We start from the raw sequence: 281,736 nt of genomic DNA, 5'->3' as shown, positions 1-281,736 counted from the left end.
ACAGCCAATGAGTTTAAGGATGAGAATTCAAGACATGGAAAGCTGGGCCAAGCCCTAGGTGTTAAGGTCTTTTAGGAGCTGAGTAGAATTAGAGTCAGTGGGCCAAAGAGCACAGCAAGTACCCATGGTAGGTAACACAAAGATTGTAGGGGGGTGCAGCAGGGCAACAAAGGGCTACCCGTACCCTCGGAGACATCAGTCAGCTGCGGAGTTGTGGCCCGGGATACGGAGAAGCCACCACTCTCCAAGATAGAAGCCTCCTCATCTGACAGCTCTGAGTCTGTAATGGCCAAGGCCAATGCTGTTTTCTTCACATCCACCTGGCAGGAGAACCAGGATGAACACGACATGTGAGGGGCTAAGAGAACCAATTTATCAGGAGCATCCCCTCTCCCAAAACCTCTGGCTTCCACAGCCTTTGGAGGTGGCAGCTCCAAAGCAGAAATATTTTTTCCTCTGGCTTTCTGTTTGACACCCCGTCTTCCCTGGACCTCACCACTGGGGAGAAGCCAGCCAGCTCTGCCTCGCTTTCGCTCTCTGTCTCTGCCAGTGGCTCATCACCTCCTGAGGGTGCATTCTTCCCTTGCCGCTCTAGAAAAGCAAGAGTAGTAGAGCAGTGACCAAGCATGAATGATGGGAGGGGAGACAAATACAGTTAAAGAACTGGAGAAGATCTCAATTCCAGGGCATCGCATGAGCCCCAAACCAAGGCCCTCCCGCTCTTTCACCCTCCTGGATTAGGGCAGCCCCTTACTCCTCTTGTCGTGTTTGTGATGCAGGGCATTGGCTTCTGCCTTCATGCTGTAGTCCAGCTGCATGAGCAGGGGCTCCAGGCGAGTGTACATCCTCTGGATCAGCTCATGATAAACCACCAGGGGCCACAGCAGGATACTCAACACTATGGGTTAAGAATGTCAACTAAGAGCTCCCTACGTCAATTTCCTAAGAGCCCCCATTCAGCTGGTCCCTAAACTGAAGTGCTGAAGGTAGGCAAGGTCCTTTCCCAAGTCAGTGCCAACCTCTTCTTGCCACATCCACTGCCCTCCTCCCCAGGTTAAGTCTTCCACAGTTACTAATACTAAAGCATCCCTGGAGATCTCCACAAATCAGAAACTGAGCAGAGACCATAGTCTTTCCTCTGGGTCAGTCCAAGGAAAGAAGAAAGGAGAGGGCTTTAAATAGGGCAGGGACAGACCCTACTCACAGACAATGTAGGAAATCATAATCCCTGGAACATAGTGTCCCAGCACAGCCAACACAGCACAGCCAGAGCAGACTCGAACACAGAACTGCAGAGAAGAGCACAAGTCTAAGAACAGCACACTGAGATATGCGCCCCGCTCAGCTGGGTAAAAAACTACTGCTCAGCTGGTAGGATAGGTATGTCCTCGAGGAATGGGGTGGTCCAGTTTGCTTAAGAGGATGCTCAAGACCACCAATTCAGGAAGCTGCCAATAGATAGTACCCACCACCTATAATTCACACTCGTCTGCCTTGGCAGGAGAAAAGCGTCAGGCTATCAGAAGCTTATTTCCTGAGGTGAGACTGCCTCCTGCACGAGGGACTAGCTGTGAATGTTGCCTCAAAAAGGCACCCAGGCCTCTTCTTTCAGGGTCTTCAACCCGGGAATTTACATCGCTCCACTCCCATTCCCCACCACCTCTACACCCCTTCAGTGTAGTGAACTGTTATATGATGTAGGGGAGGTTACCTGAGCTGGATTCTGCCTCTTGTACTGCAGCAGCTCCTGCAGGTGAATCTGGAAGGTGAGCCAGCTCTCAGCCAGGTATCTGCACAACTCGGGCACACTCAGCAGGTGCGGCCGGGCGCCTGACCCCGCACCCTCACTGGGGAGACATGACATAACCCCTAGAGGCCTCAGATACCAGATTCCTAGACACTTAAATCCCTCTGAGAATGCCAATGACATCTTTAATCTAAAAAAGTAAACAACCCCACCTCCCAAAAGGAGGCTGTCCTGGTCTTAGGAAGCAAAGCCAGGAGGACCCAACCCTCTGCCCCAAAAGGAGCAGGCACAAAACCACCTACACAGGTGCCTAGGACCATGAAAAACCCATGGCTTGTTACCAGTTCATTCACAATGCTGGGGCACTGCCCTGCTCCTTGGTGACACCGGCACCGGCAAGCAGGACAGGATGTGGGCATTTGTCTTCAAGAGGTGGCCTGTACTCACCTGTCAGAGTGTGGCTCCTCTGGGGATGATGCTAGAGAGAGCGGAGAGGGACAAATTATTGAGTGGTAGGGGCCCTGGGAGACACTTCCCAAGGCAGAAATCGCTGTCCCTCCTCTGCAGCCCCAGAGCACTTTCTTCAGATACCAATGGGGGAGCTGTTACATGTTTTTGTTTGCCTCTGTCTCCTTCTTTAGACATTAATCTTCTCCAACATGAGAACTACATTTTACTCATGCTTATCTCCCAAGCAACTCACACACAGCCTGTCACCTATTAAGCAAATTATATGGATAACAAGAAAAACAACACTGACGTTCTATTTATACAGCTTACATGTAAAGCACTATCATAAGCATAGGATGTGTATTAACTCATTAATCCTCTTCTCACCTCTCTATGAAATAAAATCTATCATCCGTGTTTTACAGATAAGGAAATTGAGGCAAACAGAGATTGAGCTACTTTTACAAGGTCACAGACATGGTAGGTGGCAGAGCAGGGAATGGAACCCAGGCAATATGGCTGCAGACTTCACCATTTTAACCACTGCACCTACAGTAGCATTAATTTGGGAAAGGGGCAATTTTCATTTTAGGGAATTCCCTACAAAAAGGAAGTGGGCTATGCCTGGGAGGCAGGTGGCCTGCTGTACGTTCCCCCTCACCATTTAACTCCACCCAGCGGAATCAGGCACCAAGCAAGTGCCCAATGGGTGCTTACCGAATGAAGAAACACTCACCTGACACGTCAGGGAGAAAACGAGGCTGCCAGAGATCCAGCAGAAAATAGGCCAAAAGTGAGACGCTGAGTAGGAAAAAGGGCCGAAGGGACGAGGAAGACAGCAACCTTAGGGAGAGACAGGCACCTCAGCAGTGAGTGGGTGAGAGAGACTCATGCATCCGTCTCAGAAGGTGGAAAGGCGCCTACTGATGGGGGAATGGCACCTCCAGGCCTGACTCGCGACTCGCGACTCGCGACTCACGACTCAGAGACGGAAGAAATCTAAGCGGATGTCAGCCTGCAAAAACTGGGTACGGGTCATGCCCCCCAGGCCAAGTGATAACCCAGAAAGGGGAATGGTGCTCTCGACCCCTCCCTCCCAAGCTCTCCCGCTCATCCCGGCCCCGCCCCCTCCTCCGCGGCCGTTACCAGAAGAGGCCGTTGAGCGCGGCAGCCGTGACCAGGCTGTGCAGCGGCTTCTCCCACACCAGCAACCGCTGCGCCGCCGCCAGCACCGCCTCCCAGCCGCGGAGCCGCAGCCACAGCGTCGTGGCCAGGCGTCCCACCGCCTCGGCCGTGGCCGCCTCCTCCTCTGCCTCGCTGGTGGCCTCACTCATGCCTAGGCTCAGACCCAGACCCAGGCCGAGGCTCAGGCCCATCCCCGGCCCCGCACCCGCGCCGGTGTTACCCCCGCCACCGCCGCTCGCCATAGCCCCGCCGCAGCCGCCGCCCGAGCCCGCGAGGAGCCAGGGCTGCGCGGCCGCCGCCGGGGGCGCGTCAGGCGGAAGGGGGCGCAGCGGAGGACGGCAGAGCTTGCGGACGGGCGTCACGTGACGGCGGAGCGCTGAGCCCGTCACGTGACGCGGCCTAACCGCCCGGATAGGGCGGCCCGCGCGTGCGCGCTGGCAGCTGCCGCTGACTCGTCGGCGGCCGCTGACCCTTCGCATGCACAGGTTCGTTTTCTGGTTGCCGAAGTCACCCGGGGTCCAAGTCCGGTTCCCGGTCTGGGCAGTCGAGCCGTTTTCTTATCCCACAGTGGGCAGGGTGGCTAGGGAGTGTGGTGCTGCCCCGGTATCCACGGTGTGGAGCAGGAAGTGGGCTTCCAGACTCCCAGTATCCCCAGTAGGATCTGCTTCTGCTCGGGAAGGGCGGTGGCCGTCCCATTACTCAACCCTCATCGCACTGGCCCTCCCAGTTCCCTCCCCTCAGTGGGCAAACAAACACACCAGCGCGTGACTCGACAGACTCGAAAACAGCTTCATCTACTCAGAAAAGTTGTTGATTTCCTATCTCCTTAAACGTTCCCACTTCCACATACCGGAGCTCCTTCCCACCTTGGCCTACTCAATCATGAGATCGGAGGCGGGAGATGGGTTTAAAAACAAAACCTTGGTTGGGTGCAGTTTACTTTTGGGTGGACGTGTTGACACGTTTTTGAGGCCTTACATTCGCTTAATATCACAATTTCCGCAGTAGCCTTAAGTTTAAAAGTTCAAATTACACTACAAAAAAAACAAAAAACCCTGAGTTTCTCTTCCTTTTCATAGTTCACCCACTGCTAAATGTCGTGTATCCTTTCAGACGCTTTTCATATGCATTGCTGAGTGTGTATAATCTCTCCTTCTAAAAAGCAACTAGGAACAGCTTCCTGTTGTGGGTTTCGTTTTATTCACATTAACTTCTCCATTGCTACGGAAAGGTCCTACTGGCTTGTTCGTCCTCAGTGCGGCGTGCTCCCCTAGGAAGTGTCCCCATTTCTCAGGGGCGCCTGGGGCTCAGCTCTGGGACTTGGTCACGTTCGGTGAGACCAGGAGTTCGAGTCCGGCTCCTGTCCGCGGGTCGGCGCGGGAGGCTGGGCTAGACTGGAGGCAGGAAGTGCCAGGCGCTGACTTGCGGGCGGCACCCCAGCGGCTTGTAGACGCCGGGCGGACGCGGCACAGGCGGAGTACGCGCCTCGCAGCCGGGTCTCTTGCTCCGCGAGGTGAGCGCAGCCCGCCTGCTCGACGCCTCGCTTCCCTGGCCTAGGGCCTCGCGCCGCGCCAAGCCCGGGGCGGAACAGGAAGAGGCGCCCGCCAGCCCGGGCCCCGCCTTCCGCTGTCCGGGGAGGGAGCTGCGAGGGCGAGGGCGGCGGCCAGCCCCGGGAGGCAGGCGGGCAGGTGGACAGGCGGGCAAAGACAGCTCCGCTAGCCCCCTACAACTCGTTTCCTTCCGTTCACCTTCGCAGGGCGGCGACTGGCGGTGCGATGGACCTGACCGGGCTCCTGCTGGACGAAGAAGGCACCTTCTCCCTCGCCGGCTTCCAGGACTTCACGGTGAGTGGGCGGCCCGCCCCTTCCCCAGCCTCTCGGCGCGCCCCTCCGGGCCCGAGCGGCGCCGCGAGCTCTCCTGACTGCTGTGCCGGGATTGGGCGGCAGCTGCTCGAGCAGTGCCTCCTCGAGGCCGCGGCCGCTTGGGCCCGGAGGGAGAGTCGCGGAGTATGGGAATGGGGGTAGGGGTGGCCACACGAGGGCCCTTCTCGGAGAACTTCTCCCAGGGAGCCCTCGATGGGGTTGAGGGTATTCCTCCCTCTGTGGACCAGGCTGCCATTGGCAAACGATTGACAGAACGCCGGTCTGGGTAAGGCACGGGGCCCCCTGGCAAGCGAGGCCGGACTGTCCCCCGCACCGCCTTCCAGCCCAGAGCCAGGAGCTGCATCATACCTTTCCCTGCCCTTCACCCTCCGCTGCCCCTGCCCTGTTTCAGTTCCTCCCAGGACACCAGAAGCTGAGTGCCCGGATCCGAAGGAGGCTCTACTATGGCTGGGACTGGGAAGCCGACTGTAGCCTGGAGGAGCTCTCCAGCCCGGTGGCAGGTTAGGCAGTGTTTTGTGACTGGACAAGTGAGAAGCATGAAAATGGGGTTGTCATCAGCCACTAAAATGACTCGAGGTTTGCCCCGTGGCTGCACTGTCTCTTCATTGCTAGCTTGTTGGTACTTGGTTCAAGAGGGCAGTTTGCATTTCTCATTCTTATTAGCCCAAATGAATAAAAAACATTGCTGCCACATATGTCTATATAAATCACTCTTGATTTATGTATTGAAAACTTAATTTTCCAAGGATATCCATCATACGTTTCCCAAATAAACAAGGCATGTTCACAGATGAACAGCAGCGGTAGACAAATCTGGATAGTTTCACGTGACAGAGCAATATGCTTTTCTGTTAGAATGAGCTGAAATTCAAACTTGGAATGGGCTTTTTGTCTCAGTGTGGGAGAATTTGATCTCTATTTTGTTACTATGGTCCTGTCCCCAAGGCCTCAGAAAATACAGATCTGGCTCTTCTGCTAGCAGTGGGGACTGGTGTGTTGTGGATGGGTGCTTGTTTGCTCACTCGGCCTTCCTTCTGTCTCTTGCAGACATTGCTGTGGAACTGCTCCAGAAGGCAGCCCCCAGCCCTATTCGCCGACTCCAGAAGAAATACGTAGCTCATGTGTCCCGGTGAGCCTGGAATTGAGGATAGGATGAGAGTGTTTGGGCCCTAGAGAAAGGGGAATCGTTTTTTCTTTCTTTTCTTTTCTCTCTTTTTGAGATAGTCTCGCTCTGTCACCCAGGCTGGAGTGCAGCGGCACAACCTCGGCTCACTGCAACCTCCACCTCCTGGGTTCCAGTGATTCTTGTGCCACAACCTCCCCAGTAGCTGGGACTACAGGCACATGCCACCGCCCTTGGCTAATTTTTGTATTTTTAGTAGAGATGGGGTTTCACCATGTTGGCCAGGCTGGTGTCGAACTCCTGGCCTCAAATGATCCACCCACCTTGGTTTTCCAAATTGCTGGGATTATAGGCATGAGCCACCATGCCCAGCCAAGAATAGTTTTTTTTCCCCAAAGATAACAGGAGCAAGCATCATAAGACTTGCAAGAGCTGAAGGACCCTTGGGTTTAATTAGTGATCCTTTCTACCACCCAGGGAGGCATGCATCTCCCCATGTGCTATGATGCTGGCTCTGGTGTACATTGAACGGCTCCGCCACCGAAACCCAGACTACCTGCAGCACGTGTCATCCTCTGACTTGTTCCTGATCTCCATGGTAAGATACCCCCTCCCCGTCTCTCTAGAGAGCCAGGAGCCTGCTGTGAATTCTGCTCCACCACTTCTGGTTCTTCTGCAGATGGTGGCCAGTAAGTACCTCTATGATGAAGGGGAGGAGGAGGAGGTCTTCAATGATGAATGGGGAGCTGCTGGGGGTGTGGCCGTGCCCACTCTCAATGCCTTGGAGAGGGGCTTCCTGAGTGCCATGGTGAGTAGCTGTTCTCTCTCTTGCTCAGTTTCCCTGGCCCGTCTTTAATCATCCTTTAGTCCTTTGTTCTCTCTCAGTCTTCTGTTGGTTTGTCATTTCTCTTTCTGTCCTTTTGTGCTTTTGTGTTATCTTATCTCTTCAGTACTAACCACAGGTTTTGGAGATGTCCTAGAGCAGTGAGACCAGGAGCGGAACATTTCCTCACCTCTATTCCTCCAGGGCCCCACAGGGTACACTCTGAGTCAGAGTTTATCCTATTGGGTTCTGAGTATTTGTGTCCATACTTTCTCTCCCCCTAGATGTTTAGCTCCTTGTGGGCACGGACCATTCTCAGGGTCATTTTCTCCCCTCTTCCTTAGTGGAGGGTATAATGTGAAACCAGGCAGGTGGTGATTCAATGAATTAATGTATAAAAGCTTTTGAGACAGTATCTGGCACATGGTAAGTGCCAAATATGCATTAGCCATAGTGGCGGTTGTAGTTCTTGCTATGGCTCTTATTATTAAATGACTGTGGTTCATCCAAGTCTGGTTTGATGTCCTCTCTCCTTACTCACAGGATTGGCATCTCTACACTGACCCTCGGGAGATTTTTGAGGTGCTGAGCTGGTTGGAGAGCTGGTAGGTTCTCGGAGTTGGGAAGAAGGGCTCGAGGGATTTGGGGACTGAGGCCTCAGCCATAGGAGCTAGAGATGAGAGTCTCTGTAACTGGGGGAGGGAGGAGACAAGAAAGAAAATTGCCAAGATAGTGGTTCTCAGACCTGTCTGTCCTCTTCTTCATCACCTTGGGGAAGGTGAGAAGCAGCTTATTTAAAATACATGTCTTGGGTGGGTATCGTAGTTAGGTCTGTAATCCTAGCACTCTGGGAGGGCGAGGCAGGAGGATTGCTTGAGTCCAGGAGTTCAAGACCAGGCTGGGCAATATAGCAAGACACCTGACCCTACCAGAAAAAAATATTAGCCAGTTGTAGTGGTGTACACCCATAATCCCAGCTACTCAGGAGGCTGAGATGAGAGGATCACTTGAGTCCAGGACGTCAAGTCTGCAGTGAGCTATGATTGCACTACTGCACTCCAGCCTGGAAGACAGCAAGATCCTGTCTTAACAAAGTAAATAAATAAAAATAAGATATAGGTCTTGGTCCCACCCTTAGTTTCTGATCAGCAGATAGCCTAGGAATCTGGATTTAACAAGCTTCCCAGTGTTTCCTGGTGAGTCCTGAGTGGTATGAGGATGCCACTAGGCTGGCTGTAGGACAGTTGCATACTCTGTCATTCTCCACTTCCCCCAGTGTGGCTGAGCAGCAGGGACAGCGGCGGGGCTGGTATACCTACACAGACCTGTGTGTGCTGCTGGAGCAGCCAACCTGGCAGTTGGCCCTGGCCTCCCTCTGCCAGCGGCTGGTAAAGGTGAGGAGAGGCTCGGAAGGATAGGGAGCTTGAGCAAGCCGGTGTGTAGGGTGGGATGGTGTGAAGTGATTGCTGAAAGGCCCAGGATATGGGGTTGGGAATAGATGGGCAGAGTGGGGTATAAATGGCTATAGAGACCTCCAGCTGGAACACAAGTTTCTAGAGACAAGGGGTGAATGTGTTAAAGACAGAATCCTTCTTTTTTGCCTCCTCTCCTGCAGCTGTCCTGCTTGTTAGCTGTGGCATATGTGAGCAGTGTGGCCCTGGCTGTGGCATCGGTGGCCGTAATACATCAGTCCTTGGGGCTGTCCTGCACCCCTGCACCTGGGCCGCCTGACCTTGGACTGACCTCCCATTGCCTCCTGGAGCCCTGCATACCTTCTGTGCCACAATGCCTGCCGTCTCCCGCTAATGTCTCCAGCTGCCTGAAAGGCAGCACAGGGCTGCGGTCACTCTGGGGCAGTCTTCTGGCCTCACTGACTCCTCCACCATTGCCTCCCCCAGACCCCCCTGCCCCTCCCACTCTTCTTCATAATTGCCACCTTTGCCAGAAGCTCCAGAGAGACTCCCTAACCTGCCATGCCTGCCACCACCCCAACCATACAGTCCCCACTGTGCTGTCCAGCCCCTGGTACCATACCTATGGCCTGGCTCCCCACTGGCCTTGGAGCCCGGTGCCTCCGTCACTTCCTCAGCCTCAGCAATGTTCCCTTTTCAGTGTCATGGAGCTGGCTCGCCTCAAGTCTTTCATTTTCCCAGGCTAGGTAGGGCTGCGAGGAATGCATTAAGAGGGTTTGGGAGTTTCCGAGAACCTGGAGGAGCAAAGCTTGATTTAGAACCTGTCTGCCTCTCTGGGTCCTTGGCAGGTCCCCTGTCCTCCTGGGTGGGAGCTTACGGGGTGGTGGGGCAGAAGGACTGAAGGTCACTCCTAGATCTCAGTGGCTGGCTGCTTGGCCAGGACAGTGATGGCGCCAGGGAGAACTTCTGCTTGGTGACCAGGGACATGTCCCAGATGGACACAGGAGAAGCCCCTCTCTGCCTACCTGGGATTTTCTGGGCTTTTAATTTTGAGTTCTCTAGGATGGAAGGGTATATGTGGGAGATAAGGGAAGTGGGGTGAGAGGAGAAAGGATATGTTGGCATGGGCCCGTGTGATGTCCCTGAAGCAGAAGAGCCAGGGACTGATGGGGTCAGGTGGGAGCTGCTGGGTGAGGCAGGGAAACTTTTCACTCCCATTCCTTAGCTTTAGTCTAATGGAGCCAAGGACTGCTGGGACCTTCAACCCTGACCTTTTGTCATCCAGTCTTCTCTTAGTGTCCTGCTGCTAGGTTCCCTTCTCTTCTGGTTCCTCTCCCGGGTGTTCTCTTCCCAGGCCTCTCTGGCCACTGCTTTGTATCAGGGTTTTTCACGCTTTTGTAGAACCGAGGTTTCAATAAACAGTTTCAGTTGCATGGCCTGGACTTTTCCTTCTGCGGCAGCCCTTGAAGATCTTTCCTCCCTGTGTCTGCCATCCAAGCCTCCCTGCTTCCTGATCCTGTCATCTCACAAACTCTTTTCTCAGCCTCATCTTAGGACTTTCCTATCGTTTGATAGGCATAGCCTCCCATTTCCAACTTTGTTCCTGCTCCTAGGACCCTGGGCCCTTAGTACTGCTCAACTTGGGGTGCCATGGGACACACAGGGTGACTGTCCTGTGCCTGAGTTGGCCGTCTGTCACTTTTTCTGGGTGAGCACTCTCCTTGTGGATCCCGAAGCACATCTCGTGGAGAGTGGCCAGGCCTTGTATCCAGCAGAGCCTTGTGAGCTCCTGAAGGCAAGCCACCAGGACACTTCTCTCTCCTGACCTCCTAACTGGTCTGACACATGGTGATGGTCACATGGTGCTTAACAATTCCAAGAACTTGAAGAACTCCAAGGCTGGGTCGTCACTGGAAGAAGGAAAACAATCTGGGCAGCTTGGCTGAGGGTATTTGGGACTGCTGAGGATCCTTCTTGGAGGAGGTGGTTCTGCCCCCTCGGGAGCATTTTGGAAATTTATGGGCCATTTTTTCATTGTCAAAAGGATTCGAGGGAATGCTACTGGCATTTCATCAACCTGGGCGGGACGCTAGACATCCTGAAATGCTCGGACCTCCCTTGCTGTGAAGAATTCCCAAGACAACTTTTGAATGACTAGCTTTATGTATATGAAAACCCTATTTATCTGAGCCTAGAACGATCTTTGCACATGTAAACGTGAAATAGTGTTTGTAGCATTCTGAAAACACTCAGTTTGCTAGGAATTCATTCCCTTGTAAATTAAAATGACTTTGTTTTGCTTGGCACCTTTTAACCAAGAGTTTGTTTGCATTTTGGAAAATCGGGTTACAACATCAGAGTCACCAATAAAGCACCAATATCAGCTGGCATTGCAGCTGTTGCAACCACAGCGATTCTCATAGGGTGTGGGATTGGACTACTTCATTGTACTTTATTGTCTTCTGGTTTAGTTGTGCTTAAGCCTTCACATAATGAAATACATGTTACTATAAATTTTATTCTTTACAGTGAGCACGTTTCAGGTAGTTGTGGTTGTCACGTGATGTAGGATATATTATCCACAAGTTTCTTGTTTTCTTTTTTTATTGACACAGTCTCCTTCTGTCACCCAGGCTGGAGTGCAGTGGTGTGGTCTCAGCTCACTGCGACCTCTGCCTTCTGGGTTCAAGCAATTCTCGTGCCTCAGCCTCCCGAGTAGGTGGGATTACAGGCATGTGCCACCACATCCAGCTAAGTTTTGTATTTTTAGTAGAGATGGTTTTACCATGTTGCCAGGCTGGTCTTGAACTCCTGACCTCAAGTGATACACCCAGTGTGGCCTCCCAAAGTGTTAGGATTACAGGCATGAGCCACCACACTCACCCCACAAGTTTCATTTTGAAGTAGTCCAGGGGCCTTGGTACTGCAAGGGGTGAGGACTGTGGATCAAATAGTGATGGTTTTAAATGGGAGGGAATAAAGTCTGCAAAATTTCCCCAGATTATTTTGAAGAGCTCCTCTCCTCCCCACCCCTCCTATCCTACTTTGTACAGCCTGGTCTAGGGACAGGAAATCTGGAAGAAGATTCTTGGAGGAGGGCCCCAGAACTCAGCTCCCCAGTTAATGGCTGATGGAATTTGCACAACAGCTGGGCAAAGGTGAAAAGGCGGTGCCCTGCCCCAAATTCCTTATACCTTTGCTCCGCTTCATTGACACTCCCACCCTCTCCCCACCTTCTCCCCACCCCAGGCTTCACCCAAACTCTGACCTCTTACTTTCTACTTAACTCTGGTCCCGGGCAGGCAAGACAAAGCGAAAGGCAGGGCAGCATGAGCCGATCACCCCTCAATCCTAACCAACTCCAATCAGTGGGCTCCCAGGATGCCCTGGCTCCCCTGCCTCCACCTGTTCCCCAGAATCCCTCCACCCACTCTTGGGACCCTCTGTGTGGATCTCTGCCCTGGGGCCTCAGCTGTCTTCTAGCTCTGCAGGTAGGAGGCAGAGGTGCAGGAGTTGGTGCTGCCTGATGGTGTGTGTGGGGAAGTAGGTGTAGATGTGAAAGCCTCTGGAAGTATTGCAGGTATTTCCACTTCTCTGAAGACTGCCCTCCCCATTCCTCCACCTGCAGCATGTCTTGGTCATGGCTTCTCTGCTCTGTGTCTCCCACCTGCTCCTGCTTTGCAGTCTCTCCCCAGGAGGACTCTCTTACTCCCCTTCTCAGCTCCTGGCCTCCAGCTTCTTTTCATGTGGTGTGTCTACCATCCTGCAAACTTGGATGGGCAGCAGGTGAGAGGAACCTCCCTGGAGAGAGGGGGCAGAGTCCTGAAGGGTGGGAGAGGTTTGGGGGAGCCTTGTTGCCTGCCACATATTTCCAGACCTGCTGGGGCTGCTGTTCCTACAGGCTGCCTCTTGTCCAGGCTCCATCCTTAGAGTTCCTTATCTCTGCTCTGGTGCTGACCAGCCAGAAGCTACCTCTGGCCATCCAGACACCTGGAAACTGTGAGCACAGAACAAGGGCAAGGGGTAAGGGTGGGGCTGGGTTATCATCTGAGCATGCAGGTGTAGGTTGGTGCAGGATTGAGATTGGGCAGTGGTAAGACTGTGAGGCACTGTAGGGGGCTTGGACCTGTGCCAGGAGTGTTACTGTAGAGCAATGGGTCTCCATCCCATTCATCTTTCTTTTCTCCATGCCCCAAACTTTTCCTAGCCTCCCTCATGATGCACCTGTGTAGGGGACCTAGCTGCCATGGCCTGCGGCACTGGAACACTTCTCTCCAGGAGGTGGGTGTCTAGAGGTGAGAAGGGATAAGGGTGGTGCCAGGCTTCGGGGAGCTCTTATTTCCATTATGCAGAGACTGAGATGCTCCTGGAAAGGAGTTGGGGGAGGAACCCATATCTAGAATTAGGAAGACCAGGCTGAGGCCAGTTTGATTGAACAGAATATTTTCTCTCCAACCTCTCCTCTCTTCTACCAGGTGTCCGGGGCAGTGGTGGTATCTGGGCTGCTGCAGGGCACGATGGGGCTGTTGGGGAGTCCTGGCCGCGTGTTCCCCCACTGTGGGCCCCTGGTGCTGGCTCCCAGCCTGGTTGTGGCAGGGCTTTCTGCCCACAGGGAGGTAGCCCAGTTCTGCTCCGCTCACTGGGGTTTGGCCTTGCTGTACGTGAGTCCTGAGAGGCATGGGATGGTGCCCAGTGGGGGTGTATGGGAGGACTAGGGGAGGGCAGAGCTGCTGGTCCTACCAGATTCAGCAGCGACTGGAATAGGGACATATTTTATATTTGGAATCCAAGACTTTCCCTTGATTCATCTAGTCTCCTTGACTTTCACACTGTTTTCTGCTGTCCCCTAAGGTGACTTCCTGTTCCTTCCATGGGAGTTTCCTTCTCTGGGACCACCCCCCGCTTTTATGGTATTCTGCCTACCCCCACCTCATTTCCCATGCCTCAGGATACCCAATGCCTCTTGCTCCTAAAACCTTCTCTCTCTTAGGGTTATCCTGCTCATGGTGGTCTGTTCTCAGCACCTGGGCTCCAGCCAGTTTCATGTGTGCCCCTGGAGGCGAGCTTCAGCTTCATCAACTCACACTCCTCTCCCTGCCTTCCGGCTCCTCTCGGTATGTGTGGGTCTGGGCAGGGCAGTAGAGGTCAGAAGGGCTGGCCTGGAGTGCTCACTCCATCCCCTACCTTTTGGCTTCTGTCTAACCCTCCAAGGGTGGCTCAGAAGGTTCTGGGGGAGGAGTTCTTTCCTCAGTCTTGCTGCTCAGGTGCTGATCCCCGTGGCCTGTGTGTGGATCGTTTCTGCCTTTTTGGGGTTCAGTGTTATCCCCCAGGAACTGTCTGCCCCCACCAAGGCACCGTGGATTTGGCTGCCTCACCCAGGTAGGTTTTCTCCTAGTCCTCCATTCTCTTGTTCAAATAAAGGTATCTATTTATTTGAATTCAAAGAACTTAATGGATTTTATTTCTGAGTTAAATGCTGTGTTTTTTCAAAACATACAGGAGAGAGAAATTACCAGTCTGAGAGACAGACAATGCTAGCCCCTCACTGCAGGTGTTTTGTTGTTGTTGTTATTGTTTGTTTGAGACAGGGTCTCACTCTGTCACACAGGCTGGAGTGCATGGCGTGATCATGGCTCACTGCAGCCTCAACCTCCCAGGCTCAGGTGATCCTCCCACATAAGCCTCCAGAGTAGCTGGGACTACAGGTGTGTGTCACCATGCCGACTTTTGTTTGTTTTTTGTAGAGACAGGGTTTCAACATGTTGCCCAGGCTGGTCTCAGACTCCTGGGCTCAAGTGATCTGCTTGATTAAGTGCTGGGATTACAGGCATGAGCCACTGTGCCCCATCCCACTGCAGGTGTTTTTTTTGGGTCAGTGTTAGGAGACAGACATCTATTGTTTCTGTAACCCCCGATATTCACTACCAATACTCCTTACCCAATGAACACATTTATGTTACCAGCCACTATGGGCATTTGACTTGGCAACCTATGCATAAAGATTGCTTTTGAGGCGTTGTATGTGAAATTTGCTCATTCTTCTATTTATTTATTTATTTATTTATTTATTTATTTATTTATTTAGACAGGGTCTTGCTGTGTCACCCAGGCTGAGAGCATTGATGCAAACATGGCTCACTGCAGCCTCAACCTCCTTGGCTCAGGTTATCCTTGTGCCTCAGCCCCACAGGTAGCTGGGATTACAGATGTGTGCCACTATGCCCGGCTAGTTTTTGTGTTGTTTTGTAGAGATGGGATTTCACCATGTTGTCCAGGCTGGTTTTTCTTTAATTTAATAAGGATCTGTTGAGTGCTGATTATGTGCTAGGCACATGGTAGGGGACATAGTGATGACCATGACAGACACAGCACTTACCTTCAGGGAGCTTATAGTCTATTGGGGAACATAGATACTAAAGAGTCACCCAAAGAAACATAAAATTGCCACTGTGGGAACTGTAACCAAAGGGAGATACATTGTGTCCTAAGAGCTTATAATGAAGGCCAGGCACAGTGGCTCACACCTATAATCCCAGCATTTTGGGAGGCAGAAGCAGGAAGACTGCTTGAGGCAAGGATTTCGAGAGCAGCCTGGGTAACAAAGCAAGACTCCATCTCTACAAAACATAAAAAAATTATCTGGGCCTAGTGGCACATGCTTGTAGGCCTAGCTACTCAGGAGACTGAGGCAGGAGGATCCCTTGAGCTCAGGAGTTGGAGGCTGCAGTGTGCTATGATCGCACCACTGCATTCTAGCCCAGGCGACAGACTGAGACCTTGTTTATAAAAATAAAATAAAATAAAATGCCAGGTGCCATGGCTCACACCTGAAATTTCAGCACTGTGGGAAGCTGAGGTGGGAGGATTGCTTGAGCTCAGGAGTTAGAGACCAGCCTGGGCAACATAGTGAGACCTTGTCTCTATTAAAAGTAAAAAAAAAAATAGCCTGATACAGTGGCACGCACCTTTAGTCCCAGCTACTTGGGAGGCTGAGGTGGGAGGATCGCTTGAACCCAGGAGATTGAGGCTGCAGTGAGCTATGATTGCACCACTGCACTTCAGCCTGGGGAACAGAGCAAGGACCTGTCTTAAAACAAACAAATAAACCAAAAAACTTGTAATAGGGAATTTGAATTTATCCAGGAGGTCAGTAAAGATATTCTTTTTTTTTTTGAGATAGAGTTTCACTCTTGTCACCCAGGCTGGAGTGCAATGGTGTGATCTTGGCTCACCGCAACCTCCACTTTCCAGGTTCAAGTGATTCTCCTGCTTCTACTTCCCAAGTGGCTGGGATTACAGGCATGCACCACCATGCCCGGCTAATTTTGTATTTTTAGTAGAGATGGGGTTTCACCATGTTGGCCAGGCTGGTCACAAACTCCTGACTTCAGGTGATCCACCCGCCTCGGCCTCCCAAAGTGCTGGGGTTGCAGGCATAAGTCACCACGCCCGGCCTAAGTAAAGATATTCTTTAGGATGTGGCCACTGATTTGAGATGGAAGACATGAGTAGGAGCTAACTAGACAAAGGCAGGAGGGAAGAGCATTCTAGTTGCAGGATATGCATATGCAAAGGTCCTGTGGTGGCTGGGAGCACAGCATGTACAAAGGCCTACAACAAGACCAGTGTGGTAGGAGTGAAGGAAGTGAGGCAGAGTGTGCTGGGAGATGAGGCTGCAGAGAGAGGGAAGGCCAGACCAAAGAGGACCTTGTAGACCATGGTAAAGGGATGGGTCTTTCTCCTTAGAATTCAGTAGTTTTGTCCCAAGACATTATCTTCAAAGACATTGAGGCATCTAGGATTCTTGTGGCACAGGCTGTTGGAGGCAGGGGGTACTCCTGACTTGAGTCTGGCCCCAAAGTGGCTCATTTTCCCTCCCCAGGTGAGTGGAATTGGCCTTTGCTGACGCCCAGAGCTCTGGCTGCAGGCATCTCCATGGCCTTGGCAGCCTCCACCAGTTCCCTGGGCTGCTATGCCCTGTGCGGCCGGCTGCTGCATTTGCCTCCCCCACCTCCACATGCCTGCAGTCGAGGGCTGAGCCTGGAGGGGCTGGGCAGTGTGCTGGCCGGACTGCTGGGAAGCCCCATGGGCACTGCATCCAGCTTCCCCAACGTGGGCAAAGTGGGTCTTATCCAGGTATGTGGACCTGGGATGGGGGTGGGGTGGGGTGGAGCTAGAGGGGAAGGAGAAGGAAGGAACTTACACCGATTGATTGCCAGGTGCGCCCAGCACCTCACATCAACTGTTTCACTTGGGGAGGTGCCTAAGATTAGACTTTGGGCTAAGAGAGTGGGGAAGTGAACGAATCACCATGGAACTCCTGTGCATGAGGCACAGTACCAAGGCTGGGGCAAAGAACCAGTCACATAAAGTTCTGCTCTCTTGGGGACTTCATAGAGGGAGACGCAGACAGTTGAAGGAAAAAAAGTATCTTTTTAAAAAAGTGGCCGGGCGCGGTGGCTCAAGCCTGTAATCCCAGCACTTTGGGAGGCCGAGACGGGTGGATCACGAGGTCAGGAGATCGAGACCATCCTGGCTAAAACGGTGAAACCCCGTCTCTACTAAAAAATACAAAAAACTAGCCGGGCGAGGTGGTGGGCGCCTGTAGTCCCAGCTACTTGGGAGGCTGAGCCAGGAGAATGGCGTGAACCCAGGAGGCGGAGCTTGCAGTGAGCTAAGATCTGGCCACTGCACTCCAGCCTGGGCAACACAGTGAGACTCTGTCTCAAAAAAAAAAAAAAAAAAAAAAAAAAGTGGGCCAGGCATGGTGGCTCATGTTGTAATTCTAGCATGTGGGGAGGCTAAGGCAGGCGGATCACTTGAGGCTAGGAATTCAAGACCAGCCTGGCCAACATGGTAAAACCCTGTCTCTACTAAAAATAGCTGGGTGTGGTGGCGTGCACCTATAATCCCAGCTACTCGGGAGGCTGAGGCAGGAGAATCACTTGAGCATGGGAGGCAGAGGTTGCTGTGAGCCAAGACCACACCATTGTACTCCAGCCTGGGCAACAGAGCAAGACTCCATCTCAAAAAATAAAAAAATTTTTAAAAAGTGAAGAAAATTTCAGAAGGCGATAAGTGTTATATAAAAAAATCAGGATAGCGGGATGGAAAGGAGGCACATTTAGACTGGCCAGGGAGGCTTCTTGGAAGAGTAACATTTGAGCTGGGATCCAAATGATGAGAAGGAACCAGTAAGGCAAAGACCTGGGACAGTCCGAGGAAGTGGTTGTGTCTCCAGTGTCTTTTCTTCATGCAGGCTGGATCTCAGCAAGTGGCTCACTTAGTGGGGCTACTCTGCATGGGGCTTGGACTCTCCCCAAGGTTGGCTCAGCTCCTCACCACCATCCCGCTGCCTGTGGTTGGTGAGTGGATGTATCAACAGGGCTGGTATTGAACTGGTACTCCCCAGTATGGCCCGATCAGTTCTTTAGGATGGCACCTTTTCTTTCTTTCTTTTTTTTTTTTTTTTTGAGACGGAGTCTTGCTCTGTCGCCCAAGCTGGAGTGCAGTGGTGCGATCCTGGCTCACTGCAAGCTCCGCCTCCTGGGTTCACGCCATTCTCCTGCCCCAGCCTCCCGAGTAGCTGGGACTACAGGCGCCCGCCACTGCGCCCGGCTCATTTTTTTTGTATTTTTAGTAGAGACGGGGTTTCACCGTGGTCTCGATCTCCTGACCTTGTGATCCGCCCGCCTCGGCCTCCCAAAGTGCTGGGATTACAGGCGTGAGCCATCGCGCCCGGCCGGCACCTTTTCTTTCTAAATAGCTTTCCTGGATGAATGGATGGATGGATGGATGGATGAATGGATGGATATGAGCATGTGTCAGTCTCAATTTCTCAGCCTAACATCTTGGTCTCTTGATTGGGCTTCTGGGCTTCCTGAAGAATCAGAAAACCTCAGACCGGGCATGGTGGCTCACACCTGTATCCCAGCACTTTGGGAGGCCCAGGCAGGCAGATCACTTGAGGTCAGGAGTTCGAGATCAGCCTGGTCAACATGACAAAACCCTGTCTCTAATAAAAATACAAAAATTAGCCAGGCATGCTGGCTCATGCCTGTAATCCCAGCTACTCAGGAGGCTGAGGCAGGAGAAATCGCTTGAATCCAGGAGTAGGAGGCGGAGGTTGCAGTGAGCCGAGATTGCACCATTGTACTCCAGCCTGGGTGACAGAGTGAGACTTGTTCTAAAAAATAATAATAATAATAAAAATCAGTCTCTTGGGTTTTATTTTTTCCCCATTACAACCTGCTTGCCCTGCAATACTCCACACTATGTGAGCCCCCTTGATTCCTCCTGACCCCCTTGATTTCTTCTGTATGAGACAGGTGGGGTGCTGGGGGTGACCCAGGCTGTGGTTTTGTCTGCTGGATTCTCCAGCTTCTACCTGGCTGACATAGACTCTGGGCGAAATATCTTCATTGTGGGCTTCTCTATCTTCATGGCCTTGCTGCTGCCAAGATGGTTTCGGGAAGCCCCAGTCCTATTCAGCACAGGTAGGTGGAAGGGAAGGGGAGTTGCTCAGTAGCAGGAAAGCAAGGAGTTGAGGCTCAGGCTCCCCCGGCTCCTGGCCCCACAGCCTTCTCTGGGCTTTGGTGTAAATACTTCATTCATTTGTTTAATGGATATTTATTGAGCACTATGCTAGCCATTTGGGATACAAAGGTGCCTCCCTTTATTACAGCGTAGTAAAAGAGATGAGATGTATAGGAAAATAACAAGAAAGGTTCAGATAAAGAGCTATGGTGCTCAGTGGCAAGAGAGATAGCTTCTGTTTGAGGTGATCCAGTAACAGAGCTGGTCTTGAAGGATGGTAAGTTTTAAACATCTTTGGTGAGAAGGTCATTCCTCATGAAGGAACCATCATTTATACAAAGACACAGAAGTGGGAAGTCTTAGGATATGTCCTGAGAGCAGTAAATTGCTTAATTTGTCCCACCCAGTTCTCAACTGGGTGATTTTGCCCCCATGGGGACATTTGGCAATGTCTGGAGACATTTTTGGCTGTTACACATGGAGGAAGAGGGAGTTGTTACTAGGGTTTAGTGCATAGAAAGATGCTGCTAAACATCCTACACTGTACAGGACATCCCCCCTGTACCACCACCCCCAACCAAGAATTATCTGGTCTAAGATGTCAGTAGGACTGGAGGTTGAAAAACCCAGGATAGAGCATAGAGGGTAAAAACTGGGAGATGAGGTTGGGCTTAAATACTAAGCTTTCTAGAGAAAGGGAACCTGGAATAGTCAAAGCATATATGGAGGGTGTGTGGATGATCAGAACATAGGGTGTTGAGCAGGAATCCTGTGAGAAAGGCCTGGATTTGGAAAGTGGTTAGACAGGTGAGAGGGATGAAATGACAATTCAGAAAGATCTGTCCTTAGTCCAAGACTTAGGTTTAGGTCTGGGAGGGCAAGACTCCTGGGCTTGGATATAGGATCAGAGTTCCCTTCCTGCCTGGCCCCAACCCTTCATAGGCTGGAGCCCCTTGGATGTATTACTGCACTCACTGCTGACACAGCCCATCTTCCTGGCGGGACTCTCAGGCTTCCTACTGGAGAACACGATTCCTGGTAAGTTGAGGCCAGGCCCCAGCAGACTGGGGAGTGGCCAGGAAGCCATCCCTCCCTGGGATGGGCAACGGCCTGACAAACCTCTCTTTTGCAGGCACACAGCTTGAGCGAGGCCTAGGTCAAGGGCTACCATCTGTTTTCACTGCGCAAGAGGCTCGAATGCCTCAGAAGGCCAGGGAGAAGGCTGCTCAAGTGTACAGACTTCCTTTCCCCATCCAAAACCTGTGTCCCTGCATCCCCCAGCCTCTCCGCTGCCTCTGCCCACTGCCTGAAGACCCTGGGGATGAGGAAGGAGGCTCCTCTGAGCCAGAAGAGATGGCAGACTTGCTTCCTGGCTCAGGGGAGCCATGCCCTGAATCTAGCAGACAAGGGTTTAGGTCCCAGAAATGACCGGTATGCCTACTTCTGCTCTGGTTAATTTAGCACTAACTCTCATCTGCTGGAGAATCAGCTCCCAAACCGTTCTTTCTCGTAGGCAGAGGGTATGTGTGTGTATATTACATGGGCCCGCCTAGAGGTTCCATTTCCCAGTAGGTTGGGTTGCCTTTCCTTGTCTTAATTAGGCCTAACTATTCCAGAGCAGAAGCCATGATTTAGCGGACCATGAATGAATGAGATTTTGCCTGTGTACTATCAACGCCACTTGAACCCCAGCATTCACTTTAATACTTATTGAGCATCTCCCATGTGCAAGGTCCTGGAACTACAGGGTTAAGACAGGGTCCATGCCCTCTCAAGGCGTTTACGGTTTAAAAAGACCTTTGTAATTACTAACGAAAATGCAAAGCAGAAAGCAGTCTGTAATAAAGATTAAAATAATGCTGTGGGAGCAAAGAGGAAGGGATAATGAATTCTGATTGGGGACAGTGGGAAAGGCTTTATGCAAGAAGCAATGAGGATGGCGTTGACAAATGAGGAGGATTTTTGGTTTTTCAGGTTCGAGGTCCAGCTTGAGCAAAGCCATGAGTTGTACAAAGTCCAAGATAGCTGAGGGGTTTCAAATTTCTCAGTAGTGAGGAGCATAAGTACGGGGATGATGGAGAAATGAGGCAGGAGAGGTAAAGGATGAGATCAGATTATGGGACTTATGCCTGGGAGACTCCTTCCTTCAACAACTCTAGTGCTGGTGGAGGACCTGAGAGAACTTACCTACGGAACTTCCATGCCTTATTTTGTTAAAAAGAGACTGGACAGGTAGGGGAGGGAAGAGAAGTGACTCAAGTTTGACAAATCCAAACCCGGGATCCCCTTTCCTACGCCTGGCCCGCTATTCCTTCTACTCGGCCAGCGTGACTCCAAGACGCGCCACTACCTCTCTACTAGCTGGCCGCCCGGCCTCTCCTCCAGTTACCCTGCCACTGCGGCGCTCCTCTCATCAGCGTCCCAGGCCCAGAAGCCCCGCCCATGTCAGGCATAGGCCCCGCCCCTGTGTCCCAAGACCCTGCCTCCTCTTGTAGTGGGGGGAATCGGCCTCTTACTCTAGGCCTTTCGGTTTGCGCGAGCGGGCAAGAGAGCGTGCGTGCGGCGAGGAGGGTGGGCGGTCTCGCTGCCGCTGACGGTAGGTGGAATCGCACTCGAGTCCGGGCAGAAGCAAGCCAGCGAAGGGCTGCTCAGACGCTGCGGGTTGGGCCTGGCTTGGGCATTTTCTCCTTGGAGGGAGCGCGCGCTGCCGGGTACCAGGGCAGGCCTCCGGGGGGTAGGCGGGGCCGCGCGTGCGCAGTCCGCCGGCTGCGGCCCGGCGTGGATGGTGCGGCTCGAGTGAGGGTATTCCTTGGCCGCCTGTTTGGTGCGACGAAGCCTCCAGTGGCCGGCTTTGTTGCCTCTTGAAGGATCCCGAGCCGCGTCCCAGTGCAGCCAGTGCTGTAGAAATGGGAAGGCGGATGGCGAAGGCTCTTCTAGCTGGGGCGGGTGGAAGCGGGACGCCCGGCGGCTCCTGGGGTGGGGCTGTGATTATGGGACCTAGGGTTCGCGTTCTCCCAGGGGGACCGGGCGGGGCCCAGCCGGGATGCTCTCTGGGCCCCTACTGCCCTCTGCAGGGCGTCGGAGGAACTGCCCAGAGGAGTCATTGCTGAGGAGCGGAACTCGATGCAGATAAAGGTTCTCAAGGGACCCCTCCGCCGGGATGCCCCTCAGCGCCCCTCCACTCTAGAGAAATAAACCCGTAAATCTGGTTAATGTGAATGCTAAAGGCAGCCTTGAAGGAAAAAAGAAAAGGGTGAAATGTGGAGGCCTCGGACGCAGAACGGGACGCGTGTGGTGGGAGCAGGCAGCCGGGGTCTGGTGCACAATGTGTCAGGCCGCCTTTTTATAGGGTCGGTTACTGCTGGCCGCATTTTAAACTCCTCCCCCTTTACCCAACAAACAAACAAAACCCATCAATTTGAACTTCCGGGCTTTCCGAAGGAATGGGCTAGAATAGTAAATCCAATTTTGGCAACTGTTAGAGTACACTGGGGCGTGCCTATAAGGGAGATGAAAGGGTTTGGCGACTTTATTTGCGTTTGTGACCTTTGGCAATGTGGAGCTCTTGTCCAGCTAGGACTAGCTTAATCATTCCATGACCACTTCTGTCCCCATAAGAGCAGCATGTGGGAAATGTGACGGAAACACCATCCTCCAAACACAAGGCTTTGAGGATGCTGTAAAGAAAGATCACCATATATATGTATCTGTATGCATATCTATATATGTTATGTCACAAGTCACAAGGTCACACTTCAAAAACTAGGGGAGATGACTGTCTTAATCAGACTTAATAAGGAATTTCGTTATTTACATTCTAAATTTTTCCTTCCTGGTGCTTCTCTTCATTTTGTATTTGTAGACTGGAATAATGAAGGAAATTGTCATCTTTTTTTTCTCCCCCACAGGAAAAACAATCACATTCTCTGTCAAGCAGCCGTAGTTCTGATTGTCTACTAGGTTAAGCCTACTACTTTAGCTGCTGAGATAGAAAAGTTGTTTTGCAGGGGTTCCAGGCTGGGCATGGTATCATTGGTGGCAGTGCACTGGAGTGGGAATGTGGAGGAAGAGTTAAATGGAAATTAATTCAGTCTTTACCTCTGTGATGTGCTCTGCCTTGTATTCATGATTTCCTAGTCATTCTGGTTCTTGTTGAAATGAAATTTAGGTCTTTTCTGTTGCTCCTGGACACAGGTTCTTAGCTCTTTTTTGTGTTATGGATCCCTTTGAGAGTTTGATGATAGCTGTAGACCTCTTTCCCCCTCCCCATGCATATATACATGTATGCATAACATTTTCTTACAATTCTAGAAGATTCACATGCATTGACTCTAGATTAAGAATCTCTGTTTTAGGGATTTAAAAAAAAATCCTGAGAGCTTCCTAAACTCTGTTTTTAGATAATGATCAAACACTTTGAATTTCCTGGCCTTGACACTATGACTTATGATGTTTTATAAGACAAGAACTATTCCTTCTCTTCTAGTTCTGGGAAAGGATAGCAGTGACATATTTATTAGCAATGTGATAAAGGTGGAATAAGAAGGGTTTAGGTTTCCACATTATGCTATAGTATTAGAAAGCAGAAATACTAACAGCAACATGTTGAGGCTTAAACACTGTGGAAGAAAGATTTTCTGTCCTCTAGGAACATAATATGGGGGAAAAAAACCCTCAAGATTTTAAATATACTTTTAGTGGCCAAAGGTAGTAAAGTCAGTGATCAGCTGGGTGTATACTGGGAGAACGTAAATCCATGCCTTCTGTTTTATCAGGGAGGATTTTCATGAGATTTTAGTTGATACAGAGTGGTTTAGGTGGTACCCTTCTTAGGCCAGCATGACCCTGAGGCACTTTACTAAATGAGGACTTTTTTGCAGATGGAAGAACTGGAGCAAGGCCTGTTGATGCAGCCGTGGGCGTGGCTACCGCTTGCTGAGAACTCCCTCTTGGCCAAGGTTTTTATCAGCAAGCAGGGCTATGCCTTGTTAGTTTCAGATCTTCAACAGGTGTGGCATGAACAGGTGGACACTAGTGTGGTCAGCCAGCGAGCCAAGGTAAGTATGAAGAGAAGTACTGCTGTGAGGTGGTGGGGGATACCATTCTTTCCTAGTGAAGGTCGGGGATGTGAACATCAACCAGCTTGCTGGCCTGTAGATTCCCAAGGAAGGTTGAATTGGGTTGAGACAATTCCAGTTAATGTCCTGTACTTCTGCCTGTAGCCCTGGAATCTTCATGTGTGTGTTTGTGTGTGAGAGAGAGAGAGAAAGAGAGAGAGAAAAAGTTAGTTTCTCTACCCTATGCATGATAATGAATATATTATTTGATCTAGATAGAACTTTTTTTTTTGCCCAAGGCAGAATTTTGAAGTAGGCCAGTTGATCTTTGTGACTGTCTTCTTTTTTTTTTTTTTTTTTTTTTTTTGAGACAGAGTCTCGCTCTGTCGCCCAGGCTGGAGTGCAGTGGCGCAATCTCGGCTCACTGCAAGCTCCGCCTCCCGGGTTCATGCCATTCTCCTGCCTCAGCCTCCTGAGTAGCTGGGACTACAGGCGCCCGCCACCGCGCCCGGCTAATTTTTTGTATTTTTAGTAGAAACGGGGTTTCACCGTGGTCTCGATCTCCTGACCTTGTGATCCGCCCGCCTCGGCCTCCCAAAGTGCTGGGATTACAGGCGTGAGCCACCGCGCCCGGCTTTCTTTTTGTTTTCTTCTTTCCCGTTGTGATGTTTTTATCTTCTGTCCCCTTCCTCTCATGTCCGTTGTCTTCATGTTAACCAGGGCTTTCCTTTGCTGTTACTTATGAGGGAATTATTTTCCTATTAGCACCCTTACTGTGTACCACTGCTGTCTCTTTAGGAGCTGAACAAGCGGCTCACTGCTCCTCCTGCGGCTTTCCTCTGTCATTTGGATAATCTGCTTCGCCCATTGTTGAAGGACGCTGCTCACCCTAGCGAAGCTACCTTCACCTGTGATCATGTGGCAGATGCACTGATTTTACGGGTGCGGAGTGAGCTCTCTGGCCTCCCCTTCTATTGGAATTTCCACTGCATCCTAGCTAGTCCTTCCCTGGTAAGTGCAATTTGAATATGGGGTTTGGGGAGGGATGCCAGTTGCTTTGAGATGAAGCTTTAGGTGCTTTTATTTTTTTGCAAACTTTGTTTGAAATTCTCCAATCAGAAAACTTTCCTTGACTATACAGAAGACAAAAAGGATTCTTGACTGTTACATCCTTTCCTTGCAAAAGGAGCAGAGTATTGAGTGTCTTTTTGCATTAATTAATTTATTCAGCTTTTTTTTTTTTTTTTTTTTTTTTTTTTTTGAGACAGAGTCTCGCTCTGTTGCCCAGGCTGGAGTGCAGTGGCGTGATCTTGGCTCACTGCAAGCTCCCTCTTCCCGGGTTCACGCTGTTCTCCTGCCTCAGCCTCCCAAGTAGCTGGGACTACAGGCACCCGCCACCGGGCCCGGCTAATTTTTTGTATTTTTAGTAGAGATGGGGTTTCACCATTCACAGGATGGTCTCAATCTCCTGACCTTGTGATCCATCCGCCTTGGCTTCCCAGAGTGCTGGGATTACCGGCATGAGCCATGTGCCCAGCCAATTTATTCAGCATTTTAAAAGCATCTACTATGGGCTGATTGTTGGTTATCCAGACCTGAAACAATATAGCCTCTTCCTGGAGTTCATAATCTAGTGAGAAGACAAACAGGAAATTATGATAAAGTATGATAGGTTCTTTGATTGAGGTAGACCCTGGATGGTTGAGGATTGGAGAAGACCTCTTTGAAGAGACTGTTACTGAGCTGAGTTTTGAAGATGAGTAGGATAAAATAAATAGAAAAGTCATTGTAGGCGAGAGGTGTAGAGATGTGTAAGGATGTGTAAGTGAGGGGCAAGTTCGGGAACTTCATGACTGCTGTGTAGATAGGAAGGAATGAGAAATGAGGGAGGCAGTGGCCAGATCTTGAAGGATTCTAATGAGTTTGGATTTTATCTCAAAGGCAACAGGATTCACTGAAAAACTTTAAACAGGAATTTTACATGATCCAATTCATGGTTTATCAAGAATATTCTGGCAACAGGGTAGAATATGTACCAGTGTTAGGTACCTTTCTAAACATGGTCTCATCATTTAATCCTTGCAGCTGTCCTTCAGGATAAGTATTATTGTCCCTGTTTTTCAGAGTAGGATACTGAGATTGAAAGTAACTTGTCCAAGGCCATCAGCTTATGAATAAATGAGCTGGAATTTGAATCCCAGAATAGTCTGGTCCAAAGCCTCATTTTTAGAGAGTAAGGGGATAATATCCTCTACTAACTCATAGCTTTATGTTTCCCAAGAGATTTTATTAGAAATGAAGAGTGGACATTAAAGACTAGTTTTCTGGAATAACAGACAGGGTTTCAGTCAGTAGCACTTAGGGGACAGGGTCTTCTTTGCGAAGCCTAAGAGTATAGATTTGTTAGCAGAGGGATCGGAAGACAAGAGGACATCATTTTTTTCTTCTTTAGTCTCTCACCGGGGATGTGATGCTTTGGCATCAATGGAAGACTGGATAGAAAGACTTTTTGAGAAACTGTTTGCTGATGTTTATTTTTGATTTGGAGCCCAGTAAAACTAGAACTGAGTGCTGAGAGAATTACTTATTCATTTATTAACTTCTAAGGCCTATCAACAGTGCTTAGCATATACTCACATTTGTTTATTTTAATTGAATTTCTTGTGAAATATTCCATCTTGCAAATAAATAAAATTTTAAAAATAAATTAAAAAATAAAATTAAAAGTTTTTTTTTGTAGAGATGGGGGTCTCTCTGTGTTGACCAGGGTGGTCTCAAATTCCTCACCTCAAGCAATCCTCCTGCCTTGGTGTTACAAGCCTGGCCCCATCCCATATTTTATCTATTTCATTTAAAACATTTAAACTTTCTAAGTAACACCAGGGGGCAGTGTTTCCTCAATAATGTTTGTTCTGGGACCAAACCATTTGGGTGACCTTTGGGAATCCCTAGCAATAGCTAATCTCATTTTGTATTACATGGACCTAGAAATGCAGAATATGTAGTGTGATTGTGGAGGCAGTTCTCCTTGGAGGCTCATGGACTCTAATAGTTTCTTCTTTCAAAAGAATACAGTAAGGAACACTAGTATAATGATATTACAATTATATAATATCTATATTATAATATAGATTAGCATATAAATATATGTAATATATAATACATACTATGTTAACATATGTTATGTTAATCTATATTAACATAATATATAATGATATAATGTAATATATATTATATAATATGTAATGATACAATATAACATGTAATATAGAATACAATATAATATAAAAGTATATAAAGAAAAACTAGCTATTCTAGGCAAATTCCTCTAATTGGGGAACTACATTAAAGGAAAGAGACATCAATGTTTAGGGAGGGATGAGTCTTGGTTTGCCATAGGAAGAAATTAGATTTGAGCAATTGATGAACAATTGTGCTTCAAGTTAAAATAAAATACTTATCATTAAAAGAAGAATGCCCCCCTAGGGAAATGCCTGAACTTGAGAGAGCTTTATATGGAAAAAGAGCCAGTGGACACGGGTAAGGATGTAGGTGGATACTATTTCAGGCTTGTGTGTATGTCTGTAAGGTCACACAGTCATAGTTTTTGTTTGTAACTCATTCTTGTGATCGTTTTCATTTAATTTTTTTGAATGAGTAATTCTTTAAAAAGGCAAACATTTCAAACAGCATTTAAGTGTATACAGTGAAAAAATAGATCTTTCTACCCCTTTCCCTAGTCCCTCCTTTTCCTTTTCCAAAGCAACTACCAATATCAGCTACTTGTGAATTCTTTTTTTTTTTGAGACGGAGTCTCGCTCTGTCGCCCAGGTTGGAGTGCAGTGGCGCGATCTCGGCTCACTGCAAGCTCCGCCTCCCGGGTTCACGCCATTCTCCTGCCTCAGCCTCCCGAGTAGCTGGGACTACAGGCGCCCACAACCGCGCCCGGCTAATTTTTTGTATTTTTAGTAGAGACGGGGTTTCACCGTGGTCTCGATCTCCTGACCTTGTGATCCGCCCGCCTCGGCCTCCCTACTTGTGAATTCTTAAAGCTATATGTGTATATACTGTATATATATCCTCATATAACCAAATATATATCTGTGTATATGTGTATTTTTTGACAAATAGTATCATGCTGTACACACTGTTTAGTACCTTCCTTTTTTCACTTAATTGTAGAACTTACCCACTGCTTCACTTGGCCAGCCTTAAAAAAAAGAACTTAGAGATTATTCATATCAACACATTCAGAGGACCTACCTTTGTGTTTTCTTTCTCTCTTTTTTTTGAGACGGAGTCTTGCTCTGTCGCCCATGCTGGAGTGCAGTGGCACGATCTCGGCTCACTGCAAGCTCCACCTCCCGGGTTCATGCCATTCTCCTGCCTCAGCCTCCAGAGTAGCTGGGACCACAGGCGCCCACCACCACGCCCGGCTAATTTTTTGTATTTTTAGTAGACACAGGGTTTCACCGTGTTAGCCAGGATGGTCTCGATCTCCTGACCTCGTGATCCACCCACCTCGGCCTCCCAAAGTGCTGGGATTACAGACGTGAGCCACCACACCCGGCCTGTGTTTTTAATGGCAACATAGCATTTAATTTCATGAATGTATCATATATTTAATTGATCTGCTATTAGTAGACACCTAAGTCTTTTGCCGTTATATACGGTAACTATCCTTGTATTTACTTTTTCTGCATGTAAATGTGTGAGTAAATTCCCCTAAGTGGAATAGCTGGGTCAAGGAATATTTGTATCTTTTAATCTTGCCACATAACATAATGCCAAATTGTCTTTCAGAGACATTATGCAGCTTAACTCCTTCCAGTTGTACACGAAAGAGGAGAATGCCGGTTCCTCATACTTCTCCAGCATAACATACTCACATTAACAAGCTAATGGTTCCTAAGTCTGCAAGAGTATTATGGAATATGTTAGGTTTTGGGTCTCTGCTTGCTTGCTTGCTCTCTCTCTCTCCCCCTCTCCCCCTCCTTTTCTTTCTTTTTCTTTCGAGATGAAGTCTCATCATATTGCCCAGGTTGGTCTTGAATTCCTCAGCTCAAGCGATCCTCTCACACTGGCTTACCAAAGAGTTGGAATTATAGCATAAGCCTCCGTGCTTGGCCCCAGGTCTCTGTGTTCTAACACTGAGTCCATCTTCATTTACGACAGACTTCATCTCTTTCTGTTTCCTGTTGTCTGTTCTTTCTAATGTCTAATATAAATTTTGATATTCCACATTTTAGCTTTCAGATTTGTCATGTCTTTGGACATTTTTTGATTCCTAGGAGCCACATCCAAAGGTTTCTTTTCTTTTTTTTTTTTTTGTGAGACGGAGTCTCGCTCTGTCGCCCAGGCTGGAGTGCAGTGGTGCGATCTTCTCTCACTGAAAGCTCCACCTCCCGGGTTCACACCATTCTCCTTCCTCAGCCTCCCGAGTAGCTGGGACTACAGGTGCCTGCCACCATGCCCGGCTAATTTTTTGTATTTTTAGTAGAGACGGGGTTTCACCGTGTTAGCCAGGATGGTCTCGATCTGCTCGAGACCAGGTGGATGACCTCGTGATCCACCTGCCTCAGCCTTCCAAAGTGCTAGGATTACAGGCGTGAGGCACCGCACCCGGAGGTTTCTTAGTGGCAGAAAGAGATAGGTTTTAGAACCAGCAGACTTGAATTTGTAACTCAGCTCCACCACTTTGAGACTACTTGTATTAATTTGGATAAGTACTGAATTTTTATGATTCAGTTTCTTCATCTGTAAATAAATCAACCACAACCTTACTGTCGAGTCATGAGGATTAAATAAAGGCACATATGAAATATCACTTATGTTTAGCATTATAGTGGACCTGTGAGGGCAAATATTTCAACTCCATAACTTTTCGTTTTAAAAGAGATGCTGGGGCCAGGCACAGTGGCTCACTCCTGTAATCCCAACACTTTGGGAAGCCGAGACAGGCAGATCACCCGAGGTCAGGAGTTCGAGACCAGCCTGGCCAACATAGCGAAACCCCGTCTCTACTAAAAATACAAAAATTAGCCGGGCATGGTGGTGCATGCCTGTAATCTCAGCTACTCAGGAGGCTGAGGCAAGATAATTGCTTGAACCCAGGAGGTAGAGGTTGCAGTGAGCTGAGATTGTGCCATTGAACTCCATCCTGGCCAGAGGGAGACTCTGTCTTTAAATAAAAAATAAATAAATAAATAAATAAATAAATAAATAAATAAATAAAAGAGATGCTGGGGATGATGGCTCATGCCTGTAATCCCATCAGTTTGGGAGGCCAAGGCAGGAGGATTGCTTGAGACTAGCAGTTTGGGACCAGCCTGGGCAACATAGTGAAACCTGTATCTACAAGAAAATAAAAAAATAAAAAAAATAGCTGGGTGTGGTGGCCTGTGCCTGTAGTCCTAGCTACTTGGAAGGCTGAAGTGGGAGAATCACTTGAGCCCAGGAGTTCAAGCCTGCAGTAAGCTGTGATTGCATTACTGTACTCCAGCCTTCACTGTATCTCCTGATATGATTCATCTTGATCTTTTTTGTTTATTTGTTTGTTTGTTTATGAGATGGGAGTCTTACTATGTTGCCCAGGCTGGTCTTGAACTCCTGGGCTTAAGTGATTCTCCCTCTTTAACCTGCAGAGTAGCTGGGATTACAGGTGTGTACCACCACATCCAGCTTCATTCATCTTGAGATGGAGACCTATCATTCTGCTCCCCTGCTCATGACTTATGAACACTTCTATGGAAAATCTGAAGACTTTGGAGAAAATTATGTATAGCTTTTCCTCTGAAAAAGATTAGCAACTCCTATTTTTATATCTGTTACACTTCCTAACCTCCTTAACTGTTGTGAGCTCTTTGATGGCAGAGGCCTCATAGGGTCAGAGTACATATTAGGAACCCAGTAGATACCTGTTGAATTGACTGATGAACTGTATATCTTCATATATTGCTGTCTATCAATTACGGGGAGTGTCCTTGACATCCTAAAGCACTTCAAGATTTTTCCTTATAGTGTCTGTGGATTTGCTTTGAACTATTTACACATTATTATTATTATTATTATTATTATTATTGTTATTTGAGATGAAGTCTCTCTCTGTCACCCAAGCTGGAGTGCGGTGGCATGATCTTGGCTCACTGCAGCCTCTGCTTCTCAGGTTCAAGTGATTCTTGTGCCTCAGTCTCCCGAGTAGCTGGGACTATAGGTGCGTGCCACCATGTCTGGCTAATTTTTTTTTTTTTTTTTTTGAGACGGAGTCTCGCTCTGTCCCCCAGGCTGGAGTGCAGTGGCCGGATCTCAGCTCACTGCAAGCTCCGCCTCCCGGGTTCACGCCATTCTCCTGCCTCAGCCTCCCTAGTAGCTGGGACTACAGGCGCCCTCCACCTCGCCGGGCTAGTTTTTTGTCTTTCTTAGTAGAGACGGGGTTTCACCGTGTTAGCCAGGATGGTCTCTATCTCCTGACCTCGTGATCCGCCCGTCTCGGCCTCCCAAAGTGCTGGGATTACAGGCTTGAGCCACCACGCCCGGCGACTGGCTAATTTTTTGTATTTTTAGTAGAGACAGGTTTCACCATGTTGGTCAGGCTGATCTCTCATTCCTGGCTTCAAGTGATCTGCCCATCTCAGCCTCCCAAAGTGCTGGGATTTTTTACACATTTTATCTAGTCTCTCATATGCCCATTAACACATATTTTCAAAATTTCTACTGATCATTAAGTTAAGGCTATCTGGTCTAAGGGAAATCATTTTAGTGTTCCTCTAACTTTGAAATGAATTATACCTCAATAATTCAGAATGATGTAACCCAATCCTATGAAATTATTTTAGCAGTTACAGTATTTACTGATAAAAAACTTTTTTAAAACCAAATAGACGTTGGGGTCTGACAGATAATTTCAGTTGCCTGGTATGGCATTATCATATTTAATTAGACATGATATTAATTAAAATCTGTTCCTTGTCATGTTTCATGTTGTTATATAATATTTACTGTCACTCAAAGAAATTGCTATTGAGGTAGCTATCCAGAGGGAAGCTGGTTATTAATTTAGGAGTTTCTGTTGTTTCAGTGCTGCCACCAGTTGGATGGTGTTGCTGCTTGGGTAGTAATGACAATTATTTCAATTCAAGTCATCAAATATTCACTGTCATTTATACAAGTATTTGCCTGTTTTCCTCCTGATCTACTTAAACAGTACCAAACTTTTTTTTTTTTTTTTTTTTTTTTTGAGATAAGGTCTCACTCTGTCACCCAGGCTGGAGTGCAGTGGTGTGATCTCGGCTCACTGCAACCTCCACCTCCTGGGCTCAAGCAATTCTCCCACCTCAGTCTCCCAAGTAGCTGAAAATACAGGCACGCCTCACCACACCTGGCTAATTTTTTTGTATTTTTAGTAGAGATGGGGTTTCACCATGTTGCCCAGGCTGGTCTCAAACTCCTAAGCTCAAGCGATCTGCCTGCCTCGGCCTCCCAAAGTGCTGGGATTACAGGTGTGAGCCACCATGCCCGCCCAGCAGGACCAAATTTAACAAAACAATTCCTAGGAAAGAAGATTGAGTGTAGAGCAGATACATTTTTCCAAAGCTGAACTTCTGCCACATTCTGAACAGTACTTCCTAGAGGGTTAAGTTTTTGCTAAGGACCTCAACTGGGGGTCAGTGCCAGGTTGGGATGTGCTATGTGGTAGAAGGAAGAGTCTAGTATCTATAGCTGGACTTTATTTCTGGCTCTCCCCTCTGTGCCAGAACCCTTCCATTTCTTGGTTTTTGGTTTTGGTACAAAAGCTGCTGCCACTAACTTCCTTTCTTTCCACCTCCCCACATCCAGTCTTTTCTCTTCTAATCTAACAGAAATGTGGAAAAAAGTCTTTTCCTCTTAATTTGAGCCAAAGCACAATTAGAACTTTTGGTAGTAACTTTTACCTAGAAAATGAATGGAAAATGAAAACACAAAGGTCTGAAAGAGGCCAGACGTCTGATCTGGATCCAGGTGAGTCTGGCTTGCACATATTATGGGACACTGTAGTACCTTTTCCTCGTTTCAAGCCTGTTGGGGTATCTTGTCTAAAAGTACTCCTTTTTCAGGTCTAGGACAGGGGTTGGCATACTATGGCCATGGGCCAGTTCTGGCTTTCTGCCTGTTTTTGTAAAGCTCTATTGGAACACAGCCACCTGATTTGTTTACATATTGTCTGTGGCTGCTTTTGTGCTACAACAGGAGAGTCAAGCAGTTGCAACAGGGACTGGATAGGCCACAAAGGGAAAAATATCGACTATCTGGCCTTTTTTTTTTTTTTTTTATGGAATCTTGCTGCGTCACCCAGGCTGGAGTGCAGTGGAGCGATCTCAGCTCACTGCGAGCTCTGCCTCCCAGGTTCATGCCATTCTCCTGCCTCAGCCTCCTGAGTAGCTGGGACTACAGGCGCCCGCCACCACGCCCAGCTAATTTTTTTGTATTTTTATTAGAGACGGGGTTTCACTGTGTTAACCAGGATGGTCTCCATCTCCTGACCTCATGATCCTCCCACCCCGGCCTCTCAAAGTGCTGTGATTACAGGCATGTGCCACCACGCCTGGCTAATTTTTGTAATTTTTGTAGAGACTAGGTTTCATCACGTCGCCCAGGCTGGACTCGAACTCCTGGACTCAAGCAATCCTCCCACCTTGGCCTCCCAAAATGCTGAGATTACAGGCATGAGCCACTGTGCCAGCCTAGCTATTTTTTCTTGACAGGTTAATGGACACCTTGTGTAGGTGAATTAAATGATTATTCTATTTAGCTATACCTTATCATATGAGAATATTACCCTATTTGTACAGCATTATGGCTGTGTTTGCATTCTTCTTACCTCTTGTTAAAAATGGGGGGTGTTGGCCGGGCGCGGTGGCTCACGCCTGTAATCCAGCACTTTGGAAGGCCGAGGCGGGCGGATCACAAGGTCAGGAGATCGAGACCATGGTGAAACCCCGTCTCTACTAAAAATAGAAAAAAATTAGCCGGGCGCAGTGGCGGGCGCCTGTAGTCCCAACTACTCGGGAGGCTGAGGCCGGAGAATGGCGTGAACCCGGGAGGCGGAGCTTGCAGTGAGCCGGGATTGTGCCACTGCACTCCAGCCTGGGTGACAGAGCGAGACTCCATCTCAAAAAAAAAAAAAAAAAAAAAATGGGGGGTGTGGGCTGGGCACAGTGACTCACACCTGTAATCCCAGCAGTTTGGGAGGCTGAGGCAGGCAGATCACCTGAGGTCAGGAGTTCGAGACCAGCCTGACCAACATGGTGAAACCCCGTCTCTACTAAAAATACAAAAATTAGCCGGACATTGTGGTGCGTGCCTGTAATCCCAGCTACTCAGGAGGCTGAGGCAGGAGAATCGCTTGAACCTGAGAGGTGGAGGTTGCAGTGAGTTGAGATCGTGCTACTGCATTCCAGCCTGGGCAACATGAGCGAAACTCCTTCTCAAAAAAAAAAAAAAAAAGGGTTGTGTGTAGAGTGGGTTGGCTTATACCTTCCTAGGCTAGTTCTTGGTAGGTGGCTTGCTTCTATTTTAACAATAACCTTAGACTACACTGCATTTGTGGGAACAGATTGAAACTCCAGGCTCCTTCTGGGCTATCATGAGCCCTGAAGTGGCTCTTAGTGTCTGTATCTAATTTGACTTTCAAGGGTCTTTACCTTCTGTTGATTTTTGTCTTCTGTTAACGCTTTAGCTAGTGTACTCTGTTTCTGCCACACTTCCTTTCTTGAGGGCTACTTGGATCTTCTGCTTTTCTTGTTTGTTTGTTTGTTTTCTTGTTGTTGTTTTGAGATGCAGTCTTGCTCTGTTGCCCAGGCTGGAATACAGTGGCGTGATCACAGCTCACTGCAGCCTTGACCTCCTTGGCTCAAGTGATCCTTCCACCTCAGCCTCCTGAGTAGTTGGGATTATAGATGCATTCTACCATGACTGGCTAATGTTAAAAATTCTTTTTTGGTAGAGATGGGGTCTTACTATGTTTCTCAGGCTGCTCTTGAACTCCTGGACTCAAGTGAATTCCTACCTTGGCCTCCCAGAGTGCTAGGATTATAGGCATGAGCCATCTCAGCTGGTGGGATCTTTTTTTTGAGAAAGTCTCACTCTGTCTCCCAGACTAGAATGCAGTGGTGCAATCTTGGCTCACTGCAACCTCTGCCTCCTGAGTTCAAATGATTCTCATGCCTCAGCCTCTCAAGTGGCTGGGATTACAAACACCTGCCACCAAGCCCAGTTAATTTTTGTATTTTTAGTAGAGGTGGGGTTTGACCATGTTGGCCATGCTTGTCTCAAACTCCTGACCTCAAGTGACCCACCCGCCCTGGCCTCCCAAAGTGTTGGGATTACAGACATTAGCCACTGCATCAGCCACCTTCTTAATATATGTAATTATTGTATGTATGTTTACATTCATGTAAATGGGTTACTTGCCTATGAAACTGTAAGTTTCTATAAGAACATTTATTTTCAGTATTTTTTCTAGTACCTAAACCGAATTGGAGAGTACTTTATAAGAGTCTTTTGGCTAATGGATATCTCTTCCATCAAAGGTCTCCCAACATTTGATTCGTCCTCTGATGGGCATGAGTCTGGCGTTACAGTGCCAAGTGAGGGAGCTAGCAACGTTGCTTCATATGAAAGACCTAGAGATCCAAGACTACCAGGAGAGTGGGGCTACGCTGATTCGAGGTGAGAGGACATTCTTGGAGGAGTCGGGTGGGGAGTGGTATAGATAGTCAAAGAGTCTTAGTAAAGAGGGAGACTCATTTGCGTTAGAGAGGTGCTTCCCCCAGGATGCCTGCTGAATACTAATCAGAAACTGGAGTCTTGATACTAGGTGACTCTTTTTTGTTTGTTTGTTTTGGAGATGGACTCTCACTCTGTCAACTTGGCTGGAGTGTGGTGGGTGATCTCAGCTCATTGCAACCTCCGCCTCCTAGGCTCAAGGATTCTTCTGCCTCAGCCACTCAAGTAGCTGGGATTGTGGATGCACGCCACCATGCGTGGCTAATTTTTTTGTGTTTTTAATAGAGATAGGGTTTCACCATGTTGGTCAGGCTGGTCTCGAACTCCTGACCTCAAGTGATCTGCCTGCCTTGGCCTCCCAAAGTGCTGGGATTATAGGCGTGAGCCACTGTGCCTGGCCTGGGTGACACTTTTCTCTGCCTCGAATACCTGACTGGAGCCCAAGTGGCCAATAGAAGCTGTAACTGAGTCCAGACATGCCCTAGGCAATGGCGGGGAAAGACTTTGGAAAGGAGCCAATAACTATACAGAATTATACCAGAGCAACATGGACTTGGGAGTTTAGGAAGTTTCATGGCTCCAACTTCAGAATAAAAATTCAATTTGGCCTTTGTTTTTGTGGCAGGAAAAACTCCTAGAGCAGATGCTACCACCAAACCTGCCATTTGTTGCTAATCACCCTCTCCCACTACTGTTTGCCCACATGCTCTGAGCCCTTCTTCTCCCACTGAACTAGGTGTCTCTGCATGATGCACCTTCCTCCTCTTTCCTAAGTAACCCTGTTTTGTTCCCTTTCTATCAGGTAAGAAGCTTATCCTATATGACTCATGTTTCTTTTCTTTGTTCCTTCTTATTACAGATCGATTGAAGACAGAACCATTTGAAGAAAATTCCTTCTTGGAACAATTTATGATAGAGGTAAGGTATTTGTTATTTTCTTGTGTGTCTTTGCCCTACTTCCTCTTTCCAGGTGCCCGAGTGACCACTTGTGTTTTGGGTATTAGGTGGCTTGTGTGGTTGGAATGCCCTTTGTCCAAAAAAGTTGCCCATAGAAAGTCTGATAAGGCTTGAGATGTACTTAGGGAGGATGAGGGGAAGAAGGGGGAAAGAACGGAGGAGGCGAAAGTGGGCTGATTGATACTTATAAAACATCTCTGTTAAAGTACCAGGGATTTCATTTGGAATTCTCTAACCTTGGAAAGGTTGGTTGACCAGTTGTTAAATTTTTGCTTGTTGAGATCTGGTCATAAGGTCTGGACTGTAGAGCAGAAGGGTAGGCGTCATTACTTGTCTAGGCCCTTTCAGGATCCAGCAGGAGACGAAGGTAAAAAGCTTAGGGCTACCATTTGGGAGCTGTCTTGTGGGCACAGTAGGTTGTGGAAAATCACAGTGTTTATACAAGGGGACTGGCAAAGGAATGAATGGGGAGTAGATAATTGTGGCCTGTCAGAAGCTCCTGCCTAGGTTTCCCTTCTAAGGATTGAGCTCAGCCAAAAGAAACATCTATTAAATGCCAAATAGGGAAAGTATTAATAATAGTGACCTTTGATTATGCCAGTCAGTATTGATCTTCTTCCCTCACTCTTCTGTGACTTGTTGGTTATACAGTTAGTACCTTAGTATTATTGCCCCATTTTCTTTTTTCTTTTTCTTTTCTTTTTTTTTTTTTTTGAGATGGAGTTTCGCTCTTATTGCCCAGGCTGGAGTGCAATGTGCGATCTCGGCTCACCACAACCTCCGCCTCCCAGGTTCAAGCAATTTTCCTGCCTCAACCTCCTGAGTAGCTGGGATTACAGGTGTGTGCCACCACGCCCAGCTAATTTTGTATTTTAGTAGAGATGGGATTTCTCCATGTTGGTCAGGCTGATCTGGAACTCCTGACCTCAGGTGACCACCTGCCTTGGCCTCCCAAAGTGCTGGGATTACAAGTGTGAGCCACTGTGCGCAGCCTATTGCCCCATTTTCTAATTATATATATTACCCAAGTTGGTACTTTATCATGTAAGTAAATAATGCTATTATAATCTGGTGTTATATATAGATTATTTATATTTCTGCATTGTCTTCTGGATTAATTTGTAAGCTCTTTGTGGACAGGGTCTCTGTCCCATACCTCTTTTGAAACCTAAATTAGCACTTTTTAAAGGGCTAGGCATAAAGCAAGTATTCTTTATTTGGAACCTCCCGTTCTGCCTCTGCGCATTGACTGAGCTACAATGCTTGGGGTCTAAACACTAAATGCAAAAAATGTGAGATAGGTGCTCAGTCCAGGTACTGAAGCAATTGTAAGTCTGGAGAAGAAGGAAAACTTGTATTGCTAAGTCCTGAAACAGAAAAGTTTTCAAGTCGTTTTGTTGTTGTTGTTGTTTTTGTTGTTTTGTTTTGTTTCTTTTGAAATAGAGTCTCACTTGCTCTGTCACCCACACTGGAGTACCATGGCACAATCTTGGCTCACTGCAACCTCCCTCTCCCGGGTTCAAGCAATTCTTCTGCCTCAGCGTCCCAAGTAGCTGGGATTACAGGCACGCACCACCACACCCAACTAATTTTTGTATTTTTAGTAGAAACAGGATTTCACTATGTTGATCAGGCTGGTCTTGAACTTCTGGCCTCAAGTGATCCACCCTCCTTGACCTCCCAAAATGCTGGGATTATAGATGTGAGCCACCATGCCCAGCCTAGAAAAGGTTTCAAGTTTTTATGGGTAAAGAGAGACCATTAAACCTAAACTTGTGACTGAGAGAGATTTCTTAGGCCGTTTTTCTCTTAGATAGCTTCCCCTGTCTATAAGTTTAGGTATTAAGGCTGGGGATAACATACTGGTTCCCTGCCTCATCCCCTTAGTTAAGCACTGCAAGGCTTGTTCTTAGCTCAGTAGAGAGGTCTCTTCCTGATCTAGTGCCTGCATACCTACCCAGCTTGACTTCTTAACATTTTTCTCTATGTACTTTATGCCTTAGCTATATGGAATGACTTTTAATTTCCCCAAATGCTGTTTTATCTTATCTTTAGGTACACATTCTTCCCATGATCTAGAATGCCCAATGTTCTGGCCTTATCTAACTTGTAAACTTCTTTTTTTTTTTTTTTTGAGACGGAGTCTCACTCTGTTGCCCAGGCTGGAGTGCAGTGGCGTGATCTCGGCTCACTGTAAGCTCTGCCTTCCGGGTTCACGCCATTCTCCTGCCTCAGCCTCCCGAGTAGGTGGGACTACAGGCGCCAGCCACCATGCCCGGCTAATTTTTTGTATTTTTAGTAGAGACGGGGTTTCACTGTGGTCTCAATCTCCTGACCTTGTGATCTGCCCACCTCGGCCTCCCAAAGTGCTGGGATTAAAGTCATGAGCCACCGTGCCTGGCCCTAACTTGTAAACTTCAATTAATCTTCTAGATGTCAGCTTCACATTGTTTGGGAGACCTTTCTGTACTCTGCTTGTAAGGACTATTCTTCTTCCCTGCTGCTATAGTACCTTGGATTATACCTCTGTTTTACCTCTTATAACATTGTAATATTACTGTTTGTACATTTGCAAGGCTATGGCTTTCTCCTCCACTGATCTGTGGACTCTCTGAGGCAAGGACCATGCTGAATGCATTTCTATATCCCCAGCACTGTGCATGGTGCCACAGGTAGTAAGTCTTTGATAAGTTTGGGTTAATTTTTTGAGAAGTCTAAGCTAGGGGAATTTTATAAAAATTATGACAGTGTGGCCTGTGGATACAATGTTACTTTTTTTTGGCTGGAGTGCAGTGGGGTGATCTCAGTTCACTGCAACCTCTGCCTCCCGGGTTCAAGAGATTCTTGTGCCTCAGCCTCCTGAGTAGCTGGGATTACAGGTGTGCCCCACCACGCCCTGCTAATTTTTGTATTTTTAGTAGAGGTAGGGTTTCACCATGTTGGCCAGGCTGGTTTTGAATGCCTGGCCTCATGCAGTCCATCCACCTTGGCCTCCCAAAGTGCTGAGATTACAGGCGTGTAATTAGCCACTGCACCTGGCTCAGTGTTGCTTATTAGACCTGTATTTGGGGCCTTCAGTTATTCTCATGGCTCATTTTGCAGCTTTGGATAAATCACTTCTCATTTGTAAAATTAGAGGCTTATCGTTTTCATACTATAGGTTGGGAGGAGCCCTGCAGAATTGAATGAGAAGGCATATAGAATTTAGGTGGCAGCACAGGAAGAGTATTAGTGTTTTGGAACCAGCTACTTCAAGAATACTGGTCCCGTAGGTTCTAGGTGGATCAATCTCATAGACTTATAGAATTTTATTTTATCTGGAAAGGAAGTGAGAGATAGGTAGTTGTAGTTATAGCTTTCTATTTTATAGATGAAGAAGTTGAGCCTCAGAGAGGTTAAGTGACTTGCCTAAGGTCATATAGCTGTAGCTTTATGTTTAGGACTTCCCACATTTCTTTTTTTTTTTTTTTTTTTTTTTTTTTTTTTTGAGACGGAGTCTCGCTCTGTCGCCCAGGCTGGAGTGCAGTGGCGCGATCTCGGCTCACTGCAAGCTCCGCCTCCCGGGTTCCCGCCATTCTCCTGCCTCAGCCTCCTGAGTAGCTGGGACTACAGGCGCCCGCCACCGCGCCCGGCTAATTTTTTGTATTTTTAGTAGAGACGGGGTTTCACTGTGGTCTCGATCTCCTGACCTTGTGATCCGCCCGCCTCGGCCTCCCAAAGTGCTGGGATTACAGGCTTGAGCCACCGCGCCCGGCGACTTCCCACATTTCTTGACACATAGTCTAGGATTATCTCTGTTTTGTTTTGCTACTTTAACTGGTTGTACACACCAGTTAGGAGAGATATAAGGGCTAGGATAATATGGAATTCTTGTGACCTCTGGGGTCATTGCACTGTCCTCAGAATGTCCTGTATAGCTGCTAGAACTGAAAGGTTTCCTACTGGGGCTGTAGAACTTATGACTGCTGCATCTTTTTAGTTACTCTGCTTGCCCGGGGTCCTACAAACAGGACACAGAAGGGTCATGGGGTCACCCAAGACTGAACTGAAAGGATGTGCCATCAAAATAAGCAACATGGAATAGGAAGATAAACAAACCAGGGAGAGAGCTCGGGATGAAGGCACAGGGGGGCCAGGGCTGGTGTCAGAGGGCCATGCGGTCATTGCCTGGGGTCAGTTTTTAAAATTCTCATTGGGATTATTACTAGGCAAGAGGCTATAGACAATAAGGCACAGGGGGCAGTAGGCCAGGCAGGTTGCTAGGATACTGAGGCTCGGGAAAATAAGAATTGAGCAGGGGTTACTTCTCCCTATTTGGTCCTTTTGTTTTTCCACTTTCTCTAAGAGCCTCTGATTTCTCAATTCTGGGGAACCCAAGGAGCTAATTGATAGTGGCCTAACTAGAGGGGGAATACTGACAATGTTGACTCAAGTCAAGGCTGGGTAGTGTGCCTGTTGGCATGATCTTCATGGAGGCCAAGAACCCTATATAGGGCATTTTATAGGACTGGGAGTTGAGAGGCATCTTTAGGAGTGAAAGAAGAGTCAGGGACTTAGGGACTGTTGTTACATGGCAGTAGGAACTGTATGAAAAAGGAAGTTTAGGATGACTGGGCAGAGCCCACTCTCAGTCTAGTCCACTGGAGGGAGTTCCTTCCCCTGGCCCTGTCCATGCCTCGCTCTCTCCATCTGGTTGCCATCAGGCTGTGTGGCTGCTGGCGGGCTCTTTATTTATTTATCCCAGTGTAATGGGGTGAGGAGGGAGCTGGCCTAAGGCTGGCATTCCAAGGCCATGCCACTGAGCCACAGGCGGTTTGCATGGGTGTGTGAGTCACTGGGGCTGCATGCTGCTCAAACCAGACGCGGCCAGGCTCAGGGACAGCAGGCAGCCCAAAATAGAGCCCCGCCCTCTACAGCTGGCAACCCCTGGCTAGGAATCAGCTCTTGACACCAAAACCTGGGCAGTTGCATGAAGTTGGCTTCCTTTGGTAGGGGTCCCTTAGCAGAGATGGAGATTTTGCAATTCTTTTTTTTTTTTTTTTGAGATAGAGTCTCACTCTGTCGCCCAGGCTGGAGTGCAGTGGCCGGATCTCAGCTCACTGCAAGCTCCGCCTCCCGGGTTCACGCCATTCTCCTGCCTCAGCCTCCCGAGTAGCTGGGACTATAGGCGCCCGCCGCCTCGCCCGGCTAGTTTTTTGTATTTTTTTAGTAGAGACGGGGTTTCACCGTGTTAGCCAGGATGGTCTTGATCTCCTGACCTTGTGATCCGCCCGTCTCGGCCTCCCAAAGTGCTGGGATTACAGGCTTGAGCCACCGCGCCCGGCCGAGATTTTGCAATTCTTTCCTCCTCTTTCTTCATAGGAGGGTATTCAGCATAGCAGTTGTTCTTACTGCTGCATTCTGAATGCCTTATAAGTCTTAAATAATCTGTTCAGTATAATACCTTAGCTAAGAAATTAGGGGGCTATAGTTAACGTTGATTTGACTTAGCATCCTAAATGCAGCCATGGTTGTTATATTCTGTCTAGTTTTAGTTACTGTCTTCAGCTCCTGTCTGGTTGCAGCCTGATTCTAGAGCAGATACTTTAAGCTATGAAGATAGTCACTGCTGCTCTTATGAAGCAACAGCTTATATCACTTGGGGAAGATGGGCAATGCTTTAACTTGAAAATTGCCATCCTTTTAAGCTTGTTCACAGTTCTACTTGTTTTTTTTGGCTGGCTCTCCATCTTCTGCCTGCCTCTTAAAGGTTAGTGTTTCCCAGGATCAGGTCCCCGATCCTCTGATGCTACACTTTCATTCCTCTGGGTCGTCTCCTCTAGACACCAGCGTCAACTATTGTTGGTACATCACTGAATACCAATTTTATATCTCCACTGTGTTTTAGGCCCATATTTCTTTCTGCATATTTGGCATTTCTACCTGGATGTCCCACATAAAGCACATCCTGAACATGTCCAAAATGAATTATCTACTCCCCCAGACTATTTCTCTTATATTCCTTAAATTGGGGAATTATACCATTATCCGTTCAGTTTTCTAAGCTAGAAATTTGGGAGTCACCCACTTTCCTCTTTGTCCTTACTTTCAAAGCCTAATTTATTGACTGTCTTTTGAATCTGCCTGTCTTCTCTATTCCAGCTTCCGTTGTCTGAGATTAGCCATTTTTCTCTCCCCTTTCCCCCACCCACCCCCCCCTTTTTTTTTGAGACCAAGTCTCACTCTGTTGCCCAAGCTGGAGTACAGTGGCATGATCTCAGCTCACTGTAACCTCTGCCTCCTGGGTTCAAGCAATTCTCATGCCTCAGCCCCCTGCGTAGCTGGGAATACAGGCTTGAGCTACCACACCTGGTTAATTTTTGTATTTTTTGTAGAGATGGAGGTTCACCATGTTGGCCAGGCTGGTCTTGAACTCCTGACCTCAGGTGATCCACCTTCCTCGGCCTCCCAAAGTGTTAGGATTACAAGTGTGAGCCACTGTGCTTGCCCTTTCTGTCCCTTTTTTGGCTTGACCATGCAGCAGCCTCCTAACTTGTCTCCTGGTCAGTTCTTATTCCCCTGCAGTTGAACTTGTAGTTTTGTCAGAGTGATGTCTTTGAAACCGAAACTTGATTATGCCACTTTTTTGCTTAGAATCCTTTAGTGGTTCCCAGTTTCCTACAGGATAAAGTTCAAACTCCTTGCATGCCACACATGATCATTTATGATTTGATCCTGTTGACCTCTTCAGCCTGCTCCTCTAGCATTCCACTATAGCGCCTTTAAATACCATCTTGTGATGAATCCCACATTTATTCTTCACTGTAGATCTTACCCTGAAACTCCAGACTGTTCAACATTTTCATGAAGAAGTCTGAAAAATATCTTAAATTCAACATGTCCAAAATTGAACTTCCAGTCTTATGCCCAGATTTGCTTTTCCAACAACTCCTTCCCATCTAAGTTGATGGAAGGTTCATTCTTTCACTTTTAGTTGGGTGAAAAAACCTTGGAGTCATCCTGACTGCTGTCCTCTCACTTTCTACAGTCAGTCCATCAGCAAATCCTGTTGGCTCTACCTTAAAACTATGCCCATATTCCCATCTCTGCTGCTACCATACTGGAGCCACCATCATCTCCTACCTGCATTATGGCAAAAACCTCCTTACTGGTATCCTGCAGCTACTCCTACCCTCTCCTGGCCTATTATCAACAAAACAATCTTATTAAGTTACAAGATATTCTTCTGCTCAAAGCCCTTCACTGGCTTAACACTTCATGTATAGAGTAAAATCCAAAGACTTCACCATGGCCTGTAAAACCCTATATGATCTTATAGAACTCTCTTACCTTTCTTACCTCATCTCCTACAGTTCTCCCTCATTCACTCCACTGCATACACACTGGCCTCTTGCTGTTTTTCTAACGCTCTAAGCATGCCCTGCCTTTAGTCCTTTACATTGGTTGTTCCCTCTGCCTGGAATGTTCTTTCTTCAGATATTTGTGTGGCCAACTTCCTCACTTCCTTAAAGTCTGTAGTAGTTATCCATTGTTGTGTAACAAATTGTCCGAAAATGTAATGGCTTAAAATAACACACATTTATTATCTTGCAGGTTTCTGAGAGTCAGGAATCTGGGAGCAGCTTAGTGGGTGCGATTCTGGCTCAGCATCTCTCATGAGTTGCAGTCAATATGTCAGCTGGTAAACGCAGTCATTGTAAGATCTGGATAATTCATATCCAAGCTTTCTCATGTGGCTGTTGGCAGGAGGTGCCATTTCTTGCCACATGGCCTGTCCATAGGGCTACTCACAGGACCTGGTTTCCTCCAGAGCCAGTGATCCAAGAGACAGAGACCAAGGCCGGTTGTGGGGCTCATACCTGTAATCCCAGCACTTTGGGAGGCCAAGGCGGGCGAGGTCAGGAGTTCAAGACCAGCCTGGCCAACATGGCAAAACTCCCTCTCTACTAAAAATACAAAAATTAGCTGGATGTGATGGCATGCACCTGTAATCCCAGCTACTCAGGAGGCTGAGGTGGGAGAATTGCTTGAACCCGGGAGGCGGAGGTTGCAGTGAGCTGAGATCACACCACCGCACTCCAGCCTGGGTGACAGAATGAGATTCTGTCTCAAAAAGAAGAAAAAAGAAAAAAAAGAAAATGAGAAATGAAACCAAGACCAAATGGACCTGCAGTCCTTTTATAACCTAATTTCAGAAGTTACATTCTATCACTATCTCACTGTATTCTTTTTATTAGAAATGAGTCTGGCCGGGCGCGGTGGCTCAAGCCTGTAATCCCAGCACTTTGGGAGGCCGAGGCGGGTGGATCACAAGGTCAGGAGATCGAGACCATCCTGGCTAACATGGTGAAACACCGTCTCTACTAAAAGTACAAAAAACTAGCCGGGCGAGGTGGCAGGCGCCTGTAGTCCCAGCTACTCGGAGGCTGAGGCAGGAGAATGGTGTAAACCCGGGAGGGGGAGCTTACAGTGAGCTGAGATCTGGCCACTGCACTCCAGCCTGGGCGACGGAGCGAGACTCCGTCTCAAAAAAAAAAAAAGAAATGAGTCACTAAGTCTAGGTCACAGTTAAGTGGAGGGTAATTAAACTTCACCTCTTAAGGGGAGCTGTGTCAAAGAATTTGGAGACATAGCTACATAGACTACATCCATCTACATGGACTACAACAATGTCTTTATTCAAATGTTACCTTCCCAATAGAGTGTACCCTGACCACTCATTTAAAGTTGTAAGCTCCATTTCTCCTGCTTTGCACCTTAGAACTCCTATTTCACCTTACTATCCTCTACTTTTTATTTTTTCCATAGCATCTAGTTTCCAACATATTGCCATAACATTTACTTATTTTATTATGCTTATTGTTTATGGTCTACTTCCTGTCAGTTAGAGTGTAAGCTCAACAAGGACAAAGATGTATGTTTTGTGCACTGGTCTAGCCCAAGTGCCTAGAACAGTGCCTCCACACATAGTAGGGACTCTATAAGTATTTGTTGAATAGATGAAGGACTTGTATCTTCCCACTCTTTTTTATTTTCCTCATCTTACGAATAGGCCATCAAATAATCACCTGTTGGTAGCCTTAGACATAGGCAGCCTCACATGTAATAGATGAATAGCTTATATTCCCATTCTACTACCTGCCTTATTTCTTTGGCATTTATGTTTTCTGAAAGGCAGTCCCAACTTTGGGATGAAGTATATATAAAGCTTGAATCTTTTATTATTGAGAAATCCCAGAACCTCTCTTTTTTTAGAGCCAGTTAAGAGACTGATACCTCAAAAGTCAAAAGAGTGAGTACTTAACAAAATCCTGGAAAGAAAATTAGTCATAGAGTCACAAGGGCTCCAATTCCACAGTTGGAAGGGCTACCCTTTTGCCATGTACCTATTGTTCAATAGGTAGAGCAAGCCATAGGATCCAGGGTGTTTTTTTAGTATCCTTGTGGGCATCATAAAGAAGGATAGGTCTAGATGCATGAGAATATGGTCCCTCCTATTGTGTGTGTCAGTTCTCTGACCTAGAAAAACTTGCAGTTAGTTCATCCTTTCAGTATTCGGTCAGGTGCACGTGGGCTGAATGAGGTTCTGTGAACATATAAGGTATGATAATTATTGCCATCCCAAAGAGCTTACAGTGCTTAGTTAATGATAATAAGGGCCACAGTAATGGAGTGATTAGAAAAAGCTTTCTATAAATGGCAGGACTTGAACTGGGCTTTGATTGAGGTTTTGATTGAAAACTATGTGGAAGGCATTTTAGGTGGGAAGCACATGGGCAAAAGATGGAAAATAAGAATAAGAATGGATGAGAGGCCGGGCGCGGTGGCTCAAGCCTGTAATCCCAGCACTTTGGGAGGCCGAGACAGGCGGATCACGAGGTCAGGAGATCGAGACCATCCTGGCTAACACGGTGAAACCCCGTCTCTACTAAAAATACAAAAAAACTAGCCGGGCGAGGTGGCGGGCGCCTGTAGTCCCAGCTACTTGGGAGGCTGAGGCAGGAGACTGGCGTGAACCCGGGAGGCGGAGCTTGCAGTGAGCTGAGATCCGGCCACTGCACTCTAGCCTGGGCGACAGAGCGAGACTCCGTCTCAAAAAAAAAAAAAAAAAAAAAAAAAAAGAATGGATGAGGATTAGTAGAAAATAAAGTTAGCAAGATAATAACTTGAGGCTAAATTGTGGGAGCCTTAAATGTTGGGCTGGCAGATTAGTGTTTTATTCTGAAAGTGGTTTTCAGCTTTTTTTTTTTTTTCGCCTGTAACATTTATTTCTCCACTTAGTTCAGTTGTTAACAACTGTCATTATGTGCAGTGATTCTCAAGCAGGGACACATCTCCTAGGAAGGAGATGGGGCACATTCTCCTTGCACTTATTATTTACTGTTGCAGATAGTGGGAAGCCATCGAAAATTTTGACTGGAGAATTGACATATGAAGGTAATCTTTAGGAAGATTAGGCCCTTGGTCATATGCTTATGTGATTTGAAGAATAGTGATGCCATTGATAGACTAGGAAGATCATGGGTGGGGTCAGTTAAACCGTGGGCATATAAAAGAATGGTTTTCCTTATTAAAAATATGAATGTACCAGTATTTGAGCTCTGGAATGAAGGCTTATTCATTCCAGAATGAAATCTGGAATGAAAATCTCCAGGGAGGAAGGTATGGCTGTGCATGTTTCTCAACTACAGTTTTTTTTCTAAATTTCGCCTTCTCTTCTGAATCCTGTAGTAACCAGGGGTCACCACTTCTTCTTTTTTTCTCAAGAATAGCTAAAAAGACCTTTTTATTTTCCTTTTGCAAAGGTTTATAAGGGCTTATGCTTTCAAAAGGAAATTTGTTAGAAATTTTTTTTTTTTTTTTTTTTTTTTTGAGACAGAGTCTCACGCTGTTGCCCAGGCTGGAGTGCAGTGGCGCGATCTCGGCTCACTGCAAGCTCCGCCTCCCGGGTTCACGCCATTCTCCTGCCTCAGCCTCCTGAGTAGCTAGGACTACAGGCGCCCGCCACCGCGCCCGGCTAATTTTTTGTATTTTTAGTAGAGACGGGGTTTCACTGTGGTCTCGATCTCCTGACCTTGTGATCCGCCCGCCTCGGCCTCCCAAAGTGCTGGGATTACAGGCTTGAGCCACCGCGCCCGGCCAGAAATTTTAAAGTAAATTTTTTTTTTTTTTTTGAGACGGAGTCTCGCTCTGCCGCCCAGGCTGGAGTGCAGTGGCGTGATCTCCGCTCACTGCAAGCTCCGCCTCCCAAGTTCACGCCATTCTCCTGCCTCAGCCTCCTGAGTAGCTGGGACTACAGGCACCCACCACCGCGCCCGGCTAATTTTTTGTATTAGTAGAGATGGGGTTTCACTGTGGTCTCGATCTCCTGACCTTGTGATCCGCCCGCCTTGGCCTCCCAAAGTGCTGGGATTACAGGCGTGAGCCACCACGCCCGGCCAAAGTAATTTTTTTTCTTTCTTTTTCTTTTTTTTTGTTGAGATGGAGTCTCTCTCTGTCACCCAGGCTAGAGTACAATGGCATAATCTCGGCTTACTGCAAGCTCTGCCCCCTGGGTTCATGCCATTCTCCTGCCTCAGCCTCACGAGTAGCTAGGACTACAGGCGCCCGCCACCACGCCCGGCTAATTTTGTTTTGTATTTTTAGTAGACCCGGGGTTTCACCATGTTAGCCAGGATGGTCTCGATCTCCTGACCTCATGATCTGCCTGCCTTGGCCTCCCAAAGTGCTGGGATAACAGACGTGAGCCACCGTGCCCGGCATTTTAAAGTAATTTTTTAAAAAAATTGTTAACATTTTGAGAGAGAACAAAAAGGAAATCAATATAGAAAGTACAAATGGGGCTGGGAGTGATGGCTCAGTGGTGGCTTAGTTCAGTTGAGGTCGCGAGTTTGAGATCAGCCTGGCCAACATGGCGAAACCCCATCTCTACTAAAAATAAGAAAACTAGCTGGGTGCAGTGGTGGGTGCCTGTAATCCCAGCTACTCAGGAGGCTGAAGCAGGAGAATCACTTGAACACGGGAGGCGGAGGTTGCAGTGAGCTGAGATTGTGCCACTGCACTCCAGCCTGGGCAACAGAGCAAAACTCCGTCTCAAAGAAACAAACAAATCAAGAAACCAAGTAGGGGCTAGGCGTGGTGGCGCACGCCTGTAATCCCAACAGTTTGGGAGGCTGAGGTGGGTGGATCACCGGAGGTCAGGAGTTTGAGATGAGTCTGGCCAACATGGTAAAACTCCATCTGTACTAAAAATACAAAAATTAGCTGGGCTTGGTGGCACAGGCCTGTGATCACAGCTACTTGGGAGACTGAGGGAGGAGAATTGCTTGAACTCTGGAGACTGAGGTTGCAGTGAACCAAGATTACATCATTGCACTCCAGCCTGGGTGACAAAGAGAGACCTTGTCTCAAAAAAAAAAAAAAAAAAAGGAAGAAACCAAGAGGGAATACATTATGAGAAAGACACTGTCTCAAAAAAAGAATGAAAGAGGACAAAGTGGGTAAAAATTATCCATTTTGGGTTTCTGATTCTAAGAATCCCAATAGCAAAGGACTTTCCCATATCTCAAATTCTCTTATCCTAAAAAATCTCAAAACCAGATTATTACAAAATCATATATCTATAGGGGCCAGTCATATTACATAAATATGTATATCAGGCTGGATGGAAGACAATAGAGAGTTGTAGGGGCCTGTGGAAAACAAAATCATGCATGTTCCTATATCTATATCCAGATAGGCTAGCATAGTTGAACAGACTCCGCTCCAGGAGGTTGTATATCTTACTTCACTCAGAGGAAGTTACCAACTCTGCCAAATTGAAAACTGTTTTTTCCTCTGTTTTGCTCCACCAAATCCACCATCAGTCTCTCATTTGGTTTATTTATTTATTTATTTTCTAATAGAGACAGGATCTCGCTACGTTGCCGAGGGCTGGTCTTGAACTCCAACTCCTGGCTCGAGCAATTCGCCTGCCACGGCCTCCCAAAGTGCTGGGATTATAGGCGTGAGCCATTCTTACTTGCTTTAAATCTCCAGTCTGAGAAATATGGTTCAGATTTGATTTGTGAGGCAGTGATGATTGATGTTTGATGTCTTCTTTTTTTTTTTTGAGAAGGAATCTTACTCTGTCCCCTAGGCTGGAGTGCAGTGGGCGATCTCAGCTCACTGCACCCTCCACCTCCTGGGTTCAAACAATTCTCTTGCCTCAGCCTCCCAAGTTGCTGGGATTACAGGCACTTGCCACAACGCCTGGCTAATTTTTTTTTATTTTTGGTAGAGACAAGGTTTCACCATGTTGGCCAAGCTGGTCTCAAACTCCTGACCTTGAGTGATCTGCCCGCCTTGGCCTCCCAAAGTGCTGGGATTACAGGCATGAGCCACTGTGCCCGGACTTGATGTCTTACTTCTGACAAATACCTAGCCCTTTTGGGCCTAACCTATAAGCTTCATGTACCTCCAGAGATTTTTGTGAAGATTTACACAGTTGAGTCTCTCTCCTCTTCCCCCTAGTAGAAGGGTTTCATAAAAATCCATTTGTTACAGTATGGTCATTTAATAATGCCTTAGCCTATTTTTTACAAAATCAATGGCTTATTTATAATTAGACTTAATTTAAAAACATAAGATGAAGATTTTTTTCACATACATGTTGAATATATACATATGTTTATTTATTTATTTATTTTTTCATTGAGACAGAGTTTCGCTCTTGTTGCCCGGCTGGAGTGCAATGGCGCAATCTCGGCTCACTGCAACCTCTGCCTTCCAGTTTCAAGCGATTCTCCTGTCTCAGCCTCCCGAATAGCTGGGATTACAGGAGCCCACCACACCACACCCGACTAATTTTTGTATTTTTAGTAGAGACGGGGTTTCACCATGTTGGCCAGGCTGGTCTCGAACTCCTGACCTTGTGATCCACCCACCTTGGTCTCCCAAAATGCTGGGATTACAGGCGTGAGCTACCGCACCTGGCCACATGTTGAATATAAATGGATTATGGGACATACAAGTGAGAATGCCTAGGAAAGAGTTGAAAAAGTACAGTTGAAGCTCAGGTAGAAAAAAAGGATCTACAGAAATAGATTTGAGAATCTTCTACAAAGAAGTGATATTTGATGCCATGAGAATGGATGGATCTTTAACTGGGCAGAGTATGGAAAAAAGAATAAAGACCCAAAGATTGAGATTTGGGGAATAGTCATAACTGGAAGGAGTAATAGGAGCCAGTGATGGAAATGTGAGACAGGAAGATAATCAGAATAGCATAGTAGATTAGCCAAGAAAGGGTAACTAACAAATATAAAGTCCGTACTCTGTGTGTGCTAGACACAGGTGCTTTATCTAAGTTATAACTTAATCCTTACAACAAACCTGTGGGCTAGGTGATATCTTCAGTTGAAAGATAAAGAAGCAGAGGCTCAGTGGTGAACTAATTTGCCTAAGGCCATTCAGTTGATTTACCCATATTTGTCTTGACTCAAATCCGGTGCTATTTCCATCACCAAAGATGGCCTCAGTGTCATGTGCAGGAGAGAGACCAAAGAGAAGGGGTAACTGACTGACAGAGGAAAGGCCATTAGGCAATTCATGGTCTTGGGCAATATCAGAAGAAAGCAGGCTGTTAAAGAACGATGAATGGATAAGGCAATGGAGACAATGAGTGTAGAACTCTTCACCAGAGAAGTTTCACAATGAGAAGGAAATAAATGAGAGATAGCTGGAGAGCTAGAAGTAGTTAAGCGAAATAAGATGGAAAGGTGCATATGTGTTTGAAGGCAAAGGAGAAACCAGTAGAAAAGGAAAAATTTATGCTGATGAAGGGAAAGGAATGGTGTGGAAGCAGGAACCTGTGGTATTGAGCCAAGTGGAAGGATTAGTTCTTTCTCTGGGATTTGTGGATGGCATGAAGGGATGGGCAGTACTTTGAAGATAGATGACTAGATTTCTGCATACTTCCAGCTTCTTTCCCCCAGGAGAGGCAGCCTTTTCATCCAATAATTTTTAAAGCCTTTTCCAAGGGCATTTAATTTCCCTGACTTAAAAAGAGAGTCAGATAGTTAAATGACCTTTCTGTTATGACAGAAATAGTGAAAGGGACAGAAGTAAAAGCACAAGCTATATTATTTTCCTCTTCTGAACTCTCAGTGTTTTCTCTTTCCTGTGTCACTTATCACTTTTGCCTCGTATTCTAAGAATTGCTATACTTATCTCCCTGTTAGCCTACAGAGTACTCAAGGGCAGAACTGTCTTGCTCATTTTGTTTCTTCTTGTAATTTCTAACTCTACCTTAGGGCCTTGTAGATAGAAGGTCCCTGGTTGTAGCCTTTTTAAAGGTGGTGGCATGAGAGGAATCTCTCACATTGGGACATGTTGTCTCTGGTTGTAGAAATTAGGAGAAAACAAAGAAAGTGTCAAACAACTGACCTCTAAGTTTTACCTGGTCTGTTGGCTTCATAATTTTAACAGTATACCCAAAGCGTTCTCTTATATCCTTCACTTATGGGTGATATTTCTTTTGCATAGTGGGCCACATTGAAAAGTGAGAGTTCTATAAAGGCTGAGTCCTGTAAGTTGGCAGCTTAGCTGTCCAGTATTTAGGAAATGAGACTGCAGGATTCACGGACATCCTTGTTATCTTCCATAAGGGAATTGTGAAGGGGGAAATTGCCAGAAGATCCCAGAATAACTTTTTTCATTCAGTGTGGGAGATCTTTGGTCTATTTGTTTTTCTATTTAGAAGTTTAGACTCTTCGTGGACAGTACTTATTAAGCCCATTGAAGATACGAAACTTGATGGAATTATACTGAAAAGTTAAAACATGTTTTCTGCCCTTAAAAATGGACTTTTGATGCAGATTAAACTGCTGGAATTTACATATCTACAACGAATATTCTAAATACATTATATATATAGTACATATATAGTATATATATAGTACGTGTGTGTGTATATATATAGTACATATATATAGTACATATATAGTATATATATAGTACTGTGTGTGTGTATATATATAGTACATATATATAGTACATATATATAGTATATATATAGTACGTGTGTGTATATATATAGTACATATATATAGTACATATATAGTATATATAAGTACGTGTGTATATATAGTACATATATAGTACATATATAGTATATATATAGTACGTGTGTGTGTATATATAGTACATATATATAGTACATATATATAGTATATATATAGTACGTGTGTATATATATAGTACATATATATAGTACATATAGTATATATAGTACATGTGTGTGTATATATAGTACATATATATAGTACATATATATAGTATATATATAGTACGTGTGTGTATATATATAGTACATATATAGTACATATATATAGTATATATATAGTACGTGTGTGTGTATATATATAGTACATATATATAGTACATATATATAGTATATATATAGTACGTGTGTGTGTATATATATAGTACATATATATAGTACATATATAGTATATATATAGTACGTGTGTGTGTGTGTATATATAGTACATATATATATATAGTACATATATATATAGTACCTGAGAGGAGGAAGAAACGGATTCATTTGGCATTTGGTTGGGATCTGGGGTTCATAGCAGGCCAGTTTGGGAAAAGTATTTTTGGAAGAAGTTACTCTTGAGGTAAGAGTTCAGAGGAATATTACGTGGGGAATGGCTGCTGAAGGAAAAGACACAGCTAGATCTTTCACTGAGTTACACAATCTAACGGGCTTTCCTGAAGTGTGGTGGTTTGAGGGAATTCTTTAAAAGGTCTTTGGCTTTTGTTAATCTTATGCTTGAAGCCTGAGCAATTCTGATGCTATACATTGCTCTCTTAGAATCTTTTACTCCAGAGAACCCCTTCTAATTTGGTATGGATAAAGCTAGCAATGAAGAGAAATTCTGAGATGGGATAATACTGCTTGGTTTAAAGAAGGAATAGTTGATGGCAACCGCATTCTGTTTTCTGCAGCCGCCAGCAGCTAGGGGAAGAGCATAGTGAAATTGCTGAGTTTAGTGAGTACATAGGAAATGCAAGTCTTAAGCAGAGTATCCCCCCCTAAATTTGGGGTAACCTCTCATACTGAGGTGTAAAGAAAAATCAATATAAAATGGATAAGATTAGCTCTCTGCAGAGTAATCTATCCAACAGTTTATAAATACATTGCTCGTGAAACTAGATTATAAATCTCAAGGGCCTGGGCCAGTATCTCAATGAAGGAAATTACAGCCTCTTAAATATTTTGTCCAGATTAGAGCCATGGAATTTTGAAGTGACTTTATCAATCTAAGGCTATATCAAGCCACTCTCTTTTACTTATGTGGAAATTGGGGTCCATAAGGATAAAATAACTCTACATAGACAAACAATTGTAGAATTTGGTACCAGAGCCCAGGACTCTGCCTTGCACCAGAGCCCAGGACTCTGACGTTCTGGTCCAATGTTCTTCCATCATGTCCGATTGCCTTGCCACGTGTTATATGTGTTGGAAGTTTTGTGGGCAGTAGGCAAGATTGAGACCAATTTGTGAGCAGTATAGAGACCTAACTTAAAAGATAGGAAAATGGTTCAAAGCTAGAGCGCTGTGCCCCAAGTACTGCCTCTTTTCTTATTCCACATTCCTTTCTTGCCACTTTTAGTCTTGTATGCCTCTAGACTCTTACAAGCAATTAAAGAAAAATCTTTATGTAATTAATTTATGATATGTGAGGAAATGTACTAACAGAGGAACAGAGTTGTATAGAATCCAAAACAAGAAAAACCAAGGAGTAACTATTTATTAATTTATCTAGCACAATGCCAAAACAGTGATTCAGTAGAACGAGATGAATGTCTAGCTTGCACAATGTATGTAGACTATCCCCTAAAGCTATTTGCCGATTTTTGCCCTTTTCCTGTGTTTAACAAGTAGCACTCTCAATATTTATTCAGCTTCCCAGGAAAAAGCAGCTGAAGATATTTTAGTAACTGGACTAGACTTCACTTTGTAAACTAATAAATTGGCATTTTAATTTCAAAATTAGTCTCTTATAATTTTTAGTTAACATCAGCCAATCTTCTAAAGTCTGAACATCCCTAAATGAACTAATAAAAACTGAGTTAGAGACTCTGGACCTTTGGTGACCCCTGCAATGTATAGAGTCCCCAGGAGGTGCTACCTGAACAGCCACGCAGGGTCTTTCAATTCATGTATCTATTTCTCTCCCCCAACATGTCTTATCAAAAACACTGAATGCTGGGGGCTCCTCTAACACCATCTTAGAATGTCAAGCTGCAGTTTTTTTTTGTTTTTTGTTTTTTTTTTTTTCTTTTTGAGACAGAGTCTCGCTCTGTTGCCCAGGCTGGAGTGCAGTGGTGTGGTCATTGCTCACTGCAGACTTGATGTCCCAGGCTCAAGTGGTCCTCCCGCCTCAGCCTCCCGAGTAGCTGAGACTATAGGCATGTACCACCATGCCTGGCTGATGTTTTTGTTATTTTTAGTAGATCCTGGGTCTCACTATTTTGCCCAGGCTGGTCTCGAACTCCTGGCCTCAAGCGATCCTCCTGCCTCAGCCTCCCAAAGTGCTGGGATTATATACCTGAGGCACTGCACTCAGCCTCAAACTGGATTTAAAAGCACATCACAGACAAGTATTTGGAGAGTGCTTATTTGATGCTGTGCCTTTTGTTCAGTACCATAAGTGGACTCAACCATGCAACCCATTTCATCCAACCTAACATGTACAGAAAGAAATCTTCCCCTCAGTTCTGGGGCTCAGCACAGCTGGAGAAGCCTTTGGACGGTAAATGGGAGATGTGGAAGTTCTAGCTTGGAACAGATCTCTTCGAGCACTCTTTTAACTCATAACTTCCCTTTCTTTAACTTATCAGCCAGAGAAGGAGGGAAATATTGATGCCTTATTGCCACTCTGTTTTCTTACAGCCATTTTGGGAAATTTTGTGTCAGAGGACTTCCCAGAGTTTTGTTCCTCTGATCTAGAGAGCCCTAATACTTCTGGGTCTGAGGACTGGTTCTAACTGTACTTACCTTGTCAGAACCACCTGGGAGGACCAGCAGTAATACCGACCAGTAGCCCCTCTCTCCTGAAACTGCTTCTGGGGTCTCAAAGCCTGAATCAAATGACCATTGTACTAGCCTTGTATTGGGGCTCAGAACGTCAGTTTTTGGCTTATCCTCATATATAAATATAGGTCTCTCTAGATATAAAAAGTGAGAAAGTCTGTAAGTTGCATTTTTTTCTATACCCCCTTTCACAGGACACGCTAATGAGATGCATATCATTAAAGGCCTGATGTTTTGTGGGACGGAGCCTTTTAAACTGGATGTGCCTGGCTTAGTTATGGCAAATATTTACCAAAAAAAAAAAAGAAGGGACATACCATATAAAATTAGAGTTCTGAAAATAGAACTGAGAGAGGGAGAAAGAAAAAAAAAAAAAAAAAAAAAACCAGGACAGAAAATACAGGCCAGTCTGTTTGGGGAAAAGGGAAAAAGAGATAAAATGAGAGAAACCTCGGCAGTAAAAACAGCATCTTGGTAAACAGACTATAAAAAAAATTGTGACCTGCTTTCTGGCAGCCCTGGCGGCCGTCGAACGGGTGAAGGTGGCGGAGCTGGCGTCTGTGTGGACACACCGTGCCCGGGGCGCACGGCTCCCCTGGCCGCGCAGGGCGTTAAATTTAGCCACATAATGATGGGCCTGAGGAGCAGCCTCTTGTTGACCACACCATAATTACTGCTTCACTTTATGAATTTTATTTTGCTTATTCTGTTTCCTCCTTCTTTGGCATGAAGGAGGCCTGGAGTGGGGGGAGTCCCGCCCCCACATCCCTCCCCTTACAGGACAAATTAGTCTTCATAGAAACTTGGGCTCTTGGACTGCCAGGATAAAGAGTAAGCTCCCTTGATTAATCAGAGAGGGAGGAAGGTTTGCTGGTCCCCAAGGCTCTTGATTTATCATAGCAAAGTCATAGGTGGGACTTGCTAGCCCCACTTCTCAGAGCTCTTGGAGAAAATGTCCCAAAGTCTTTCGTCTTAGATTACATGGCACCTTCATGTGAGTCTGAGAGTTGAGACTCTTTTTCTGTTTATGCCTCCAAGAGTTAGACTCCCAGGTTTTGGATTTTTGGTCTTTGGTTCTAAACTTCCTAGCTAACTCTTTGGAAGTTTAGTTTTGACATTCTGCATCATGTATAGGCGTATTGTTTTACATATTTCAGTCTTGATGATAACTGAATTCTTGAAGCTGAGGATCTAATGCAGTCAAGTAAGTTTGTTTAGGTAAAAAAAAATGGTTGTTCAGAATATTCTTTTTTTTTTTTTTTTGAGACGGAGTCTCGCTCTGTCATCCAGACTGGAGTGCAGTGGCACAATCTTGGCTCACTGTAAACTCCGCCTCCCGGGTTCACGCCATTCTCCTGCCTCAGCCTCCCAAGAAGCTGGGACTATAGGCGCCTGCCACCACGCCCAACTAATTTTTTTGTGTTTTTAGTAGAGACGGGGTTTCACTGTGTTAGCCAGGATGGTCTCGATCTCCTGACCTCATGATCCACCCGCTTTGGCCTCCCAAAGTGCTGGGATCACAGGCGTGAGCCACCGCACCCAGCCCAGAATATTCTATTGAAGCCTCAAATATTCTTCTTCTTGGGCACTTGGCTAGATGATGATCTTCTTGGATTTAGTTCGCTACAGCATACCATGGCCTTTGTTAGAGTGGTATTCCAAGACTTAATTTTACCTGCAACTCTAGGGAAGGGGCCAAAAGCCCTTGCTCTCAGACCAAACCATATGGGGGATAGAAAGTAGGCTATAGGAAGTGCATTAGAAGAGTTGTATGGACTAGGTACTAGGTCATTGGGGGTGAAGTTCTTGAAGGGTGACCTAGGCTGGCAGCTACTTATGGCCCCACAGTGGCCCTCGAACTGAGGAAGTGGTGGAAAAGGAAAAGCAAACAGGGGTTGTGGTCAGGGTTCTGGCTGGCCGGTCATTGGCCAGGACTCTCCTATTTGTGTGTCAGGGGTGGTTGGGCTTCTCCTGAGGCCAGGCAAGAACGTGTCAAGGAGAGGCTTCTTGCAGCTCTTGTTTTCCCAAAACAAAGGAAGCTCCTTGCATTGCTGGAAGTCGCGTGCTTGGATGCTGAGTTTGTTATTGCCTGATAACCTGGCCACCAACTCCTGCCCTCCTCTTCACCCCATACAGTCAGTGGCTTGGTGGGAGCAGCTTCCTGTTCCTCATCTGAGGTAGCAGATTCACTCTCTATTGTACCCAGAAGAGGGAAAAAAGAAGAGAGCTAGCCCCCCTACCACCAGACTTATCCTCTTCCCTTCCGAAAACTTTCTAGAATAGTGCGTTTCAAAGTAATCTGACATATGGTCTTAATGTGCCTAACTAGTGTGCAGCATGTACCATATGTGACTTACCATACAAGTTCAGTAGTACTCAAACTGTACTATACTCTGTTCATTGAGATAAGTCCTCTGAACACATGTTTTGATGTCCTGGTAATGTCAAGTTACTTTAAAAGTTTTAAAATGCTTACACTCAATTTCTATACTTATCGCGTCATGGGCTAGTTACAAAGAGTTCACAGACCAGCACTGACCAGTTTGCTGATCATACTTTGAATAGCATTGTTCTAGAAACTTAAGACCTGGTGAGTTGAGCTATTTCCTAATGGAGATAGAGGTCTTGCTCTAAACCTGTTCAGTGGGGATGAGTAGAAAAAGGAATTCTCAGGAAATTTCAGGCAGTAAAATGCAATCTGATCTCAATTGCCAAGTCATGCCAAAGAGCTCTGACACTGAGGTAGAAGATTGGACTAAAGGTTTATTTTCCAGTGCCAAGGTTCTTTGATTCTAAGGTTAAATGGTAGTGCCAAGAGATAAAATTAATGACCATGATGATTTTCCTGTATGGGATTGATTTTAAACCTTAAACTGCAGTTTAAGAGGAGATAAGGAAGAAAGAAAAGGAATTAATGTTTTCATAGAGTTCATTTGCTAGTTTATCATTATCATCTAGATATGAGGTCTTTCTTATGAGGCCTTTCAGACTGATCACCTGTTTGGTCAGCATATCTTGGTCTTCTGTTAGGAGGCCACCAAATTGTTTTTAGAGGTTGAGAGATCTTGGATTGAGGAGAAAAGTAAATATTGGCAGAGTTGGTGGAATTTAAGTAAGAGATAAGAAATGGGCCTTGGGCCGGGCGCGGTGGCTCAAGCCTGTAATCCCAGCACTTTGGGAGGCCGAGACGGGCGGATCACGAGGTCAGGAGATCGAGACCATCCTGGCTAACACGGTGAAACCCCGTCTCTACTAAAAAATACAAAAAACTAGCCGGGCGAGGTGGCGGGCGCCTGTAGTCCCAGCTACTCGGGAGGCTGAGGCAGGAGAATGGCGTAAACCCGGGAGGCGGAGCTTGCAGTGAGCTGAGATCCGGCCACTGCACTCTAGCCCTGGCGACAGAGCGAGACTCCGTCTCAAAAAAAAAAAAAAAAAAAAAAAAGAAATGGGCCTTGGATTAGAAATGTAGATTACTGGCAGGGTTACTTGACAGCCCTCTTTGGAGGTTGCTGGTGAGGGGATAATATTCAAGAAAAGAGGCTAATATCCCAGGTCAATAGGACAGCTGATTGGAAAGGACTTGCCACATCATAAAAGGTTTTTCTTTGCCAGAAAAAGAGGGAGGAGTAAGGGGACTGACTGAGAGAGAAGACTGTGTGGAAAGTAAGCTAAGCACTTAAAGGACTGGAGAGTCCCATGAGGAAGGGTGTGGGAACCTGCTGGGTTCCATGGAAAGAAAAGAAGTAGGCCACTTCTGAACCTCTGTTTCTTTTCTTTTTGATACCTCCCTAGCCCCAGGGATCTACAGTCGGGAAAAGAAACCAAATGGAAGCTGCTGATCAATGTAAATCTGGTCATGTGTCCCTGCTTAAAACTGTTCAGTGGCTTCCTGCTGTCCTTAGGATAAAGTCCAAACTTCTTACTAAGACCGTTAAGGCCCTTATGAGCTGGCCACCAAAACTTACATCTTCAGCTTCATCTGCTACTCTTCTGCTAGGCCACACTAACCCTTACTCCCCAACCCCATCCACACTCTCCACCTTGCTTCTTAGATCTACACTTTTGTCACAGTGAACTGCTGTCAGTTGCTAGAGCCCGTCATTCCATTATCTCTAGTCCTTGGCACATGCTGTTCCCTCTGGAAACCCCCTTCCACCTTTTCACTTGGGTAACTCCTGTTTATTGTTTGGATTTCATTGAATATGTTATTTCCTCTAGGGAATTCTCCCTGGCCCTCCGAGTTCAGTTTACTTACCCTTCTTATGTGCCATTCTGTTTGCTCTATCGTAGGCCATATCAACACTGTACTATAATTACTGGTTTTTCTGGCTCCTCCTACTAGGTGGTAAGTTCCCCAAGGGTAGGGATATTATGTCTTTAACTTGTCTGATCCGTTATAAATACTCAGTAAATTTTTGTACTACTATGAATTCTGCAGAGAACTTTTGCCTTTTTGATTTCATTTGATTTGCATAACTGCCTGGTAAAATGAGCAGGCTTCCTTGAGTAAAGTTCAACACAAATATATTGATCACCTACTCAGATAAAAAGAAGACCAAAGTGACATAATTATTGTTTTGAAAGCCCACTAGGGCCACTTAAGGATGAGGAGATAAGATGCGTTGGCTCAGAAAAATTGAATGGCCTCGAGTTGCACAAGTAATTGGTGGAAAACAGAACCTTGTCCTTTGACTTTCTAGTGCAGAGCTTTTCCCTGTTATCCCATGCTATCTTAGAGACTTTGTTCTAATAAAAGATATTTGAAAAGGGAGAAAAGTCAGAGAGTAAACAGCATTCCTGTAACTCATCCTAAAATCTGCCCATTGAACCACAGGTTCTGAAATTACAGAAAAATGACAAAGCCCCAAAGTGGAATATCATTACACAGAAGGTCAAGGAAAAATGTTAGGACCATGAAACATGGAAATGAGCTAAGACACAGTTGGAGGGAATCCTCTATCTTGGAGAAGGATCTAAGAAACAGTAACAATTTCAACTGCCAAAATGTTTTCCTTGGGGCTACCCTCAGAACAGAATAGCCAAGTGGGATGAGAGCAGAACTGGGGGGATATTTGCTGGCACTCTTCCAACTCTAGCAATTTCTCAGCCACTGAACAAGTAAGGCAGAGGAGCTAGAACCTTTAGGGCTTCCTCTCAGCCCTTTTTATCCCTCAGCTGTTGGGGGCTGGGTGTCACCCAAATCAGTGGACACCTAGTCTGTAGGCAGGGCTGGCCACAAGGCCAAGTTAAAAATTATTCCTGTGCCCTGCCTTTGGGCAGAGAAGAGCATAGCCTGGGTTCTCTCACTGGCAGGGATCAGTAAATTCTAGCCATACAGGACCCAGACACTCTTTGTCCAGCTCTGTTTTCCCAGTGTCTCCTGGGGAGTGATTCAGGGCCAAGGTGACAGTGGGTTTGGAGCCCAGATGAAAGGATCTCAGGGACCACAAGACAAGATCCCTTGTGTGGTGGCCGGCTGGAAAGAGGAGGGAGTGAGTGTGTGTGGAGGTCAGTGACGCAATTGCCCTGACTCGCAGGGGTGGAGGAGGAGAAGGCTCGTGGTGTGTCTCCTTATAAAGAGGCTCTTACCACATGAAGCAGGGGTGAAGGTGATCCCAGTGTGAGTCACTCAAGAAGGGACGCTGTGTGCCCAGAGCCCAGAAGAGAGGACTTGTGGATTTCCCACTCTTTCCTTCTATGATTTTATGCGTAATATGGGTTGCTTTAGTCACTCAAGCTGCGCTGCTTCTCTTTCTGTCCTCTAATCCATTCTTCCCCCTTAACTCTGCACTATCTATGATGTGTATGGGTTTTAAGTCTATCCATTGTTCTTGCTCTCTCTAGGTTTTTTATCTTTTTTAATTTCCAAAGTTTGGAATCTATTGATTCCAAGAAACTCAAACCATCCTAATTGTGTTTGCCTTTGAGAAGATGGTCTAGTGGCTCTTTGCCAAGCATGGTTGTTCTTAGATTGTGTTTGCTTTCCTCCTTATCTTCAACCAAGGCAGATATCATATCCTGGACTGGAATCTGAAGGGATTCTAGGGGGCCCCTCAGTTGAAGGCAGCTCAAGTCTGGCCTTTATTGAGGTCTGGGACTGCAGAGAGCTCTGGGGAGTGGCCCTGTAATCAGCCAGCCACCAACCCCACACTGCCTTGTAATAAAGCAGCACTATATTTGTTCTGTTTATAGTCTTCTCTGTAATAATGTCACAGCCCTCACTCCTCTCTCTCTTTGGGGAGATTTTCTGGGTAATAGAAAATTTTAAAATGTTAAAGAGTGTTGTAGACTCCGAAAATGTTTTTATCTAGGACGTGTCTTAAGTTGGGAAGATGCCCAGGAAATGCAGGCAGCCCGTGGCCTTAAGAAGGAGTGTGCTGTGGTGAGCGTGTTGTATGTGTGTGCACTGTGGCTGTGAGGACCATGTGTGAGGAGGGGCGGTGTGGGAGAAGCTGTGGGTGTGTGTCGTGTGGTTGGAGTAGGTGTGGGGTGCACTCCTCTCGTGGTGCTGGTGGTGAGTGGAGAGTGTGGTTGGAGTGGGGGGTATGAAAGGTGTGCAGAAGGGGACAGTGCAGTGATGGAAAACCCTGTTTGGGCAAATTTCAAAATGGTCAGATATGCTGGATGGTGAGAACTCAAATTTAGCTCCAGAATGGAACCTTTTAAAACTTACATTCCACTCATTCTTTCAACTGATGCCTGCTTTCCTCTGCTTCCCAGCCTTTTCAGGCCTAGGCTCCACAGTTTTGCTGATATCAATTCTTTATTCCTCTTCCCTACTACTCCCAGTTCCTCACCTCTTTCTTTGTTAACCAGGAAGAAGTCAGAGACAGACTGTTGTAGAGGGAGTGGACAGTAAGCCATGCTGATCTAGGTTGATGACAGCTGGCCTGATGTCCCAGGCTGAAGGCTTTGAGGTTTGCCCAGGGTGGCTAATGTTGGGGGCTGCCATTGCTAGGGTTATTGCTAACAATTTCGATTCCTCCTATTTCCTTCTCCCTCTCTCTGCCTCTGCCCCCACCGCCCGGATTCTATAAATACTTTATTATATGGCACTAATAAAACTTCAAGTATTTCTTTTTATTAGAGCTACATAATATGGTAATTGTGTGACAGAACACAGCGCCTGAGAGTAGCCCCCACCCTCTTCCTAGGTGTGGCCTCTCACCACCTCAGCTTGGGCTAGGCCTACAGGCCTCTCTGTTCCTCTTGAGTGTGGGTGAAGGGGGCTGGATCAGCTTTTCAGGCAGAGCTAAGGGGTCAAGGCCTTTGAGTAGGATCAGGCTAGGCGAGTAAAGAGGCACTTTTCTAGTTTTAAATGTAGTCTGTCTTGGTGGATGAGTACAGCAGGAATCTTATTAGCATTAATTCCAGCCACTGCATGGGGTTACTTAACCTGCCTTTTCTTTTAATAGTTCTGTCATGTGACATAGAAGTAGATTTTGAACTTAGACCCAGGGCTAGGAGTACATGGGTTTCTTTGGTCAACTCTGATTCACAGTACTTTTTGTTTTGTTGTTTTTGTTTGTTTTTAATAATGATCATCATTCTTTCTGATGTTTCCTGGGTTAAGGATCTGTAGGTGCAAAAAGAATCTGACTCCTTCTGTCTCTCACTGCATCAATCCTAGAATAGCTTTCTGCTTAAGTCTCAGTCATTGTTCTCTGTGTCCACTAGTCTCGTGGGAGGGTATGGGGCTGGAAACTCCAGTCTATAGAACTTTACTTACTGTTAATGTGTGATCTACAAAATATGTCTTTGTTGCCTAATTGAGCCTTGTAATTTGATTCTGGTTTTTGTCCTATGTGATCTGACTGTCAACCTTTCCTACCCCTCTGCTGTAGCTATTGAACTAGGTCAGTGTATCCCCACCAGTGTTTTTCTGAATCATGATTTAGCCTCTACATCCTAACTTCTGCAAAGCTTGAGAATTGGGGATTCCTGCCTGGGTAGCTACTAACAGAGCCCCCCAGTGCCAGGGACGTAGGACACATGTTTAGTTCTTTCTTAACTGCCTGTGTGCCCAGTGTTTGCACAGGGGCCAAGCTCCAAACTGGCCTCCACTATCCACTCTTTACTCCCCACGGGGATGTATGGGCATATGTGCTTTCTACCTTTTGGGCCTAGCCAAGGTTAATATTAGACCTTCTAGCTGGGCTGCTGTTCCCGAAAGCCACAGGGTGTTGTTAATATTCATGTGACCGCAGAGGCTCATCAATATTCATGAGGTATCTGCAGTCTTCCTTCAGGCCCTTAGTTTGGAGAAAACAGGAATGATTAGAGTTTCTAGAACTTAAAACTAACCCTATTTCCTGGAGTCTATTGAGGAGGAGGCAAATCTTAAGAGTAAATGTCTGGGCCAGGAGAAAAAGCATTTTCATGCCAATATCCTAAACTGGTCTGGCAACTTAGTGGAGTTGTGCTGAATGGCTGTTATTAATGTTATCATCCTTATCCTGCACTGGGTTTAGGTTCTTGTACCAGTACTATGGGGGATAGGAAACTAGCATATTTAAGTACTTACTGTCCCAAGGGTACAGAGGTAACTAACATGATTCCTGCCCCCAAGAAGCATATGGCTTAGAAAGGGAGATAGGTGTACACACCTATCTTACCAAAGTAAGAGTGCTATAATAAAGACAAACATGAAGTGCTCAGTGAGGACAGATGAGGAAGTCATTCCCTGGTGGGGATATTAGTGAAAGATTCCCAGGGAGCTCTTGAAAGGTGCATGGATCTAAGGAAAGTAAAGTAAAATTTTTGTGACTTGGCCAGGCGCGGTGGCTCAAGCCTGTAATCCCAGCACTTTGGGAGGCCGAGACGGGCGGATCACAAGGTCAGGAGATCGAGACCATCCTGGCTAACACGGTGAAACCCCGTTTCTACTAAAAAATACAAAAAACTAGCCGGGTGAGGTGGTTATAAAGTGGTCTTCTACTCCTTAGGTGGGAGATGTTGCCCCACCTTTTTTCTTGAAAGATTTAACTAGTAAGGGCTCCCAGTTGCGATATAGTTCTTGGTATATTTTGGGTGTTTAAAAAGATGAATATAATTCCAGACTGTAATTAAAAGAATAGCATGAAAACCCCAAGCCACCCTACCATTGTATTTAGCATTAGTTGAACTTTTCAGGTTTTAAACAATTTTCATCATTTTTATTTATTTATTTATTTATTTATTTATTTATTTATTTATTTAAGTCTGTTGCCCAGGCTGGAGTGCAGTGGCGCAATCAGGGCTCACTGCAGCCTTGACCTCCCAGGCTCAACTGATCTCCCACCTCAGCCCCTTGGGTAGCTAGGAGCATAGGAACACACCACCATGCCCAGCTGATTTTTTGTATTTTTAGTAGAGATTGGGTTTCACCATGTTGCCCAGGCTGGTCTCAAACTCCTGGACTCAAGTGATCCACCTGCCTCGGCCTCCCAAAGTGCCAGGATTATAGGTATGAGCCACTGTGCCCAGCTGCTCTTGAGGTTTTAATGTCTCGTGTGAAAGATGCGTGGGGGCCTTAATGCCCATAGAAAGAATCAGAACAATAATAAAAGAGGTGGACATAGAATAAATAAGAAAAATCCAAGGACAATGGAATTATTTAATTCAGAGAGTAGATTGAATGGTAGTTCATTCTTTTAAATATGGAAAATTAACACATGTAGGATAGTAAATAACTTTCCTGCATTTCGCTCACGATAGTACAAGAAAGGATTAACTTGAATTATAAGGATGTAGTTGAAGTGGAGAGAAGAATTTTTTACCTGACCTGATTATGTTACTATGTTACTAGGGAAGCTTTGGGAACTCCTTTCCTAGATTTCTTTCTTTTTTCTTTTTTTTTTTTTTGAGATGGAGCTTTGCTCTCGTCGCCCAGGCTGGAGTGCAATGGTGCAATCTCGGCTCACTGCAACCTCCGCCTCCCGGGTTCAAGCCATTCTGGTGCCTTAGCCTCCCACTAGCTGGGATTATAGGCATGCACCACCATACCCGGCTAATTTTGTATTTTTAGTAGAGATGGGGTTTCACCATGTTGGTCAGGCTGGTCTCAAACTCCTGACCTCAAGGGATCCACTCGCCTCAACCTCCCAAAGTGCTGGGATTACAGGCATGAGCCACTGCGCCCGGGTGATTTCCTTAAGATTCTTTACATAATGATAAGTATAGTATAGTCCTGCTTGGAACAATTAGAGGACGAGGTTAGGAGAGGACATGGCTAGCCCTAAGATTTGGTGGCTCTCTATTCCCCTAGATTTATTCCCCTCATACTAGGGTCGATCAGAGACTTTTCTCTCTTCTACAAATGGCAGTATACTTGATGGAGCCCCACATATTTCCCGAGTTGACATTTGGGGAAGTACTTGCATATAATTTAAGCTAGCAATCCTAGGTATTGAATAAATATCACCTCTTCTTCATTCTTTCTACAAAGACTTGTAAATCTTGAGGTCTGAGGAAGCTGACCTTGGACGCTGGCATGCAGTTCCTAGAGTTAGGTCCAGGAATGGGGTTTAGGGAAAAGCATAGCCAGAAAGAATAATATTAACAATTTTTTATATACTCATTAATTGCCACCTACTCTGATTCCTTCTTCTTACATTTCTTTATTTTGCCTTTTTCTAAAGCCTGTTTATATTTTTGTCTTGATCTTTGCTATTCACATAGATTTTCTTTAAGATGAATGAGAAATTGCTACACTACCTTGTTGGGTCAGATAAATGATCCTAGAATGTAGCCTTTCTGAGAGTATGGACCTTGTGTGACTCACTCCCCACTGTACCTCCAGTTTGCGGCTGGCATATAATAGGGGCTATAGAAATTGTTAAATGAATGAAAAAGTATCTTTGTGAGATGAAGTGACTGCTCAATGAATTTTCTACATATTAGAATGTTTGCCCAGAGTGAAGATCATAGGAATGATACAGCAGCATAATATATCGAAGTCATTGCTTTTTGGGTGATACTGCATTTATTAGTGTTTGATGACAAACACTAGATCATGTCCTCTCAGTGCTAAATTAGAATTTCTGCCCCAAACTAAGAAAACCAAAACAATGTGGTATGCTAATTTCAAAATATGTGGACTCTATTAAGTAGCGAAAGGGTTTGTTGAGTATTCGTCATTCTCAAATCGGCCAGACTCTTGGAGAAGGAACTTCACAAAGAGCTGTAGGACTGGATGTAAAAATCCTATGCGAAGGTTCTGGCTAGTTAGGGTCCAAGGAAATAGGAGAAGATTGGAGCACTGGATTTCTCCAGTGTGCTCCATAGGAGTACTCCCTTTAATAGAAATCATGGTTTCTGTTCTCTTGGATTAAGTTCCTTTAGGATTTATGGTGAATTAAGGAAGGTAAGCTTGAGGTCCACTCAATTCAAAGATCTTTTCTACTCAGTTGTCATGAAAGGACAGCAGGTGGCGCCAAAACATTGTCCTACTTGTGCTGGGCCAGGGGCAGGGTGGCGGGGAGGACTCAGGTTTGTGAGGGGGAGGGATTCTCTTCTGAAATAGGGATGGGAGAGTGGGAGATTGGTTACCCTGGCTGTTGCTCAGGTAAGAAATTCTTGTAGGCTTAATGTCTTCTAGCTCCCCATCACTGGGATCTCTACCCTTAACGTCCTGATTTGACAGGAAGGTTGATGGGGAGAGGGGGATCCCAGCAAACCAGAGTGGAAGACAGTTCACTTTCTGTCTCAGGCAAGACTCCTTTAGGGCTAATTCCACCAGATGCCATAGTTTCTACACTATTGTCTCATTCTGTGAGCCTCTTTTTCTTTTCTGTGAATTTGTTTCTGTCTTTTGACAGATGCCTGTCTTGAAATACTTTCCTTGCTTCAGGACACTTCTTTACAGATAGGTTTCTTTTTTTCACTTGCGCCCAACTCTCATCTCTGTGGGAGACTGGGAGTGGGGTTAAGGGAGTGAGGCGTGGAGAACATTGGCCCCTCGACTAATTTAAACTTCAGGTACTGGTGGGGATGCAGAGGAAGAAAACAGGGAAAGCGGTTTGTTAGAGGCTTGTTGGTCCTGAGAAAGAGGCAGAGCACTGTCAAGACTGCGGGACACCAAAGCAGATGGTTCAAGTCCCCCCAGGATCTGCTGAAACTCCGAGTCTGCCCTTTAGCGTCTATCTGTGTGCTGGAGTGGGCCCCAGCTCCCACCAGCCACCATTGATTCCCACAGCTCAGTCGTTAGCTCTCTTCCAGCATTGTCCCTGACGCCCCTAATTTCCCCACTCCCTTCATAAGCCCGCCGGGCTGTCTCCAGCCTTCATTCCTTCAGCTTGTTCCTTGGGCCTCCCCCTTCCCTGGGGCGGGTTTAAGGGCTGGGCGGAGCTGTCCGCCTGAATCCCCTGTGGCCCCTTTGGTTCCTGATTCTATATATATCCCTGTCCTTCTCTGCACAGGGTTTGATACGGCTTTATGGGCATTTCCATCCGCTTTACAGACACAGCCATCACAGAGGCGTGTTTCACCCGAGAAACCTCAGCGGAGCCTGGCCTGTAGCGGACTCAGTCTGGCCCCCTGAATCAAGGCTCTCTTCTCTTCCTGCCCTCCCGGCCCCTCCCCCTCCATCTTCCCACTGCCTACCCCCAAGTGAATAACGGAGCTCTGGGGAGCACTCAGTCTCCTTGGCAGAGCATTTTGGACCCCCAGAGACTGGAGAATTCCTTAGTGTCCATTCTCCACTATGTTAGTTCGGGGAAGGTATGAACCCTCACTTCTGGCTTAGAGTCTGTTGTAATAGGGCAGTCCAACATTTCGTAAAAAGAATGAAATCTATTGGGTGCTGGCAGGTTCTCTTGAGGCGTCTGAAGAGAAAGAAGAAGAGCCTTTATAAACTGAGGCTGAAGAAGCCAATGGGGGCCTAGTGAGAAGGGCCAGGAGCAGAGCTAGGTTATGTGAGTTCAAAGTCATGAAGGGGCAGGGGTCCTCACAGCAGTGGGTAGGAAAGAATACTCCCCTAGGAAATTCTCTTTGGCTCTTTCCCTGGCCAGGAGATCAAACAGTGGAATCTGGTGTAGAAAGGGAACCGCATAGAATAAAGGGGAAACCTATTAAAAAGGCTGTATTTGCATGGAGTAGGAATAGGACCTGTTCACCCTTACCACATCCCCATTTTAGGATGTCTAACGTCCCAAATAACAATTAATAGCTACAACTTTTTATACCTATTGTATGCCAGGCATCCTGGCTGTAAATCTTATTGTTAATCTTCACAACCTTTTTACAAGTTGGTATTTTTCTATGATACAGAGTAAAACTGAGATTCAGAAAATATGAGTTGTCCAAAGTCACATAGCTAATAAATAAGTGATGAAGCCAGCTTTCAGACCCATTCAGCTGAACTGAAAGCCTATGCTCCTTCCACTATACCATATCACCTCCCTTTGGAGCCCATAAGAAGGCGACAGAGCTGATTCTGAGTTCGTGGTTTGAAAAATGTTTAGTCTCTTTCCGTTATTTAAAATTTCACATTTCCACATGGTTCTCTGAACCTGACACCTGTGTTTACTTGTGAGTTTCCCCAACATTCTGGCTGATTCTCTGAGCCTGGGAACTCCCAGGGCACCAGGATACTTGGCTGTGCCCCATGAAGGATTGGCATCTGTGTGTGCATCTCTTTGTTACTGACCAGGTGAGTCCAGGCAAGAAGGTAGCTCACTGTTGCCTAGAGGCCTTCATCCCTGGCTTAGAGACATCAGTCCATTTGTGACTCTGCTGTCCAGAGTAGCCTGGCTAGGTATTTTCTTTCCCCTGCAATGTTTACTGTTCTTTCGTGGGATTTCAGGTTTCCATGATGGCGGAAGGCTTGTAAAATGAAGGGGTGGAGAAGGGTTACCGTGGCAGGAGCCTGGGCCAGGCCAGGTCGAGCCAGCAGCACAGACAGCTTTTATAATGGTCTGCAGGGCTGGGAGGCTTGTAAAGGCGATGCAGGCAGATAGGGGGATAAATCATGCAAGCAGTGGGCAGGGTGGTGAAGCCGAGGTTAGGAATTAACTTTGTGTTGGATGGAGCCCAGGTTGTGGGATGGGAAGAGAGGCCTCTCCTCTTTTCCTCTCCTCTCAGCTCTGTTCTTTGCCTCTCCTTTCTGTTGGCTCTATTCACTGCAGGCTGTGACATGTTTGCCCTAGCCCTTCCTGTCCCTCCTCCAAGTTGCCTGAACTAAATCAACAAAGGAGAGGGTACCCCAGAGCAAAGGGAAGAAAGTATTCCATGCCTCTCCCAATCAAACTGGTTTGTTTGTTGCAAATGTGGAATGGAACCAGCTGATCCGTTCCTTCCTATAGCCATATACAAGGGTACCCATCCCCAGTTTCTTTCTGCTTGTTCTCATGTATTATGGCCTTTACAGAAAATGGACCTGAATCCTTTGGGATCATAAAGAAAGCAGAAAGGCTGGGTATGGTAGCTTACGCCTGTAATCCCAGTACTTTGGGGGGCCAAAGCAGGCTGATCGCTTGAGCCCAGGAGTTCGAGACAGCCTGGGCAACATGGCGAAACCTGTCTCTACAAAAAAAGACAAAAATTAGCTAGGTGTGGTGGTGTATGCCTGTAGTCCCAGCTCCTGAGGAAGCTGAGTTGGAAGGATTGCTTGAGCCTGGGAGGTCAAGGCTGCCGTGAGCTGTGCTCACGCCACTACATTCCAGCCTGGGCTACAGAGTGAGACCCTGTTTCAAAGAGGAAAAAAAAAAAAAATCCTAAGAGATATATCCACCAATTGCAATGTGTAAACCTTACTTGATCTTTTTTATTTTTATTTAAAAAAAGAAAAAGGAAATTAAGAAATGCTCTTTGAGCTGTTCTAAGTTTCTCCATTTTGATGCAGTGTCTCAGCTTGCCTGAGCCAGGGTATAGACCTTGACTGGTTTCTTTTGAGGGCGGAGGCAAATCCAAATCACTTCATTCAGAAATTATATATTTTTGATGTTGTTTGAGACGGAGTCTCACTCTGTCGCCAGGCTGGAGTGCAATGGCGTGATCTCAGCTCGCTGCAACCTCCGCCTCCCAGGTTCAAGTGATTCTTCTGCCTCAGCCTCCCGAGTAGTTGAGACTACAGGCACGTGTACCCACGACCAGCTAATTTTTGTATTTTTAGTAGAGTCAGGGTTTCACCATGTTGGCCAGGATGGTCTCGATCTCTTGACCTTGTTATCTGCCCACCTCGGCCTCCCAAAGTGCTGGGATTACAGGTGTGAGCCACCGCTCCAAGCCAGAAATTATATTTGATGTGATAACATCTTTTTCTTATGGGGTCTCTGTATGTCATAATTGCAAATAAGTAGGGAGCTGGGAAAAATGCAGAGACAGCCCACATGAGTTGTCGGAGTGGACTTTGTGTATGAAAAGAAGTCAAGGTTGAATTTTCTCTGAAGACTTGTGCATGTGTATACAGTGGCTGAGTGTTAAGAGGTGTGTGCTTTTTGCAGGGACAGTATTTATAAGTCTCTTTAGGTCAGAGTTATATCTATTGTGATCTTTGTTTCTCCTTCTAGCCCTTTGTGTAATGCTTTGCAGATTGTGGCTGATCAATACGTATTTTTGACTATTTGCTCAGGCTCTTGACTTGCATGATCAGTCAACCCCCAGGCTCTCTTCTTCTGTTCCTCCCTTCCCCTCTACCATCTCTCACCATAAATTATCCCTCTAATCATCATAGCTTTCAAGTGGATGGCTCAGCCCAAACTAAAGTCATTGACTACATTTCTTCCTTCCTAGATCTGTAATAGCATGGCCACGTTTCTTTCTAATTAGGCCCTAATTGAAAACTGGTTACATTTGGACTTTTCTTCTTCTTTTTTGCTTTTTAGTTCCACTGGTGGAAAAACATTAAGCTGAGGTTTGGGTTTTTCCTCCCCCTGCCCCCTTTCTTCTTCTTCTTCTTCTTCTTCTTTTTTTTTTTTTTTTTAATATGGTGGGATTCTTTTGGAAAAGCTGTCCCCAGTCTGTTGGAGCCCCACTCACAAACCCCAACCTCCTAGAAGACCGGGTCTTTTCAAGTGGTTTGCATTGAACACGTCGGAGGCCCCCAATGCCTGTGACAGTTTCTGTTAATTATAGAGGCTCTTTCCCCCTCTCACATTAGTCAAAGGAGTTTTGTGTGTTTTAACAGCGTTTTCCCTTGGCTTGAATAAGACTCTGTTCAGGCATTTCCTAGGCCTGGTAAGTCGGCAGCACTCACTGGTACCCGGTAGCAATGTTTCCTTATTTGCCTCTCTAGGGGCTGCAGAGACTACAGTAGAGGGATGCTTCCTAGCATGCTCGAAATTTAGTTGTTTCTGGATTACAGATATAGTTCTTATAAAATCAGAAACCTCTACCATGTCTGGGCCCCAGATATAGAATTAGATGGGCACTGGTGTGTGGAGATGTTCTCCAGGTCTGTGGGTCACTTCTTCATGCTTGCAGTCTGCTCCCAGCCTTACCCAGTTTCTGTGTAAGAGTCCCCTTCTTGTCCTTCTTGTTGGGCTGCATCAGAGCATTTTCCTGGGATCTTGGCTTCCATTTTCTATTTCTTAGGCCTATGTAAGCATTACCTCTTGTAGGCCTGTGCAGTACTTATGCTACTGTCATCTTCAATATTGGAGTGCCCTTCTGTCTGGAAGCCCCCAGTAATGACATTTTGCTTGCTTAGGCCAAGACATTCTAAAAGGAATCAGTCTAGGCACATGATCTGCTTAGGGACTTCTCTGAGACCGATATACGAGCTTGACGAGGAGAGAGTACGAGATCACTGAAACAAACAATATTCAACTAGAAATCCTATGTGGGGTTGCATTTTGCTGAATCGAGTTGAATGTAGGCAGCCTGAATTTAGTCTGGGAGGTGATCAGCAGGGTCTCACAGATGGAGTTATGGGTGGAGAGTGAGGAGACCCCTTCATAAGCAAAGTGTCCTTAGACATGTCACTTCTAATTGCTGGATGACAATTGTTTGTCCCCTTGTGGGCTTTTGTGTGTGTGTGTGTGTGTGTGTGTTTTCATAGATTTCCTTAATGTGCTCAAAGCTGTGAACTTCTCCCTAAGAATATTATGCTTTTGAAGATGCTTGTTTTTAGCCCCTGCCCCACTTTCCTAGCCTAGAAACCTCCCTGCCTAAGGCATTGGTTTTATTTGGATGAGAATATTGTGGGAGGAGGATCCTGAAGAGTGATAGACTGAGTTCTGTTTCAGGCTTCTCCTGTGAGCATTGTTGCTGAGAATGAGAGAGAAGAACTTTTTTTGGAGTATTAAATGGGTGATGGTCATCATTATGATAACTCTCCCTTTTCTAGAAAGGTATTCCAAGTATGGAATATCTTGGAAATGATAGCATTTCTGGCTATAGCTTCATAGGTTTGCCAAGGATCTTAGGCTCATACAGGTAAGGCCAGCTAACTCCACTTCTCTATAGTTTATAGAAGGTGACACTAAGACTTATGGTGGGGGAGAAAAATGAGAGTGGACTGAGAAAAGGGCTCTTTTCTATGTCAGAACAAAAGCCTTGGAGGCCCTGAGTGGCTAAACTTGGAGGCTTATCAGTTATCTGGAGCCTCTGAAGAAGGACAAAGCCAGAGAAAGAGGGTTATGAAGATAAATAATGATAACATTTTAAGATAAGTTCTTGATGGTAAAAATGTCAGATTACAAAAAATATATATATATATTGAATCAGAATTCAAGGAAGCTGGTCCCTACCTGGAGGATAGTTTCTCCATTTTCCTCCCTTTTCCATTCCTGTCCATCTCTCCCTCCTCAATTTGTTTTGAGTTTGTGCTTCAGCACGTATTTGGTGCACCAAATGCAAATCATCTTGCCCTGTGACCACAGAGACTGCAGCGCTGGAAATTCTTCCTGAATTGCTGACCTGGTTCTGCTGTACGTTGTTTTTATTTTATGACACACGTTTAACAATATAAACTGTAATATATTAAGGTAAAACATTGAACAAGTGAAGCAAAGTCAAAAGATGCTGGTGACACGTTTGGTTAGCACTGAGGAGGTAAAGTACTTTGACTTAGTCGTTGCCTTTTTCATATGCCATGATAGCTGCCTGCCTACCCCATGATTTTAAGATGTATAGCATAAACAACATACCACATAAAGGCACAAGAGCTCTCTGTAAAACTGGACAAGTAATTTCAGCAAAATCTTTTCGTGTATTTTTATTGGAAATACTTTCAGAATTGTGATTCTTGGTGGCAGAGTGCGTGTGTGCACGTGTGTGTGTGTGTGCATGTGTCATGTCCTACCATGTGGAGATGGATCCGGTCTTTTTCTGCTTACTCTGATTCATTGTGAAAGTCATGAGTGTAAAGGAGGGCATAAAAGAGGGCAAAGTTTCAGGGGTTTGGAACAGAACTAAGTTGCCCAGCATCTGTGATGTTTGTTCCTGAAAAACTTCAGGTTGCTAGAGATCAGCTTTCAGGGAAGTAGTATTGATTAGTCCTTTCTCCTCCTTCATATCTGGACCTTTTGCAACCTGAGTATGGCTTTTGGGGCCTGTTTGAGCAGGTTGGCCTCCCTGTTATCCTGCAAGAAGAGAAGGGTCTAGGTGTGTGCCCCTAGGGGACTTTTACAAGTTCAAGGCAAGGTCAAGCTCTCCTTTCTAGCCCTTGACTTTGTTCCTGGAGAGACTGCAGTTTTTGGCCCGTTTGGAGTATAAAAGTGCACAGTTAGCTGGAATAGAATTAATAATAATGATGATTTATATATGTGTGAAGTTTATGGCTGGTCCTAGTCTTTGTGAATTAGGACAATATTTTTGTATTATTATCCCTGTTTTATAGATGAGGAAACTGGGGGTCCTTGAGTTTCCCAAGGTAACATAGCAAATAAGCAACAGAGCCAAAACTCAAACCAGGTCAGTTTAAATTGTTCCATTAGGTTACTTAAATTGGTCACCTGGTCTTCTACCTTATGACTCTTGCTTTGACCAAGGGCCAGGGTTCAAAAGGATAAGCTCCCCAGTGCTCTCACCATTTAGTTACAATCTGTGTTATATTTCTCATTCTTTTTAGCAATTTTTTCCTCTCTGAAGCTTTCCTTTTCCACTCTATTCCTATTTCTCTGACCCCCACTTTCAGAGACTGCCTTATTTGCTTTCCTAGAAATTCCCCTTTTAAGGCTTTTGGGAACTTTGACCTACCAGTAGTAACTACATTTAAGAGAGTGTTTAAAATGTCTCCTGCCCCTCTCATTCATCCCCCCACCCCGAAAGCGTGGCCTCGCCCCATCCTGCCATGATGCTGGCCAAACGCGTGGGGCAGCTGTGGTCAGTCCCATTTATAAAGCTGGTAAATATGGGACCGGTTTCTGTCCCCTCCAAAGGTCAATATTTGTACAGAGGTTTAATTTTAACTTAACAAGCAGTTGTTTTCTGCAGCTGCCCTGGTGTGTTGTGTTGTGTGTGCTTTCCTTTCCCCTTCCTTCCCACTGACTGTATATGTGTGTGTGTGTGTGTGTGTGTGTGTGTGTGTGTGTGTGTGTGTCTGTATTCACACTGTAGACTTAATTCTGATCTTCAGAACCTGCAGCCCACTGGCTTGGCCACACTGTCTCATGAAAGACATTTGGGGCGAAGGGATCTAGATAAGGGGAGTGGGCCTAGTGTGTGGGATAACTAGATTTTTTTCTAGGGGTCAGGGGACAGAGAAGACTGTTTATTAGTATTCTGTAATACTAGTGTCATCACATATCTTTCCCTTGTAGGAGAGTTTCTAGAATGCAGGATTTGAGAGCTGGTCCCCTCTTTTAAAAGCTGTACCATCCCCTACTTTGCTTTTTAAGTAGTGTTACCCCTTATCCAAGAAACCTGGGTTCTAATTTTGTCAGCTGCCTTTTGAGTAAATGAGGAGAATGGGTGAGATAAATCTGGCTTCCACCTTTTAGTACTATGCTTTTATGAATAATAGAGCATTGGTCTGGGTATCAAGAGTAAATTCTATTCCAGTTCTAAAATCATCTTTAAAATGATTTCCCCACCTCTGGTCCTTGGTTAAGGAATATGATCTTTATTCGTTACAAGGATTTTGTGAGGATGGGTGATGTTTTTTTTTTTTTTTAGACGGAGTCTCGCTCTGCCACCCAGGCTGGAGTGCAGTGGCCGGATCTCAGCTCACTGCAAGCTCCGCCTCCCGGGTTCACGCCATTCTCCTGCCTCAGCCTCCCAAGTAGCTGGGACTACAGGCGCCCGCCACCTTGCCCGGCTAGTTTTTTGTATTTTTTAGTAGAGACGGGGTTTCACCGTGTCAGCCAGGATGGTCTCGATCTCCTGACCTCGTGATCCGCCCGTCTCGGCCTCCCAAAGTGCTGGGATTACAGGCTTGAGCCACCGCGCCCGGCCGGGTGATGTTTTATTTAAAGGAACTTTGAGCTGTTTTAAGTAAAGAGAAATACTTTAACACTAAGCTCATCTTACCTACCCATGTCCCTTTTCACCAAGCTATTTAAGTTCTTTCTGCTTGCGAGCATGTTCCTGGCTCGGCCAATTCAGTCCAACATGCAGTCAGCCCAGACTCCTCAGAGCCAAAGGATCTGAAATGGAGGAGGAGCGCTGTGATGAACAGTAGCATATGGACTCCATCCGCAGTGGCCGCCTCCTTCCTGTTCCCTGAACATCTGAGACCGGTGCCCCACCTCAGGACCTTCTCACTTGCTGTTCCCACTGCTAAGAATGGTCTTTCCCAGATATCTGCATGATTCATTCCTTCACTTCCTTCAGGTCTTTTTTCAAGTGATACCTTCTAATTGAGGACTTCCCTGCCACCCCATCTAAAATTTCAGCCCCACCTCCACCCCCACCCCACAAGCACTTTCTGTCTCTGTCTCTGCTGTATTTTTCTCCATACCCAATATACCACAGATTCTACTTTTTTTTTTTTTTTTTTTTTAAGACAGTGTCTCACTCTGTTGCCCAGACTGGAGTGCAGTGGTGCAAACACAGCTCACTGCAGCCTCAACCTCCTGGGGTTCAAGCGGTCCTCTCACCTTAGCCTCCCGAGTAGTTGGGACTACAGGTGCACTCTACCACACCTGGCTAATTTTTATATATTTATTTTTGTAGAGATGGGATTTTTCCATGTTACCCAGGCTGGTTTCGAACTCCTGGGCTCAAGCAGTCCTCTTGCCTTGGCATCCTAAAGTTCTGGGATTGCAGGGTGCAGTGGGTACCCCCTAGATTCTGCTTTTTAATTACGTTGATTTTACCCCCTATGAAGACACGGATTCTCAATGAGGGCAGGGATTTTTGTCTGTGTGTTCATTGCTATCTCTCCAGTGTCAATAGAACAATGCTTGGCACATGCAAACTCCCGAAATGTATTTGTTGAATACATGGAAGGAAGGAAGGGAGGGAAGGAAAAGTAGGCTCTTTAAGCTCATGATTCTTCATAGGGGGTACATACTCAATCGGGGAGATGGTTAGGATTATTTGGAAGTTTTTTCAAACTATTCATACCCTTACCAAAAAATGTTTGATATGCACATATCAAAAAACTATCCACCCCAAGATAGTTAAGGATTATTGCATAATATGCCATCGTTACTGATGAAAATCTGTGGTATTCCTGTCTGACAGGGCCTGTTTCCTTCTGGCCTGTGAATTACAGGCAGTCCTGAGGGCTAGGAGGAGATTTGATGTTTTTCTCTCCTTTCTCACCTTTCCCTACCTCATATATACTCCCAACCCACACCTCCTTGCCCCTCCCCTTTCCTTTATTCTCTGCCAACCCGCCTCCAGCACGCAGAGTCTGCCTACATTGTGAATGGTTGTAGCTGGGACACAGAGAGCCCTTGATGCAGCAAGCGCTTCTTGTGACATCAGCTCTGTGGCTTTAGGGGGAAGGCTGTGGCTCCGGGTCCCCAAGGGAGGGGGCTGTTTTTCTCTTCTTGATCCTTCACGTTGGTGCCCGTCTGACTTATAAACTTTAATGGCCAGTTTTAAAGGTTACTGCCATGGGGCACCTTTGTTGCCAGTTTTAGTTTTTTAATTTGGAAACTTTTTTTTTTTTATCCTTTGTGGTCTTGGGAGGAAAGATTTGGGACCATTTGGGGCTGGGAATTGGTATTTGTGGGTGATGATGAGATAGCACAGCAGCATTCTGGTTCTGGCTCCAATAACCAGAATCCCTGGCATATTATCCAGTTGCCCAAATGAACCCCAAAATGAGAAGGAAAAGACTGGCATTGGGATGTGTAGTCTTAGGCAGCATCAGTCAAGGATATAGAGGGTTGGGAGCTTATTGTTCTGTCTGAGAATGGTAACCATAGTTTAGGTGCTGGGGCACTGGAAAAAGAAAAAGATATCTCATTCTTAGTCTCTTAACTCTTCTTTCATCCCTAGTCCCAGTCCTTTGTTCTGAATATAGATGTCATTGACAATGGTTAAGTTTAATTGGGATGGGAACAAGGGTTCAGATGTAGAATTGACAGTGGGGAATGTGGCCCATGGTGGTTTCCCCACTGTAGCACAGGTACAGAACTAACAGAGTAAGCTTCACTGAGTCTTTTTGCCATTAACTCTTATGCCTTATTAAAACTTTTTTTTTGGCCGGGCGCGGTGGCTCAAGCCTGTAATCCCAGCACTTTGGGAGGCCGAGACGGGCGGATCACGAGGTCAGGAGATCGAAACCATCCTGGCTAACACGGTGAAACCCCGTCTCTATTAAGAAATACAAAAAACTAGCCGGGCGAGGTGGCGGGCGCCTGTAGTCCCAGCTACTCGGGAGGCTGAGGCAGGAGAATGGCGTGAACCCGGGAGGTGGAGCTTGCAGTGAGCTGAGATCCGGCCACTGCACTCCAGCCTGGGCGACAGAGCGAGACTCCGTCTCAAAAAAACAAAAAAAACAAAAAAAAACAAAAAAAAAACACAACAACTTTTTTTTTTTTCCCACCCAGGATAACTTCACAAAACCTCATATGCCAAAAAAAAAAAAAAAAAAAAAGAATCATTGCCTATCTCAGTAATCTGGTAATCTGTATCTCTAGGGGGAAAACAGTACTATAGAATAATACTCAAATAATAGCATCTTGGAATCAGAAGGGTTTGTTTATAGCACTCTCATAAAACTATCTTATTCAGGTCCTCTATCTGAAACTAAGAATACGTGGGATTTAAAATGTATTTGGTGAGTGCTAGAAAAGAATTTTTAGAAGTTTAGTTCGGAGCATGCCTCCTGCCTGGGTACTTTTTTTGTGGGTGACTAGAGTAGTAACACAAATAAATGGACAGATAATCTAACAAATAGATCCCAGAAAGAGGCAAACACATGAATCCATGGGTGCTTAGATGCTTGCTCAAAGACTTATGCCCTTTACTTAACTGTTGGCTGGTGTCCTTGATAGCCAAAACCCGTCTCTCGCTCTCTAGCATTTGTATGGGTTAGACTGAACTCAGGATTCAACTCTGGATGAACTTAGAGAATTCAGGAAAGGAGGCTGCTGTGGAAGGAGGGACACTCAGCTCTTCAAGATGTGTGGAACAAGGGCAGAGCCTTCTGGACAGTTTTGATACTGTTCACAAGGCATATAATACAGGGTCTTGGATTCAGATCTCACTCCTGGCTATTCTTCCTGGGCTGGACAAAGCTAGATTTTCATCTTGTTCCCTGTATTACAGGGCGGGGGAGGAGGTGTGGGGGTTGGCTCGGGGCTGGGCCACAATTAGTGACCTGGAAGCTGGGCTGGGCACCCAGAAGCTATAAATAGCAGTCATGGCGCAGTCGCTGAGCAGACTCGAAGCCCAGCCAGACTAGCCGCGTTTCAAGTGGTCTGGGTGGGATTTTTTTTTTTTTCTCTGTTAACCGTTTGTACATCTGGTTTCCTCAGTGTTGGTGGGGCAAGGGAGGAGGGTGGGGCTGTAAGCAGAACAAGAAGTTCGTATGTGGAGTAACTTCTTGATTAGTTTTGCCATATGTATATCTTGGAGCTTCTAGGGCCCTTAGAACCACTACAGACTCTGGGAGTGAGAATTGTGGCCCTTAGGGGGAGATTAGGCCCCAGAGCAGGGCATGTGGTATGGGAAATACAGAAGTCCTGTAGGGCACCTGCCGCTAATTTAAGGTATGGTGAATGTTCCTGGAGAGGGAGAGAAGTGGGGTCCATATGGAGCAACTAAGATTATTTGGGAGTAGCCTGGGGCTTCTTATTTCTCCTTACTCTATGAAACGTTTCCTTTGTTCCCACCATGCCAGTCTGCTTACCTTCTTCCTGATAGACATTGCTGTTTCTTGCTTCTCTGCATTTGTTCCTGTCACCTGCCCTGGATTTTGAAATCAGAATACTTTGATTTGAATTCCAGTTCTTCCACTTTTTTGATTTGTCACCTGGGCATATTATTATGCTCCCTGGGCTTCATCTGTCAGATGAGCAATTTTGATTGGATACACCCTGAGGTTCCTTCTAGCTTTTGTAAACCATAAATTGGTTTCAATCAATCGATTTCTATTTTTCCTCTTTAGGAAGAAAATTGACTTCTACTGGGAAGCCCTCCCTGAATGATCAGTTCAGTTATCTTCCCCTGATTTGACAGATCATTAGTAGTTATATAGTTTATTTATCCTCCTTTCTCTTGCATATATCATACGTTTCTTTGCAGTTATTTTCTTGCTGTTTTCACATACCTTTTTTCTCTTCAAGTAGATTAGAAGTTTGTTGAAGCAGGACACCATATCTTCTGTATCTCTCTCTCAGCACTCACTGTCAAGGTTGTGGGCACCATTGAAGCCCACTCAAGCTTACTGGAAGGCAGACTTGGAGTAGAATGGGAAATAGGAAAAAATGAATATTTTTTCAGCAGATGCCAGTTTGAGAGGTGTTTTTGTTATAGTAAAATGGAAAACAGCAAATGAGAACACAGGTAAGAGATTTCATGCATTTTACCAAACTGTGGGATTCCAGTTCACTGCTTTGCTGACTCTCTCTACTTTTTCTTTTCTCATCTTCTCTTGAAGGTGCTTTTACTTATGAGCACAGCCTGAGTCTGTGGGCTTTTTTGGACGCTGTTTAATAACATTGAGTATGGAGCTACATTTTGCATAACGGTAAAAGGACTTTCTGTTCCAAGCATAGGCTCTTTGTATTAAGTTTCAATAATCCATCTGTTGTAGGCCTCCTTTATGCCCGAAGATGAGGATATAACACTTGTAGATATCTGTGAAAATGTATATGGCCTTGTTTTCTCTGAGTCCAAGGAGAGCAGTGTCTCTTTTGCTTGGCTTTCTGTCGCCGGGCTTTGATCTCCCGTCCCTTGTCTCATCCTTTCTCCTACTTTGAGCCCACTGGACCAGGCTAAACAATTCCTCCCCTCTTGGGTGTTTACACTCTCCCAGTGTTAGCAGAAGGTTATCGTGTCTAGTCTCAGACGTCACTTAGGCCATCTGTCTAACTTGAGCCCCTAATCACTCCTTTTTTATCCTTTCCTCCCCCACCCCAAGTCAATTATGTGACTCTCCCTGGAACTTCTTCAAACTTATCTCTACAGTTTTGGTGCCAGGGTGGCTGATATTGGGCACAGGAGCCAGGCAAAGTCTTCTTAGAACCAAGAGAAAGAGACCATTTCTCTGTCTTCAAGGCATGATGCCTCCTAGTCCTGGGATTTGAGGCAGCTTAGTTTTGCTGGTATTACCTTTCTTTCCATTCATTCATGGAATGAACGTTTAGTGAGCACTTAGTATATGCTGGTGCCTTATTAAACACCAAGAATATAATTCTATTTTATTAAACTTAAAAGACATTTAAGTAATCACTATATGCAAGGCATTATGTTAGAGGATGGATGTTCAAGGACAACTGAAACCAAAACCTTGCCTTCAAGGAGCTTGTAACCCCATGGAAGAACTGGACATGTAAATACTGAATTGAAATACAGTATAAAACGAAATGAGAGCAAATATAGGTCCAAGTAACATACCATGGGAAAATGAATAAAGAAGATTTAATTGTGGCCATTTGAAGGAGGGAGAATTGTAGGCAGCAGAAAGGAATCAGGGAAGACTTTAAGGAAGAGAAGAAATTTGAGTTTGACCTTCATAAATGAGATTTCCTTAATTAGAGGATAGGAAGATGGTGTATTAGACAGAATGAACAGAATTCATTCTTTATTTCAAGAGGTTTTTTTGAAAGAATGAGAAAAAGACATATTAAATGGAACAGCATTTGTTAATATTTCTTCTTTAAATACTTTGTGAACACCTCCTATGTGCCAGTCACTGTTCTAGAGGCAGTGGCAGAGCAGTGACCAAAGCAAAGTCCTTGTTCTCATAGAGCTTGCAGTCTAGTGAGCTGTCAAAACGGATGTGGCAGGGTTTCCCTTCTGTCCCATTGCTGTGATAATTAACCACATGTCTTACTGTACAAGTTCTTTGAATTAAAAAAAAGTCTCTTTCCTGTCTGGGCAGTGGATATCTGGTGCCACCTACATCTTTCTAGATATTTCTTCTTAGCCAGATCTTTGACAAGTCAATAACAGACCAGATTCTGCACAAACCTTAGACAATAGTGACAGTTGATACTTTTGATTAACACCCTATGTTACTGGAAGATTATGAGGTGTGTTATTTTTATTTTATAATATATTTTCTAATTATTTGAAAATTAGTAATCTGCTTATGGAACAAATGGTAAAGACTAAACTAGAAGATGTGTTTAAGCAGAATATCCCCTCTCAATCAATTAGTGACCAGCACTCAAGTATAATCAGGTTTACCTTGATGAATCCTCTTCATTTCCCTCAGTTCCTGTGATACATCTGAGTGCTTGTCTTCCACCCCAGCTGATGTGTGTTTCTGTTTTACCCATGATCTCTTCATGGCTTTAGGCCATTTTAATTTGGTCAAGTTAAGCCTTTCTTCCCAAGTCTGCAATTGCCTTTGCCTCAATTCTAAGAGAGGCTGACAGTAGGAATGAGTCCAAAATTCCATTCATTTTATATTCACCACATCTGGGTTTCTTTTAGCATCATTTTCCCTCTTGAGAACATTTTCAAGGTTTTCCTAATTTTCTAGTGGTTTCTTCTTTTTTTTTGTTGTTGGGGGGGGTGCCTTTTGGAAGATTACTGCGAAGTTTCCAGCATTGATTATCTAGTCTTGAGTCTATTTATGTATATCCCTCTTTCTCTACCACCTTCTCTCATGTAGTAAAAGTTGTTTTCTTCTCTTCGTTTATTATGTAGGCGTCTTATTCTTGAGACCTAAGTTGTGGGTGATACTTCTCCTCTATTCCCCTTTGTTTCCTAGGGAACCTCTGATTCTTCAAAGAGTAGCCTGGATAGATCTTGCACCCTCTTGTAAGGGAACACCCTGGGTAGAGAGAGCAGCAATTAAAGTTTTCATGTGTGCTGATCTCACTGCAGCAACTACCCTAATTCTGTCAGTTCTGGAGCTCTCTAGCTAGACATTTGCAGCTGTCAATACTGCTCTCAACCACTAGGGGACACACTGTTTCCCTTAGCTCTTTTGGCATAGTTGCAGGCAGAAATCCCTTTTTTCCTTCAGTCAGTCTGTACCTGGTCCTGGGGCCACCATGTTTGGCCCTGCAGGTTGTGCATGGCACAGCGCCAGTGAGTTCCATTCTCATAAAGTAGGATGCTCCTGGATTCATGCAGGGCAGTGACCCTGACTTTGTTCAACTAAGGCAATGTCATTTTGTTTTTTAAACCTGAGACAAAACAAAACAAACAAACAAAAAAACAAAACCAGAACAACAACAAAAAATGTTTGGGTAAGAATAAATTATTCCCAAGACTATCATAGCATTATTCATACAGATAATATAAATTCTATTTTTTTTTTTTTTTTTTTTGAGACGGAGTCTTGCTCTGTAGCCCGGGCTGGAGTGCAGTGGCTGGATCTCAGCTCACTGCAAGCTCCGCCTCCCGGGTTTAGGCCGTTCTCCTGCCTCAGCCTCCGGAGTAGCTGGGACTACAGGCGCCCGCCACCTCGCCCGGCTAGTTTTTTGTATTTTTAGTAGAGACGGGGTTTCACGGTGTTAGCCAGGATGGTCTTGATCTCCCGACCTCGTGATCCACCCGTCTCGGCCTCCCAAAGTGCTGGGATTACAGGCTTGAGCCACCGCGCCCGGCCATAAATTCTATTAAATACGTTACATATGTGTGCTCTAGAGTTAGGCAAACCTGTGTTTGAATCCTGACTACCACTTACTGGCTATTTGACTTCAGTTGAGCTGACTTTGGTCTAAATGGAGGCTCCAGAGTCTGGTGATCTGAGTTGAAACCTGGCTCTACTTAATTACTAGCTGCGGGACTTTGAGAAACTTACTTAACCTACCTGGCTTCAGTTTATTTTGGTGTAAAATAGGGATAATGTTCTCTTTAGAGTTGTGAGAGCTCAATGAGATATACTTGAGTGCTATTTGTAGTGTCTGGCACATTAGAAGCATTTGAAAGTATTAGTTATATGTGTAAATTGTTATTCTTAGGTTTCTTTCCATTTAGCAGTCATTCTGTTTTTAAAAAAAATGGTGGTCAGGCATGGTGGCTCACGCCTGTAATCCCAGCACTTTGGGAGGCTGGGCGGATGGATCCCTTGAGGTCAGGATATCAAGACCATCCTGGCCAACACAATGAAACCCCATCTCTACTAAAAATACAAAAATTAGCCAGGTATTGTGGTGCACGTCTGTAGTCCCAGCTACTTGGGAGGCTGAGGCAGGAGAATCGCTTGAACCCAGGAGGCAGAGGTTGCAGTGAGCCTAGATGGCGCCACTGCACTGCAGCCTGGGCAACAAAGCAAGACTCTGTCTCAAAAAAAAAAAAAAAAAAAAAGTTAAAAATAAATAAATAAAAATAGTGTCCTCTTGGTTCAATGTTTATGCATATAACCTAATCTGAAAACAGTTTTCAGGGTTTTTTTCCCCCATTTTTGCTTTTTTTTTTTTTTTTTTGAAGAGTGCAATGGTGTGATCTTGGCTCACTGCAACCTTTGCCTCCCAGGTTCAAGAGATTGTCTTGCCTCACCTTCCCAAGTAGCTGGGATTATAGGTACACACCACCACGCCTGGCTAATTTTTGTGTTTTTAGTAGAGACAGGGTTTCACCATGTTGGCCAGGCTGATCTTGAACTCCTGACCTCAAGAGATCTGCCTGCCTTGGCCTCCCAAAGTGCTGGGATTACAGGTGTGAGCCACTGTGCCCGGCTTTTTTTTAATTTTTGTTTTTTTAATGTTGCCCAGGCTGGAGTGCAGTAGCTATTCACAGGCACAATCCTACTACTGAGCAGCATGGGAGTTTTGACCTGCTCTGTTAACAGCCTGGGCTGGTTCACCCCTCCTTAGGCAATCTGGTGGTCCCGCACTCCCGGGAGTCACCATACTCATGCTGAGCTTAGTGTGGACACCTGATCGACATAGCTCACTACAGCCCAGAACTCCTGGGCTCAAGCGATCTTCCTGCCTCAGCCTCCTGGTAGCTGGAACTATAGGCACACGCTGTACCCAGCAAGTTTTCAGTGTTCTTAAACTGAAATATCCCCTGCAACCAAAATAAAGAAAACCAAAAAAAAAAATAGTTCACATAAAAACAAGAATGAGTTGATCTTCTCCTATCAGTTGGCAAAAATTAAGATTATTATAGCTCTGACTAGAGTATGAAGAATTGGGCACTTTATACAATTTTGGTTGGAAGGTATATTGGTACATTTTTGGAGGGAATTTTTTTGGTAGTGTCAGATATGTCCTTTAGCCAGTAGGTATGTACTCTATAAAATTATTAACATACAAAAATACCTAATAAGCATGCTCAAAGCAGCATTGTTTGTAATACAGAAAATTGGAAACAGTTTAAAAGTCCATCATTATGGAAATATGAATAAATTATGGTTTATCCATATAAGGTAATGCAATGACGCTATTAAAAAGAATGAGGGCCGGGTGCGGGGCTCACGCCTGTAATTCCAGCACTTTGGGAAGCTGAGGGGGGCGGATCATGAGGTCAGGAGATCAAGACCATCTTGGCCAACATGGTGAAATGCCATCTCTACTAAAATACAAAAAATTAGCTGAGTGTGGTGGCACATGCCTGTAATCCCAGCTGTTTAGGAGGCTGAGACAGGGGAATCGCTTGAACCCTGGAGGCAGAGGTTTCGGTGAGCTGAGATCACGCCACTGCACTCCAGCCTGGCAACAGAACAAGACTCCGTCTCAAAAAAAAAAAAAAGAATGAGATAGTCGAGGTGTGGTGGCAGAGGCCTGTAATCCCAGCGCTTTGGGAGGCCGAGGCAGGAAGATCACTTGAGGCCCAGAGTTCAAGACCAGCCTGGGAAACATATTGAGACTCCATCTCTAAAAAAAATTAAAAATTATAAAGTTAGCCAAGCACAGTGGCACGTTTCTGTAGTCCCAGTTACTCAAGAGGCTGAGGTGGGAGGATTGCTTGAGCCCAGGAGTTTGAAGCTGCAGTGAGCTATGATCCTGCCACTGTGCTTCAGCCTGGCAACAGAGCAAGACCCTGTCTCAAAAATAAATAAATAGGCCGGGTGCGGTGGCTCACCCCAGCACTTTGGGAGGCCAAGGCAAGCAGATCACCTGAGGTCAAGAGTTCAAGACCAGCCTGGCCAATATGGCAAAATGCCATCTCTACTAAAAATAAAAATTAGCCAGATGTGGTGGTACACGCCTGTAATCCCAGCTACTCAGGAGGCTGAGGCACAAGAATTGCTTGAACCCGGGAGGCAGAGGTTGCAGTGAGCCAAGATGGTGCCACTGCACTCCAGCCTGGGCAACAGAGCAAGACTCCATCCCCAATAAATAAATAAATAAATAAATGGCCTTGAAAAGATGACCATGATATACTGTTACGCAAAAAAAAAAAAAGGCAGAATGCATAAGAATATATGTAATGTGATCCCATTTGGGATGTTTATACCAAATAGAAAAAAAGTCTGGGAGCATACACATCAAATTGTTCACAGTGGTTTCCTCTGAGGGGGGGATTGGAGTTAAAGAGAATAAGTCTTTTATTTATATACATCTATAGTGTTTAAATTGATTAGTATTTTAAAAATAATTTTGTAAAATGCCCATAGAGGAAGAAATATAAATGGGTGAATTTTCCCAGTACCAATTCTTTATCTTGATAGAGTTCTTTGCTACTTCTTAGCTTCCTGGGTCCAGATTACTTTCCTCAACCCTGTCTGGCTTGGTGGGATTCTTGGTCCCTGTGGGAATCTGCATTCTAATTCTCTTCCAGAGTGTATAAGCACTAGATCAGATTCTCTGGATTCTTAGTCATATTTCATTGCTGCTTTTTTTTTTTTTTTAAAAAAAAAGACAGTCTTGTTCTGTCGCCCAGGCTGGAGTGCAGTGGCACAATCTCAGCTCACTGCAACCTCTGACTCCTGGATTCAAGTGATTCTCATGCCTCAGCCTCCCAAGTAGCTGGGATTACAGGTGCGTACTACCATCCTCAGCTTTTTTTTTTTTTTTTTTTTTGCATTTTAGTAGAGACCGAGTTTTGCCATGTTGTCCAAGCTGGTCTCAAACTCCTGGCCTCAAACAATCCACCTACCTCAGACTCCCAAAATGCTGAAATTACAGGTGTGAGCCACCATGCGCAGCCAAGTTTCACCATTCTTGAAGGTTTCCTTAGCTCCTGGACCTTTGAAGACCCTGTTCTCACGTCCTGATAGATTTGTATCTCTTTGATCGACTTCCTCATATTAAAGCTGTTGACGCTTAGAAAACTATCCTTTTGTTCTAAACTAGTTCTAGCCTAGGGTTGGTAATTACTGCGTGATTCCTGACTATAGTGTGAATATGTCATGTGCCATGTTCCCAGAAGATTCTTACTTTATGTCCACCTTCTTGCCACAATAACCGAAGGCTTCCTTCTCCTGTATTAAAGATGTGCCTCCACTATACCACCCCTTCCCTCAGTGGACCTCCCACTGGATGCCACCTACCAGTTTCAGAAATACACCTTGCATTTCCCCATTCTGTCCTCTTTTCCTACCCTTCCCCGGTTCCTGGGCCCTACCATTGTACCTTCTGAAATTCATAGTTTATAATCAGCAAAATCTTCTTTATCTTCAGTCTCTTCCTCGAGCATTACTTTCTCCTTCTTGGTCAGAAACCTGGCCTTCCCCTCAAGACTTTTCCCATGTCTTTTCTGCCGCACTCTCACACGGTGGCTGTTTCTTCTTTCATAGTCCTCTTACTACTGAGTATGGAGCTGGGATACATGTCTTCCTTATTTCTAATTGCTGGTTTCTGACCATGTCTGCTCCCTCTTCTTTAAAAAGCCCCAGCTTTGAGTCTGATGCATCTGAACCTGTCACCCAGGACTCTTCACTGTTATAAAATGCACTGACTCTAAGTAATTCCCACTCATTTTTTGAGGAATTTAGCTCCTGACTCACTACTGCCTTCTCCAGTACTTCTCTAATTATCTTGACTCTTGCCCTATCTCATTCACTGACTTCTCTGGACATACTCTAGAGCAGTGGTTCTCAACAAGGGGAGGTTTTGCCCATAGGGAACATTTGGCAAGGTCCAGAGACATTTTTGGGTCTCATAACTTGAGAAGTGCTACTGGCATCTGGTGTAGTGAGTAGAGTCCAGGGACACTGTTCAATGTCCTGTAGTGCACAGGACAGCCCTCCAGCATGAAGAATTGTTCAGCACAAAGTGGCAGTAGTGCCACTGTTAGAAGCTCTGTTCTAGAGTCTGCTCTAGGCCTTGTAATCACCAATCATTGCACTCCTCCATATTCTCAGTTTTATACATCCTACTTTCTGAGCATATCTCCATCCTCTTTTTCCAGCTGTCTTCTGCCTTGACTCAACATTCCTTTAATCCTACAGAGAGCTCCAGCCCATTGATCTTACCTTCCTTTTCATTGTCCTGACTCCTGTGATATCCTGCCTCCCTTCCTTACCCAGCTTCTATGGTCAATTATAACCACTCCCTTGCGCGTACTCCTGATTTTATTGCCCATTTCTTGTGTACAGTTAAACTCAACTTTCTACCTCCTCCATACCTATGCAGTCAAATGTAGTCAGAAAGCAAAACGTAACAACCATGCTGACTAGTTTCATCATTTTATTTATTTATTAAAAAAATTTTTTTAGAGACAGGGTCTCGCTGTGTTGCCCAGGCTTGTCTCGAACTTCTGGGCTTAAGCAATCCTCCTACCTTGGCCTCTCAAAGTGCTGGAATTACAGGAGTGAGTCACTGCACCCAGCCTGACTAGTTGCAATTTAAATTCTTGACCCTGCCTCTCAAATGCACCCTTAATGCTGCCAGACAATTAAATTTCCCTAAAAAAGAATAATCAGTCAGAAATGAACTTTTGCAGACTTAAACCATACTTCTGCTTCCTCCTAACATATGTACCCTCAGACACTGCCTTTCCACCTGTGTGCAAAGATAAAGTAGCCTTGCCTCTGTCTAAAGGCTGTCTCTCCATTTGTGCATTAGATTCTATCTCACCTATCAAGGAAATTGCTCAATAATTGCCCTCTCCCTAAGTTTTTGTTTTCTATAACATTGTTATATTAGTATTCAAGTGTACTATTATTCTTCCACCTTAAAAAATCTTTCTGACACCCCAGTTTGCCCACCAATCACCACCCTACATCTTCACTCCCCTTCCCTACAAAACTCCTTATAAGTGTTGTCTATTTTTACTGTGATCTTACCTTCCTTTTCTTCCAGTTCTGTCTTAAAACCATTTAAATGGGGTTTTGGGTCTCATCACGCCATTGAAATTGTTCTTGAAAAGGTTACTAATGACTTTTACGTTGCAAAATCCAGTAAATAGTTCTCATCTCTCATCTTATTTGGTCAAACAGCATTTGATAAAGTTGGTCGCTCAGTCCTTCTCGACATAGTTCGTTTGGTTTCCAGAGCAATACACTTTCCTGGCTTTATTTTCTGCTTCATCAGTTACTTCTTCACAATCTTCTTTGCTGATCTCTTCTCTTCTGCACTACCTCCAAGGCTCAGTCCTTGGCCCTCTTCTATTCTCTACCCACGTTTGCCCTGTTGGTGATCACTTTCAGTCTCATGGCTTTAAACATCATCTTTATCCCTGTGTCTTCAGCCCAGTTCTTTCTCCCAAACCCCAGACTTGTATATTCAACTACTTGTTCAACATTTCCACCTGGAAGTCTAATAGATCAAACTCAACATATTCATATTGAACTTCTCGTTTCTTCCCCCCTCCCGCCAACCCCCACATCAAGCCTGCTCATCCCATAGCCTTTTCCTTGGTTAGTGGCAACTTCATCCTTTCAGACTTGCTCAGGTTAAAAATCTTGGAGTTGAGCCAGATATGCTGGAGCACATGGGTAGTCCCAGTTACTTGGAAGGCCAAGATAGGATGATCTCTTGGGCCCAGGAGTTTGAATCCAGCGTAGACAATATAGCAAGATTCTGTATCTGAAACAAATAAATCTTGGAGTCATGTTTGACTCTTGTCTTTCTCTCATACCCCACATCCAATCCATCAAGAGATTCTATTGGCCCTTCTTTCAAAATAAATACAGAATCTGCCTCTGCTCTAGTACCTTGATCTGAGCCACCATCATTTCTTGCTTAGGGGACTACAGTTGTCTCTGGGTTTCCATCCTTGTTCTCCTATACAGATGTCCCTTGACTTATGATGGAGTTACATCCTGATAAACCCATCATAAGTTTAAAATATCATAAGTTGAAAATGTATTGAATACACTTAACCTACAGAACATTATAGCTTAGCCTATCTTAAGCATGCTCAGAACACTTACATTAGCCTACCGTTGGGCAAAATCATCTAACACAAAGCCTATTTTATAATGAAATGCTGAATATCCCTGAATATCTACTGAATGCATATCACTTTCACACCATTGTAAAGCCAAAAAAATCATAAGCCAGGAATTGTCTATAATCTCTTCTCAACCTGGAAGCTGGAGTGATTCTTTAAAGTTCTGAGTCAGTTCATACCACTTCTTTGCTCAAAACTCTGCAAGGGATTCCATTTTACTCTAAGTAAAAATAGTTGTCACAGTGGCTCACAAGGCCCCTTCTTATCTGATCCCTATAATCTTTCTGACCTCATCTCTTAACCACCTTTCTCTCACTTACGTCACTCTAGCTACATTGGTCATCTTACTGTTTTGTTTAACACCCTGGGCACACTCCTGTCTCATGCCCTCTGCTTCCAGCACTTGTGCCCCAGATATCCATAGGCTAATTCCCACACTGTCAAATCTTGCTAAATGTCATCTCATCAAAGCCTACCCTGATCACTTTATTTCAAATTGCAACCCACCTTTTCATCCCTACATTCCCAATCCTTTACCCTACTCTTTTTTCCCCCCATTGCATTGAACATTTCCTAACATAACTAATATTGATGGTGTTCTACTGCTAAAATATAAGCTCCTCAAGGGCAGGAATTTTTGTATGTTCTGTTGACTTCTGTGTCTCAGTAGCCAGAAATAGTACCTGGAACATAGTAGGGCCTCAATAAGTACCTGTTGAATTAATACTTGTCTACTTTTAGGCATGATTGCAGAGCAAAAATGACAGAAAATCTGAGTCAATTGAGTAGTAATTTCATATATCTCTACAGCACTTTATGTTTACAGAATCTTTCCCAGGTCATTTCCAACTCTTTCTCCTGCTTCCTCAAGTATTCTTCTCCTGAGGGGGGATTAGTCTTGCACAGTTCTATCAACTTTATGCAATAAAAATTCAAAGAATTAAAAAATACATAAATAGCAAGAGATAGGTCCTCTCACTTTCCTCTGCCTTGAATTATTTAGAAAGAAGGAAATCTTAGAAAGCCATGTATCCGTGATCCAAGTGGCCCTCTCTAAGTTTGATTCCTTGATTTCTGGGCTTTGATGTTGAGTTTTAGGACATGTTTCTGTATGAGGTAGAATGCTTTGTATCTAGGAGCTCCTTAACATTAGTCTCCACCTGTCTCCCTGAATCTAAATTTTGGTTTATCAAGCCTCTTACTCTTTGCCAGTTTTTTTTTTTTGTTTTTTTTTTTTTTGAGACAGAGTCTCGCTCTGTCACCTAGGCTGTAGTGCAGTGATGTGATCTCGGCTCACTGAAAGCTCTGCCTCCCGGTTTCACGCCATTCTCCTGCCTCAGCCTCCTGAGTAGCTGGGACTACAGACGCCCGCCACCACACCTGGCTAATTTTTTTTTGTATTTTTAGTGGAGACGGTGTTTCACCGTGTTAGCCAGGATGGTCTCGATCTCCTGCCCTCGTGATCCACTGGTCTCAGCCTCCCAAAGTGCTGGGATTACAGGCGTGAGCCACGGCTCCCAGCCTGCCAGTTTTTTTTTAAAGCTTCTCTATCTAGGCCCAATTCAGATGTTGTCAAATTGATACATTTATTGCTTCACCAGCTTTTATCTGGTTTTCTGCTTTCAGTCTTCCTCATTACCTCGTGGAAAATGTTTTGAATTTTGTGTGTACTTTGAAACCTGCCCCTTAGCTCTCTGATTGCATTTATAATAGTACCCATACCCCTCCTCCCTGAACTAGATCCTAGGCTCTTAAGAATTTAATCAAGAAACTAATCCTGCTATGGATGGTGCTCTCCCCATTGGCTGTGAGCTCTCATCCCTGTGGTAAAAGCTTCCTTGAAGCAGTCCAGGCCTGGCCACAAGAAGTTGGCAGAGGCTAAGGAGTCTTTAACTTAGGTTTCAGTTGTATGGGGAATGATATGGGAAGGAGACAGCTATTAAGTGACCATTAGGTTTAAAGCATTGTACAATATCACCCAGAAACACATGCTAAGAACCTGATGGTAAGATCTTTTAACAGTCAGGACTACTAGTAACCAAATAATTTATCATCTGTCAGTTAAAAGATATACCCATCAAAACTGGAGACCCGGCATATTGGCCTAGAACTCTACACATTGTGTCGGTCTCTTTTTATTATGGTAGGCTTTTGTTTCCATTGTCTTCCCTGACTTACTCTCTCACAGATCTTTCAAAAGCCACCTCGGTAGTTAGGCTGAATGGAAATGGGAAAGGAAGAAAGCTGATTTAGCCAAGTGTTTCCTTAGCCATACCCACTGCCCACCTTCTAGGATGGGACCAATGTGGTCTTCCACATGCCTTGGTCAGTCTTTTCTTTAGATCCTCCTAGGTGCTCTTCTACTCTGGCTAGTGGCCTTTGGGATGGAGTGGGGGTTGTTATTACCTGGGGTGAAAATCAGAGGGACTAAAATTCCTCTCCCACCCTCTTCCTCTGTTTTGGTGGTTTGGAGGGTCAAGGCCTTGACAGATAATGTTTTATTATTAGCAGGTGTTCAAGATGCCCTGTAACCAGAGCCTAGATTTGGTCTTTCCTTCATCCCCTCACCTGGAGATGAACCCTGGCGTGCTGTTCTGTTGCCTAGGGTCAGCCTGGTGTCAGGGCTGCCTGTTTGTGCCTCCTAAGTGAGCCTGAGGATAGGGGGTTAGCACACTCAATGGGAATCCTACACCCACAGCTATGACTTCCTGCAAGGAAGTGGAGAGATTATCAGTTAGGAAATGCTAAATTAAGTAACCAGGGCATTCTCTCCTGCTTAGTGAAACCTAGATCCAATGAGTGTGAGATGTACTGTACCTAGAAATGATCTGGGCATTTTGGAGTACCTGGACAATAGCCAGGAGTGAGGACAAGGATGCAGAAATTCTGAACCGGGGAACTAGAAGTCTCAGGAAGTAGCTCTTAGCCTCAAGCCTGATCATATCCATTTAGGAAAACTTCTTCCAAATCAAGCCGTCTTGACTCTTCTGCAGATTCAGACTTCTCTCTTTCTCTAGTCCCCTTCTCCCAGCACCCAGCCACAACCTCCGTTTCCACAGTACTGTCAGACTCCTGCTCTGAGTGGGGGGTCTGAATTGAAGTATATCTTAATTTCCAGTTCTTTTTTTCTCCCTACCCTCCATCTTTTTCTGGGATCTTTTTAATGGCTAGTAAGTCTTGCTTAATTTTCCCCAGACACTGGATGCTAGGGTCATCCTAACATTTTATATCAGATCAGATCCCTCCATCACCACCCCAGCCATGGGTTAGGCAGGTACCCTGTTGAGAATGAGTCTTCTAAGTTAAACTGGTGGCAGACAACTCAGGCCTAGTAGTTGACCTTCTCCCCTTCGACTTCCTAACCTCAAAACCTGCCAGTCTTGATTTCCTGGAAAGTGGCTTTGTATCCAGAACTTATTTTTCTCTAGAGCCTCTCCTCAGAATCCTTGCCCATCTTTAAACTTGGAGTCTAGTGGGACCAGGCATTGACACAGGCTGGAGATGTTCCTCAGCACACGTTCCATGCTTGCACTTCGGTAGTCACTGCTGATGTTGTATTAAGTAACTTCATTTTCCAATTGTGTGTTTGGTTTGATTTGGCTTCACTGTGTCTTTTAAAAATATTTTTACTATAAAGTATTTAATACACACAAAAGAACATATAATAAAACAAACACTATATACCCACTATTCAACTGCATTTTTAAACAGTTAATAGTAATATTCAGTTCCTTTCCCAGTCACTTCTCCTTTCCTGTTTGCCCTTAGTGGGATTAAAAACAGTGGGAAGAGCAGCTGGAGAGGCCTGCAAGGTCATTCTGTTCCCTTCTCCACAGAAGTGGCCCCAGATCTACGTCTGTCTTGTGGGAGTTTAGGCACTGACCATTCTGTGTTCAGGGCACAGTTTATCCCCCTCAGTTTTTCCCTGTCAGTAGTATCGAAAATCTGTTTTAAGACACATTTTGCAAGAGGACCTCTGATAGCTTAGGATTCTTCTTCTGGCCATTTATATATCCCTCTTGTCCTTGTCTCCTTAAACCTAAAGATGCACAGTTTCAGGTAGTGCCCTGGCTTCTCTATTGATTGTTCATCTTGCTCCCTTTCTTCTGGCTCCTATGAGTTCACTGTCTACCTGTTGATTAGTCACCCTGCCTGCCAGGGTAGCCCTCTATGTAGAGGACAGGCAGCTTTCCCTCCTCCCTAAGGTATTCAGCAGTGGTATCTTCTACAGATTTATGGAAATCAGCCGCTGTGGGCTTTACAGAATCTGGAGTATACATACCCTGAACTGATTATAAATTAAGGAATTTCTCATCTGGAAGGCTGTTAATATACACAGATATACATAGTGTCTTGCAAACATGTTTCATTGAGCACTTTTGTTTGAAGTATTAGCAATTAATTGTGAGGCAGAAAAATCCCCTTAATTAGCTTAAGTGAAAAGGGGATTTACTGAATAGGCACAGGGTGGTCTCTTGGTACCTAATTGCAGATGGCTACCCATGCCTCACAGGAACTGGACAGGCAGCTTCTTTCTCTGTGATCTCAAGATCTCTTATCTCTGCCCCCTACAGCCAATTTGTTTCTACTCCTGCAGACCATTGACTGGCATCTGGCTTTGGCTCCCCTTACTGCTAACTCTGAACTGGCTCTATGTGGTCTTTCTGATTATGCATCCACTGTTACCCAATGAGAGTCTTTACATCTTTACAGCAGGGGTTTTTACCCTGGGGTCTATGGATGCCTTGGGAATTCATGCTTAGAGTTCAGGGTTTCGTGAATGGAATGAGGGAAAGTTGCATCTTATTTTCATTAACCTGTAACTGGAATTTAGCATTTCCTTCAATTATAAATGTAAGCAAAAGACACTGTGTATTAGAAGTATCTGTCACCAGTAGAAATCACAGATACTTTCATATCATTCTATACTGCTGCAGATATCTTGAAATACAGTTTTTGCTGATTACTGCTTGAAATTATGGTTATTAGACTCATTGCTAGATCTCATGATTTAATGTGTTAATAAAGAAGCTCGTATGTTATAATATTACAGATTAGTTTAAAAATATTTGAATAATAACATTTCAATTAATTGGTTTCCTTTGTAATCCTGTAATTTTTTTTTTTTTTTTTTTTTGAGACAGTGTCTCACTTTGTCCCTCAGGCTGGAGTGTAGTGACACAATCATAGCTCACTGCAGCCTTGAACTCCCAGGCTCAAGCAGTCCTCCCTTCTTAGCCTCCTGAGTAGCTGGGACCATAGGCATGTGCCACTCAGTACACCTGGCTAAGTTTTCACTTTTTATAAAGACAGAGTCTCACTATGTTGCCCAGACTGGTCTGCTCTTCTCTCAAAGCAGACTGTACATAGACCTGTATCATAGAACTGAACATATTTTGCTAAACCCACAATCAGTCATTTATTTCTTTGTACCTAGAATAATGTGGCTCAGAGAAGGTGTCAAGTAAATAGTTCTTGAATGAATAGGTCTGTTTGCTTATGTGGCTTGAAACTTTGTCCCCAATTCTGCTCTCAGGACATTATCTCCTGCTATTAAGCAAGGATTTATTCATTAATTTTATATACACACACACTTGGTATATACACACACCCTTGTTCATTTAGTAACAAATTTAAAGAAGCTTTTTCAACAATCCTTTGACTTTTGTTATCACCCAGTGCTGGAAAATGGTGTTCCCTTGGCATTTCCCCAGAGAGTTTGCAGCAGAATGTATTTCCTAGAGTTTAATTCAGCATTCCTAGACCTCAGGCTAGCTTAGCAGGAAGTAGCCTTTAGAACGAAGTCAGACTCAATGGTAGAGAAGCTTAGACTGTGGGAAGCACCCATCTGAGAAATCCAGGGCATCGAATTTGAAAGGCGCTGAGGGCTCAGCACTTCCAGTTCAGTCATTTCATCTCTACAGGACTTTGGGAGACTCTTGCCTCCCTATCCCCATCGTCACCCCACCCTCCACCCCAGCCATGTGTTTCTTGCCTGATACCAACCATGTTTGCCCTTAGAATGCTGATAGGAATAGCTTTATAAGGAAAGAACTTGCAGAAATGGCTCTGAGGTTATGCTATTTACCCTAGCTTAAACTCCACAGGAATCTAGGACTACGGAAAAAAGAACTGAGACGTCACCAGAGTTTCAGCTTTTGGCTTTTTGGACTCGGTGCGAGATTGGTAGCCAAGGGCTCCTATCTAACTGGGCTAGTCATAAGAGAGTCCTCAGCCGGAACTGGGATAAACCTGCATCCTAAAACTTTTTCCACAGATACAAACTGTAAGCTCTATGAGGGCAGTGGCCATGTCTCTCCCCCGAAACTGAATTCCCAGCACATACTTCAGTGCCTGGCACATAGTAGGTACTTATATTTGCTGGATGAATGGTCCCTGAACTCTAGGTCCCTGAACTCACAGCCTAATGGGGAAGACAGGAAATGAGTAAATGAATAATGGAAAATTATTATAATTACTTGAGGAAAATGAATAGAATGCTGTAAAAGCACTTCAGGTGATATGGTCAGGGGGCCAGAAGAAGTGACATTTAAACTGAGAGTTGAAAGATGAGAAGAAACCAGCCGCTTGAATAAGTTGGAGGACACAGATGGCCCCTTAATAGTAATTCAGAGGAGGAAGTGTGTATACCTATCTAGATTTTTGTAGGCTATTTGTGGGAAAAGAAGGGCCTACTGTTGATTCATGGTTCGTCTATTCACTGCTGCCCCCACCCCACACTGTTCCTTACATATCCGGCTTTGTTTAGTAAGGCCTCAGACCTAGTGCTGTTGACTGGGAATCAAAGGCTCCAGTGTGTGACTAGCTGTGAAGAACAATTATTTGTTTATGTGTCTGACTCTTCAGCCAGACTATGAGCTCCCTGAGGACAGTGAACCCTGTCTTATCCTTAGGACACAGCATGCTATAGTGTATCCTTGGCAATTTTGTTTAATGATTGAATTAATAATAACAGTTAATACTTATTGAGCACTTCCTATGTGCCAGACATGATAGGGAGAACTTTACTTGCATTATCTCATTTAATCCTCATAATAACTCTATAGTGCAGGTAGTAATATCATTCCCATTCCACAGCTGAAGAAACTAAGGCTTAGAGATGAAATAATGGGTCAGGGATTTGAGTGTAAGCAGTTGAACTCCAGAGCCCACACTGTTTTTGCTGAAATAAAGTGATTTTCCTAGTTGCCTTCAAATAGTTGAGAGTGCATGGAACTCTCAAGGGAACAGAATTAATATGGTACATACATTGTCTCATTTAACAATCCTTGGACAACCCTCATTAGTGGGAATTCCTTTACTCATTTCATAGAGGGAGAATTGAGGCTCAGAAAATTAAGTAACTTGGCCAAGATCAAGATCATAAAACAAACATGTAAGTGGTGGACTTATTTTCAAAACCAGGTCTGTCTGACTCTAGATCCTGTGGTCTTTCAACATGCCATGCCACCTCCAGTCTCTCAGCCACTGGTAGGTATCTGCTCCACTGACTGCTTAAAGTTCTTTAAAAGTTGTCCAAGCCTGTTGGGAGCCTGAGCATCTATTCTAAAAGAGGAAATAGAGTGGAGAATAGGCAAAAGAGATGGGGAGAATAGAGACTTTATCTATTTTAAAACTTGTTTTTAAAATTAGAGCTATAATCCACATACCATGAAATGTACCAAAAAGTATATACCAAAAGTATATACAATTCACTGGTTTTAGTGTATTCACAAGGTTATGCAACCACAACTACTATCTAATTCCAGAACATTTTCATCACCCCAAAAAGAAATGCCATACCTATTTGCAGTCATTCTCCATTCGCCCTGTCTCCTGTCCCCTGGAAATCACTACTCTTTGTCTTTATGGATTTGCCTATTCAGTGTATTTCATAAAAACGGGATCATACAATATGTGGTCTTCGTGTCTGGCTTCTTTCACTTAGCATTATGTTCTTAAGGTTCATGTATTAAAGCGAATATCAATACTTTATTCCTTCTTATGTTAGAACAAAATACCATTGTACAGATATACCACATTTTGTTTATCCATTCATCCGTTGATGGACATTTGGGTTGTCTCTACTTTTTGGCTCTTATGAATAATGCTGTTACGAACATTTGTGTTCACATTTTTGTGTTAACATATGTTTTCAATTCTCTTGGGGATGTACCTAGGAGTAGAATTGCTGGGTCATATAGTAACTCTATGTTTAACATTTTTAGTAACTGCCTCGCTGTTTTCCATAGTGATTCATCTTTTATTAATAAACTTTTAAAATTGAAGTATAAGATGCATGTAGGAACGTGCCCATATCAGAAGTGTACAGCTTGAAGAATTATTACAAAATTAACATAGCTGTGTAACCAGCACCCAAATCAAGAGCTAGAAAATTTCCAGTACTCAAAAGTACTCCCCTATTATCTGCCAGTATCTACCACCTCCAAAGGGTAACACCACTATCCTGACTTCTAATATGATCATTAAGTTAATTTTGCTTGTTTTTGAGCTTCATAGAAATGGAATAATATAGTATATACTATTTTGCGTATGACTTCTTTTACTCAACAAAATGTTAATTTTTTTTTTTTTCTTTTCTTGAGACAGGGTCTCACTCTGTTGCCCAGGCTGGCCTGCAGTGGCACGATCACAGCTCACTGTAGCCTCGAACTCCTGGGCTCAAGCAATCCTCCTGCCTCAGCCTCCCAAAGTGCTGGGATTACAGGTGTGAGCCACACACCTGGCCCAAAATGTTAATGCAATTCATCCATGTTGCTCTTTGTAGCCATACTTTTTAAATTTTCACTTCTGTATAATATTTGATTGTAAAGCTATACCACCATGTATTTACCTAGTTGTGTTGGAGAAATACATAGAAGTGGAATGTCTAGGTCATAGGTGTGTATATTTTTAGATTTAATAGATACTGCCAAACTATTTTCAAAAATGACTGTATCAATTTATAACCACACAAGCAGTTTAGGAGAATTCTGGTTGTACTATTTCTTTGTCAACACTTGATATTATCTTCCTTTTTCCTTTTAGCCATTATGATGAATATGTAGTGATATTCTGTTGTGGTTTTAATTTTCTCAATGAGGTGCTGTACATTTTTATGTAATTATCAGTCATTTAAATATGACTAAGACTTAGGTATGACTAAGTCTTTTTCTTACTGATTTTTAAGAGTTTTTAATATATTTTGGAAATGAGTTCTTTGTTGGTATATGTATTGCAAGTATTTTCTCCTACATTGTAGCTTGCTTTTTTGCTCTCTTAAATATCTCTTTCGATGAACAGAAGTTCTTCATTTTAATCTAGTCCAATTTATCAATCTTTTCCTTTATAGTTTGTGTCCTGTTAAGAAATCTTTACCTCTTCAAGGTCATGAAGATCAGTACCTTATATTATTTCCAGTGTGTGTGGCAGGTGGAGGAGGTGGTGCATCACCCTATAGAGTAAGATTTCTCAGGGCAGAGAGGACACTGCCACCCTCCAGAGAGGCGGGCAGCAAGCGGGATGGGGGCAGGGAGTCCATGAGAACGTGGCTGCTATGGGCTGTGTTCCCAGCTGTCAAGCGTGTAATCTGGAGTGAAAGAGAATCCTTTTGGTGGTGGAGGTCCTACAGAGGATACTGCGGGGTACTCTAAATCAATTTTGTACCCTAGACACCCAGTTGACTGTCCTCTCTTCTCCACTAAGACAGGAAAAAAAAAAAAGGAATCTGCACTCCTGCACAGTGCCAGTAGCACAGGGCAGGGATGAAGAGCCTTCAGAGCCAGACTATCGGCCTTATAGCTGTGATTTTCTTTTTGTTATTAAATCTGATGCTTTTGTTCTTTCCAGTTTCTACCACATTGTTTCATTTCCATTTGGGAAGAGGATGTTGAGGTGGCTGAATTTGAGAGAGGTACTAAAATAATGTTCAAACTGCTTGTTCCCCTGCTAGGCTGGTCGGAGCCCCTTCCCTGAGCCAGAGCTGACAGGAGCTGCTTGTTCTTCTTGGAGAAGGAGTGGGAGTAGAGAAAAGAACGAATGAGAGTTGCTCCTACACTTTCTGAGGGGCTCTGAGGATCCGTCCCCCCCAGGAAACCACTTTCGTTCCCCAAGCCCCTCTGCTGCTCGTTAGTTGCCCTCCAGACTAGAAAGCCATGGTTTGTGCTGGGGCTGGGTGGGGCTCCAGGGACAGTTTAGGCTCTGGCCCTCCAAAGGGGAGGGGGTGGCTATAGAGCAAGCAGAGGGTCACAGCTCAGTCTGTACCATTTGCTTGTCACCTTGAGAAGTTCCACCTTGTCTAGCAAAACCTCCTTTCAGAGGCAGCCACCACAAAGGGCTCTTATGAGAGCTACTGCCCCACCCCCACCTTCACTTCCACTCCCTTTACCATTATTTTTCTTTGGGGGCAGAGCTGAGGGGCCTTCCTGCTATGACTCTGAGGGGCTGTACTTATTTTAAAAGGAGATTCAAGTCTAGAGACTTCCCATACCAGAGATTCATTTTTCTGATTTTCCAGTATACTTGGAGGACACTCAAGGGGTGAAGTAAGGCTTTCCTTTTCTAGAGGACATTTTGTCTTTTCCCTCTTTCAGCCTCTTGAGCTATTTGGAGATTTAAGAAGAGAAGTGAGAGCCAGCTTCTAGTACCACTAGACCTCAGAACAGGGACCACTTCCTTACAGGGGTAGGAGATGGCAGGGAGAAATGGATGTCTCATTGGTAAGAGGCATTATAGTATAGTGATTCAAGTGTAGGTTCTAGAGTTCAACTTCCTGGGCCTTCTGTTTCCCCATTCTGCTGTGACCTTGGTCAAGTTACTTAATCTCTTCAAGCCTTTGTTTTCTTATATATAAAATGAGATTGGGCTTCAAGTCATGACAAATAAGTAACTTAAAAAAACCAAAAATAAATAAAATGAGAATGATTTTAGAGCCCAACTGATAGGGTAACAGTGGAGGTTAATTGCAGTAATGTGTCAAAATGCATAGCCTAAGTACCTAGCACATAGAAAGCATTTACAAAGTTAATCTTACTAATATTTTTCAAGCCTTCTGTTTGGACCTCTTTTCATAGTCTCTCTTCCCATCCCCCTCCTTTTCTGACCCTGCAGTCCAGAGAGCTAGCCAGGCCTCAGACTGAACCAGAAAAATCTGAACAGTATACATAGGACTTGGACTTTGTCTCAAACTGTTTTGAACTCTGCACCTATCTTACTCCATTGCATTTACAGCATCGTGAGAGAGAGGCAGCAAAATTATCTCATTTTGAAGGGAGGCCACAAAGAAAGTGATTTAGTAACTTGACTAGATTGCATACATGCATGTTTGCTATATGACTGTATGGCTGCATCCATTCTCCCACCTTGTTTTTAAAGGTCGGGGGGGGCGAGTTGGACTATGACTTAATTAATTTGCAAGGTCCCTAAACACAAGATTAAGTTTGGGTTTCTGTGTGTTCTTTTTCCTTATAGCCCAGCACTGAGTGGATGCTCAGGAGCTGGAGGCTAATCATAGAGCGTGGCGAGGTCGGCCGCAACAGGGCAGCATGATCAGGGAAGACCTTGTTGCAGGGACAGACCCAAACAAAGCTAAATCAGACCAAACACAGGGGCAGTGTCAGCTGTCTCTTCAGTTTCACATTTGGACCTTCAAGGGCAGTGTGCCTTGTGTATTTAGGGTACTATGTGTTCTCCCAAATCACCAAGGTTTCTGATCAGTGAACTGATAGAGGGGTATTCTGTGAGGACAGAGAGAGAGACCCAGTATCAGAGTTGGTTATTGCCTGAAACTCAGAGATAGCTCATCCAAGTGAGCTGCTATGGAAAATTTGAAATGAGGAGAAAGGAGAATGAAACAGTTGTCTTCTAAAAATCCAGATATCACCACCCTATCTCTTTTCTCTGTCCTGAGAATTTTTTCTCTCAGACTCTGAGGAAACTGTGAAATTAATCCCCTCAAAAACCATTTGGCTGTTAGCTATTTTTATGATCTATATCTGCAGGTCGTATTTTTGTGTTTTCCAGATAGCCCTTATTGAGTGTATATTACTTGAAAATGGAAATGACATAGCAGAGCATTTGCACAAGCCACATTAGGAAGCAGGAAATGGTGGTGAGAGAGTTCTTGGTTCAAGCATTGTGGGATCAGTTGGGCTGTGCAGAATACCCTTGCTAAAATGTTGTTGGAAGCAAGCTGTTTGTGCTTTGTGTGCTTCTAGAGAGAGTAGGAGCTTTACTCTTTACTGTTATACTTGCCACCCAGAAAAGAGGGTGGAGAGAATGAAGATGAAACCTTGGCCTCTTGGGTAGGTCCTGAAGAATTGGAGAGTAAAGGAGAGCTTTGAGAAGCAGGGGCTATTTGGGGGGAGGTAGGGAGACAATACCTACTGAGCAGACACCCTTTAACATATCATCCCATGGAATCCTTCCATCAGCCTCATCAAAGTAGCTGTTGGTCTCCTCATTTTTCTGGTAAGGGAACAGAGGCTAAAAGGGGTTAGTAACATACCTGGTAACTGGCAAAGCCGGGATTTAAACCCAGGACCTTCTGATGCAAAAGCCATGCTGCCTCGGTCATTACTAGAGACCGAGGAGTCGGCTAGTGTGGTGATGGTGGGCAGTGAACTACCCACAGGTTACTGGGTAGATTTCTGTGTCTCCCTGATCTGGACCTTGACTGGATAATAGTGTGCTTTGGGACACCAATGGAGAGAAGTTAATACAGATGCTCCTCAACTTACAATGGGGCCGCATCCCAATAAATCCATCCTAAGTTGAAAATAGTAGAGCCAGGCGTGGTGGCTCATGCTTGTAACCCCAGCACTTTGGGAGGCCAAGGCAGATGGATCACCTGAGGTCAGGAGTTCGAGACCATCCTGACCAACATGGTGCAGCCCCATCTCTATTAAAAATACAAAAATTAGGTGGGCGTGGCAGCAGGGGCCCATGGTCCCAGCTGCTTGGGAGGCTGAGGCAGGAGAATCGCTTGAACCTGGGAGAAGGAGGTTGCAATGAGCGGAGATTGCACTCCAGCCTGGGAGACAGAGCAAGACTTCATCTCAAAAAAAAAAAAAAAAAAAAAGCGGAAAGAAAGAAAATATCCTGAGTTGAAAGTGTGTTTTTGACTTATGAGACTATCCAAAGATAGCCCCATCATAGGTCAAGGAGTGTAATGAATGCCTATCACTTTCACATCATCAGTAAAATAGAAAAATCCTAAGTCAGGGACCATCTGTAATTGGATCAGACCTGGTTTCTCTATGTACTTTATCATTAGGGCATTTCTTAAGTCCACTTAGCACTCACTGGAGTAGGGCCAGGCAAGAAAAGTCTCAGTGTGCCTTGCAAAGGGAAGGAACAGACATTTCTTGGGCACTTACTCAATTCTCTCATTTAATTCTTTCACATATTCTGTGATGTAAATGTTGTTAGTCTTGATCCCTCAGTGCCTGACTCCCAATGTCTCTCCTTTCCCTCCCCTCTCTCTCACAATAAACCATTAAGTATGATGGCTTGCCCACAGTGTCACAGCTAGCCAGTAGAAGACCACCTTAGGTACAAATCCACATCTTGGAGACCTTAAGGCCAGAACTTAAAGTGTATTTCTTTTTTTTTTTTTCTAATTCCTGAATAGCCTTGCTTCTTCCTCTTTGAGTGAGAAGCTACTTTGGGCTTTCTTTTTTAAACCTTGATACTATCCTCATGCATTGGGTTCATCTTTCCTTCTGACTCTCAGCGTTTTACTACTGCAGTTGGGTCTGTGTCATGGATCCAGGGCCATTTCAGATTATCTTTGATTTAGGGATTTCATTTGGATGGTAATAGTACCATCTCACAGAGTGTACATTTTAATTAGCTATATATTTGTTGGTGATCTCCCCTCTAGAATGTAAACTTCAAGAGAGCAGGGAATTTTATCTCTTTTGTTCACTACCGTATTCCCAGCATCTAAATAGTCCCAAACACCACAGTAGATGATCAGCAAATATTTGTTAAATATGAATGGATTGGCAGAGGGGGAGTTACGTTTCTTGAAGAGTCCTTCTCTTTAGAGTCTTCTTCCTAAACTACATTTCTTGTTCCTTTCTCTTTATTCTGGCAAATTCCCTGGCCATTTGAGACCTTAGAAGAGTTTTCTAATGTGCTCTTATTCCTAAGGGAAGCTGATGGTTCACATTGCTGTGATTCCCTAAGTGGAGACCCGGGCTCCCGAGGGAAGGAAGTTTGTATCCAGACCAGCAATGTTTACCACATTGCAAGAGGGAGGAGCAGAATTCTTACTCTTAGGGAAGTCACGTGTTGTGAGCCCTGCCCTTGCGATATTGTGATGGTTAGTGCCAGGGCCTTGGGGCTGTGCCAGTTTCTGGGGCGGGTGCCAGAACCAAAGACATGCTCAAAGGCTGACTCTGGAGAGCTCCAGTTAGCTTATTTTCCCTTTTTCTTCATTAAACCTGTATCCTCAGACTGTGGGCCCATATTTATAGGGTGAGCAGTAGATCAGATCTAGCCTTTCTTACCCAGGATTCTAGAAGTTTCTTTTCTGAAACTCAGAGGAAAGTAAGGCAGGGAGGAGAGGCAGATTTTGTATTTGTAGTTGAAAATGCTAATTGGAAGCTCTCTAGAAAATCCTGAGAGAGTCTTGGGTTTTCTGGACCACTGGGAGTGAGTTTAGACCTCATGAAGATGAGAGTTACCTCTAAAGAGGGGAGGTTGGACCCTCAGAACCAAGATGGGCTGCAACAGGGACAAGAAGGGGAAATAAAATGCCCTACAGGATTTCTGTCACTTTGGTTTGCCTAAAGTTTCTGGTATGGCTGTATACCAGGGTCCAAAGTCCCAGCGAACTGGAGATGGAAGAGTAATATAGCTCTTGTGGCTGTTGAAAAATCACACTACTAGAAGTAAGTAATGAGGAAGTACTAAGAGTTTAGGTAAATGTAACAGAGAATCTAAAAAGCGAAGCCTGGAAGCAGCTCTGGATTCCTCGTTGTTCCATCAATGCTAGTTTGGAGCCAAGGAAGCTTTGGCAAACAGTTGTAGAGCAGAGAAAGCCACTTTGTGAAACAAAAGGAAATTCCCTTGGGCATAACCTTAAAAAATGAAGTCCTTTGCAAACTAGTGAATGTGAACTTAGCCTTCTAGTCTTGTTTCCCATGAGACACATCCACATATCCTGTCTTCACACCTTTATGCTTCACTTACTTCCAGCACATCCAAAGTCTAACTTTGCAAGGCTTGTCTTAATGTCACCACCTCTGATGCTTTTTGCAGAATTCTGTGTCAAAATTCATCCCTTTCTTCTTCTCTGGTTCCCTATTACCCTTTGTTTAGAACTCTGTTATAGCAAATCACTTGAAAAATAAAACAAAACAACATATGTCTGCCTATCTCCCACATGCAAATCTTTGAGGTAGGGACTCTGAGTTACTATTTTTTTATTAACTCAGACCTGTTATGAGGGAAGGATTGATGCATCCGTTTCCCCTGCCTTGAATCCTGTAGTGCCTGGCACATAGCAGACTCTCAGTAACTTTTTTGCTTACTAGAATTGATTCTGGGTTAATCAGATGAACACATTCTACAAGTAGGCTGACCTGACTCTTCTTTCCCTCCCCACTTTGGGCAGTGACCCGCATTGTGGCTGGTACATCGTGCTCCTGGCTCAGTCGCACCTATGGCAGGGGGCACTATTTACTTTACTTACTCCTGACTCCAGCATTCTCCCTTTGATCTCTGCTGCCTGCCCCAGATAGCCACTACCATTGTCCTGCCCCAGGAGCTAATGTTTCTCTTTCCCAAGCTCCTGCCTCTCCACCTCTCTTCCCTAGTATATTTTGAGAATGAGGCCCAAGGAATCTGTGATAATGGGGAATGGCTAGAATGGGATTAAGAGTATGGTCTCTCAGCTCCCACGGGTTCCAGTCTGGTCCAGCTGTCTCCTTTTTATCTGCTCCCTTTTCTTGACACCTTGGGGAACTTGTTCCTCAGCTGGATGGCAGGTCATCTGGGATGTGAAGGATTGCAGGTTGTGATCCTCGGAGAAGCTAGATTGCCCTTTTGACTAAAATTTTGCTGTTCAGGGAAGTAAATAGGATAGTAATTATATGTGTGGGCCCTGAAGCCAGACTGCCTGGGCTCTAACCCTGTGCCACCACTTATTAGCTGGGACCATCTCAGCCAAACGGGGTCATGCTAGTGCCTACCGTGCTCATTTATTCACACATAGTTACTGAGCCTCTACCGTGAGGTGACCTCAGCGTTCTTCTAGATGCCAGGAAAATAGTAGTAGAAAACACAAAAATGGTTTAATACATTTTAAGTACTTAGAGCAATGTCTAGCATATTTAAGTATTCGACAATTCTAGCAATATGCTGTTGCTAGGACTTTTCTGAGAATAGATGGTCAGGTGGAATAACTTTGCCAGCAACTGCAGGACCAGATCTCTCTGAGAAGGGGAAGGACAGAGGAAGGGCTTAGATTAGTTTCCACATTTAGACACAGGTCCAACATTTCTGGCACTTCATTTTGAGGTTAAATACTTGAGCTGAGTGAAGGTCACCCTGAAAAATTGATGAATCTGTTTGATTCCATGGAAAGGGCAGGAGGAAATGACTCTGGACTGCCTCATTCTGCCTAACCCATTTGTGTAGATAGCACAGTGCCTACCAAGTCATGTATGAGTGACCCTAAGAGAGGCTGCATTTCTTGGGTAGTATGAAGGGAGATGCTAGAGGTCAATATATAAGGAAGGAGGGCAGCTGTTTGCCTCCCCACCATCAGGGCTCTCTGGCTGTGGAGGAGAGAACCCTCTTTTGAAGGCGGTGTCTTGAGAGTTAGAGAGCTGAACTTAGGAAGTAGAGTGAGGTAGGGTAGAGGTGGTGTGGCCTGATAGTTTACCTTCCCTGTTTCAGTTCATTCCTCAGGGAATGCTGCCAGAGGGCTGTTAGACTCCTAGTGTGATTACTGGCTAGAGGCAAAGTTTGGACTCGGGGCACTGATTCATTGCCTGTGGTTTCCAGTGAAAGTCCAGGCCTGATATAGTCTTTATGGGGATAGGGTTGGAGTAGAAATGTATGTGACATTTCCTGGTAATCAACAAGGTTTTCAGCTATCCTGACTGGTTCAGCACCTGCTTTCCTGTTTCTCACACTTTCTCTTTTCTATCTTTCTCCCACGAGGGGCTTTCAGAAATGAATGCCCTTATAGCACAAAAAGGTGCCCTTGACCCACTTTATGGGCCAATCCAGGATTCTTGGGTTGGTTCCCATGTGAGCTGCTGGCATGGCTGCTCTTGGGGACCTGCTAACTTGGCTGGGAACCATGGTGATTTGCACGCCTAGGAACAGGTGAAATAGTTCTGGGCCCTTTCCAAGATTCCGAAGTGCAGCCAGGTTTGGGACCACTAGATACCCTACTCTTTCATCTCATTTTTATTGCACTTTGTTCAGTCTTCAGCCATTCCCTCAACCCAGTTCAGCCAAGTGTATGAAACTACAACTAGGCAAATCATTTTGCTCTGGATATAAGTCCACAGTTCATTCTGTAGTGAAGGAAACAGATAAATATAATGTAATCATAACAGTGTTTCTCAGCCTTTTAAAAATTATCACTTCCCTGAGGAACCTTTTAAGACATTTTTTGCCTAATCACTCCCTCTCAGGAAATTTTAATGCCATAGATATACCAAAAAATCTATGTACGCTGTGTGTGTGTGTGTATGTGTGTGCACGCTTTATGCTTTAAAAGAGTAAATTTTTTTTACCCCTCAAGAACAGTTTTCACCCCCTTGGAGGAATCTCAGCCCACTGTGAGCATGTGGGTGATAGAGTAAAGGAGTGTGGGACAGCAGTGGGGAATGGAAAATGGCAGGGGCCCTCAAAAGTTTTGTCAGCTTTGTTTTTCCTGTCTCCTCTGCCTGAACATCACAGCTCCATAATTTTTTCTTGTGTTTCAGTCTGTCATTACCATTTTGCTCTCTCTCCTTTATCCTGAATTTTATCATGTTTCTCTAGTTTAGGAATGAATTTAATGAAAATAGTAATTTGTTCAGCTCAGGGAAAATTTAGGAGAAATAATTTCCTAAAGTAGCCCTCTAGGAAATCATCGCTTTGGAAAAAGAGCCTAGAAATCTATAGGGTATTCATGGGAAAACATAATAGACCTAAGGATTAGGGGAAATAAGATATACATTTGGAGTTGCCCTTCAGAGGAGATGTCCCGAGAAATCTTTATATTGGTGCCACCAGGCTTGGATATGGACGCCCCTATTGGATCTAACTGCTTTATATTCATTTGGGGTTGATGCCAGTTCTGCATGTGGGGTATTAGATCGCTTCTCCAGCAGTACAGTGTAACCAATGACAGTATCTCCTCTCTCTTACAGAAACTGCCAGAGGCATGCAGCATTGGTGATGGAAAGCCCTTTGTCATGAATCTGCAGAATCTGTATATGGCAGTCACCAAACAAGAGGTCCAAGTGGGACAGAAGCATCAAGGCACTGGTGAGCACTCCAGAGGTACCTGGTCTGTCTGAGGATACAATTAGGATCTAGGTTTATGCTGTCCAATATGATAGTTTTCTAGCCGCATATAACTATTTAAGTTTAAATTAATAAAAATGAAATAATACTAAAAATGTATTTTCTCTTTTGCACCAGCCTCATTTCACGTGATTAGTAGCCACATGTGGCTGGTGGCTACCAAGTTAGTGCAGACACAGAACATTTCCATCACTGCAGAAAGTTTGATTGGGTGGCTCTGGTCTAGGTGCTTAGAAGGGTTAGCAAAAGAACCAGGAGAAAGATTAGTTTCCCTGGCTGGGTGCAGTGGCTCACACCAGTAACCTAGCACTTTGGGAGGCCAAGGTAGGAAAGGCCAGGAGTTTGAGACCAGCCTGGACAACATAGCAAAAACTTCATCTCTTAAAAAAAAAAAAAAGTTAATCTCCATACCTGAGACATGTCAGGGAATATGTAGAAGAACAGCTGGCTATTTTGAGTAAAGGAAACTCTCATCCTACCTGCTGAAAGTGGGCCTGGGGAAATCTTCATAGCAGAAACAGGGCTTTCTGAAAGTCAGCTGGAAGTTGGACCTGTGGCTACTTCTGTCTACTTACATATTTGTACCAAACCCTGGCCTTTATCAGAATGCTTGGTGAATACTAATGTCTTCCTGGTAAGAAGAAGGCATTTATCACTATCTTCTCTTGATCTTTCTGATTTCAGGAGATCCTCAGACCTCAAAGAGTGCTTCCCCGCAAGGAATTCATAGCCAATGTGTAAACCAGCCAGAACAACTGGTCTCCTCAGCTCTAACCCTCTCAGTGCCTGAGAAAGAGTCCACAGTAAGTCATGAGCAGCTTCTTGGATGGTGTTCTGAGAGTTGGCACCTATATCCCCCAAACCAGTGGTCCCTGGAACTGCTACTTCATTGGCACTGCCTCAACAATATTGAGGGATATTTGTGACCAGGCTCCAAATTGTAGGTGTCTAGATGGAGAGTCATGGTCTTGCACATCTTCCCTTGCTGTCTCTTCTCTGTAGTTCTTGTACGAATGATGTGCCTCGACTCCTCTTTCACCTTATCCCACTTCCAGTGATGGCCAGTGATGACCAGTGATAGTCAGCGAGGCTGTTCCTTGGGGGAGAAGGGACATCTCCATCTCCTGCTTAGGGTCTTATATCACATTTGCTGCCTGACATAGACTTCAAAATACCTATGTCAGACACTTCCTGAATGCCTCTTCTTTCTAGCTGGGCATGGTGGCTCACGCTTGTTATCACAACCTGTGGGAGGCCAAGGCAGGAGGATCACTTGAAGCCAGGAGTTTGAGACCAACCTGGGCAACAAAGTAAACCCTATCTTTACAAAAAACAAAATTAGCCAGATATGGCGGCATGTGCCTGTGGTCTCAGCTGCTTTGGAGGCTGAGGCAGGCGGATTGCTCGAGCCCAGGAGTTCAAGGCTGCAGTGAACTATGATTGTGTCCATGTACTCCAGCCTGGGCGAAAAAAAAAAAAGAAGGCCTCATCCTAACCAGGAGCCATGAGAGGAAGAAAGTTCCTTTCCTAATTTCAGTGGAACTATTTCAAAACCCCTACTAACTTGGGTTCCCTTTTTTCTAGGGTACTTCAGGCCCTCTGCAGAGACCTCAGCTGTCAAAGGTCAAGAGGAAGAAGCCAAGGGGGCTCTTCAGTTAACCTGTTGTGGCCTCAGCTGCTGAGGATGGACTTGGAGAATAGCTTCCAAGCTTCACCTTGAAAGAAGCTTGCATGGCAGCAATATTTCTAAAACAGTGACCCAGTCAGAGGCCTACTGTAAGGGCAAGAAAACTGAAGTTCATGTTGACAGGTCCACAGGGAATTGGCCTTCCTATTCAAGTGGAAGCCAGTCTCTGAGAATCCCATGCACTCCTCTCTTTTGGTGGAGGTTCTGTAGATTCAGGTTTCTACCATGGACTTTAGGTATATAGGACAAGTCAGCAAGAAAGCACCACACACTCAGGGAGCCTTGTCTACCTTTCCCTAGAGTCTCTAGCCAGCCAGCCCCCGACACTCCTCAGAGACCCACTTCTGTCTTTTGCATGGAATAAGAAGCACTCACACTCCCCTGCTTTTGGGATCACTTATGCTGTGGAACTCATAACCCAATTCACTTCACTGGGTACCACCCCATTGTTGTCTCTGGATGAAGTCTAGCCATCAGTCCAGTCCTTCAGATTCTTCTTAAACTTCTCTGCAGTGGCCAGAGCTAAACCTCCATTTGGAAACTTCGATCTTGAGAACTCTCTTCATGGTGGGCACAAGATAGATAGATGATTGCTGCTTTCCTGTGTCAAACTTGAATGCATTTTTCTCTTTGTTTCCAAAGTATAGGCAACAGGTTAAACTACCATGCGGGGTAGTTTATCGATCCTCCCACCTCATCCTCCTGAGTAACTGGGACTAAAGGCACACACCACCACGCCTAGCTAATTTTTGTATTTTTTGTGTGTGTGGAGACAAGGCTTTGCCATGTTGCCCAGGCAGGTCTTAAACTCCTGGGCTCTAGTGAGATCACTGCCCACCTCAGCCTCCCAAAGTGCTGGGTTTACAGGCATGAACCACCATGCCTGTCCCATTTCTGGTTTATTTACTTGTGATGGTTAAATGCCTCCTTATTCATATATCTTGTATATATACTGGTGTTTCTGTCCTGATGTCAAGTCTCAAGAGAAGATGATCAAACAATAATAAAATAATTATAATAAGAAAAACAGGCCGGGCGCGGTGGCTGGCCGGGCGCGGTGGCTCAAGCCTGTAATCCCAGCACTTTGGGAGGCCGAGACGGGCAGATCACGAGTTCAAGAGGTCGAGACCATCCTGGCTAACACGGTGAAACCCCGTCTCTACTAAAATACAAAAACAATTAGCCGGGCGAGGTGGCGGGCGCCTGTACTCCCAGCTACTCGGGAGGCTGAGGCAGGAGAATGGCGTGAACCTGGGAGGCGGAGCTTGCAGTGAGCTGAGATCTGGCCACTGCACTCCAGCCTGGGCAACAGAGCTAGACTCCGTCTCAAAAAAAAAAAAAGAAAACCAATAATAAATAGCTAACATTTATTGAGCAGTTAATGTATACCAGGTACTCTAATGAGCACCTGACATTGATCCTCATGGCATTGTATGAGGAAGATGCTGTTAACCCACTAAGAAATTGGGTCTTGAATGAGTAAGTGACTTATCAAAGATCGTACAGCTAATAAGTGACAGCCAGAATTTAAGCCCAGACAGCTGAGTTCTTCGCAGCATTATTATATACACTAATGAAAACATTTATTTTCCAGAAAGGACATTAGGTCCTTCTTTCCAGTCTCCCACTGTAAACGTCTGTATCCCATGACCTTGCCTCTTTTCAATAGGATGTTCTACTCCCCTGGGCCTCTTCAAGGAAGGAGCTCTTGAGGACTCCAGGACTTACCCTTATGCTTTTTCCTGCTAGCAGAGTCTGAGAGCTCCACCAAGGCTCCTTCCCAGTCACTGCTGATAACTTTACCCCCAGACCAGAGGACCCTAGAGTGTGCTATGTGGTAGTGACTGTCATCGAAGTGAATTGGGAACTAAATAAAAACAGCCTATCAGCTGGCTTACTTTGCCCTTTCGTTTCTTTCTTTCTTTTTTTTTTTTTGAAATGGAGTCTTGCTCTTGTTGCCCAGGCTGGAGTACAATGGCACGATTTTGGCTCACTGCAGCCTCCACCTCCTGTGTGCAAGCGATTCTCCTGCCTCAGCCTCCCGAGTAACTGGGATTAGACACCCACCACCAAGCCCAGCTAAGTTTTGTATTTTTAGTAGACACGGAGTTTCACCATGTTGGTCAGGCTGGTCTTGAACTCCTGACCTCAGGTGATCTACCTGCCTCGGCCTCCCAAAGTGCTGGGATTACAGGTGTGAGCCACCGCACTTAGCCGATCTTTTGTTTCTTTTCAGCATAATTTAGATAGTCAGATTTCATTATCTACAAGGCACATGGGAAATGGAAAGGCTTCCCAAGCAAGCTTGGAGAAAATACGGGTTCTTCACCCTGGGCATTCCCTGTACTCTAAGAACACAGACTCAAGACATTTTTCATCACAGCGGGGCCAGAGGCCTGTGAATCCCTCAAAATAGTAGGTAAAATCTTAAGAGCAAAATGTTGATGTTCTCAAAAAGAATGTGTGACCTTCCAAAAAGGTTAAGTAATAGTATAGCTAGTAACCTTCCATCCATTGCCCCCCTCATCCCCAAAGGTTGCTGTCTCCATGGGGGTATTGCTTAAATACGTCCTTAGAGAAACATTGCTACGAGAGGCCCTGCCATAGGCATTCTTGCCCTGAAGCCCTTACCCCCAAAAACTAGGGGTAGTGGTTGAGCATCATTCATCCTAAGGCAACTCCAGGGAAATCCCTGCTTTGACAAATTGGCCTAGCCAGGCTGTATTCCAGCCCTGCCCCCTGGCTTGGGCCCCTCCCTGAGGCCCCCAGCCTGGCCCAACCCCCACTCTACATGCACATAAAAGGGTCGAATTCTCGTGGCTGCTCCATAAATTTTATTCCGTAAATATTAGTTTTCCCTGTGTTTAATAAAGCAGTGGCCCACCTCCCCGCCTACCCGCCCGCTCCCCGGGGCTGGGGCTGGGGCCAGAGCTGGCTGGTGGGAGAAGGGACTCTTTCAATTGCTTTGGAGTATTTTTAGAAAAAAAAATAATATAAGGTGGTTTACACGAGCAAGCCAGCAAACCAGGAGCAGGACTTGGGACCTCGAGGAAGTTCCTGCAGGAACTCGACCTAAAAAGTAGAGAAATAGCGCCACCTAGGTTGCAAGGCCTACTTGGCCTTGCCGGCTGGTCCCCCGTAGTTAGCTAGGACAGGCATGCTCTTTGCTTGGAGAGAAAGCCTCATCCCTTTCCACTCCAGCTGGATAGCACCTCCTTTTCTCATGCCTCAATGGGGACTTCCCCAGCAACTCTTAAAAGCAGAGCTCAGGCTGGGTCCTGAAAGATACCACTAGGGTCATTCTCTTCTCTTGTCACCAGGCAGCCAGTCTCCCAGATCAAGGAGAATTTCCAAGGGATAGTAAAGTTATTGAGAAGGCAAAAAGAAAACTTCTAGTCTCTATCTTTCCCTGACTCCTGTGGAGCTAATTCCTATGGTGTAAGGTGGCAAAGAGTGAGATCTGTGTTCCTGTGCTCTGAACTGGAAAGAGTCTAGCCTGTTGAGACCAAAATCCTTCCACAGGCCTGGTGCAGCGCACCCACAGTGAGCACTGGGGGAAGAAGAGATGCTCACATTTCTTGATACTCAGCCCTACTGCTGCTTGTTTTTATCCAGCAGTACATTTGGACTCCCTTTTCTTTCCTTCCTTTTCACTTAGACCTCCCATTTTCCCAAGCCCTTACCTCCTCCTTAGCCCACGTCTGTTGGGAGATAAGCAGGGGCCCCTTGTATACTCTGTACAAAGCTGGCGGGAGGAGTGGGGAATGGAAAAGGCTATGCTGCTCCTCCTGGTTTCATTCCTTACATTGTCACCAGGAGCATTTTTCTCTCTCCATTTATTCTGTCTCTCATTTTCTCCAACTTACAAAACTACACAAATTCACTCCAAAGAGTATAGGGTAAGCCTAAATTCTCTTAATAGCCCTTCCTCATGATATGGTAAGCTCACTTTGTCTGTTCTGCTTGTGCTATTAATGTAGACTGTGTTAATAGACACATTTCTTGTGCACTTTTCTGTTTTCATCCTTTCGTTAGATTATACTCTTTGAGAACAGGGTCAGTGTTAACCCTAACTCAGAAAATATCACTACAGGGGTATTATACCATTAAATAATATAATTTTACGTTAACTAGGTTTTGATACAATCAGAATATGTTTTTCTAAACTCTGCTGTGAAATAGTTTCTGTCTTCTAATTTTTCTTGAAGAAAAATCTGTTTGAAAGGAATAAGTGACATACTGCAAGGAAGCTACCAAACTCAGAGCTCAAGAACCTTGGTTCCTCATCTCTGTTACTAACATGCATAAATGTATGGGCTAGCAAAATTGTAATGGATTACGCTAGGCTCTTAGATACAGAGGGGAATGCAGGAAGAGAAGGAAGCCCATGCTTTGTAGGAGGGGGGTTCCCAGCTGTGGTGACGCCCTGGAAGCTGCTACAGGGTACTCTTGTCCAGGGCAGCTCATTGCTCTGTGTTTTTTCCTTGTGTTCTTGGCCAAGGCCTCAGAAGACCTCACCATGAGTGGAACATCCAGTGTGTGGAGGGTATGAGGTAGCTTGTCTTATGTGAGGAAGAGGGACCATAGGGAATCCTTCTCTATTTGAGGATCTAGAAGTCCATCTGTTTTTGATCTTTCATCCCATCTTCTGAGACTTTTTTTTTTTGTGGTGGCCTTTTATGTATCCTCTCAGCTCTGGGCTCTCAGTTCTCTATCCTAGCACACAGGAAATCATTAGGTAGCACCCAAGTATTCTAGCAAAGGCTTCATCACTCTTCTCAGCTATTAAGTCCCACCCCACTCAGTTTCTCTGTTTGGAGTCCAACAGATTTTGCTACCCTTCCACCCACTCAGCACCCAACTCTCATGGGTTCTTGAGAATCTGGGCCAGTCTACCAGGGGAACCCGGAAGAAGCACTGGAAGAGCTCCAGGGTGTGGGGAGCGCACAGCCATTGACTCACCTGGGAAGATTGTGCTAGGATTACTTGTCCTGCTGGGCCAAGGGCCAGTAGTTAAAGGAGCATGCAGTGCCACACTCTTCCTCCCTCCTCTTACTCTGGGGCCCAAAACAGTAGCAGAGTTAGAATTGGGGAGTAGGGCTCAGGGGCTGCTGGGAGTCCCTTCTGAAATGTGTTGTATTTACTTTTTCATATTGGCAGCTGGAAGGGGAAGCCCATCCCAGCTCGGCATTGTTGTCTAACATGGTTAATCAGATCCTATAATCCTGCTGTGGAAATATTGGGCCTCACTCAAAACAATAGAGACTGAGAATATTGTGGTTAAATTTCAACCAACTGCCTCCCTGGCCTGTTTGCCTAACCCCTACCCCCCTCTCCCGGGCCAGAGTCCTCCCAGCTTTATGGACCCCTGATAGGATTGACGGCCAGTCAGAAATGGGTGACAGGAGAGGGGAGAATGGAGTAGGGGAAGGGTGATCCTCTTGACTGCCACTTCATCCTGGCTTTTCCCTCCTACCTCAGGCCTTGAAGGCTGAGCAGGGAGTGGTGAAAGGGGTTGGAGCTAGTAGAGAAGCTCCATAGGGTGTGGGTCTCCACTCAGGGGTCAAGAGCAGTACTGTTGGGAATCATGCATGATAAAGACAGCCCTTACTCAAGACAGAAAAAGCCTGATGCCACACAAGAAGGAAAGACTGCCAATTTCATTTAGCATTGTTGCCTAGGGGGGATTTCAGGGTGTCCTGTCACGTGGGAGGAATGAGGAGGCACTAGTTGCGGAAGGCAAAGCTGGTAATAATTTAGGTTTTGTTTCATATATGACAGCAATACTAATAACAGTGTGATGACATTTGAAGGTGATACTGATGGCCCAACTTGAGTGGTTTTCTGGTAGTGGTAATGTCTGTTGTGTTGCCCTCTTTCATAGGTGTGAATTAAATCTGGCAGGAAAATTTACATAATTAGAATGGCAAGACAAAGGGAATAGATCATTTCAGAAGGACAAGCTGTACAATGGTATTTTGAATTAAGAAAAAAAGAAAAGATTGAGTGTCTGGATTGTACTAAAGGGGAAATTTGAGACTGGGCTCCATGGCTTACACCTGTAATCCCAGCACTTTAGGAGGCTGAGGTGGGAGGATTGCTTGAGGCTAAGAGTTTGAGACCTAGGCAACATGGCAAAACCCTGTCTTTGCAAAACATTTTTAAAATTAGTGTGGTGGGCCGGGTGCAGTGGCTCACACCTGTAATCCCAGCACTTTGGGAGGCTGAGGTGGGTGGATCACCTGAGGTCAGGAATTCGAGACCAGCCTGGCCAACGTGGTGAAACCCCATCTCTACTAAAAATACAAAAATTAGCTGGATGTGGTGGCGCGCACCTGTAATCCCAGCTAGCCTACTTGGGAGTCTGAGGCAGGAGAATCGCTGGAACCTGGGAGGCAGAGGCTGCAGTGAACTGAGATCGCACCACTGCACTCCACCCTAGGCGACAGAGCAAGACTCCATCTCAAAAAAAAAAAAAAAAAAAAAAAAAAAAAAATTAGTGTGGTGATGTGCGCCTGTAGTCCCAGGTACTCAGGAGGCTGCGGCAGATTGTAGGCTTATTGAACACAGGCAGTATGTTTTTGTGGCCATTCAGCAAGAAGCATAATCCCCCTGTTGGTGGTGATAGTGAATAAGCACTCAATGCAGTCAGTAAGTATACAATTTGAGTTAATACGTGTTTAAGGATTCCTGTTTCTTGTTGAATGTGGGTTTCTCTATCTAATTCCCAATACATTTCCTACAACCCTGTGCCGTTCCCTTAGTGATCTGAAATGTTTTCCCACTGGATCTTCTCATTTGCAGTTCGAGTCTGTGAATACCATGATGTTTAACCAACATGAGGTTTAAGCCAACTTTATAGGCTTCCTGTATCTCCCTTCCTGGTCAGCAATATAGCCCATTTTCTGGAGCTTCCAGTGGGGATCTTTCTTCCCACTGAATTCTTCCTATTAGTTATCTAAGTGGCTTAACCATTGAAATGTTTTCCATCACCTTTAGATCCTTTTGAAACCACTTTCTCTACCTGCTTCAGTTCCATTTGATGACTGCCATTATCTCTGAGATTCCCATCCCTCTAGATACCTCTTAGGTTCTCACAGCCAGGAACTATTTCCTACGTTGTCTTTCTGGTGGAAAGCTCAGCTCCTACTAAGCAGTCCCTGCTTCAAAATGGCTTTGATCAGCCGGGCGCGGTGGCTCAAGCCTGTAATCCCAGCACTTTGGGAGGCCGAGACGGGCGGATCACGAGGTCAGGAGATCGAAACCATCCTGGCTAACACGGTGAAACCCCGTCTCTATTAAGAAATACAAAAAACTAGCCGGGCGAGGTGGCGGGCGCCTGTAGTCCCAGCTACTCGGGAGGCTGAGGCCGGAGAATGGCGTGAACCCGGGAGGCGGAGCTTGCAGTGAGCTGAGATCCGGCCACTGCACTCCAGCCTGGGCGACAGAGCAAGACTCCGTCTCAAAAAAAAAAAAAAAAAAAAAAATGGCTTTGATCAATGACCCAAAGGAGCCAGGCCAGTCCCTGAGTCATCACAGAGCACCCTAGGTGAGAAACCCTGAAGTGTTCTCTGCTGTTGCTCCACCCCTACCCTATATGAACAGATTAAATAGTTTCATTTGGCACAGTTCTGCTATTTTCATTTGTCAAACTCTAAAAATGCACACACACTTTGACCGTTCACTAGTCCATAGTACGGGAACTGGGGCCTCACTGTACTTCATCTCGTTGACTGGTGACCCCTCCAAAAACAGTGTGGCTGTGACTTGTGCCTGGTACGTCCCAGGTACATGACAGCCAAGTACAAACTCGAAGTCAGCTGCCTCACAAGCTGGGTGTCCTAGTGAGGAGTCTTCTCTGCCTTTTGCTGAAAATATCACCGTGTTAAATTTCCCCTTTATTTTTAAAATTTTCGTTTATTTATTTTCGAGATGTCTCACTCATTCTCCCAGGCTGTAATGCAGTGGCACAATCATGGCTTACTACAGCCTCAACTTCCTGGGTTCAAGGAAAGCCATTAGGCCCAGCCTGAAGTTGATATTTAAAGGATAGATTCTTTCCCCCAAATTGTTTCATTTTTAAAATTTTTTCTCCCATGGGGTCTCACTGAGTTCCCCAGTCTGGTCTCAAACTTCTGGGCTCAAACAATCTCCTTACCTCAACTTCCTGAGTAGCTGGGACAATAGGTGAGTGCCTCTACACCCAGCATTCCTCTCAAATTTTTCAAGTGTGGGAGCCAGGTGAGGTGACTTGCACGTGTCATCCCAGCACTTTGGGAGGCTGAGGCTGACGGATCATGAGGTCAAGAGATCAAGACCATCCTGGCCAACATGGTGAAACCCCGTCTCTACTAAAATTACAAAAATTAGCTGGGCATGGTGGCGCACGCCTGTAGTCCCAGCTACTCTGGAGGCTGAGGCAGGAGAATCACTTGAACCCAGGAAGAGAAGGTTGCAGTGAGCCGAGATTGCGCCACTGCACTTCAGCCTGGTGACAGAGCGAGACTCTGTCTCAAAAGAAAAAAAATTTTTTTAAGTGTACGAAGGAGAAAGAACCATGAGAGGGTTTCTCTCTCTCTCTCTTTCTCTCTCTCTCTCTTTTAAAGTTTAAAAGAATCCTGTATGTAAATACTGTTTTGTTACCTACTTTTACTTAATTATGTTGTGTCTATATTTACATGTCAATACGTAAATCTCTTTAAAGGGTAAATTATCTTCACTCTGAGCTTTACAAAAAGTTTGAAAAACACCCTCGTGATCAGAAAGTAGAAAATTAAGCTTACTCACTCCATCCTCCTCTCCCGCGACTCTCCCACCTAGCTTTATTTTCTGTAGTCACAATGGTCTCCTTGTTATTTCCATGACGTGCCATGGTTCTGTCTGCCTAGAATGCTCTTCCCCTAGGTACCTGGTTGGTGAAAACCTTCTCCTCTTTCAGGTCCTTGCTCAAATCGCACCTTCTCAATGAGACCAACATTAACCACTCTATTTAACGGAGGAATCTGCCTTCTGACCTTGCATCCCCCTCCTGCCACAAGCTGGCTGCACCCCAATCCTTTCACCCTGTTTTAGGTGCTTGGAATGTGGTGTTTTGCCCATAGTCCTTTCTTATTCCTTTCTAACACATTATTATTATTACAGATGGTCCCCAATGTATGATGGCTCAACTTACAATTTTTTGACTTGATGATAGTGCAAAAGCCATCTGTATTCAGTAAAAGCCGTACTTTGAGTGCCCATACAATCATTCTGTTTTTCACTTTCAGTATAGTATTCAGTAAATTACATTAGATATTCAACACTGGGTTATAAAACAGGTTTTGTGTTAGATGATGTTGGCCAACTGTAGGCTAATATGAGTGTTCTGAGCATGTTTAAGGTAGGCTAGGATATGACATTTGATAGGTTAGGTATATTAAATGCATTTTCAACTTAGGATATTGTCAGCTTACAGTAGGTTTAGTGGGTTCATTGTAAACTGAAGTGCAACTATATATTTTATTTTATTTTATTTTTTGAGATGAAGTCTCACTCTGTTGCCCAGGCTGGAGTGCAATGGCGTCATCTTGGCTTACTGAAACGTCCCTCCTGAGTTAAAGTGATTCTTCTGCCTCAGCCTCCCTAGTAGCTGGGATTACAGGCACGCACCACCATGTCCAGCTAATGTTTGTATTTTTAGTAGAGATGGGGTTTCACCATGTTTGCTAGGCTGGTCTTGAACTCCTGACCTCAGGTGATCCACCCACCTTGGCCTCCCAAAGTGCTGGGATTACAGGTGTGAGCCACTGCACCCAGCCTGTTTATTTATTTATTTGTTTAGAGACAGAGTCTTGCTCTGTCACCCAGGTTGGAATGGAGTGGTGCGATCTTGGCTCACTGCAACCTCTGTCCCCCTGGTTCAAGCAATTCTGGTGCCTCAGCCATTTGAATAGCTGGGATTACAGGTGGATACCACCATGCCTGGCTAATTTTTGTATTTTTAGTAGAGACAGGGTTTCACCATGCTGGCCATGCTGGTCTCGAACTCCTGACCTCAGTTGATCTGCCCACCTTGGCCTCCCAGAGTGCTGGGATTACAGGCATGAGCCATGGCTCTCGGTGTTCTTATGTTCATTTTAAATTGTCTGTCTCCCCAACTCCTGTTTACTAGAATAAAGTTCCATGAGGACAGGGATTTTGTTTTGTTTTGTTTTTTTGTTCTGTCACATTTCAAGCACCTAGAATGGTGTCTGGCACTTAGTAGGTTCTCAAAAAAAATTTTTTTTGTTGAATGAATAAATGAAGAAAGATTATCACACACATGAGACACCCCTGTTCACACCAGCAGTATCTTGGGTGGTTTTAGAAATTTGTGGATATAAATGAAGTCTGTTTTGTTTGGGGCACTCTGTTGTAGGATAGGAGTGAGAATTAAATACCCTTTTGTTAGCTATAACCAGAATAGAATAAACTTGTCATTTTGCAGAAGCTAAGAGTACAAGTTACTAAAAAGTAATTGACTATATCCTTTCTTGCTTTCTTTGGCTACAGATCCCCAGCATCCTTAGGGTACCATCTCTACCCAGAGGGACCGGGTAAGAGACTGTGGGTAGACTAGTACAACCCAATTACAGAAAGCTGATAGGTGTGCCAGGGAATCACTTGAGTGTTATTGAACATTCACTGAACTAGTGTTTTCTAAGATTTTCTATTAAGCAACTCATTTCTTCTCAAATAGAGACTGGAGTAGAAATAAAGGTTAGGCATGGTGGCTCAGGAAAAAAAAAATAACTCATTAGTTAGTCAATGTGTTATAATCCATGTACAGAGATATATGTATGTATGTTGTTTTTCTTCTTCTTCTTTTTCTTTTTCTTTTTTTTTTTTTTTTTTTTTTGAGACAGAGTCTTGCTCTGTCGCCCAAGCTGGAGTACAGTGGTGCAATCTTGGCTTACTGCAACCTCTGCCTCCGGGGTTCAAGCCATCCTTGTGCCTCAGCCACCTGAATAGCTGGGATTATAGGCGCGCACCACCACACCCAGTTAAATTTTGTATTTGTAGTAGAGAAGGAGTTTTGCCATGTTGGCCAGGCTGGTCTTGAGCTCTTGCCTCGAGTGATCCACTGGCTTTGGCCTCCCGAAGTGCTGGGATTACAGGTGTGAGCCACTGAGCCCAGCCCTAGATAAAAAAGACGTCTGTCTTTTTTTCTGTAAATGTCTTTCTATACGATAAGAGTTTCCCACAATCTTTGGTCTCTGATTTGAGGGAAAAACACTCTGTAACTAATTCTGCCTTTTCCTAGCTTTTCAAAGTCATCAAAGCAAGGTCTTTAATGCCTGACTCTCTCTGAAGTACCTCGTAATGAGCTTATTGTTTGAGCAAAGGTAACTTGACATTCCCATTTCTAATCAACAGCCAGCTTTCAAAGCATTGTTAGTTTTGAGTGGCTCTAGTTGGATCTCCAAATGTGACCTGGACTGATCAGAGGCTTGAAAGGTATGCTTTTATTTCTGCACATGGGGCCAAATTTGCTTACCTTTTGGTAAGGTAATTTTGAAAAGGTAAGGAGTTGCTTACCTTTTCAAAAAATCAACAGTAGAAGTCAGAGTGACACCATCCTGTTGGGGAAGTGGTCAGTCAAATAAAGTATAAGGTGTTAAAAGCCCAAGAAGAAGGTAACAGTTCTAGAGGGAGGAAAAACAGTTACTTCAATTTAGGAAGGAAAATGGTTGACTTGAACAGAGGTGGACAACCCAGCATGCTTGCTCTGGGAATCACTCGCCAAGAAACTGTTACCATGGAGTCAACAGGGGCCTGGATTCCAACTCCAGCTCCCTATTGGACAAGCTGTGAACCTGAGTTTCTGCATTTGTAAAATTAAGATAATAGTGTGAACTTCATAAGGTTTTTGTGAAGGTTTTGTGAGATGATACTAGGGTTTCCTCTCTTTCTTAGATCATCTAACTTGGCTCTTCATTACTAGGCCATCATCTTTGCTTGTACCACTCCCCTTTCCTGAGTATCCTCTTCATTCTTTTCAGTCGTTCCCTTCCCTCCTTCAGAACTGATTTTATCCAAGAGGTCTAACCCCAGGCTAATCACTTCTTATTTCCATATTCTCCTAGACCAAATTCATCTAATCTATTAGCCTATCTAGTTTATAATGCATTATTCTGTATTCATTTGTGAGTAGCATTTGTGGCTTTGTAATTGTCTTTTGTTTTCATGATTTATCTTTAAGGTTAAATAGTAAATTCCTCAAGGACAACTGTATCTTCTACTTTTCTGTTTGCATTCTGTGTTCTTATGGGCCTATTATACAATAGCATCAAGGTAGATATTCACTAATAGAAAGAGGTAGGGGCTCCTAATCACCACTGCTGTCTTGGGGCACCACACATGAGCCTCCTTATGTATTCCCCCTAGATGAATAATAGGAATCAGAAAACTGCTGCTATTCCTAAGTGAACCCAGCAGAGGATAAAAGTGAATTATAAGTAACATTTGTACTTTAAAGCTTATATTTGTTAACCCTTTCAACAACTCTATGAGGTATATGATATTATTTTCATTTTATAGATGAGAAATGGAAGTTCAGAAACATGTCTAAGGTCACACAGGTAGAAGGTAGCAAAGATGGTGTTCAGGCACGGGTCTGCCACCTCCACGTCCACTGTTTCTACTGAGCCAGGGTTGCTGTGCACTGGGTCACTGGAGGGTGTTGGACTAACTGCATTCCTGAAAGTTGTCTGGTTGTGGCTTACCACCCTTGGATTTAGAGCTGGATTGATCCAGTCGAGTGGCAGGATTAGGAGAAAAAATACTAGTCGACTATAGAAGTGCGGACCTATGCAGTATGTACATGGATGTGAAGATATGCTATAGAATATCATGTATATACTATAAGTACAATGTATTTGTACTATATAGCGTTAAAGTAAGATTAACTAAAAATGCTAACATGGTAGTCTACTAAGTAGATATTTAAATTATGTTCTATTATGTATTTCCCTCCATTTCTAATTTTTTTTAAACTTTCACTTTTCTAAACAAAAAATTAATCGTATTATCCAAAGCAATAGATAATTTGTTATCTTCAAAATAGAGCTGATTGAAGGATAGAAGAGATCTAAAGGTGAGAGAAGAAAGTGATTTTACCAGCAGGCTCAGGTGGGTCGAGCCCAGTGAGGCTCGATCACTGCATCTCTCTCCTGATAATGAGGTCACATGTCCCAGGCTGTAGGCCATTGGAGCTTCCAGAGTGGCATACTCTGCCCCTGTCCAATTTTAATACTGCTGGCAGAGGCTGGCAATGATCAGAAAAAGAACCAGGTCTTGTTTGATAGGTCTAAGGAACTACTAGCCCAGTTTAAAAGCCACCCTACACCTACTGAACAGCTAAGAACATAGGCAACCAAGAAATGACCCGGGTACTGAGGCCCCAGGTTGGATTTAAAGTGTTCCAGGTCACTTTATGGTGCTCCCAGTCTCCGCCCTTCCTCCATTGAAGGAGGTTGGACTGATGTTGACCCAAATTTGAGATTCAGATCTTGGAGCACCATTATGTCCTGAGAAAAGAGTACAGCTTTGGAGTGAAAAAGCTCTGCGTTCAACTTTTAGCTCTGGGACCCCAGGCAAGTTACTTGGCAACTAGATCTTGGAGTTATAGATTTGTAAAAGGAGAATAATGTCATGCACAGAGGATTCTTGTGGAGATTTTACTAATTGTGTAAAGCACCTGGCAGAGAGAAAAAACTTGATACACTGGTCTCCCTCTGCTTCTCCAGCACACACCCTTATCACTGCTCCTAAGTTAGCATGGCAGAGGAGGGTCTGGTCTTAGTGAAGCCCAATCTCAACCAACGAGGTGGCTCTGCTGCAGTGGCACACCTGATGACAAGCTATGGCAGCACTTACAGCATAAGAACTTATTTGACATGGATCAGATCTTTACCAGATTTGTATTTAATAGGTTAGAATCACAGTCTGAGAGAGGAGAAATGAGAGGAAGAATGGAAAAACTAATAAATGATTATAAATTAGAACCTCTGAGAGAACTTAAAGAAATTGTCTCTTACTTGGAGAAAAGAAGAATGAAAGTAATTTAACAACTCTTCAAGACAATGCATGAAGGATAATCAGCAGGATAATGGCCCTAAACCCCAAGGCCAGAAAAAGAGGAATGAGTTGAATTTGCATTAGAGAGGGAGGGAGAAAGACTAAATTTAAGGCGAAACTTCTCTAGAAGAATATTATTAAACACTGGGATAGGTGACCGCAGAAGCCTATGGAATTTTCTTTCATGCAGCTCCATAAAAACAGAGAGCCCCTGTTTGTCTAGTTTGTGAGAGGTACTGACCCTGCTCCAGAAATCTGAGGTAGTGGGGCAGGAGGGAAAGGAGATGGAGAATATCGCAGAGATAGTTCTTGAGCCCTGGAAAATACAAGTTAAAGCTCTTGGAAAGCTTTCAGGGAAAAGAAGGAACATTCATCTTTGACTAGGAAACAGAATCTGAATGCCAATGCAAGAAAGAACATGCGGGGTGGGGAGAAGGTGCGGGCAAAGGGGAGGAAAGGAGGCGATCCATTTTGTTTCCACATTGCAGGCACCACTCCACTCCTAGTGGAGCAATCCTAAATTTCTTTCTGTGGACCTCAGTTTCCTTTCAAGCGCTTAGATTAAGCACTCTCTTGAGTCTCATCCAATCCTGAATTTGTGTTTATAAAACTGATCCAGAGAGTGTGAGTAAATCTGTGAAGAGCTACTTCAGCCCCAAACCCGGTGGTGTTGGGTGGATTGGTCCTGCACAGAGGGACAATGCACCTGCCTAGGCAAAAACTGGGGCTGGGCCAGAGTCATAGGCTTCAATCCCTGCTTTTCAGCCACTAGCAAGTTGTTCATCTTCTCTGAACTTCAATATCTTCATTTGTAAAATGTGGACAGTAATAGCTCCTTTGGCCGTTTTGAGTTTAAATTAGATAATGCAAGTAGAACAAGTAGTACAATAATATCTAATAACTCCAATATTCAGGAATATAAGTACCAATAAAATGGTACCTATTGTATTAATAGAATTTGGATGATAATTTTTAAGCCTTTTTATTTCTCATCTTTTCATTTCTACCTTTATTGGATTTGCAGAATCTATTACAGTCAAATCATATAGTTTGGTGTTGTGGTGGTGATGTTTTTTGTTTGCCTTTAACACACTTGCCTTTACTTGTTTTGACAGAAGGGATCCTAATTCATTCAGCTTTCCCGAATGTCGTATAAAAACACATAACACATGTTCACGTTCCTAGTTGTTTCTACATATTCTTTGCTCTTTTAAATGTGTAATATAGAAGCAAGTAATTATTTAGCAGTTCCGATGGCTTTGCATCATTTTGGCATTCATAGCAAGCCCTCATTACTGAGATATTTGCGGCCCCTCTTTAACATGGTCAGTCAGGGTTCCTCGGTATTCTGTTGATGTCACCATTTTAGCTACCCTTCTCTGCATATTGACCTATCCCTTTGCAACTTCATATTGTCGCTTTTAACAGTGTTTCTAACTTAAAACCCCCTATTTGACTCTTCAAAAGGCTAGACTCCCCACCCCCAGTTTGACGCCAACAGGCAGGCTGTGGGATGTGCACCAGGTTGATACAGAACCCCGCTCCACCAAGCTGAAAGGGCGCGTCGCCTGGGCCAGGGTGGGGCACCAGGTTATGAGCGGCCTCCTGCCTTTTGGGTTTGCTTCCCCGCAGGGGACACCGTAGGCGGCTGTGCGGTCCGGTCACTGCCCCCCGCCCCTCGCGTCCGGCCGCGCCGTGGGTTGCGGTCTCCGTGGGGGTGGCAGCTCCTGTCCGGGAGGTTTGCGCCTGGCGGGGCACCCCAGAGCCGCGAAGAGCCGGTAGGCGAGGCCAGGGCGGGGTGGGGCGCGTCCAGGCGGGGAGGGCAAACTCGGGCAGAGCAGGGGGCGCAGAGGGCAGCGGGCGGGCGGACGCGCGGCGGAGGCGCGAGCGGGACTAGGGCTGGCTAGTGCCGGGGCCGCCCGCCCGAGGGGGAGGAGGCTGTGTTGCCCTTGCTGCAGGTTCGCTGTCGAGCGCACAGGAGGCAGGGACATGGGTAGGGTGCGGTCTGCGCGGGGCCCGAGCCCGGATCTCTTCCATTTCCCCTCTCACTCGGCCCCGGGCCGCGCCGCAGACGGCAGCAGCTCCCGCTCCGCCCGAGCCGCCTGACCGCCGGGCCGGGGTGCTAACCGCGGGGCCCTGCAGCCCGCCGGCCCGGCCAGCCCAGCCCAGCCCGGCGGCCCGCAGCCCCGCCGCCCGCCGCCCCCCGCCGCCGCCGCGTTGCCAAAACAAACGGGCCGGCCTATTTATTGGCGGCCGGCGAGCCCGGCAGCTCAGAGTCGAGGCGCCGAGGGGGACAGCGCGCCGCCACCAGCTCGGGCCCCGGGCCCCCGCCCCGCACTTGAGTCCCGCCGGCCCTGGCCGCACCGTGCCGCCCATGGCGCCCCCGCCTGGAGCCCCCCGGAGCCACCTGGACGCCTGAGCCCCCGCAGCGCTCCCGTCGACTCGCCTGCCCATCAGCCCACCAGGAGCCCTCGCCCGCCGCTTCCCCGGGTTCCCTGGCCATGTCTCCCGCCCGGCTCCGGCCCCGACTTCACTTCTGCCTGCTCCTGTTGCTGCTGCTGGTGGTGCCGGCGGCATGGGGCTGCGGGCCGGGCCGGGTGGTGGGCAGCCGCCGGCGACCGCCGCGCAAACTCGTGCCGCTCGCCTACAAGCAGTTCAGCCCCAACGTGCCCGAGAAGACCCTGGGCGCCAGCGGACGCTATGAAGGCAAGATCGCTCGCAGCTCCGAGCGCTTCAAGGAGCTCACCCCCAATTACAATCCAGACATCATCTTCAAGGACGAGGAGAACACAGGCGCCGACCGCCTCATGACCCAGGTGAGCGCGATCCGCCCTACCAGCGCGCCGCTGCCGAAGCACCGCCACCTGCCCGGCCCTACCCACCCCCTGGCACCTTTTCTCGACTGGCTGGCACTCTCCCTGGCACCTGCCCCTCTCGCCAAGCCCCGCTGCCTCCTGCCCACGATGGGCTGGCCAGGGGTCCAGGCAGGAGTGTCGGCATCCCCAAGCCCGGCGGAGACTGCTAGAAGAGCTCCTCGCTGCCAAGCCCCACAGCCCAGCAGGTTGGCGGCGGCTCCTCTGCCCCAAAGTACTGGCAGCTCAGCCAGACGCGGCACCCGGAGGTACCTCTACCCGGCTGCCTCCTGCGCCTCCGGGACCCACGCAGTCCTTCCCGGCCTAACCTTCTGCACAGCTGTGCCCCTTTCATTTTGAAACCTTTCGGCATCCCTGAGGCAAAGAATCTCTTGATGCGTAGGGGCACCACGGTCTTTCCTCCCTGTGCGCTCTTGGTTCTATGCGCTGCCCCCTCCAGGAGCAGCGTCCGTCCCGGCTGGGTCTGGGGTTAAGAACAGCGAGGAAGAGTTGAATGGGGAGGCGGAGGTGGGAAAGGGAACCCTCTCAGCGAGCCCACGTGTCTGTTCGGAGAGCTGAGGGGTGCTACTGCGGTGGAAGGGTAGGTTATTGGAGTCTTTGGGCTCTGGGACTGAGCTTAGGGGATTCCTGGGCTTGGTGGTGGAAGAGAGGGGCTGAGATGCCGAAGGAGGCAGGGAACAGGGCTGACGCTAGTCTCTGCATGCTGGGAGCAGGACCCGCGCTCCACCCAAGCTTAGAGGCGCAAACTTCCTTCCCTGCAGCCAGGTCCGCGAAGGGAGAGACCTTCACCCCCTTCCTCCGGGGTCTCCCGAGGCTTCCCCCTGAAAGCAGGCCCCTGACTTTCTAGATCCGTTGGGAAGAGCAGCTAGACTCAGGGCCCTCAGCATGCACCCTGGCGCCGGGGCTGGCCGGCCGGTGTCGGGGCCGAAGGTTGGCTGGTGGCCGGGCCGGGCCGGGCGCCGAGGAATGCAGATAAGGATCCGGGCCACGGGCTGGGCAATCATTGACAGCGCACGCCCGGGCTCTGGACCCGAGAGGGGGCGGTGGCAGTGAGGGAGAGAGGCGGGGAACCAGGGCTGCAGGCGGGCATAGGTGGGGGGCTAGAAGCCTGACAGCAGGGTCTACAAAGGAGCAAGCGGAACTCCCTCCCTGGGCAGTAAGCACCCCCAGCCAGGCTGTGCACCAGCGAGGACCTGCAAGGCCCTGGGTTGTAGCTACTATTGGCTCCTAGGAGGCTGAGTCCAAGGGTCTGTGAGGCCCAGGCTCTGCAGGGTGGGGGTAGGTTGAGACTTGGGCTGCCCACACTGGTTGGCGCCTTGAATCTCAGAGTCGAGGACTGGTGGAAGGGCCTTTCCCCTCAGGCCAAGGCCTCCGCCCCAGGTTCTCAGAGTCAGCCGCACAGCCCCTTGGGCTCTCAGGACCCAGGCACACCAGGAGGCAGCAACCAGGGATGGCCGCTTGGGTCCTTCCCCCAGGGCACGGCTCTACTCCAACTCCACATGAGGAGGGTGGTGGAGCTGGCTCCCTGAGATCAGAAGCTTGGTTTATGGAGTTCCTTCCCACGGTATAGGGGCGGGCCACCGGTGCAGAGGTCCTGGAGGTCTGGGATTGTCAGCCCCTTATGCGCCTTGCAGAGGAAGACGCTGCATGTGGCCCGGCATTGGGCGGCCCTGGCGCTAGTCCACCGGTTTCTGGTTCCCTGGCCCTGTCATCTCTAGCGGGGGTGTGGGCCGGTTTGGGATTATAAGAGGGTCCCGGCAGGAGTCCTCGGTGATGCTCGAGGGATCCAGGCAGGCCGGCGATTCCCCTCCAACACACCCCCTGAAGCTGCTGAGACGCTCTGCACCTGCCGCGCCTCCAGAGCTCGTCGTCCCCAGGCCTCAGCCCTGAGGCTGCGGTGACACCTACTGGGCACCTCGGGCCTTGCACGCCTCGCAGGCCCGCCGCAGGCAGTCGACTCCGCTGCCACTCATCCCTCCCGGCAGCTGGCTGGCCCTCCTGCTGGAGGCACAGAGGGACCGGGCGCTGAAAGATGTAGTCCTGTCTGTGGAGGGATGGATACCCGGAGCTGAAGACAGCACAGGGAGGCAGGAGACCTCTACCTACCAGAAAAGGCGCCGCCAGGGCGCTTGCCTCCATGCCTCCTCCAGATTTGTGATACCGTCGTGCGGTCTAGATCCCCCGGGGAGGCTGTATGCTAGGGAGGGAGCACTTCAGGGCCCTCTGTTCCTAAGGGAGAGGGACAGCACCCTCCTGGGCTTCCAGCTCCCGTGGGTGTGGCGGGAGAGTTCTGGGCGAGGCTGCGCCTACACCTGCACCTCGGCAGTCTCCTCCCGCCGATTTCGCTCCAGCTGATTTCGCGCACATTCCTCTCCCAGCGCTGTAAGGACCGCCTGAACTCGCTGGCTATCTCCGTGATGAACCAGTGGCCCGGTGTGAAGCTGCGGGTGACTGAGGGCTGGGACGAGGACGGCCACCACTCAGAGGAGTCCCTGCATTATGAGGGCCGCGCGGTGGACATCACCACATCAGACCGCGACCGCAATAAGTATGGACTGCTGGCGCGCTTGGCAGTGGAGGCCGGCTTTGACTGGGTGTATTACGAGTCAAAGGCCCACGTGCATTGCTCCGTCAAGTCCGGTGAGCCGCCGCCGGGGGGCTGGGCCCGGGGCCGGGGCCGGGGCCGCAGGGCGTGGGCAGGAGGCCTAGTGCCAAGAAGGTGAAGAGGCCCGCCCAGGGATGGAGGCAGGGATCCGGGGGAAGAGGACATCGGCGGCGCTCTCCAACGCTACTCCTGACCTTGACTGCCTGCTCATCCCATGCCTGGTAGTGTCATGGTAGGAGCCTAGGGAGATAGGGCCCTGTCCCAGGGCTGCTGGGTGCTGACCTGGTGGCCCACAGTCCAGAGCCTGCCACAGGAGGTGCAAGACAGAGCAAGCTGGACAGATGGAGGAAGCCAGGCTGCCAGAAAAGGCCTCCCCACCCCACCTGGTGCAGAGTAAGGCGGGTGGTGGGGCCAGGGGCCGGGATATGCCCAGACACCTGCATGCCTGACCAGGAGCCCAGAGGCTCCGAACCCATCACCCAGCTGCAGGTCAGCCCTCCCTGGGGCGCAGGCGTCCCCAAACTCAAACTCTACCCCCCATGCCCTGAAGCTGGACATTTCAGGGCAAAGCCAGCCAGGAGAGCCAGACTAAACAAAGTGGACTCAATAAAGTGGATTTTCCCAGATTGGCCGCATTGTTGATCAGAATCGGAAGGCACTGGGGCCTCACCCCTCCCTCAAGTCTTGTCAGCACCCTGTCAACTACACCAAACCCAGCCATGGAGGCTCCAAATGGTTCCTGTGTGGCTTCCAGCCTAGCCCCATCTGGCTGCCGGCTCAGCCCTTCACACTGGCAGCATGTAGTAGTCACACTCTCATAGACCTGCACACTGAGCCCAGGCCCACATGTTGATATTCCTGACCCTACCCTGACCCACAACCACACCCTGAACCTTCCACTCAGTACTTCCCTGCCAACTGTGTCTACTGCAAGCCCCATCCACCCTTCACTGCAAACACCAGCCCACGACGGCCACTTCTGTTCATTACTCCTGACCCCCAAACACTGTTCTCCAGCTCACTTGCTGATGCCGCAGTGTCCTGTCCCTGCACAGGGACTCAGCACATGAACTGAAGATGGTGACTGTGTCCTCGCCCCTGGCTTGCTCCTGACCCAACCATTCACTCCGAGGCTGCCCAGGAGTCTGCCTTCGCCCCACTGGGTGGGCTTCTCCCACATCCCTACGTTCAAAGGGCCAGCTCTGTTACAGAACCTGGGGAATCAGCCTGAGAGGGCAATTTTTGGGGAGTGTCTGAGCAAGGGGTGAGAAATAAAACATCTAGGCCTCGGAGGAGCTAAGCAACCTCCCGCTCCATGAGGCAGCCCTTTCCTTCTCATCCACTGGGTCTTGGAGCACTACTGTGCTCCTCTTGTTGGCAAAGTATTAGGCTGGGGAGGAGGGGGCAGAAGATCACATTGGAGTGAGGGGATGGGGGGCAGTGAAGTGTGGGTTCAAGCCTGCATAGGAAGTGGGGGGCAGGAGCCAGGATATGGTGACAGGGGCTCTCTGGGAGCAAGAGGAGCTCTGGCTGGCTGGGGTGGCCAAGGGAGGATCGTTGTGACCGGGAGGCCGAGCTACACAGCAGTAACACCTTCATGTCCCTTTCTCCCACAGAGCACTCGGCCGCAGCCAAGACGGGCGGCTGCTTCCCTGCCGGAGCCCAGGTACGCCTGGAGAGTGGGGCGCGTGTGGCCTTGTCAGCTGTGAGGCCGGGAGACCGCGTGCTGGCCATGGGGGAGGACGGGAGCCCCACCTTCAGTGATGTGCTCATTTTCCTGGACCGCGAGCCCCACAGGCTAAGAGCCTTCCAGGTCATCGAGACTCAGGACCCCCCACGCCGCCTGGCACTCACACCCGCTCACCTGCTCTTTACAGCTGACAATCACACGGAGCCGGCGGCCCGCTTCCGGGCCACATTTGCCAGCCACGTGCAGCCTGGCCAGTATGTGCTGGTGGCTGGGGTGCCAGGCCTGCAGCCTGCCCGCGTGGCAGCTGTCTCTACACACGTGGCCCTTGGGGCCTATGCCCCACTCACAAGGCACGGGACACTGGTGGTGGAAGATGTGGTGGCATCCTGCTTCGCGGCCGTGGCTGACCACCACCTGGCTCAGTTGGCCTTCTGGCCCCTGAGACTCTTTCACAGCTTGGCGTGGGGCAGCTGGACCCCTGGGGAGGGTGTGCATTGGTACCCCCAGCTGCTCTACCGCCTGGGGCGTCTCCTGCTAGAAGAGGGCAGCTTCCACCCACTGGGCATGTCCGGGGCAGGGAGCTGAAAGGACTCCACCGCTGCCCTCCTGGAACTGCTGTACTGGGTCCAGAAGCCTCTCGGCCAGGAGGGAGCTGGCCCTGGAAGGGACCTGTGCTGGGGTGCACTGGCTCCTGCCATCTCCTCTGCCATGGAGATACATCATTGAGACTTGACTGGGCAACACCAGGGTTCCCCACCCCCGCCGTGGTGTAGTCATAGAGCTGCAAGCTGAGCTGGCGAGGGGGTGGTTGTTGACCCCTCTATCCTAGAGACCTTGAGGCTGGCACGGCGACTCCCAACTCAGCCTGCTCTCACTATGAGTTTTCATACTCTGCCTCCCCCATTGGGGAGGGCCCATTCCATCTGTCTTAGGCCCCTTTGGGTGGGCTTGCACCTCAGTTGATGCTGCTAAATTCCCTGGGAGCCAGCATGGAGCTGGCTGGACCCGATGCTGTCCAGAACTGGGAAGGCCACAGGGGTGGGGCAGCCATCCCGGCCATTCTGAGGTATGACATTCCTCCCCAGCCACACTCCTCAAGACACATCCAGAGACTGTTGCTGTCAGTGGGCAGAGTTCTGTGTTCTGGCCAATGTGACCATAGTGCTGGGGACTGTGGGAAGTGGGCTGGATGTGCTTGCCACCCCCCGGGCTAAGCTCCCTCTTCTGCTGAACCATGATCCCCACCCCTTCCGCTGGTCAGTCTCCCATACCTTATTTATTGGCGCGGAGGGGGAAGCCCATGGGAGAATTCTGGGGATGTTTTGGTCTTTTCTTCCTTTTGTAATAAAAATTATTTAAGTTGTTAGAGCCACAAAGTCCAAGATGCTGAGAGGGGACAATTCACGGATAGTTTGGAGCCCTGGAAGGGTATGTCCAGGGTTTTCTTCCCTCCTCAGAGAGGCCTGGCTCACCTTCCTCCAAGGACAGAAACTCCAGGCCTCCCACCCTCCCTGCAGTTCTATTCCCACCCAGTAGCTCTGCAAAGCCCCTACAGAGAGCTGTGCTCTGCGCAGGGCAGGGCCTTTACACACTGACCTCACCGTTTACCCCAAACAAGGATGGATCCGAGAGAGAACAGAGATGACTAGTCCATGGTCACCTCACTCATCTATAATCATGCCCTTGTGCTGTTGGGGCCTGGGCTTCTGACTCTTCCCTGTTGGTAATGGACCACAGTGTGAAAAGATTCTGTAAAATTCACATCTATCTTGTGGACTATTCTGACTTCTTGGACAGGTCAGAGATCTCTAATCCAGCAGTTCTGAAACGTCAGGATCACCTAGGAAGCTTGTTTAAAGATGATTCCTGGCCCCACTTCCAGGATTCCACTTTTTTTTTTTTTTTTTTGGAGATGAAGTCTCACTCTGTTGGTCAGGATGGAGTGCAGTGGCACAATCTCGGCTCACTGCAAGTTCCGCCTCCTGGGTTCACGCCATTCTCCTGCCTCAGCCTCCCAAGTAGCTGGGACTACAGGTGCCTGCCGCCATGCCTGGCTAATTCTTTTTTGTATTTTTACTAAAGACGGGGTTTCACCATGTGAGCCAGGATGATATTGATCTCCTGTCCTCGTGATCCACCCACCTTGGCCTCCCAAAGTGCTGGGATTACAGGCGTGAGCCACTGTGCCCAGCCCAGGATTCCACTTTAATCGATCCAGTGCAAGGCCCAGGAGCTTAGTTTTGTAAACACCCCAAACATGGCAGATGGTCCATGGGCCACACTCAAGAACTACTGCTTAGTCCAGAGGAGGCCCGGTTTACTGCCAAGACAGCATGACCCCCTTCTTTACTTTCCCTCCATCCCTCCATCCCAAGGCAAATTTTTCTATACTCACTACAGATAAACTGAGGTTCTAGGTCCAGTGATACAAAATTTTCAGGAGTTTTGTGAGTCAGTTGAAATAGGCACAGTGGCCATAGAACACTGGAAATTGGCAGAGACTACAAATTAGGGTTTCCCCCCACCTTGGGGAGCTAGTTGTTGAAGTGTGCCACTGCCCAGGCTCTGTCCTCTTACACAGATGACTGTGTTGAAAGTGGTGGGGATGACTGTTCAGACTCTTAGCTTATCCTCTCCTCACATCCATTGAAGAAAATGCCAGAGAAAACCATTATTCTGTGGTCCGTGTCATCTGGAGAAATCGGGCTCCACTGGCTGTATTGATAATTTCTATCATTTAATGATGACTAACCCTTGCTAGGCATCATTCTAGATCTTTACATTCAGTAGCTCATTTAATACTCATAATGACCATACGTGGTGTGTACTTCATTTAATATTACTACTTTCCAGAAGAGAACACAGAAGCACAGGGAGGTTAAGAAACTTGCCCAAGATTACACAGCAAACAACAGAAGCAGAATTTGAATCCTTCCAGACTGGCTCTTGTGCACATTGTTTTTACCCCCAAGCTTTTCCTCTGGGGAACTCAGGTTCTCTCTGGAAGGTCACACTCAGCATCTGAGGTCTGGAAATCTGCTTTGTCAACACATCTAGAGTGGACCCATCTCTCTGTGGCAGACTCTTACTGACCAGGCTCACAAGGACCAAAATGTTCATGAACTCATTCACAGTGAGAAATATCAGGCCTAGGTCAAGATGCTCTTGTCCATTCATTCACACATTCTCTCCCTGTAGACATTCTACCTGGGAGATCAGATTGCAGTGATAAGTTGTTGGTGAGTGTGGATGCATGCAGTGGATGACTCCCTAGGTCATGGGGGAAGGAGTGGGCTCGGGGGGCGCCTCTCCTACTGGGGTTGGGCACACGTGGTCCAGCAGACAGTTATTTGGTGTCCCTAGACCTTTCTGTTCTAGATAGGCCTCCTCAGGGAACAAATTCATTTTTCAGACAAAGATTTCAAAGACAAAGAACTTTGTATGAATTCAGTCCCTCAAAAGAACAAATTTGGGGTGGGAATGGGACCCTACAGCTTTTCCTGGAATCCTGGGCCCAGATATGAAGAAACAAGGAGACAGCCTGGAGATCATCTTTCGTGTCTGCAGTGTGGTGGCCCAAATCTCTCCCATCCTCCGTACAGTGCCGAGACCCAGAGGAGGGTCATTTGCACTGCCCAGACCCAGGCAGTGCAGATCCAACGCCTCCTTCTCCACTTGGGCCCAAGCCTAGCCCCAAAGGCTGCTGCATCCACAACTGTGACGTTCGCTCATAGTCAATGCTTATTTTATTTTTTTTATTTTTTGAGACAGGGTCTCATTCTGTCACCCAGGCTGGAGAGCAGTGGCATGATCTCAGTTCACTGCAGCCTCTGCCTTAGGTTCCAGCAATTCTCCTGCCTCAGCCTCGCAAGTAGCTGGGATTACAGATGCATGCCACCAAACCCAGTTAATTTTTTGTATTTTTAGTAGAGATGGGGTTTTGCCATGTTGGCCAGGCTGGTCTCAAATTCCTGGCCTCAAGTGATCTGCCCACCTCAGCCTCCCAAAGTGCTGAGATTACAGATATGAGTCGCCGCGGTTGGCCAATCTCATAGTGTTAATGGATGCCACTCCATGTCAGGCACTGTGCCCAAGTTGGGGGAAAGAGGCAGTGCCTGTCTTCAGTGAACTCCTAAGTTGGGAGGGAGAAGTGTGGGAGACAGGGATATCCACATGGTGCACCAACTGCTGTGGCTGACATCCTTACAGTGGCTACTGAAGCACCATGGAGTGGCTGGTGACCAGGAAGACTTCCTGAAGGCGATGACGCTACAACATGGGGCAAGAAGGAGTTTGTCTGGCAGGCATGTGGAAGAGATCCAGGCTAAGGACATAGTTAAATCAAAGGTTTGGGGGCTTGCAGGCTTAGAGGAACCACCATTAGGCCAGCATGGTAAAGTTATGTGGGTCACGTGGGCTTGGCAAAAACCAAAGTGGAGAGAGAGGCAGGAGGCAGATGACACAGAGCCTGTGTTGCATGCAATAGGGCTCAATCCTGGGGGCCCTCAAACAGGGGAAGCTCATGACTAGGTTGCTTCCAAAAGCTCATCTGGCTACAGTATGGAAGGCAGACCAGAGGGAACAATCGTGGAAGCACTACTGGGAAGTTGGTGTCCTAGACTAGGGAAGTGGCTCTAGGGTCATAAAGAAGGTGACGGATTGTAGACACTTAGGCAATAGAGTGGCCAGGATGGAAGCCAGGGTTGGATGAGCCAGGGGGATGAGAAAAGGGCCCAGGTCAACCTTGGGGGTTTTAAATAGGAAATCCAGCTCCCCCACCCACAGCATCCTTGACCTTGGACCTTGGTCTTCTTTGGCCTTAGTGGCTGCACCTGTAAGGGTGATGTCCAGGGCTTTCCTGTAGAGATATCCTCTCTCCCTGTCATCCAAGGGTCTACTTGTGTTCAAGGGACCCTCCAAGCACCTGTTCTGTCTGCCTGCCTCTCTGCTCTGTCTTGGAAATGTATGGGAAAGAAATTCAGAGTAGCCTCTGATATCCCAATCCAGGCAAAATGCAAGACCTGTGCCTAAGTCCACAGGTCCCTGGGAGGACCTGGAGTGTCAGGGTCTAGGAGTCACAATGGGGGAACTTCCTGGCTGCGAGGCCTCTGGAGCTGCCTGGGCCAGTTACCTTCTATAGAAGCTCACTGCACCCTGGTTCCCCTATCTGGCTGTGCTGGGGCCTCTCCGTAAGTACTCTTCCTCAGGCGGGCCTTGCAGCCTCCTCTCTTTTGTTTGGAAAGCCCCAGTCACCGCTTGCATGGCTCTTTGGAAGCCCTGCAGGCCTGCACTCAGCCATCTTCCCTAAGACACACAGGGCTCAGGATAGAATGGCTTCTGACAGTGAGTGGTCTTGTGTTGGAAAGGGCTGAACCCAATGCACATGGCCTTTAGACAGCAGAGCCTACTGCTAGCACCTATGCCACCTGTGTGGGAACTGGAAATAGGAGCCCTCCATTGAAATATTTAGTAAGAAGTGCTCCCTCAGGGACACTCAACTAGAAAAGGCAGCTCTCCTGGTCTGGTGCCCGGAGTAGGAAGTCCATTTAGAAGAGACTAGTGCAGGGTATATGCTGGGACTTTCAGAGCATGTCTGGATTGCAGTCCCCCTGCTCGCTCAACCTAGAGCCCTGTGCAGTGTACAACTTTTACAACCATCAATTCTGGTCCTGGTGGGCTTAGGCTTCTGCCAGGCTCAGCAGATTCTGCCAGGGATGAAGATTCAGACAGAAGCTCCACACAGTGTGACGCCAGAGGAAGTGCAGAGCGATTAGACAGGACTAGGGGCAGGATGCGCAATGCTCAGAGACTTCCTGGGGCCGGTGTTGGTCTGGGTCTTCAGGGGTATGAGTGACTTGGGCAAGGGCAGGTGGGTGGATCATCAGGAGCAGATGTACAGAGGGGAAGTTCAGGGCATGCCCAGGGATTGGGAGCCAGTGTAGTTGGGGCTAGAAGTTTGAGGAGGGGAGACTTCAAAATGGGAGGTGGGGAAGGGAAATGCTGTATCCCATGGCAGGAATGGAGTTGAGGGCCTGGAGGGAAATGCCCCAGCAGGTTGTGTCCTAAAGAGGCCTGGGCTCCCACAATGGAGGACTTCTCTGGAGAACACAGACCCAGCGTCCCACCTTGGGGGTGCCCCTTCAGGGCAAACCTCCTTGGCAGGGTAGGTGGTGGCAGCTTCCCAGCCTGTGCCCTCTGGTCCCTGGGTAGTTGTGCCTTCTGGGGCTCGGCCCCACCTCCCACACCTCAGCCTGGTTCTCAAAGCCTCTTTGTTTCACGGGGCCAAGTGGTGGCCGGCTCGGATCTGATAAGGGTCAGTTGGGTAGATATAGCCCCGCCCTGTGTGCCTCACCGGCCTGAGTCACACCTGCTGCCTGGCACACATGCACATCCCATCCACCCCAGCTGGGCCTTCTGCCCAGGCAGGGTCAGGGTTTGACTTCTGGGCTGGCCTTCCCTGCAGCCTATTTAAGAGCTCTCTCATCTGTGTGGGGAAGAAGAATTGGGGAATTATTACCCCCATTTCAGAGATAAATAAACCAAGGCCCCAAGAGGGAAAATGCCTTGCCCACAGCCATATCTTCCATAATCTATTATGCACCTACTATGGATTAGGTGTGCTACGTGTGATATTCACATGTCTTTTTTCATCCTAACAGTGTGTGACATGAGGTTGTTCCTAATTCCTACTTTGCAGATGAAGAAACAGAGGCCCAGAGAGGTGAAGTCATTTTCTTAAAAATCAAACATTAGCAGAGTTCAGACCAGATCCCAGGTCTCCCACAGCAGCAAACTAAGAGGATGGGAGGGACATACTCCTCACCTCAGCCTAAAGGACTGATGAACTTGGTATTAACCAGAACCCTGTTAGAGAAGGGAGTTCTGGAGGAATAATGTTCTAGGTGCTGTGAGGGGATCCAGGATAGGGTTGGGTTGGAGGGACGGTCAAAATATGTCCACAAATTCTTTGACACTTCTCCTGTAGAGATGCTGGGTCTACCTCAAATCTGGTCTGAGGCTAGGTCAGAAAGGCCATGCAGCTTCTGCCTGGTTCTACACTAAGACTGCCATGCTGGAGAGTGTGTGCACCTAACCTATAGAGAGGTGTTCCAGTCCATGGTCCAATTGACACCCCAGCTAACAGCCAGAGCCAATTGTCAGCCATGGGAGTGCACCATCTTGGACATTCAGCCCAGCCGGGCCTTCAGATGGCTGCAACCCTGGCCAAAGTCTGAATGCAACCGCATGAGAGACCCCAAGCTAGAACTACATGGCCAAGCTGCTTCCGAATTCCTGACTCACAAAACCACAAAATAAAATGGCTGTTTGGAACCTTGACATTTTGGAGTAACTCCTTACACAGCGATAGTAACCAGGACAAAGGGCAAAGAGGGAATGTGGACTAATGAAGGCTTCTCCTGAGGCTTTCCAGAGCCTCAAAACACAATTTGGCACAAAGGCTTTTAAAAATGGAGACTGCATGAGCCTGGAGGAGGTGTGGCCTAACCCTTTGTCATCTGAAGAGGCAGCACAAGAAAACTATGAAATGGAATAAACTTGGGGCAGATGGAGATGGTGACAAAGGGGAGGATTGAATGAGCACATCTCCCCACATTCAGTTGATTGAAAAAATCAACTGTACATCTGCCTTTCTGGCAGTACCACCACAGAAGCGAGGAGCTTTGCAGTGATTCTAGAAGAAAGGAAGCTCGTGGATACAAGCTTGTGGTTAGCAAGAAGTTATACATGGTCAATTGGAGAGAAATGTGATTAGAGATTTTTTTTTTTTTTTTTTTTTTTTTTCTTGAGACGGAGTCTCGCTGTGTCTCCCAGGCTGGAGTGCAGTGGCGTGATCTCGGCTCACTGCAAGCTCCGCCTCCCGGGTTCATGCCATTCTCCCGCCTCAGCCTCCCGAGTAGCTGAGACTACAGGCGCCCGCTACCACGCCCGGCTAGTTTTTTGTATTTTTTTAGTAGAGACGGGGTTTCACCGTGTTAGCCAGGATAGTCTCGATCTCCTGACCTCGTGATCCACCCGCCTCGGCCTCCCAAAGTGCTGGGATTACAGGCTTGAGCCACCGCGCCCGGCCATTAGAGATTTTTAAAACCCAAACGTTAAATGTTGAAGAAAGTGCTCGAGGGTTGCAGCCAGAGCTGGGAATTGGATTGGACATGCCTGTGGACCGTTGCTAGCCACATTTGCTCAGAATGTCCCTGCAAGCAGAAAATGCAGGACCTCAGCAAGAAAGTTCAGAAAGTACCCTGTTCCCCTAGCAAACTCCAGGTGTATTTGCATCTGGCTTCTGCACACACCTCTGAATGGCTGACTTAGGAAAACTCAGAGGAAAGGAATCAGGTAGATGATAGGGAATGGGTGTGGCTTGGGAGAGTGGTTGGGAGTGTAGGGGTGAAAAGGATAGTGTGAGGACAGGGTTCTTGGTTTCGACCTATTAATCCTAGAGAAGCAAAAGATGGGGATGATCAGAATCTAAAAAGAGAGAGAAATAGCAATTTTATAGTGGAGAATCCCAGCAGATACCACTTTAGCCAGTTATCAAGCTAGCATCACTGATAATGCATATCAACACTATGATATAGTGCTCTGAGAAGGGCATATCACCTCTGTGTTACCCTCACTCTAATCATGAGAAATCATGACACAAACCCAGAATGAACCTTTTACAAAATAACTGACAGTACTCTTGAAAACAGTTAAGTCATGAAAGGCAAGGAAAGACTCAGGACACGGTGAAGGATACTAAGTAGGCATGAAAACTAACTGCCAAGTGGGATCCTCAACTACTGGAACAGGAATAGAACACTAACGGACAAACTTGAGATATCTAAATGCCATACTTTTGTTAATAGCATTTGTGTATCAAGGTTAATTTCCTGGTTTTGTTCTATGGTCATGTAAGATGTTAACATAAGGGAAAGGTGGGAGAAGTGTTTATGAAAACTGTCTGTATTATTTTCGTGACACTTTGGTACATCTAAAATTAGCTCCGCTGGAGTGGTGGCTCACTCCTGTAATCCCCGCACTTTGAGAGGTCGAGGCGGGAAGATCGCTTGAGCCCAGTAGTTGAAGACCAGCCTGGGCAACATGGTGAAACTCCATCTTCACAACGAAAGTACAAAAAAAAATTAGGCTGGCATAGTGGCACGCACCTGTAGTCCCAGCTACTGGTGGTGGCAGATTGGGTGGGGGTTGGGGGGTGATGTGGGAGGATTGCTTGAACCCAGGAGGTCAAGGCTGCAGTGAGCCATAATTGTGCCACTGTACTCCAGCCTGGGCAACAGAACAAAACCCTATCTTGCTAACAATAATAATAATTTTAAAAAGAAAAATAATAAAATTAACTCAAAAAATTTAAAATGCAAAAATAACTAACAAACACAGAAAACTAACAAACACAGAATCTTATGGACCAGTCAAAGGTGGGCTCTCTTACCATACCTGAGTCCAGGCTGACTCCCACACTGAGGAAGGCCAGCCACACTGAGCTGGTGGTCATATCATAACACCTTCATTTGAGAGAGGGCTCTAGTCAGAAATGGAGTGGAAAAAGGTGTGAGGAATTAAGTAAGATGGAAAGTCACAGAGTAACAGTGTTCTTCATTTACTCAGAACCTGTAATGAACCAGGCACTGTGCTAAGTTTCTTAATTCTTTTGTCTCCCATAGACCTCATAACCTTTGAGGTAGCAGTTATAGGTTTGCCTGTTTACAGATGAGGAACCTGGTTCTTACAGAAATGAAGGAAAATATTATACAGTTGATAGCTGATGGTGTTGGGATTCAAATTCCAGTCTGCTTGGCTCCAGAGTCTTTTTCCTAGCCACTCCACTGTACTGTCTTCTCGGGGGTGTTGTCATTCAGTTCAGACCTCGGGATTTCTGCGTTAGGGTAAGTGGAGAAAGAGGCGATAGAAGGTTGGAGGAAGGAGAAAGGGGGATGGCCTGGCCAGCGGGAGCTGTCCGTGGTGCTGGTCATAGAACCAGCTGGAGACTGTGTAGGTGAAAGCAGCAAGGAGAGCTACCACAGAGAAGGAGCAATGTTTAGACTAGAAGAAAACAAGTAGTTAGCTGTGTTCACAATTCCTTCCCCAGTGAGTAGGATCAAGAAGGGGAAAGATTTCAAGTTGAAATAAACAACCATATATACAGTAGCTAATAAGGTAGGGATTTGCCCTTAGGTGTGACTTGCACCTAGTACAGTATGGCTGTACTGGTTGTTTATATCTGGAAATACTTTGGTGCCAGTGGTAAACAGTCACTTACTGAGCCCTAAATTGCCCTGGACACTCTTCCAGTCCCCTCCCTAAACTACTCATGCTTCCTTATGACCCTGGCACAATGTGGGCTTCCAGGACCCTGGCTCTGGCTCTAAGGCCAACTGGTGTCCAGCTCACAGGTCCATTCTCATGCTCATAGGTGCACACACCTTACCAATTGTTACGTATTTTGATTACAATCCTGTTTGTTCCCATTTTACAGGTGAGGAAAGTCAGGTTTAGGGAGGTTTAACCGTTTTCCTGACATTGCTCAGCTATTAAAAGCTGGAACCAGGACTTGAACTTGAGTTTTCTGAGATTAGACTTCATGTCATTTTCCCTCCATCCTCCTACTGTTAGCTTGTATGTCTTTCTACTCTGTGGTGGGGACAATGAATAGAGGGAGAAAGTTATCTATGGGGCCTGAGTTTTCATAGGAGAGTTAGAAAATCCTGGCTGGGCTGGGTGCAGTGGCTCACTCCTGTAATCCCAGCACTTTGGGAGGCCAAGGCTGGTGGATCACGAGGTCAGGAGATGGAGACCATCCTGGCAAACACGGTGAAACCCCGTCTCTATTAAAAATACAAAAACTTAGCTGGGCGTGGTGGCAGGCACCTGTAGTCCCAGCTACTTGGGAGGCTGAGGCAGGAGAATGGCATGAACCCGGGAGGCAGAGCTTGCAGTGAGCCGAGATCGTGCCACAGCACTCCAGCCTGGGTGAGAGGGCGAGACTCCGTCTCAAAAAATAAATAAATAAAATAAAATAAAATAAAATAAAAAGAAAATCCTGGCTGGGCGTGGTGGCTCACTCCTGTAATCCCAGCACTTTGGGAGGCCGAGGTGGGCAGATCACGAGGTCAGGAGATGGAGACCATCCTGGCTAACACGGTGAAACCCTGTCTCTACTAAAAATACAAAAAAAAATTAGCCGGACGTGGTGGCGGTCTCCTGTAGTCCCAGCTACTCAGGGAGCTGAGGCAGGAGAATGCTGTGAATCCAGAAGGCGGAGCTTGCAGTGAGCCAAGATCGTACCACTGCACTCCAGCTTGGGCAGTGCAGTGCGGGAGAGCAAGACTCCGTTTCAAAAAAAAAAAAAAAAAAAAAAAAGAACAAAAGAAAAAGAAAATCCTGTAGGGGTCCCAGGCAGAAAGGAATGCTTTCCTTTAAATTTTCTTGCCATTTGGCAGTCTATCCCCAAACCCTGCCAGTTTTGGGCCCCAGCAGCCCTTTCAGACTGGAGTTGCAACCAGTCTCTTAACACCTTCCAATACCAGTAGCTGCAGGGGACCATGACCCTCTAATGCAGAGAATGTCCTCTGTCTGCTCCTAGATCCAGCCCTAAACTACCCAGTGGCCCTCTTAGCTACAGCCTTTTCTCACTCTCTATCCCCCACTCCAGACTGGGCTGAGAATACTTACCCCACTCATTTCTGAGGACAGGAGCTTCTGTGGGAGTGCCTACCTTTTCTTTTTTTGTTTGTTTGTTTATTTGTTTGTTTTTGGTATACCTTTACATTTTATTTTATTTTGTTTATTTTTTTATTATACTTTAAGTACTAGGGTACATGTTCACAATGTGCGGGTTTGTTACATAGGTGTACATGTGCCATGTTGGTTTGCTGCACCCATCAACTGTCATTTACATTAGGTATTTCTCCTAATGCTATCCCTCCCCCAGCCCCACATCCCCCGACCGGCCCCAGTGTGTGATGTTCTCCACCCTGTGTCCATGTGTTCTCATTGTTCAACTCCCACCTGTGAGTGAGAACATGCAGTGTTTGGTTTTCTGTCCTTGTTATAGTTTGCTTATAATAATGGTTTCCAACTTCATCCATGTCCCTGCAAAGAACATGAACTCATCCTTTTTTATGAGGAGAGCCCACCTTTTCACCTCCATCCCTCAAGTACAACTTGAATGCAAACTGATTCCAGAACCAACACTCAAAATGGAGTCAGAATCTCAGGACGGAGAGAGGCAGGAGAGGGCTTTCTAAGTGCTGGATCTGGGTGGACTTGTAACTGGATAGCAAGGCACCCTGGTGTCTCCTCTTGTCATTCTCCATCCAGAGCAGCAAGGTAGCCTCCTTCTTGGAGAAACAAAGCAGGAGGACGTGGAGATGGCAAAAATTTCCCACTTCTCCAGCATGCAGCAGAGAGGCTGGATGCTTGTAGGAGGCGCAGGTGTGCAGAAGGCTGAGCGGCTTACCTACAGAGATCTCCCATTTAGTGAATGTTCTCTCTCTCTCTCTCTCCCCCTCCCTCCCTCCCTCTCTCTCTCTCTCTCTCTGTGTGTGTGTGAGAGAGATTTTGTTGATTGCCTACCACATGTCAAGTACTTTACACATACCTTATCACTCAATTTTCCCACCTGCCTTCTCAGAATTATCCCCAGGTAACAGATGAGGAAACTGAAGCTCAGAGAGGTCATGTGACTTGCCCGAGGTCATGTGACTTTCCCAAGGTCACACAGACAGTTAGTAATAGAGTGGGGATTAATCTCAGGTCTACCTGATTTCCCAGCCCAGGGTCTTCTCTATATGATGGAGGGCATAGGGGTGTGGGAAGATACCTGGGAAAAAGAAGCTTAGAAAATGTATTTTTTTTGTATGTGTGTCGAAGTTCAAATCATGGAGTGTGCTTTTACCTTTATTATTCCTCACCCCAGCTTCCAGGCCAGGAGGATCTGAGGCCATCTCCCTTCCATCCTTCCTCCCTTCTCCTACATCCTGATAATCAGTTTCCTGTATCATCACCCAGTCTTGAACCCATGATCTTTTTTTTTTCTTTCTTTCTTTTTTTCTTTTCTTTTTTCTTTTTTTTTTTTTTTTTTTTGAGATAAAGTCTCGCTCTGTCACCCAGGCTGGAGAGCAGTGGTGCAATCTCAGCTTACTGCAACCTCCACCTCCCAGGTTCGAGCAATTCTCCTGCTTCAGCCTCTCGAGTAACTGGGATTACAGGCATGAGCCACCATGCCCGACTAATTTTTATGTTTTTAGTAGAGGCAGGGTTTCACCCTGTTGGTCAGGCTGGTCTTGAACTTCTGACCAAACTCCTGATCCAGTAGCCTCAGCCTCCCAAAGAGTGGGCATTACAGGTGTGAGCTACCACACTTGGTCGCCTCCCCCATGATCTATTTTTGGGTCTAGGGAGAATATGATCAACAGGTCCCAGTACCCATTATTTCGCTGGTTCTGGGCTCCTGGAAAGGGAGAGTTTCAAAGCAAACCCAGCTTCCTCTTTTCCCTCCTCAGGCTCAATCTGTTGTGAAGCCTCTTTCCATGTGTGTGCCTCCCTGGGCAAAGTCCAGCACGCAGGCTTCTCCCTGGGAGTCCACCGATGTCAGTTGCAGTCACTAGGCATCAGGGCTTCTAGGAGGCAGGTAGACACCTACAGAAGCAGAGCCTACAGGGGCCCTGTTAAGAGGAGGAACCATCCCCTTTAATTTTTCCAAACCCAGAATCCACCATTGAGCAGGCAAGAGCTCTGGAAGGAGGCTCCCCAGTGAAGAGGCACAAGGACGCCTTTAGCATGAGCTGTTCTTCCTCCTTGGGGTTTTCCCACTGAGATTCCTGGGGCCAACACAAAACCCTGCCCCCAAAGTCCCTATTTCTTTTTATCCTAAAAGTGAACCAGTTCCTTTCCTTGTCCCTAAGGTCTAGCTGAGTCAGGCTGACCATTTCAAAAAGAATTTGGGGAAAAACAAAAAGGAAATCATTATAGAAACTACAAACAGCATAAAAGTCGTCATGTCCAAAGTGCAGGTTTCAGATTCTGAGAATCCCGTTAAAACCAGTGAAAAGCTCACTGAGTTCCACATTCTTTGATTCCCGGAAAACTACTAATCATGCTGGCGTTATTTGCCTGCCCCTTCCCTCCAGCCTTGCCAGTCTCTGGCCATGTGATCTCCCAGGCCAGCTCAGGTCACTTTGTCATCTCAGTCCATCTTTCACCTTTCACAAGTCAACTCCAACTCTCCCAAAATGATAGCTTATCTTCTGTGTTTACCCCTCCACTCACTAAGCTCTCTCCGTCTAGTCACGTTTCCCCTTCCATCTGAAAGGAAACCGGTTCGCTGTCTTGGGGAGCAAAATATCCTTAGTTACCCAAGAGTAACTTTGAGACTTTCAGCTTCATGTACTAAGGAGTCTTCACAAAATGGGACCCTTCCTCCAACACACATGCCAGCAAATGAACCAACGGGCTTCCAAAAGTCTACATTATGTATAATAATTCTTTTATACGTTAACCTTCCGATCCCTTCAAGAGTTGTTTTTCTTGTTGCTGAGCAAGAAGAAATGCCGGGAGAAAACGCAGAGGACACCTTCCCTGTCATCAGCAAAAGGGATCTATTTGCAAAGCAATATTCATATAAGAAATAACTGCGGGCTGCTTTTAAGTTAACAATTGCAATCACAGAGAATGAGGTTCTGTCTCTATGCGTGTGAGAGTGCCAAGCCCACCGAGGAGCTTCCTGCGAATTTGGTCGTCAATTAAAGTCATGATTGCTGGAACGTCACAACTAGGGGGCTCTACATTACCATGTCGCGACAGGTAGAAGCCCGCAGTTACTGCCAGCAGGAAAAATCAGGGAATCAAAACTGAATACAGAAAATAAACTTGGGAGGCACATTCGCCTTCTACGAATCTTGCCTCACTCGGGCTGCCGTCGTTGCCCTGGGATATCTGAAGACGCCGTTTCCTGCGCGTCCTGTGTCTATGGAGACGGCAATATGGCGGCGATGTAAGTTCTGAGCGTTAGTCCCAGGGTCCCAGGGTCCCAGGGTCCCAGGGTCCTAGGGAGCGGCGCGAGTGGCCAGGGAAGGTGTCTGTCCCGGGAGACCCTATCCTTCGGGAAATCGTGGCCAGAGGTCCCCTCCATGCTCTTCAGAGAGCCCCATGGGACTGAGTCTTGGGCGAGATCAATCAGACTAAAGATCCCGAAGAGAAAGGAGAGGCAGCTCTAAGTGTATTTTGTCCCCCTTTGTTTCATCTATTTCTTTCTCCCTCGACTCTATACGACGACCTGCCACTTTTTCTAGTGGTTATCTTGGAGATTTTTAGATCAGCAATTAGGCAAATAAAGGAAGCTCATGATACATATTTTCAAAGTTCTCGAAATTGGAAACTTCAATTTAAAACAAAACAAATTCAAAACAAAACAGAAAAACCTCTCTTGCCCAGTCTCTTCACAACGACTGCAGATGTGTGAGTCTTTTGGAAGAATAGTGCAGGCTAGTGGGGAAGTTATGGTTGTTAATTACTATAACATAGATTTGTTTAGTGCTTTTTCAAATCCTGTTTCATTCGAGCTGCACATCAACTTTGTGAAATCGTCAGGATAACCCACATTTTACAGGCGAGGAGACTGAGGCTCCAGGAGATGGAGAAATTTGCCTATCCCCGTAGAGTCTGAGAAGATGCTGGCATCCAGCTTCCCTTGCCCTGGGACCACTTCCCTAGCCCTATGACATGGGTTGGACCAGCTTTCTACCCCATCATCTCTCATCTCTTCTATGCACTCTCTGGAATAGTTTCATGTGTTGAGTGGAGACTTTTTCAGAGCTCTGAGGCAGGAGCTGTCTGTACAATCCCCTGAGGTCAGAGGCATTAACGAGTCAGGGCAGGGCTGCAAGACCATCCCGTGGCAGAGAAGTAATGGACTCTCTCTGTGTCTCCTCAGCTTACATTTTCTTTGACTTCATCTGAACATCCAGTTCACAGTTGGAGGTAGGAGCCTTGCCTGATGCCTAGCACAGTACCTGGTACATAATAGGCACTCAGCAAGTGCTTTGTGAATGAACGAATGACTGAATCTAGATAGTCCCCTCCAGAGGGTTTAGACATGTTGCCAACTAGGAAAACCAGGGTCAACAGAACCTTCCACTTTGGAAGGGTGATGCTGGGTGGTGGGGGAGGGATAAGAGAGTGTCTGATGGAACTGTATAAATTCCTAAAGGGTGATCTTAAAATTGCTAAATCTGAATACATTAAAATAAGGAACTGAACGACAAACTTGAAAAAGGATCATTTTAGGTTAAATAAATGGGTAAGTCACACGTAATCATAAACTGTTGTAAGAATTAAAATACCTGTAAGGGAGAATTGCTTGAACCCGGGAGGTGGAGGTTGCAGTGAGCTGAGGTCTTGCCAGTCTGGGCAGGAGAGTAAGACTCTGTCTCAAATAAATAAATAAACAAACAAACAAATAAATAAGGGCAACAGAGTGAGACTCTGTCTCAAATAAATAAATAAATAAATAAAATAAAATCCCTGTAAGGACCTTACAACACTGCCTGCCATGTAGGTTCTCAGTACATGTTAATAGACATTATTATTTTTGAGATTGTTATTTGAAGAAGAGGGGGAGGATACTGAGTAGTCTGAAAAATATACAAATGTTCAAAAAAGGTATTAAAGTGATGCTGTCCAATGTGGTAGCCAATAGCCATTTGTAGTTATTCGGCACTTAAAATATGGGTAGTCCAAATTGAGATGTGCTATAAGTGTAAAATGCACACCAGATTTCAAAGACTTAATACAAAATACGAAAGTAAAGTATCTAAATAATTTATTGATTATTTACATATCGACTTATATATCGATTATTTACATATTGATATTTACATATCGATTACATATTCAATGTAGTATTTTTGATATGATAGGTTAAATAAAATATATCATTATAATTAATTTTACCTGTGTCTTTTCACTTTTTTAATGTGGCTACTACAATGTTTTAAAGTACACATGTGGATTGCATTATATTTTGGGGAGCAGTGCCATGTTCTGTGATGTCATGGATGATGGCTTCGTATCAAGTGTAAAGGGAAATCAGAGATGAACCATTTGTGGTAAGTCATAGGGATCTGCAAACCACTTCCGCATGTGCTGGAGTGGAGCTGGCTTAGTCTTGGTGTGTGAGTGTGAAAATTGCTGTCTTCTTATAGAGGTAACAAAGTCACACTTGAGTGTGTGTGCTAAGGGAAGCCAGCTAAAGGAAGAGGGGATTCAAGGTGATGGAGCCAGAGCTAGTCTGAGATACTTTGTGTCCCTTAGATCGAGGTCAAGCATCCTCTTGAGCATTTGGTGAAAACTGTGGCCATTCCCCCTGGAAAACAGACATGTATGCATACATAGCATCTGGCATATCCTTTACATATGTGTCACATATATTTGCATATGATTTCAGCTACAGTCATCAGGGATCCTGCTGCTCTAGAGATGGATTGACTTATGCTTTCATTGATCTATTTCAGTGATGTTTACCTTAACAGGTTGTAGACTGGTGGAGGAAACCCAGAAGGTAGAGAATCCGTCAGTCTCATTTGCCTCTTCTTTCCCCCTTATTCCTCTTCTCACAAGAGGCAAGAGCGTTCAGAGGAAACAAGCAGAGAGTAAAAGCCAGATAAAGGTAATGCACACACTTCAGTAACACCCACTGGAGCTTGCTGAGCAGTGCCAAGAGTGGCCACGGAGGGGCATAGTGGGGTAGGCCTTGTTCCCAAGTCTCTCTTTGGAGTGCCTTTCCTGATGGTGAGTCCCTAGGCTCCCAGGCAAAGCCCTGGATCTCGTGTACAGCCTCATTCCTCATGGTGCCACCTAGCACCTGTTGCCAGAGCTGGAAAGCAGACCCTTTCCTCCATGACAAGGATGGCTATGAGAGTCTCCTCCCTCAGCCTCTCTTTCTCATGTCACTCCTGTCTCCCCCACCCTCTGCTCTCTTCCCAGCTCCATACTCAGAGTGCTCCCTTTGGACTGTGTCCCAAGGGCCTGATGCTTACACAGGCTCCAAGCTCCATCATGAGGTCCAGGAACAGCAGGGACCACACCGTGAACTCTGGCGGATCCTGCCTGAGTACCAGCACGGTGGCCATCCCCGCCATCAATGACAGCAGTGCAGCCATGAGTGCCTGCAGCACCATCAGTGCCCGGGTAAGGATACAGCCAGGGCAGGCAGAGCAGGGTGTAGCAGGGCCAGGGCAGGGCATGGGGGGCAGGGCACTGGGGTGGGAATCTGAGAGGCCCTGACTCTTCCCTATGCATCTTAGCACTAGACCCTGTCTAGACTTTCCTTGTCACCTTTTTTCCACTCAGGAAAGAAAATATTACATTGGCCATTGAATACACTCAGTAAATATTGAAACTGAGAATGTAAGCTCCAAAAGAAAAGGGATTTGTCAGTCCTGTTCACCATTGTAGCACCAAGCACACTGGAGTGCTGGGAGCAGTGAGTGCCTGAGAGGCCGTGGGATAGGAGAGTGCCAGAGAGGAATGAGTCAGAGGCTGGTTGGATAGCTAGGATTTCTCTTTCCTCAGAAAGTTCTTCTGGCCTTGACCCCTAGGACTTTGTGTTTGACCAATAATGTATGGATGCTGTTTACTTTTTGCAGCTCTTTGTAGTTCTCTCTATGTGATGATGCAGCTGTCCAGGGGTGTGACTATGGGCATGGCTTTGTGTATGATACAGTGTGTGTCTGTGTTGTGTGGTATACAGTGCCTAGCTCCTTAGATGTGCTGCCCTTGCCTCCCTGTGAATGGAGGGTCGTGTTTTAGAAGACATCTCTGTCCTCTGTGCCATTCCGGGCCTGTTTGCCCTTGGATTCACTCACTGCCCTTCCCTGCTCTGCTTTGAGCCAGTAGGAGATTGGAAAGTGGGAGGAAGGGAGAAGCCAGGGCATTTCTCTTCCTCTCTCTGCTGTTCACCGTGTCTCTGTCAGCAGCTGCATTTCCCCTGTGGCTCCAGTTCCCATCAGACAGGCCTCAAGGCTGTATTGACCCCACCACTTCTCACCTAGGTGTGGTGGCAGCTTCTTGATGTTGCCAACTCCCAGGTTCCCTCACTACCCATGGTTATGCAGTAAATTCCCTGGTTTTTGTTGTTGTTGTTGTTTGTTTGTTTTTTCTTTTTTCGAGACAGAGTCTTGCCCTGTCACCTGGGCTGGAGTGCGATGGCGCAATCTCGGCTCACTGCAACTTCTTCTTCCTAGGTTTAAGCGGTTCTGCTGCCTCAGCCTTCCGAGTAGCTGGGATTACAGGTTCCTGCCACCATGCCCGTCTAATTTTTTGTATTTTTAGTAGAGACAGGGGTTTCACTATGTTGGCCAGGCTGGTGTTGAACTCCTGACCTTGTGATCTGCCCACCTTGGCCTCCCAAAGTGCTGGGATTATAGGCGTGAGCCATTGCGCCCGGCCACAGTAAATTCCCTGTTTTAAACATTCAGAGTGGCTTTTGTTTTCTTACCTGGACATTGGCTGATGCACCAACTGATATTTATAGTAAATTACCTCCCATAATCCATGTCACCTTTCTTCCATAGGTGACTCAGGAAAGAAAATAGTATGTTGGCCATCAGACACACTCAGTAAATATTGAAACTGAGAATGTAAGCTCCAAGAGAAAAGGGATTTGTTGGTCCTGTTCATCATTGTAGTCCCATAGCTAGCACAGTGTCCGGTGCATTATAGGTACTCAAAAAATATCTGTTGAATGGATGACTATATCCTTATATTATGCAACAATATAAAAGCAATACTTGGTCAAAGATTTAAAAAATGGTGGCCGGGCATGGTAGCTCATGCCTGTAATCCCAGCACTTTGGGAGGCCAAGGTGGGTAGATTACCTGAGGTCAGGAGTTCAAGACCAGCCTGACCAACCTGGTGAAACCCTGTCTCTACAAAAATAGAAAAATCAGCCGGGCATGATGGCGGGTGCCTGTAATCCCAGCTACTTAGGAAGCTAACGTGAGAAAATTGCTTGAACCTGGGAGGCAGAGGTTGCAGTGAGCTGAGATTGTGCCATTATACTCCAGCCTGGGCGACAGAGCGAGACTCTTACAAAAAAAAAAAAAAAATACACACACACACACACACACACACACATAGTATAAAATATATATATATACACATATATAGTGTCAAATACACACACACACACACACACACATATATAAAATGCCAATGAGTTGAGTGCTCATGGCAATGACCGTGGTAGGAAAAGGCAACCAGTTCATCCTCCCTCCACCTTACCACCCCAGGGAGGGTTTCCATGCCCCCTCCTTCTTCATCTAGAAAGGGGTGATGGATAAGCCTATGGAAAGATTTTCCATTACAGATGGAAATGCTGCACATGGCAGTGCTAGCATCAATCACCAGGAGCAGCCCTTAGAGTGGCCTCAGAAGTCAGGGGATGGGTGAGGTGAACAGCAGACAAATTGACTCCTCCTCTGCCCCACCAGCCAATTGAGGAATGGGAGAGGGAATGGTGCAGAGGGAACTGTGGTCTGGAAAAGGACTTGGGATAGACTGCTCTAGCTAGGAGAGGCATCTGTAGCAAGGGGCAGGGCTGGGAGAAAGAAGAGGGGAGGAGGTACCTGATGGGGTGGTATCTGAGGGCACACTGAAGAACAGAACAGAAGCCTGCATTTGTGTGCTTGCACAGAGTGGCTGATGGGGCTGCCCAGGGAAGGCTTCGGGGGCAGGGGCTCTAGTTGCAAAACAGTTCCAGTCTTGGAAGAGGTGATATCTGACTTCAGGGCCTACCTGCCTCTCACTATCTGTCTCCAGACCATCCCCCAGGGGTGAGGGGTGGTGTCAATCATTGTTTTTCTGTCTTGTCCTTTATTTTCTTGGTGGTGGAGGAGGAAGACCTTCACCTGTTCTCTGGATCTTGGCATCCTACCCTGCTGATACATCCTTTCTGCTCCCCCTTCTCCCTGCCACCCGAACAGCCTGCAAGCTCCGTGGACACTCAGATGCACTCCCCAAAGAAGCAGGAGAGAGTGAAGAAGAGGGTCATCTGGGGCATTGAGGTGGCCGAGGAGCTGCACTGGAAAGGCTGGGAGCTAGGAAAGGAGACCACAAGGAATCTGGTTCTGAAAAATCGATCCTTGAAACTCCAGAAGATGAAGTACAGGTACCAGTATAAGGGATCAAGGACCCAGTGCCAGAGCATTGAGCCCTGAAAGCAGGCTCTCTTCAAAACAAAACAAAGCAAACAAAAAACCTTCAACATGCCATATAAAAGCCAGTGAGTGTTTAAAACACGTGCAGTATGAATAATTGTGCAGCTATAGTCTATTCTTTTTCATTGTGGTATAGTGTCCCAATGTGTGCCTGTACCATAATGCATTCATCCAGAATGAAGCGAGTTTGGACTGTTTCTAGTTTGGGACTGTTACCAACATTCGTGTATATGTGTCCAGTTACATAAGTACGAGAGTTTTTCTGGGGAATACCAGGTACTATGAAGGCTCACGTGATTTTGGGGTCTTATGAAAGTGGTTTTTTGTTTGCTTGTTTGTTTTTCTGCGTAGTTGTTAAATTAGTGTCCTTGCGGGATGGAGCCATCTATTCTGCCACCTTGCTCCACCTTCTGTCTTTTCTGGGGAATAGACACAGGAGTAGAATTGCTGAGGCTTAGGCCATGTACCTGTTCACTTTCTGTAGATAAACCAAATTGTTTCCCAAAGTGCACAGATTTCTTTAGACGCCCACCAGCAGCGTTAGAGAGTTCCCATTCCTCCACATCCTTACCAATAACTGCTATTGTCAGAATTTAAAATTTTTGCCAGTAATGGTAACTTGTGGTTTTAATGTGCATTTCCCTGATTACTGATGAATGAGGATGAGTGTCTTTTTGTAGGTTATTGACCCTTTGCATTTCTTCATGTGTGAAATTTATGATCAAGTCTGTGGCCATTTTTCTATTACATTATCTTTTCTTTCTCCTTTTTGGTATAAGTTCTTATCCCAATTAAAAACCCTTTGCCAGTTATGCGTTGTGGATATCTTCTCTCATCTTATGATTTGTCTTTACTCTCTTTATTGTGTCTTTTGAAGAATAAAAGTTCTGAATTTTAAAGGTATCAACTTTATCAGTCTTTTTCTTTTATGATTGGTGCTTTTTTATGCTTTTCCTAAGAAGTCCTTTTCTACCCCGAGGTCATTAAGATATTTTCCTCTAGTATCTTCTAAAGACTTCATATTTTTGCCTTTTAATATTTGTCTTTTATCTATATGGAATTGATTTTTATGAATAGTAAATTTTGATATCTGGTTGTATAAGTCCTCCTACTTAATTCTTCTTCTTTTTTTTTTTTTTGAGACGGAGTCATGCTCTGTTGCCCAGGCTGGAGTGCAGTGGCGCTATCTCAGCTCACTGCAAGCTCCGTCTCCAGGGTTCACGCCATTCTCCTGCCTCAGCCTCCCAAGTAGCTGGGACTACAGGCACCCACCACCACGCCCAGCTAATTTTTTGCATTTTTAGTAGAGACGGGGTTTCACCGTGTTAGCCAGGATGGTCTTGATCTCCTGACCTCGTGATCCACCCTCCTCGGCCTCCCAAAGTGCTGGGATTACAGGCGTGAGCCACCACGCCTGGCCTTAATTCTTCTTCAAGATTGTCTTAGCTATTCTTGGCCCTTCTTTTGATCTTTTATATAAATATTCAAATCAGCTTATCATACATGCACATAAAACTCTTCTTGAGATTTTGATTGGGATTTAATTGGACCTATAGATGAATATGGGGAGAAATGATATCATTACAATATTGAGTCTTTTAATCCATGAACACGGGCTATCTCTATATTCATTAGGTTATTTTTCATGTCTCTCAATAAAGTGTAAAGTTGTCTCCATAGACATTTAGCACATCTTTAGTTAGATTTATTCATAAGTATTTTATATTTTTGCTGTTGTTATATATGACATATTTTTTAGTTGTTTCATTTCTGTCTGTTGCTAGTTTTTAAAATGTCATTTTTATATAGGTATTGTGTTCAGTGTCTTGGCAAATCCTCTTATTAATTCTAATAATTTATTTGTTAGTATTCTTGTTTTTTCATGCACACATTTGTATTTTAAATGGAAAATGACATTATTTTTTTCTTTCTAGTCCTTACACTTTTTGTCTTTCCTTACTGTGTTGTTAAATAGAAAAGTGTTGAACAGAAGTGGTTATAGGGGCATCTTTGTTTTGTTTATCATCTCAGAGTAAAGGACTGCAATGTTTCACCATTAAGCTGTCTGGTAGGATTGATTTCCTGTAGGATTTCTGTAAAAGTGTATACATTGTCAGATTATGGGAATATTCTTCTATTCCTGCTTTGCTGAGAGGTTTTCTCATAAACACACATTAAAGTTTATCTAATTTCTTCTTTCTTTTTTCTTTTCTTTCTTTTCTTTCTTTTCTTCCTCTCTTTCTTTCTTGTTTTTTTGAGACAGGGTCTCGCTCTATTGCCCAGGCTGGAGTATAGTGCATTAACATGGCTCACTGTAGCCATGACCTCCTGAGCTCAAGCAATCCTCCTACCTCAGCCTCTCAGGTAGCTCAGACTGTAGGCATGCACCACCATGCCTGGCTAATTAAAAGAAATTTTTTTTTATATAAACAGTATCTTGCCATGTTGCCCAGGGTGGTCTCGAACACCTGGGCTCAAATGATACTCCCGCCTTAGCCTCTCAAAGTGCTGGGATTCCAGATGTGAGGCACTGTGCCTGGCCTGTGGAAAAGTTTTTGACCACCCATTCCATGTTTTGGTGTTTTTAGGCAGAGCAGCCATAATATTTATTGTACAATTACTGGGTCAGTTTTGATAAATTATATTTTTATAGCAATTTTTTTCATCTAAATTTAAACATTTGTTGGTGTAAAGTTGCTGACAATGTCATCGTCTTATTAATGTTTTGAAAGTCTGCAGCAGCTGTGGTTCTGACCCACTGTGGGATGCTACAGCTCTGCTGAGGTCTCTGGAAAGGCATCCCCGGCCCCACCCTCCTCAGCTTTGGTTCCCCTGCCTCAGTGCTTGGGGACTCTTTAAAATCTGGGCAACCCTTCCCTGTCCCTGTCCCTTTCAGGCCTCCCTACTCATCAGAGGTACAAACACTACTCCCTTTTTGTTCAGAGTGAAGATCTCTGAGAATAGGAGGGGGAGGAGGAGAACGGGTCCTCTTGTAACCAAACCCCTGAGTTTCCACCTCCACGTGCTCATCTCTTGATCTCTTTCTCTGTGGTCCCAAGGACTCAAGCTCCCTTGGCTGCAGAGCTTCCCTCGTTTCCTGCCTCTTCCAGTTGTTCTGAGCCCTGATCTGAGGTGCTCACCTCCCGGCTCTCTCCTGCAGGCCCCCCAAGACCAAGTTCTTCTTCACAGTCATCCCTCAGCCCATCTTCCTGAGCCCAGGCATAACCCTCACGCTCCCCATCGTCTTCCGGCCTCTGGAGGCGGTAAGGTCTGCCACAGTGAGCGACGGCAGGGAGGCACCTGGGAACAGTGACCTCAGAACAGAAAGCAGGACAGAGCAACCAGGAGCACCCCCCCGCAGCCCCGCCACACACACACACACACACACACACACACACACACACACACACACACATATGCTGCCCACTCCAGCAGCAATCCAGCTTGGGAGGCCCTGTCAGGGGCTTGGCCCCTCATCTCATTAGACAGAGGGCGTTCCCCAGGGGATGCTGGGGGTAGAGGCTGCAATATTATATTGACCATCAGAAAGCCCTACATTCCGTGGCCGGGGATGGTGACTCATTTCTGTAACCCCAGCACTTTGGGAGGCTGAGGCAGGCAGGTCACTTGAGGCCAGGAGTTTGAGACCAGCCTGGCCAACATGGCAAAACCCCATCTCTACTAAAAAATACAAAAGTTAGCTGGGTGTGGTGGCGCATGCCTGTAGTCCCAGCTACTTGGTAGGCTGAGGCAGGAGAATCACCTGAACCAGGAGGTGGCTGTTGCAGTGAGCTGAGATCTCACCATTGCACTCCAGCCTGGGTGACAGAGCAAGACTCCCCCCCCCAAATAAAGAAACCCCTTCTACATTCCTTGGCCTCTTCCTGCCACCCCCCACCCACATTTCCTCAAAATACTTTTTCTACAAAAGAGACTCTAATCTTTGAGACCAAGACAACATAGGTGCCCAGCTCCCCTCAGAGTCTGACGTGGGGACCACGGCCCAGCCCTCCCCTCAGTGGTTGTGTTGGGGGTGGCTGAGGGTGGGCTGGATGTGCAGTCCCTGAGTGCCACTGATGGGTGACTGCCTCTGCCCCGCCTCACACTACAGAAGGAGTACGTGGACCAGCTGTGGTTTGAGAAAGCGGAGGGGATGTTCTGTGTGGGCCTGCGGGCCACCCTGCCCTGCCACAGACTGATCTGCCCGCCATCCCTGCAGCTGCCCATGTGTGCTGTGGGGGACACGACCGAGGCCTGGTTCTGCCTGGATAATGTGGGGTGAGGAAGAGGCTGAAGTGCAGGCGGGGAGAGCAAGAGCTGTGAGGAGGGTGTCTGGAAGCAGGAGAGACAGGCATTCCCTTGTGGGGGTGGGGTAGTCTGAGGTCTGCCCAGCATCCCTGACTTGTTACTGCAGGAGCAGGGGCCAGAAGCCCAGTGCCCTGACCTGCCCCCCACCCCCAGGGACCTGCCCACCTTCTTCAACTGGGAGTTCTCCAGCCCATTCCAGATGCTGCCAACCATGGGGCTCCTGGAGCCAGGCCAGGCCTCTCAGATCAAGGTGACCTTTCAGCCCCTTACAGCCGTCATCCACGAGGTGCAGGCCACGTGCTGGTATGGGGCGGGCAGCCGGCAGAGGAGCAGCATCCAGCTGCAGGCTGTGGGTGAGGCCCGACCTCCCACCATCCCCAGACTGGCCCCTGCTGCACCTTCTGGGGCCTCCAGGCCTCAGTGTCCCCCACCTCCCATCTGGCCTGCCCTCCACAGGGCCTCCACCGGCCTCCTGCCCTCCCCCCAGCCCCGAAGGCTTTGCCTTTGTCTTCCATGACGCTACAGACTAAATTTTCCCTGGGGCTATCTGCCTTCTTCAAGGGGCTGTTCAGCTGGGGCCACAGAGGCCCTGGCGGTTTCCCCCAAGACTCCCCCATCTCCGACCCAGCCAAGTGCGCCCAGCTGCTGGTGAGCATAAAGCACAAGTGCCTGGAGGACCAGGATGCCGAGGGCTTCCAGAAGCTGTTGTACTTCGGCTCTGTTGCTGTGGGCTGCACCTCGGAGAGGCAGATCAGGCTACACAACCCGTCGGTGGTAGGCACCAGGCGGGAGGGGCGGCAGGACTCATGGCCTCCAGGACTGGAGTCTCCTAAAATCACCGCCTTGCTGAATGCCCCCCTTTCTTTCTACACCTTTGGCCCCAAGCCTCCTATAACCCATGTCAGCTGTCAATAGGTGTGTCCTTCTCCTCAGCTGGGGGCTGGGCTGGGGTATACCCCAGCCAGAGCCACGAGCAGCCCTAAGACTGTCCTGACCCCGGGACCACAGTTAGCTGTGATAGTACCTTGGGGAGAATTAAAAGGCAGGTCCACCGCGGGGCACATGACTCGGCTCCTTCTCTCCAGAATGTGGAGGCAATCTGGCTAGTGAGGCACAGGGTGGATGCCAGCTGCCCCTACCCCTTTGGCTGGGCACGCCAGTACAATGCATAGACTATCGCATTGTACAGTGCTCCACTCCGCGACCTGACCCCTTGTCCTTCTACCTGGCCCTACAGGTAAATGCCCCCTTCAGGATTGAAATTTCCCCAGAAGAACTGGCCGAAGACCAGGCCTTCTCATGCCCCATGGCCCGTGGCGTCGTGCTCCCGGGAGAAAAGAAATGCGTGTCAGTGTTCTTCCACCCCAAGACTCTGGACACCAAGACTGTGGACTACTTCTCCATCATGCCTTCTGGCTGTGCCTCCAAGACCCTGCTCAAAGTCGTTGGTTTCTGTAGAGGTACTGGTGACCCCAGCGGTCTCCCCTGGGGACAGGAGCAGCCCATGCTGAGGATTCTGAAGCGCTCCTTCCCTGCTCCTAAGAGCCAGGGCTACCTTGCCTCAGCCTGGGTGTCTGCTGCCCTCTGGTGGCCCCGTGGGGAATCATTTGTGACTACCTGGAGATTCCAGTCCCACGGGCACCCAGTGATGCTGGAGTGCATCCGGCATGTGCTCAGGCTGAGCAGGCTGCTCAGGCTGCCAGGGCTCTGGGCCTCTGTAGCCTGGCCCTGAGAGTTCCACCTCCCTTCAGTGGGACCTTGTCTAAGACATTCTTGGGGAAGCTAATACCCCATCTCCTGTGTCCAGGCCCTGCTGTGTCCCTGCAGCACTACTCTGTCAACTTCAGCTGGGTCAACCTTGGGGAGCGCTCTGAGCAGCCCCTGTGGATTGAGAACCAGTCAGACTGCACGGCCTACTTCCAGTTTGCCATGGACTGCCTGGAGAGTGTCTTTAGCATCAGGCCTGCCTTCGGGACCCTGATGGGCAAGGCCCGCATGACCCTGCACTGTGCCTTCCAGCCCACTCACCCCATCATCTGCTTTCGGCGTGTGGCCTGTCTCATCCACCACCAGGTGAGTCGTGGGGAGGGCATGAGGCTGAGGGAGGAGGGGCTCCCCTGGGGCCCAGTCATGGTGACAAAGCTTGGTGGGCACTCCCCTGTATTCTGGAACTTCTAGAGCTGTCTGCCTGGTCGTCTCCCACTCCTGGGTCCCAGCCCTAGCTTTTGGAGCCAGTGTGCGGCCTGGGCACAGGGGAGATCACTCTGTGCTAGCTTGCCCTGCTACCAGGCCAGGCGCTTTGCTGCTGCTGTGCTCATGGGCTGGGAGAGGGCGGTTTGGACCCGCGGCCCCCCACTCTCCCGCCGAGCCCTGCAGGCTTTGCCTTTTCTTGGCCTTCCATGACTTCACAGACTAATTCTTCCCTGGAGCCACCCCACATAGCATGCATAGGGCAGAGAGCTTTCAAGTTAGACCCCAACCCTAGGCCCCTGGGCATGATCAGACACACTGTGCCCTGACCAGCGGGGCCTGGCCCAGATGGCAAACAGGGCTGAAATGTAACCCATAATCCCTCCCTGAGCTAGTGCCCAGGCTCAGGCTGTGTCTGTGTATCTGGAGGAATGGGTGCCTTTCTCTAATTCTCGTGACAGTTTAGTATGGGCTAGGGGAGGCCTTGGGAATGGAGGAAAGAACAGAAGCCCAGAGGGAAGCCTGATCAGGCCGCATATTCTCCTCCCTTGGGAGGGCCGGAATTCTAGTTTGGCAGGCCTCTGGGCTGGCAGTAGGGTGGGTGGGAGAATGCCCAGGGGCCATGGCAGAGGGGGAGGGTGGGCAATGGCTGAGTGCCCTAAGGACAGGGGTGCTCTCTCCTGACCTTCCCTGGACTCCTGCTGTGCCCTGGCTGAGCCAGACCACTGCTGAGTGCTCGCTCACTGGCCACCTGGAGCTTCTGCCCCACTGCCTGTTACCCTGTCTGCCCAGCTTCTGTCCTCAGTTCAACCCCCCAGCAACCCCCTTGCCCCACCACCCCTCCCATGCCCCATCACGCACAGACAAATGTCACAGGACCCACTGTTCCTGGACCTGATGGGGACCTGCCACTCGGACAGCACCAAGCCAGCCATCCTGAAGCCTCAGCACCTCACCTGGTACCGTATACACCTGGCCCGGGGCCTGACGCTCTACCCCCCTGACATCCTGGATGCCATGCTGAAGGAGAAGAAGCTGGTGCAGGACCAGAACGGGGCCCTCATGATTCCCATCCAGGTACATGCCCTCCCCAGCTGCATATCCCTTCCCTAGTGATTCTTGGGCAATCCCGTGCCCCCAGGGTCCCATGGGCACCATTAGTAGTTGGCGTGACTGGTGCAGGCTTTCCTAGACAGGAGTGTGTCCAGGAGGGGCCACAGCAAGAGGAATGGCAGTTGGGCCCTGTCCACCTCTTTCCCCATGCAGGATCTGGAGGACATGCCGGCCCCGCAGTACCCTTATATCCCCCCCATGACCGAGTTCTTCTTCGACGGCACCAGCGACATGACCATCTTCCCCCCACCCGTCAGTATAGAGCCTGTCGAGGTAGACTTTGGTGCCTGCCCAGGGCCTGAGGCCCCCAACCCTATACCCCTGTGCCTGATGAACCACACCAAGGGCAAGATCATGGTGGTCTGGACACGGAGGTCTGACTGCCCCTTCTGGGTGACCCCAGAGACCTGTGACGTGCCCCCTCTCAAGTCCATGGCCATGCGCCTGCACTTCCAGCCGCCTTACCCCAACTGCCTTTATACGGTGGAGCTCGAAGCCTTTGCCATCTATAAGGTGTGTGCACACAATGAGAGGGAGGAATGCGGGGTCTCTGCTGGGAGCCTGAACGGCTGGGTGGGGTAGCAGGGGGTGACCGAGGGCGGCTTCGGGCTCCATCCTCTGCGTGCCAGGCTTTCTGTTGGCTGGACAGCAGCCCCTATGGGTTTGTCTCCTCCAAAGCTCCTGGCCCAGCTAGGTCCATCTGATTTTCTCATTCTTATGTAAGTTTCCCCTCCCCTCCAAGGGAGGATTCAGCTGAGATCGAGCTGTTTGGGAAAACTGGGTGCACAGGGGGACACTCCCTGGGGTTCCTGGCTAGGAGGCCTCCTGGCTTCTCTACTAGTACTTGAATTAAGAAGTGGTCCCTCTAAAGGAGCTTCGAGTGGGCAGGAACCTGGGCCTGGAGACAAAGTCAGCAGCACCAGGTGATTGTGATGGGAGGGGCTTCTAGCTCAGCTTCCCTGGGTCAGGGAACTCTGAGTGCTGGCTGTCCCCAGCCCTGCTGTTCTGGCCCCAGATGCATGGTGCTCTCTCCTCATCCGTTAGTACTGCCTGTCCCTTTCTTATTGGCTCTGCCCACCCCACTGCCCTTGCCCAGTGGCCAATGTGTTGGGGCCCAGAGAAGAGTAGGGCTGTGCAGTCAAGATCAGGGTCACTTACCAGCTGTGTGACCTTGGGCAAGTTCCTTAATGTCTCTGAGTCCTGATCTTGTCATCTCTAAACTTAAGACCACATCCGATTTTTTGAGGAGGCTTTCCGAAGTGGAGGCTTTAGTTGCCTCCATCCTAATGCCTTGGCAGTGGGGTGACGTGGAGGTTTGTAGGAACAAGGTTGTAGACGCCTGGCTCTGCTGAGGCTGAGCCTGTCAGATATTTAGGTTACAGGCTGTAGACCTGCACAGTCCAGTACAGCCACTGTCAGCCACACGTAGCTACTGAGCTCTTAATATGTGGCTGGTCCCAATTGAGAAGTGCTGTGAGTGTAAAATGCACACTGGATTTCAAAGACTTAGTATGAAAAGAATGTAAAATATCTCATTACTAATTTTATATTGGTTATATGTTAAAGTGATAAGATTTTAGATCTATTGGGTTAAATAAAATATACTATTAACATTAACTTCACGTGTTTTACTTTTTTAATGTGGCTACTGGAACATTTAAAATGACATTTGCGGCTGGCATTTGTGGCTCACATGATATTTCTATTGGCCAGCGCTTCTCTAGGCTCATTCCTACAGAATGAATGGTGCTTTCACATCCCAGCCCCACCCTCCTCCTGGGTTGTGAGGACTAAAGAGAGCGTTGCTGTATGGACGCAGGGCCTAGCTCCCCGCGGGAGGGACTTGGTTGGGATGCTTGTTCTCTGCACTGTCTTCCCAGGGAGGCCCTCCTGTCTGTGTCCAGTGTAGGACTCCTGCAGCACAAGGGTAGGGAGGGGCAAGGTGGGGCACCCCACAGGGCAGACACAGGACTCTGAGCTTTTCCGTGGGTCTGGCCCCCCTGCAGGTCCTGCAGAACTACAGTAATATTGAGGAGGACTGTACCATGTGCCCATCCTGGTGCCTGACGGTGCGGGCGCAAGGCCACAGCTATTTCTCTGGCTTTGAGCACCACATCCCCCAGTATTCCCTAGATGTCCCCAAGGTGAGTGTGGTCCCAGCAACAGTGGGAGGGAGACAGAAGAGCCCTAGATTCTGCCTTGGCCTGCAGATCCCTCTCGCCTTCTCTGATGGCCTCAGAAACACATCTTTGCACCCTCCCTGGCTGTTCCCACCTCCGCCGTGCCCATTCTGGGGATCTGGGCCAGTTGAAGACTTGCTTCTGGGCCCTGACACTGGGACTGGGGGGAGTCTGGGGCCTGGACAGCTGGCCCCTTGCTGCTCCATTGGAAATACTCACTGGCTCCTGTGACTCTCAGGTTCAAAACCCTCCACCTCCTGCATTTGTTTGTGTCCTGTTTACTGCATTTGTTTGTGTCCTGTTTACCCCAAGTCCTGGGTGTGGGCCCAGGGATGTGACAGCCACACCAGCAGCCCCTGCCTTTGGGAAGCACCCTGCCCTATGAGAGTGACAGCCAGCCCCATCCTCAGGAGATCATAATTCCCAGGCCACCCCAAGGCCCTTAGAAGCCCTGACCTGACAAGCAAGAGGACATAGGGCTGAAAAGCACAGAGCCTGGGGCCAGACCTCCGGCTTCCAATCCAGTTTCGCCTTCGATGTCTCCTCCAGTCTCCATCACCTGGAGGTTTTGCATTAGACTTCTGGTTGCTGGAAAAGCACCACTTTGGGACAATGTGCTTTGGGTTGATTCTGCTCCCCTCACCACCTACACTTCTGCCCTCCTATCCCGAACCTATGCCACCCCAGGATTCAGCTTGGAGGCTGCTGCTTCCCAAAGGCCTTCCTGCCTCACAGAGTCCCCCTCAACACCTCCCTCAGCCCCCTTCCCTTGGCAGTTCCTCCTGGTGGGTTGTGGACTTTATGCAGCCCAGCAGATCTGGTGTCACTCCCTCACTGGCTCACACACAGGCACTGTCACCCCAGCTGGATGGGGACCTCTGGTCAGGGATTGCAGGTTTTGTGTTTTGCAGCCTGCTCAGCTCTCAGCTGGTGCTGGCCACAGCCTGGATGCCTGAAGAGTGTTGGGAGCTGAGATTGTCCGGGCTGGTTTCCATCAGTTACCTGCATGAGAATCACCTAGAAGGGGTCACTTGCTTTTTTATTTTGTGTTTGCTGATATAGAATTTTGCTCTGTCACCCAGGCTGGAGTGCAGTGGTTCGATCTTGGCTCACTGCAACCTCTGCCTCCTGGGTTTGAGCGATTCTGTAGCCTCAGCTTCCCATGTAGCTGAGATTACAGATGCATGCTACTACAACTGGCTAATTTTTGTAATTTTAGTAGAGATGGGGCTCACCATATTGACCAGGCTGGTCTTGAACTCCTGCTTCAAGTGATCCACCCGCCTCAGCCTCCTAAAGTGCAGGGATTACAGGCATGAGCCACCGCACCTGGCCCGAAGGGATTAGTTACTGCAGCCCAAGAGCTTCTGGACCAGGCTCTCTGAAAATGAGTTATCCAAAGGGTGATGCAAAGACACCCTAAAATGAAACAATTTCTACTTTATCCTTGAGGAGCGGCCTTGGAGGCCTGAGTTTCCCAGGGGCCTGTGGCCCCCTGTCTCCCTGTCTGGAGGTCTCTGGAGAACAAAAGCATTCTTTGGTGTCAGCTCATGGCCTCCTTCAATTCCCTGTTCCCAGGGCGTTGACTGGGCTGCAGGGCAGCACCTCGGATTTCCTTGGAGACAACTCCTCCCAAGCCCCCATTCGGCCCTGTGTCCCAGGATGGAACTCTGAGCGAGGGCCACTTTCCTCCTCTCCCACCCCCAGCTGTTTCCAGCAGTGTCCTCCGGTGAGCCCACCTACCGCAGCCTGCTCCTGGTCAACAAAGACTGCATGCTGCTGACCTTCAGCCTGGCCCCCCAGAGAGGCTCAGACGTCATCCTTCGGCCCACCTCGGGCCTTGTGGCACCCGGGGCCCACCAGATCTTCCTCATCTGCACCTACCCCAAGGGCAGCTCCTGGAAGCAGCACACTTTCTACCTGCAGTGCAATGCTTCCCCCCAGTATCTCAAGGTAGGAGGCAGAGGTAGGGGACCTGGGTCCTTGGGAATGGGCCATAATCTTGAACCACCCTTTTCAAGGCCACATTCTGGGGTTGGCCCCTAAGATTTCCAGGGAGCCACTTCCCCTCCAGGAAGTAGCATAGTAGGGAAGGAACCCCCTTGACCACACTGTGAACAACTTTCCCACCCCTCAGGACCTTGCCTGTCCACCCCATGGGGTCTGAGGCCAAGAAAGAGGGTGCAGAGAACCCAGAGGAAGGATCTGGGGGAGGCAAGACACCTGCAGGTGGTAGAGGGATATTTGGGGCCAGGCCAGCAAAAGGTTCTGGGGTAGTGGGTCCATGTCTGGCCCCATGAAATGGTCTATAGATCCTCTCTCAGTCCCTGAGTTCTTTTCAAGAATTATCTCCTGGGCCAGTCACCATTGACTCTGCTTTTGACAGAAACTGCCAGTATACAGGCTGGCAGAGGGCCTTTCACTGCCCGCTTCAAGGGGGGAAAGTTGCCTAGCCATGGCTTCCTGGACATGTGGGTGGAGCTGGGACTGCAGAGTGAGGTCAGGGCACTGCCCTCCTTCCTCTGGCTCTAGGAGGTGAGCATGTACAGCCGGGAGGAGCCGCTGCAGCTGAAGCTGGACACCCACAAAAGCCTCTACTTCAAGCCCACCTGGGTGGGCTGCTCCTCCACCAGCCCCTTCACCTTCCGCAACCCCTCGCGTCTGCCCCTGCAGTTCGAGTGGAAGGTCTCTGAGCAGCACCGAAAGCTGCTGGCTGTCCAGCCCTCCAGGGGGCTAATCCAGCCCAACGAGAGACTTGTGAGTGACTCCCCTCCTGCCAAGTGACGGCAGCCTTCACCTCTGTCATCTCTTACTTGTGCCTATCACAGCCCAGACTTGCCAAGTGCACCCCCTATTCCATCCACAGTAACCTCCCCCACCTGGTGATAAGATGTTAATATTACTCTCACCATCCCCCTACCATTTTACAAATAATTGAGGCTTGGTGGGGCAGCCATTTACTAAGAGCATAAGTTAGGCCGTGCAGGGCTGGGACTAGAACCAGTGTTTCTGATGCCAGGGCCGAGGGGCATGTCACCTCCCCATCCATGGTCCCCAAAGCTGGGAGGTCACTGGGAGGGTGGGTTGCAGCAGCTGGATTTGGGCCCAAATGGCCAGCCACCAGTGAGGGTGAGGAAGGGGACTGTAGTCATAGCGGGGGTGCTGGCTGGGATTCAAAATAGCAGATTCCTGTCCCTAGTCTAGAGCCTTACAGACGGGCTGGGGAGGCCAAACTTGGGACAAGAAGCACCAGCAGAGGCATCTGTAAGAGCCCGGGGGACAGTCCCTTGGGGGGACAAGAGGCCTCATAGCCTGTGGAGTTGGCCTGGAGTGTTGACATCCTGCTCCCACCCTCACTACTGTCTGACCCTGGGCAAGGGACCCCACTTCGCTGAACCTCCAGTTTCTCATCAGAAAATGAGGCATGGAAATAATGCTACTGACCCCGTGGGGATATAGGATCGAGGGGCTTGAGGAGACTCCATGCATGTGCCGTGTACAATGCCTGGCACACAGTAGATTCTGAGAAAGGGCTGCCAATAGCATGATGCCCTGCAGTGGGGCCTTGGATGGCCGGGTACCCATGGAGGGGCTTCTGCAGGCCACTGCAGGGATCATTTCTGTGACCCCAGACGCTGACGTGGACCTTCAGCCCTTTGGAGGAGACCAAGTACCTGTTCCAAGTGGGGATGTGGGTCTGGGAAGCTGGCCTGTCGCCAAATGCCAACCCCGCTGCCACCACCCACTACATGCTCCGGCTGGTGGGCGTGGGGCTCACCAGCAGCCTCTCAGTGAGTGGGAGGGCTCTGGCAGGAGGGGGCTGGGGGAGGGGCCCAGACATGTGGGAGGGAAGGCCCCAGGGAACCTCACCTCAAGAGGGCAGGGGATAGGAGCCCTCTGCCCTGGACACCCCAAACTTGCTCTTCCTTGAGGGATGCTCTGAAAATGGGGCTGGGAGGGTGGGGCTGTGGGCCTAGAGGAGCCCCCACTCGTGGCTGGCTGACTGTGGCCTCCAGGCAAAGGAAAAGCAGCTGGCCTTTGGGAATGTGCTGGTGAACAGCAAGCAGTCCAGGTTCCTTGTCCTCCTGAATGATGGCAACTGCACCCTCTATTACCGCCTCTACCTGGAGCAGGGCAGCCCTGAGGCCGTTGACAACCACCCACTCGGTACTTGGGCCTGAGCTGGGACTGGGGCCAGGGGAGGTGAGAGGAGGTACTGGTTAAGATCAGTTAACCTGCTGGGCACATTGGCATGTGACTGTAGTCCCAGCTGTTCAAGAAGCTGAGATGGGAGTATTGCTTGAGCCCAGGAGTTCCATGCTACAGTGCACTATGATCACAACTGTGAAGAGCCACTGCCCTCTAGCCTGGGCAACATAGCGAGACCCCACCTCTGAGCCTCAGCTTCCTCATCGGTTAAAAGGGGCCACAGGAGGCGCCTACCTCACAGGGCTGCTAGGTGGGGAAAAGTGCTTAGCAGGTGCCAGTGACACAAAGTTGGGTGTGGTCCCTCTGACCCAGGCTGGGAGGAGGGGCTCCAGTCCCTGTTTCCAGCCTCAGGGCCTGCTGTCCTCCCCTGGTGCCCAGGGGAGGGTATCTGCAAAGGAGCAGGAGGAGAGGCTGGGCCTCCTCTACCCACTGACCCAGTGGCATCATCCCTGAGCAGCTCTGCAGCTGGACCGAACAGAGGGGAGCATGCCACCCCGGTCCCAGGACACCATCTGCCTGACTGCCTGTCCCAAGCACCAGTCCCAGTACTCCTGGACCATCAGCTACTCTCTCCTTTCCCACAGAGGTACCTAGACCGCCTAGCATAGAGAGTCAGGGCCAGGGAAGTGCAGGATGAAGGGGGAGGGCTGTGTGAGGCAGTGGATGCCAAGCGTCAGGCAGAGCTGGCAGGGTGAGTGGGGTGTGCTGGAGTGTGCCTTTGGCATCTGGCATAAATGCCACACACCAGATGTGTCTGTCCAGATGAGTGTCCATATGTGCGTATGCCCAATGCAGTTAGGAGCTGTGCTGACTTACTGTGGAATCTTAGCTCCCAAGCCTCCCTGGACGTCATCTTCCTTCTCTGTAAAATGGAGTTCTTACTAGCCTGCCCTAGGCAGGTTGGAAGGAGCCTAGGGCAGCATAGAAAGGAAATTAAGAGTGTGGACTGGGGCCAGAGGCTCTGGACCTGGATCCTGGCTCCAGCACTTGTAATCTTAACAAGTTGCTTCACCTCCCTGTGCTCAGTTTCAATGTCTCAAATGGGGATAATAAGCTGGGCATGGTGGCTCACACCTGTAATCCCAGCACTTTGGGAAGCCCAGGTGGGAGGATTGGTTGAGGCCAGGAGTTCGAGACCAGCCTGGGCAACATAGCAAGACCCCCATCTCTACAAAAATAAAAGTATTAGCTGGGTGTGGTAGCATGCACCTGTAGTCCTAGCTACTTGGGAGGCTGAGGCAGGAGGATTGCTTGAGCCCAGGAGGTAAAGGTTGCAGTGAGTAAGCTGTGATTGTGCCACTGCTCTCCAGCCTGGCAACACAGTGAGACCCTATCTCAAAAATGAAATGAAATGAAATAAATAAATAAAAATGGGGATAATAATGTCACACAGGCCAGAAAAGGGAAGCGAAGTCACAATACCTGCCACCGCTTGCATGAACTTTGAAAACATTAAGCTAAGTGAAAGAAGCCAGTCACAAAAAGCCACATATTGAATAATTTCATTTATATGAAATGTCCAGAATAGATAGAGGGAGACAGAAAGTAGATTAGCAGTTGCCTGGGGAGGGTGAATGGGGAGGGATGGCTAATTGGTACTAGGCTTCTTTTTGGGATGACAAAAAATTTCTAAAATTAGATAGTGGTGATGGTTGCACAACTCTGTGAATATACAAAACAAACAAACAAACAAAAACACTGAATCATATGTGTTAAAAGGGTAAGTTACCCAGTATATAATGGTGTCTAAATAAAGCTGTTATTAAACAAAATAGTTTGAAAACAAATCACGGCGCACATTAAGTGCAGGCATGTGTATAAGGCACCGAGGACAATGCCCAGTACCCAGAAAGTGTCAGACAAGGGCTGGCTGTTGTTGGAAATGCCCTAGAGCCCAAGAGGGGTCCACTGCTCCTGATGAGGGTCCTGCCAACTGCCCAGGACTCCTGCCCCTTTGGCCTGCATGCCCCCTCCAGGGAGGGTGGGAGGCAAGCCCACTTCTCTCTTCCTCACCCCTCTCCCCAGATAACAAGGCTGGGGAGAAGCAGGAGCTGTGTTGTGTCTCCCTGGTGGCCGTGTACCCCTTGCTTTCCATCCTGGATGTCAGCTCCATGGGCAGTGCCGAGGGTATCACCCGGAAGCACCTGTGGCGCCTCTTCTCTCTGGACCTACTTAACAGTTACTTGGAGCGTGACCCCACCCCCTGTGAGCTCACCTACAAGGTGCCCACCCGGCACAGGTGAGCTGAGCCTGGGGTGCGGGTGGGGGCTGGGGGCAGGACCTATCTAGGGTTGTTCATGGAACTTTCTGCCCAGACCTCCAGAACAAGGAAGCTGTTTCCCATCTCTTTGAGGGAAGAGCTCTCCAGTTCTTGCCCATCCCTGGAGGGGCCCAGGGAAGGGAGGAATTGGCTTGAGGTCTGAAGAGCCAGCCCATCCTTGTCCCTGAGTCCCAGATTCTCCAGTTCCCACCTGGAGGGAGGGGAGAGCCCAAGCCAGCCATCCCTGGGAGGGCCCTGCCCTGGCCCCATCCCCATCTCTGAGCTCCTTTCTCTGTTCCACACAGCATGAGCCAGATCCCCCGCATCCTCACCCCTTTAAGGCTTGACTTCAATTTCGGGGCCGCACCATTCAAGGCCCCACCTTCCGTGGTATTCCTGGCCCTGAAGAACAACGGAGTGGTGCCCCTGGACTGGTATGGTTTGAAGGGGGCCACTGGGGGGCCTGGGAGACAAGTGCCTAGAGGCTGAAGGAGAACAAGAGCTGCACTCTCTTGCCAGTGGTGGCCTGGCTGCTTGCTCTCAGTGAAGAGTGGGTCCCTCACTGACGGCTGTGGAGGCCAGGGTGTGACTGGGGTTGCCAGCAGGACCTGGGACCTGTCACCAGCTGAGACGTGGTGATAGGCTCAGAAGTGGTGGGACTGCCCTGATGGAGCCTGGGCATAGTGGCCTTAATAGCGTAACAAATGAGATGCATTTGCTGGGTATCTGCTGCACACCAGCACCTGCGCTTTACAAGCCTTTTCTCCTCCAGTCCTGTGGGAAACTCCTCTTCTCTAGACTCTTTCATAGACAGAGAGGCTGAGGGTCAGCAAGGTTAAGGACTCAGCAAAGACCATTCAGCCGTGAATGGACAGAGCCAGGTTCAAAGCTGGATTTGTCCGGTCCAGAGCCCTTGCCTACCCCAGTTAGTCAGCAAGAAGGCTGAGTTGCTTCTACATAGTATGCACTGGCTCGGTGCTGGGGCCCACCTGACACAGCCCCAGCTTCGTGCAGGCTGGGCCTGAATGGGAGCAAGTTGAGGGTCTCTGATGGGGAAGGACAGAGATCTGCTGCCGGGGACAGAGCTGCCCCTGAGGGTCCTGTCTGAGGGGCTTTTCTCCCCCAGGGGCTCAGAACTCGTGCCCAACAAACATCCTGCTTCCGTGCCTGGACTTTTCCTCCCTCCACCATGTGCCTTGGTTTCCTAGTAAACTCCCTTTTGATGACTTCCAACTTTGCTTGGCTAAAGAGAGGTGAAAAAAAGTGTCTCCATCTGGGTCAGACTTGGGAGACAGATCCAGGGGTCTGGCCAGGGCGTGGCAGTGAGTGGGGGAGAATGAAAATATGTAGGTGGGGCTTCTGTGATCAGGAACTCGCTGGCCTGAGCAGAGAGAGCCTTGGGGAATGTGGGGTGAAAGGGGTGGGGTCTGCATCATCGGGGGGGCACTAGCGGCCCCTCACTCTCTGTCCCCTTTCTCCTCCATGGTGGAGGAAGATGGGGAAACTGGCTCTTTAGGGGGCTCCTGTCTGAGAAGGGCCAGAACTGTGAGTAACTGAGGGCTCCCAGCCCTGAATGACTGGGAAGCTTGGCACAGCTGCCAGCCTGGTGGGGAAGGCCAGGGACTGCCTTGAGCTCCAGACCTGCCATTCACTGGGCTCTTTGAATGGGCCCGGAGCCAGGCCCTACAGGGCTCCAGGGAGAGGGGTGGGGCAGAAAAAGCAATGTTGGCCTGTGTCCTGGAGGGGACCGCACGCCGGTGTTTGTGTAGGAGCAACCAACTCACGCTCTTTGTGGAGAGGGTCCAGGCTGCTGGAAACAGAGGCGGGGGAAACCCAGGCAGCATGCCCAGCCAGCGGGGCCCATCCATCAGGAGATCATCTGAGGTGCAGGAAGGCAGTCCGTGCCTCTTCCAGGATTCTAAGTAGATTGACTCTCCTATGCTTTTTGTGTTGTTGTATTTCCTTTCAATTTCTTAGAAGGCTATTTCTGAAAATTCTAGTCCGTCTCTTCTGAGCTCATAAAGAACAGATGGAGAGTTTTATTCCTGCCAAGGCCTGTCAGAGAGAGCCAGGAGGCAGCAGCAGGCAGGAACCCCACGTGGGAGGGGGAGCTCCAGGGGAAGCAGGGAACCATGCAGCCGCCCCACTCCCTCCACACCTTCTCCCCTTCGCGCCTCTGCTTTATCTGGCCCTGGCCTTTGTAGGGTCTTGCATTTAAGGGGAGATTCTTTTCAGATGTCAAATATGCTGGTTAACGGCATTTGTTCACTCATGCAGTCTTTAATTCATTGGCCACACCTTCACTGCGAGCTTCCTAGATGCAGGCTCTGGGCTGGTCTTCAGGATAGAAATGGGGATGGGCCTAGTCCCTTCCTTCCAGGTGCGGCAGACTAGCCTCCTGTTGCAGGCTCATATGCGCTGTGAAGGAGGTGCAGCATTTCAGAAGGGCTTCCTACGGAAAGCTACAACTAAGCTAGACCTACAGCCTGGCGCAAAAGGCAGAAAGGCTGTGAAGCGCCTTCCAGACAGAGGGCCTGGTGTGTACAATGCGTGGCTGGAGCAGCGAGTGGGAGAAAGTGGAGAGTCTCAAATGAGACTGGGGAGGCAGGCAGGGGCCAGGATGTGCAGGGCCTTGGAATCCTCCTTCAGAGAGTTTGGACTTCTTCCTGAGGACATCGTGGGATGGGCATCGGGAAGTTAGGAGCAAAGACAGGATCAGCTTTCAAGACCTGTCACACTGGAGGAGAATGGATTAGCAGCTTGAGGCAAGGGGACAGGTTGGGAGGCTGTTGTGGTCCTCCAGATAGAGGGATGCAAGATGGCGTAGAAGCCCACACTAGAGGGCTGGAAGGGAAAGGGGTTGGAATTATTTAGGAGGGAGGCTGGGCCAGGCACGGTGGCTCATGCCTGTAATCCCAGCACTTTGGGTGGCCAAGGTGGGAAGATCACTTGAGGTCGGGAGTTTGAGACCAGCCTGGCCAACATGGTGAAACTCTGTTTCTACTAAAAATACAAAAATTAGCCAGATGTGCTGGTGCACACCTGTAATCCCAGCTACTCAGGAGGCTGAGGCAGGAGAACTGCTGAAACCTGAGAGGTGGAGGTTGCAGTGAGCCGAGATCACACCACTGCACTCTAGCCTGGGTGACAGAGTGAGACTGTCTCAAAAAAAAAAAAAAAAAAAAAAAGAATGGACCAGGGCAGAAGGCAGTGAGGACAAAGGAGAGGCTGAAATATTAAAGGACCCCAAACTAGCAAGGTTTCCAATTTTACCACTGCTCAATATCCCCAGTAAAATGACAATAGTGGTTTACTCACTTGTAACAAGTCAGACAACATAGGAGCTATGGGAAAAAAGTAAGAAGCTCCGCAGTCCCCTCTCCAAGACCAGCTGCTAGGGTGATGCGGATTCGGAATGTGCCTTTCACACTCAGCATTTGCACAACACACAGACATGCACACATTTACAGAGTGGTTCTCTTTCTTATTTTTACAGTCATAGCCCAATACTATACCTGTTACTTTCAGGAATAGTGATGCTTTCATTCAGCATTATATCAGTAACATCTCCTTTAGATCAATACATATATCTAACGCATTCTTTTAAATAGCTGTATAATATGCCATAATATGGGTGGACTTTAAATCGTTAAATCACTCCTTTATTGGAAACTCTAATTGTTCCCAGCTGCTTTTTTTTCATGACCACTACAAAGAAAGTGGTGATAGGCATCCGTGTATATATGTGCATGCACACATATGTGCTTTTGTTCCTACGAATTGGTTTCCCAAACAGAGACTTCTGGGTCAAAGGGCATATGCTGCTAAAATTCCATCCAAGAGGCTGAGCAGTTCCCTCTCCATCCACCTGTGTTTGAGTCTGTTCTTTCTAAACTTACCAGTGTTGAATGTTACTATTCTTCATGCTTCAGATGTGAAAAAATTTAAGACTGGTTCCTTCTGAGGGTTTGGACTTAGGCCTCCCTGACTCTTACTGAGGCTTCCAGGTGCATGTTGCACGCTTTCTCTCAGGTGTGCATTACATGCTTTGTTTCAGGTGCGTGTTGCGTGTTTTCTCTCAGGTGTATGTTGTGAGCTTTTTCTCTCAGGTGTGCGTTGTGTGCTTTCTCTCAGGTGTGTGTTGCATGCCTTCTTTCAGGTGTGTGTTGTGCACTTCCTCTCAGGTGTGTGTTGCGCGCATTCTCCTCGGGTGTGTGTTGTGCTCATTCTCCTCAAGTGTGTGTTGTGTGCTTTCTCTCAGGTGTGTTGTGCGCATTCTCCTCAGGTGTGTGTTGTGCGCTTTCTCTCAGGTGTGCGTTGCATGCATTCTCCTCAGGTGTGTGTTGTGCGCTTTCTCTCAGGTGTGTGTTGTGCACATTCTCCTCAGGTGTGTGTTGTGCACATTCTCCTCAGGTGTGTGTTGCGCACGTCCTCTCAGGTGTGCGGTGTGCGCTTCTGCTCAGATGTGTGTTGCGTGCTTTCTCTCAGATGTGTGTTGCGTGCTTTCTCTCAGATGTGTGTTGCGTGCTTTCTCTCAGATGTGTGTTGCGTACTTTCTCTCAGGTGTGCATTGAGTGCTTTCTCTCAGGTGTGCATTGTGCGCTTCCTCTCAGGTGTGTGTTGTGCACATTCTTGTCACTTGTGTGCTGTGCACTTTCTCTCAGGTGTGTGTTGCGTGCTTTCTCTCAGATATGTGCTGCGTGCTCTCAGGTGTATATTGCACGCATTCTCCTCAGGTGTGTGTTGTGCACTTTCTCTCAGGTGTGCATTGTGCGCTTTCTCTCAAGTGTGTGTTGTGCACATCCTCCTCAGGTGTGCGTTGTGCACGTCCTCTCAGGTGTGCGGTGTGCGCTTCTGCTCAGATGTGTGTTGCGTGCTTTCTCTCAGATGTGTGTTGCGTACTTTCTCTCAGGTGTGTGTTGTGCGCATTCTTGTCACTTGTGTGCTGTGCACTTTCTCTCAGGTGTGTGTTGCACACTTCCTCTCAGGTGTGTGTTGTGTGCTTTCTCTCAGGTGTATATTGCACGCATTCTCCTCAGGTGTGTGTTGCACACATTCTCCTCAGGTGTGTGTTGCACACATTCTCCTCAGGTGTGTGTTGCGCGCATTCTCCTCAGGTGTGTGTTGCGCGCATTCTCCTCAGGTGTGTGTTGCGCGCTTTCTCTCAGGTATGTGTTGCGCACTTCCTCTCAGGTGTGTGTTGCACGCATTCTCCTCAGGTGTGTGTTGCACGCATTCTCCTCAGGTATGTGTTGCGCACTTTCTCTCAGGTGTGTGTTGCGCACTTCCTCTCAGGTGTGTGTTGTGTGCTTTCTCTCAGGTGTATATTGCACGCATTCTCCTCAGGCGTGTGTTTTGCACATTCTCCTCAGGCGTGTGTTGTGCACATTCTCCTCAGGCGTGTGTTGTGCACATCCTCCTAGGTGTGTGTTGCGTGCATTCTCCTCAAGTGTGTGTGGCGTGCTCTCTCAGGTGTGTGTTGTGTGCATTCTCCTCAGGTGTGTGTTGCATGCTTTCTCTCAGGTGTGTGTTGCGCGCTTCTTCTCAGGTGTGTGTTGCGCACATTCTCCTCAGGTGTGTGTGTGCACATTCTCCTCAGGGGTGCATTGCGCGCTTCCTCTCAGGTGTGCGTTGCACGCTTCCGCTCAGGTGTGTGTTGCGCTTCCTCTCAGGTGTGCGTTGTGTGCTTTCTCTCAGGTGTGCATTGCGCACTTTCTCTCAGGTGTGTGTTGTGCACTTTCTTTTCGTTTTCTGGATGCTCCCTGTCGTATCCTCCACCCGGTTTGTAGCTGGAACCAGTTCTGTACCATCTCCAAGAGTGAAATGGGTTCTCCTTTCAGATTGTGACCTCAGGACCCCTTTGTCACTAGTTTTGTCAGCTACTTAAGGTGCATTATCTACTTTACTGCAGTCCTAGGCATGTCAGGGACATTAACTCTGTGCACAGACTTGCTTCTGTTTCAAGAGTGCCAGCCCTGCTGGGGCATCTGTTCTCCACCCTGTGCCCAAGTTGACCTGGACACCCCACTCCCTGGGCCTGCTAGTTGGTGGTGCCAGCCTTCCTAGGTGTCCCAAATGGCCCTTTCCCAAGAGCTTTGTCACAGAAGGGTTCATGGCCAGCTCAAAGTGGCCCCCATATTCAAGCAACACCTTGACTCCTGGCACCCACAGTGGGAGCCCCACTCTTCACTTCTTGAGTTGCCATGGCCCTGTGTCTGTTCCTGGGTTTTGGGGCCATTATTAAATGAGAATCCACAACAGCCACATTTGCTCAGACACACATGGGACAGTTTGCCAAATGGAGCATGAAGTGTGGGAGTCATGGAAGAAGCCTCCACCTGCCCGTCGGGGTCTCAGAGCCCCTGCCTCTCTGTTCTGCCTGACCAGTTCTTTGTATGGCTTTGCATCCGTCTCCCAGGGCCTTCCTCTTTCCAAGTGACCAGCGGATTGACGTGGAGCTCTGGGCAGAGCAAGCAGAGTTGAATTCCACTGAGCTCCACCAGATGCGCGTGCAGGACAATTGCATCTTCTCCATCAGCCCCAAGGCTGGGAGCCTGAGTCCTGGGCAGGAGCAGATGGTGGAGTTAAAATACAGGTGTTCCCCACCTCCCAAGTCCCTTGCACTTCCAGTCATAGAGACCCCTACCCCTGGCCTTTCATTGTGTGACTCCAGGGCACCCCAAATGGCCATTCCCTGGGAGGACCACCTTCTCACCTGCAGGGGAGGTCTAGTTTCCTTCTTGCCCCATCCCAACTCAAGGGCGAGTTGCTCCCAGGGGCTGGCCAGCTCAAAGCCACAGAAATGTCATGTCCATTTGCTCTCTTTCTTGTACCAGGGCTCCAGAACTCACTCCCAGACTTTTCTTTCTAGCCACCTGTTCATCGGTACTGATCACCTCCCAGTGCTCTTCAAGGTGTCCCATGGCCGGGAGATCCTGGTGAGGCCCCAGAACCCTGGCCCTGCCCTGGTTTCAGGCTGGAGGACGGGGCTGGCTGGACAGGAGCAGGGAGCTGTGTTCTCCTGGGGAGCTGGGGTCCAAATCTCCGCTGGCTGTGTCAGTTCCTCCTGGGGAACTTTTATTTCCAGCTAAATTTCATAGGTGTGACAGTGAAGCCGGAGCAGAAGTATGTGCACTTCACCTCTACTACCCACCAGTTCATTCCTGTTCCCATTGGTGACACACTACCCCCACGGCAGGTCAGTGGTCCACGTTGTCCTGTTGACCAAGAAGGCCTAGGTGTTGGTCTCTAGGTATGAGTGTCAGCCCTTGAAAGAGTAACAAAGACATGGCTGTCTGGAAGCACTTGAGGGGCTGGGCCAGCAGGTTGAACCCCCAGACTGGGCAACTGGGAGAGACTTGAGGGGAGAGGCTGCAGTGTCCTGGTGCCTGGTGCTAAGCCCTTTGCCAGGTCCAGTTCCAATTAAAAGATGAGGAATTTTTTTTCCTTTAGCAAAATGTTCTTCAAACTTCTTTGACCATGAACCATACTAATATATTTGATGTTATATATGCTTATACCCCAGTATATATGTAAACATACAACCAAAGTGGAAGTATCACAAATTGATAATTATACTACTACATGCAAAGTATACTGATATTTTCTTTTTTATTCTATTCTGTCCAGTTTTTAAAATGCTGGACATGACCCACAACATTGATTTAGATGTGCTCACCAGTAGGGCTTAGCCATAGCGTGAAAATCATTGCTCCAAAAAGGATGTCCTTCTGGAATGTGAAGAACTTGGGAACGTTTAGACCTTTCTTTCTTTACTGATTGACGGCAATACAGTTTCCTTGCTCTGGAAATGTACATTGGTCATCTCCAAGAGGTGGACATAATATTTTCCCAAACATTTCACAGCTGTGCAATTTCTAATCATTTAGAAGCCCAAGTGTTTCTGAGCAGGGGCCTCCAGCCATTCAGCCTAGAGGCCAAGGAATGGGCTTCCTGGATCTAGAGGGGAGTTTCCTATCCCCAACTCTGTTCACTTCTGTGGACACCCACTAACCCTCTGGCTTCCCAGCAGGAGCTGTGACAGTGAAGCTGGTTTGAGCTACTGGGAATATGTAGTGCCATTTGCTAAAAGGAGATAAACTGGGAGCAGGAATAGGCTTTAGAATGAAGAGTTTGGTTCTGGCCAAGTTTGAGATGCTAATGAGACAACCAAGAGGGCTTGTCAGGTAGAAGGTGGACACCAAGTGTCTTAGTCCATTCTGGCTGCTAAAACAAGTTACCATAGATTGGGTGGCTTATAAAGACCAGAAAATTTATTATAATTTATTGTAATTTAATTTATTATAATTTATCGTAATTAAAAAGGCTGGGAAGCCCAAGATCAAGGCATGGGCAGATCTAGTGTCTGGTGGGGGCCCACTTCCTGGTTCGGTGGCTTCTTGCTGTGTCCTCACATGGTGGAGGGGGCAAACGAGCTTCCACAGGCCTCTTTTATAAGGGCACTAATTCCACTCATGAGGGCTCTGCCCCTGTGGCTGAATCATCTCCTGATCATCTCTTAATACTACTCTATGGAGGATTAGGTTTCAACATATGGATTTTGTGGGGACACAAGCATTCAACCCATAGTACCAGGTCTGGAGCTCAAAGGGTGGTCCAGGCTACAGAAATAGAGTCAGCACGTTCAGGAGTGAGTGCTCAGAAAGGGGAAAAGGGGCCAGGACTGAATCCAGATGGACTCTATTCTCTCTGGCTTCAATTTTCTCATCTCTAAAAGGAAGGATTGGACCAGAAGATATCTGGTTTCTTCTAGGACATTCTATGATTCTCAACCTTTGGAGTTGGTCTTTGGTCCTTCAGACCTTTCCGCCCCCTTACTTGCCTTTAAGCAGAACTCCCTCGGCCAGGCGCAGTGGCTCATCCTGTAATCCCAGCAGTGTGGGAGGCAGAGGTGGGAGGATTGCTTGAGGCCACGAGTTCAAGACCAGCCTAACCAACATAGTGAGACCCCATCTCTAAAAAAAATATATTTTTTTGAAGCAGCTGTGTGTGGTGGTGCACGCCTGTGGTCCTAACTACTTGGCAGGCTGAGGTAGAAAGATTGCTTGAGCCCAGGAGGTCGAGGCAGCAGTGAGCCATGATTATGCCACTGCATTCCAGCCTGGGTGACAAAGTGAGACCTTGTCTCAAAAAAAACAAAAACAAAAACAAAAACAAACAAACAAAAAAAACTTGATGAAGTTAAATTGAAGACAAATAAAATAAGCTGCTCCTTTACAAATAAGATTACAGATTATCCTAAAATGTCACCAGCTGAACATACAGTTAAATACTTCTTGGGTAATCAAGCCACATGAGAAATCAGAGATCTTTAGAGGAGCTCACAGACTCAAAGGGTGACATCATGGAGATCAGCCTGTGCTCCCACAGTGGGCACAGGCTTTCTGGTTTGCAGTCCTGAACTGATGTGGCAATTTTCCTATTCCTGCCCCCTGCAGATTTATGAGCTGTATAATGGTAGCTCAGTGCCTGTGACATATGAGGTCCAGACCGATGTCCTGTCACAGGTTCAGGAAAAAAATTTCGATCACCCCATCTTCTGCTGCCTCAACCCCAAAGGGGAGATCCAGCCAGGTACCACTGCACGGGTCTTGTGGATCTTCTCACCTATCGAGGCCAAGACCTACATGGTGAGCAGCAGCCTGGATGATGTGGGAGGTGGGGTGGTGCTGGCTTCCTCAGCAGGCCTCCCTCTGACCAGTCCCTACTCCAACCCTCCTAACTCCCCAGGTGGACGTGCCCATACACATCCTGGGATGGAACTCGGCCCTCATCCACTTCCAGGGAGTGGGCTACGACCCCCATATGATGGGGGACACAGCCCCATTCCACAACATCTCCTCGTGGGACAACAGTTCCATACACTCTAGGCTGGTGGTGCCTGGACAGGTGGGGAAAGGGGAACTGGGAAGGCCTGAGGCCTTGGGGAAGAGCCTCAGAGCCCAGGATGGCCAGGACAGAACAATGGGGAGGCTGGGAGGGACATGAGATGTAGTTGAGGAAGGACAGAGTCTGAGATGAGGCCTTGGAACTCACCCTCCTCCAGATTCAGGAGGTGGCACCGGCTCCATGAGAGGCCTACCCTGCCACCTAGTGCCCACAGGTGTTTCTGCTCAAGCCGCTCCACCTGCCACAGGGCCCTGCATCCCACCCTCTTATCTGGGATGAGGATGTTAAAAGATGGCACAGGAGTGGGGGTGTTGAACAGTGTCAAGAGGGCCAGGCCCAGTGGTCTTGATTTTCTGACCTCGTGATCTGCCCGCCTTGGCCTCCTAAAGTGCTGGGCTTACAGGCATGAGCCACCGCACCTGGCCAGTTCTTATTTCTTTACCTCTACTCTCCACCCACAGAATGTCTTCCTGTCCCAGTCCCATATTTCCCTGGGAAACATCCCTGTGCAGAGCAAGTGCAGCCGCCTGCTCTTCCTCAACAACATCTCCAAGAACGAGGAAATTGCCTTCTCCTGGCAGCCAAGTCCTCTAGATTTTGGGGAGGTGAGAGTCCCCTGAGCCCTTGAACCTCCATCAGAACTCTGGACACATGCAACCCCACCTGACCCCATCCCATACAACCCCATCCCATCCCACCCCACTCCATCCCATCCCATCCCATCCCACCCCACTCCATCCCACCTCATCCCACCCCACTCCATCCCACCTCATCCCACCCCACTCCATCCCATCCCATCCCATCCCACTCCACTCCATCCCACTCCATCCCACCCCACCCCACTCTACTCCATCCCACCTCATCCCACCCCAATCCATCCCACCTCATCCCACCCCACACCATCCCATCCCATCCTATCCCACCCCACTCCATCCCACCCCACCCCACTCCATCCCACCTCATCTCACACCACACCATCCCATCCCATCCCAACCCATCCCACCCCACTCCATCCTAGTACATCCCACCTCATCCCATCCCATCCCATCCCACCCCATCCCATCCCACTCCATCCCACCCAACTCCATCTCATCCCATCCCATTCCATCTTGTCCCATCCCATCCCATCCCATCTTGTCCCATCTCGTCTTACCCTGTCCCATCTCATCCCATCCTATTCCATGCCATCCTATCCAATTGCAACCCTGTGAATCTCCAGAGACTCCTTCCCCAAATCAACAGGTGTCCGTGAGTCCCATGATAGGGGTGGTGGCTCCTGAAGAGACGGTCCCATTTGTGGTGACCTTGAGGGCCTCTGTGCATGCCAGCTTCTACAGTGTAGACCTGATTTGCAAGGTAGGAACCAGCCCCAGGGGTAAGGTGGGATGGAGGCATGGCTTCCAATGCTGGGGTGGGGTGAGATGGACTGTGAGATCCCCAGACCCCAGCAAAAGGCGGAAGTCAGCCCTTGGAAGGGAGAGGGCCTACAGCAAAGGCCCAGGGCAAGCTCCAGACCTTGGCCTTCTCTTTCTCTGTCCTGGGCCATAGCTGTACCCACAGCAGCTCATGAGGCAGTATCACGAGGAGCTGCAGGAGTGGAAGGATGAGAAGGTGCGGCAGGAAGTGGAGTTTACCATCACCGACAGGAAAGTGAAGGTGAGAAGGGCTGAGTAGATCTCAAACACCCAGATCTTTCTGACTGGCCTTACCAGAGGGGGCAGAGGTAGTGGGCCAAGGTGGCCTTCCAGGCCAAACCAGCCAGCCTTCCCTAAGAGATTAGATTCCATTCACTAGACTCAGCTTAGCATCTCCACAGCCATCCGGAGAGGCTCTCTGGATAGAGTAGGCTGGCTGTCCATTCCCTGCCTCATGTAGCCAGCATTTAATGAGTGGCTACTGTGTGCTGCACGCTGGGGATTCAGGGGAGACAAGCAGAGCTCACCTTCTTCTTTTTTTTCTTTTGAGACAGAGTCTCACTCTGTCACCCAGGCTAGAGTGCAGTGGCTCACTGCAACCTCCATCTCCCAGGTTCAAGCAATTTTCCTGCCTCAGCCTCCCGAGTAGCTGGGACTACAGGCGCCCACCACTAGAAACTAATTTTTGTATTTTTAATAGAGATGGGGTTTCACCATGTTGGCCAGGCTGGTCTCGAACTCCTGACCTTAGGTGATCTGATCACCTCGGCCTCCCAAAGTGCTGAGATTACAGGCATGAGCCACTGTGTCCAGCCTAGAGTTCACCTTCTGATGGAAGACACTGTGGCTTCAAGGGCAGGCTCTGGAAACAGATTGCCCAGGTTTCATTCCTGGAGTTAATGATTTCTAGCTTTGTGATCTCAGCCAACCTATGTAATGTCTCAGTACCTTCAGCTGTAAGAAGTAGGGGTGGGTACTATTACATCTGGGATTTGCTTCAATATAATCCAGAGGTGGGGCACAGCTTGGACCAGAGTGGCTATGAGGTGCTAGTTGTTGAAGCTGGGCAATGGGCAATGGAGAGTTCTTTGTAGCATCCCCTCCACTTTTGTATACATTTGAAATTTTCCATATTAAAAAGGTTGAAGATAAAAGCCTAGGCTGGACATGGTGGCTCACACCTGTAATCCCAGCACTTTGGGAGGCCAAAGCAGGTAGATCACTTGAGGTCAGGAGTTCGAGACCAGCCTGACCAACATGGTGAAACCCTGTCTCTACTAAAAATACAAAAATTAGCTGGCAGTGGTGGCAGTTTCCTGTAATCCCAGCTGTTTGGGAGGCTGAGGCACAAGAATCGCTTGAATCCGGGAGGCGGAGGTTGCAGTGAGCAGAGATCATACCACTGCACTCCAGCCTGGGAGACAGAGTGAGACTCTGTCTCAAAAAAAAAAGATAAAAGTCTAAAAATATTTTTTAATGTGAGTGAGATATCTGGTTTGTAACATTGTTGTGAGGATTAAATAAGTTAATACCAGTAAAGTGCCTAGAACAGTGCCTGGCACCCAGGAAGTGCTCACTGAATGGGAGCTATTAGTATGTATTTTGGGAGGGGGAGGGTCCGACAATAAACACGAGACAGCACTTTGTCTTGGTTCCTCCCCTAATTTCACAGCCTTTCTTGAATGACCTCTTTCAAGAATGACCTCTTTCAAGAATGACCTCTGGTATTCTTGCTCCTCGGTCACCTTGGTGTCTGCCACATTGAACCCACAGGGAGTCACTGCTCCCCTCTGAAGCTGTGGCCCCACTGTGGATACAAATTACTTCCTAAGGCCAGGCGCCGTGGCTCATACCTGTAATCCTAGTGCTTTGGGTGGCCAAGGCATGAGGATTGCTTGAGCCTAGGAGATCAAGACCAGCCTTGGACAACATAGTGAGACCCTGCATCTACAGAAATACATTTTTAAAAATTAGCTGGTGTGGTGGCTCACACCTGTAGTCCCAGCTACTTGGGAGGCTGAGTTGGGAGAATCTCTTGAATGCAGGAGTTCGAGGTTGCAGTGAGCTATGATGGGGCCACTGAACTCCAACCTGGGTGACAGAGTGAGACCCTGTCTTTAAAAAAAAAAAAAACAAAAAGAAAAAAACAACTCTCCTTGGGGGCATGAGAGAAAGAATTTCTGAATTAAATCTTAATGAGGGAGACTGATTTCTCATCTCACCGAACCACAGAGCTCCAGGGCACCAGGGCAAGCACCCTTGGAGCTGCCCACCTACATTTGATGGCATTCACTTCACTCAGGAAACCGGAATTTCCTGGTCTACAGGCAGCACTTCTCTAGGGAAGGTTCTAGAGGAAAATGTGACAGGGAATTGGGCAGGACCAAGAGGGCAGCGAGAGGATCAAAGTGGGGGAGTCTCTTTAGGCCTCTCACATCTTCTTTTTTTTTTTTTTTTTTTTCTGAGACAGAGTCTCGTTGTGTTGCCCAGGCTGGAGTGCAGTGGCGCCATCTTGGCTCACTGCAGCCTCCGCCTCCCAGGTTCAAGCGATTCTCCAGCCTCAGCCTCCTGAGTAGCTGAGACTACGGGCACGTGCCACTGCATCTGGCTAATTTTTGTATTTTTAGTAGAGACGGGCTTTCTCCATGTTGGCCAGGCGGGTCTGGAACTTCGGACCTCAGGTGATCCGACCGCCTTGGCCTCCCAAAGTGCTGGAATTACAGGCATGAGGCACTGCCTCCGGCTGGGCCTCTTGCATCTTAAGCAAGGATCTCTCTTCTTCCACAGAAGAGAACATGCTGCACAGCCTGTGAACCTGTGAGGAAGTACAAGGTGAGGCAGCGAGCCCCAGGCCCATCTTCTCGGAACAACTTGGGAGGGTCCTTGCTTTCTCCCAGAGAGACCTCCGACCCCTGGACCAGCCTCCCAGAAAGGAGGGATGAAAGTGCCAATGAGTGGGGCCACACGCTTATGTGATGGGGAACTAGGTCAAGGACCCCATTGGTGATGTGGGTACAGTGCCCAAAACCTTGTCATCCATGTCCCTCCCTTCCCAAAGACGCTGCCTCCCATCAAGAACCAGCAGTCTGTCAGCCGGCCCGCCAGCTGGAAACTGCAGACCCCAAAGGAGGAGATGTCCTGGCCCTGCCCCCAGCCACCCTCTCCAGGCATGCTCTGCCTGGGCCTTACCGCCCGAGCCCATGCCACCGACTATTTTCTGGCTAACTTCTTCTCAGAGTTTCCCTGCCACTTTTTGCACCGGTAAGCTCATGGAAAGGCAGCAGTCACCTTCCTCTTCTCTCTGTCTCCTCTTCCACTCCAGAGCAGGGGCTGCCCAGACCCAACCCATGGTGAGGGGTGGAGCATGGGCAGTGGCAGTGGGACTCACTGAGTGCCTCTGGGCCCAGGATGCCCCATTACCACTTAGGCCCTTTTGAAAGGGGGACGAAACAGCCAGAGCCCCCCTGGAGAACACACCTAGGCACCCCCTGCCCCTCTTTGTTCCTTCTTTTTCCAACTGGGAGTCTCTCTAGCTCCTGTGCTACTCTGAGGGTTTGAGCTTGGTTCTCTGAGCCCAGTAGCACTACATTTGGATTAAGGCTGGGAGTGCCTCAAACTCATCTGTGTCCTCATCACTGGGCAGCTACCACCACAGCTTGTGCCCCCAACCCCAGCATGGTGGCTTGCCCAGGCCACTCAGAATGTCATGGCTGCCACAGGGAGCTGCCAAAGAGGAAGGCCCCCAGGGAAGAGTCAGAGACTTCCGAGGGAAAATCCCCTAACAAGTGGGGCCCTGTCTCCAAGCAGAAGAAGCAGCTCCTGGTTGACATTCTCACCACCATCATCAGGTACCAGCTTACACCCTGGGCCCTCACTGCCACTTTCTCATCCCTTCAGCTCATTCAGCCAGAGCCCCTTACATTCCAGCACTCTTCCTTTCTTGAGAAATAGAACTTGGTGGGGCACGGAGGTTCTTGCCTGTAATTCCAACACTTTGGGAGGCAGAAGTGGGAGGATGGCTTGAGCCCAAGAGTTTGAGACCAGCCTGGGCAACATAGCAAGACCCCATCTCTACAAAAAATACAAAAATTAGCTGGACATGGTGGTGCATGCCTGTAGTCCCAGCTACTTGGGAGGCTGAGGTGCAAGGATAGCTTGAGACCATTAATTAGCTTGATTAACTGGGATGTTGAGGCTGCAGTGAGCCATGATCACACCACTCTACTCCAGCCTGGGAGACAGCAAGACCTTGTCTCAAAAAAAGAAAAGAAAAACAAAGAAAGAAAGAAAGAAAGAGAGAGAGAAAGAAAAGAGAGAGAGAAAGAAAGAGAGAAAGAGAGGAGAGAAAGAGAAAGAGAAAAAATGAAAGAGAGAGAGAAGAAAAAAAGAAACAGAACTTCGGCCAGGCGCGGTGGCTCAAGCCTGTAATCCCAGCACTTTGGGAGGCCGAGGCGGGCGGATCACAAGGTCAGGAGATCGAGACCACAGTGAAACCCCGTCTCTACTAAAAATACAAAAAATTAGCCGGGCGCGGTGGCGGGCGCCTGTAGTCCCAGCTACTCAGGAGGCTGAGGCAGGAGAATGGCGGGAACCCGGGAGGCGGAGCTTGCAGTGAGCCGAGATCGCGCCACTGCACTCCAGCCTGGGCAACAGCGTGAGACTCCGTCTCAAAAAAAAAAAAAAAAAAAAAAAAAAGAAACAGAACTTCTTTGCAAGATCCTGCCACTGTCCCCCCGACCCACCCACCTCAGGACAGTGGGGCTCTGATGGAGCTGGCTGGAGGGATTCTCAGGTCTGTGTCCTGAGTTCTGCCCCTTTCCAGGGTTGGCAGATGAGTCTGGAGCCAGTTCACTGTCTCCCCAGGGTTCCTGCCCAGTATGTGTGTGAATCTGACCTGCCCTGCCTCCACCATACTATGCTTGCTTCTAAAAGTTCATGAGGCTCAAAGATGTCTTCCTTGAAAGAAGGGACAGGAGGAACAACTGACCGAGGGCTCCCCTCTCCCCACCTAGCAGCCCCTTTCCCACCTAGCACCTAGCTCTTAAGCCAGGCCTCCCCAGGGGCTTCAGGGCCCCTTAGCAAGGGCCTTGTCCTTCTCCTTGCCACCTAGGGGCCTGCTGGAAGACAAGAACTTCCATGAGGCTGTGGACCAAAGCCTGGTGGAGCAGGTGCCGTACTTCTGCCAGTTCTGGAATGAGCCGTCAGCTAAGTTCAGGGACCAGAAAAACAGCCTGTACTTAATGCCAATCCTGCCTCTACCCTCCAGCAGCTGGGAGGATGGGAAGGGCAAGCAGCCGAAGGAAGACAGACCAGAGCACGATCCAGGGTTGGGGAAGAAAGAAGAAGGGGAGGAGGAGGAGAAGGGTGAAGAGGAAGAAGAGGAGTTGGAGGAGGAAGAGGAGGAAGAAGAGGAGACAGAAGAGGAGGAGGAGTTGGGCAAGGAAGAGATAGAGAAGGAGGAGGAGAGGGATGAGAAGGAAGAGAAAGTGAGCTGGGCAGGGATGAGGCCCACACCACAGCCTGAGTCCCAGGAGTCCATTCGATGGCAGTGGCAACAGCAGCTGAAAGTCATGGTGAAGGAGGAGCAAGAACAGGACGAGAAGGAGGCCATCAGAAGGTGAGCAGCCAGGCCCCAGTGAGGATGGGAGGAGTCGAAGTGCAGAAGGCTCCTAGGAGGCAATGGGATGCCAAGGACAGTCGCTGCCTGTATGCACATTTCATCCTCACTCAGTGCTTAGTGAGGTCATGTTGGTAGCTTAAGGCCTCTGCGGGAGTATCAGCTGAGCACCAACACTGAACTTCATTCTTTTTTCTCTGAGAACTGGTTGTTGACATTTACCAAGGCATGACTACCAGGAGAATTGTTATAGTCTGCAAAGTCTTGTAAATGGGCTTCTAGAGCCAGAAAAGGACCACCTGTCTTGCAGGTGGGACTTCCCACTGGGGCTGCCCTACAGATGATTTATGTCCTTGTAGGGATTCCCTAGGCCCCACCCAGTCCCTTCTGCGCCCTCTCATCACTTCCCTACCTTTCTCCAAACTTGACCCTGAGATGCCTACTACATTGCCTGGGTTTGAATCCCACCCCTTAAACCAGCAGCATACTTGGCAACTTGGAATCTTTTAGCCACACTTGGAACGTCTGTAACATTGAAACAAGGATGGCCCATACTGTAGTGGATGAAGGGAGTCGAATGGCAATCTCTGTAGAGCTCGCGGCACACTGTACCGCACGGACAGGCGAGCGAGGAGGCGCGCGGTCACTGCGGCCACGCTCATGCTAGCCCCCGCCCCGTCGCAGGCTCCCGGCCTTCACCAACCTGCAGGAGGCGCTGCTGGAGAACATGATCCAGAACATCCTGGTGGAAGCGAGCCGCGGGGAGGTGGTGCTCACCTCGCGGCCACGCGTCATCGCCCTGCCACCGCTCTGTGTGCCCAGGTAGGGGCGCCGGGGCCAGCGGCCGTGCAGACCGCGCCGGAGGGGCGAGGGGGGCAGGCAGGCTCTTCCCTAAGCCTTGTCCCCACCCCTACTTGGGACTTTTTGTCTTCCAGGATTCTGACCCCGGACACGCTGCTGCCGACGCAGCAAGCAGAGGTACTCCACCCGGTGATGCCACTTCCTACCGACCTTCTGTAGATGCCCGCGCCCAGCCTCTCCGACATGCCGCCTTAGGTCATGCCTGGCCCCCTCTCCGCCACCCCGCCAGTAAAAGCATCTAGTCTTTTTTCTATATCTACCTTGACTTTATTTCCCCGACGAGGGGGAAACGTGCGCGCACGCTCTGAGAGGGAAGGATGGCAGGGAGCAGCCTGGGTTGACTGCAGAGGTGCGGCGGGAACTTAGGGCCCGGGAGGTTGCACTCACCGCCCGCACTGCAGCTGGACTGAGACCTTGCCGCTAGCTGCCGGCCGCTGGACCGGGTCTGGCCAGTGGAGGGCGCTCCGGGCGGGGCCTGGCTGGCCTTTGCCCCAGCGTAGCTTGGTGCACAGTAACTGAGTGCCAGGCCTGGCCAGCGAAGCAGGTGTCCACGGGGCAGGGCCACCCCTCGCGTTTCCGCGCCGCGCCTGCTCTGAGACTCGGCACCCCCAGGGCCAACCCCTTAGCATTTGGCGAGCTCCAAGAGCCCAAGAGGCTGGGGAGGAAGGAGAACAGAGGCACGCCGCGGAGGGCCAGGAATTAGGCTGGGGCGGGTCGAGGCCACCACTGGATTTCGGGCCACAGACCCTGCTAAGCGACTCCCACTGTGAATCAGTCCTCAGACGAGGATGGATACCCAACTCTCGGTTCCTCCTAACCCCCGCCTGGGAGCTTCTGTCCTCTGCTTCTCGGCTCCTCCCTCCCAGAGGCAGGTGGGTGGAAAAGTGACATCTGGTGTTGTTCCAGAGGCGCCCAGGTCCCCAGCACCCTCCCCTCCGCCCCCGCCACCAAGGCCTCGGAGAAGCTCCGGTCTCAGAGCCGGAGCGGGGGAGGGACGGGGGGGCTCCGCCTCCATGAGTCAATATTTGCCCCGAGCAAACGGGCGCCTGGACAGGTGTGAGTGTGTGTGTCTGGGGGCGGGGACTGAACAGGCAGTATAAGAGCATACTGAGCCCGGGCTCCGGGACAAGCTCCAAGGCGTGGGCTGGGGACGAAGCCAAGCTAGGCTGGGCCAGGCAGAGGGGCCAGGAAAGCCAAGCGGAGGATGGCTGGGAGGGGAGGGGCGGGCCAGGTGCGCACCTGCGGTGGCCGCCGCGGCCGCCGACGTGTCAGCCGCAGATGCGCTCAGGTGAGGGCGGAGGCTAGCGGGGCGCTGTGCAGCACTGCGCTCGCGGAAGACCAGGACCAGGAGATCACCGAGGGCGACCGCCAGGCCCCGGGCCCTCCGCTCCCGCCCCGCGACGAGCCCCTCGCACAAACCGGACCTGAGCGTTTTGTTCGTTCGGCTCGCGTGAGGCAGGGGCGGCCTCTCAGCACCAGCCCGGGGGCCCGGCCTGATCGCCACGCAGGCACCTGCCGCCGCCACCGCCACCGCCATCGCCACCATACGGGTGGGAGAGGCTGTGCGCCGCTCAAGTGGAGATCCGGCTCCCATCCGGCCCCACCCGCCCTGCCTTGCCCTGCCCGCAGCTTCTGGGCTGCCAGGCTCCATTCTGCGTCGTAATACGGGCTGAGCCGGCTCCAGCGGGTGGCGAAGGGGGCCGTGGCCCAGAACAGAAACCCTTCTGGAGGTGGAAACCCGGATTCTAGTCCGCCTCTGTCCCCGCGACTTCTGTGGCCTTGGGCAAGTCATTTCCCGGCCTCTTGGTTTTCCCATTTGCTCAGTGAACGATTGGTCTGGCCTCCCGCAAGGGCTAGGGCTTCCCCAGCCTCCTGTCCAAGTTCTTGGGCTCCTGGCCATGCTGGGGAAGATGGAGGCCCTCACGGAGTTGGAGCCAAGGCTGATGCGTGGAAAATCTGGGCGGGGGAAGCTGAGGGCCTTCATGGAACCTCAAATCCACTCCTAGGATCTCTTTGGTGCTGCTGACATCCTGAGATGTCACTCCCTGACACCTCCTTGGTCCCTCTTTCAGTCTAACCACGTCTGTGACAGTCAGACTGACTGAAAAGGACAAGCCCCCAGGCACAGCCGTTCACCACCTTCCTCAAACCTCAGAATCCCACGTCCTCGCTTCCATCAGCTGGGGTGGGGTAGGTAGGCAGCCCTCAGCTCAGGCAGAGGCAGCCCTGGGAGATGGGTCAGAAGTCCCTCCAAATTGCATGTTCCTAGAGGTGCTGGCTTGTCCCCTCCACCACCACCGGCTCTAGTGCCCCTATGTCACCCAACTACCCAGAGGCCCCAAAGGATCTGCTGAGCCTGAGACCGTGGCACAGAGAGAGGAGGGGGAGGGGGCGAGATGGTGTTGGACAGATCCCTGGCAGGTCTGAGGAGAGGGTGGACTACAGGAGGGCTCTTCATGGAGCAGCCCCAGGGGCGGGGGAAGGTCCTTGGGTCCTGGGCTAGGGTGTGTGCAGCCCTCTTCTGGCCCCCTTGACCTGGCTCTGTCCTGGGCCAGCCCTTTGCTCTTTGCCTGGCATTGGAAGATTTGCCTGTCAGGGGCCTGGCATGGTCCCAGCGCACCTTCCCTGTGTCTTCCAGGGCTTCCTCTTCCCTCCCCAACCATGGCAGGGGCCAGGATTCCACATCCTGGGTCTGCACAACAAAGAGGTCTCCGCCTGGAACGACCCCCTCCCAAACACACACACACACACACACACACACACACACACACACACACACACACGGCCTTGAGGGGAGGGTGGTGAGAAGGAGGCTGCCACCCATTGGGCTGGGATCTTTCCTGGTGACTGAGAATTACTACCCCTTCACCCCGGGGCCTAATTTCCCCAGCCCCCCGCCCCCCATCCATCCCTAAGACTGCGTTTGCTGGCCATTACCAGGGATCTGGCCTCTCATCCAGGTCCCTCCTCAGCTGCCAGGCTGGGGGCGGAGTCTCCCGGTGCTGGGCAGGCCTGCAGGTGCGGGGCTGCATGGGGAGGGGGGCACTGAGCAGCTGGTGTGCGAGGCAGGCCCCCTCCCCCTCCGTTCAAAGCTGGGGCCTGCTTCCTGTCGTCCCTGTCAGCACCCTGGGTGGGGGAGGGAACAGGTAGTGGGGGAAGTGGAAAAGGAACTGAGCAGTTGGAGTGCAGCAGCCGAGAAACAGCAGAAGAGAAATGGAGAAGGATGAGAGAGAGACCAAGAGCATAGACAGAAGGACAGAGGGGCGTGAGAACACAGGGGAGATCCCAGGGGCCGCAGAGGCTGCAGACCCCAGACTGTGAGAGCGAGACCAGAGACAGAGACGACCAGAGAGAAACCAGGGAAGAGGAACAGAGAGAGACACATGGAGACAATTCAAGATAACAAGAGATGTACACTGAGAGGGATGGGGGATGTGGAGACATGGGGTTAGGGCTCAGGGGACCAGAGGCAGGAGGCACTGTGTGTATGGAGAAAGGGGGAAGCTGCGAAACAGCCCCATCCCACCCCAAACTGGGGTGGGAATTAGCCCCAGCAGAGGATAAACAGGTGGTTTCTAGGTGGGAGCCAGGTTTGGAGGTGGGGGGAGGGTGATACCCTTATCTTGGAAGCCCATCTCCTCCCAATAAAGGACAGAACGTGAGGGAGGGGCAAGGCCCAGGCTGTGGCTGGACACCGGGGGCCAGTGAGGGGCACAGATCTGACTCCATCTCTCTCAGTTTCCCTCTTGGCCACAGATGGACAAGCCAACAGCTATAGCAGCTGCTCTGCCCCCACTCGCCCCAATGATTCTGGCCTAGCCTTGGAATTTCTGGGCCTAGAGGCCGCCTAGGGTCTGTGTGAGAGTGGGGGGACCCGGGAGTGGAGGCACTGGGTGGCAGGGGGGAGACTCATACCCAGGTGCTAATCCCCATCCGGCCAAGGCAGTACCAGAGCCTCACTGACCTTCTTGGAGATTAGTCCCCATGGAGACCGTGGCAACTCGCCCCCTCATTCTGGCTAGGCCAGGCGGGTGGGTGGGTGGGGCAGGCAGAGGCTGGATAGGGAGGGGAAGGAACCTTCCAGAGGCATCACAGGAGTCAAGGCTGGGAGGCCCCCCCAGGAACGACAGCCAGATTCGTTTACAGGTAAAAAACAGAGGCCTCAAGAGAGGAGTGACTGACCAAACGCCCCAAATGGCGCTAGGACAAGCACTGACACCAGAAGACAGGTCCTCGGCTCGGTTCCCAAGCATTTTTTCCTAGACAGCAGAGGCCTGAGCAAGAACAAAGGAAATTGGCACCCTGCCCTCTGACCCTCCCAATCTTCCCAAACTGAGGTCATGAACTAAGGAGTGGTTCAAATACGGTGAGGCAGGAAGGTGCTCCATCCTGAGCACTAGGCTGGCTTCTGCCAGGGACCAGGGTGAGAAGGAGGATACGGCTCCCAGAGCCATGCTTGCAGCCTGACCACTACCCCAGCTTGGCCAGCCCCAGGGGTGATGGGAAGTACATGCATCAGAGCCAGTTATAACCACAACCACAGCAGCAGCAGCAGCGGACATTTATTGAGTGGACATTGCAGGCCAGTTCTGTTTTACATGCATTTAAATCATCACAACAGCCTCTTAACCCACTATCTTCACCCTTCAGTGTCTGTATGACCCTGGGTGGGTGGCTGAGCTGATGCCTCCCTGGGTGACCGTGGAGTGGGTATGTGCACGTGTGAAAGTGATGGGGCGTATTCGCCTGTGAGTCCAGTACCCAGCACAGCCCGTGGCACATAGTACATCATATTAAATCTTTGAGGAATAAGTCTGCCCATACATGAATATGACATTGAGGTTTCTATTGAATCCTAGAACGAGACTATTTGCATGTGAAGCTTGTGGCATCACATCTATGTGCCTGGAACTGTGGATGACTCTGTCTCCATCTGATTGAACATGTGTCTGTTTGTGCCCTCCTCCTGTCACCCTGTGCCAGCCCTGTGGCTTTGTGTCCAGGTGTGTGAGCAACGGTGAAAGCTGCCTGCTAGCTCCCTGGATGGTGGCCAGTTCTCTAACCCCACTGAGAGGCAGAGGAGAGGGGCTCTGTTTCTAGTGGGATAGAACAATGACTCTGTGGGGGTGGGGCTCCTAAATGGCCTAAACTAGACTGGTCTCTGTACCCGTTATCTCTGTCTCCCAGGAGACCAGTCCTGCACAGCCTCAGGGAAGGTGCTCATCTGCTGGTTCTGGGCTCCAGACTGGGGGTGGGGGCGGGGGCCAGAGAAGCAGGGGTGGAAAGGAGGGGCTGGTGATGGTGGCAGGGTGGGGGAAGGCACCCTTCCCTGAATTTGCATCTTCAGTACCCAAACCCTGGATGATTTCCCAGTAAAATGAAGGGGGAGGGCTGGGAGGCAACCGGCTGGAGGAGAGGACATGAGCCACCAGCCCCTCTCCGCTGCCCAGCAGTACTGAGCAGTCAGGCCGTTCCTGGGTTGGGGCTCTAGGTGAGAGAGGTGCCACTTCTTTGGGATTCTCAGGGCCTTTGCTGAGGATGGAGATCTGGGCAGGAGCTTAGGAGTGGGTTTGAGGCTTCCTTGCAGGATCTATGTGTCCCCACATGGCATGTGGGTCTGGGTGGGATCTGAGGGCCTCATGGAGGGGACTCAGGCTCAAAGGATTATCTGTGGGATCTTATGGGTCTGTATGGGATGTGGGTTTCGGTGAAATCAGAGGGCAGGAGACGGTGGCTAGGGGTGGGGTGAGGGCCTGAGGATTTCCCTGTGGGGCCCAGAAGTCCCAGTGTGAGATGGAGAACTGAATGAGGCCAGGGTGGGGGTGTCTGAGGGTGATAAGATCTCTGCGAGATTTTGAGGGCTCTGTGAGGTGTCGACTGGGGTTGCTGTTTTTTGTCTACGTAACTCCCGTTCCATGCCCCAAGGCCAGCCTGTGGATGTGGAGGGGGTAGGGGTGACTGTACTGAGCTGGCAAACAAAGCCACCTGGGCACCCATCCTTCAGGAAGCTCTGGGCGCCACTGATCTGGGAAAACAAACAGGAACAGCTGTTAGGGGTGGGGGGGCACGGCAGCTGGGGAGAGGGGCAGAGCTGGACCAGCCTGGTGGGGAAAGGAGGAGACAGGGAGGGGGTCCGTGGTACCCAAGGGGTATCGATCCCAGCGTCCTCCGCTGGCACAGTAGGCAGGGCTGTCTGGAAGCCCCTTCCCCTCAGTGGTTGTTCTCTTTGGCGATGACTGTGAGGCCCAAAGTCAGGAGGGGCCTGAGGGTGTTGGGGAACCCTGAGATGTTTAGAGGTCTTCTGGGCCAGTGACTATGGGTGGTGTTGGTAGGCATACCCGTTTCTGAGAGAGCTGGTCGCAGTTACTAGAACTAAAAGCCATGGGTGAAGGGGTGAGAAGGTGGGGGTACCTCTATACCATTTCCGAGAGGAGGGAAGAGGTAGAAAAGGGAAAAGGCTGGCTGCCGCCAAGACCAGAGCTTCACACTGGAGGAGGAGAAGGGGCCCTTCTCACACACGGGGTCCCCTCCCCAACTCCAAGCGGGACTCTTAATTCTAACCTGGATCTCGGCTGGACGACCTCCCCACTTTTCCTCCTCCCCTAACCCTGGAAAAGGCGCGACGCACCCCTCCTGCAGAATGCCGCCGCCGTCGGACCCACACGTGGAGCCCGGCCCTCAGGAGTACGCCCAGCCCCTAGCCCCGGTCGGTGCACAGTGTCCAGTCTCCGACAGACACCCCCACACCCTCTGACCAATACTTGACGCCCGCGTCAGGGACAGCGCAGACGCACAGCCTGACGCACTAGCCACCGGCGCCCGCCGTCCCTGCCGACCTGGACCTTCCCTTCCACCCCGCCCTCCGCGCCAGCTTTCGGGCCAGCGCGGCCTGCTCGCGCCCTCTGGTGGCCGAATTCAGAATTGTCGGATAGAGGTGGGGGAAGGAGGTAAGGAGAGATCTGATTCTTCACCCCTCCCCGCTGCCCCGGCTGGTGACACTGAAGGCAAAGACTGGGACACCAAGGGTCCAGAACTGGCTCGTGCGCACTCTGTAGTTTGTATTCCCTCCTTGCGGTTTGTATTTGTTCAAACCCCAGCTAGGGTAGGGAATCAGGACACGGTTCTGACCTCACCCCCAATCAAACCTGCCTGAGATTGTCCCATCTCTGACCCATATCCTCCTCACTCGGACTCTACCTCCATGCCCAGTTCTAGGGCCCTGTACTCTTGGCACCCATTTTCATACACACTGCGAGCTCCAACAGTAACTCCTCCAGGGAAAATAGAGGCCCAAGGGAGCCTTTGGCCCCAGGGCCCGCTCTCAGCAACCCAGAACTTCAAGGGTGGGAGAGCAAGCCACCCCCCCCCCACTTCCACTGGAGAATTTTCTCTACACCCATTTTCCGTGGACATTTTGCCCATGCCTGACCACCTTGTTCGCTCACTCGTTCAAGAAGTTTTATTGAGTGCCTACTATGCATCCAGCACTGTGCTAAGTTTGAGGATAACAACTGAGAACAAGACACAGTCCCTGCCCCTTTAAATGGAGCTTACACTCTGGTAAGGCAGATGCTGGTACACCCATAAACATAAGATGAAAAAGATTACTTTACAGCACGATAAATGCTACAAAGAAAAAAGGCTGATGTGATGGACAGAAGGGTGCCTGGAACAGCATCACCAAGGAGGTGACACAGGAGCCAGCTCTGCCACCATCTTGTGACCAAGACACTCCAGGTAGCAAACAGCAAATGCAAAGGCTCTGAGATGGGCTGAGCATGGAACACTGGGAAGAAGGCTTAGAAGGCAGGCTGGTATGGCAAGGCTTCTGGGAGTTGGGGTGGCTACAGCTGGCCTGTGAGCACTTTTTGGCACAGGAGCTCCGATGGACAGTGGTGGAGCACAGGTTTTGGCTTCCAAAGGTCCGAGCTCGATTCTTGCTCTGAAACTGGCTAGCCATATGAGTTTGGACAAGGCCCTGCACCTCTTTGACCCTCCGTTTTCATATCGGTGCAGGTAAACCTAACTCACTGGACTGTCCTGAGGACCCATAAGGGAAGCATGTGACTCGTGGGAGCAACAAAATATTAGCTCCCTTCTCACTAGCCCCTCTTACCTCTGCTGGAATATGCCCACCCACACCCACCACCATTAAGGAAAACTCACAATTTTGCAAGAAGCCTTTGTGTCTCATTAACAGCTGCTGTGGTTAGAAAATTCCACTGTAAGTGGTGAGAAAATTTCCTACCTGGAGCTACCCCTTGGGGCTCCTAACCTTTTTGTGGCTCCCAACCTTTTCCTCTTCCTCCTCTCCCTCCCCCTTTCTCTACACCCATGCCGCCCCCCCCCCCCCCCCCCCCACCGCTGCCTTTCCCCAGCTTACTCTATCGCCCAGGCTGGAGTGCAATGGCTTGATTTCGCCTCACTCACTGCAACCTCCACCTCCTGGGCTCAAGCAATTCTCCCATCTCAGGCGCCCAAGTAGCTGGGACTACAGGCGCATGCCAACACGACCGGCTAATTTTTGTTTGTTTTTGTAGAGACGGGGTTTCACTGTGTTGCCCAGGCTGGTCTCAAATTCCTGGGTTCAAGAGATCCTCCCACCTGGGTCTTCCAAAGTGCTGGGATCACAGGCGTGAGCCACTGCGCCGGCCCTGCAAGATTTCTTAGCTGTGACCTCTCCACCACATTCCAAAGCCCTCTGGGCCTCCACTTCTACATCTGGGAAATGCAGAACAACAACAGCATCTTCCTCACAGGTCAGTTTTAGAATTGATGGAGTTCACGCACCGGAAAGCCTGAACAGAGAGCTCCGCCTGAACTAAGCGCTTCATCCCCAGCTGCTAACTCTCAGGCAGACGTTGGGGGCCGGAATCCTTAGAGCCTGGAACTTTGTGGGAGACCCGAAGCGGCACGGGTTGGGCCGAGCTGAGGCCCAACATTCTTCCTGCCTCCCGCGGCAAGCCACTCCCTGGGTGGCTATTATGCCTAAACTCTGAGTAAACCGTGCGGCCCTCGGGCGGTCGTTTCCAGCGCCCGGCGCCGCCGCGTGGCGGGTCCTGATCACCTCCTCCTCTCCTTCCCGGACCCGAGGACACCCCGAGGACGCGGCGCAGGATCTGGGAACGCACACTTGGGAGGAAAGGGGCCGCGGTGGACCGATCCTCCAGGAAAAAGAGGACTGAGCACGTGAAGCGAATCCTTTGGGCAGAGCCTTCTCTACCTCCGCCCTAGCATCGCCCAAAAGAGAGGCCTGGACTAGGGCCGAGGAAGGCTGGCGATTAGACTCTGGGAAGAACTTCCGCTCCGCGAGTCAGCAGCGCGGTCTTAGCCCGAGGCCCCGGGAAGGTCAGGTCCCTTCGTCCCGAGGGCCGGGCCAGGGAGGGTGAGTTCTGCCCCGAGGCCTGGCACGCCCTGCCTGGCTCAGGCTGGAAAGAAAGAAAGCGCCGAGTCAGCCTGGGCTGCGGCGGGCGCGGGGTGCGCGCCTCAGCACTTTCTGTTGTCTTCCCCGGGGTTTGGGGCCACAGCGGCGGCTGCGGGAGAGGCCTCGGCTCCCCAGCGGAGACCAGAGCCGACCGCAGCCTGCCTGCTGACTCAGCTCCCCCACCCCCGAAGGAAAGGGTACGGGCAGGGGGACAAGGCCAGGGTATAAAGCCCGGCCCGCCTGGCCGCGCGCAGCCTCGCAGCCCGTCCATTTCTCTCGCGTGCGGCGCTCACCCACCCGGTGAATGCCCGCTGCTGGAGTAGGAAAGGGCGGGGAGAGCGAGAAGAGGGCGAGCCTCTGGCAGCTGGGTCCAGAAGCTAAGGCCTGGTCCAGTCCCCGGGTTCTTCACCTCCTAACCAGACTGGGCAGGCTGTGGCTCGAAACGGGGCTCTTGAGACGCTGAGCGCGTGGTTCCACCCTTCCTGTCCGCAGCAGCATGAGCAGCGCCCCCGCAACGGGCCCAGCGCCCGCCAGCCTCACGCTCTGGGATGAGGAGGACTTCCAGGGCCGTCGCTGTCGGCTGCTGAGCGACTGTGCGAACGTCTGCGAGCGCCGAGGCCTGCACAGGGTGCGCTCGGTCAAGGTGGAAAACGGCGTGTGAGTGATTGCCTGGCCGCGGCTGGGCTAGGTTGAGGGGCACTGGGCTCCACTGGCGCAGGCTCAGAGCCTCAGCACCCTGTCCCGTGAACCCTGGAGAGACCTGCCAACTTGGGAAACCCCATAGCCTCCCCAAAATTCCCCACCCATCCCAAGATAAATCATGGGAAAGTGTGTATTTTTGTGGTAAAGAGACACAGGCGAGAAGTACCCCGCCGTGAAGGAGTTTCTAACGTACTTACATCCTTCCCAGAGTTTTTCTCTGTGCAAAAGTAGAAGGCTCTGCGCTTGGCTTAACAAAAGAAACCCAATCCTTTTCCCTGGCCCCACCCTGGTCTTAGAGTCCAGCTTTTCCCACCCTCCCGCCCCCTACCCCTGCCCCAACTGAGGTCCCAGTTCCTGCTATGATACTCGGGAGGGGTCCTCCAATGTGTCCCTGTGCAAAGGCCTAAACCTTTGGGGCAGGAGCTCTTGGTCGGGAGATCTTCATAGGCAGGAAAACTCCTTCCCAACCTGGGGTCCTTGAGCGGGAAGCCTGGGCTCCTCAAACCCCAGAGAGCAGCAGGTTTGGGACCTTTAGTCTCGAGAGGGGCTGGATTGCCATACAATGGGTGTGTCAGGGGAAGGGTTGGGGGTTGGAGAAAAATACTGTGCTTCTCAGTCTTTTCAATCATGGCAAGCAAGGAGGAGGCAGTGGGGGTGCGGCTCAGGCAGATACCTCCCAGCTCTTCTCCTTTAACAGTTGGGTGGCCTTTGAGTATCCTGACTTCCAGGGACAGCAGTTCATTCTGGAGAAGGGAGACTATCCTCGCTGGAGCGCCTGGAGTGGCAGCAGCAGCCACAACAGCAACCAGCTGCTGTCCTTCAGGCCAGTGCTCTGCGCGGTGAGCACAGCCCACTTCTCCTCCTCTGCCTCCTAACTTCAGGCCCTGGCCTCACCATGGCGCCTGGAAAGGCTGTTCAAGCCCTGCAGGGGGGATATGTAAACAAACTCTGAGATGGGTGGTAGTAGCATTATTTCTCAGAATCAGAAGGGTGTCCCCAAGAAAGTTGGGATTGTGGGCGTAGGCCTGGAATCCAGAAATCATCACCATGGACAGCACTGAGGCCATCCCATTCCTGAGCGTCTAGCGTTCCCTCACATCCAATAGTCCACACGTGTGAGTGAGTGCCTCTGGCGTCACACAGCCCTGTGAGGTCAGGGTGGCTGCTGTTAGCCCCATACACAGGTGTGGAAATGGGGCTCAAAGGGACAAAGTGGCTTGCCCAGGGTCACTGAAAAGAGTCAGTCTCAGTGTGTGTTTGTGTATGTGTTATTGTATGTGTGAGGGTGTTGGTAATGAATCAAATACACCAGAAGAGAGGATCTCATTTTCCATTTGTGCCGACCTGGTTGCTAGTAGGGCTGGGGAGTGGAGAGCAGAGGACCCAGCCCAGGCCAGCCCACTTCCTCTGTTCCAAGAGGCTGAAGAACCCTGCAGTGGGAAGGCCAGAGCCAAGATGCAATCAGTATTGATGCCCTGACATGTCTGTTCTGATTCTGCCATCCAGTACCCCTTAGCTGGGCACTAATCTGTGAGAGGCTGGCTGTGCTGAGGGGCTGGGCAGGGGATTGCACATTTAGTCAATGAAGCCCTCAGGGGGACGGGACAGATTTCTTGGTGAACGGGACAGATTTCTTTAAGGACCTCTGGCTTTGCTCCTGCAAAACAGGCCCATGTCACAAGGTGCTCTCTAGTCCTGACCTGAAAGGGTCTCTGGAAACCCTATCTCCCCAGTCACCTCCTTAGCCCAAAGCCATGGGAGAGGCCAGGTTTGGGGGAGCCTCTGAGCGATCCATTTCCCAGCCTGCCAGGGAGCTGATGGGTTGAGCTCTGGGAGTGCCTGTGGGTCCTAGACAGCTGCGCAGCTTGTGTGGGGCAATGGGTAAGGGAAGTGAGGCTGAGGATGTATCTGTTAACAACCCTTTGGAAGCCCTGACCTTTCTGTCCCAACCTTCCTGTGCCTCAGAACCACAGTGACAGCCGTGTGACACTGTTTGAGGGGGACAACTTCCAAGGTTGCAAGTTTGACCTTATTGATGACTACCCATCCCTGCCCTCCATGGGCTGGGCCAGCAAGGATGTGGGTTCCCTCAAAGTCAGCTCCGGAGCGTGAGTCCTGGAACCAGAACTGGGCAGAGAGAAGAGCAGGAAAGCAATGGGGACCAAGGGAGAGGGTGGAGAAAAGCGATGTGGGGAGGGTGCTAAGAGAGATATTGGGGACTTGGAGGCAAGGATGGAGACAGACTGGGAGGGAGGAAATGAGGAGGTCCTAGGAGAATGGGGGGCAGAGGAAAATATAGGCACAGAAGAAGGGCTGGAGAACATGAGGGGATGGAGGCAATGGAGGGTCGGTACAGGAGACAGGATGAGAACCGTGATAGGAAGACTGGGAGCAGTAGCCAGGGGAGGGAGAGAGCCACGTAGGGAAAGTTGAAGCGATGATTTTGGAGCTGGGGGTTGGGAGCTACAAAAAGGGGGGCTGCTAGTGGAGAACATAGAGTAGGGGTGGGGGCAGAGCTTACTCCCTGCCCTGTGCCCTCACTGGCCTAGGTGGGTGGCCTACCAGTACCCAGGCTACCGAGGCTACCAGTATGTGTTGGAGCGAGACCGGCACAGCGGAGAGTTCCGTACCTACAGTGAGTTCGGCACACAGGCCCACACTGGGCAGCTTCAGTCCATCCGGAGAGTCCAGCACTAGGATCCATGGCCCCAGACACCTTCCCTGAAGACCATCAATAAAGGTTCCTGAATCTTCCTGCCCCTCTTGCCTCCTTGGTGTCTTGCTTTGTGATGTCCATCCTCATCTTTGCGAGAGTCCCTCCCTGCCAAGCTGATCCTCCCCACAGGCTCCAGAATCCTTGGCTACCAAGCGTAAGATGGCTGAGGTTGTGTGTGGATAGGCTGTGGTGGGGCTGACAGCAAAGTGCTGGTAGAAATCTTAGACATTCTGGCTGGGTGCAGTGGCTCATTCCTGTAATCCCAGCACTTTGGGAGGCCAAGGCAGGTGGATCACAAAGTCAAGAGATTGAGACCATCCTGGTCAACATGGTGAAACCCCATCTCTACTAAAAATACAAAAATTAGCTGGGTGTGGTGGTTCGTGCCTGTAATCCCAGCTACTCGGGAGGCTGAGGCAGGAGAATCGCTTGAACCTGGGAGGCGGAGGCTGGAGACGGTGCCACTGCACTCCAGCCTGGCGACAAAGCAAGACTCTGTCAAAAAAAAAACAAAAACAAAAACAAAAACAAAAACAAAAAACAACAACAACAACAACAAACAAAAAAAAAAACACCTTGGCAATTCTGTTAAATGGCACCCGTCCCAAACCTCTACTTGGTAAGGTTCACCACTACGGGCCAGGGGTACTCCTAGCTCAGATGGCACCTTTGCCATCCTGTGGGTGGGGTGGACACACCCCCACAGCAGGGCTCATAGCTGGATTGCAGCTTCCACACATCCCCTGGCCCAGGTACCATCATGCAGGGCAGAACTTCCTTACTGTACACTGAAGGTCTGAGCTTCCTCTGTAATCCCAGAGTATTTTCAACCTTTATCTTCACCCAGTTCCCTGCCGAGTCAGGGAAGCCTGAGCCTCCTACAGTTGTCCCCTTTGCTCCATTTGCAGGAGGGAAATTAGTGGGAAATCCCACTGCTTCCCAAGGCCTTCGAAGGGGAGACTTTCACCCTGTGAGCCCAGCCCCCAGACCCTTTGAGCAATGACAATCCCTTGCAGTGGTGTTGAACTCCAGCATTTAGAAAGCATCTTCATACCTCCTGCCCTCAGCTACTCCATACCACCCGCTCTTCACTCTTCCTTTCCCTCCCTACCCATCAGAAGACTGGTGAGCTGTAGCAGCCACCCCTCAGTTGCTCAGAGGAGGCCTGTGTTCTGGGCAAGTGGCAGGTGCCCACAGGCATGGCAGGGCTGAGTATGGCTGCAGCCATTAGAGCCCCTGGCACTAGTATGGGTTTTTCCCAGTTCCCTCTTCAATCCAGTTGGTGATGCCCCCCGACCCCTACACAGACAGAGCCTCTCAAGAGTCTTAGGACTCCCCTCATCCTGTCCTTCAGGGATTCTTGTGTTTTCAAGTCCCCAGTGGACCTATCAGTGGCGAAGGGTGGCTCTGATTATTGCCCCAGGTCAGGCAGGGCAGGGCAATGCCAGGGAGCAGTTAGACTTGGACCTGAAGTCCCCAGAGGTTCAGCTGTGCAAAAGTCAGGCAGCTGCTCCTTTGAGAAGCGCTCTGGACCATAAGTCAGAACACCTGGGACCCAATTCCCTCACCTTGTAATCTGGGGCTATTGACTGCTGTCCTGCCTGTCTCACAGGGCCTGTTAGGAGGATTCCATGAGAAACCCCTTTTCCGTAGTCAGTCAATGTAGGGACATCCTTCCCCTACCTCCCCCACATGGATCCTAGGGTTGGGTCAGGGGACCAAGGGAACGAGCTCTGGGTGGGGTATAAATTTTGCTTTACACTCGAATGGGCTCTAGAGTCCATGGCCCTTGTTGCATTCAGTCCTCCTAATACTCTCCAATTTCATCTACTTTACCAAACTGAGAGTCCAAGGAGAAGCTTTGATGACATCACCCACTTAATTGGTGACAAAACCAGGATTTGAACACAGAGTTCCTGGCCCTAAATCCAGGCTGTTAGGTGGAGGCTGAACTGAGCTTTGGCTAAAAGCCTCAGGCCTCAGCAGAGCCCCAAACTTCTATGGGCCCCAGAGGAACCTGTGGTTCCTGGCTGGTCACGGGCTCCTCCCCATCCCCTTGTGGAATGGCAATATTTACAATAGCTACATGTATAGAATCTGTTCTAAACCCTTCACATGTGTTATCTCATATAAACCTCATCATTCTGTATGACAGGTACTATCATACCCATTTTATTTTTACTTACTTTTATTTTTATTTTGAGACAGGGTTTTGCTCTGTTGCCCAAGCTGGAGTGCAGTGGCATGATCTCAGCTCATTGCAAACTCTGCCTCCTGAGTTCAAGCAATTCTTCCGCCTCAGCCTCTGAGTAGCTGGGATTACAGGCACCTGCCATCATGCCAGGCTAATTTTGGTATTTTTGTAGATACGGGGTTTCACTATGTTGGCCAGGCTGGTCTTGAACTCCTGACCTCAGGTGATCTGCCCGCCTTGGCCTCCCAAAGTGCTGGGATTACAGGCATGAGCCACTGCGCTGGCCCATACCCATTTTATAAATGAGGAAACGCAAGTACAGTACAGAGGTTATGTTACTTCCCCCAAAGTCACATAACCAAAAAGTGGGAGAGTCAGGAGTTGAAACTAGAACCCAGACAAACTGGCTTCAGAGCCCAGCAGGCCACTTCCCCACTGCTTGCTTTGGGGAGCAGGCAATGAGCAAAGGGAGATATGGAATCCGCCCTTGACTGAGCTGCCCTCCCTACAGGGGGATCTGTGGTTGCTTGGAAGAATCAGCAAGACGGCTTCAGGAACTAGAAGTGTGACTCTGAACTGGGCTCGGGTCTCTGGGTCTTGTTTCCCCATCTGTGCAACACAGAAGTCAGGGGAGTTAATATTTGCTGCAGCCTTTGCCAGCATGGACCTTCTAGGTTTTTCTGGACCTAGGGGTCATGTTTTGCTTCCTACATCTGTCTACAGCTAAGGAGTGGGGGTCACAGAGGCCAGTCTAAACTTGAATGCTTTCACCTTCTGGTCCTCTGTTCGTTCTGGGCAAGCTGACCATCTGCAGAACCACATGGGACCAGCGCCCAGCAGGGTAGGAAAGGGATGAAGGGGAAACTGCCAAGGACTCTCCTGTTGGCTTCCCTAGCTGTACTTGCAGCAGAAGGGGATGGTGAAGATCAAGACCCAGGTGGGTGGAGATGACTGCCCCCCATGCACACATTACCTGGTGCCCCACCCGCTCAGCAACTGATTTCTTGGTAAGACTGAGGCATAAAGCCTGTACTGTCGATCCCTGCCCAGCTCAGAGCTGGGATATTTGGGTAGACCTCCTCTCTAGGACCCTCTCCTTTACACCTCAGCCTCCCACTGAGAGCATTAAGTGGGCGAATTTTGATGCCTCCCAGCTCTCCCAGCTCTTACCTCCTGCCCCTTGCTATTTTCTGTTCTTACCTCCTTCTCCTTGTTTTCTGTCCATAGTGGGTGGGGGAAACAGTAAGAGGAATGAGACGGTAGAGGGATTGGGATCTTGACCCCACCTTCAAGACCCTTCCCTTCTGTGGAGTCCGAGTTTGGTCCACAGGGAACATTCCAACCTCTAGTCTGCTCCCACCGGATTCCAGGTCCACATCCCAAAGGCTTCATCCTTGTCCCACTAGGATTCTCCCAGGACCTGGGATCCCTCATTTTTCCCTCCACATTCTGCCTCCCACACTTCTCCCTGGCTCCCTCGCACCCTCTACAAGCAAAGATGAATACCCCAGCAGGTGCAGCAAATGAGGATGAACAGGGGCCCTGTAGAACCCCAGAAGTAGGACTTTCTAGCCATCCTCAATCGGGCACCCCAGGACCAGGCACTTAGCAGGAGATTTGCCAATCCCCAGGCCTCCTCCACCCCTGGGCTCAAGCAGTGAGAGAGGACTTGGAGAATACCAGTTTTGACAGTACCCATTCCATACTGCAAGGCTGCAGAAGGTGGGCTTCTGGGCTGGAGCCTCATCTTCAGTCAGCATCCTCCTTAGCCTGCCTCTCCAGAGCCAAGAAGTCCCACCGGTACCCAGAGAGGCTCTAGGACACTTAGGAACCACATCAATATCTTTGCATGAGTTAGAAATAGGAATACTTTTTTGGAGTGGATTTCAGCCTTGCACAGTGCACAACCCTGTCTTAACCCCTCCACCTCTCCAGCCTGGTTCAGGGACAGCCAGAATGGGAATAGTGGTGAGGGTGGGTGGCAGACTGGGAGGACAGGGGATAGGGAAGGATGGGAGAGGAATAGTTGTACAGGGAAGTAGCAGGGGGCTCAGAAACCCATCAGGGAAAGCCAGGACAGATTCTCAACATCTTTAGAGGCCTTCAGCAGTCCAGGCCACTACTAATTTGTGGGGACTGAATGAATGAGAAAAGGAAGGGAGGGAGAAGGATGAGAGGGAGAGAGAAGGCTGGAGGGGAGATGGGAGTCAGAGAGAAAAGCCTAGAATAGATGGTAAAGAGAGACCTAGAAGGGGGGGAGAGGACGGAGGAGGGGGTCACCCACCATAAGTTGCCAGGAGAGATGGCCCAGCACCAGGGCCTGAGGCTTGGGGGCCCTAGAAAGGCAGGAAATGGGCCAAAGCAAGAAGGAGACAGGGAAGGGGTTCAGGTCTCTAGGGAAGAGCAGAGAGTGGGAGAAGAGGAGGAGGGAGCGGGGGTGCGGGCAGAGATAAAGGGAGCAACGGCTGCAGGGCCGGGAGCGCAGCGACAGGCGAGAGGGAGGGAAGCGGAAATTTAAAAGTGAAGATGCAGATAACGCAGCCTGGAGACGGGAACCCGGGTGGGGATAGAGGGAGGGAGGGGGAGGAGAGTGAGCGGCGAGTGGAGCGGGAGCAGACTGGAAGAAGGGCACTAGGGAGGGGGCTGTGGCTGCTGGGGTCCGAGGTGGGGCCAGGTACACCAGCCCCATCACTGTTTGCAGAGAATCAGGGAGGCGGAAAAGACGCGCTCCCGGCCCCCATCAGGGCGCATGGCCCGGGCCCATCCCCCGCGCGTCTCCCCGGCTGCGGGGCGCGGGGGGCTGCCGGGTGCGCTTGGCTGTGGCGCGGCGCGTTGGAGACTTTATTGCGATGGGACGATAAGAGGGGCGGGGGCGGGGTCCTGGGGGCCGAAGCGGCAGCGCTTTAATTAAAACGGAAATTGCGGCCCCTGGCCGCGCGGGGACCAGAGGGTTCCAAGCGGCCCCTTAGCTGGAAGCGTTGCTCCAGGACCCCCCGCCCCGCGCAACCCCGCCACGCCCGGACTGCCCCCTCCCGCCAGGCCCTGCTGGACCTGGCGCGTCTTCTCCTCCTTGTCACCCGCGGTCTCTTCGGGCGGGGATCGGTGCCACGGAGCGCAAAGCCTGCCTCGCCCCCCTTCCCCGTCCCCCCCATCTCCCACCGCCCAGTCCCCGGCAGCGATGAGACAGAGCGGCGCCTCCCAGCCCCTGCTGATCAACATGTACCTGCCAGGTACCAGGGACCAGCCGGGCGCTGGTGGCACCGGAACCTGGGGCGGGAAGTCTAGGCTCAGACATAGGAAGAGAGTGCTGGGGTCCAGGGGAAGGAGAAGTGTCCGGAGATTCGGGTTGCATGTAGGGCCGATTGTAATTTAGGGCATTGGGGAGACCTAAAGACAGATAGAGAGCTCTGGGTTCAGTGCAGGGTCTAGAGGAGTTGAAATGAGCAGATTGGGAGCCTGGGGGCCAAAAGCCAGGACTCAGGGACCCGAAAGAGCCTGAGAGGGGAAGCAGGGGTCTCTGGCGTGGTGGAGGACTCTGTGGCCGAGCCGTACCAGAAGGCTGTGGTCCGCGGGCGTCGCCCCTGCGCTCTCTCGGCTCCTCACCTTCCTGCTACTAGCTTCGGGCCGGCCCTCCAGGCGCCCTCCTCTTCTCTCCCCGCGCTCCAGCTCGGCTGGCGCAGTTCCCCGCTCGGCTTTATAAGGCTCCAGCCGGCCCCTTCGGAAAGCGGATTTCCTTTTTCCTGGACGCGTTTCCTGACTTGGGCTCTACGGAGGGGCTCCGCGCAGCGCGCCTGAACCAGGCTCCGGGAGGAGGAGCCGGGTGGCCCGGGCCCCCAGCCTCGCGCCTTGGGACCACAGCACCCCCCTTGAGCCTTGGCCCGGGGCCCTTTTGTCAAGCCCACAACTTCCGCCTGGGGTTCGCCTGATTCTTTTCGTCTGCTGCTTGCAGATCCCGTCGGAGACGGTCTCTTCAAGGAAGGGAAGAACCCGAGCTGGGGCCCGCTGAGCCCGGCGGTTCAGAAAGGTGAGCTGGGTGGCGCGCTGGGCGGCGGAGGCGAGGTTGGTTGGGGTCAGGGCACAGGCGGACAGAAGGCGGGAGCAGTGTGGACTCAGGGTTCACACTGAAGCCCGGAGTCCTGGCCTGGTTGTGGGGAGGCCTTGGGAAGACATTCACTTGGTTTTTGGCTCCTGCATCTTCTGAGCACCAGGAAAAGACTTGCAGGCCAAGGCAGGTGGAGAGGATCCCAGCCCCAGGCCCTTTTGCTGCTGAGTATGGTTTTCCAGGCTTTGGGGCAGGGGCTGGGACACTTAGCGTCCTTTCCCTGCTGGTAGTAGGAGTTCAAGGCCGCAGCACCAGCTGGCAATGGAACCGGGGGAATTATTCCCCAAACACAGTGGGCTTCCCAATCACTAGACCCTGGTCACTGCCACCTGCTTACCCTCCCGCGCTGACCTACGCTGGCTGATCTCTGCCGGCCAAGTCTGCCAGACGATTGCAATTGATTCCCAGGTTCACCACCAGCGCTCCACGGATAGACGATAAATTACCCTTTTGTTGGCTGGCTCTTCAAGCAGCGTCTCCCCACAGTCCCCATCTCAGTCGTTACCCTAGATCTCACCAAGAGACAGAACCCACAAAAACGAGGTTTGCGACTGTTTTATTCAGAAGGAAACTATGCCTAACAGGAACGGGCATCCAAACCGCTGAGGTTGCTCCACCTTTGGTGCCAGGTGCACCTTTGTACCCAAATCTTCCCTTGCTTCTCACCCTAAAACTTAACGCTGGGGACTAGGAACCAGGAAGCTCTTTGCTGGGCTGGCTTGAAGGGATTGGGATTGAAATCATGGGAGAGGGTAGCATCTGGATTATAAGCCAGTGGCTGAAAAAGGAAGAGGGGTTCACCAGACTCTATTTGAGACAGTAAGCAGACCAATTCGAGGAAAATCCGTTTTATTCTAAAAAGGAGTGGGGGTGATTGTATCAGGAGTTTTCTCTGCCTGTCTGCTTGAGGCTACAAGACAGGGGAGCAGGAATTCTGGGACTCCACTCACCACTGGCATATCCTGGAAAAACCTCCTTGCTGCCTCCAGCAACCGCGAATTCGGAGGCATATCACACAAAGACAGGAGGAGGTTGGTAGCCAAGCACAACAGCTGCTCGGTCCGTTCCCCTCCTCAGAATTGTTCTTCAGGCCCCGAGAACTATGGCACCTTCGTAGGCAGGAAATCCCGCCTGTTCCGAAAACAAGAGACCAAACTCTTAGGATCAGCGCAGAGGCCTGCGCACCCAAAGGTGGCTAGGATGGGGAGCCCCTGAGAGCTTGCCCCTCCTGTCACGTATAGGGGGCCACTGTTCCTACTCCTGTCGGATGTGGTTACAAGGAAGCCAGCCACCACTCCACCTCAGGTGTAGCCTGTCCAACTACGTCTTTGGGGACTGGCTGGGCCTTGTCCAGCAGTGGTTGGGTCGCCCCGCTGCACGCCTGTCCCTTCCCATCTCTGGATGTGGTCCCGCTGGGATGGAGCAGTCCAATCATTCTGCCCAATGACGCCCTGTACGGTTGTGCGGCTTCTCCCTAAATAAGAGCGCCGGGCTGAGATGGCGAGTGGCGGCGGGTATCTGTCCTTGCTCGCCTTGGAAAGCCGAATGCCTTGGGGCGCCGCTGTGCTCACGTGGAGTAGGCGACGCTTCCCCTTTCCCCCCCAAGTTTCACAAAACCGTGCATCCGGCAAGCTACTTGCTCTTCAATGGAAGCCGCATTTCCATTGTGCAAAAGCGTGGTAAAGGCTAGAGACCACTCTGCTGATCAACCCCTCCCCGGCCGGCTGTTCCTGGGGAACTCAGCTGCACAATTTGACTTGCGCTTTTCCTCCCCCAGTGCCGGTTCCTGCCGGGGTGGGTCGGTTTCCCGTCTGCACTCTTTCCCAGTTCCCGCCTCCCCGCTCCCACCTGTGGCTGACTACCCCCCTCCCCACAGGCAGCGGACAGATCCAGCTGTGGCAGTTTCTGCTGGAGCTGCTGGCTGACCGCGCGAACGCCGGTTGCATCGCGTGGGAGGGTGGTCACGGCGAGTTCAAGCTCACGGACCCGGACGAGGTGGCGCGGCGGTGGGGCGAGCGCAAGAGCAAGCCCAACATGAACTACGACAAGCTGAGCCGCGCCCTTCGCTACTACTACGACAAGAACATCATGAGTAAGGTGCACGGCAAGCGCTACGCCTACCGCTTCGACTTCCAGGGGCTGGCGCAGGCCTGCCAGCCACCGCCCGCGCACGCCCATGCCGCCGCCGCCGCTGCTGCCGCCGCCGCCGCCGCCCAAGACGGCGCGCTCTACAAGCTGCCCGCCGGCCTCGCCCCGCTGCCCTTCCCTGGCCTCTCCAAACTCAATCTCATGGCCGCCTCGGCCGGCGTCGCGCCCTCCGGCTTCTCCTACTGGCCAGGCCCGGGCCCCGCCGCCACGGCTGCCGCCGCCACCGCCGCGCTCTACCCCAGTCCCAGCTTGCAGCCCCCGCCCGGGCCCTTCGGGGCAGTGGCCGCAGCCTCGCACTTGGGGGGCCATTACCACTAGACGGGGCGGTCGCGTGCCTGCGGCCTCGCCCGCACGCCCAGAGTCTCACCCGATCCCATCTACATCCCGGGGAGGGGCCCGGGAGCCTCCCAATCGTCCTCTAACCAAGAGTTTACTCCACCTGCCGCACTTAGCCCCGGGGGACGGACCGGAGCTCCCTCAATCCGTGTCTGATACTAGATTTGTCCCCGTCCCACCCCGCAGTCCCCTGAGGAGAGCGATATGCGCCCTCTTTGACTTTTTTTCTTCTGGGTCTCCAGGTCCCGGAGGGGATTTGTGGACCTCTGCTGTCTCCTAACCACTCCGGTGCATTTCCGCCTGGCTCCTAGAAGCCCCATTCAATATCACATCTCTTCCCACTTTTGCTCTTCCCCAAGGAACTGCTCCCACCTCAGCACGTGGAGGCCTCTCACGGTCCTCCTTCCTGGGACCTGAGCAGATTTGGTGAAAGCCACCCTGCCCCATGACACATGGCCCTCTTCCTCCTGTACTAACACTCACAGGAGGGCCCAGTGTGTTTCTGACCCTTTTAGCCCCATTAAAGCTCCTGAGCTCTACGCTGCCTCCTCTCTCTGTTCTTTGCTGCACCAGAACCCGTGGTTAGGGGAAAGTAGGGAGAGGTTCATCTCGGGCCACAGCAAAGAACTGCCAAGGAAGAGGTCCCAAGAAGGAGGGTGGCGCGGGCTTGGGCGTCGCTGCAGGGAGCGAGGGGCCTGGAGAATGGGCTGAGCCCAAGGAGCCGCCTTGCCTCACACCCACCCTGCCAGGCGACCCCAGCTCACCTCACTCGGTCTTCCATTTGCCCTTCACCCCACCCTATCCATACTTCCGTCCTAGCAGACACCTGCACCCCACCCTCCCCATCTCACTCATCCTTTCACCCACCCCTCACCCGCCCCATCCCAATAGGCACCCCACCCCCACCCCACTCAAGCTTCCCCATCTCACCCACCCGTCCACCCGCCCCTCACTCCATCCCATCCCAATAGGCACCCCACCTCCACGCCACCACCCATCTCACCCATCCTTCCACCCGCCCCTCACCCCACCCCATCCTGACAGGCACCCACATCACATCTTCCCCCTCTCACCCATCCTTACACCCGCCCCTCACTCCACCCCATCCCAATAGGCACCCACATCCCACCACCACATCTCACCCATCCTTCCACCTGCCCCTCACTCCACCCCATCCCAACAAGCACCCCCACCCCCCCCTCCCCATTTCACTCACCCTTCCACCCACCCCTCACCCCACCCCATCCCAATAGGCACTCCCACCCCACCCCACCTCCCCATCTCACCCACCCTTCCACCCGCCCTTCACCCCATCCCATCCTAACAGGCACCCACATCACATCTTCCCCCCTCACCCATCCTTTCACCCGCCCCTCACCTCATCCCAACCTTCATCCCTTCTGGCTGAGCTTCACCCCACCTCAGCCTTCCCTCAGCCACTTTATTTCATCCCCTTCCCCAACCATCCTCCCCTCCTCATCCTACTCTCACTTAGACTTTCTCGCCCTATCCCTCACAAATCGCCCCCTCCCCCCAACATCTGTCGCCGTCTTTCTTCTGGCTCGGCCTCCTCATTTGCAGAAGAAGGGGTGTCTCCCACCCGGCTCCTGCGCTCGCGGCTCGCAGCCTCCACGCCAAGGCTCGTGGCTGCACCTCCTTCTTGCGGGCGGTGCGCGCCCTCTGCTGGTCGGAGGAGGGTACGCCGAGGGCTTTGTACCTAAACCGGGGGGGATTTTCTGTGCCACGCGGTGCAAACCCATGTGCCTGGCCACACTGAGGACTGCAGGACCCAGTAGTCTCCAGATCTCCTTTGGCCTTCAGAGAGGAGGGTGAAAGGGGGAACTCTGCATCCCAGGTCTGACCTCTGGAAGCCCGGAAAGTGGGTCGAGTGGATTATTCTCCTGGCTGGGCCCCTTTCCTCACCCCAGAGGCCCTTCTGAATACTGCACCCGCCCACCAAGGCCACTGCCCCTTAACTCCTACCTTTTCCAAAACCTGTTGGCAGGAAAGCTGCCTTAAACGCCTTCGCTTAGAGGAAAACAGCACTGTGGAAGGTGCCTAAAGGGACAATCCCAACCTCAAGGCAACTGCTCCTCAAGGCAAGCCCCTGGCTCCCCTTTCCCCCGCTGCCCTGGCTGTTCTTTTCCACGCGCACAGGAAGTGCTCTTCTTGAGCACAGGAAGGGGCAATGCAGGCGGGAGGCTGGGCAGTTGGAGGTGTGGGGTGGGCCTGATGCCCCTTCCCAAAGGATTTAGCCAGGGAAAGAGTCTTTATTCATTTCATTTTATTTTTCGCTTAATTTTTTTCTAGTTTTCCAAAGAACACACACTCAGCATAGAAAATTTGGAAACACACACCCGAGGCCTCCTCCATGAACTATCGGTTGGATGAAGCATGTAAAGAAGCGTGAAGGGGCCGGGCGCGGTGGCTCACGCCTGTAATCCCAGCACTTTGGGAGGCCAAGGCAGGCGGATCACGAGGTCAGGAGATCGAGACCATCCTGGCTAACACGGTGAAAACTCGTCTCTACTAAAAATACAAAAAATTAGCCGAGCGTGGTAGCACATGCCTGTAGTCCCAGCTACTCGGGAGGCTGAGGCAGGAGAATCGCTTGAACCCGGGAGGCAGAAGTTGCAGTGAGCCGAGATGGCACCACTACACTCCTGCCTGGGCGACAGAGCAAGGCTTCATTTAAAAAAAAAAAAAAAAAAAAAAAAAGCCAAAACTATAGTCCTGTTACACGGACGCCACTGTTACTATTGATAATTTGTTGGTCAAAACCCTCCCTTTCTTTTCTCAATGCCATTGATTGATTGATTGATTGATTGAGGCATGGTCTCTCTCTGTTGCCCAGGCTGCCAGGCTGGAGTGCAGTGGTGGGATTTCAGCTCACTGCAACCTCCACCTCCCGGGCTTAAGTGATCCTTCCACTTCAACTTCCTGAGAAACTGAGACTACAGGCATGTACCACCATGCCCGGCTAATTTTTGTGTGTTTTATAGAGACAGGGTTTTGCCATGTTGCCCAGGCTGGTCTTGAACTCCTGGGCTCAAGCGATCCACCCACTTCGGCCTCCCAAAGTGCCTGGGATTACAGGCATGCGCCACGGTGCCTGGCCAATGCCTTTTAAAATTTGATAACACCCTGCTTTCGTAGCTGAATAGAAAAAAAGTATGTTCCAGGTCATTATGCCTGATACGCCTCACGGGGTGGGAGAGTGGGCTGGTGCATTCATCAAGCAGGTGAGCCAGTCTGACCTGGTGAGGTCTTCTGTGACGTGCATGGTGGCAGTGGGGGAGGGGTGCAGCATCAGAGAGTCTCTTTACAGCCCTATTTGCAGGGGTCAGGAAGCTGGGAGGAAGAAGAAACATGCTGAGGAGATACAGCCAGGATCCAGAAAGATCTGGGCTGCTGAACATTGTGGGCTGAATGTAACAAAGTAAAATTTCTGTGTTTGTTGTTGTTGTTGTTGCTACTTTTGTTTTTTTGAGATGGAGTCTCACTCTGTTGCCCAGGCTGGAGTGCAGTGATCTCGGCTCACTGCAACCTCTGCCTCCTGGTCTCAAGCGATTCTCCTGCCTCAGCCTCCTGAGAAACTGGGATTATAGGCGCTTGCCACCACACTCAGCTAATTTTTGTATTTTTAGTACAGAAGGGGTTTTGTCATGTTGGCCAGGCTGGTCTCGAACTCCTGACCTCAAGTCATCCACCTGCCTTGGCCTCCCAAAGTGCTGGAATTACAGGTGTGAGCCACTGTGTCCAGCCACAAAGTAAAATTCCTTAGGAAGGACTGTGAGGCCCTGGTCTTACACCTTTAAATGAAACAACAGAAGTCAGAGTCTTGGCAAAGGTGGGGCTCAGCAGAGCCTGTGTGTAAATGAGTAATGTCCTAGCCAATGCAACGCTAAATGGGAACCTGTAGAGTGAAGTGCAGAAAAATCACTGTAATCTGAGGATGAATTGATGGAGCTACGACACCTAAGATGAAGGAAGTGGTCCACTTGGTTTCATAAGTCTGCCGCCAGGAACATTGTGCACAGTGTTGTTTTCAGGAGGAGACCAAGTGGAGGACACACAGTGTAGTAGACCCAGGAAGTGAAGAGGAAAAACGGTGGAAAGCCAACAACAATGTGAGATGTATCTGGAAAGTCAACTGGGAGAAAGGGGGATGGGAGCTGTCATCATTTATTCAAAACTCTGTCCTGAGAGAAAGGACTGGATGCATGTGACTAAGGGCAGTACTGGGACACGTGGTTGGAAGCTCCAGTAAAACAGATGTCTCGTGATCTAATGAAGAGCCTCTGCCATGGAACACGTTGGGTGAGTTCACTGTCACCAGAGTGTTTAGCAGACCCTTCTGTGAGAAGCAGAGAAGGGAGGTGGACTAGGCGACCTCTCTAACCTTGAGACTCTTGGAATCCTGTGAAGGAGTCAATAAAGGGGGGATTTTAGTCATTGTTGGGCAGCTGGCTGGCTGAGATATTGTTAGATTAAGGGATCTTCTTACCTATGAAATTGCATCCTTAAAGCTCACCCCATGCCTCTGTTCTTTCCTGTCCACATAGCCAGTTTGGGAGGCTAAGATATAGAACTGGGAACCAGAAATTCTGAGTTCCATTTGCAGCTTGGTAACGAACCTGCTGTGTGACCTTCAGATAATCACTTCTCTTTTCTGGGGTTCCATTCTCATCTCATTAAAATAATAAGGCTGAACCAGAGATTTGCAAACTCTGCTCTGTGGAACTTTAAGGGTCACCTAGGTTCTCTCTGTTCAAAAAAAAAAAAAAAAAAAAAAAAAAGAAAGAAAGAGCTGGAAAACGTCTATCAAAGATGACCTACAAGGTCAAACCCAGCCTCAGAATACAGTAGATGGGAATCCTCTTCTCCAGATTATCTCAGCTCTGGGAGCCCCTGCCTCTGTGATGTCTCCAAGCTCTGAGTTACTGTGGTCTTGGCAGGACTGTACTCCACCCAATCCCTGAAGAAGTCATACTCTTACCACACTCAGCTTCCTGATGATCCAGGCCTGTTTTCATGGACTCTTAACCCCATGGTCCTTGGCCCTCCAAGGTATTGATCCCACCATTGCTTTCCTCTCCCAATCCAGGGTCAAGCCCCTCTTGCATTTTCTGAAGTTCTGAGCCTTTTCTCTATCACCTCGTTCAAGTCGCTAGTGAAAGTATGGTTCACTCCTCTGCCGTATGCTTGCACTACAGTTTACAAAATGCTTTCACACCCATCATTTGATTGACCTCTTCAAGATTAGGAAGACAGGGCAAGTATTGCTTTATCTGCTGGGAGGATAAATAAACCAAGGCCCCAGATGTTAAATGACTTGGTTGAAGTCTCAGGGCTTGTTGTAAGACCTGTATCTTCTTATTCCTCTGCCAGACCCTTTCCCACTGCTCCCGGTGACCTTTCACACTCCTGAGCAGTCACTGATCACTTTGTTTTTAGAATCTTTCCCATGCAGGATGACACAGACTCATATCTCCTCCAGTAACAGGCACTCTGTGCGACTAAGCTCCACGCTTTATCCCTTGCAGATGGAATTAGAAGCCCTGCTAACATGCAGCTTGAGGACATTCATGTCCAAACTGTTTGGGACCTGCACAGTCACAGTGCAATGATGCCACTGAAGGCACTGAGGCTCACAGAGCACTCTCTCATACGACAGCTCATGTGACCATAGACAGGCATCGTAATGGGCCACTGTGATGCACTTTTCTCAGAGCCTTCTGCTCTTCTGGCCTTCACCTTTCCTCTAATGTGTCTTTGAAATGCACCAAAATGAACTTGTTTCTTGAGCTATTTATAATCCATGTCAAGTGGATCTGCTGATGATAAAAGTATGCTTTACCACTCACTGAACATGACTCTGCCAGGCTCCACCCTATGCTAATGCTTTTCAGGTGGTGTTTCCTTTGACCTGGCTACAACCTTGCCAGATGGGGATGGTAACCTCTATTTTCAAATGAGGGAACCAAGGCTTGGAGAAATGAAATGGCTGGGCCAGCCCATGACCTGACAACTGAAATCCTTACCACCCCACTAGATCTCTTCTTGCTGGCCTTCCTGGACAGCTTCTTCCTCATGTAAACATGACCTGCTTCTTACCCAGTACAGATGCACACCACCTACAATTGGTTATAAAGGACAAACTGACAGCTTGCCTTATGAGTGTCCTTGGTTAGGCCTCTGTTTGATAAGAAAGTACATTTTGTCCCTGATAAGAAATAGAGACTGTTTTGTTGCCCCAATGCCTTTTGCAGGCTTTCACTTTCCTAACTGAGGCGCTACAGGCTTGGAGAAGATCACTGTACTCTGAGGTGGAGTGGGGCTCTGATTATATATTGACCTGAATGGTATTTCCTACTTTGGTTTGGTCAGCAGGATTTCTCTATGACACTTCTCCATCTTAGGATGACGCATGTCATGTCTAGAGGTGAATGGTTCAATGTCCCATTGACTGATGTTTCTTATTTCTTTTCTTTTCTTTGTTTAGAGATAGAATCTCACGCTGTTGCCCAGGCTGGAGGCCAGTGACATGATCATAGCTCACTGCAGCCTTGAACTCCTGGGCTCAAGAGATCTTCCCATCTCAGCCTCCCAAGTAGCTGAGACTATAAGCATGTACCATCATGCCCAGCTTGTTTTAATCTTATTTTGCTTTTGTAGAGATAGGGGTCTCACTGTGTTGCCCAGGCTGGTCTCAAACTCCTGGCCGCAAATGATTCTCCCACCTTGGCTTCCCAAAGTGCTTGGATTACAGGCATGAGACACTGTGCCTGGATAATTTTTTTTTTTTTTGAGACAGAGCCTTGCTCTGTTGTCCAGGCTAGTGCTGTGGTGCAATCTTGGCTCACTGCAACCTCCACCTGCTGGGTTCAAGTGATTCTCCTGCCTCAGCCTCCCACGTAGCTGGGATTACAGGCACCCACCACCATGCCCGGTTAATTTTTGTATTTTTAGTAGAGATGGGTTTTCACCATGTTGGCCAGGCTTGTCTTGAACTCCTGACTTCAAGTGATCCTCCCACCTTGGCCTCCCAAAGTGCTGGCATTACAGGCATGAGCCACTGCACCTGGCCCCAGTTGACTTTTTCTCTTTCTGAGAATTCTCTCCCTCTGGATCCTGTTTGCTGTTTCTTTCCTAGCATACACTTCTTTGAAAACAAAAGGCAACATAGCTTAGTGGTTTGGGGCTTTGGGCTGGACTTCCAAGGTTTGAAAGCTCTGTTACTTGCAAGCTATGTAACGTTATTCAAGTTACTTCTTTGTGCTTCAATTACCTCATCTGTAAAATTATAATATCCATTAAACCTACCTCATAGAGTTGCTATAAAGATTACATAATGATTTAAGTACCTTGCTACACATATCAGTGCTTTCTATTATTAAACAAGCAGACAAAACAATTCAAAACAAAGCAAGCACCTGCCTCCTCTCCCTCTCATCCCCATCAGATGCCCTCCACATGCCCTGGAAAGGAATCTGGGCTTACTTTTCCACGGCAGCCCACTCCTTGTCCTGGGCCCACATGGTGAACTTCACCAAGAACAAGCCTCTTGACTGGCTATGGCTCCGCAACCACTAACACATGGGTTGGCCTCCTGTTCTCAGAACATCCTCCATTTCCTTATGAAGTAACAAAAGAATGTATTGAATTTCAAATTATAAGATCTCAGCTAGCTACTAGCTATGTGACTTTAGGAATGTCTACACCATTCTGACACTTAATTTTCTCCTCTAAAATGAAGATAATAGTAATGCTTACTTCCCATGATTCTTGTGTAGACTATTACATGAAATTTGGAAGTGGGAAGTTTTCTTGTTACAGCAACTAACATTACCATAACTAATACCCATATTACATTTGATCTTTACAATAATACCCTGAAGTACACATTATTATTTTCTTCATTTTATAGATTAGAAAACTGAGCCACAGAGGGATTAAGAAACTTGTCTAAAGTCACGCAGTGAGAAAGAGCAGTGCAGGATGTGGACCTAGTTTGATTTCAGTGGCAGTGAATTCTCTTAACCACTAAGGATGTGAAAGAGGTTTATATGCTAAAGCCTCCTAGAAGTGATAATAATAAGTGTGGGTACTTATTGAACCTTTAGGTGCCAGGTTCAAGAGCTTTACATTCATTTAATTCTTACAGCCCTCTGGAGTTGGCTCTAGTGTTATTTCCATTCTATAAATGAGGAAAACTGAGGCACAAAATGTCAAAAAACTTGCATGGGATCACAGAGCTGCCAAGGGTAAATATGCCTTTCAAACTCTAGCAGCCCAGTTTTCACTCTATTCCCACCCCTTATTCACCGATCTTCACTACTGGAAGAATGAGCAGATTCTGAGATTCTGAGAGGCCAAGGAAGTAGCAGAACTATATGCCCAAACCTCAGCTCAACCTCAAGCCAGGTACTCTATTCCAGCATTCACCAGGGGTTCCAGACAAATAGCAAAGTGAGAAATGCATTTTAGAAGTCTCGTGTTCTACCGTGACCCTTGCAAATATCTCAAACAGCAAGGTGGAGTAGAAGGAACCCAGATGGGCGTGGTTTCAGACTCATCCTCTGCCTATTCCCTGTGAGACTGAGAAGGCTGCTTACTCTCCGTGAGGCTCAGTGAACTCATAAAATGGAAACACTGATCATACCTGCTTTATTGGTTTGCCACAAGGACAGAGCCTGTGCCTACAGAGTCCAGCACAGGGAGCTGCTCTATAACTGTCATGCCCCCACGCTAATTAGCCCAGAAGCAAAGACCTGCCTTGCAAGTTCATCCCATTTCCCACCAGTCTAATCCTCCAATTCTATACCCAGTTCTCCCTCCATGAGGCAGAGATGCTCTTTCCTTGAGATTCCTTCCTTCCCTGAGGTCAGAGGAGAAGGAAGTAACTAAAGGAGGCCAGAAGGCCAGACTTTGAGCATTAGGTTCCTTTTTCGGCAGAGGAGGTCAAGTTGCTTAGCAACACAGTGGGAGGTTGTCAGGGAGGCTTCAGGCAGCACTGTCCATTTTTATCCTGCAGCATGGAGAGATCTGGAGCAACATGAGATGGGGAGATGGATGGGAAAAGTGATGAAAGATCCCAGGCTCCAGTGATAACCTCTTGGGTTAAGCCTCCTTTCCTATGATCACCTTCCCAATCCCCAAAAATTCCGCTTGGTTTTCTACTTTTGACACACAGTTCTAGGGCATCTTGCACACACATTTGTGCAACGGCCACGTTTATGACCATGAACATGAGGGCCAGACACAGGACCACCTTGTATTTATTCTATGCTTTACAACTTACAGATCACATCATAGACACAATTTCAAATGATACTTGCAGCAGTTTCATTAATAGTGGGAAAAGGCCAGGCACATGGTTCATGCCTGTAATCCCAGCACTTTGGGAGGCCAAGGTGGGCAGATAACCGAGGTCAGAAGTTCGGGACTAGCCTGGCCAACATGGCAAGACCCTGTCTCTACTAAAAATATAAAAATTAGCTGGGCATGGTGGCGGATGCCTGTAATCCCAGTTACTTGGGAGGCTGAGGCAGGGGAATCACTTGAACCCACGAGGTAGAGGATGCAGTGAGCCCAGATCATGCTACTACACTCCAGCCTGGACAATAGAGCAAGACTCCATCTCAAAATATATAAATATATATATAAATATATATATAGAGAGAGATAGATATAGATAGATATAGATATACAGATATAGATATAGATAGATAGATATAGATATAGATATAGATATAGATATAGTGGGAAGATGATCATGATTCCTATATAACAGACGAGGAAAACAAAGTCCCAAGATCCCACAGTGAGGAAATAGCAGGGTCCAGATTTGCTGCAAATCTCAGGATAGTTCTACTACACCCTGATGCATGGACTTTAGTGCAGGCATTAGCAACATGTGTGCATGCCATTCTTAGGGCCTAGTCTCCCGAGATGCATCTCCTCTCATCCCTGATCAGCGGGTGAATTGTGAAGGAAAGACTCAGCTATTCTTCCCTGTTGGTTCCAACCAGCCTGGGGGGATCCCTGGAGTGGGGAGTTCCAAAAGGGGCCTGGCCTGCTGGCCCAAAGACCTAGACTCAAGAATGCTCCTATGCTAGGCCAGGCTGGCAAAAGTATCTACATACTGACAGCAGAAGCAAGTCCCCTGGCTGGCATTCCAGAGAGAGGCAAGTGGGTCACACCGGGACCAAGGCTTGGCAGCAAGGAGTAAACACAGTCATCCAGGTCACAGGATAGCTCATGGGAGGCCCAGGCCTTCAGGGCTCCCCACTACCTCAGGGACCAGCAAAGATGGTTAGGGCACCCCAGGGCCCCATTCTGGACTCTGTCTCTGTCCTGGTCATTATTTAGTCCCTGTTAATAGTTATTAATAGTGCTGACTAGTATAGCAATAGTTGCTACCCTAACAACAGTAATATGTCATTCCTATCGTAGGCACCTGATAGACACTAACCCAAGATCTTTGTTCCGATCTGATAGACAAGAAAACTGAAATTCAAAGAGGTTGAATCACTGTCTTAGATTAGTAGCTAATATATGGTAGAGGAGAGACTCAAACCTCTGACTCATAGTATTTTGTTCTGTGCCTCATATCACGCTAACTTCAAATGTCACGGAGGAGAAAGGATCCCCAGGGGAACATTCCGCCACCCCCCTCCTATATTCCCAAATTGCAAACGCCCAGAGCCATGTAGTCTAGCACGATTCAGTTGGTGCTGTATCTATACAGGACAGGTAATTTGAATAATTATTTTGATTAAAATTGTATAAACTTCCAGAAAATGATTTTACATGACTCACTTTATCCCAACGTACATAAAAGAAGATATTCAAATTTAAAAGACTAATTTAAAAGCCATTGGTAAAATATGAGAAGCATTCTTATAAAAGTTAGGGAAAAGGAAGGATGTCTTTTTTATCCCTTTTAATATTGTCATCACCGCTACCACTGAACATTGTACTGGAGAGCCTAGACAATGCAATAAGACAGGAAAAGATACACACTGTGTGTAAATATTGAGAAGGAAGATATTAAAATGTCCTTGTTTGTAGATGGTATGACTGCCTACCTATAAAACCCAAGAGATTCAACTAGGACACAATTAGAACTAATGAAATTCCAGTAAGGTATAATAAGATCAACACACCAAAAAACAACAACAACAACAACAACAAAATATACATATATATATATGGCTCCCCTATAACCCTGTGAAAAGAAGAAAAGGAATTGGGAATTACAGGCTTACAACAGCAATACAAATGTGCTCCCACATCAACCTAATGAAAACATGAGAAACATCTAAATAAAGAAAACTATAAATATTCACTAAGGAACAAAAAAGAAGACCTGAGTAAATGAAGAGGCTGAACATGTTCCTGGATGGAATGACTCAATATTGCAAAATTGCCAAATCTCCAAATTAATCTATAAAAGTGATGCAGTCCCAGTTCAAGTCACAGAGGGATTTTATGGAACTTGACAGGCTTGGTTCTCAAGTTCTTCTGTACTATGATTAAGAATAGAAAGACATGACTGGGTATTGTGGCTCATGCCTGTAATCCCAGCATTCGGGAGGCTGAGGCGGGTGGATCACTTGAGGTCAGGAGTTCGAGACCAGCCTGACCAACATAGTGAAACCCCGTCTTTACTAAAAATACAAAAATTAACTAGGCACAGTGGTGCATGCCTGTAGTTCCAGTACTCGGAGGCTGAGGCAGGACAATCACTTGTACCCAGGAGGCGGAAGTTGCAGTGAGCCAAGATTGTATCACTGCACTCCAGCCTGGGTGACAAAGTGAGACTCCATCTTAAAAAAAAAAAAAGACAATTTTAGCAAAAGAATAATACTGCAAAACTAGTTATTAAAGGTGTGGTTTGGTACAGCAATAGTTAAGTAGACCAATGAAACAGAGTAGAGCCTTGAAATAGATTCATATGTGTGGGAATTTCATAAATAATAAGATGGTATTTACTGGGGGTAAAGGAAGACTGTTCAAAGATTGGCACAACTTAGTAGTCATCTGGGGAAAATAATTATATCTCTACCTCTCACCACATATAAAGTTGAATTCCAGAATAGATTAAAGAATGAAATAAAGACACTATAAAAGCACCAGAATAAAATTCAAAGTGTTTTAAAATGCAAAGTAAAGTCAACCAGAAACCTAGCATAAATCAAGAACAATTGAAAAGAGAAGAGAGGCCAAGAAAGGTGGCTCACGCCTGTAATCCCAGCACTTTGGGAGGCAGAGGCGGGCGGATCACCTGAGGTCAGGAGTTCGAGACCAGCCTGGCCAACATGGTAAAATCCCATCTCTACTAAAAATACAAAAATTAGAGGGACATTACAGGTGGCAGGCACCTGTAATCCCAGCTACTTGGGAGGCTGAAGCAGGGAGAATTGCTTGAACCCAGGAGGTGGAGGTTGCCGTGAGTCAAGATCACACCATTGCACTCCAGCCTGGGTGACAGAGCAAGACTTGGTCTCAAAAAAAAAAAAAAAAAAAAAAAAAGAAAAGAAAAGAAAAGAAAAAAAGAAAAGAAAGGATAAAACATCTTAGGAGAAGTTAGTTACCATAGTTGTGTTCTAAAAATGTATATTTGGTGGCACGCTTATTGGCAACCAAAGGTAAACATGCAGACTGTCACCCTTTTTAGTCCATTTATTCTTTGTTCTAAGGAGATAAATGGGCAAAGACCTGACACACAAATGCTTATCATAACATTTATCGTAACAAAAAATGGCTATTACCTGAATAAACATCAGCTCTTATTTATCAAGAGCCTACTACATGCCAGGCACTGTGCTAATTCTCGTTATTCAAAGATATGAACAAGTTAATGTGAAGAGAAAAATTTCCCCTAGCTTTATTATTTGAATAAAGGACAGTGGATTTTCTATGGCACTTACGAAAAAGATAGAGAAGTGTTTTTTAAATGCTCTTGGATGGATCCTTGTAAGAGTGTGCACATATGTGTGTCCATGCTCTGTGTGTGGACATGCACCTTATATGTGCTTTTTGTGTAATAGACGTGGCTGCCAGGCTGGATAGGTGCTTAACTCCCTTTATCCAGCAAGGGACATTGTTAAACCCTAGGGATTTGGAAACAGCTTGAGTTTGGGGGAAGGAGCAAAGGGGCTTTGGAGATGTGTGATAGGGGAGTGCAGGACATGGCTGCAGAAATGTGTTTCTCCTTTTCCAGACACTGTCCAGCATCACTTTTTTTCTGTTCCTCCTTCCTTCTCTCTTTCTCTTTATCTCTTCCTTTTCTCTATCTCTCTCTCTCCCTCCCTCTCTATTTTTCTCTTTTTCTTTCTTTCCTTATAATTTTCTTCTTTTTTAGGTCATAATAATATATTTTCAGGAAGATAAATGCTATGAAGAAAATAAATTAGGGGCATGTGATTGAGGGTAACTGTGGGACAGACTGAGATGAATTCAGGAGATGATGAGAAGGAGGAGGCTATTAAGTCAAGATCTAAGTGACAAGAAGGAGACAGCTGTTTAAATCTCTCTCAGAAATGGGATGACATGACAATGTTTTCAATCTCCTATTTCCACTTCATCGTGCCATTTTTTCATGTCAATAAATATATATTGATGTACAATTTTTTTTTTTGAAACAGAGTCTCACTCTGCTGCCCAGGCTGGAGTGTAATGGCTCGATCTTAGCTCACTGCAACCTTCACTTCCCCGGGCTCAAGCGATCCTCCTGCCTCGGCCCCCCAGTAGCTGGGACTACAGGCACAGCCACCATGCTCAACTAATTTTTGTATTTTTAGTAGAAAGAGGAAACTCCTGAGCTCAGGTGATACACCTACCTTGGCCTCACAAAGTGCTGGGATTGCAGGCGTGAGCCACCGTGCCCAGACTGATGTACAAATTTCTTCTTTTTTTTTTTTTTTTGAGACGGAGTCTTGCTTTGTGGCCAGGCTGGAGTGCAATGGCGCGATCTTGGCTCACTGCAACCTCTGCTTTCCAGGTTCAAGCGATTCCTCTGCCTCAGCCTCCCGAGTAGCTGGGACTACAGGGGCGCACCCCCATGCCCGGCTAATTTTTTGTATTTTAGTAGAGACGGGGTTTCACCATGTTGGCCAGGATGACCTTGATCTCCTGACCTCGTGATCCGCCCGCCTCGGCCTCCCAAAGTGCTGGGATTACAGGTGTGAGCCACCACGCCTGGCCTGATGTACAATTTTTAATGGTCCATAATATCCCAGTGAATATCAATTTACCACAATTTACTTAATCGCCTTCTAATGTTCATTCAGGTTGTATCCAATTTTTCATTATGATAAACAAAAGTATGATAGGCATCTATGCATCAGATCTTTTCCCACTTATCTCCTTTGGGCGAATTTTTGGAAATGTGGTAGCTAGATCAAAGAGCATGCTGCCTTTCACATTTTGATCCAGACAATCTCCCCAAAAGACTGAACTAACATGTTCATTTTCCCATGCTTTCCCTATGGTTGGAATTTTCCATTTTGATAATCTGTATCAGTGTAAGAGATGGAGATGTAATATCTCATTGCTGTTTTCACTTGAATTTCTTTGCCAATAGTAAAGATAAGTATCTTTTTATTTGTTTATCATTTGCTTACATTTCTTTCTTTTCTTTTCTTTTTTTTTTTTTTTTTCCCAAGACGGAGTCTTGCTCTGTTACCCAGGCTGGAGTGCAGTGGCACAATCTCAGCTCACTGCTACCTCAGCCTCCCAGATTCAAGCAGTTCTCCTGCCTCAGCCTCCCAAGTATCTGGGATTACAGGCACACTCCACGAAGCCCAGCCAATTTTTTATATTTTTAGTAAAGACAGGGTTTCACTATATTGGTCAGGCTGGTCTTGAACTCCTGACCTTTTGATCCGCCTACCTTGGCCTCTCAAAGTGCTGGGATTTGAGCCACCACATTCAGCCTGCTTACATTTCCTTTTATGAATTGGCTGTTTCCAGTTTTAGCTATTTTTCTATTGAAAAATATATTGTGTTGCAAATACATTCTCTCCATTTGTCACTGGTGTTTCAACCTTATTTTTATTGAAAGGATACAAAATAAGTCAGTAACAAAAAAATTATCAGGTGGGAACAAATGTTATGAAGAAAATAAATTGGGTTATGTGATGAACTTTTTTTTTTTTTTTTTTTTGAGATAGAGTCTTGCTCTGTTGCCCAGGCTGGAGTGCAGTGGCCGGATCTCGGCTCACTGCAAGCTCCGCCTCCCGGGTTCACGCCATTCTCCTGCCTCAGCCTCCCAAGTAGCTGGGACTACAGACGCCCGCCACCTCGCCCGGCTAGTTTTTTGTATTTCTTAGTAGAGACGGGGTTTCACCGTGTTAGCCAGGATGGTCTCGATCTCCTGACCTCGTGATCCGCCCGTCTCAGCCTCCCAAAGTGCTGGGATTACAGGCTTGAGCCACCGCGCCCGGCTGTGATGAACTTTTTTCTTTTTTCTTCTCTATGTCTCTGACATTCAAAAGCTGAATGGAGTCTCAGATGAATCAATCTGTTCCTTTAAGGTCTTTTTACTGCTAAAAAGACATTCTCCACCCACGCCAAGATGCAATATAATAATAATAACAATAAATAATCCATATTTTCTCCAGGTGTTTTGTTTCCTTTTTTGGAGTTAGGGTCTCACTCAGTCACCAAGCTTGGAGTGCAGTTGTGTGATCATAGCTAACTACAGCCTCAAATTCCTGGGCTCAAGTGATCCTCCCACCTCAGCCTCCCAAGTAGTTAAGACTACAGTTGTGTGCCACCATGCTTAGCTAATTATTATTATTTTTTTGCATTTATTTATTTATTGTTTTGAGATTGAGTCTTGCTCTGTTGCCCAGGCTGGAGTGCAGTGGCGTGATCTCGGCTCACTGTGACCTCCGCCTCCCAGGTTCAAGTGATTCTCCTGCCTCAGCCTCCCAAGTAGCTGGGATTACAGGCATGCGCCACCACACCTGGCTAATTTTCATATTTTTAGTAGTGATAGGGTTTTACCATGTTGGCCAAGCTGGTCTCGAACTCCTGACTTCAAGTGATCTGCCCACCTTGGCATACCAAAGTGCTGGGATTACAGGGGTGAGCCACCACGCCCGGCCAACTAAGCAACTTTTCTACCCCTCATCTACACTCCTATCCTGAGTGTGTAGATATGACCTTCTTTGTAGGGTTTGTGGCAAGATGCTGAGAGGGAAGGTCATACTTTTTTTTTTTTTTGACAGGGTCTCACTCTGTTTCTCAGGCTGGAGTGCAGTGGCATGATCCCAGCTCACCACAACCTCCACCTCTCGGGTTTAAGAGACTCTCCTGCCTCAACCTCCCAAGTCCCGAGTAGCTGGTAGTACAGGCACACAACACCACAGCCGGCTGATTTTTGTATTTTTAGTAGAGACAGGGTTTCACCATGTTGGCCATTCTAGTCCCAAACTCCTGGCTTCAAGTGATTCACCCGCCTTGGCCTCCCAAAATGCTGGGATTACAGGCGTGAACCACCACTCCCAGCCAGGTCATGCTCTTAAATAAAGGTCTTCAAAGTGTTAAACCTGCTGTCTTGAAGCCCCTCACAGCAAATGCCTATATTTAAAGAGGCCAGAAGTGCTACTTAAAGTGGGGTACCTAAAGAAGATCAGGCCCATACACCTGGCTTCCAGCTGTCCCTGATCATGATGATGTGACTGGAGGGGCTTCTTCAGCAGCCTCTGTTGCAGACATCTTCCAAAGGTGCCCATCTGGTTGCCTGGGGTGGATCCCAGTAAGTGGAGACCATAGAATGTCCTTTTGAATACTGTTAGATGCTCTGGTTGCTGGGCACCCCTCCTGGCAAGCAAAGCAGTTACCATGACAACTCCCCTACATGTCTGTGATTTTTTGCATTTCTGCTTTTCTAATAAGTAGCAAGGTATTCCAGGGACAGGGGAGCATGGCTCCAAAACAGAAAGTCTTCTGTTCCAGGAAGGGGGACAGGGAGGAAAGGAGTGGAGGTGTGTATATGTTATGATTCACCAGTATAAATGCATTTGTCTCCACTTCTGGGTTAAAATGTGTGCCTTTGGTTATGCATCAATGTATGTATCAACATGTGTCGGGTGAAGGGGTGAATTATCCCTTCTGTCTGTTCATTTGCTTTCCTGCCCTCACAGCTGCCCCTGTGCTGGGAGAGTCACTCCAGCCCTTTGCCTAGGGGAAGTGCTGAGTCATTGCTCCAGCTGGGTTTCTGTCTCCTTTCCTCCACCTCCATCTTTCCTTAGTCCACCCCTCTTTGCTTCTGGTTTCTAAAACTCTGGTCCCCCTTCACCACCTTATCAGCAGCTTGGACTCGCTTTCCCCAGGTTAACTCCAGTTCAGGAAAGAAGGTACCTTATTCTGTTTCTGCACTTACTGCCTCCACCCCTTGCCTTCTCAGAAGAAGGGGTCCTTCTCCTTACGACTTCTCCCACTTAATCCCTGAGAAAACAGGACTCTGACAAGTCTGACCCAGGAGGCTAATTCTTCCATGTATTCGCGTTGATCCTTCTCCAGTCCCTCCCCTCCTAATCGGATTATGGCAGTGTCTCATGCCTTGGGGCATGTCAAAAGTGAGATTTAACTGCATGTTACTCACTGTGGCTTTTTTCTCATTCTATGTCTCCAAGTGCCAGATCACAAGTTCCTGGAGGGGAGTGTGTGTGCAGCAAAGGGTGGGTGCTGTGGCTAAGCGTTCAGGGGCAGTATCCAAACGCATGATGTTTGTTGGAGGTTGAGGGGGGCGTCTGTGTAGGGTCTCTGCTCTCTTTCCCATCCCCTTTAGGCTCCTCTAATTCAGAAATTCTAATCAAATAGCTAGTCTCACTAGCTAGTTCCAAATAAGGTGGACCAGGATTGTTTCCCCAGCCAGAGGTGGGAGAGTAGAGCGGCTGCCCCGCCCGCTTAGTCTGGTTACTATGGCGACAGCCGCGGGGTGACCCAAGTGATCCTCCCTCCCTCCTCCCAAACCAAGAGAGATGACGGCACCGCGCTGACTGCGCCAAATTCCAGCCAATGGGCGGCTGCTCCCGCCTTCCCTTCCGCCAGCTCTCCCCCTCCCTCCAGGAACTCGATTCACAAATCTGGACTGGGGATTTCCGGCTCCAGGCAGGTTACAAGGGCCCTGGGCTGAGGCCAGGGGAGTCGAGTCCTGTAGTCCTGGGAGGGCAAGTGGGAACCGACATTCTTGGGTTCTGGAGCCAGACTTCTATAACTCGCCGCCAGAATAGATGACACCCTATTCCCAAATTATCCGGAAGATCTAGTTGAGGCAGAGTCTGCAACTCTTCCTGCCCCTACAAGCCCCGACCCCACCCGAGTGCGCCCTTCAGCACCACGGACAGCGATCCCGAGCCTCGTCTTGGCCGGTCCCGCCCGGTTCTTTCCGAATCTTCTCCGCCATGGCCGGACTAGGGTCGGAGCTGCCGGCACTCTTTTGAAGCCAGGCCTCTTTGGGCCAATGAAACAGTGAACTGGGCGCTTAGCCACGTGGCTAAGAAGGCAATGGGGACAGAGCAGGGATCTCAGGCTAAATAGCGCATTTTCCCTCTTGTTTCAATACCGGAGAATGCCTTCCTTCTCCCCAGCTGCCCGTGTTTGCCCCTTCTTGGGGATAAAGGGCAAAGGTCTGAATCTCAAGCAGGGATGGGCCTCCCAAGACTCCTGAGTGGGCGTGCGACCGGGGCAGCGTCGAAGCAGCCCCGTGGTGGTTGGGAGATAAGGAGAGAAGTGTGGCAGACAGGCCCCACTTGGGAGTGGTGAATACAGACTTAGGTAGGCCCGACTATGCTCTTGACCAATATATGGTGGGGAGAGATGGGGAGGAAGGGGAAAATAGCAATAAGGACTAGCTAGTTCTGCCTCAATGGGTCACATCACAGAAAGGGCACAATTCCCGCTGTCCCCGTCATTCGGTCTCTAAGTGGCCCAGGCACTAATGAGGAGCTAGATCAGACAAGATGGAGGCGGAAGTGGGGGGATGGATTCAGCTTTATCACCAGGCCTCACCCTCAGCTACCTCACTTTACTCTTTACCCTCTGTAAAATGGAAGCCGATGGCGGGGGTGGGGATGGGGAAGAGGAGAAGTTCTCAGGGACTTGATCTTCCCTACTAGAGCCCCATCTCTTGCCTTCCTGCCCTGGCCGTGACAGTTCCACTACCACTCCCACTCCCTCCCTCCCGGGGCCCAAAGAAAGACCGGCGCAAAACCATCTGCAGGCGCTTCCAGCGCTTTATAGTTCTTTCCGGGACAGACGGACAGACAGACAGTGCGGCCCGCTCTGTCGGCCCGCATCATTGGCACCTTGGACACGGCCCCAGGCCCAACCCCGTCCCTGGTACTCTACCGGGAGGATTCCTGTCCCGCCTCAGCTCAGCACCTCGGACAGTTCCCAGCCCAGCCTCCCCCCTCCCCCCTCCCTCCGCAAACAACCAAATAAATTAAAAGGGGCAGTGGGGAGGGGAAACAAAAAAGCTAAGGATAAGGAAGCGGGATGTTCCTCCCCCAAGGTAAGAAGTTTTCTTCTCCTCCCACCTGTCCACTGAGGCGCCGCGGCCGGGGTGGTCTCCCAGGTTGATTTTGCCTCCAAACCTCAGCCTCCTGAAAGAAGCCGTCAGCCCCTTCCTCCACCCCCCCAGCTCCCAGCATGCAACACGTTGGAAAAGGTGGGGAGAGGCAGTGGGGGTGGGGCGAGGGGCCATCCTGGTCCTGTCTGGGTGCCTGGGGCTGCAGTTTCTCCTGGCACCTCAGTCGATTCAAATTAAAAACTAATATTCCCTTTGATCTGGGGAGGGGGGTGTGGGAACTCAGTCAGGAATAAAAAATGCAAGCTGACACAAGTGGAGGAAGAAGGCAGACAGGAGGGAAGATGGTGACACATGACAGGAGCAACAAGAAGAGGAGATGGGGACACAGGTGCAGGAGGAGAAACGGGGGGGCCATGGGGTACAGTCAAGCAAGGGGTAAGATGGAGATGCGGACACACACGCCCAAGGAACAGAAAATGGAAAGGCAGGGAGAGGGAGGAAGAAAGAGAGGAACAGGAGAGAGAGAGGGACAGAGAGAGAGAGGAATGCAGACAGGAGGAAAAATGAAGACACAAAAAGGAGGCAAGGAAATGGACAAAACCGAGGGGGAATGGACTGAAGGGAAGGGGAAGACCCGGGCAGAAATGAAGAAATGGGGGCGCAGACAGACGGGAAGAGTGAGGTTGGAGTGCCCTTCCCGCGCTCATCTTTCGTCCCCACTTCACGCCCAGCAAATCCAAACACCGCGGCCTCTGGTGTCCCGGCCTCCACTTTCCCCTGAGGGGCATGGGCGGCTCCTCCTCCGCCCAGCCGGGGCGCTGAGCGGCGGTAACAGCGGCGGTGGCTTGGTGGTCCCGGGGGGTCCGAGTGTGTGTCGGGGGCTGGGGCGGGGGATGGGCGCGGCCCCTGCGTATCCCTAGCGGTCCAGGTTCATAGTCCAGTGCTTGGCTCCGGCCGCGCAGCTGTCCCTGGCGGCCGAGGAGGCGGCGGACGCGCCCCCGTTCGGTGGGCCCCCGCCGCTGGCGGCGGCCTCGCCCTCGTTCTTGAGGTCTTGAAAGACCTGCGTGAAGAAGTGGGGGTCGGCGTTGAGCCGCAGCATCTGCGGGCTGAGCCGCTGGATGAGGCGCAGGCAGCGCTGCCAGAAGCGCTCCTTGTCGGGCTCCACGAGGAAGGGCTTGAGTGGGTAGGAGATCTCGTTGCCCATGTAGGAGTAGGCGAGGTAGAGGCAGGTGAGGAAGGCGGCCTGCAGCTCGGCGGCCGACGCCAGCTCGTCCCCACGCAGCGACTCGCGGCACAGCAGGTACACGAACACCAGGTTGGCGGGCGTAATGAAGGCCTGGTCTTGCCAGCCCTGCAGCAGCAGCGAGCGGTCCACACCGCGGAACCAGCCTACCAGCTCGCCGGGGCTCAGCTCCTTGAGGCGGTAGCAGCGTCGGCACACGAAGTCGCCCAGACAGCGCAGCAGCTCGCCGGTGGACGCCTGCACGATGACCCGCCGCGGCGAGCCGCCAGGCACCGGCGGCGCCGCCTGCGGGGCTGGGGGAGGCGGCGGCGGAGGCTTTCCCCCTCCCGAGCCCGGCGGCTGAGCGGCCGCGCTGCCCCCCGACGGTGGCTCGCAGGTGGCGGCAGCCGCGGGCACGGTGGGCACTGGCACCGCCAGGGGCTTGGCGGTGCCACCGCCGTCGGGGGGATCCCGGCCCTTGCGGAGAAGGTTCTCGCGGTTGCGTTGCTGGACCAGGGGGTCGGGGCCCGTGGATGCCGGCTTGGGTGTCACCTTCTTGCTGCCTTTCTTCTTCTTGGCGGACGCGGCCACCAGGCGCTTCCAGGTGAGCGCCGAGATGAGCACGGACGGCCGCTTGAGTCGGCTCTCGCCTTTGCCGCCCTTGCCCACTGGCGGCGCCCCGTAGCCCCCCAGCGCCTCGTCCCCCGCGGGCGGCGCCTTCTTCTTCTCTTCGGGCAGCCCGCCGGGCCTCCGGCCCTTGGCCGAGGAGGCAGGGGAAAGAGACAACACCGTGCCCATCCTGCAGAGCGGGGCCGGCGCCCGGGCCCCAGCGGGAGCCGCGGGCGGCGCCGCTGCTACTGCAGCCCCGGGGGACCCGGCGGTGGGGGGCCTAGCCCCGGCCCGGGCGCGCGGACTGGCGGGGGAAGGTGGCTGCTAGGCGGTTCCGCTGCTCTGAGCCTGAGCTGCGCCAGCTGCAGCGTCAGCCCCACCCCTTGGGCCCCTTTTTTCGCCGCGCTGTGCCCCGCCTCACGCGGCCAATCCGCTCCCGAGTTGCACTCCTGATGGGCAGCTCCCGTGACCAATAGACTCTCACATGTCAATTTCAAGTCCCGCCCCAATCCCCACCCTCTGTCCTGAGTCTTTTCCCTCCCCCCGTTCCGGGGAAGGGGAAGGGGAAGGGGAAGGCGGTGGTCGTCGTTCGAGTGGTCTCCTCAGGGTCAGAGTTGAGGAGGGGTGGTGGCTGCTCCTACCTCCTCCGGATCCTAGAGCATGGGTCAGCTTGTTCTGATGCACTGGGTCGCGGTAGCAGATAAACCATGGGAACAGCCCTCCTTCCCTCTGCCTTTGAATTTGTGTGGGGGGCCAGTGTGAGTAGTGAGTGCCCTCACCGGATGCACAGGTCCCAGCTGGGTCGCGTTGCAGTGGCTCCTCCAATGTGACTGTCAGGTCTGTTTCCTCTTCGCCACCCCACCTCGCCCACTACCCCCCAGGTCGCTAGAGGGGCTGCAGCAGGCACATTTCTGCCCTGCCTGTTTGGGAGTCCTGGAAGAGCCTTCTTGCAGGTCACAACCCGCCTCCTTGGGGGTTCCAGCTTGAGGGGGAGAGGGGGAGCAGCAGGGTCTCAAATATGCCCCTGAGGCCTCTGCTTGCCGTCCTGATTCTCTGCACTGAGCCTGTGGGGCAGACCCTTGGCTCTGGTCCCTGTGCAGCTCCACTAACATACACAGATCTCACACTTGGGTGGGTGATGGATAAGGTTGGTCCCTGGGGAAACGCTGGAACTTGGATCACTTGGTTTACCCGGTTTTGGATAGTGAACAGAGCCTCCTGTGTGGATGGAAGCCCAAGAAGGTTGGACCAACCTCCTGCCCAACCCTGGGTCCAGGTTGAGGTGGGTTTCATCATTAAATGCTTCCTGCAGGTCAGGTCCCAGCTGTCCCCACTCCCAGGAGCAACCTGTTAGGCTGGGTCCTGCCCACTTCTCTCTGGGTCTGTCTGTTCCCTCCTCAGTACCCATCAGCCCTTTGCCCTGGGTTTTGGACTCCTCAGGCCTTACCTGCAGGTCTTGAGCACAACTGGTTCTGGACCTATTCTATCTGCCTTGTTAGATCATGTCCACCCTTCTTGGAACCTGCTCTGTGTGCCTCCCCCAGCACAAGGGTCTTCTGGCTTCTTAAGTAAGTGGACCTTGTAGGTGCACATGGGTTCGATGTGGAGAAAAACCCCTGCCTATGTATTTCAGTAAATTCTCAAGATTGCCCTCGGAATCACCTCCATGCTCCTCACAGACCACCAACATAGCTCCAAGGATCCACTGCTGTCAGGGTTGATTTGTGCACATATATGTGTGTGTGTCACTGCAGATAGGCTGTTCTAGAATCCATATGGGCTGCAGTTCTAGCTACCAGAGGTACCAGCATTTCCCAGCCATTCCACAGCCCCTGCTCACTCATACCCTCCTGGAGGCCTGTGGTCTGCCTGTCTCCATTCCACTTCTCTGTGCCGCCATGCACATGCAGCCTTGTACCTCCTCCCTAACTCAGCACTCAATATGCACTTTCTCAGTGGGGTATCTCTGCTCCCTAGGATCTGATCTTTATTTTCTTGCAGCCCAAGCTGACCTGCCCAAACTCTCATTCTCCCCATAGTTGTGGGAAAGTGTTCCCTCTTTTCAGCTGCTGTAATTGGCCCCACTTCCTCCTACAAGGTGTTCTGAGTCACTCTTTATCTGCCACCAAGGAATAGTCAGTTCACCAGTAGTTAAGGACAAGCCCTGTAGGGACTGAGTTGCTCTGGTGGAAACACTGGGCATGTGGATCTAAATGGCACGTGAGTCCTTCCAGCTCTGCTCCCAGTAGTCCCTCACTGGCATAAGGCCTATCATTAAGGTCATTTAGGACCATGTCTTCTAAGCAGCACCCACAGAGTGTCATCACTGTGGTACCCTACTTCCGGCCCAGCTCTGACCTCCTACTGTCCTCTTGGTCAGAACCAAGAATTTCCTCCTCGGCTTCAGGAACCCCAAACCAGGTGCCTCAGAGGGTCCTACTCCCCCTCCTAATTTTCCACCTTGCTCTGCCTCTAACCCTTTTTCTGGCTCACATGCTCCCCACTCTCCTGCTATGGTTATCCCTCCGGAATCTCTGAGCTCCTTCCACTGGGCCAGAACCCTCTCTCAGACTGTCAAGCTCTTGAAATCTCACCTCCTCCAAGAAGCCTTTTTTTGATTGATTGGAAGGGACCTAATACTCTTTCTGACTTCAGCCTTTCCAGCCTCTTCCCCTCAGCAACAGTGGCTGCATAACAACTTGGTTAAGGGCTGGGCTCTGGGTCTAAGATGTGTAAGATGGATATGGATGGAATTTTAAAGACAAGCAGACAAGCTAATCAAAGAGATCCAGAAAGAGTAACAACATTGCTGTTGTATATAAGCCAGTGGCATTGAGAGCTGAGAGGAAGGGTTATTATGTTTCTGCAGGGGGAGAACAAGGGGAATAAGCCTAGTGAAACCAGAAAGACTTCATGGAGGAGGTGGGCTTCGTAGAAGGGTGATGGCTTTCCCACATTTGCAAGTGTACTCTTCTGGTTAAGTTATGTTTGGGTTCATATTCTAAGATTCATGTATCTTCATTATAATAGTATCTCTATGTTGCTTCTTGTCTGCCCATCTCCCTTATGTTCCTCTGGGGCAGTGCTGGTTGTATCAGACTCCCTTAGATGGGACAGCCCCTGAGGCCAGGCTCCTTGTATGTCTATATCTCTCTGTAGATTACCTAGAACAGTGCCTATTCAGATAACTGGTTATTCCTGAAGGCTCTTTAAAGCAAATACTCTAGGCCCAGACCAAGAACTGGAGCGCCTAGACTGAGGTTTTAGCCTGGGTAGGATCTGGCCTTATTGGTGAGTGCATCACCATCAAATTCACCATAGATGCTCCCGTCACTCACCCCACCTGGGCAGGTGGGCCCCATCTTTTAAGAGAACATCTCCAGACAATGCTGCTCACACTTTGCCTCTCTTTGGCTCTTCTTATCTCCCTTCTGAGAAGGGAGGCAGGAGATAGGAGTCCTAGTCTATGACTGCTGGTTGTATGACCTTGGGGAAGTAATTTCAGCTCTCTGGGACTTGGTTTCATCATATTAAAATGCAGGGATTCTATAGATTTGATGCTTATTATAAGATAAGAAAATGAATATTAAAAGAATAAGATAACATTTTAGGAATTGGACTAGAAGAGGATTCCTAAAGCCTCCTTCAACTCCACAGTTCTGATTCTAAACAAAATTGTCCTGTGAATCTGTTTCACTCTCCAGCTCCAGCCCTGTCTGCTTCTCCCTAATCTGTTTCTGTCTGATGGGCTCAGTCTTTGTGTGCACAGCATCCGTGTGAGGCCTGCATTTCTGCAGTTCAGCCCAGGAGATGAAGGGGAGGGGAGCTTAGGCTCTCAGCAATGTAAATCTTCCTAGGTCCCTCCAAGCTTTAGAGGGGCCCGTGAAAGGTGAGAAGGCAAAGAAGAGGAAGGCAAGATGGCTGAGGCCCAGGATATCCCCAGTAAACATCAAGGCCCCAGAAACCAAGGTCATTGCACCTCCCTGTCTCCAAGGGGCCCCTACAAAGAGGCTAATGATGACATAGGTTCTTAAAACATCCAGGATGGAGACCCAGCCTGGGCATCTGAATGCCTGGATCTTGCTGCCCCCCGCCCTGGCACCCCCAACTCCCTTGCCCATCAGTCTCAGCTCCTGAGGTGTGCAGAGGGGGTGGGTATGCACCAGCCCAGCCTTCCCTCCCTCTCCTGAGGACCTTACCCCAGGGGAGAAGTGGGTGACTAAAACAAACGAGGGGAGCAGAACTCCTCTACAGATAACAGTGGAGGGGGGAGAGGGTGAGCAGAGAGAAGAGAGGAATTGACAGAGGAGAGGCTGCTAGCTGTCAAGAGGGAGACCTAAATTCTCATGTCTTTCCCATTTCACAGGCTCTTTGCTAGAAGGACTTAATTAAGGAGCCCAAATATAGTTTCTTTTGAACAGTGAATAGGGTTGGGAGCACAGATGAGGAATGTGATGCTCTGGGGTGGGGAGAGAAGGGACCAGTGCTGAGATGCTGGAGGGCCCAGGGTGAAGGGGATAGAGAGGACAGGGGTGAACTGGTGACTCCTTTTCCCTGCCATAAGCTCTGCTGCTTTCCTTGATGGAAGGGGGGCCATTTCTGCCTCTCCCATCCTCAGTCCTGATCTCCCTTCAACTCCCTGGATCCTGCCTTCACCTCCTTTACTGTCCCCTGAGAACAGCTCTCACTGTCCAGTTCTCCCAGCACTCACCAGAAGCTTTAAGTCTTGGTTCACCTTCTGCCTCCACCAAGCCCCCTTTTTGCCTCCTCCCTTTCGTCCCCAACTCCTTCTCCTCCCAGACCCTGCTGGCGCCCAGCATAGCACTACAGATGTAGGAGCAGATCAAGAAGGGCGGGGGTGGTAGCTGTTGCTTTTCTGGGATATTCTTAGCCTGTCTGGGGGCTGGAGCTGGAATCAGCGTTTCCATCTCAACCAGGCAGGTGGCTGCCAGAAACTGCCACTGTGACTGGGTCTTCATCTAGTTCCACATCCCTTACCCTGTCCCTTCCTCCTCTGTCTTGATTTCATCTATGAACACAGACCCTCTGAGAGTCCAGCCTTCCCACCCTTGTGCCCTGGGTGGAAGGTTTCCTCTGCCTATCAGGCGTAGTGCCAGGAAGGTGTGCAAACCTCACTGGAGGCTCTGGGGAGAAAGAAGAGCCTTGGAGAACTCTAGCTCAGATGCTCCCTAGAGCTGCACACAGCCCTCTTCTCTCTGCCCCAAGGCCCTCTTCTTTCATCTGCCCCCAACAACCCCTGCATGATACTCAGTCCCCAGACTCTAGCCACCACCATGAAGGCCTTTCTTATCTTGATTTATAGGAGTCACTCAGGGGCCCTAGAGTTTCAGAAGCTGCCTCCTGAAAGCAGCTGAACCCTGGGGTCCAGGCCTCCTTTGGGCCAGAACAAGGGGCTCACTCACTCAGATCCCTCCCCCTACCTTTTTATTTGAGACAAATTCTCACTCTTTTGCCCAGGCTAGAGTGCAGTGGTGTGATCTTCACTCATTCCTGGGCTCAAGGGATCCTCCCACCTCAGCATCCCAAGTAGTTGGGACCACAGGCATGCATCACCAGGCCTGGCTAATTTTTGTACTTTTTGTAGAGACGGAGTTTCACCATGCTGCCCAGGCTGGTCTCTAATTCTTGGGCTCAAGCAATCTGCCCACCTCAGCCTCAAAGTGCTAGGATTACAGGCATGAGCCACCACGCCCGGCCCTCTCAAATGTCTTTATCAGCAGAGGCAGAGGCAAAGAAGAAGTCTCACTCATTCACAAATCACACACAAAAAAGTTTGTCACCTTAAGAGGGATAGACAGTGGAAGGTCTCCTATGTGGGTTCTGAGGTCATTCGGTCTATGTTCAAATCCAGCCCCTCCACTTATGACCTGGGGCCCTTGGGGCAAGTTTCTTAATTCTTGTGAGGTCTATAAAAGTGGACCATCCAAGGCGCAGTAGGAGATCACCAACCGCAGCCGGGCTGAGGCTGAGAGCATGTACCAGATCAAGTATGAGGAGCTGCAGACGCTGCAGGAGATGACCTGCGTTGTACAAAGACTGAGATCTCCGAGATGAACCGGAACATCAGCCAACTCCAGGCTGAGATTGAGGGCCTCAAAGGACAGAGGGCTTCCCTGGAGGCTGCCATTGCAGATGCCGAGCAGTGTGGGGAGCTAGCCATTAAGGATGCCAACACCAAGCTGCCTGAGCTGGAGGCCGCCCTGCAGCGGGCCAAGCAGGACATAGCGCACAGCTGGATGAGTACCAGGAGCTGATGAATGTCAGGCTGGCCCTGGACACCGAGATCACCACCTACAGGAAGCTGCTGGAGGGCGAGGAGAGCCGGCTGGAGTCTGGGATGCAGAAATGAGTATCCATACGAAGACCACCAGTGGCTATGCAGGTGGTCTGAGCTTGGCCTATGGGGACCTTACAAGCCCTTGGCCTCAGCTACAGCCTGGGCTCCAGCTCCTTCAGCCACACTAGCTCCACCAGGGCCGTGGTTGTGAAGAAGATCAAGACCCACAATGGGAAGCTAGTGTCTGAGTCCTCTGACATCCTGCCCAAGTGAACAGCTGCGGCAGCCCCTCCCAGCTTGCCCCTCCTGCGGCTGCCCCAGAGCCCAAGAGGGAGGCCACTGTGCAGGGGAACACAGGGAATGGGAGACCCACCTGAGGCTCAGCCCTAGCCCTCAGCCCACCCGCAGGGGAGTTTACTGCCTGGGGCACCCTCTTTGCCCATATCTCCAGTTACAAAATAATTCAGTCTTTTTTTTTTTTCCCCCAAAATAAAACTTCAGCTAGCTCTACCAACTGTTAAAAAAAAAAAAAAAAAAAAAAAGTGGACCATCATCATAAGGTTGTAAGATTTTAATCATGTGATGCTCAACAATGCTTGTATATCACATGTGCATGGTGTTCATAAATGTTAATTGTTAACAAATTATACTGTCATCATTATTTTTACAGAGCAGGAAAGCTTCGTTTGACCTGTGCCATTAGCATTTTTTTTCTCATTAGAACATTTATCATTAAAGGGCCAGGGTGGTACTATCATTTCTTTTTGTTTGGCTTCTGAAGCCTGAATTTGTGTCTGTGCTTTGCTCTCAGATACTGTGCTCATACCCACGGCTACTCAGACCGTTTCTGGGGGTGGTTTGATTTGCTTCCTAGGGTCATGAAGACCTGACAGCATATGAGGCACTGGTCCCCTTTTCTGGTCTTGCTGCAGGCCACATTACTTTTCTGAAGCTCTGAGTGTCTATTCTAGGCCAGGTTCCACGCTGGCCCCAAGTCCTGACTGTGCTTTCTGGGAGCTGTACTCTGGCTACTCATACCACACTCCATGGTCTCTCCAAAGCTCCAGAGGCTCTACAGTCAGTTCTGCTTTTCAAGGGCTTTGAGGAAAATGTTCAATAAGATTATTAAACCACATGAGCAGATACTACTTGAGAAACTGTAGCCTACATGGTACTGGGCTAGGTGGTGGGAACACAAAAAGGTGTGAGGTAGGGCTCCAGCCTTCAAAGAATGTACAACATAGGTGGCAGAGATATGAAAAATAGTGAGAAATAGCAGTGAAATGATGTGTCCTATGGCCAGTTACAGATAATGGGATTTAATGACTTGGCTAATCCAATCCTGCCCACCCCCTCCACCTTCCACCATCACAGCTAATCCTTCTCCAGCTTGTCCTAAATTCATATGCACACAGAGTTAGAATTCTTTTTTTTTATTTTATTTTATTTATTTATTTTTTTTTTGTGACATAGTTTCTTTCTTGTTGGCCAGGTTGGAATGCCATGGTGCGATCTCGGCTCACCGCAACCTCTGCCTCCCAGGTTCAAGCAATTCTCCTGCCTTGGTCTCCTGAGTAGCTGGGATTACAGGCATGTCCCACAACACCCGGCTAACTTTCTGTATGTTTAGTAGAGATGGGGTTTCACCGTGTTAGCCAGGATGGTCTCGATCTCCCTACCTCAGGTGATCCGCCTGCCTTGGCCTCCCAAAGTGTTGGGATTACAGGCATGAGCCACTGCGCCCAGCCAGAATCCATTTTTAACTGTGTTTGCTCTAGTGAATGGCCTTCCTTGTCCAACCCCAGGCTGTGATGGTAAGCACTGGTCCCAAGGTAGAACCAGGCCACAGCAATCCCCTGCTCACAGTGACAATGGGTCCTACCCCCTGTGCATGATGAGGCTTAATGAGTAACTCCTGTGTGAAGAGCGTGGTAGGTCTGCCTACTGCTCCAATGTCTTAGACAGGGGCCTTTTGTAGACTTCCTATTTGTCCAGAATTGGGGGCAAGTGGGGGATGGGCTTCAAAGCAGGTTCATTAATTTACACTTGCCTCTGTCTGGTTCCTAAAGACAATTCTTTATGTTGACCTCCTTTGAGTAAAAAGGCATTCCTAATTTATAAGCTAGAGCCCCACATATACTTGCTTTTGATTTTGAGTAGGGAGCAGAGGCAAGTAAGGTCGTCCACTAGATTAATGGGTCCTAAACTACTCTGCCTAGCAGAACCACCTAGGGGAATTTTGTAAACATATAATTTCTGGGCTCTACCTCAGACCTATGGAATCATAATTTCTTTTTCTTTTTTTTTTTTTTTTTGAGGTGGAGTTTCACTCTTGTTCCCCAGGCTGGAGTGCAATGGCACGATCTCGGCTCACCACAACCTCTGTCTCCCGGGTTCAAGCGATTCTCCTGCCTCAGCCTCCCGAGTAGCTGGGATTACTGGCGCAGGCCACCATGCCTAGCTTATTTTGTATTTTTAGTAGAGAGGGTTTCTCCATTTTGCTCAGGCTGGTCTTGAACTCCTGACCTCGTGATCCACCCGCCTCGGCCTCCCAAAGTGCTGGGATTACAGGCATGAGCCACTGCACCGGCCTGAAATCATAATTTCTTTGGGTGGGCTCAAGATGAAATCCCTGTAAGAAAAAAATTAAAAGGGAGGAGAAAACCCTAGGAAATGGCTGGGTCCCACCTGTTCTTTCTGGAGAGCACCACTGTTGTCTCTCTGGCCAAGCCGCCAGCCCCACCACTCCATGGTAGGAATACCCTAACTTCCTCCTGGGAAACCACTGCTCCCACATTCTCAATCCATGTGGCTTACATGGGGCTAAGCCCTCCCTAAACCACAAGACATAGATTAAAGACATAGACTTAGCCAGCTCCCATCCTAGTGACAATGGTTCAGGGAGGGGCTAGTCCAAACCAGGCCAATGAGACTCAATTCTTGGAGTTTTAGAGGAACTGTTGGGAAAGAAAGGCTTTCCTTCCTCTGAGGTTGTCAAGCTGTTGGAATGAAAGCCTTGAGCTGCTGGTGACTCTCTTGTCCCCACATGGAGAAAAGCCACCTGAAGTAATGCAGAGGAAAGCAGAGTCAACAGATGGGGGGACAGATCCCTGACATAATTTTAGCCCCTAGATCCAGCTAAACCTGATACAGTTGTATGATCCCATAAATCCACACTGTCCCCACTCCCTAACCTTTTTTTCTAATCTTAAGGTAATTTGAGTTGCGAATCTAATTCTTTTTTTTTTTTTTTTTTTTGAGACGGAGTCTTGCTCTGTAGCCTGGGCTGGAGTGCAGTGGCCGGATCTCAGCTCACTGCAAGCTCCGCCTCCCGGGTTTACGCCATTCTCCTGCCTCAGCCTCCCAAATAGCTGGGACTACAGGCGCCCGCCACCTCGCCCGGCTAGTTTTTTGTATTTTTAGTAGAGACGGGGTTTCACCGTGTTAGCCAGGATGGTCTCGATCTCCTGACCTCGTGATCCGCCCGTCTCGGCCTCCCAAAGTGCTGGGATTACAGGCTTGAGCCACCGCGCCCGGCCGCGAATCTAATTCTTGCAAGCAAAAATATCCTGATGAATGGAACTTCCTGCCTGGAGATTCTCCCTGTGGAAATTTGTAACTTCAGGGATGTATGTTTGGTCCGAATAAATGAGGAAGGCAGTCCCTGATATCTGGTTGTCAGTTAATGACAAAATCTGGAAGAGGCACTGTGGACCACAACCTGGGTTCTGATCCTATAGCCTATTTTCTGCTGGAATCTCAAACCTCCCAGTCCAAACCATAGCTGGTGTTTGGAGTTCATCAGGTTCCAAGGACGCTTTCTTAAAGGAAAAGTCATTTCCCTGAGGCCTGCACAATTGTCAAGTCTTTCGGGGCTGCTGCAAGGCTACATTCCTTAGGTATCAACTTCCTGCTCAAATAAGAAATTTGATCCATCATGCTTCTGAATCACACTTGTCCACAACCAGTGTAATAGGCAGCTGTAGCCACACAGAGCCGCTTGTTATCATCAGGGCTATTAGCACAGTGTCTCTGGGGAAATGGGGGCAGAGGTGGGTTTGAGCTTTAAGCTGCCTGAGTTCCTGTTGGCTAAGACTACAGGACCTCTTGTCTGGATTGCCTTTGGGAGGCTTTCTCAAAGGAACGGTTGGGGTTCTGATCAAACCACAATTACCTGGTTACAACATGGTTCACACCTGCCTTTTAAAGAAACTCCAAGGCTATTTTCAAGTAGTTTGTGGATTATTCTGCAATGGCACAATATTTTTCTATCCTGCTTGGTGGTATTCAATGGGTAGTTGAACATCCAGTCATAATTCATCTTTTCATTTTTCTACTCATTCATTTACTCATGCAAATTTTGTATGAGGAACTGTCTTTTAACTTTTTTTTTAATTAAATCTGACTTTTAGACAAATCCTATTGCAGGTGGAGGGATATGCAGTCTTAGTTGGTATGGAGACTTTGTTCTCCCTCCAAAGACTATACATTTCCAGAAAATGGATATTTCCAGAAAATATCCTATTTTAAGCCCAACTGATTAATAACTTTAATTACATCTGCAACAATCTCTTTTACCATATAATGTAACATAATTATGGGAGTATTGTGGGGCAAAAAAACCATGGAGGTCATCTTAGAATTCTGGCTATCACTGTGTCTATTGCTTTACCTATCAATTAGGAGACAATTTTTCATTTTGTTCTTTTTGTTTGTTTGTTTTTAGATGAAGTCTTGCTCTGTCACCCAGGCTGAAGTGCGGTGGCATGATGTCAGCTCACTGCAACCTCTGCCTCCCGGGTTCAACCGATTATCCTGCCTCAGCTTCCCAAGTAGCTGAGATGACAGTAGCTCGCCACCACACCCAGCTAATTTTTGTATTTTTAGTAGAGACGGGATTTCACCATTTTGTCCAGGTTGGTCTCAAACTCCTGACCTCAGGTGATCCACCCACCTTGGCTTCCCAAAGTTCTGGGATTACAGGTGTGAGCCACTGCGACTGGCCTGTTGTTGTTTTTGAGGCAGGGTCTCACTCTGTTGCCCAGGCTGTAGTGCAGTGGTGCAATCATGGCTCATTGCAGCCTTGATCTCCAGGACTCGAGCAATCCTCCTGCCTCAGCCTCCAAGTTGCTGGGACCACAGATGTGTGTGCCACCATGCTTGGCTAATTTTTAAAATTTTTGTGGAGATGGTGTCTCTATGTTGTGCAGCATGGTCTTGAATTTCTGGGCTCAGGTTATCCTCCCACCTTGGCCTCCCAAAGTGCTGGGATTACAAGCATGAGCCACCCCACCTGGCCAGTTGTTCATACTTTATATAAGTGAGACCATACTATGTTAATCTAATACGTGCTTTTTTTTTTTTTTTTTTGCTTTACATTAAGTTTATAAGATTTATTTTTGTTGATAACCTTGTTGATGTTGATTTTTCTTGCTGCACATTTCATTGTATCAGTGTAGTAAGTTTTACTTATTTGTTCTCTTGGTGACTGATAATTAGGTTGCTTTCAATTTTTTATGATCAAAAACAATTGTGTTATAAATATTATTTTACATGTCTCTGGTGCACATTTACAACCATTTCTCTAGGAATATACCCAGTAGTGGAGTTGCTGGGTTATTGGGTATACATATCCAACTTTACTAGATCTTGTTAAATTGTTCTCCTAAGGTGTTGTGCCAACTTACACCCTGCAATGCATACAAGTTTCTTTCTTTCTTTCCTTCTTTTTCTTTCTTTCTTTTTTCCTTTCTTCCTTTCTTTCTTTCTTTTTTTTTTTTTTTTTTTTTGAGATGGAGTTTTGCTCTTGTCACCCAGGCTGGAGTGCAATGGTGCGATCTCGGCTCGCTGCAACCTCCACCTCCTGGGTTCAAAAGATTCTCTGGCCTCAGCCTCTGGAGTAGCTGGGATTACAAGCACATGCCACTACATCCAGCTAATTTTTTTATATTTTTAGTAGAGATGGGGTTTCACCATGTTGGCCAGGCTGGTCTGGAACTCCTGACCTCAGTTAATCCACCCGCCTCAGTCTCCCAAAGTGCTAGAAATACAGGGGTGAGCCACCGCACCCGGCTTGTGCATGCAAGTTTCTATGGCTCTGTATCTCCACCAACTTGTGACATTGTCAGGTTTCAAATTTTGGTCATTCTGATATATGGGCAATAACCTGCTGTAGTGATATATAAATTTTACTTATTCAACAAATAAATATTTATCAAGTGCCACTACATGCCAGGCAGTGAACAAAACAGACAAAGTCCCTGTCCTGTAGAGCTGGAAAGGCCAACAAATATATATTTTTATATATTGATGTAAGTATTATATAAAACAATGATTAATATTATAATTAACATATTATATATATTAATCGCATGTGGCTTTTCCACTGGCTTACAAGGCCCAGAATGATCTTCCCTCTGCCCTTACCGCTTCAACCCCACCCCTTACTCTGTCCCCACCACACTGGCCTTCCATTTTGGCTTTGGCATTTTGGCTGTCTTTCTCTTCTTGGAGCACTCTCTACCAGTTACAGGTAAGGCTTACTTCGTCATCTCATTCAACTCTTTAATCAAACGCCATCGTCTTAATGAGGTATACCCTAATCAGTCTGCTGTGGACTATTCTTGGCCCCCAGAATTCATTTGTTGAGGCCTAACACCCAATGTGATGATATTTGAAGATGAGGCCTTTAGGGGGTAATTAGGTTTAGATGAGGTCCTGAGGGTGGGGCCCTCTGATGGGTTTGGTGTCTCAAGAGAGCTTGCTGTCTGTCTGCCAGGTGACTACACACAAAGCAGGCTGTAAGAGATCCCCCACCAGAATCCCACCATGATGGCATCCTGACCTCAGACTTCCAGCCTCCACAACTGTCAGAAATAAATGTATGTCGTTTCAGCTACCCAGTCTATAGTATTTTGTTGTGGCAGCCTGAGCTGACTAAGACACAGACTATTTAAAATTGCATCCTGCCCCTGGCCCCGCCAGTCTCTTATCTCAATCTTCTGTCCCCTGCTCCATTTTTTCCTCTGGAATTTGTGATCTACTAACTTACTAGATAATTTTATTCATTTACTATGTTTGTTGTTTGACCACATACATACTAGAATATGAGATCCAGAATATTTGTCTTTTTTGTTCATGAATGTATGCTAAGTGCCTAGAACTCAGTGAATACTTGTTGAAGGAATAAATGCTGTAGAAGAGGCAGCATTCTATTTCATAAAGTATCTGGGAAGGCCTCTTTGATAAGGTAGACATTTCCCAACTATTACTGGAATTGAATTGAGCTTTTTTTTTTTTTTTTTTTTATGGAGTTTCACTCTTGTTGCCCAGGCTGGAGTGCAATGGCACAATCTCAGTTCACCACAACCTCCGCCTCTTGGGTTCAAGCGATTCTCCTGCCTCAGCCTCCCGAGTAGATGGGATTAAAGGCATGCACCACCATGCCTGGCTAATTTTATATTTTTAGTAGAGATGGGGTTTCTCCATGTTCGTCAGGCTGGTCTCAAACTCCAGACCTCAGGTGATCTACCTACCTCGGCCACCTAAAGTGCTGGGATTACAGGCATGAACCACCGTGCCCGGCTGGTATTGAGCATCTTTTTGTGATATTTCTTCCTTCTGTGACCATCTGGGATTTTCTCTTTTATTAACTACCTGTTCATCTCTTTTGCTTATTTTCTATTGATTGGTTTATCTTCTCTTTTTATTTGTAGATTTTTTAATATAAATCTTGGATGCCAGTCCCTTGTTAATTACATGTAGTTTATATCTTCTCCTAGGCCACACGTTACTTTTTTTTTTTTTTTTTTTTTTGAGACAGTCTCGCTCTGTTGCCCAGGCTGGAGTGCAGTGGCCGGATCTTGGCTCACTGCAAGCTCCGCCTCCCGGGCCTACGCCATTCTCCTGCCTCAGCCTCCCGAGTAGCTGGGACTACAGGCGCCTGCCACCTTGCCCGGCTAGTTTTTTGTATTTTTTTAGTAGAGACGGGGTTTCACCGTGCTAGCCAGGATGCTCTCGATCTCCTGACCTCGTGATCCGCCCGTCTCGGCCTCCCAAAGTGCTGGGATTACAGGCTTGAGCTACCGCGCCCGGCCACGTTACTTTTTTAAAAAATGGTGTCTTTTGGCCTGCAATCCCAGCACTTTGGGAGGCCAAGACGGGAGGATCACTTGAGGTTGGGAGTTCGAGACCAGCCTGACCAACACGGAGAAACCCCATCTCTATTAAAAATACAAAATTAGCTGGGCATGGTGGCGCATGCCTGTAATCCCAGCTACTCAGGAGGCTGAGGCAGGAGAATTGCTTGAACCTGGGAGGTGGAGGTTGCTGCAAGCTGAGATCACGCCATTGCACTACAGCCTGGGCAACAAGAGCAAAATTCTGTCTTAAAAAATAAAATAAAATAAAATAAAAAGTGTCTTTAGATGAGTGGAAGTTTTTTAATGTATCTTTTCCTTTAAGGCTTGTGCATCTAATTTTAGAAGTCACTCCCTCACTTAAAATCGATATTCTCCTAAACCTAGCACTTCAAAGGTCTTTAAAAGTTTTAAGGCCGGGTGCGGTGGCTCAAGCCTGTAATCCCAGCACTTTGGGAGGCCGAGATGGGCGGATCACGAGGTCAGGAGATCGAGACCATCCTGGCTAACACGGTGAAACCCCATCTCTACTAAAAATACAAAAAACTAGCCGGGCGAGGTGGCGGGCACCTATAGTCCCAGCTACTCAGAGGCTGAGGCGGGAGAATGGCGTAAACCCGGGAGGCGGAGCTTGCAGTGAGCTGAGATCCAGCCACTGCACTCCAGCCTGGGCGACAGAGCGAGACTCCGTCTCAAAAAAAAAAAAAAAAAAAAATTTTAAGGGTTACATTTGTTTCTTGAAACTATGTGTTTTTATTTGGGTGTGAAGTAGGGATTTTTTTCCTTCTTAAACAATGGAAAGCCTCTTTTCCCAGCACCATTTGTGGATTAGCCCTTTTTCCCACTGATTTTCAGTGCCACCTCTGTCATGAATACATTGTCCATATTTGTGTGGGTCTGTTTCCGAGCTCTTTTCTCTTAGACTTGTCTATTTATCTAATCGGTACAGAACTTTTTACTAAGGCTGGGAACCCCAAGGGGTCAAGTCTGGCCTGGGTCACTCTTTGTGTAGCCTTCTTCCTAAATCAGAGCCACACTCTCTCTCTCTCTCTCTTTTTTTTTTTTTTTTTTTTTTTTGAGACAGAGTCTTGCTCAGGCTGGAATGCAGTGGGGTGATCATGGCTCACTACATTCTCAACCTCCTGGGTTCAAGTGATCCTCCCACCTCAGCCTCCTGTACAGCTGGGACCACAGGCACACACCACCACGCCCAGCTAATTTAGAGCCACTCTCCTCATGCTCGTTAGCAAGCCAGCCTCTGGCCCCTCCTAGGCATGGTGATATCACCCCTCACCTGTCACAGCTCCTGCCTCTCTCTTCCCAAAAACCTCTGTAGCTTTCACTTCCACAGCATGACTTCTTAATTAGTTTAGTTTTTCACAAAAGACTGGAAGAGCAGTGGCCTGGAAGCAACATCTGAAATATCAACTTTTTTGAGACCAGAGACACCAAGGGGGATTGGCAAGAGGAAAAGATGGAGTTGGAGGCTCCAGGCTCAGTCCTTGGAGCCCTTCTCTCTATATCTACTCTCTAGGTGAAATTCACCCATATGTTGATAACATTCAAATTTACATCTCCAACCTGGATCTCTCCTTTAAACATCAGACCTACTTGAGACCTCCACTTGGATGTATTATAGGCATCTCAATATGGCCAAAACCATTCCTGATACTCCCTGCCCAACTGCTCCTGCTGCTGCTCCCATCTCCGTTAACAGTAATTCTAGTTTACTAAATCTCAGATGAATGTTTTGGAGTTATCTTTGACTCCTCTTTTTATTTCACACCCATATTTAATGCATCAGCAAATCTGGATGGTTCTGCCTGCAAAATATATCCAGAATTCAACCACTGCTCACTACCCCCTCTGCCTCCATCCTGGCCCAAGCCACCATTATCTCTTGCTTGGTTTATTGCAATAGCCCCCTAATGGGTCTTCCTCCTATTTCGTTCCTACCTGCAGTGCCTTTTCAAAATTGTAGAGTGGTCCTGTTAAAATGAAAGTCAGATCATGTCACTCCTCTGTTTAACACCCTCCAATGGCTCCCATCCCTGGTAGAGGAAAAGCCTAAGTTTTTACTATGACCTACAAGGGCCTATTGGCGGATTAAAGATAGTCACAAATTATTTGACACTTTTCCCATTGAAAGGTATATTGCTATCTCCCCTTCCATGACTTCTTTGACCAATGAAATATGGCAGAAGTGGCCAGTCACAGTGGCTCACATCTGTAATCCCAGCATTTTGGGAGGCCAAGGCAGGTGGTTCACCTGAGGTCAGGAGTTCAAGACCAGCCTGGCCAATGTGGCGAAACTCCGTCTCTACTAGAAATATGGCAGAAGTGCCACTATGTCTGTTTTTGTGCCCAGGCCTTAGGACTGGCATCTTCTATTCCTGTCTCTCGAATCACTTGCTCTTGGAACCTTGAGACACCATGTAAGAAACCTAGCTACTCTAATACAGACCACACGGCGGGGCCCTGAGACTACATGGAGAGGAAGAGGGCTAGCCTTCCAGCTATCTCCCCCAGGCGCTAAAAATGAGAGTGAAACCACATGGAATCCTACAGACCAACCCATCTGCCAGTGAACATCAGAGTGACCTTATTTGATGCTAGTAGAGCAGAAAAGAATGCCCAGTTGAATTTTGTCCAAATTCCTGATCCACCAATTGTGAGATACAAAAAGGTGGTTGTTTTAAACCACAAAACTTGAGATAGTTTCTTATGCAGAGATAGAGAACCAAACTAGCTAATCCAACCTTGCCCCCTTCCATCATCTTCATGACCTCATTTACTGCCTTTTTCTTCCCTCACGCCTCTCTAGTCATCACTGCTTCCTTGCAGTTCCTCAAATCCTCCAGACCAGCTTCTGCCCAGGACTTTTGCATGTGCTGTTCCCAGTGTACATTCTTCCACCTGCACATAAATAAAGGAGTGTTAAACTGTAATACTGTTTTGAATCCTACTTTTTTCAGTTTATAATAAATCTTTCTCTTGGAATAGTCTACTAAAACCTTTTTTTTTTTTTTTTTTTTTGAGACAGTGTCTCACTCTGTTGCCCAGGCTGGAGTACAGTGACACAATCATGGCTCACTGCAACCTCACCTCCTGAGTTCAAACAATCCTCCCTCTTTAGCCTCCTGAGTAACTGGAACTACTGGGGCACATCACCACGTCCAGTGAATTTTTAAAATTTTTTTGTAGACACAGGGTCTCACTATGTTGCCCAGGCTGGTCTCAAACTTCTGGGCTCAAGCGATCCTCCCACCTTAGCCTCCCAAAGTGCTGGAATTATAGTTGTGAGCCACTGTATGTGGCCTAAAACATTTTTTAGTGGATGCACAGTGTTCATTTGTGTGGATATTTGTTTTACCAACATTTAATTATGAAAACTTTCAAACATACAGAAAAATTGAGAGATTTGTACAGTGAAAACACATCTATTTGCCGCCTCAAGTCTATAGTCAACCTTTTCCTATATTTGCTTTATCACATATCTATTCCTCTATCCAACTTGCTCTTTAAAATACATTTCATCTTATTCAACATAGTACTGGAAGTCCTAGCCCCAGTAATCAGTCAAGAGAAAGGGAAAAAGGTATCCAAATAGGAGGAGAGGAAGTCAAGCTATCTCTCTTTGCAGATGATTTTATACCCAGAAAACCCCATAGTCTCTGCCCAAAAGCTCCTAGATCTATAAACATCTTCAGCAAAGTTTCAGCATACAAAGTCAATGTACAAAAATCGGTAGCATTTCTATACACCAACAACAGTCAAGCTAAGAGCCAAATCATGAATGCAATCCTATTCATAATAACCACAAAAAAATACCTATTAATACAGCTAACCAAGGAGGTGAAAAATCTGTCCAACAAGAGTTATAAAACACTGCTGAAAGAAATCAGAGATGACACAAACAAATGGAAAAATATTCCATGCTCATGGACAGGAAGAATCAATAGTGTTAAAATGCTCATATTGCCCAAAGCAATTTGCAGATTCAATGCTATTCCTATCAAACTACCAAGGACATTTTCACAGAATTAGAAAAAAATTATTCTAAAATTCATATGGAACCAAAAGAGACCAAATAGCCAATGCAATCCTACATAAAAAGAACAAAGCTGAAGGCATCATACTACCTGACTTCTAACTATACTATAGGGTTACAGTAACCAAAATAGCATGGTAACAAAAACAGACACATAGACCAATGGAACAGGCTTAAGAACCCAAAAATAAAGCCACACACCTACAACTGTCTAATCTTCAACAAAGTCAACAAAAGCAATGGGGAAAGGACTCCCTAATCAATAAATGTTGCTGAGATAACTGACTAGCCACAATCGAAACTGGATCCCTTCCTTTCACTATATACAAACATCAACTCAAGATGGATTAAAGACTTAAATGTAAAACCTAAAACTATAAAAACTCTAGAAGAAAACATAGGAAATACCACTCTGAACATAGGCCCTGGAAAAGATTTCATGAGAAGACACCAGAAACAATTGTAACAACATCAAAAATTGATAAATGGGACCTAATTAAACTAAAGAGCTTCTGTATAGCAAAAAAAACTATCAACAGAGTAAACAGATGACCTAGAGAATGGGAGAAATATCCACAAAAGTATAATATCCAGAATCTATAAGGAGCTTAAATCAATAAGCAAAAACAAACAACACCATTAAAAATGGACAAAGGACATGAACAGACACTTCTTAAAAGAAGACATACATGTGGAAAAACCATATGAAAAAATGTTCAACATCATTAATCACTAGAGAAATGCAAATCAAAATCATAATGAAATATCATCTCACATCCATCAGAATGGCTATTAAAAAGTCGCTGGGTACAGTGGCTCATGCCTGTAATACCAGCACTTTGGGGGTTGAGGTGGGAGGAGTTCAAGACCAGACTAGGCAACACAGTGAGACCCCATCTCTGTAAAAAAAAAAATTTTTTTTAACTTAGCTAGGTGTGGTGCCACGTGCCTGTGGTCCCAACTACTTGGGAGGCTGAGGTGGGAGGATCACTTGAACCTGGGAGGCAGAGGTTGCAGTGAGCCGCGATCATGCCATTGGACTCCAGCCTGGGAGACGGTGAGACTCTATCTCAAAAAAAAAATTTTTTAAAAGTAAAAAAATAACGTATGCTGATGATGTTGTGGAGAAAAGAAAATGTTTATACACTGGTGGGAATGTAAACTAATTCAGCCACTGTTGAAAAGCAGTTCAGAGATTTCTCAAAGAACTTAAAACAGAGCTACCATTGGACCTAGCAATTTCATTACTGGGCATATACCCAAAGGATATAAGTTGTTCTGCTATAAAGACACATACATGCATATGTTCATTGCAGCACTATTCACAATATCGAAGACATGGAATCAACCTAAAGGCCCATCAAAAGAGGACTGGATAAAGAAAATGTAGTACACATACACCATGGAATACTATGCAGCTATAAAAAGAATGGGATCGTGTCCTTTGCAGCAACATGGATGGAGCTGGAAGCATTATCCCAAGTGAATATACACAGAAATAGAAAGCTAAATGCCACATATTCTCACTTATAAGTGGGAGCCAGGCTGGGTGCAGTGGCTCACGCCTGTAATCCCAGCACTTTGGGAGGCCAAGGCAGGTGGATCACGAGGTCAGGAGATCGAGACCATCCTGGCTAACACAGTGAAACCCCATGCCTACTAAAATTACAAAAAATTAGCCAGGTGTGGTGGCAGGCACCTGTAGTCCCAGCTACTCGGGAGGCTGAGGCAGGAGAAAAGTGTGAACCCGGGAGGCAGAGCTTGCAGTGAGCCGAGATTGCGCACCACTGCACTCCGGCCTGGGCCGCAGAGCCAGACTCTGTCTCAAATAGTAATAATAATAATAAAGTGGGAGCTAAACACTGAATACATGTGGACACAAAGAAGAGAACAAGACACTTGTTGAGTAAATAATAAAGTGGTTAAGGTATCTTGAGTGCATACCATGGGGCATATACTGTTCTTTGTGCGTGAGATAGATAGATAGAGATGGAGATATATCTATATATAGAATGTGCCTTATGTGTATCATGCTACTTCAGTGGGTAAACAACCCTATGAGGCAGATAGTGCTACTGCCATTTATATTTTATGGAGGAAGAAATTGGGGCACAGAAAGGCTAAGTAACTTCTCTCAAGTCAACAGCTAGATAGTTGCAAAATTGGGATTTGAACCCAGGGTGTCTGGCTCTAGAGGCTGTCTTCGTAACACTACACTGCTTCCTACACCGAGGCAGCTCTTCTGTAAAATGTATTAAGCATAAGCTTCAGGGACTCTCCCTTGGCCGGGCCCCTCCTAAGGTCCTGGAAGGGGCCCTAGTCATGTGTTCAGAGGTTGTGTGCTTTTTCTAAAATTCGCAAGACCAGTATTTTTGTCCAAACTGGTTCAGACTACTGTCTGTTTCCACACCAGCTTCCCCTGTTACAATTCTCTTATGCTAGAGGGTGTTGAAACACTACAGCCATTTCTGGAATCAAGCAAAAATTGGGATAATATTTAATTTGGATTTACTAGGTGATGAGTTTCCTATGGCTGCCATAACAAATTACCACAAACTTGACGGCTTAAAACAACAGAAATTTCTCTCTCACAGTCCAGAATCACAGTGTTGACAGGGTTAGTTCTTTCTGGAAGCTCTGAGGGAAAATCTGTTCCATGCCACTCTCCTAGACCCTGGTGGTTGGCAGCAACCATTGGTATTTCTTGGCTTGTAGATGGATCACTCCAATCCCTGCTTCTGTCTTCACATCACCTTCTCCTCTGTGGCTTTCTTGTCTGTCTCTAAAAAAGAATTTTTTTTTTATTAAAAATATATATATATATATATTTTTTTTTTGAGACAAAGTCTTGCTCTGTTGCCCAGGCTGGAGTGCAGTGGCCAGATCTCAGCTCACTGCAAGCTCCGCCTCTCAGGTTCACGCCATTCTCCTGCCTCAGTCTCCCGAGTAGCTGGGACTACAGGCGCCCGCCACCACGCCTAGCTAATTTTTTGTATTTTTTAGTAGAGACGGGGTTTCACCATGTTAGTCAGGGTGGTCTCGATCTCCTGACCTCGTATCCACCCGTCTCAGCCTCCCAAAGTGCTGGGATTACAGGCTTGAGCCACTGCGCCCAGCCTAAAAAAATATTTTTAAAGACAACTGTCACTAGATTCAGGGTCCCACTCTAAATCCAGGATGATCATATCTCAAGATAATTAAATTGACAAAAATATTTTACCAGGTAAGGTCACATTTGCACGTTCTACAGGTTAGGACACAAATGTATCTTTTTGGGAGGCCACCATTCAACCTATACAGTGAGCTCTAGTTGTATATTCTGCAAATGTTCCTATGTGTAGTTAATTATTGCTTGATATACTGGTATGAGAGTGTCTTCTAGGGATATGACCAGTGCCTACTCGCTTTGCCACCTGACCCAGCATCATGAGGCAATGTAGGATAAGAGGTTGTGTTGCAAAATGGATATGTCCTACAATGCCCAGCACCAGAAGTGTCTGCGTAAGAAAGGCAAACAAGGTTTGAAACGTGTGGAGCCAGACACTTATCTGTAGAAGGGTCTTTTAATTATTGGGTGTGTAAAATTGTATATGGAGAATTCAGTTCTCATACACAAAAATGGAACTTCTTACTTGTCAGGAATATATTCAGTTATGTCTTTAAGTCATACAGCTCATATATGGAAGAAACTTGGTAGTGGTTTCCCAAGCTAGATAACAATCTTAAACATTTATGTAACATTATCAACGAGTTTTTGAAACCAAAACAAATTTTTTAAAGCTATGAATAATAATTTTTTAAAAACAAATTTTGATCGCCCATGCTAGAGGAAAGACTGAATTGTATTTCTAGTTCAAGATTCTGATATTATCAAACTGATATCATATGAAGACGTAATCACAGAGTATGAAGCCAAGAAATGTGTTTTTAAAAAAAAGTGTTATAGACCAGGTACAGTGGCTCATGCCTGTAATTCCAATACTTTGGGAGGCCAAGGCAGGAGGATCACATGAGTCCCCAGCCTGAGCAACACAGTGAGGCCCTGTCTCTACAAAAAAATTTTTTAATTATCCAGGTATGGTGGTGCACACCTGCAGCCCTAGCTACTCAGGAGGCTCAGATAGGAGGATTGCATTAGCCCAGAAGGTCGAGGCTGGAGTCATCTGTTATCGCAACACTGCATTCCAGGCTGGGCCAAAGAGCAAGATCCTGCTTCAAAAAAAATGAAAACCCAAAAAATATTATAGAGGGATACGCTAAGCAGTTAACCAATAAAAGAGGTTTTCTTCTGGATTTTGTGATGTTTGCAATATTTGTGAGCTTTATAGAATTTATAATTTGACATGATTTCTTTTCTTGTCCTAAATAAATATTCATTTTACTGCCTAATATTATACTCGTAATTTTATAATATCTTTCTTAAGAAGAGCCCTCTTGAATGTACAACCTTCAGTCCCCACAAAGCCTATTCTTTCACCTTCAAATAACATAGGCCCCACCCTCAAGGAATTCACAGTTGGAGCCTGCACAGATTACAGTAAAAGCATCATTCTGGGTAAGACTTCATTCCTTCAGGAAGTAATGCTGCCCTCTCTGCTTCATGCACCAGCACATCAGATAAACACTCTCCCAAGTCCAGAATAATTATATCTTTCCTTTTTTTTTTTTTTTAAACAGTAAAAAGAACATTTTTGCTTAACCTGTTTGAGGATAAGTTGCCAACATGGTGCCTCATTATTCAAGAATATTTTAGATGCATTTCCTACCACAAAGAATGTCTTAGTTCATTCAAGCTGCTATAACATAATAGCATAAACTGGGTGGCTTATAAATAACAGAAATTTGTTTCTCAAAATTCTGGAGGCTGGGAAGTCCAAAGTCAAGGTCCTGGCAGCTTTCTTGTCTCCTGAGGGCCCCATTCCTCATAGTCAGCTGTTTTCTCATTGTAAGCTTACTCACCTCCCAAGGGCCCCATTTTCTAGTATCATCAATTTGGGGGTTAGGATTTCAACAAATGAATTTGGGAACATAAACATTCAGTGCATTGCAAGGACTTTCTCCTACCAACCGCAATGTAATTAATGATCAAAACAAGAAATTGACTTTGAAATATGGAGGCTAAATCATCTACACATCTTATTCAATTTCACCAGTTGTCCCACTAATGCTATTTTTCAGTTCCTTGAACCAATCCAGGATCCCACATTGCACTTAGCTGTTAGGTCTCTTCATTGGTGATTTTAACCTTGATCACTTGATGAAGATGGTATGTGCTAGCTTCTCCACTGTAAAGTTACACTTTTTCCCTTGGCAAGATGCTTTGAAACTAAATAAATATCCCATTACTCATAAAATTTTGAATTAATTAATTTATTTTTATCAAATGGATTCATGGATTCCCATTTTATTTAATGTGTTATAATCTGTTACTATCTTTATTTCAATGCTCAAATTGTCCCAGATTTGGCCAATGGGAGCTCCTTCAAGCTAGTTTCTATGTCTTTTTGACAGAATAGATATTATTCTTTCAGCATTTCTTCATTTTCTGGCACAGTAAAGTATTCTAGGTTTATCTTAAATTTTTCCTTCCTTCAGGCCTAGAACCAACCATTTCTCCAAGAAGCCCTGGTTCCTGTTAGGAAAGAAAGGTATTTAGAAACTAAGATCTCAATGCTAGATATGCTCATTGCTATTGGGGTGTTGCTGTTCCTAGCCCCTCTCAGTGGACAGACCTAAGAAATATACTCCACACGCACACAGACACACACACTTCTATATCCATCTATGTATACTGAAAACTTTAAGTTCACACTAATACCTCTAATTCTAATCCAGTACTCCAGCATTCATTCTAGTTTCATCTCTTTCCATTTTGGTGGTGGGTGGGGGTGGATTTTTTGTTTTTTTGAAACAGGGGTTCTCTCTGTTATTCAAGCTGGAGTGCAGTGGCATGAACATGGCTCACTGCAGCCTTGATATCCTGGACTTAAGTCATCTTCCCACCTCAGCCTCCCAGGTAGCTGCAACTACAGGCATCTGCCATCCCACCCAGCTTGTTTTTATTTTTTGTAAAAATGGGGTTTTACCATGTTGCCCAGGCTGTTCTCGAACTCCTGGGCTCAAGTGATCCTCCTACCTCAGCCTCTCACAGTGCTGGGATTATGGGGATTAAGGTGTGAGCCACTGTGACTAGCCCATATTTTTAACTTCTTTCTCCAATAGTGAGAAACTTGGTTTCCATTTTCTTCAATCCGTTTCCTTACTATATAAATCCCTTTGCATGTTACCGATATTCTGTCACTACCACATTCCCTCCTTCCCAAAATTTCTATAAATGTTCTTCTAACTCCACTTGGGTTCTGACACCCTCTGCCAGGTCACCCCTGATGTCAAAGCTCTACTCACTCCTTTGGGGCCTGACACCTGTGTCACATATGAACATTTTCTTTCCCTCTTGGTGCACCAACATACCACCCCAGACCACCTAACATGTAGATGTCCTTGTCCATCTTTCTGGGCTCTGACACCCTGTCCTGGATCGCCCTTCCATGGAGATGACCTCCTCACCCCATTCAGGCCCCTACATCCTATGCAGATGCTCTTCCCACCCCTATTCAGGCTTGGACATCCTCCACATCAAGCATCATAATAGTAATAAAATGTTGTAAGATATCCCCCTGATATGAGGACCAAGTCAAGAATATCACTATCATTACTTCTGTTTGATGTTATACTGGAATCTGAACTGAAAAGAAATAAAAGGCATAAGTGTGGAAGGGAGAAAATGAAATTGTTCATTATTAAGAGACTACATGACTCTGCATGCAGAAAGTAAAAAGTACTGGACAGAATGAACAAATGAGTTTAGCAAGGTCACTAGATACAAGGGTATTTTAATGATTAATTGTATTCTATATATGAGCAATAACAATTGGAATTGAAATTTTAAAGTATTATTGATATAACATCAAAAAAATTAAATACCCAGAAATAAATCCAGTGAAAGATATTCAAGATTCTACACATGAAACTAGCAAACATTACTGAGAAAAATTAAAGAAAATCTGAATAAATGGAGAAAAAATCATGCTAGTGAATTGTAAAATTCGAGTGTTAATTTTCCCCTAATTTATTAATACATTAAATGCAATCCTAACCAAAATCTTAGTAGGTATTCCAATGGAAATTGACAGACTAATTCTAAAATTTATATGGGGCTGGGCACAGTGGCTCATGCCAGCACTTTGGGAGGTAATCCCAGCATTTTGGGAAGCCGAGGCAGGCAGATCACTTAAGTCCAGGAGTTTGAGACCAGCTTAGCCAACATGGTAAAACCCTATCTCTACTAAAAACACAAAAATTAACCAGGCATGGTGGTGCACGCCTGTAATTCCAGCTACTAGGGAGGCTGAAGCACGAGACCTGCTTGAACTTGGGAGGTGGAGGCTGCAGTGAGCCAAGATGATGCCACTGCACTCCAGCCTAGGCGACAGATCAAGACCCTATCTCAAGAAAGGAAAAGAAAAGAAAAGAAAAACAAATTATGTGGAAATAAAAAAAAATTATGTGGAAATCAAAGAGTCACAATAACAAAGACAATCTTGAAGAAAAAGCATCTGGAAGCCTTATTTACTAGATATCAAGACTAACTATAAATATATTATAATTAAAACAATGTGGTATTGGTCCAAGGATAGACAAGTAGAGCAGAAGAGAGAGTCTATGAATAGATCTCCAAATTTATGGGCACTTGATTTATAATAAAGGTATGTTCCAATGCCCCCAGGAAAGGATGATTTTCTTCTTTTTCAATAAATAGTGCTGGAGTGGCCAGGCGCAGTGGCTCACACCTGTAATCCCAGCACTTTGGGAGGCTGAGACAGGCGGATCACCTGAGGCCAGGAGTTCGAGACCAGCCTGGCCAACATGGTGAAACCCGGTCTCTACTAAACATACAAAATTAGCCAGGCATGGTGGCAGGTACCTGTAATCTCAGCTACTTGGGAGGCTGAGGCGAAGGCTGCAGTGAGCTGAGATCGCACCATTGCACTCCAGCCCAGGCAACAAGAATGAAACTCTGTCTAAACAAACAAAAAAAAAAGGTGTTGGAGTAATTGTAAATTGTCATCTCTAGCTCATTCCATACACAAAATCAATTTTGTATGGATCATAGATCTAATAAAGCTTCTTGAGGATACCCTAGGAAAGTATTTTCATCACTTGGGGTAGGCAAAAATTTCTTAAACAGATCATAAATCACTAGCCATCTCAAAAACAACTGATAAACTAGGCCAGGTGCTGTGGCTCGTGCCTGTAATCCCAACATTTTGGGAGGTCAAGGCAGGCAGATCACCTGAGGTCAGGAGTTCGAGACCAGCCTGACCAGCATGGCAAAACCCCATCTCTACTAAAAATGCAAAATTTAGTGGGGCGTGGTGGTGGGTGCCTGTAATCCCAGGTACTTGGGAGGCTGAGGCAGGAGAATCACTTGAACCCAAGGGGCAGAGGTTGCATCAAGCTGAGATCGTACCACTGCACTTCAGCCTGGGCGACAAGAGTGAAACTCTATCTCAAGAAAAAGAAAAAGAAAAAAAGAAAACCAAAAAACAATTGATAAACTAGACTAAATTAAAATGATGAACTGTTTACCAAAAGCCACAATTTAGAGAGTAAAAAGGAAACCCAAAGAGTGGGAGAAGAAATATTATATATAGGCTGAGTGTGGTGGCTCACGCCTGTAATCCCAGCACTTTGGGAGGCCAAGGTGGGCAGATCACTTGAGGTCAGGAGCTCAAGACCAACCTGGCCAACATAGTGAAGCCCTGTCTCTACTTAAAAATACATAAATTAGCTGGGTGTGGTGGTGCATGCCTGTAAGCCCAGCTACTTGGGAGGCTGAAGCAGGAGAATCGCTTGAGCTGGGAGATGGAGGTTGCGGTGAGCCAAGATCACACCACTGCACTCCAGCCTGCGTGACAGAGCAAGACTCTGTCTCAACAACAACCAAAAAAAAAAAAAAAAGGAAAAGAAAAAGAAATATATATACTGAAGGACAGGCTCAGAATATAAAAATATTTCCAGAATTATAAAAAGAATAGATCCATTAGAAAAAGACAGATAACTCAATTTTTTTAAATGGGTAAAGGGCTTTAACAAATGTTTTATAAATGGAGATGTCTAAATGGCCATTGAGCTTTTGAAAAGGTACTAAACCTCATTAAAGCTCAGGAGAAATGTAAATTAATCCATGATGCAATTCCACTACAACCCATCAAAATGGCCAAAACAAAAAAGAGAAAATATCAAGTGTTGGTGAGAGTATGAGCAATCTTATACTCTGCTAGTGAGGGTGGAATTGATATCAGCCCTTTGGAAAAGACTCTTTTGCAGCGTCTACTAAAGCCAAACATGTATATATCCTGCGATCCAGCATTTTCACTCCTAGGGTTATACCCAACAGAAATGCACACATATCCACCATAAGACACATATTAGGATGTGGTTAGCAGGGATATTTGAAAAGGTCTCATACTGGAAGTTTCCCTAATGCTAATTTTATTATTTATCTATTGCTGTGTTAAAAAAAAAAAATCACTCCAAAACGTAGTGACTTCAAATGCTAAACATTATTAATCTGATAGCCTCTGAAATCAGGAATTTGGGAGTAGTGTAGTTGAATGGCTCTGGCTCAGGGACCTTCATGAGGTTACAAAGGGGCTACAATGAAGGGATCACAGTCATTTAAATACCTGGCTGGGACTGGCATACCCACAGGCAGACGTCCTCTGGGGGGCTGTTGGCAGGAGGCCTTAGTTCCCTACTAATCCGAGGGTCTGGGGACTCAGTGCCTCACCACACAGGCCTTCCCATGGTATTCAGGCTGTTCCCTTGTTTTGATTTTCCCCTTCAGGGATTTCTATTTACCGTGTGCTGGGTCTTACTTTCCTGGTTAATATTAGGTGTCAACTTGATGAGACTGATGCCTAGATAGCTGGTAAAGTATTGTTTCTGAGTGTGTCTGTGAAGGTGTTGCCAGAGGAGACTGACATTTGAGTCAGCGGACTGGGAGAGAAAGACCCACCCTCAATGTGGGTGGGCACCATCCAATCCGCTGCCAGGCGGCTAGAACAAAGCAGGGGGAAGAAGGTGGGATGAGCTGGCTTGCTGAGTCTTCTGGCTTTCATCTTTCTCCTGTGCTGGATGCGTCTGTTCATTCCTCCTGCCCTTGGACATCGGACTCCAGGTTTTTCGGCCTTTAAACTCTTGGATTTACACCAATGGTTTGCTGGGAGCTCTAGGGCCTTTGGCCACAGACTGAAGGCTGCACTGTCAGCTTCCCTGCTTTTGAGGCTTTTGGACTCAGACTGAGCCACTACTGGCTTCTTTATCCCCCAGCATGCAGACGGCCTAAAGTGGGACTTCCCCGTGTGATGGTGTATGTCAATTCTCCCTAGTAAACTCCCTTTCATATATACATATGTCCTATTAGTTATGTCCCTCTGGAGAACCCTAATACATTGCCTATCTTCATAAAATTACAAATATTTGTAATTTTCTATTTCTTTGAATTTTTTTCATCTCTTTTAAAATTTCAATTTTTCATAATTTCCTCCTTTTCACCTTCTATTTCTCTTAAGGCATCTGCTAAGTCACTCCAGTGTTCTTTTAATTTAGTCTTCCTTTTTGAAATTACTTTTTCTTTCATTTCTAATTTTTTTCTGACTCCTGTCAAATCACATTTCAGAGTTTTTATAACTCTGATTTATTGTTCTTCCATGTCTTGCATTATTCTTAGATGTGTTTCATCTTCTTTTTTTTTTTTTTTTTTGAGATGGAGTCTCGCCCTGTCACCAGGCTGGAGTGCAGTGGCGTGACCTCGGCTCACTGCAACCTCCGCCTCCCAGGTTCAAGCGATTCTCCTGCCTCAACCTCCCGAATAGCTGGGACTACAGGCGCCCACCACCACGCCCAGCTAATTTTTGTATTTTTAGTAGCGACAGGGTTTCACCATGTTGGCCACGATGGTCTCAATCTCTTGACCTCGTGATCCACCCGCCTGGGCTTCCCAAAGTGCTGGAATTACAGGCATGAGTCACCACACCTGCTATCTTTTTAAATAGTTATGGTTCCAGGGGTTTTTTGTTTTTCTTTTTTTGAGACTGGGTCTCTCTCTGTTGCCCAGGCTGGAGTGCAGGTGTGCCATCATAACTCACTGAAGGCTTGATCTCCTGGGCTCAAGCAATCCTCCCACCTCAAGCTCCCAAGTAGGTGAGACCACAGGCACGTGCCACCATGCCTGGGTAATTTTTTCCAGAAATGGAATCTCGCTATGTTGCCTAGGCTGGTCTTGAACTCCTGACCTCAGGTGATCCGCCCGCCTCTGCCTGCCAAAGTGCTGGGATTACAGGCGTAAGCCACTGCACCCAGCCAATGTAGGGATTTAGAGTAACACATTACACCACTGCTATAGCTTTCTTCACAGAATTCTAATATTCTAGATATTCTTGTAAATGGTGGTTGTGTTCACTTTGTAAAAGTTCACTGATCTGTGCCCTTCATGTGTGTGCAGTTTGTTCTACATATATAAATAGGAAGTTAACCCCCATGTTAGTCAGGATTCTCCAGAAACAGAATCAATAGGATGTGTGTGTGTATGTACCATATTTGGAAAGAGATTTTAAGGCATTGGCTTATGTAACTATAGAGGCTGGCAAGTCCACAATCTCCAGAGTAGATCATCAGCCTGAGGACCCACAAAAAAGCCAGTGTTGGAGTCTGTCTGAAGGCCATCTCAAAATTAGTCATCACACCCCCAAAAAAGAACCTTACTTTGGGTTTATAAATGAGACTTAGAGATGCTTAGTAACTTGTTCAAGCTCACTCAGCTAAAAGGTAATGAACCCAAGAGCAGAACTTGGCTCTCACTGAGGCCAGAGTTTGTGCTGTTTCCACTATATGAGGCAAAAGATGTTCTAATGGGGTCCGGTCCTATCTTCATGGCTACTTTGCAGGTAGGTTCAAGACACCATCCTCCTCAACGGGTGGCTGCAATAGCTCCAGATTGAGCCCACTGCTTTTACCCTCCATACAGCAGCTAGAAGTGTATCAGTCTGTCACATGTTGTCTGAGTTTAATAGTCCAGGGCTGCAATGACTGTTCCATGGTGAGGGGATCCAGTTACCCTCTATTTTGTTGCCCTGCCATCCTCAACATATGGCTTCCATCTCCTGGCCTAGGATGGCTCCTCCAGTCCCACCATCATGTCTGCATTGGAGCCAGTGAGAGAATGGTAGGAAATGGAAGCCTGCACTTACTTCTCACAGCCCATTGGCCAGAGCAATTGGCCAGGTTGTTTTGGTCACATGGAAAAGCTTATATGCAAAGGAGTCTGGGAAGTGATTTTTAATTGGATAGCTGCATGCTGAGCCTAAACTTAGGGGTTCCAATATTAAAGGAATATTGGAAGGGAATATTAAAGGGGGGAAATGAATATTGGGGGATAACTGACACTCTGTACCACAAATGATTTTCTGTTGCTTTTACAAAAATACTTTCTATCTCCTCCGTGGCTTTGCCCTGCCTGGCGCCTGCTTGCTGCTCCAGCCTCCCCTCCCAGCACACGCCCCTGAACTCTCTGCCCTCTAACCGCACACTCCCCCGAACTCTCTGCCCTCTAACCACACGGTGACCTTTCAGTTCCTTGAGTGTTCCATGCTCCCTCCCACCCCAGGGCCTTTGCATGAAACATTCCTTCTGCCTGGAATGCTCTTCTCCTGTATCACCTAGTTAACTCCTACTCATTCTTCAGATGTCTCAGCTGTCATTTTCTCAGGCAGGGCTTCTCTGATTCCATTCTAATGTACGTGTTTTTTTTAGCCTCTGATCTGCCATGAATCTTTCCTCTATAACATTCACCTCAGTTATAATTGTACACCTGTTTAATAACCATTTAACTAATTACCATCTCTTTCTCTAGACAGTAAGTCAATAAAGGACAGATCATCTTGGTTTTGCTCATTGTTGTATCCCTAGCACCTAGCAGAGTGCCAGAGACAAATATTTGTTTTTCTTGAATAAGTGGACAAAGACTCCTTAAAATTGTCTGGATGATACTAACAGGACAATTTCAGTTATGTAGACAAGGTCTCAGACTACATGGCTTGACCCAGAGATCTGTTTTTTAGTCTCTATAGAGAGTCTGGGCTATCTAGGGCCTCCTGTGGATAGAGCGAGTTGTTCAAGTTCCACCTCATAAGGCTTGGTTCTAATATTCATTGCATTGCACTCTTGCTCCCTGACTGCAAATAGATTCTGCCAGGCTTTTAGCTTGTTGCTCTGATGAGGTTGTATTTACAAAAAAAGAAGCCAGGCAGGTTGAATCCTGCCAAATTGCATCTCTACATAGAAAGCCCCATGGCTGCATCATGTGAATGCCTGGCTGCTCTGCGGTTCAGGGCTTGGAATTTCTAGAGGGGAAAGCACTTGAGAGTGCCCACTGGAGTTAATATGGAGTACACTGGGGAATTTCTGTTAAGTCAAAGATTTACCTCCTGCTTCTGCATTTTTCTGGGTCCAAACACAAAGGCCTCTCCTGACCTTAGAGTTCTGTGTCTGGATGCTTTTGGCTACAAAACCAGAAAACTCCTTCTCAACTGACTTAAACAGTGAGTTTTGCATCACACATCACAAGGAGGCTGGAGGTAGGGCAACCCAGGGACTTTTAACTGAGCAGTTTGCATACTCCATGGAGGACTTGAATTCTTTCCATCCTTATTTTATATGTGTGGTTCTGCCCTTGCTTTTTTCATTTGACAATATATCCTTGAAATCATTTCCAACAGGACGAAAAGAGCTACCTTATTGTTTTCAGACTGAATAGTGTTCCATTTTAAAGACATATCATAATTTACTTAACCAATTCCCTTGTAATGAGCACTTACTTTGTTTCCAATCTTTTGCTGTTACAATGATGTGATGAATACTCGTACATAAGTTATTTCACATGTGACTGAGTGCATCCAAGGATAAATTCCTAGAAGTGAGCTTGCTGGGTCACAAGCTATATGCCTTTGTAATTCTGGCAGATGTTGCCAATCTGCCTTCTGCAGGGGTTGTACCAACATACTCCCCTCCCCAAATGTGTAAAGGAGCATTTCAAGTCTTTTTGACACCTTAACTTAAACCTAGGCTAGAAAAAATATGGCAGGTGCCTAGGTGATTTCTGCATAGAGAAACAAAGGTGGGTTGTTTATCAACCCAGTCATTTTAGCTGGCACCAACATAAGCCTCAGTGCTCTTTTTCAATAAATTAGTAATCTCTGTGGACTCCCCTGCCCTCACAATTGTGAGGGTACTAGGATGTCCATGCACAGTCCGTATTTCAGAACTTAGTATCTGCAATTTGATCATTCTGTCCACAAACTACTCCTCTCTAGAGGTCTTTTCTCCCCATCTCCACCTGGCAATCTCCTCGTCCTCCCTCAGGCCCAGTTGAGATGCCCCCCCTCCTCCATTAAACATTATCTGACACCCCCAAGCAGAATTAGTCACTCTTCTTTGCTCCCATGGAACTTTGCTCACACCTCAATCATGGCACAAATCACTTGTAATGTAATTATCCACTTACCTGTTCATCTCCCACACCGCATGCCTTAAGGATAGAAACTTCATCTTCATCTTTGGGCCAGCGCTTCTATACATGGTGCCTGGCACATAAACACTTCACAGTAAAGCTTGCTGAAATGAAATCAGGCAAGGGCGCAGTTTTGTGGTGCCTGGTGGCAAAATCAAACAGTATTTATGTTTTCCCTTTTCTGGTAGTGTCGATGAAAAGGTCAAAAATATGGCACTTCTGAATATTTCTTTATATCTTTTTGTGTTCCTGGACTTCTCCTTCTCCTGGAATCTGTCCTGTTCTCAGTGCCTAGAACACTGCCTGGGAAACAATAGGCATTTCATAAATAAATATTGGATGAATGGGTATCTTTGATCAGAGGAAGCTTCCAAAATGCAGCCGAATTTTTTTTTTTTTTTTTTTGCCTGCTTGATGTGCCCAAAGGGTATTTCCAAGTCTTTCCAAACCTTCAAGCATGGACCCTCATTTGCCAGTTCTGTGTATTTGGGTTTTATTTCACCTCAAGTTAATGCATGTAAAAGTGCTTAGAACAGTGCCAGCCACTTAGTAAGCATTCAATAAATGCTGACTGTTATTTTTTATTATTATTCCCACTAGCCCGAACATGCTCCCATCAGTCCACCCCTTGTGCTGGGCTCTTCATTTCTCTCCCCACCAGTTAATGTGGCCTCAACCTGGAAAACATCCATGTAAGCACTCAGGTTTCAATTTACCAACTGTGTGACCTTGGGCCAGTTACTTCATCTCTTGGAGGCTCAGTTTCTTCATTTGGAAAATAGGCGTTATCTTAATATCTACCTCTAGATAGATATTAGATAGACATTGTTATGAGGATTAAATGAGCCAGTCCATAGACACTGCTTACCATCATGCAGGGCTCAGAGTCAGCATTTAGCCAGCATCATGATCATGATCATCATCATGATCATCATCATCATCATTGCAGATGCCAAACGCCTTTCATGTCTTCTTTCTGGGAGGCTCATTCCCACAGCTCTTCTGGCTGATGGTAAACCTTTAGCTGGTTCTGAAGTTTGGGGCATCACCAAGAAGCTTGTGTTGACCATGTGATATGGTTTGGCTCTGCATCCCCACCCAAATCTCATCTTGAATTTTAATCCCCACATGTCAGGGGAGGGGTCTGGTGAGAGGTGACTGAATCATGGGCATGGACTTCCCCCTTGCTGTTCCTGACACTGAGTGAATTCTCATGCAATCTGGTTGTTTGAAAGTGTGTGGCACTTCCCCGTCACTCTTTCTCTCTCCTGCTCTGCCACGGTAAGACATGCTTGCTTCCCCTTTACCTTCTGCCATGATTCTAAGTTTTCTGAGGCTTTCCAGTCATGCTTCCTGTTAAGCCTGAAGAACTGTGAGTGAATTAAACCTCTTTTCTTCACAAATTACTCAGTCTCAGGTAGCTCTTTATAGCAGTGTGAAAACGGACTATACAGAAAATTATTTATAACAGCTATAAAGACACCTGGAAATGTGGAAGCAACTTTGGAACTGGGTAACAGGCAGAGGTTGGAACAGTTTGGAAAGTTCAAAAGACAGGAAGATGTGGGAAAGCTTGGAACTTCGTAAAGACTTGTTGAATTGTTTTGACCAAAATGTTGATAGTGATATGGACAATGAAGTCCAGACTGCAGTGGTCTCAGATGCAGATGAGGAACTTGTTGGGAACTAGAGTAAAGGTCACTCTTGCTATGCTTTAGCAAAGATACTGGTGGCATTTTTTCCCCGTCCTAGAGATCTGTGGAACTTTGAACTTGAGAGAGATGATTTAGGGTATCTGCTGGAAGAAATTTCTAAGCAGCAAAGCATTCAGGAGGTAACCTGGGTATTTCTAAAAGTGTATGCTCATATGTATGAACAAAGAGATGATCTGAAACTAGAACTTATATTTAAAAGGGAAGCAGAGCATACAAGTTTAGAAAATTTGCAGCCTGGACATGTGGTAGAAAAGAAAACTCCATTTTCTGGGGAGAAATTCAAGCCTGCTGCAGAAGTTTGCATAAGTAAAGAAGAGTTAAATAGCCAAGACAATGGGGGAAATGTCTCCTGGCATTTCAGAGACCGCTGAGGCAGTCCCTCCCATCACAGGCCCAGAGACCTAGAAGGAAAAAATGGTTTCATGGTCCAGGCCCAGGCTCCAGCTGCGCTGTGCAGCCTTGGGACATGATGCCCTGGATCCCAGCCACTCCAGCTCTAGCCATGGCTAAAAGGGGCCAAGGTACAGCTCTGGCCATTGCTTCAGAGGTTGCAAGCCCCAAGACTTGGCAGCTTCCATGTGATGTTGGGCCTGCGGGTGTGCAGATGGCAAGAGTTGAGGTTTTGTAATCTCCACCTAGATTTCAGAGGATGTATGGAAATGCCTGGATGTCCAGACAGAAATCAGCTGCAGGGGCAGAGCCCTCATGGGCAGTGCAGTGGAGAAATGCAGGATTGGAGCCCTGACACAGAGTCCCCACCGGGGCACTGCCTAGTGGAAACATGAGAAAAGGGCCACCGTCCTCCAAACCCCAGAATGGTACATCCACTGACAGCCTGCACCATGTGCCCAGAAAAGCCACAGGCACTCAATATCAGCCCGTGAAAGCAGCTGTGGGGGCTGTACCCTGCAGAGCCACAGGGTCAGGCCTTGGGAGCCCACCTCTTGCATCAGCATGACCTAGATGTGAGACATGCAGTCAAAGGAGATTATTTTGGAGCTTTAAGATTTAATGACTTCTGGCCAGGTGCAGTGGCTCACGCCTGTAATCCTAGCACTTTGTGAGGCTGAGGCAGGTGGACTGCCTGAGTTCAGGAGTTCGAGAACAGACTGGGCAACACAGTGAAATCCTGTCTCTAACAAAATACAACAAAAAATGGCCAGGTGCGGTGGCTCACGCCTGTAATCCCAGCACTTTGGGAGGCCAAGGCAGGCGGATCACTAGGTCAGGAGATTGAGACCATCCTGGCAAACACGGTGAAACCCCGTCTCCACTAAAAATACAAAAGAAAATTAGCCGGGCGTGGTGGCGGGCACCTGTAGTCCCAGCTATTCGGGAGGCTGAGGCAGGAGAACGGCATGAACCCAGGGGGACAGAGCTTGCAGTGAGCAGACATCGCGCCACTGTACTCTAGCCTGGGTGACAAAGTGAGACTCTGTCTCAAAAAAAAAAAAAAAAAAAAATTAGCTAGGTGTGGCGGCGTGTGCCTGTAGTCCCAGCTACTTGGGAGGCTGAGGCAGGAGAATTGCTTGAACCCGGGAGGCGGAGGTTGCAGTGAGCCAGGATCATGCCACTGCACTCCACCCTGGGCGACAGCAAGACTCCATCTCCAAAAAAAAAAAATATATATATATTTTAATGATTTCCTTGCCAGGTTTTGAACTTGCATAGGACCTGTAGTTCCTTGGTTTTGGCCAATTTATCCCTTTTGCAATGGCAGCATTTACCTAATTCCTGTATTTCCATTGTATCTTGGAAGTTACTAACTTGTTTTTTACTTTACAGGCTCATAGGCAGAAAGGGCTCGCCTTATCTCAAATGAGACTTTGGACTTAGACTTTTGAGTTAATGCTGGAATGAGTTAAGACTTTGGGGGACTGTTGGGAAGGCATACTTGGCTTTGAAATGTGAGGACATGAGATTTCGGTGGGGCCAGGGGTGGAACGATATGGTTTGGCTCTGTCCTCACCCAAATCTCATCTCGAATTGTAATCCCCATGTCAGGGAGGGGCTTGGTGGGAGGTGACTGAATCATGGGGGTGGAGTTCCCCTTTGCTGTTCTTGTGAGAGTCAATGAGTTCTCAGAAGATCTGGTTATTTGAAAGTGTGTGGCACTTCCCCCTTCACTCTCGCTCTTTCCTGCTCCACCATGGTAAGACATGCTTGATTCCCCTAACCCTTCCACCACAATTGTAAGTTACCTGAGGCCTCCCAGCCATGCTTCCTGTTAAGCCTGTGGAACTGTGAGTAAATTAAACCTCTTTGCTTCATAAATTACCCAGTCTCAGGTAGTTCTTTGTAGTTAAAATGGATTAATATATCATGTGTTGATGAAGTTCCTGTTCTTCCCTCCTTACCCTCCTATGTGGATTATCTAAAGATATTTATTTCACTCCCACAAAAATGTTTTGTTCTGACCCATTCCCTAGAGCTGAAAGTAGGCTGTGGGAACTCTGAGTGAGAAAATAAGAGCAGCCTACTCCCCTGACCATATTCCTGCCCGATGACCAGTATTTGGGTGACACTTCACCCTGCCACCAATTTTTTGAGTCCTATTTCCCATAGACTCTGTGTTAGTTCATTCTTGTGCTGCTATAAAGAAACACCTGAGACTAGGTAATTTATAAAGAAAACAAGTTTTGATTTGGCTCATGTTTCTGCAGGCTGTACAGGAAGCGTGGTGCCAGCATCAGCTTCTTGTGAAGGCCTCAGGAAGCTTTCAATCATGGCACAAAGTGAAGGGCAGACAGCACATCACATGGTGAAGAGATGGAGCAAAAGAGAGAAGGGGGAGGTCTCAGATTCTTTTTAACAACCAGATCTCATGTGAACTAACTGGGAGAGAACATCACCAAAAAATGGTGCTAAGTCATTCGTGAAAGATCCACCCCCATGATCGAATCACCTCCCACCAGGTCCCACCTCTAACACTGAAGGTTACATTTCAACATGAGATTTGAAGAGGACAAACACCCCAAACATAACAGACTCACTTGTGACTTTGCCCTGTAAACTTTCAGGGAAAATGAGGTCACTTCTGTCCCAGAGACTCTGTTATCTTACCTTCTCCTGGGGTTCTTCATCTAAAGTAGTAAGTGTAAATTCCTTACTGATCCAGTTTGTGTGTGTGTGTGTGTGTGTGTGTGTATACACAAAAATCATTATATAGAGAGTAAATTATTCATATATATAGAACTCCTAGGGACAAGTGATCTGCCCTCCTCAGCCTCCCAAGCAGCTGAGATTACAGGAATGTGCCACCACACCTGGCTACAGCAAGGCATTTGACAGAAATGGTTAAAAGAATTCAAAACTGAGGATCCTAGTGCTGGGGGTGTGATATTTTGTGTTATTGGTCAGTAAGAATGTCTCTTACTTAAGACATGAGTCCTGAAGTTGGTAAGAGTTAATTTATTTAGACAGAGTTAATTTTAATTAGCGAAAACTAAAGAACTTATATATATATAAAATTTATATATATAAAGAATATATATTTTATATATATATGAAGAATTCAGAGGTGTTAGAAATTATGAAGAGGACTATAAGATAACTACCACAGAAGGCAGGTGGAAGTGGTCTCTGTGGAGAAGGAAGAATTGGGGAAGGGCCCATAGGGAACACACGAGACAATCGTTATATTTGTTTCTCACCCTGAGTAGTGGGTACATAGATGTTCACTGGACTATTAATCTTTAAAATGTACATATTCATTTAACACATTGAAGTGTGCATGATGGATTTCATAATTTTTTAAAAGTAAAATATTGTGAAAGAGAAGGGAAGGAAGGAAAGAAAGGCAAATGAAAGGAAAAGAAAGGAAGAAAGAAAGAGGGAGGGAGGATAGGAGGAAGAAAGAAAACTGGATTTGTTAATAGGAAAGAATATATCAATGTCAAATCCCCATTTTGGGCTAGCATTATTCAGTGTCCAGAAAGATAATCTCAACAATTACTCAGTGAATCAGCTTATTTAATTGATGACTGTACAGTTAATTCATGCTCAAAAATCAAACATTCTAAGCTTCTTTCTATGAATACCTTCCAGACCAAGGTTATTAATCTCATGGTTTTAAAGGACAGAATTTCCTGGGGAATGTTGGTCCTCTTGTAGGTGCTACTGCCGCAAAAGTGAAACAATCATACATCAGACCAAAGTAAAAGTCAGTTCTTTAGTTTTCACTAATTAAAATTAACTCTGTCTAAATAAATCAACTCTTACCATCTTCAGGACTCATATATCAAGTAAGAGACATTCTTACTGACCAATTACACAAAATATCACACCCTCAGCACTAGGATCCTCAGTTTTGAATTCTTTTAACCATTTCTGTCAAAAGCCTTGCTGTAGCCAGGTGTGGTGGCACATTCCTGTAATCTCAGCTACTCGGGAGGCTAAGGAGGGCAGATCACTTGTCCCTGGAGTTCAAGGCCAGCCTGGGCAACACAGCAAGACTCTGTCTCAAAAAAAAAAAAAAAAAACAAAAAAAAAAACATGACAACAATAACATGAAAGCCAGGCTAATGCTAAACTGAATTAAAGTATCATAAGGTCCCTAGAGTTATTTAGAAAAGGGTGAAAGTACTAATTCAAGGGTGACTTAATTAAGTCAAGGATGCATGCTATAATATCTAGGGTAATAAAATAACAATAAGAGCAAACATGTGACTACTAATTTACAGAGCAGGAAAATGAAATAATTAGAAAAATATTGATTGATCCAAAGAAGGCAAGAGGTAAAAAATAAATAACAGATTTTTTTATTTAATAATAAAACATCTGTTTTAATAATAAAACACAGATGTGAAAAATGGAAAAAAATGGTAAAATGGTATACTTTAAACCCTAGAGTATCAGTAATTACCACAATATAAATCAATTAAAGGCAAAGATTTTCAGACTGGACAAGAAAAAAACAACTATATGCTGTTATAGAAGACACACCTTAAACATAAGGATGCATAAAGGTTGAAAATAAAGGGATTTTTGGCTGGGTGTGGTGGCTCATGCCTGCAATTCTAGCACTTTGGGAGGCTAAGGTGGGTGGATCACCTGAGGTTGAGAGTTCGAGAACAGCCTGGCCAACATGGTGAAACCCCGTTCCTACTAAGTATACAAAAATTAGCCGGGTGTGGTGCACGCCTGTTATCCTAGCCACTTGGGAGGCTGAGGCATGAGAATCACTTGAACTCAGGAGGTGGAGGTTGCAGTGAGCTGAGATTGTGCCACTGCACTCCAGCCTGGGCAACAGAGTGAGACTCCAGAAAGAAAAAAAGAAAAGAAAAGAAAAAGAAAGGGAAAAGAAAGGAAAAGAAAAGAAAAGAAAGGAAAAGAAAAGAAGGGAGGGGAAAGAAAGAGAGAGAGAAAGAGAAAGGAAGGAAGGAAGGAAAGAAAGAGAAAGAAAGAAAGAAAGAAAGAAAGAAAAAAGATTTTTTTTTAAAAAGAAAAAAAAAGTAAGTCATGAAAACACCAGAACAAAGCTGGTGTATCTGTACTGGTATCATAAACATAAGGAAAAAAGTATTGCTAGAGATAATAAGAGACATTTCATAATAATGAAAGGGAAATTTTAATAGGAAAATATAAAATCCTAACTACATATTCAATTAAAAACAGCCTCAAAACATAAAGTAGTAACTGACAGGTCTAAAAGGAGAAAGACAGAAATCCATAATAATAGTTGGAGATTTTTTTAGCACATCACTCTCAGTAACTGGTAGAATAAGTAGACAAGAAATCATCATTAGGATATAGGAGATTTTGAATAACATGATTCACAAACTGATCTAGATGACATATAAGTATCATACCCAATAGCTGCAGAATGCCATCTTTTCCAATATACATTGAACAATTATCAAAATACCCCCACAGGTTTTTTTTCTTTTCCTTGTAAGCACTTTCAATGAACTCACAATTTTGATACGCCATTTCTCTGTTATCATTTAGTTTTAAACATTGTCTTATCTCCACTGTGATTTCTTTGGCCCATGAGAACATTTTTAGCAAGTGTGCTGCTTAACTTCCAAATATTTTGTAATCTTCTAGTTGTTTTTTGTTATTGATTTCTAGCTTAATTTGTCAGAGATTTCAATCCTATAAAATTTCCTGAGATTTCCTTTATGGCCCAGCTTAAAACAAAACTCAAAAGGATCAAACCATTTCCAAATGACTGCATCCCAGAACAAAGTTCAAACATAATTAAAGGAATACAAAATAATCTAGCACCCAACAAAGTAAACTTTACAATGTTTGGCACCTGATCAAAGATTACCTGGCTTACAAAGAAGCAGAAAAATATCACCTATACGGAGGAGAAAAATAAATCAATGGAAGCCAACCTAGAACTGACATAGGTGTTAGGATTATCAGACAAGGACAGTAAAACAATTGTTACAACTGTATTTTGTACATACAAAAGTTAAGCAGACACTTAGAAGATGCCTAAAATTGGCCGGGCGCGGTGGCTCACGCCTGTAATCCCAGCACTTTGGGAGGCCGAGGCGGGCGGATCACAAGGTCAGGAGATCGAGACCACGGTGAAACCCTGTCTCTACTAAAAATACAAAAAATTAGCCGGGCGTGGTTGTGGGCGCCTGTAGTCCCAGCTACTCGGGAGGCTGAGGCAGGAGAATGGCGTGAACCCGGGAGGCGGAGCTTGCAGTGAGCCGAGATCGCGCCACTGCACTCCAGCCTGGGCGACAGAGCGAGACTCCGTCTCAAAAAAAAAAAAAAAAGAAGATGCCTAAAATTAAAGACCTAAACTGATCATCCAGAGATGAAAGCTACAATGTGTGAGATGAATTATACACTGAAAAGGATTGGCAGATTAAATGTAAAAGAGGAAAAGATTAGTGAACCTGAATACATAGACTATGATAAATTTAAGATATATGTTATAAACCATATGGCAACCACTAAAATAAATAATTACAGGCCAGATGTGGTAGCTCACTCCTATAATCCCAGCACTTTGGGAAGCCAAGGCAGGAGGATCACTGGAAGCCAAGAGTTCAAGACTAGCCTGGGCAACAGAGCTAGACACTGTCTCTGAAGTAATTTAAAAATTAGCCAGGTATGGTGGAGCATACTTGTAATCCCAGCTACTGGGGAGGTTGAGGAGGGAGGACTGCTTGAGCCCAGGAGTCGGAGGCTGCAGTGAAATGTGATCACACCACTACACTACAGTCCGGGCAACAGAGTGAGACCCTGTCAAAAAAAAAAAAAAAAAAAAAGAGTTATAGCAAAAAGCCAATTAAGAAAATAAAGCAGAATTTTAAAAAAACACAAAAATAGTCAACTCAAAAGCAGGTGGAAAAGGAAACAAAGAATGGATAGGACAAATAGAAAACAAATAGCAAGGTGCTGACAAACCTAATCATATTTTAAAAATCACATTAAATGTAATTTCATTAATTAAATGGCACAGATTGTCAGTTTGGATTAAAAAAAAAAAAAAAAAAAAAAAAAAAAGACCCAACTACATGCTGCCTAAAAGAAACACACTTTAAATATAAGGAAACAAATAGGTTAAAATACATACGATGCCAATACTAAAAGAAATTCATAGTGACTATATTAATAACCAGCCAATCCTGGTTAACCTTCGATCTCAACCTGTTAACCCCTGAAATCTAGACATTGCCACACATTCTTTGTGTTCATTTACCAAAAATCTTAAGAAACAGAGAATCAAAGTAACTGGATAGCTATCAAAGAAATTGAATGTGTAGCTAAAAACCTTCCCACGAAGGACACTTCAGGCCCAGTTGGCTTCCCTGGTGAATTCTACTAAACATTTAAGGAAGAAATAATACCAATTCTATACAAACTCTTCCAGACAATTGGAATGGAGTCAGGGCAAGTTCCAAGTGTTCCCCTGTGGCATCAGGCCAAGTACCTCTGTGGGGCTTGGCCTAAAACTGTACTCTTGCTTGACTTTTACCCCCATGTTTTGTTCTGCTTTCTCCACATCCTCCTGGGAGTACTCCCTTGATGAATCACTTGCATACTAATCTTCATCTCAGGGTCTATTTCTGGGGAAACTGACCTAAGACAGACAACGCCTGGATTTCAGGTTTGGGGCAACAGGTTGAGATAGAAAGTTAAGCAGGATTGGGACTGGGAGTAAGGAAAGATAAAGGCTGTGACCATGTTGCATTTTAGCAATCTATATGACATTCCACTAGAGGCATCCAGTAGGCAGTTGGATATGCAGCTTAGGAAAGCCATCTAGGTAGTTAACAGATTTGAGAGTCGTTAGTCTAAAAATGGTCATTAAAGCCCTGGTAGTGGAGGCAGAGTGTGAAGGGTGAGAGGAGAGGAGGGCTAGGGCCTGTGCCCCCAATCCCAATCCTACTTAACCTTCTGTCTCAATCTGCTGGATGGATAAATGAAGACGAATCAGCAGACAGACTGAGGAGCAGTTGGAGAAGTAGGAGGAAAAGCAGGAGGTGGGTATTCTCAAGGCCAAATAAAGAGTGTGTTGGCTGGGCACGGTGGCTCACACCTGTAATCCCAGCACTTTGGGAGGCCGAGGCAGGCGGATCACCTGAGGTCAGGAGTTTGAGATCATCCTGGCCAACATGGTGAAATCCCATCTCTACTAAAAATACAAAAAATTAGCCAGATGTGGTGGTGGGTGCCTGTAATCCCAGCTACTCGGGAAGCTGAGGCAGAAGAATCATTTGAACACAGGAGGCAGAGGTTGCAGTGAGCTGAGATCGTGTCACTGCACTCCAGCCTGGGCAACACAGTGAGACCTATCTCAGGGAAAAAAAAAAAAAAAAAAGAGCGTTTCATGGAGGGAATGGTCCAGAGTCAACTCAGCATTTATTCATTCAGCAACTCTGAGCACCTGCTACCCAGCAGGCACTGTGCTGGGGCATAGGGAGAGAATGGGAAGACAGAAACCTAACTTGGACCCTACTCTCTTGGAATTTACAGTCCAGATGGGAGGACAACCAAACAAATCTCACTCAAAAAAAATTTGTAATTGCAAAGATAGTTTGCATATATTAAAGAAATGCAATATTCCCTGAGGAAGTGGCATTTGAGGTAGACCAGGACAGAAGGGGACTAGATACAACACCAAAACAAACAATAAAGTTATAAAATAGATAAATTGGACTTCATCAAAATTAAAAACTTTTGTGCTTCAAAGGACACCATCAGGAAAGTGAAAACAGGGCTGGGCTCACTGGTTCAAGCCTATAATCCTAATAATTTGGGAGGCTGAGGTGGGAGGATTGCTTGAAGCGAGGAGTTCAAGACCAGGCTGGATAACATAATGAGACTCCATCTCTTAAAAAAAAAGAAAAAAGAAAAAAAATTAGCTAGGCCTGGTGGCACACCCCTGTAGTCCTAGCTACTCAGGAGGCTGAGGTAGGAGGATTTCTGAGCCCAGGAGTTTGCAACCTCAGTGAGCTCAGTGAGCCATAATAGTACTACTGCACTCCACCCTGGGTGACAGAGGAAGACCCTGTCTCTAAAACAAAAAAAGAAAGCGAAAAGATACCTGAGCATAGGAGAAAATGTTTGCAAAACATATATGTAATAAGGGGCTTCTATCTAGACTACATCAAGAACTCCTAAAAATCAGTAATAAAAAAGACAACCCAATTTTTTTAAAGAAGCAAAGGATTTGAATAGACATTTATCAGAAGATATACAAATGGTTAATAAGCACATGAAAGCATGCTCAACATCATTTGCATAGGGAAGTGCCAATCAAAATCAAATGAGATACCACTTCACACCCAGTAGAATGGTTATAATTACAAAAATGGAAAACAACAAGTGTCAGAGAGTGTATCAGTTTGCTAAAGCTGCCATAACAAAGTACCACAGACGGAGTGACTTAAACAACATAAATTTGTTGTCTCATGCTCTGGAGGCAAGAAGTCCAAGATCAAGTTATCAACAGGGCCATGCTCCCTCTGAAGGCCCCAAGGAAGGATCTGTTCCAGGTTTCTCTCCTAGCTTCTGGTAGGTCCTTGGCTATGGCAGTATAATTCCAGTCTTAATGTGCCGTTCTCCCTGGGTGCGTGTCTGTGTCCACATTTCCCATTTTTATAAAAGACACCAGTAATGTTGGATAAGGGGCCCAACCTACTCCAATATGACCTCATCTTAGCCTCACTAATTACATCTATAATGACTCTGTTTCCAAATAAGTTCACATTATGAGGTACAGGGGATTAGGGTTTCAACACATCAATTTTGAGGAGCCACAATGCAACCTATAATAGCAAGGATGTAGAGAAACTGGAATTCTCATATACTGTTGGGAAGGTAAAATGGTACGGCCACTTTGTAAAAATCTCGCAGTTTCTCAAAAAGTTGAACATAAAGCTATCATATGATCCAGCAATTCCAATCCTAGGTTTATGCCCAAGAAAATGAAGATGTATGTTCATTCAAAAAATTGTACATAAATGTTCAGAACAGCATTATTAATAATAGCCAAAGGGTGGAAATAACCCAAATGTCCTTCCACAAATGAACAGATAAACAAAATGTGGTCTATCACACCATGGAATATTACCTGGCAATAAAATTGAAGTACTGATACATGCTACGGCATGGCAGCATGGAAGAAGCGTGAAAACATTATGCCAAGTGAAAGAAGCTAGTCACGAAAGACCACATGATTCTATTTATATGAAATGTACACAACTGGCAAATCCAAAGAGATAGAAAGTAGACTGGCTGTCTAGGCTGGGGGAGTTGGGGGCAGTGACTACTAAGGGGTTTAAGGTTTCTTTCTGGGGTGATGAAAAAAAATTCAAAATTGATTGTGGTGATGGTAGGATCAATATTCACAACTCTGAATATTCTTTTGTTTTGGGGGTTTTTTTTGAGACCAAGTCTTGCTTTGTCACCCAGGCTGGAGTGCAGTGGTGCGATCTCGGCTCACTGCAACCTTCGACTCCTGGGTCCAAGCAATTCTCCTGCCTTAGCCTCCAAAAGTAGCTGGGATTATAGATGCCCGCCACCACACCTGGCTAATTTTTTTGTTTTTGTAGTAGAGACGGGGATTCGCCATGTTGGCCAGGCTGGTTTCAAACTCCTGACCTCAAGTGATCCACCCACCTCGGCCTCCCAAAGAGCTAGAATTACAGATGTGAGCCACCATGCCTGGTCTACAACTCTGAATATCCTAAATTGAACTGCACATTTTAAATGGGTGAATTTTATGAGTTTTAAGGTGTGTGCATTATATCTCAATAAAGCTGTTATTCTAAAATAAATAAATCCTAAACTCCCTCCTACGAAAAAGCAAACAAAAAAACACAAAAACAAAACAAAACAAAAAGGTCAAGAACATTCCAACCAAAAAGCAACCACGAGAAAGTGAACTCTAGAATGGCAGGAATTTTTGCCTGCTTTGTTCACCATCGTATCCCCAGCACCAAAACAATGTCTGGAAATAGTAGGTATAAATAAAAGGACCATGTGCAAAAGTCTTGTGTCAGGGAGGTGGATGGCCCGTGGGAGAAAGGAAAGATCAATATGAGTGACTGGGACTACACTGGAGATGACTGGGCTCAACTGAGTCTTTACCCTAAAAGCAATGAGGAGCAATGATGAACTTTTAAGTGGAGGTGGATCAGATTTACATTTGAAAAAACCACTGGGAGGCCAGGTACGGTGGCTTACTTGTAATACCAGTACTTTGGGAGGCTAAGGTGGGAGGATCACTTGAGCTCAGGAGTTCAAGACCAGCCAGGGCAACATAGTGAAACCCCCATCTCTACAAAAAATACAAAAACTTAGCCGGGCATGGTGGCACGAGCCTGCAGTTCCAGCTACTAGGAAGGCAGAAGTGGAAGGATCGCTTGAGCCTGGGAGGCAGAGGTTGCAGTGAACTGAGATCGTGCCACTGCACTCCAGCCTGGGTGCAGAACACAGGCAGCAGGGAGACTTGATTAAAGATAAAGACTGAAAAGTTGGATTAAAAAAAAAAAAAGTTGTTAGTGACCTTGGAAAAATCAGTCCAGGTGGAGAGATGGGGTGACTAATTTGGGGAATTGGAAAGGAAGTGGGACTGGCAAAATTATACTACACTTGATAAGGCCTCTCCCTATTCCCTATAAGTCTCCAGGGAAACAGACCAAAAATACATTTGGCTTGAGAAATAACAAAGACATGTTCCCATGCATATTCACACACAGCCGGTTCACCAGCGGATTCTGTTTCTGTTCAAGGATTCCATACTTCCCACCCTGACACAGAGCGAGGTCCCATGGCTGAAGTTCATCAGTGGTTGTCTCCTACCAGATGCTAGCCTTCTTTCATTGCTGGGGGAGAGGTGGGTGGGAGAACACAGAGTAGGCTGCCATCATCTGAGATTTGGGAGGCACTTCAGAAACATAATTCGTTCCCTTTTAGCTTCAGTGGGCTAGGTACAATCCAGAACCCAAAGGCAGGCCAAGCAGACACACTTCAACTCCACTCCCTGAAGATGGCGAAATGTTTTAGATTAGGACACTTCTCTGGTGTGACCAGACGTCTGAACTGAACCAAAAGATCTGGGTTCTAGTTCTAGTTCTGCTGGTCTCAGCAGCAAAGCCTTGGGTAAGAGACTTGACCTCTCTGGGCTTCCATCTCCTCATCTCAAAAATTAGGACAATAAACACATGCCCTGCCCTGAGCAGAGTGGTTACCAGGGGATAACAACCATGCAAGGGCAGATGTAGATTTGGGGGCCTGAGCTTATATAATCTCATGGTATTCGTTAAGAAAAAGAATAGAAAATTTAAAATACAAAAGTAGGTACAAATATAAATATTTAAAACGAGAAAAGAAATTACATCATTCTACAAAATTGAAAAAGCTCATGCCAAAAACATCACACACAAAAAATTGAAAATAACACTATTTGTTAAATTAACTGCCTGGCATATCACTAAGCACTTTCTCACCACATTTTTTGGCTGTGTATTCTTTCATGGCTTCTTTAACAACATTTTTGTCATTCTATGAAGAGAAAAGGAAGATAATTGAGTCATTCCTCTCCCTAATGGTGGATCAAAATTTGCTATCGCTGCTAGCTTAGAAAAGATCCAGTTTTCCAACTCCTTATTTTAGGATGGTTGTCAAACTTGGGAAACTACCAAGCCTTTTGTTATGCGCCATAAGCGATCAAGGAACTTCACATTACCTTATACTGTGACCAATATATCTCCCCATTTTTTTGATGCTGGACATCTATGACCAAGACTTCTGAAACACTCAGGTCACTGTGCTTGTAATTCAGCACAGTAGGGACTTAGGGGTATTCCTGGAAGCCTAGCAAAAACGTAAGCATACACAGGAGCCACATAAACTCAAACTCAGTGTATTCCCTACTCCAAAATGCCTAAAACTGGCCACAGCCACTCCAATGCCTTCAGATAGGCAGTCACAGTGGAAAAAGACAGTGGTCTCTTTAAACCTGTTAAGTTAAAATCATTAAATCTGTTAAGAACAGATTTGGTTTAAAATATCTTAGTTTTGCTACTTACATATATTTTTTAAACCATGATCGTGTGAACACGTTGTTAAGACCTCCCTCTTGCATGGCCATGGAAGGGGCCTGGGTAAGTTTGAGGGCCCAGAAGCAGCAGCCCCGCTAAGCGTCGGGGTTATTTACCGTAAAGGCCCTTTAAAAGGCGGAGCCAAAGGGAGGTTGCCGGGAGGCTAGGGCTAAGCTGAGTTTCTCAGTGGAGGCGGAGGGGCCTTGCCAGTCTGGCTCGCGGCGTGTGGCCGGCCCAGGGTAGCTTCCCAAAGATGAAGCTGTGGCCTCTCCCAACCAAACCCCACTCAGAGGGGACCGCTGACCCATCCCCGCCCTCCTGCGACCCCTGCTCGGTTCCCAGAAAGGACAGCGACCTCCAACCCGCCCTCGCCCTCCGCAGGTCTCAGTCTCAGGTTTCAAAAGGAGCGCGCCGCATTAGGCCCGCCCCTCACTTCCGGCTTGTAAACGCGTGGGTCCCACAGATCTCGCGATAGCGCGTCTTCTCATCGCTGGCGCTGGCGCTGACCCTGAGCAGCCTCACACGCGGTTTGGTTCAGGTCGGCTGAGGTCGGCTGCTGTGTTGGCACTTGGGATCTGGGCTTTTCCCCAGGCCCGTTATGTGGCAGCATCGGCTGGACTGTTAAGGCCTACCGGCTCCTTTAAGTCCACCCGTCCCTAAAGGTTCCTATCGAGAGGCTAGGCGCCGGGAACCGCCTTCAACCCTGTGCTCAGGGTCGTGCTGTGCTGCGCACGAGTGATAAAAGACTCAGACGTCGTAATGACCGTTCTGGGCTCTCACTGGGTGCCGGACACCTGGCTCCACACACGTCTTCTCAATGGATACCCACAATAACCCCGAGAGAAAGGCGTGGTTTTTTACCCTCTTTATACAAATGGGGAAAGTGAGGCTCAAAAGAGTGAAGGAACCTGCCGAGGATCACAGAAAAGGATGCGGCCAAAACTCGAAGTCAGTCTGGCTGCAGCTCTAAGGCCCCATTACTATCGTAGAGCAGTTTGTCAACAGGTCCTTCGGTCCCTAGATTTCTAGGGGACGCTGGAGCTCATTGTGAAGTGCCGGGGCTTTGGGTCCACACAGATACAGGTGCATAGGAAAATCCAGGCACCTTCTTTGTTCTGTGACCTTAAACGACTTGCTTAACCTTTCTGGGGCTCATTTTTCTTCAACTGATGGGGTTAATAATAATACTTCACAGGATTATCGTGAGGGTTCAGTGCCTACTCCATAGTAAGCTCTCAATAAATGGAAATTGCTGCTATTGATAATCTTTTATCCTCTCACGTGTTGTACAGTGTTCAAGGAGCAGGAGGTGCTTAATAAACCAGAGTGAATGGTGAATGAATGGAGGAAGAAATGTAGAGTCTGGCCAGACACCGTGTGGTCCTTGCCTCCAGTTCCCTAATCTTATTTATTTATTTTTGAGACGGAGTTTTCGCTTTTGTTGCCCAGGCTGGAGCGCAGTGGCGTGATCCCGGCTTACTGCAATCTTTGCCTGCCGGGTTCAGGCGATTCTCCTGCCCCAGTCTCCCGGGTAGCTGGGATTACAGGCACTCACCACCATGCCCAGCTAATTTTTTTGTGTTTTTTAGTAGAGGTGGGGTTTCACCATGTTGGCCAGGCTGGTCTCTAACTCCTGACCTCAGGTGATCCGCCCGCCTCGGCCTCCCAAAAAGTGCTGGGATTACAGGCATTAGCCATTGCTCCTAGCCAGCCCCCTAATCTCTTACCCACTTCACTATGTGGTGCCACTTCAAAGGGCTTGAACTGGGGAATGACTGTTCCTCTTCTTCCCAAAACAGCTGTGTGTGTGTGCATGTGCGTGTATTTTAACTTGCTTTTGTTTTTGTTTTTGAGGCAGAGTCTTGCTCTGTCACCCAGGCTGGAGTGCAGTGGCGCAATCTCGGCTCACTGCAAGCTCTGCCTCCTGGGTTTACGCCATTCTCCTGCCTCAGCCTCCCAAGTAGCTGGGACTACAGGCACCCACCACCACACCCGGCTAATTTTTTGTATTTTTAGTAGAGATGGGGTTTCATCGTGTTAGCCAGGATGGTCTTGATCTCCTGACCTTGTGATCCGCCTGCCTCAGCCTCCCAAAGAGCTGGGATTACAGGCGTGAGCCACTGCACCCGGCCTTGACTTGTTATTGAAGTAACATACAGAAAAATACACAAATCCTACGTGCACTTAACTTTTAACACAATGAACAAAGTAGTGTAATCAGGTCCTTGAGGAAGAAACAAATCATTATCAGCTCCCTAAACCCTTCTCCTGTTTCCCTCTATTCACTGCATCCCCTGCAGGGATAACCACTATCATGCCTTTCTAATGTTATGTTATGTTATGTTATGTTATGTTATGTTATGTTATGTTATGTTATGTTATGTTATGTTATTTTTTGGAGATGGGGTCTTGCTTTGTCACCCAAGCTGAAGTGCAGTGGCATGATCATAGCTCACTGTAGCTTCGACCTCCTGGGCTGGAATTACAGGCCACTGCACCGGGCCACTATCCTGCCTTCCAACTGCATAAGTTAACTTTGCCTGTTTTTGCAGATGCCACTGGGATCATACAGTGTGCGCTTTTCTGGAACTTCCCAGATCTCCATGTGCCCTCACCTTCAGTGACAGTCTGAGAAGAAGCCAGGTGGGGTTGCTCCCTACATGGTCGAGGGTGCTGCCAAATGCCGCTCATCTCACCGTCACCTGCTGCCTCTCTGCCTGCCCCGTGGCCCATGGTTCTCTGACATCTCTCTCTCACTGAGGTGGGAAAGCATATTCTGTTTCTCATTCTCAGCTCTTTCATAAGGAGTTCCCACAGCAGAGATGTCTGTGTCCT

The 281,736-nt window shown here is 47.9% G+C and overlaps 9 protein-coding genes, 2 long non-coding RNA genes and 1 pseudogene across 42 annotated transcripts in view; 9 read left to right on the top strand and 3 right to left on the bottom strand.

The window, feature by feature from the left end:
• Nucleotides 1–3,702, bottom strand: part of RETREG2 (reticulophagy regulator family member 2) — a 5,455-nt gene extending 1,753 nt beyond the window's left edge. The window contains exons 1-8 of one of the 2 annotated variants that reach the window (XM_005574341.4): nucleotides 3,344–3,702; nucleotides 2,934–3,040; nucleotides 2,195–2,225; nucleotides 1,712–1,847; nucleotides 1,205–1,289; nucleotides 755–898; nucleotides 497–591; nucleotides 185–320 (exon numbers count right to left, since the gene is read on the bottom strand). In XM_005574341.4, the coding sequence (XP_005574398.4) occupies nucleotides 185–320; nucleotides 497–591; nucleotides 755–898; nucleotides 1,205–1,289; nucleotides 1,712–1,847; nucleotides 2,195–2,225; nucleotides 2,934–3,040; nucleotides 3,344–3,624 (1,015 nt within the window). In that variant the 5' untranslated portion in view covers nucleotides 3,625–3,702. The remainder of the gene's footprint in view (nucleotides 1–184; nucleotides 321–496; nucleotides 592–754; nucleotides 899–1,204; nucleotides 1,290–1,711; nucleotides 1,848–2,194; nucleotides 2,226–2,933; nucleotides 3,041–3,343) is intronic. The other variant, XM_074010176.1, reaches the window with a different exon arrangement.
• Nucleotides 3,703–3,828: 126 nt separating this feature from the next.
• CNPPD1 (cyclin Pas1/PHO80 domain containing 1) lies at nucleotides 3,829–10,056 on the top strand. 2 transcript variants are annotated; one of them, XM_074010189.1, is made up of 10 exons: nucleotides 3,829–3,867; nucleotides 4,614–4,895; nucleotides 5,139–5,226; nucleotides 5,657–5,765; nucleotides 6,313–6,394; nucleotides 6,866–6,986; nucleotides 7,068–7,196; nucleotides 7,755–7,816; nucleotides 8,488–8,605; nucleotides 8,827–10,056. In XM_074010189.1, exons 3-10 carry the CDS (start codon nucleotides 5,158–5,160, stop codon nucleotides 9,367–9,369), a joined length of 1,233 nt encoding a protein of 410 aa, XP_073866290.1. In that variant the 5' UTR covers nucleotides 3,829–3,867; nucleotides 4,614–4,895; nucleotides 5,139–5,157; the 3' UTR covers nucleotides 9,370–10,056. The 2 variants fall into 2 exon arrangements, with proteins under 2 accessions (XP_073866290.1, XP_005574401.1); XM_005574344.5 differs by lacking the exon at nucleotides 4,614–4,895.
• A 1,840-nt stretch (nucleotides 10,057–11,896) lies between these two features.
• Nucleotides 11,897–21,031, top strand: SLC23A3 (solute carrier family 23 member 3). Of its 22 annotated transcripts, none has more exons than XM_074010177.1 (12): nucleotides 11,897–12,114; nucleotides 12,345–12,409; nucleotides 12,525–12,622; nucleotides 12,831–12,904; nucleotides 13,099–13,280; nucleotides 13,614–13,737; nucleotides 13,888–14,002; nucleotides 16,506–16,759; nucleotides 17,883–17,988; nucleotides 18,952–19,119; nucleotides 20,102–20,197; nucleotides 20,292–21,031. In XM_074010177.1, exons 1-12 carry the CDS (start codon nucleotides 11,953–11,955, stop codon nucleotides 20,585–20,587), a joined length of 1,740 nt encoding a protein of 579 aa, XP_073866278.1. In that variant the 5' UTR covers nucleotides 11,897–11,952; the 3' UTR covers nucleotides 20,588–21,031. The 22 variants fall into 22 exon arrangements, 20 of the variants coding, with proteins under 20 accessions (XP_073866278.1, XP_065382186.1, XP_073866279.1 ...); XM_065526114.2 differs by having other exon boundaries at nucleotides 12,525–12,646; XM_074010178.1 differs by having other exon boundaries at nucleotides 12,308–12,409.
• A 624-nt stretch (nucleotides 21,032–21,655) lies between these two features.
• On the top strand, nucleotides 21,656–112,881 carry NHEJ1 (non-homologous end joining factor 1). 4 transcript variants are annotated; one of them, XR_012421493.1, is made up of 9 exons: nucleotides 21,912–22,294; nucleotides 24,040–24,216; nucleotides 25,015–25,227; nucleotides 35,784–35,922; nucleotides 36,839–36,897; nucleotides 100,604–100,667; nucleotides 109,135–109,252; nucleotides 109,976–110,094; nucleotides 110,876–112,881. XR_012421493.1 is itself a non-coding variant. In XM_005574340.4 (8 exons), the coding sequence occupies exons 2-8, from the start codon at nucleotides 24,040–24,042 to the stop codon at nucleotides 110,948–110,950; spliced, it is 900 nt and encodes a 299-aa protein (XP_005574397.2). In that variant the 5' UTR covers nucleotides 21,656–21,755; the 3' UTR covers nucleotides 110,951–112,881. The 4 variants fall into 4 exon arrangements, 3 of the variants coding, with proteins under 3 accessions (XP_005574397.2, XP_045223686.2, XP_005574396.2); XM_005574340.4 differs by lacking the exons at nucleotides 21,912–22,294; nucleotides 100,604–100,667 and adding an exon at nucleotides 21,656–21,755; XM_045367751.3 differs by lacking the exons at nucleotides 21,912–22,294; nucleotides 100,604–100,667 and adding an exon at nucleotides 21,656–21,870.
• Nucleotides 112,882–127,122: 14,241 nt separating this feature from the next.
• Nucleotides 127,123–133,611, top strand: IHH (Indian hedgehog signaling molecule). 2 transcript variants are annotated; one of them, XM_005574335.4, is made up of 3 exons: nucleotides 127,123–127,891; nucleotides 130,327–130,588; nucleotides 132,170–133,611. In XM_005574335.4, exons 1-3 carry the CDS (start codon nucleotides 127,577–127,579, stop codon nucleotides 132,826–132,828), a joined length of 1,236 nt encoding a protein of 411 aa, XP_005574392.1. In that variant the 5' UTR covers nucleotides 127,123–127,576; the 3' UTR covers nucleotides 132,829–133,611. The 2 variants fall into 2 exon arrangements, with proteins under 2 accessions (XP_005574392.1, XP_073866292.1); XM_074010191.1 differs by lacking the exons at nucleotides 127,123–127,891; nucleotides 130,327–130,588 and adding an exon at nucleotides 130,675–130,774.
• Nucleotides 133,612–149,678: 16,067 nt separating this feature from the next.
• CFAP65 (cilia and flagella associated protein 65) lies at nucleotides 149,679–187,793 on the top strand. Of its 2 annotated transcripts, XM_015432812.4 has the most exons (33): nucleotides 149,679–149,929; nucleotides 150,247–150,450; nucleotides 153,247–153,431; nucleotides 156,641–156,743; nucleotides 157,592–157,758; nucleotides 157,942–158,141; nucleotides 158,417–158,562; nucleotides 159,026–159,248; nucleotides 159,596–159,861; nucleotides 160,855–161,055; nucleotides 161,245–161,604; nucleotides 163,098–163,235; nucleotides 164,979–165,224; nucleotides 165,804–166,028; nucleotides 166,904–167,062; nucleotides 167,288–167,438; nucleotides 167,938–168,066; nucleotides 169,506–169,719; nucleotides 170,046–170,174; nucleotides 176,159–176,335; nucleotides 176,612–176,678; nucleotides 176,828–176,938; nucleotides 179,199–179,390; nucleotides 179,491–179,649; nucleotides 180,111–180,254; nucleotides 180,892–181,005; nucleotides 181,198–181,305; nucleotides 183,852–183,896; nucleotides 184,123–184,325; nucleotides 184,784–184,912; nucleotides 186,175–186,681; nucleotides 187,366–187,503; nucleotides 187,617–187,793. In XM_015432812.4, the coding sequence occupies exons 1-33, from the start codon at nucleotides 149,777–149,779 to the stop codon at nucleotides 187,699–187,701; spliced, it is 5,778 nt and encodes a 1,925-aa protein (XP_015288298.3). In that variant the 5' UTR covers nucleotides 149,679–149,776; the 3' UTR covers nucleotides 187,702–187,793. The 2 variants fall into 2 exon arrangements, with proteins under 2 accessions (XP_015288298.3, XP_073866276.1); XM_074010175.1 differs by lacking the exons at nucleotides 149,679–149,929; nucleotides 150,247–150,450; nucleotides 153,247–153,431; ... (1 more) ...; nucleotides 157,592–157,758; nucleotides 157,942–158,141 and having other exon boundaries at nucleotides 160,842–161,055.
• Nucleotides 187,794–196,539: 8,746 nt separating this feature from the next.
• CRYBA2 (crystallin beta A2) lies at nucleotides 196,540–200,427 on the top strand. Of its 4 annotated transcripts, none has more exons than XM_045367745.2 (5): nucleotides 196,540–196,927; nucleotides 197,459–197,623; nucleotides 198,366–198,507; nucleotides 199,634–199,776; nucleotides 200,218–200,427. In XM_045367745.2, exons 2-5 carry the CDS (start codon nucleotides 197,463–197,465, stop codon nucleotides 200,363–200,365), a joined length of 594 nt encoding a protein of 197 aa, XP_045223680.2. In that variant the 5' UTR covers nucleotides 196,540–196,927; nucleotides 197,459–197,462; the 3' UTR covers nucleotides 200,366–200,427. The 4 variants fall into 4 exon arrangements, with proteins under 4 accessions (XP_045223680.2, XP_065382184.1, XP_045223676.2 ...); XM_065526112.2 differs by lacking the exon at nucleotides 196,540–196,927 and adding an exon at nucleotides 196,991–197,163; XM_045367741.2 differs by lacking the exon at nucleotides 196,540–196,927 and adding an exon at nucleotides 197,219–197,266.
• Nucleotides 200,428–206,333: 5,906 nt separating this feature from the next.
• On the top strand, nucleotides 206,334–209,703 carry FEV (FEV transcription factor, ETS family member). Its single transcript, XM_005574329.5, has 2 exons — nucleotides 206,334–206,602; nucleotides 208,557–209,703. Exon 2 carries the CDS (start codon nucleotides 208,715–208,717, stop codon nucleotides 209,144–209,146), a length of 432 nt encoding a protein of 143 aa, XP_005574386.2. The 5' UTR covers nucleotides 206,334–206,602; nucleotides 208,557–208,714; the 3' UTR covers nucleotides 209,147–209,703.
• Nucleotides 209,704–228,402: 18,699 nt separating this feature from the next.
• Nucleotides 228,403–230,897, bottom strand: CDK5R2 (cyclin dependent kinase 5 regulatory subunit 2). Its single transcript, XM_005574328.4, has one exon. It carries the CDS (start codon nucleotides 230,734–230,736, stop codon nucleotides 229,633–229,635), a length of 1,104 nt encoding a protein of 367 aa, XP_005574385.1. The 5' UTR covers nucleotides 230,737–230,897; the 3' UTR covers nucleotides 228,403–229,632.
• A 5,533-nt stretch (nucleotides 230,898–236,430) lies between these two features.
• Nucleotides 236,431–237,255, top strand: LOC141408129 (keratin, type II cytoskeletal 8 pseudogene; annotated as a pseudogene).
• A 4,316-nt stretch (nucleotides 237,256–241,571) lies between these two features.
• On the top strand, nucleotides 241,572–243,741 carry LOC135966621 (uncharacterized). Its single transcript, XR_010580101.2, has 2 exons — nucleotides 241,572–241,761; nucleotides 243,624–243,741. It is a non-coding gene; the product is annotated as an uncharacterized lncRNA (long non-coding RNA).
• A 7,758-nt stretch (nucleotides 243,742–251,499) lies between these two features.
• Nucleotides 251,500–279,026, bottom strand: LOC107126952 (uncharacterized). Its single transcript, XR_001484123.3, has 3 exons — nucleotides 278,890–279,026; nucleotides 263,661–263,808; nucleotides 251,500–251,816 (listed from the first exon to the last, which is right to left on the bottom strand). It is a non-coding gene; the product is annotated as an uncharacterized lncRNA (long non-coding RNA).
• Between the last annotated feature and the right edge of the window lie 2,710 nt (nucleotides 279,027–281,736).

The sequence above is a fragment of the Macaca fascicularis genome, chromosome 12, assembly GCF_037993035.2.
Source record: "Macaca fascicularis isolate 582-1 chromosome 12, T2T-MFA8v1.1".
Taxonomy (NCBI): Eukaryota; Metazoa; Chordata; class Mammalia; order Primates; family Cercopithecidae; genus Macaca; species Macaca fascicularis.
The sequence above is the reverse complement of the archived record's forward strand: the minus strand, read 5'-3'. Positions and strand labels throughout refer to the sequence as shown.

Excerpts from the sequence above, each read along its gene's own strand:
- NHEJ1 (XM_005574339.5), top strand. Across the intron at positions 25,228-35,783 it reads TCCTAGCTAGTCCTTCCCTG|GTCTCCCAACATTTGATTCG; the intron begins GTAAGTGCAATT and ends CTTCCATCAAAG. Across the intron at positions 36,898-109,134 it reads TGGAACAATTTATGATAGAG|AAACTGCCAGAGGCATGCAG; the intron begins GTAAGGTATTTG and ends TCTCTCTTACAG.
- CFAP65 (XM_015432812.4), top strand. The coding sequence starts at position 149,777 with ATGTTTACCTTAACAGGTTGTAGACTGGTGGAGGAAACCCAGAAGGTA. Across the intron at positions 167,063-167,287 it reads GGCTCACCAGCAGCCTCTCA|GCAAAGGAAAAGCAGCTGGC; the intron begins GTGAGTGGGAGG and ends TGTGGCCTCCAG. Across the intron at positions 181,006-181,197 it reads GTGTAGACCTGATTTGCAAG|CTGTACCCACAGCAGCTCAT; the intron begins GTAGGAACCAGC and ends CCTGGGCCATAG.
- IHH (XM_005574335.4), top strand. The coding sequence starts at position 127,577 with ATGTCTCCCGCCCGGCTCCGGCCCCGACTTCACTTCTGCCTGCTCCTG. Across the intron at positions 127,892-130,326 it reads CCGACCGCCTCATGACCCAG|CGCTGTAAGGACCGCCTGAA; the intron begins GTGAGCGCGATC and ends TTCCTCTCCCAG. Across the intron at positions 130,589-132,169 it reads GCATTGCTCCGTCAAGTCCG|AGCACTCGGCCGCAGCCAAG; the intron begins GTGAGCCGCCGC and ends TTTCTCCCACAG.
- SLC23A3 (XM_065526113.2), top strand. The coding sequence starts at position 11,953 with ATGAGCCGATCACCCCTCAATCCTAACCAACTCCAATCAGTGGGCTCC. Across the intron at positions 12,115-12,251 it reads GCTGTCTTCTAGCTCTGCAG|CATGTCTTGGTCATGGCTTC; the intron begins GTAGGAGGCAGA and ends CTCCACCTGCAG. Across the intron at positions 19,120-20,101 it reads CCCAGTCCTATTCAGCACAG|GCTGGAGCCCCTTGGATGTA; the intron begins GTAGGTGGAAGG and ends AACCCTTCATAG.
- CDK5R2 (XM_005574328.4), bottom strand. The coding sequence starts at position 230,736 with ATGGGCACGGTGTTGTCTCTTTCCCCTGCCTCCTCGGCCAAGGGCCGG.
- FEV (XM_005574329.5), top strand. The coding sequence starts at position 208,715 with ATGAACTACGACAAGCTGAGCCGCGCCCTTCGCTACTACTACGACAAG.
- CRYBA2 (XM_045367745.2), top strand. The coding sequence starts at position 197,463 with ATGAGCAGCGCCCCCGCAACGGGCCCAGCGCCCGCCAGCCTCACGCTC. Across the intron at positions 197,624-198,365 it reads GTCAAGGTGGAAAACGGCGT|TTGGGTGGCCTTTGAGTATC; the intron begins GTGAGTGATTGC and ends CTCCTTTAACAG. Across the intron at positions 198,508-199,633 it reads TCAGGCCAGTGCTCTGCGCG|AACCACAGTGACAGCCGTGT; the intron begins GTGAGCACAGCC and ends CCTGTGCCTCAG.
- CNPPD1 (XM_005574344.5), top strand. Across the intron at positions 7,197-7,754 it reads GGGGCTTCCTGAGTGCCATG|GATTGGCATCTCTACACTGA; the intron begins GTGAGTAGCTGT and ends CCTTACTCACAG. Across the intron at positions 7,817-8,487 it reads CTGAGCTGGTTGGAGAGCTG|TGTGGCTGAGCAGCAGGGAC; the intron begins GTAGGTTCTCGG and ends CACTTCCCCCAG.